Source organism: Ananas comosus, linkage group 1, assembly GCF_001540865.1.
Source record: "Ananas comosus cultivar F153 linkage group 1, ASM154086v1, whole genome shotgun sequence".
Lineage (NCBI taxonomy): Eukaryota > Viridiplantae > Streptophyta > Magnoliopsida > Poales > Bromeliaceae > Ananas > Ananas comosus.
Genome location: NC_033621.1, coordinates 12,221,645 through 12,498,680, shown reverse-complemented (window position 1 = coordinate 12,498,680; position 277,036 = coordinate 12,221,645). Strand labels below are relative to the sequence as shown.

The following is a 277,036-nucleotide window of genomic DNA, read 5'->3' as shown; positions in this document are numbered from 1 at the left end:
ATCTTTTGATTGTAGGCGAGTAAAAAAGTAATTACGAAACTAATAATAAAAAAACAAGAACTTGGATGGCACATTATGCGTAATCGAGAAAGGAAATAATGGTTTATGCACAGTTACTAATAACTAAGGATCGTAAATTCTTAAATGGTTTATTAATGGTGATAACTGATAAATTGCACGAAGTGGAGTTATTTTGTGTTTCTGACTTGCTATGTTTTTCCTGAACAGGTGTGGTCATTGCAAGAAACTTGCTCCTGAGGTAATTATTATTTTTTCCCCTTGAATATCATAAAGTTTTTATAGAGTGTAATGCATTTGTAGAAAATCGAAAGTATTGGAAGATTTTTGTTGTAAAATTGAGTTATTCATAGTTTGTGCCGCAATTCAAAAGTACGCTTTGGGTGTGTTTGTTTCACCGAAAGTGGAGAGATGCTAAATGATTTTCGGCCGTAGATGTCCACTTTTATTGTTTGGTTTAACGTAACTTCATTTTCCCCAAAATACCGTAATTGACTTGGGAAACTTCCGCTTTTACGTCATTTCACTTCCTGCCAAACAAATAACAAAGCTGGGGAAACTTCAATCCACAGTTAAACAAACAATGGAAGAAAAGTAAGTTTCATATGAACTCTAGTTCACTTGAAAGTCTATTTCAATCTAAACTTCTCATTCGCTAAAACAAACATTCCTTATACATCTGTTAAATCATGTACCTCTTCACTGAAGGAAAAATTAATATGAAGATCAGATGATTTCGGACTCATCGTGCATCATCTACCTATGTACTGAAAATTTTGTATCTTCTTGCAGTATGAGAAGGCTGCATCTATTCTCAGTAAGCATGACCCTCCAGTTATTTTAACTAAGGTTGATGCTAATGAAGAGGTAAACAAAGAACTAGCTTCGAAGTATGAGATAAGGGGTTACCCTACTCTGAAGATTCTGCGAGATGGTGGCAAGCACATTCAAGATTACAAAGGTCCTCGAAATGCTGATGGTATTGTTGAGTATTTGAAGAAGCAAGCTGGTCCTGCATCTGCTGAAATCAAATCTTCAGAGGATGCTGATAAATTTATCAGCGAGAAGAAGATCTATGTTGTAAGATCAATCTTCGGGCCTTTCGTTCCTTTTGACTCACTTCTGTATCACAAAAATACTATCTTTGGCTCATCCAAGTCTATTATTATATAGGTTGGGGTATTCTCCGAGTTCTCTGGAGAGGAATTCCAAAACTTCACAGCGACTGCTGAGAAACTACGGTCTGATTATGATTTTTTTCATACGTCGGATGCCGATCTCCTCCCGCATGGTGATAAAGCAGTAAAACCACCCCTAGTCAGGCTTCTCAAACCATTTGATGAGCTTTTTGTCGATTCACAGGTACCTTAATGCTTCTATCGCCCTTTTTTTTGGTATAACTAGAATTGAAATTGCTGATCGTTCAAGAATTGCTTCTTTCGTAACTATGTAGAAAAGAACACAAGCTTATAAAGTACTCGTACTAGTAGCCTACTTTTTGTTATTTTTGCAGGATTTTCATGTAGAAGCTTTGGAGAAGTTCATCGAATTCTCTAGTATTCCAATAGTCACTACCTACAATAAAGATCCCAGCAACCACCCTTTTGTCATAAAGTTCTTCAACAGCCCTGATGCAAAAGTAAGTACCGATAAAACTCAACTACTAAGTTTCATCATAGCCTTTTGACTGTGTTCTCTCTCTTCAGTGTCTGTTACAATATCTTCTATTGGAGATAGAATTATGATTTTCTTTGTGTATGTTATGCTCTCTGGTCTTTTGGTAGCATTTTGTAGTTCCAGCATTACTGCCTTGTTGACAAATTTGTACACCGGGCGTCTTGTATATTATCTTTTCTTAACTTCAATGAAATCTTATTTGGTTTGTAATCCGATGATGAACAGGCTATGCTCTTTTTGGACTTTGGCAGTGAGCTATTTGATGCGTTCAAGTCCAAGTACCAAGAGGTTGCTGAGAGCTACAAAGGAAAGAATATTAACTTTTTGATTGGTGATCTAGATGCCAGTGAAGGTGCTTTCCAGGTATATTCTATGGACTCGCTCTTCTATTTCTTTATTTACACCATCTATTTGTTACTGTGCTTGTTGATAACTATTTTACCATGGTTGAATATGTAGTTCTTTGGCCTTAAGAAAGAGCAGGTGCCCCTCATCATTGTCCAAGAAAATGAACGTACGAAATATCTTAAACCAAATCTCGAACCTGAACATATTGCATTGTGGCTGAAGGAATATATGGTATATTCTCCTTGCAAAGCAGCTACTATTACGTGGTGTTTTTTAAATTTTATTTTTAGTTATTAATTGTAGAGCATGAATACTAGTTTCTCAATATTCTTGTAGATATAACTAATGACAAATCTTATTATGCTTACGCAACTGTCTGTGTTGATGCAGGATGGAAGCTTGAAACCATATAAGAAATCAGAACCTATTCCCGAAACTAACAATGAGCCTGTTAAGCTTGTTGTGGCTGACAGTCTCCATGAAGTGGTTTTTGATTCTAAAAAGAATGGTTAGTGCTTGAATTTGTATTATGTTCTTGACTCTATAAAGGATCCTAGGTGCTGCCGCTGAGTTTCTATAAAGCAAAACAATATTGAGTGTCTAGGGAGTTTTGAAGATAAGTAGGATCTAGGCTCTTTCTAAAATCTTGCTTTAGTGCTTTTGGCGTGGAAAACCTCTTTGTTATTCAAGAAATGAGAGGAATAAAAAAAAATCTTTTTTATTTGATTTTCTGAATTAGTAATTGAATTTTCACGTATCTTTACAGACTGACATAATAATAATACTAAACACGACTAAAGAAGGACACCTTAACACAAACAACTTGTCTTTTCTATTAAACTAGCAGCTAGATGTTGACAAATTTGGTTTCGAATACAAAATAATCGAGCATTTTCCAATCAACTCTTCTAATTATAACTATTTTGTTAGTACTTCAGCACTTATTTATCTTCTGGAATTTTTGTATACAATAATGTGTTGAGAAAGTAAGTGTGGGAATATAAGATCCATTGCCTACAGGGCTTCTTGTTTACTTTCCGGTTCTTGCAATTCTTTATTTGATGCTTTCTTGATATTAGTTGTTATTGGTTCCTTTGTAAGCTAATCTGTAACTTTTATGTTCCAGTTCTACTTGAATTTTATGCACCGTGGTGCGGGCATTGCAAGAAACTGGCTCCTATCTTGGAGGAAGTAGCAGGCTCTTTTCAGAGTGATGGTGATGTGATTATCGCAAAGATGGTAACCCCTGTTACATAGTAAACATTGCAGTTGAATTAACAGGCTAATCGTTGTTATCGTGCCTTGGTCACATTTTCATTTGTCTTGCTAAAGAAAATGATCTGCTCTAAATTATGTTTGTAATTCCAATTCAAATGTGTTTTTTATCTGTCCTGCAAGTACTAGCATACAAGTATTAATAACTTGGAAAGCATTTTGAGCCAAATATATTGAATTGGGTATTAAGTGGTAATTAGAAATATCCATGATAACAAACTCGTCTATCATACAACTTACGGTGGTGGGACTTACTTAAAAGGCGACAATGTCATTATATTTTTTTCCCTTTTTTTCATTCGGGAGCTACTTTTCTTGTAGTTTAGGGTGTTGGCCTGTCGAGATATCTTTATAATGATTTATTGCTGATCGAATTTAACATACAAAATTGAGCCAACTTATAATATACATAATAATAATATGCACATCTGATGTTACGAGTAATTGAAGTATGGAAAGAGGGAGGCATGAGGAATGACAACACGAGTCAAATTGTCATTACCCGACTTTGTGCATTCAATTTATCCCTGGTGTTGTCAAGAAGCTTGCTTAATATGCCACATTTTGATGTTCCATCTGTTCATTTATGTTCTAATTTTACCCCTCCTCTTCACTGTTGATGTCGTATTTTGGCTATATAGTACTGGTTTCTTTCGCTTCTCGTGACGCCCTGAATTCCTTTTTTTTTCCTTGTAATCTTTATTGTAGGATGCTACAGCCAATGATATGCCCGAGGAATTCGAAGTCCGGGGTTACCCCACGTTATACTTCGTTTCAGCAAGTGGCAAACTCGCTAAATATGAAGGGGACCGATCGGCAGCGGACATCAGCAACTTTATTAAAAACAACAGAGAAGTGATCAGCGAGCCCGAATCCGGAAAAGACGAATTATGATCAAGGTCCTTGTTGAATCTTTCTCCTTTTTAACTTCGTTTTGTACCAACTCTCATGAAACAGAAACTGACAAATTTCAATCTGCAGGGTTTCATTTTCCACAGGTAGAGGGAGAAATCAACATATACATTCCCATCCATAAGTTTCTCAGCTATACCAATAAAAGCCACTTTATTTTGTTTTTCCACTTTTTGAACTATAGTGCTTAAAATAGCAACATTTTTAACCGGATTTTAGGCTTTTTCTTGGCTGAATGGTGATCTGATATCTGTTAGTTTTAACCTTAAATCTTAGATATGATGATTAATGATCATAATGACATTGTTTATTTCTCTGAACATAGCATATGGGTGATCTAGTATCAAGATTGTCTCCTTTAGATGCAATATTTGGTGATGTAATATATTAGTTCCATAAATCAGTTTAGATGAATCTTAGATCAATTGTTTTACAATCTTTAGATCTCATTTATAGAGATTGGAGACATCATTTTGTATCTATAGCACTAATGTTGAAAATTAAAAGATGTTCCCAAAAAAAAGCACTATTGATGTAAATTGAACAGGTACACTATTTCTCTTCCAATCAAAATTGCCTACAAGTTTTAGCAATGTAGTAATGGTATATACAATTTTATACTTCCTATTCTATTGAATAGGTACACAAATTAAGTCCACGTGCGCAATTTAATGTAAAGTACTATTTGAATAAAGTTGTTTAAGTAGGCTTAAATAACACTGTTGGTCCTGGTCCTCAAATTATGAGTCACGTCATGCTTTGCTTATGAAACTTTAATTTGCTATAATTTTTTTTTATTCATTATTCAAGCTCTATAAATTACTATAATCAAATCCGATAATCTAATTTACTTCACTAAATATTGACATGCTGCTGATGTTGGAGTAATATGACATTTTAAATATTGTTGTGTCGCTAATCACAACACTTTCACATTATGTAGTTATGTTTACATTAGTGGCATGTCAATATTTAATTAACTAAATTGAATTATGAAAATTTGATTATAACAATTCAGACATTGACCGACCGTCTCTAGAGCAAGTGGCAAATGGTTTGGTGGTTGGTAACCGAGGCCCAAGTTCGAATCCTAGTTGATTCACATTTTCAGCTAAATTTATTTCTAAATGAAATAAGCGAAGTGGGTACTGTGCTATCTATTTCGAAAAAAAAAAAAAAAACAATTCAGACAGTGCAAACTAAAAATTATAATAAATTAAAATTTGAGAGCTAAAGTGTCAGGCACTTTGTAGTTTGAGGATCAAAAGTAAAATTTAGCTTAANTCTTACGGTTTAATTAATAAAAATAAAGGGAAATGGATCCGTTCTAAAAAAAAAAAAAAAAAAAGGTATTAAATTCTTCTAATAGTTGGAGAATGATGCGTCAACCAAGTGTATATATATATATTTAATTTTAGATGTAAACATGTAACAATACCAGTTTATAGCAATTAATATTTAATACCTTTCTAATTAATATATTAATTTCACTTCGATCCTACCTTCCTTTTTGACCAATCAAATCCATTCAATCACAGGACAACACCACCCTGGCATAAAATTGGTCCAATTAATGAAGTGTTAAACAAAGGTCCTTGGAATATATATTTTTTAAAATTATTTTAGAAGCATATTCCTCTTTATTATTTTTCAAAAAAAAAAAAAAGTGTATGGTGAATTCATAGGAGTATATACAAAGGGATTTATTTAATGGGCAAACAAAATTATTATTATTACTACTATTATTATTATTATTATTATTATTGAGATGCTACTGATGCAAGGTGTTGTAAATTAGTTGAAGCAAAGAATCATTTCATGTGCAATGCATGCTTCAAAAATATCTTAAATTTTTACTCTCATTTTTGTTTTTCTCCATTAATTTGTTTTTCTCAGCTTAACTAATTGCAGCATTAAATAAATAAACATTATGACAATATATTTCTCATATAAAAAACCAATGCCACAGATTCAATAATTTGCTTTTGTTTCTAATTCAAACAACTTTTAAATAATCCTATATCAAACCTTTTGTAGTGAAACACATGTGCATATATATATATATATATATATATATATATATGCACATGTGTTTCACTACAAAAGGTTTGATATAGGATTATTTAAAAGTTGTTTGAATTAGAAACAAAAGCAAATTATTGAATCTGTGGCATTGGTTTTTTATATGAGAAATATATTGTCATAATGTTTATTTATTTAATGCTGCAATTAGTTAAGCTGAGAAAAACAAATTAATGGAGAAAAACAAAAATGAGAGTAAAAATTTAAGATATTTTTGAAGCATGCATTGCACATGAAATGATTCTTTGCTTCAACTAATTTACAACACCTTGCATCAGTAGCATCTCAATAATAATAATAATAATAATAATAGTAGTAATAATAATAATTTTGTTTGCCCATTAAATAAATCCCTTTGTATATACTCCTATGNTATATATATATATATATATATATATATATATATTGACCAATGAATCTCTTACTTGTGTTGCTTCATGAACTTCTTTTCTTTTTGGAAGAAGAAGTAGAAGAAGAAGAAGAAGAAGCAGTAGTAGTAGCAGTAGTAGTGTTGTGAGCTCCTTGCACCACAAAGAGCTTCTTCAACACCCTCAACATCACCTCCAAGCTCGGCTTCTTACGCCGCAGCTGCGACGTGCGCAGCAGCGGCGACGGCGGCGGCGGCGGAGGTCTCTGCTCGCGCAGCGTCGGGGATCGTCGTTCGTCGCGTTCGAACCTGACCGACCACCGATGAGCCCTCAGCTCGTCGTTGAAGTCCTCCCACAGCATGTCCATCCGCTCTTCCACGTCGAGCGGAGGGCGACCGCAGTCGCTGAGAGAAGGCGAGGGCGGTAGGACGCTACGGCGGAGGGCGGTCGAGGAGAAGCTCCGGCGGAAGCTGGGAGAGGCGGTTTGCGGTGGCGGCGGAGAGGCGAGGAGCCGAAGAAAGGAGGAGGAAGAGGAGGTGGTGGTGGTGGGGGTGGGAGTGGGGAAGGGGAGTTGGTGTGTGGGTGTTAGGGTTTGGGGTATGGATGGGAATGTGAACTCCTCCATTACTTATCTTCTTCTCTTCTTTAATTCTTAGTTTCTTATAGGTGTAATGAGGAAGAGAGGAGTTGACTATGTGTGTTTAGTTTTATGTATGTGTGTATATATATATATATATATATATAATCACTTTTACTAATGTTTGGTACATGAAGGTCGTTTGGTAGGTTCTGAGTTCGAGTGTGAAAGAAACACTCAAAAAGAAGCGAAGTGGACAAGGTTTTTATTCTCAAAAAACTAAAGTTTTTAAATAGTGCTGTTGATGAGTTAACATTTTGTAAATTTAAAAATTCAGATAATATTTTAAGAAATCAGTTGAATCAGCTGTAATGATTCGACCCGCACTAGTGTGGAAGTCTATCCGACGAAAATTTCTAGAATGCAACGGGTATATTGGTGACGTGGCGTAACAAACCAATCAAATATCTCCTTTTAGGGATATATGTCCCATCATGATTGTAAAAAAATATTTTTATTGTACTTTTGTTTGAAAAGAAGAAATGTGATTGGCTTGTTATTAATGATATGGTGTAAGTATGACAGTGTAGAATTCCTCCTATCCGACTCACACCCGCACTAATGTGGAAGTCTTTTATATGTATAAACTCTCCCAGCTTAGACCTTGACGTCCTCGTTAGATCCAAACAAAATAACAGATGCCCCGCATCTGATATCAATTGTAACGATCTGGCCCGCTAACAATAATAACTCGTTGGACCCAAAATATTTAAGCCCAGTTATTATTACTAGCGTGAACTAGTGTGGAGGTCTCTTAATTATATACCAAATCAAAATTATTTTTTCATCCGATATGTGACTATTAGGATGTTACACCAGCTTACGTCTGTCTCTTCATCGATAGAACCAGCCGAACCAGTCGAACTAGTTGCGAAGGCTAATATAGCTATTTAGTTTTACAATACAGTGAGCATATCAGCAACTATTGGAGGTGTATAAAAATGCTAAACTTATTAGCAACATTTAACAAAATATATATATTTTGGGCTAGGCATGCCCAACAATATTTTCATTAGAATGTTGGGGAAGAATAGTCAATGCAATGTCCTTTTCACTTCATAAATGGTTGTTCGGGTTTCTAATCAAACGCCGGATTGAGCGGGAGATGATGGGGGTGTGGAGAGATGGAGAAAGAATTAAATTATTAGCTTAAACGTACTCCTACTTTTGTATTTATCCTTTGAACTGTTTGGTTCGGGTATAAGCAAGAACTAGTTATTAAAAAAATAAATACAAGTATGAGGATAAGAAAAATAGTATTTGGATAAAAATTAGATTGTTTCCGGAGATAAAAAAAATAATGTTTGAATAGATAAATATGAAATAAGAAAAATAGTGGATAGTTATATATAGAAAATGAAGAAATTGGTGGAAATAGTTATACCAGCTTATTTCGAGTACCCGAGAATTATTATTCTCGGATAAAAAATTTACGTTTGGGGTATAAAAAGGGGATAAGGGGTTATACCTCCTCCCCTTATCCCCCATCCAAACGGTGCTAATTAATAAGTCGATTTCACTATATATTTAACTATATATATGTATTTAAATTGTACTGTGATTCAGAATCTTTTTCACTGTTCACGCCATCAAATTTATTACTATTTTTATGAAAAAAGTAATGAATGGTCGAAACTGAGTTATTTCTCGTACGATGAGAATATTTAGTAGTAGATAATTCACACATGAACCATTTGAAAGGTTAATTAAAAATATTTTTAAGTAATTTTCAAGGCTAAAATTAATTTGTTTGCTTAATTTGTTCCTACCAAATAAATCAACAGCATTTTAATGTTAAAGCTCCGTTTTATTTTATTTTATTTTATTTTATTTTTTGTAGCTCGCGTTTGGTTGATTTGTTTGGTTTTAGTGAATGGGGTCTTTTGACTCGACCAAACCAAAAAGTGCAAGTGAGTTAGGTTCTAACCAATTACTACATTGGGTTGGCCAATTTGGACTCTTTGTGATGTGACCTTCTTTGAGCATCTAATTATTTAACCATGTGGGTTTTAGCAATAGATGGGGTTTGGATTAGGAGATCTATTGGCAATTAGGGATGCAAATGGCGATCAATGTTGGTGAAGCTTCTATTCTGATCTGTCCCGAATTGGGTGGCGATAAGTGAGAACAAAAAAACATAGAAAAATATAACCGTCTGGAATCTGCTCCGTTCGCCAAGTAAATGGAGCGCGAGAGGTGGGAGACCCTTTTCCTTCTTTGACCCGTCTCGATCTGTCAAAATTCGTCAAAAATTCGCTTCCGTTCTGATCCGCAACGAATGGAGTAGGAAGTAGGGCTGAAAATATGATTAAAATTAATCTATCCGAATCCATTCTGACTTGACAAAGAAAATGAAGCGGGAGGTGAGACCGCCCCCGAATCTGCCCTGTTTGTAGCCCTATTGACAATCTTTTGAAAAAAATTAAAGAATACTATGGTTTATTTAATTAGAAGAGAGAGATTATGTGTCAAAAGTTTTTTATGTAGTTTTTGTATTAAGAAAGGAAGCATATACTTTTATAATTGAAAGGATGATTTTGCCAAATAATAAGCCCCTTTTTAAGTTTTGAAACTCAAAATGAGAATTGAACTAATTCTTAGAGATTTATGGACCATTGGGTTTTCAAATAAATTATCCCTCCATCTTTTTAAAAACAACATAAATTATTTTCATGGGAAAAAAACAAAAAAATAATATTGAATCTTATATTGGTAGATATTTTTTTTTAATTTACAAGTTATTCGGTATAGCAGTACAGATTGTCGGATTGTTAGCGCTAACCATTAATTTCCAAAACTCGAGCTGTTAGAAATATACAATCAATTCACTTAAAGCGTATAGATATAGTGCCCACGGGTCTCAATTGTGACTCGGCCCACCAAGCCTCACATCACTTCGAACATGACTCGGCCTAGCTACCTAGTCTTACACTATTTCAAACGTGACTCGGCTCAACATGATCTCCCGCCACAGGGCAGGATGCTGACCCATTTAAGCCAACACAGATTAGATAATATTCTTAATTTTTGTAAATTTTAGAATAATTTGATATGCTAGACACTAGGAGAAGACTTTCTTTTTTTTTTATTTTTATTTTTTTATAATCATTAGAGCATGACAAGTAATGGAGCAAAAAAGATGAAACTATTGTACCCCAATAGTTTCACATTAATAAACATTTTATCTAGTTTTGTATGGTATAATTAACCTATTGATATTAGTAACATGGGGAATTAAATATGTAGGGAAACCATGGCCTATATATTGTCCTTTATAGCCATTATAGTTTCTATTAATGATACAGGTGATGGATGCATGAATGGGTCACATGCTTCTTTTTTATTAACCCCTTTATTTTTAATTGGCACATATTTTTTTTCTCTCTTTTTTTTTTTTTAATTGGCACATATTATCCTTATCCATACTAATTAAAAACCTTCAGACCGTTTGGTTCGGGGATAAGCAGGGATAACGAAAGTTATTCCCACTATTCCACCAAACAAGATAAAGTTTGGCCGAAATATTTTATTCCGCCCAAATCTTGTTATTTCCGGTTATTCCGGAATAGTAAGAAATTTGCTATTCCACCATTTTGATAGAATAGTGCTATTCTAATACTTACTTTCAAACTTAATTAAAATTATAAATTGAATTAAAACTAAATTATATAAATATAATATATTATATATTATAATATATTATTTTTATTATAAAATTATTTATTGTATTATATTAATACATATTATTTATATTATCAGTATAACAAGTGACGTGCCTCTCACGAACTGCACATTCTACTTAGGAACTCTAAAATAGCACTGTAATAAAAATAAAATAAAATTTTTTTAAAAAAGTCTTGGTCTTTACAAAAAGAAATGCTCTTCTCACTCTCGTGCATGAATATGCATGAATAGTATATTTTTTAATTTATTTAAAAAAATTTGTGTTTGATAAGTTTTTTTTTTAAGAATAAAATTAATCACCTCGTAAGTGAAGTAAATAATCCTACGAAACCATGAAATATAGCAAGACTCTTAAAAAAGTAAAAATTTGAACTCCTAATTTAAAATCATACTAGAAAACTTTTGTATGGAATAAGTTGTCCTTCGGCAGCATCCAAATACGACTTTCAAAAATCAAAATTTCTATTTATAATCATATTTGAAATTTTTATGCTGAATAAATTAGTTTTGAATATCTTATTTGGATATCGGCCTTCACATTTTTTTTGGAAAATTGGGTATCCAAGTCTAAGGCTTCGTTTGGGATTCCGGGGTGTTTGTTTCCGTACGTAATATTGTGTTTCGCATATTGTGATGAGTCGGTTACAATATATTTTCTGCGGTCCTATCGGAGAATGCAGAAGCATATCCCTATATGCTTTTTCCTCAACTCTATTTTATCTAATAACGTTAGAAGACCTCAATACCAAACTAAGCCTAAGTGACGTTAAACATACTTTATGATATCGTGAGCTCCGTAACAACCAATTTTTTTTTTTTTAGGGAGAGAAAGATAATATGCTACCAGTTTCATTTTTTAAAAAATTTTAGAAATCAATTTATTTGACCGACCGTCCCTAAAGGACTTGGTGGTTGGTACCCGAGGTCCCAAGTTCGAATTCTAACTGATTCATATTTCTAGCTAAGTTTATTTCTAAATGAAATAAATGAAACGAATAGCGTGCTACCGATCTCTCAAAAAAAAAATCAATTTATCTGATAATGTGAAGCAACTAAACTTCAGACTTTAATCGATTATCCAAATCTTAAAAATTTTGACTCATCTGAACTATGCACTATTTTGAATCGATTATTCAAATCTTAAAATTTTTGACTTTAAACTTTGAATATGGTATTTATCTTTATAAATTTAGTTAGTATATTTCATACAATTTTTACAGATATATATTCATTAAAATAAAAAATTAATTTAAATTTTAAAGAACTTAAATCAAACAACTTGAAATACACGGTAGTAAAATCAAAAATTGAAATGTCGGATAATAAATTCAAAATAGCCCACAATTCAGATAAATTTTATATATTATTACCTAATTATAATTACTCCAACCTTATCCTTTAATTGAGTACAATCCACCGAACTAACCCACGCCGCGCCGCAATCGGGACCGTCCAAATTTCAACGGCCGTGATCGCAAACCCGATCATCTAGCGGCTCAGGCTTATGGCGCATAGTTGGGTTTATGCGGACGCTGGAGGGTCCGCATAAATCGCACGTATCCGTTGGACTATTTTATCCGTATCTGAACTACTACATCACTCCACCGCCATATACCGCACCAAAGCCGCGTTGAAAAGGTCGAAATGTACCTTTACTCCCTACAGTTTCCGTATATATCAATTTAGTCCTTCTAGTTGGTTTCCTTCTTAAAAATATAATAGAATTCAAGTCAATCATTTTAATTCATATTTCAATTTTTAAACTTTACAGTTCTAACTATTTGAATATGTATGTTTTGACAAAATCTCCAATTCAATACCCAAAATAATAACGAAATAAGAAAAAAAATTTCAAGAGATATCAAAATAAATAGGATTAGGAGCCCATTTCCAAATAGTTGAAGGATCTCCATATCAAAGCCAAAAGGGTTTTTTTGCATTTAGTTTTCTTAAAATTTTTTTTCTATAAATAATCCCACAAAATAAATAAGGTCATGGGCCCATTTCTAAATATTTGAAGGGTCTCCGTATCAAAGCCAAATGATTTTTTGCATTTAGCCCCTTAAAATTTATTTTTATAAATAATTCTGCAAAATTTATATTTATAAGATTGGTCCTATCTCCGCCACGCAAGTATCATGCGAGCGCCACACGAGCATCGATCGTGATGGAGGTTAAGTTGAACACGTTAAACCATTCACCGTAAAAATAATGAAATACGATAAATCATTCACCGTATTTAGATATGGTGGATAATTCACCGTGTTCAAGGTAATCCAAACTACAGCTTACGTGGTACTTGCGTGGTACGAATAGGGCCAATCTTACAATATAAATTTTATAGTGTTATTTTTAGAAAAATTTTTTTATAGGGGGCTAAATGCAAAAAAAGCCCAAAGCCAAAATAGACGTACCAAATCACGATATCGGGATAGTGAAGGGGCCGCTTCGTAAATTTTACCCAATAAAAGTAAATAATAATAATAATAAAAAATCATCCCCTTCGCGATCTCCACCACAGTAGTAGAAAAGGCGAAGAAACTCTCTTTCTCTCTCTTTTTCTTTTTCATTTTCATTTTTATTTTTAACCTCCATTTCCCCTCTCCTCCACTCCACCCCTCTCTCTCTCTCTCTCTTCAACACCCCTCCCCCTTCTCTCTCTCTCTCTCTCTCTCTCTCTCTCTCTACTCCCGAGATCTCCGCCCCTCCTCCGCCCGATCCGCCTCCTCCGCCGCCGCGGAGCGGAGATCCAGCGGCGGATCGCGCGCCGCCGCCGCGATGGGCGATCGCGTGGGGCTCGAGGCGAGGAACGCGGCGTAGAGAGGGAGAAAGTGAGTGTTCTGGGAGCTGACGACGCTAGGGTTTGGGGAGGGTTTTGCTTTGGAAGGAGGAGATGGAGCAGGGAGGGGGCGGGACGGAGGCGGCGACGGGGACGAGTAGCTGGGTGGAGTCGTACACGGGCATGTCTGCGGACAACATCAAGGGGCTCGTCCTCGCGCTCTCGTCCAGCGTCTTCATCGGCGCGAGCTTCATCGTGAAGAAGAAGGGGTTGAAGAAGGCGGGGGCGTCGGGGGTTAGGGCAGGTTCGACCCCTATCGATCTCATTGACTTTGTTCTCCCTCTCTTCCTTATCTTTGATCTTGTTACGGTATCTTATTGATCTTTTACGTTTTTGGTTTTGTGGGGATTGGATGATCCGAAGTTGCTTTTTCTTAGTGAATTGCTGGTTTCTCGCCCAATCGGTGTGGTATATTGGTGTTCAATTACGAAATTTTACTGATTCGTCGAAATCTTGATCTGAATCCAGTACTTGATTGGATTCATTGACTGGAAACAACTTGGAAGTCCATCAAAATGAAAATCAGTGCTTTGTTCTTTGCTGTATGTAATCTTTCCTGTACCTTAGGTTTACTATATTTGAAGTCCTATGACTCCGCGGTGTATCTAAACCTTGGGTACAAGTTTTTTATGATCTGAACTTGCCTTGCTTTGTAATGTGATACAAACTTAAGATTCATATCATGCTTGTTTGTGCAATGGAGTGGCTCCTGAGGGTTGGAGCCAGAAAACAGTTGCATGCTAATTTTCTAGAGATTTATAAATGCAATTTAACTTGTTTATGTTGTAGGCAGCATAGTCTGTCTAATAGCATATTGCTATGAATGTTACACGAAAATATCTATTCTCATTTTCAGATTACCTGTGTCATATCTCATTCAAATAATGGAAGCCGTATGTTCTGTGAGTTGCTTCATGATTTAGATATGAGTAGCAATTGTAAAAAAGATTCATGTGGAATATTTGGTTAGGCATTTTGCGATTCTCCACTATCTTTTTGAGCCACATCACTTTGGTTTTTCCTTTATCATGATAATGTATTGAATTGAATCATGATGCTTTAGGTTACAACCCTAGCTTAGATGGCAGCAACAGTCAGGATTGCGCAAAACATGACAGTTGCAATTAAGATTGTAAAGCTCTTTGAATATGCATATGCATGGCAAATGAGGCCCCAAATAGAGAGAGCATTGCATGTGGAAGCCTTGGGTGCCAAGTGGAATCTATTTTTGCTGTTTGGCCTTTTTGTAGCAATGGTGGGTTCAAATGTAGTTTTTTCCTGCATGGGTTGTCCTCATTGGGATATGGAATTGTTAACGGATCTAAGGGCTGTATTTTCCTGATATATACTTTTGTCTTGTATTCACAAGTAGTTTTGCAAGCATTGACATTTGTGATACTTTTGCTTAGTATGTGCTATAGGGAAAATGTTAACTTTTTCATTTTGCAACAGGGGTGGGAGGCTATTCTTACTTGTACGAGCCACTTTGGTGGGTAGGCATGATAACAAGTAAGCAGCCAAATTTTACGTGTTGGATAATGTTTTTTTGTATTTCATGATTAATGTATTTTTTAGTTTTTCTTTTTGTGTATTTAAATTGAACAGTTTATTCATTAATGGAATAAGGACTTATAATATTTTGTAAATGCTACAGTGATTGTTGGAGAAGTTGCAAATTTTGCAGCTTATGCATTTGCTCCAGCTATTCTAGTAACTCCTCTTGGTGCTCTTAGCATTATCATCAGGCATGAACTTGAATCACATGTTGTGCCTCCAAATTTTTTGCGTTTAAGATCATGTGTTGTCTGATATATCATGTACTACATGTGTTGCAGTGCTGCTCTTGCACGCATTATTTTACGAGAGAGGCTACATATATTTGGTATTCTTGGCTGTGCGCTGTGTGTTGTGGGTTCTACCACTATTGTCCTCCATGCCCCTCAAGAGCGTGAGATTGAGTCCGTGAAAGAAGTATGGGATTTGGCTACTGAACCAGGTTTTGGCTGTTCTCTTTGACCCTTCTAGAATTGATGGTCATCAAGTTATATTTGTCAAATATTATTTTATAAGATGCTAATAAGCCATAATTCATCCTTTCTCGCAGCTTTTCTATTCTATGCGGCAATTGTACTTGCAGCAGTTTTCATTCTTATATTCCATTTTATTCCACAATATGGACAGACGCATATCATGGTGTATATTGGTGTTTGTTCCCTTGTAGGTTCCTTGTCGGTATGTATTTCTGACATAAGAAGTTGTTATCTTGACCTTATTTTTCTGTGATGAGTGGCAAATATTAAGTATTCCATAATTTGTGCAGGTCATGAGTGTGAAAGCTCTTGGAATAGCTTTGAAGTTGACATTTTCAGGAATGAATCAGCTAATTTATCCGCAAACTTGGGCTTTCACGATAGTTGTGATTGCTTGCGTGGTAACCCAAATGAACTATCTGAACAAGGTACTATGATCTTGCACGTGGGAATGCTAGTCTGTTGTTTGTGGGATGGTTTACTATGATTGCTTGGAGTTCATTTCAGTGTGGCTGGAATAAACATGAGTTTTGAGCCTGTTTAAGTATTGAGCCCTAACAAATCCTATACATCACCTTGTTATCATTTTTGATGTAGATTCTATTCTTTATTACAGGGCTTATATCTCTCCGTTGTTAGCATTTTGACCTGGATTTTATTCTTTATTACTTATGACTTCATTTACCAGCAATTTCATTATTTTATTGTTTTCTCGATTTACTTCTTATATGTTATGCAACAAAAATGAAGTTAAGCAACAATATAATGGAAACTAGTTCTTAAGTTTGGCTTGTCAAGAGACATTGTAAAGAGATCCACCTGTTTTCATGGGTTGATAATCCTTCTGGGAGGGGATAGTATAGAAGATGATACAAAGTAAAGTGGGAGTACTTATTTGGAGTGATTTTGTTTTTTCTTGTGATTGTCATGAATCCTTTGAATTAAGATAGAATTTTTTTTTGTGTTGGCTATTTTGCGTTCAGGATGTTGGGTAATATATCCAAATATATTGAAAATTAGTGTCAGTGTAAAATATAGGCTTACTACTATTTCCATATAAAAGGTTGTATGGGAAGTACTATTTTTATAAAAGTCTCTGTAATTGGTTATGAATCTTTTACTTAAATCATACCTTGATTTTGAATTTCCTGTCAATATATGTAATTCTCATTATCTTTCCTTCCACAGGCTCTTGACACGTTCAATACAGCTGTCGTATCACCAATATATTACACTATGTTTACATCACTAACCATTTTGGCAAGTGTCATCATGTTCAAGGTAACTGCTTATATATAACATGTTATTGTGCAGTTGTTGTTACAGCATAAGTTTTGAGTTATAAGTGGTGAGTTGCATTGCAAATCAACCACTAATAAGTAGTTAGGTATTACTATCTCAGGATAATCTACAAAGTCGAGGTCTATTTAGAGTCTCAACTAGTAAAATTAAGTAAAGTTGGTGCTCTATTGAGATTTAGTATTTTTTTTTTTTTTATTTTTATAATTGCGATGAGGTTTAGGCATTGCTTTGCTACGCTTCTTTTATTTTTTATTTTTTAAACGTTTGGCAGATGTGCCAGTATATTCTTGTAACTGCTGGTTAGGTAGCGATGCATCCCAGCTGAATGCAGAATGGCATCTCTTTTGAAACAATAAAGAAACTGAAAATGTTTTTAGTAAGGTTTTACTTTTGTTTCTTAAACAATAAGTTTAGATTGATAACTGTCTGCTATCTGCCAGTCCAGACAATTATGTAATTTGAGTTTGGAAAAAAAAGAAAAGAAAAGAAAAGATGAATGTCATTCAAAAGATGGCCCTAGTCTATTACTTGCACTTGCTAGCACTTTTCAAATGACTTTTTAATAGAAGCTTCAGTTTTCCTCCTTGTTGATCTGTTGATCATTAGTTTGGGTTGTTCTTTAAGTATGATATCTTAAATGATAACTGATTGAATATTTAGGGGGGAAATAATTCTATGGTCAGAGTGAGAATATTATCATGCTTCAGTTCGCTAAAGAAAAGTGCAGAAAAATAATAAATAAGCTGTAGAAAGAGATAGTGGTCTGGTAAGTCCGCATTTGGGACTGTCAGCGTGTAATTGTGTTCTATGATAGACCTCTTCTACCTTAATCTGTAGATAACATCAATTACAGTATGTTATGTGGGTGCTTAGTGGCCTTTATCCCAGATATAGAAGAACTGTAAATAACGTATGCTGATATTCTTGAATTGATTGCCGCATTTTTGAATTAATTCACTTTTCAAGGGAGAGGCTCTATGCTAAGTGGAAATTAAAAGTGAATATATCTTTAGTAGATGGGGTGGAATTGCTAGATACTATTCAGCTTATTCCTCTTTCTTTTTGGTTTTTTACTTTTTTAGGCTTTATTAGTGTGGCCTTTCAGGCTTTATTAGTGCTTTTCTTCCCTTTCCTGATATGTTCAGCTTATGGATAAGTTAGAGGAGGGATGTGGATTGGTATTGTAGGTTTATTCTCTTAAAAATAACTAATTCTGGTTATCATAAGTTATTCTACATGAGTCATTTGTTTTTGAAATGATGGGATCCTTTTGATTTGTTATTATTGCCTCTAATTGAAAGTCTCATCTCTTCGGTGGGGGAAACAATGCTTTTGTTTTCCTCGTCTCTGTGGCGAATGGCCTTTGTAAGATAATCAAATGGGGCCAAGAAGTAATTGTTCTTGATCTCCTCGGAGCCCAGTTTAGGGGAGAGAGTTATGACTTACGAGGAGGGAGGGAAATTCTTATTTAGCTAGAGAAGCTGAATTTGTGGTTTAGCAGCATGGTTGCCGTTACCTTCTTTCCTCTTTTGTGTTATTCACCTGAAAAATAGATATGTATGGAATGCATCTTTAACTCGGTGGTGGACGATTAATCTGTTTCTTTGCATGCAGGACTGGGATCGGCAAAATCCAACACAAATTGTCACAGAGATGTGTGGCTTCGTTACGATTCTCTCTGGGACGTTTCTTCTTCACAAGACTAAGGACATGGTTGATGGTAAGCTTGTAGTGATGCTTCAGTCCATTTAACTGCACCATTGTGCAAAAAAAATTTGGTCTACTTCTTTGGCCGGCAACAACCACCGGCCCCCCAACTTTTGCACCAAAATAAGCCACGAGCTAAAGTCACGAGCTAAAGTTTCTTATTAATATAATCATCATGAGAAGTGCTCGGGGTGTATTTCAATCGAAAGTGCAGGATTTCGTCCTCAAGTCATACAGACAAAAAAAAGTAAAAAATCAAAATTACGGAGTCAAAAAATATTTGGACCTCCTTTTTTCGATCAATCACTACTGACTCAACTTTCTGATTCCAACCTTTTCACTTCTCGCCTTTCTTCTTTTTCACAGGGCTTACACCGTGTCTGTCCGTGCGGCTACCTAAACATGCCGACGAGGACGGATTTCCCGCCGAGGGCATTCCGCTTAGGTCTCCGAGGCCTCCAGAGTCGTTTCGGTCGCCTTGATCGTATGTTTTGGAACTGCCTTGTGAATCTTAAGTTACACAAATTAGGGTTACCGTGGGAAAGCCTGCATTCTTTTATTGGATACGAAATTGTAGAGCTTTTTCTTAGCGTCGCATATATATTAAAAAAGTTCTTCTTCCCCCCTAAATTTGAAGCTTTGCCATGGACATATGGGGATCACATAATCTATACAGTTGAGTGTAATTTAGCCGCAATTGCTGAGAAATTCGTTTAATTTTCGCAGAGACTCGAAATTGATTAGTTCTGCTAGAAAGGTTCCTTTTTGCCATTCAATTAGATTCTTAATAAACCTTATTTGTTTATACCTTTCTTGTCGACATCTCTCAACTTTGTTTGTTTTCGATTCTGAGTTACTTCCATCAGATGAATACAAGTGTTCTATCAAATTTGGTGGCGTTTCTGTTTAATATAACGTAAATGAAAACGTCTCTGTGTGCTTTTTGGTCGATGAAATTACGGATTTTGTTAGCAGCTTGCATTTGCATGTGGTAGCAGAACATTTACTTTTACTGGAATTCTCAATTGATCTGGTGAAGTTAAATTAAAACAGGAAAAAGTTCAGGGGATTTTGTTTCGAAATAGGGATAGGTGAGGGGCCAATTATGTCTCATAGGAAGAAAGAAACAATGGATCTGCTCAACATCTTTGTGCTATTGTGTGGTGTCGCAGCGCCTGATCCTGCATTATCTTGGATTTGAGTTTCCATGTAAAACATTTCCTGTTGTGATCCTAAACCCTGGAAATGGCATACTTGCATTGAAGGGTACGTGTGTTTGAGGTTTCAGTACTTTACCATGAAGCAATTCCATTTCTCAAACCAAAGGCAAAAAGCACCGAAAGGCTCTTTTCTCCTCCAATTAAAAACCCTAAGCATCCTTGATCATCTCCATCTTCTTCTCTTCTCTCCCTTCTCGTCCCTGCTCCAATGGATGATGAAAAAGACACGTGCAGGATCCTCCTCGAAGCCGCCGTCGCTGCTGCGGCCGACGGCGATGATGACGATGGTGCCGACGAGCCGAACATTATCTATGTCCTCAACCTCGTCCTCAGCGGCACCGCCCGCCTGAATGTGCTCCTCCCCACCGCCACCATCCTCGCCTTCGCCATCTTCGCCCCGCTCCTCACCGACGACGGCCGCTGCCCTCTCCAAATCCATCGGTGCCTCACCGCCGCATTCCTCGCCCTCTGCGCCGCCTCCTGCGTCTTCTTCTCCCTCACCGACAGCTTCCGCGGCCCCTCCGGGCGCCTCCACTACGGCGTCGCCACGCCCCGTGGTATTTGGGCGTTCGGCGTACAACGGCGGCGGCGAAAAGTTGAGGATCCGACGGCCTACAGGTTGTTGTTGAGACTTGTTTTGAACTGTTTCTATTATGCTGGTCAGTTGTGTCAGTGCAGTAGAAGAAAAACTTATGCGGAACTGAAATGCTGCTTTTGAGATTCGCATTTAATATTTTTATATTCAACACAGGCTGAGATGGTGGGATCTGTTCCACGCGGTGCTGTCGGTGGTGGCGTTCGGGACGTTCGCGGCGGTGCACTATGACGTGGTGGGGTGCTACTACCCTTGGATGCCGAGGAAGCTCATCAACACCCTTCCTCTAGTCGTGGGCTTCGTCGTCAGCCTCCTCTTCGTCCTCTTCCCTTCCAAGCGGCGCGGGATCGGATACCCCTTCTTGCTCCAGAGCGACGCCGTCTACTTACGGCATTGACGCCTAAGAGGTCGGAGGTTCGATTCCTGAGTTTGCGTTTGAATACAGACGCCCAGACGTTCCCGCCGAAAACGACTTAAAAATTTGTTCGGAAGAATTTATCGATCTTAAGATTCATGCAGAGTAAAATCTGATGACAAAATGAGGAACCTCGGAAAAGAAGGATATGAAAGAAAGATTTCTTGCTTTTATGTAAATAGAATCCGAATCATAAAAATGAACAGCAAAGCAAGTTACTCTGAGATTATTACATGGATTGTAACCCAAAAGTAGTCTTCAATCCGCCCAATTAATTTATGTGAAATAAATTATATAATAATTTACAAATATTTAAAAAGAATGATTGGGAAAAAAAAATAATGCTAATTGTACACTCCTAAATTAGATATATATCTTACATCCCGCCTATCTAAAAATGCAAATGGGACGGATTCGAGAGCAGGGGAAGTCCCTCATCTCCCACGTTGTTTTCTTGGTGGGTCGAAGGGGAAGTCCCTCATCTCCCACGTTGTTTTCTTGGTGGGTCGAAGCGGATTGAGTATGGATTAATTTTTATCATGTTTTTTGTTGCCTATTGTGGGTTTCCGAAGGAAGAATTTTTTCGTCTCTAGCTCTTGTTTTTTTGGCGGATCGGGTCAGATTCAGGATTGATTTTTTTATTTTTTATATTATTTTTAATCCCCAGTTGCCCTCCATTGGGGACTAAGGGTGGGTGCTCCATCAATCTGGATCCAATTTTCTCTCTATTCTTACCAAAGGCTATTTGTATTTACTTCTATACTAGTCTTATCAATTTTTTAAAAAACTAAAAATCAGAAAACATTTCGTGAATCCTAGAGCGAAAAAGGCGTAGGATTTTATATTGATACATGCAGATGTACATACAACATTCTAAAAAAATCATTATATCTATTACATCAAATTATTATATTAAATTTTAATTTAAAATTTTTATCATAAAATATTTAATGCTACTAATAAAATCTGGAGAATTTACAACAACTCCTCCTTTTGCTTTAAATACTTGACCCCCACTTTTTCACAATCAAATTAGTCTACTTTGAACAGGTGAATCAATCACCTCTTCTTTTATCACTCACGAAATTTACATCTTTTATTAAAGAACAAAAAGCTACCTTGTACAACCTATATATATAGGGATTTATTTATTTATTTATTTTGGATTTTCAGTATTTTTAAAAAAGAGAAATTTCAAACATAATCTTTCAAAACTTTAAAATATTATAGATGTCCATTAAAATCTAAAGTATCATTCACATATACAGCTCTAAACATATGAATATATCACAAATCTAAACCAAAAGCCTAAATCCTAAATCCTTTATTAATGTATATATAAGGGTGCTAATAATATTTATAATTTGAAGTAACATTTATAAAATTCATGTACAAAAAGTATTGTTCCTTTTGAAGGTCAGTGGTGGGCCCATCTCTTTTTTGTCCCATCACAAATTGTCCACTATTTTTTTTTGTCCCTTTACAAATTTCCGCTAATTTTAAGGTCAAAAAAAGACTACAACTCATTAAAAGGGGATAAAGTTAAATTGCGCAGCGCACAAACGCATGTATAGACACCTGCTAGTATACTATTGATAGCACGGAGGTCTCTATATTATAAAACTATTTTTAATGATACATCGGCGATCGATTCCGTTATACTTGATTTATACTATTGAAAGTAAAGTTATTTTCAATAATGCAGTTTTCCAATCGACGATCGGCTCCGTTATCTACACTATTAAAAATATTTGAAAACTAAATTTTATAATTTTTTTACATTATTTACCTATTAAATGGGTAGTCTAAAAATGAACGGCTGAAAATAAAAACCTTATAAAAAATGATGATAAAATACTTAAATTTAAAATCAAAGGCACTGATCTTACTCTAAATAGTAAAAAAAAAATTTTATAAAAATTTCATCAGATTTGAATTATTTTACACAATTTAATTCAGCCATTAAAATTATCAATTTTGAGACCTTTTGATCACTAGCCAAATAATGTCGAAAAATTATGAAATTTAGTTTTCAAATATTTTCAATAGTGTAGATCAAGTTTAGCAGTACCGATTGTTGATTTGAAAATCATATCATTGAAAATAAGTTGGTGGCATGGAGACTTCCGTGCTATCGATAATATACCAGCCTAACGCATGCGCGCGCGCACTCTCTCTCTCTCTATATATATATATTATAATTTTTGACGTGTTTAATTATGATTTTTTTTTTTTCCTTTTTTTGCATCTTATAGTTGAATTTTGTATGCAATATTGAATTGTAATCTTTTCTGAACATAGAAATTGGGCTGTTGAATTGGAAGTACAAAAAAAATACAAAAAAAAATAAAATAAAATAAATTTGAAAATTAAAATGGTAGCGAACAAGTTATAGTGAAGTAAATTGCTCTACAAAAGGAAGAGGTACTAATAGTTATCAACTCAACTTTAAAGGCGATGATTTTTCCTTAATTTAAAAGGATCCAAGATGCATGATATATAGTGGACAAATTAAATTTTCCATCTCTTCAATAAGACAAAAATATAAATATAATAAAACATTTTATTCCGAACCTAGCTAGGAGTATAGTTTGTCACACTCATCTGATAAAATAATAGGGACAAAGACCATGTGACATAGGCTCAAATTTGAGAGGAATTAGTTTAATTTTTTTTTAGGATAAATTGCACTCTTAGTTCATCAACTTTTTGCTCACTTTCGTATAAGTCAAACTTTTAAGTTGAACATTTAACATCTCAAAACTTTTAAGTATTTGCTGTAACTTTTAGTGTTGTTTATTCTTTTGTTATTGTTCGTTGCATTCATCAGCTATACAATTGTCTAAATAATTTTTTTTTCTAAGTTTAAAAGTTTGAGGATCAAACAGAAACTCTTCGTAAAAGTTTAAGAACTAGTGGTGCACGTTACCTATTGAATATTTCAATAGCCATCAACATGTATATAAATTGAGCACCCGAGGGAACATACTCAAAAACATTGTTGTAACTTAGAATCCCCCATGGCTTCTTCACTAGTAGGACTAGCAATTGAATCACCTCTACTACTACTATCCCTTCTTTTGCTCCTCCCCCTCCTCTTACTACTACTAAGGAGTAAAAGATCCTCCAATAGAACCAATCTCCCCCCTTCCCCTCCTAAGCTCCCTTTCATAGGCAATCTCCACCAATTCGGTTCGCTCCCTCATCGCGCTCTCCACGCTCTTTCCACCAAGTATGGCCCCCTCATGCTTCTCCGCCTCGGCGAGATCCGAACACTTGTCGTATCGTCTCCTGACACGGCTCGCGAGATCATGAAAACTCACGATCAAATCTTCGCGAACCGCCCTTCTCTGAGGTCCGCGGAGATCATCCTATATGACTCGATGGATTTAGCTTTCGTACGCTACGGTGAGCATTGGAGGCAAATGAGGAAGCTATGCATAATCCACTTATTAAGTGCTAAAAGAGTGCAATCATACAACCAAGTGAGAGAAGAGGAGGTGGCCATCATGATCCAAAAGATCACTCAAGTCTCTCTCAAGCCAAGTTTGGTGGATTTAAGTGAAATTCTATACTCCTTCGCAAACGATATCGTTTGTAGGGTGGTTTCGGGGAAGTTCTCTAGAGAGGAAGGGCGAAATGAGCTATTCCGCAAACTTATCGAGGAGAATGGTTACTTACTTGGGGGGTTCTTTGTGGAGGACTATTTCCCTTCACTAGGATGGTTGGATAAGTTCCTAAAGTTGAGCGCGAGGGCGAAGAGGAACTTCAAGAGATGGGATAAGTTACTTGAGGAGGTGATCAAGGAGCATGAGAGTAGGGAGAAGGTTAAAAAAGATGATGAGGAGGAGGATTTTGTGGATGTGTTGCTCACTCTTCAAAAAGACCCAAACATGGATGTTGCTTTGAAGAGAGAGCACATTAAAGCACTTTTACTGGTAATATTTTTGTGTTTTTTACTCTCCTCTTGCTCATGAAGAGTAGGAGCAACAAATAAATAGTTCTTACTTTGCAATTCAATATGAATAGTGGTGTTATTAATCATGTTAAATTATTGACTTTCATCACTATTTATTAAGTAAATTTGAACCTATTCAGCAAATCTGATGTGGCAATTTTACTACGAACTAAAAAAGTACAACCTAAGGAAGTTTGGCGATAATGATCTCCAATTTTACTACACCTTTGGTGGCTTATCCACTTATTCTCCTCAAGTTATTGATGAAAGTCTTTGATTTTTGCCATCGTTTTCTTTAGGATATGTTTGCAGCAGGAACAGACACAACATACATAGTCCTCGAATGGCTCATGGCGGAGCTTGCTAAAAGCCCTAATGCAAAGAGGAGGTTACAAGACGAGGTGAGACGAACCAAAGCTACCAAAGGTGGCATGATCGGAGCCCAGGATTTGAACACGATGAGCTATTTGAAGGCCGTGGTTAAGGAGGCACTGAGGTTGCACCCTCCAGCTCCGCTACTGCTTCCTCGAGAATCAACACAAGATTGCTATGTGAAAAACTACTTCATTCCGCAGAAAACGCGGGTGATCATTAATGCTTGGGCCATCAATCGAGACCCCGTTCTTTGGAATTCACCCGATGAATTTCGTCCCGAGAGGTTTCTCGACAGTTCTTCGGTAGATTTTAAAGGAAATGATTTTCAGTTCATTCCTTTCGGTGCGGGTCGAAGGATTTGTCCTGGGATGCAATTTGCAGTGTCAACTTTAGAGCTCGCGGTCGCGAATCTTGTATATAGATTCGAGTGGGAGTTGCCTCATGGCTTGAGAGAAGAGGAGTTTGACATGATTGAGGCTCCTGGATTGACTACAAGGAAGAGAGAAAAGCTTATGCTTGTGGCTAAACCATGTTGCATATAGATCATATATACGTACGTATACCATGTATGCATGAATAAGATAAGAGAAATGTTGGTCTCTCTCTCTTTTTTTTATTCTAGCTCTTAAAGATCTTATGATTGATTAGTTTGGACGCTATTATGTACTCTGCTACTACGTACTCTGCAAACTTGTAAGGTTTGTTTAGAATTATGAAAAGTTTGCAGTACATACAGTACATGCAGTAAAAAAGTACGATTGATGAAAGGTTTTTCTATTTATTTATCCATATCGTAATGAGTTGGTTACGTTATATTTTGCCCCGACTACTCTTTTCCTACAAGCTTTATATCGACCTCGGTACAAAACAAACTCGATCTAAGTTGAAGGAGAGATGATCTAGGAGAGATGTTGTTCTATTATCTAACTCACCGCCTCAAACGGGCGGGTTTTGATAAACCGGGCATGCGGGTTTGACCCGGCTTCTCAGATGCGTGTAACACTTGATAATCGTAATTTACTGCATTCGCAGTAGCTTCAGAATTAAAAATAGTAAAAACGACGACGTTGGAAGAGTGCTTGGTGAAAAAGTTGCTTTCTCTTGAGTGACAAAAGAAACAAGCCCTCAAATTCCATGGCACCACTTTGTTGATTAATTTGTCTCCATTAATTGCGTTTTTAATTGACTAGTTTTTTTAATTAATGGCCTGCATGCTAAGAGTCTCAATTCTATGGCTACTTGGTAATATCGTCCTATGAGTGATTCACGTCAATTTCAAATGAAAAATTCAAGATATGCTACGATAGGCCTGGAAAATTCGAGATTTGCGACAATTCGACCCGTATTAGCCACTCAAAGGCGCAAGATGCTGCTAGTGTCGTGGAAAGATCTGCTACGATAGGCCTAGACACTACAACAAAAACAGTCTATAGCGACATTTTTAAATGTAGGTACATGTCAAAAAAGTGCTGCTAGCTAAAAAATGTAAACCATCTGCTCCCTTCATACACTGTAAGCTTATCAGGGTGACGCTACAAGTGATAACTTGTGGCTAGCCCAGCTATTGGTTAGACCTAAGTCCAGGTCTAGTCAATCTACGTACCAGCTGGCGTCCACTTCGGGCCAGCTGACTCGGTCGACTCTATCATCTCGAAAGTCGATCGAGCAGGGTGAGGTCGATTGTGATATTGTCTTAATTCAATATCCCTGTGTACAAGTAAATACGATTTTGAATTTTTGTATAGACGATTACGGATTTATATTTCGGGTTAGGTTGGTTCTTATTTTTCTAATGAGATGAGTTGGGTGGTGTTGGTCAGGTAAACCGAGCTAACGTTTATCTTTTCTTTTTTTTTCTTTTTCTTTTTAGTTAATGGTAGAAAAGAAGAGAAAAGTGAGTTAGGTGACTTTAAGATCTGCTTCTCGGTAAGGACAGTAGGAGGAGGCGGTGGCGTCGGTTGTTCTATCTCAAAGCCGCCAACGATTTATGAATTTATTCACAACCATTTAATCGTCGTGAGAAAATCCAATATCGCTGTGAGAAATTGACAGTGATATATGGATCGCTGGGGTGTATATCGTTGTGAAAAATTTTCACAGCCATTNCAGGTAGCGTGCTACCTATTCTCAAAAAAAAAAAAAAAAAAAAAAAAATTCGAGATCCTTCCTAATAAGCTGGATAATACATAAAATGTCACTATTCAACAATATAAATTTTCGCATACGACAACGAGAAATGGACCTCTTGCACAAAAGTTAGGAACAGTTAAATGAAATGATGCTGCTAGATGTGTCTTAAAATTTGGCAATCAGCTGCAGTTTTGGGCCTCTAATTTGTCGGCATTTTTTCAGGATGCGATAATTTTGAAAAAAAAAATTATGAGAAAAAATGAATGTCTGTGACAGGTAATGAAAGACTCGTGCTGGTAGATCCGACCCCGTAGCTCACCACTGACATCGGATATATAGGTGGTGCGGGAGCTCCCCCTGCGTACATATTAGATACGAAACCCGTTAAGAAGTCTCTTTCTTTTTTGTGCTCTAAATGTGATACTGTGTATTATTTTTTATATATAGTGAAGTTCTCTCCTTCTTCGTTTGTAATTTTTTTTCTGAAAAAAATTTGCCACGTAAATTCTTATGTTCATTTATATTACTATTTTTATGATTTTTTTATTTCATGTTTGTTATTTTTTTATTTTTATTTGTGAGCTGTGTGATTTTTTGAAAAAATATATGTATTTTATTCTCCGGATAAATGCGATAACACCACTCAAGATGTGGGTGTTGGTAGAATTTAACTGTACCAAATGACGAGATAGGTGTAGAATTTAAGCTCTTTAATTGTTGACACATTCAGAAAAGTAAAATTTATACTTTTTCCATTTTGTGAGTTACATGCAAAAGGTGATGTATTCGAAAAATAATACTGCATTAATTTCAGCCTAAAAGAGAAAAGTTAGTAAAAATATTATTATATGTACTGTGCCACCAATATATAGCCATATCTTGGAGGATAAATAAAGAAGAAATAGTGGATTATAAGCGCTAATCAATTATTTTAAAAGTACGTGCTAATAGAAAGAGCATATTTATCGCACTTAAGATCTCAATCACCGTGCTCACAGGCTTCGACCCGGCTCAACTCATCTAGATGTTGGGTCTGTTGTTGGGCCTTTTGCGGTTAGGTCTATTGTGGACTAGACCGCCACTCAATATATTAGGCTCATCCAATTCAACTTATTAGTCTTCTGGATCAATTGTTATGGGGCAGAAAGTTGGAGCTATTTTAACTGTTTACTTTTACGCCCACTTGATGAATAAGAGAATAATATCGAAAAAGTATGAAATTTGATTTCTAAATACTTCAAGTTGTATAGATCGTTTTCAACGGTACCGATCGTCGAATTGGAAGCTCCATCATCGAAAACAAATATGTGACAATGAAACCCGTTTACTATCGATAGTATTCCAGCTCAACTCTCTCTCTCTATATATATATAATAAGGAAATTAATCATTTAACTAGCTAGTTTGTCATTTGATGTCATTTTGCACTTCTATCGAGCTCATCTTTATTATCTATGATTCCATTTAGGACCTCAACAAGCCAAGTATGAGGAAACTGGGCCTAGCCTTGAAAATAATTTGAGTCTACTCGTGTTTCACTCGATATTAAATTCAGCTCGTTTTTTATTTTAAATTACGAGTTGGCTGGACATTATTTTTGAGCAAACTTGAATTAAGCTTTTAAAAAATATTGATACTAACTATAATTAATGTTATTCACTACAATAAAAACGGTCTATAACAATATTTTTAAATATAGGTATAGGTTACAAAAAATGTTGCTGGCTAAATTACCGACACTTTTAAAAAGTGTTGCTATATGTGAGGTCGTTAGGTATATAGCAACAGTTAAAGAGTGTCGTTATAATCTAAAAAAGTGCCGGTAATTCAGCAACACTTATTTAAGCATCTAGTAACTGCCGGAACTCTACCTCGTTAGCTGCTGTGGCAGAGGAGGACGAGAGGGAAGGACTCTTCGTCTAGAATTTCAGTGGATTGAGTGAGGGGAGAAGGGGAGATGGAACTTAATTTTTCTTTGTTTTTTTTCTTTTTTGTTTGGAATCGAGCCAAATGGGCTGGGTTGGGTGGGTTGAGTATAGTAATCTTTTATTTTTGTTGGATTCGGCTTTATATTTAGGTATTAGTAGATGTTTTTTAAAATTTTAACATAAATGGAACACTTAGACAAAAGTGTCTCAAGCATGTGTCCCTACAACCTAATTCTGTTATATTGATTATTGATTCTTGCTATCGCTCTTAGTATTATTTATTAGTATTAAAATTTAAAAGCCATACTAAAAAGAGGCAATAACTTAAAATAATATTCAAATTTTCTACATAGAAGTCTAAAATATTTATATACACTATTTATTTATTTATTTATTTCGAGATCAACCAAATATGAACGAGCTGGGATTAGCTCGTATTTAGCGTATTTACTTTTTGAAACAAAGAGGTGAGTCGGTGATAGGCTCGTTTATTAAACGAGCAAGTCGGGTTCAAGCCAATTTCGAATTCAACACTAGCTGGTTCCATCCTTGAGAAAGACGTTATGTTGAAAGAAAAATCTACATTAATAATATCTAACGCATGGCACTATCAATATGGACGGGGCCTTTTTTTTTATTATTTTTTTATTTTATTTTTTTTTGGTTCTTGTTGTTATTTCGAGACAAACCATAAACATTCCATCAGTGCTCCAACTTGATTAGTGGTTTCTCCGTATCATCCACCCGAGTATGTGACAAGGAAAAAACAAAAAACAAAAAACAAGAAAAAAAAAAAAAAACAAAAAAAAAGATGATAAAACAATTAATGTCAACTTTAAGGAAAGAATATCCACGCCCACCTACTAAAATACAGGTGCAAATTACAAACTTTAGCTAAGCTATAACATACTATCAAATAGAAACTACATTCCCAAAAAAAAAAAAGAGTTTACTATCTAATTTTACAGTAGATTTTAGGTAGGTACTTGGAATTTTAACACTATTAATTTTACTATCAACTTTATAGCAGTATTATATGTTTTGTAATCTAACGGGAATAATATTCTATTATTTAATTAGCGTAATATTTCATCAAAACTACTATGAGCTTAGATAAAAAAATGAAAATTTTGAATTAGATATCCATTTCAAAATGTAGCATTTACCTTAAACATATAGGACAAATTAATTATTAAGATTGACAATGATATTTTGGCTAATTATAATTAAGCTTTACATAGAGTGGATATACATACTTCCAAAGGCCACATAATAAATTCAAATTAAATGATATTGTAAGAATTATTTTGTATATGTTACTTTGGAGATTAATATGATTAAGTATTAGAAATCAAACAATTTGTTGAAAATTTAGGACTAGCTCAATTATCATTCTCTCTATAAGTATCAAAGCAATAGGTGAAGGAGTTATCATTCCCAATTATTACTAGCTAGGAGATTGGAACTTGGAAAACAATGCATCCAATACTAGCCTTTGTTTTACTCCTCCCCCTCTTCTTACTACTAAGCATAACCAAAAGAGCTCTCTCCAAGAAGCCCAATTTCCCCCCTTCCCCTCCAAGGCTTCCTCTCATAGGGAACCTCCACCAACTCGGCTCGCTCCCTCATCTCTCTCTCACCTCTCTCTCGAAGAAGTATGGTCCCCTCATGCTTCTCCGCCTTGGCGAGATCCGAACACTTATCGTCTCCACGCCTGACATGGCACGTGAGGTCATGAAGACCCATGACCTAAGTTTTGCGAACCGACCTACGTCGAAGGTCACGGAGATCCTCCTCTACAACAACATGGACGTGGGTTTCTCACCTTACGGTGAGTATTGGAGGAATGTAAGAAAGCTTTGCACCATTCACCTCCTAAGTTCGAAAAGAGTGCAGTCTTATCATCTTATGAGGGAGGAGGAAGTCGCGTTCATGGTACAAAAGATAACACAATGTTCTTCCCTGAGAGTAATAGATATGAGTGAAGTTTTATACTCCTTTGCAAACGATACAATTTGTAGGGTGGTCTCGGGGAAGTTCTCTAGAGGAGGGGGAAGAAACGAACTCTTTCGTGAGATTTTCGAGGAGAATTCTTATCTTCTGAGTGCGTTTAATGTAGGGGACTACTTTCCTCGGTTAGCATGGTTGGGTGTGTTCTTCGGATTGAGTTCGAGGGCGAGAAGGAACTTCGAGAGATTGGATGATCTACTTGATGAGGTGATTGTAGAGCATGAGGATCGAAAGAAGGTTGACGAGGAAAAGGACTTTGTTGATGTGTTGCTCTCTCTCCAGAAAGATTCGAATTTGGATTTCAAGTTGGAGAAAGATCACATGAAAGCAATTTTGGCGGTACGAATTTTGAATTTTGACTCATTAGTTCAAGGGCAGGAAAATTTAAAAAAACTATTGGCACAACGAAAATGCAATCAAAGTTTTGTTTATTTTTATTTTTATTTTTTTGACTATTTGAAATCAAATACTTGGTCTTATCTTTATTTCACATTTTTGCAGGATATGTTCGGTGCAGGAACAGAGACAACTTCTATAACCTTAGAATGGGCCATGGCGGAGATTGTACGAAACTTCAAAGTAATGAAAAAACTACAAGATGAGGTGAGAGGGATTGTTGGCAAAAATCACGTGGTTAGAGAGGATGACTTGAACTCGATGACTTACTTGAAGGCCGTGGTTAAAGAAACTTTGCGGTTGCACCCTCCAGCTCCACTGTTAATACCGAGAGAATCAATCGAAGATCGCTACATAAAAGACTACTTCATTCCAAAGAAAACTCGAGTGATCGTCAATGGATGGGCTATTAATAGAGACCCCGAATTTTGGGAGGAACCAAATGAGTTTCGTCCCGAGAGATTTATCGATAGCTCGGTCGATTTCAAAGGTAACGATCTCCAGTTCATTCCTTTTGGGGCAGGTCGAAGGATATGTCCAGGAATTCAATTCGCGGTGTTGAATATAGAGCTCGCATTGGCTAATCTCATTCATCGGTTCGAGTGGGAGTTGCCTCATGGATTGAGAAGAGAAGAATTGGACATGAATGAGAAACCTGGACTTGTGACTCGTCGGGCCGAAAAACTTCACTTAGTTGCGAAACCTTGTTTGCCCTAGAAAGAAGTTGTTAGCTAAATGATGGTACCATTCTCGTTGGAATGATCTTGTTGTAGTTTGTCGCTTGGAATGCATGTAAAATCTTTGTATATTTGCGATTAATATTCGAAAATTAATTTGAAGAGATGATTCGTATATCAGACTATGATCTAAAGTATTTTGAATTACCAAAACTAGTTAACATTGTTATGATTTAAAAAATCTCAAAGCTAGCAAATTTTTTCTTTACAGGAAAAGGCTAATTTGAATTACCTACAAATTTATCATATTGTATTTTCACATAATTCGAATTACATTATTTTTTTTTTCCTTTTAACTACTTCCAATTAAATACTTGGTGAAAATATACCGCACTTACTTGAACCATGTTAGAGACTCTGGGAACCCAGAGTGAGTGTGGTTTGACGGATTTTGGAATCTAATCATTAAAATCCTTTAGTTTTCGGGTTTGCTTGTCGTTTTTTTTTTAAGAGATTAATTATACCATTTTGGCTTGCTAACTAATCTTTCAAATTTTTGATTTTACTATTCAACCTTTGAGTTTCTTTGATTTGGATAGTTAATTGCACTTTAATTTTAAATATAAATATGTTGTATATCTTTACAAATTTTGTTTGTATATTTCATGCAATTTTCGAAACTATATCTTTACAATTTTTTATTTTACTACTCAACCTGCGGAGGGTTTGGAAGTACCTGCTGATGTCATGGGGGACGTCCGTGTGCTTTGGTCCAAAGTATCTGAAACTCCCGACACTGCGACGAGATCTAAAGGCTTAACCCTTCTGTCGGCAATCTGGTGGGTTGTTTGGACAGACAGAAACGCAACTATTTTTCGGGGCACATCCCCCAACGCTGCTTTGAACGAGCCAAACTATTGATGACTGATTGGACCTTACTTTACTTGCATCACAAGCTTTTTTGGGGAAAGCTAATTATTCCAGAGAAATAAATTAGCAAGAAAACTTCTTTGGAAATTAATTAAGTGCTTTTGGATTCATGTGTGATATTAGTCAGTGTTTCTTCCACTTGGAAAGTGATGTGGGAAAGCGATGTGGAAACGTCGTACTTGAATTAATCTCTTGACCAATTTAGCAATAATTAGTCCAAATTACTTAATTAGACTCAATTAATTAATTGCTCAAGCCAAAGCTCTTGTTGTACGATCGATGAGTCATTTTTGGATCAGGTTCGATGTAGATATATAATAAATTATTATGCAGTATCTAGTATTTTAACATGTCACCACTCACTTCAATATAACGCTAATATATATATATATATATATATATATATATATATATATATATATATATATATATATATATATATATATATATATATATATATATAGGCTAGGACTACTATACTCTTATGAATATAGAACCCTTCATACTCGTAAGTTGTTTTCAATGATAGAGCTTCTGAATCGACGTTCCACTCTATTAAATATGATCTAGAGTATTTGAAACTTCTAAAAAATAAATTTCGTAATTTTTAAAATCCTAATAAAGTTCATCAAGAGGGTATAAAATGAACGTTCAAAATCGAACGACATCTTAAAAATGGATGATCGGATCCTTCAATTTAGGATCGGAGTTATTGATCATTATCTATATATGTAGTGAATAGAATTTTCTATTAAAAATTTAATCGATTCCAAGTCTTTTACACCGTTAAACAAGCAAATATCTCATACCGGCCGTTAAAAATTATCAATTTTGTGACATTTTGATTGTAAGGTAAATGATGTCGAAAAATTATAAACTTTGATTTCTAGACGTTTAAAATGCTCTAAATAACGTTTAACGGTATGGATCTACCCCTTTGATTATTTTCACCAGTTAGATTATATTATTCAACCAACCACCCACTCAACTCTAGGAGACCATTATCATTCTAACCGCACATATCTTTATCGAATGGCCAAAAATTTGCTGTGGATTTTTCCTTGATTTATGGACATTTGACTGGTAGTTCAAGATATTTATGATTTTGATGTGCTTTAATTTATTTGTCTCACTTGGTTAGTTGTTCATTGTTTTTCTTGGTTTCTTGGCGTCCACTTCTTCTCATTCATTTCTCTTTTTGAATGTATTCTTGTTTTATTCGGCTGATTTAATTAATTAATTGGAAGTGCATGTCCCTTTCCATCGATTACCTAATCGCCATTTAATTAGATTATTTCTAAACTATTTTCTACAGTATATATCTATTAGAGTCGGTTTTATATTCCTTTGCATTCTCGTTATTAGTGAGTTTCTTTAATTTACAATTTAATTAAATGTGTTTTTATTTTGACTTTTTTGTTATCTCTCTTGTAATTTTGTAGATGATATATACAATTCCCTTCTATTGTATGATGTTGTAGATTTAATTCTCGATCTTTGTCATGGAATGAACAAATTTAATTTCCATTAAAATTAATGAAACCTCTCCTTGTATAAATTAATGTTGTATAATATTATGTTATATCATAAGGAGTAATATGCTAGATTACAAGAGTTAGAAATATTTAATATCTTCAACTTTGTGCATCCACTGATCTTCAACTATAAATGAAAGGCGCGCAAAAGTGAGCAAATTATAAGCGTCTTCAAGAGAATAACACTTAATTTGAAGCAATGGCTCCAACAATACTACAAGTTGCACAAGGCCTATCTCTAATGGCCTCTCTCCTCCTCCTCCCTCTTTTCTATTTCCTTGTTATCACCAAAAGAACTTCATCTCACAAAACCAAGCTCCCCCCTTCCCCTCCGAAGCTTCCTCTCATAGGAAACCTCCACCAACTCGGTTCGCTCCCTCATCGTTCTCTCGCCTCTCTCTCGAAGAAGTATGGCCCCCTCATGCTTCTCCGAATTGGCGAAATCCCTACGCTTGTCGTCTCCTCAGCCGACATGGCGCGCGAGATCATGAAGACCCATGACCTGTGTTTTGCGAGCCGACCTGCAACGAAGATCACGGAGATCCTCCTCTACAACAACAGGAACTTGGCTTCCTCGCCTTACGGTGAGTATTGGAGGAATGTGAGAAAGCTCTGCACCATTCACCTCCTAAGTGCGAAAAGAGTGCAGTCTTATCATCTCATGAGGGAGGAGGAAGTCGCGTTCATGATAGAAAAGATAAGACAGCATTGTTCTTCACCTACAACAATAGATATGAGCGAAGTTCTATACTCTTTCGCAAATGATATGATATGTAGGGTGGTTTCGGGTAAGCTCTTTAGAAGAGGGCGACGAAACGAACTCTTCCATGAGCTTCTTGAGGAGAATTCTTATCTTGCAAGGGCATTTAATATAGAGGACTACTTCCCTTGCTTAGCGTGGTTGGGTGTGTTCTTCGGGTTGAGTTCGAGGGCGAAAAGGAACTTCAAGAGATGGGATGATTTACTTGATGAGGTGATTGAGGAGCATGAGAATGGGAACGATGATGGGGAAGAGGACTTCGTCGATGTGCTGCTCTCTCTTCAGAAAGGTTCAAATTTGGATTTCGAGTTGGAGAAAGATCACATAAAAGCAATTTTGGTGGTGAGATTTTTGAATTTTGTCTCATTGGTTCAAGGGAGGAAAAAAAAGAAAAATTATTGGCACTATGAAAATGAGACCAAAGTTTTGTTCTTTTTTACTTTTATTTTTTGACTATATATATTTTGACCTCAAATACTTTGTCTTATTTTTATTTCTCATTCTTGCAGGATATGTTTGGTGCAGGAACGGAGACAACCTTTATAACCCTAGAATGGGCCATGGCGGAGATTGTTCGGAACTGCGAAGTAATGAAAAAGCTACAAGATGAGGTGAGAGGGATTGTCGGCGAAAATCGAATGGTTGGAGAGTATGAGTTGAACGCGATGACCTACTTGAAGGCCGTGGTTAAAGAAACCTTGCGGTTGCACCCTCCAGCTACACTATTAGTTCCGAGAGAATCACTCGATGATTGCTACATAAAAGACTATTTTGTTCCAAAGAAAACTCAAGTGTTCGTCAACGGATGGGCTATCAATAGGGACCCCGAATTTTGGGAGGAACCAGATGAGTTCCGTCCCGAGAGGTTTATCGATAGCTCGGTGGATTTCAAAGGTCACGATTTCCAGTTCATTCCCTTCGGGGCAGGTCGAAGGATATGTCCCGGAATGCAATTTGCCGTGTTGGATGTCGAGCTCGCGTTGGCTAATCTTGTTCATCGGTTCGAGTGGGAGTTGCCTCTTGGATTGAGAAGAGAGGAATTGGATATGAGTGAGAAACCTGGATTTTTGACTCCTCGGGCCGAAAAACTTCACTTAGTTGCAAAACCTTGTTTGCCGTAGAAAGTTGTTGTTATCCAAATTAAATGATGGTACCATTCTCTCTGGAATGAGCTTGTTGTAGTATGTTGCTTGGAATGTATGTAAAATCTTCGTATTGGCGAATAAAATTAAAAATTAATTTGAAGAGACGGTTCGAATAGCCAACTATGATCTAGAGTGTTTAAAATTATCAAAAACTAGTTGAAATTGTTATGATTTAAAAGATCTCAAAACTGGCATTTTTTTTTTCTTTCAAGGAAAAGGTGAATTTGAATTACCTAAAAATTTATCATATTGTATTTCCACATAATTCGGATTACATTAATAATTTTTTCCCCTTTTAATTGACTCCTAATTACTTGGTGAAAACATATAGAAATTACATGAATTATAGACCGTTACAGATTTAGTTTATATACTTCATGCAATTCTCGGAATCATAAGTTTATTGAAATAAGTAATTAGTTTAATTACATTTTGAAGTCAAAGTGATGTTGACCGACTAAAATCATACAAATTAAAAGGTTGGATAGTAAATTCAAAATTTTGAAAGGTTGAGTAGTAGATTCAAATTGGTTAATTTATAGTTCAGATAAATTCTATACGTTTGTATCTAAATACTTTAACTTATTTAGATTATGTTTATAGTTCAAATAAATTCAAAATGGTTTTATAGTTCAAATAAATTCTATATTTTAACAATTAATGCTGATTATTGATGCAGATATTTTATCATCTCCAATTTCTTTTTTTTTTCTTTCTATTAAATGAAAAGTTAATTATGCTTTTACTTGCATCGCAAGTTTTTTGGGGAAAGCTAATTTAGCCCAGAGAAAATTTAAGCAATAAAACTTCTTTGGAAATTAAGTGCTTTTGGAATCATGTGTGATAAGTCAGTGTTTCTTCCACATTGAAAGTGAAGTGGAAAAGTCGTACTTGAATTAATCTCTTGACCAAATCTAGCAATAAATAATTAGTCCAAATCCAATAATTAGACCCAATTGATTAATTATTTGGATTAGGTTCCATGTTGATAATAATTATTATGGACTAGCAAGTATTATTATTTATATAATAGGGCTAAATCACCCCTTTAACTTATGTGAAAATGTATAATTCATCAGAATCGTTGGCGCGCACCATAAATCCCAAAAGCTCGAGCTGTTAAAAATATACAATCAATTCACTTAAAGCATACAAATGCAGCACCTACGGGTCTCGATTGTGACTCGACCCAACCAATCTCGCACCATTTCGAACATGACTCGACCCATCCTGTCTTATGCCATTTCGAACATGACTCGGTCAACATGGTCTCCCGTCACAGAGCAGTGTCCATTTAAGCCAACATTTGAATGCCCGGAGTTTAGTGATAGTAGATGAAATAATTGTAAATCCAAAGATTGAAAAGTTAAAATTATATGAACAGTAATATTTTTAGAATTATTCTGGCTCAACTTCGATTCATCATCTAGTAATTAAGTCAATTGTTACTACAAATTTTGAGATGTGACATAAAAATAAAAATAGATACTAAAAACAAGCAACATTGAAAAATCTTGTCTCTACTTCCACAGCACTATAAAACTTTTAGCTTTTATAGTGCTAAAAATTAATGACGAAATAAATATTAACTACTAAACTGTACGACAATAGCCAGAGTAACAATAATTATTCTTGCTAAATGTCATAAATTTTATAGTGTGGAGAATTCTAGCCACCTCTACCAAGAGTAAAAAAAATAAAAAAAAAAAAAAAATGCTCAATGTCAGTTATGCGTGTGTCACTTAAAAAAAAAAAAAAAAAAGTATCAGTGGCACAATTATAAGTCCAAATTTGTAATAACAGTAAGATACGAACGACTTAAATTGAGCATTCAATTTTCCTTTTTTTTTTTTTTTTTGCGCGCTTATCAGCTAAGCTGAAATTATATATGAACAAGCACAAAATTCCATTTGCATATACACTTGGTATGGAATTTTCCTTGAGGTGCTTTAATTTATTTGTCTCACTTGTGTAGGTGTGCATGCATTAATTGTGGTTCTTCGTTTCTTGGGTTCTACTTCTCATTCATTTCTTTTTTATAAAATATATATAATTTTGTTTTATTCGGCTGGTTTGGAAGGGCCCTTATCCATAGATGACATATAATTGCCATTTAATAAAATTATTTCTAAGTTGTTTTCTACATAATACATCTATTGGAGTCAGTTTTAAATTCCTTGGTTTTCATGTTTTGGTAAGTTCCTTTCATTTACAATTTAATAGGTCAATTAAATGTATTTTTATTTCGATTTTTTTGTTATCTCTCTTGTAATTTTGTACATGATATATATATAATTCTCTTCTATTTTATGATGTTGTAGATTTAATTCTTGATATTTGTCACTGAATAAAAAAGTTTAATTTCCATTAAAATGAAACCTTTTCTTATATAAACTAATGTTGTATATTATATCTCATCAGGAGTGATATGCTACACTACAAGAGTAGAAATATATAATATCTTCAATTAGTGCATCCACTGCTATCAAGTGTATAAATGCAAACCATCTACAACTATAAATGAAAGGCAAACTGAGCAAATTAATAGTGTCTTCAAGAGAATAACACTTTGAAGCAATGGCCCTAACAATACTACAAGTTGCACTAGGCCTATCTCTAATGGCCTCTCTCCTCCTTCCCCCTCTTTTCTATTTCCTTGTTATCACCAAAAGAACTTCCTCTCACAAAACCAAGCTCCCCCCTTCCCCTCCCAAGCTTCCTCTCATAGGAAACCTCCACCAACTCGGTTCGCTCCCTCATCGCTCTCTCGCCTCTCTCTCGAAGAAGCATGGCCCCCTCATGCTTCTCCAACTTGGCGAAATCCTTACGCTTATCGTCTCCTCACCCGACATGGCGCGTGAGATCATGAAGACCCACGACATAAGTTTTGCGAACCGACCTTCTTCGAAGGTCACGAAGATCCTTTTCTACAACAACATGGGCTTGGGTTTCTCACCATACGGTGAGTATTGGAGGAAGGTAAGACAGCTTTGTATCATTCACCTCCTAAGCGCGAAAAGGGTGCAATCTTATCATCTCATGAGGGAGGAGGAAGTCGCGTTCATGATAGAAAAGATAAGACAATGTTCTTCGCCTAGAACAATAGATATGAGTGAAGTTCTATTCTCTTTCGCAAATGATATGACATGTAGGGTGGTTTCGGGAAAGCTCTTTAGAGGAGGGCGAAGGAATGAACTCTTCCATGAGCTTCTCGAGGAGAATTCGTATCTTCTAGGTGCGTTTAATATAGAGGACTACTTCCCTTGGTTAGCGTGGTTGGGCGTGTTCTTGGGGGGGTTGAGTTCGAGGGCGAGAAGGAACTTCAAGAGATGGGATGATCTACTTGATGAGGTGATTGAGGATCATGAGAATGGAAAGGATGATGGGGAAGAGGACTTCGTCGATGTGTTGCTCTCACTTCAGAAAGATTCAAATTTGGATTTCAAGTTGGAGAAAGATCACATGAAAGCAATTTCGATGGTAATATTTTTGAATTTTGAATCATTAGTTCAAAGGCACTGGAGGAAAAAAAAAGAAATTATTAGCACAACCAAAGTAGACCAAAGTTCTTCTATTTATTTATTTATTTTTGACTATATAAACTTTAATACTTGGTATCATCTTTGTTTTATATATTTGCAGGGTATGTTTGGCGCAGGAACAGAGACAACTTATACAACCCTAGAATGGGCCATGGCGGAGCTTGTTCGAAACTCCAAAACAATGGAAAAACTACAAGATGAGGTGAGAGGGATCGTTCTCGAAAAACGCATGGTTCGAGAGGAACAGTTGAACGCGATGACCTACTTGAAGGCCGTGGTTAAAGAAACCTTGCGGTTACACCCTCCAGCTCCACTGTTACTTCCGAGAGAATCACTCAAAGATTGCTATATAAAAGACTACTTCGTTCCAAAGAAAACTCGAGTGTTCGTCAACGGATGGGCCATCAATAGAGACCCTGAATTTTGGGAGGAACCAAACGAGTTTCATCCCGAGAGGTTCATCAATAACTCGGTGGATTTCAAAGGTCACGATTTCCAGTTCATTCCTTTCGGGGCGGGTCGTAGAATATGCCCAGGAATTCAATTTGCGGAGTCTACTATAGAGCTCGCATTGGCGAATCTTGTGCATAGGTTCGAGTGGGAGTTGCCTTATGGATTGAGAAGAGAGAAATTGGATATGAGTGAGAACCCTGGATTGGTAGCTAATCGGGCCAAAAAACTTCACTTAGTTGCAAAACCCTTTTTGTCGTAGAAAGAAACTTAGTTCTTAGTAAATAATGATGCCATTCTCTTTGGAATGAGCATGTTGTAGTTTGTTGCTTGGAATGTATGTAAAATCTTCATATATTTGTGCTAAATATTAGAAAAATTAATCTGAATAAATGGTTCGTGCAGTTGAGTATGATCTAGAGTATTTCAAGTTAATAGAAACGACAAATGGTTTCACATATGCCTTTTACTTAATAATATTTTTACATGTGATTACATCAAGAAAAACAGCACATAAGATTAGAGTGATTTTTTTTCTCTTGCACTTGACTTGTAAATACTTGTAAAATTTATATATTTGTTTCACAGTGATTCAGATGTTTTTAGTCTTATCATTAAACATACATACAAATACGTAAGCTATGCTGCTGCATTTTGAGTAGACAAGCAAGACAACTTCTTTGGAAAGTGCTTTTGGATTTATGTGTGATAAGTCAAATGTTGTGTTCTACGTGGAAAGCGATGTACAACGTACTGGACTTAATCTCTTTACCAATTTAATTAGCTACAATTAATTAATCCAAATTAATTAAATATTGCTAAAGCCAAAACTTGTTGCATTTGATGAGTCATATTGGAATTAGAGTCGACGTTAATGGATAATTATTTGGCCTTTTTGCATAAAAAATTCAATTATTTTGGACTTTCGCAAAATCGGGTCACCTTTTTCGTTTTTGCAGATACCGTCAGCTTTTTCTTTACTGACCAAAATACTCTTATTACTTTTTCTCTTTCCTCTTTCTCTCTTCTTCGTTCTCTCGTTCTTTTTTTTTTTTTTCGCCGAAAAAAAAAGCGAAGGCCGGAGCACCGCCAGGCGGGCTCTTCTTCTTCTTCTTCTTCTTCATGCAGGAGCAATTTTTTTTTTTTTCTCTTTTTCTTTTTCTTCTTCTTCTTCCTCCTACTGGAGCTTTTTTTTTTTTTCCCTCTTCTTCTTCTTCTTTTTTTTCTTCCTGTAAGAGCACGGGGCGCGCACGGCGACTTCCGGCCTCGCCACGGAGCCCGACCGCTCGACCCCGACGCCCCGCTCAAGCCGGGAAAGCTCTACTTCCTCGTCGACCTCCCCCGCGCCGACCTCGAGCCCGACCACCGCTGCGAGGGCGCAACCGGCGCCGGCGCCGGCGCCGGCGCCGCGCGTTCCTACTAGTTGCCCGAGGAAGGCTGCGCGTCGGACTACGAGCCCGACCGCTCGACCTCGACGCCCCGCTCAAGCCGGGGAAGCTCTACTTCCTCCCCCGCGCTGACCCCGAGCCCGACCACCGCCGTGCGATTTCACCATTACACCATTAATGGTGTAATGGTGTACCATTACACCATAGTGAATTCCCGGAGGCCATTACACCATTAATGGTGATTAATGGTGTAATGGTGCACCATTACACCATTACGAAGAACCCGGCCAGCCAGGACAGCGAGCGCCCGCGCGAGACCGCCGGGTCGACGTGCGCCTCCTTCGCGGCGAAGGCGACAGAGAGGGAGGCGTTGGCGTGCACCGGCCGACCTCGAGCTCGGCCGACCCCGACCTCCCCCGCGCCTCCGCTCGACCCCGACGCCTGCAGGCCGCCGCGTGCACCGGCCCCGTGCGTGCCGCGGCACCCCCCGAGCTCCGCGGCAGAGCTCGGCTCGAGGGTGCTGTCGCCGCGGCAGAGCTTCGCCGCCGCTGCTGCCGCCGCAGCGAACGAGGCCGCAGCGGGCCGCGGCGGGGCGGCGTGGGCGCGGCGTCGGCGTCAGCGTATCCTCCTCCTCCTCGTCATCATCATCATCATCATCGAAATAAATTATCAAATATTGCTGGCAACTCAATACAAAACTCTGCAATACTATTTTTTTTTTTATTTCTCAACAAACAATTTCTTGGATATACACATTTCATGTTTCTATCTTCACCTTTCCTTTTCACTCTACCTCTAATCACCACTCCATAAGTATACCACACACAAAGTGAAAACACAAAAAAAAAGAGGAAATTACGAATCGCACTTGCCATTCGATCTCGCACGAACGGATGAGATCGACTTGCACGCCTTCTCCTCCATGGCCCGCACGACCTCCGCCATGGACGGCCTCAAGCTCGGGCTCCCCGCGACGCACGCCGCCGCCAGCTTCACCATTTCCGCGGCCTCCTTCGCGTCGTACTCCGCGCCCAAGCACGGGTCCACCAAACCCCCAATCCCGCCGCCGCCGCCGGCGCTCCTCAGCAGCTTCGTGCCGATCGCGGCCGTCAGAGCCACTCCGGCGGAGAACGCCTCGGCACCGTCGCCGTCGCCGCGGCTAAGCTCTGCCGCGGCGACGGCGTCCCCGAGCCGAGCTCTGCCGCGGAGCTCGGGGGGCGCCGTGGCACGCACGGGGCCGGTGCACGCGGCGGCCTGCGGGCGTCGGGGTTGAGCGGAGGCGCGGGGGAGGTCGGGGTCGGCCGAGCTCGAGGTCGGCCGGTGCACGCCAACGCCTCCCTCTCCGTCGCCGTCGCCGCGGAGGAGGCGCACGTCGACCCGGCGGTCTCGCGCGGGCGCTCGTTGTCCCGGCTGGCCGGGTTCTTCGTAATAGTGTAATGGTGCACCATTACACCATTAATGGTGAAATTACACCATTAATGGTGTAATTACACCATTACACCATTAATGGTGTAATGGTGCAATGGTGTAATGGTGCACCATTACACCATTAATGGTGTAATAGTGAAATCGCGCGGCGATGCTCGGGCTCCGGGTCGGCGCCGGGGAGGAAGTAAAGCTTCCCCGGCTTGAGCGGGGCGTCGGGGTCGAGCGGTCGGGCTCGTAGTCCGACGCGCGGCCTTCCTCGGGCAACTAGTAGGAACGCGCGGCGCCGGCGCCGGCGCCGGTTGCGCCCTCGCGGCGGTGGTTGGGTTCGGGGTCGGCGCGGGGGAGGTCGACGAGGAAGTAGAGCTTCCCCGGCTTGAGCGGGGCGTCGGGGTCGAGCGGTCGGGCTCTGTGGCGAGGCCGGAAGTCGCCGTGCGCGCTCCGTGCTCTTACAGGAAGAAAAAGAAGAAGAAGAAGAAGAAGAGGGGAAAAAAAAAATGCTCCAGCAGGAGAAAGAAAAAGAAGAAGAAAAAGAAAAAAAGAAAAAAAAATTGCTCCTGCAGGAAGAAGAAGAAGAAGAGCCCGCCTAGCGGTGCTCCGGCCTTCGCTTTTTTTTTCGATGGAAAAAAAAAAAAACGAGAGAACGAAGAGAGGAGAGAGAAAGAGGAAAGAGAAAAAGTAATAAGGATATTTTGGTCAGTTTGCTGAAAAAGCGGACCGAAGCTGCAAAAACGAAAAAGGTGATCCGATTTTGCAAAAGCACAAAATAAGTGAATTTTTTATGCAAAAAGGCCAAATTATTTTGGACTAATTGGTGTATTTAACATGTGAACACTCAAATATTATACCTTAATACTTAGGTAGGTGAAAATGTATGAGGAGTTGAGGACCCCCTCTAACTACACGATCTAAGGAAATTGCCCCGAAACTTTAACTTTTTTGAGTGGATAGTTTTTTTTTTTTTATTATTTATTTATTTTTTTATAGGTAAAAATGTATCGAGTTTATCTGAATTATAATCCATTTTAAGTCGACTATCCATCCTTTCAAAATTTTGACTTTGTTATCCAATCTTTAAATTTTTTTTATTTAAGTCAATCAACGACATTTGACTTTAAAATTTAATTAAACAAATTACTTGCTATAATGAATTTATAGTTTTGAAAATTACATAAAACATACTTGCTAAACCCGTAAAGATAAATGACGCATTCAAAATTTAAAGTCAAAATACAATTGACTGACTCAAATTAAATAAACTAAAAGTTTGGATAGTAAAAACCAAAATTTCGTAAGATTTGGTAGTTGACTCAAATGGTTTATAGTTCAGATAAATTTTATATATTTTTTACTTTTTTATCTATTTTGATTTAAATGATTTTAGTATATTTAGTTGAGAAGTTTATTAAAGTAATTAGTAATTGGCTTATTTTACCACATCTATTCATCATCATATACTATTAACTCGATTTCCATCATGTACTATTAACTCGATTTCCATCCATGCATCTCATACCTTCTAAATACATAAAAATCATGAATTAATGAATAGTATTGATTAAAATATGAGATAGAATCAAGGCCAATATGATAAATATGTATGTAGTGAATATTGATTCAAAATAAAATTATTATTTGATGTGAATAGAGCTGATTTTTTTGACTTAACGCGAAACATGTATGATTCATCATCCACTTATTATACAGTACATAATACAACTTTGGCATGTGTGATAAAAGGAAATAAATATTAAAAAAAGTAATCTCAAAGAAAAGGCTTACACATGCAATTACACCATTAGAATCAAATCCCAGTACGCCAAAAAAAAATAAAAATAAAAACGCAAAGCACGCGGGCGATATCATTATGTAGATAAGATTAGCTAGCCACCAATCTCTACTTTAATGATGCTATTAGCACTAAATTACTCGTGCAAATGTTCTAATTTGTTTTACCAAAACTTATAGTAGCTTCATAAATTCTTTTTTTTTTTCCTGAAGTTGTTGCTAAATTTTCGATGACCAGATAAACATTCACTACTAAACATATGAAAATATATATCTAGCTAGAGTAATAATATTTATTGTCACACCGACCATCCCCAGAGCAAGTGGCAAAAGGTTTGGTGGTTGGTATCCGAGACCTAAGTTCGAATCCTAGTTGATTCATATTTCCAGCTAAGTTTATTTCTAAATGAAATAAACGAAGCGGGTAGCATGCTACCTATCTCTCAAAAAAAATAAATAAATATTGTCACTAAATGAAGGTACGATCGATTAGAAGAATGGATTTTTCTTTAATCATAATAAATGTAATTAAGCTAAATAATAAAATATTTTAATTAGTGCATTCGAATTTACTTTTGTTTGTGCTCTCTTCAGCTAAGCCAAAATTACAAAGAAGCGAAAAAATTCCTTCTTTTCTATTAAGAAGAAAGGGACGATTCCATCTGCATGATTGGCGTGGAATTTTGCTTGTTTTAGGATGACACTATTTAAGAGTGCAAAATGTTCGTAATTTGAAGGTACATTATTTTGTCTTATATTGTTTAAGAAGATAAATTAGCGTTCTTGGTTTCTTCCCGCTCCTTATCTTCTTTCAATTCATTTCTCTCATTGAGTACATTTTTGTTTTATTCGGCACGTTTAGAAGAGTCCCTATCCATAGATAGATTACTTAATTGCCATTTAATAAGTGTGTCTAATTAAGTTGCTTTCAACATAATTGATTAGAGTCGATTTTAAACCCTTTTACTTTCATATTATAAATTAGTTCCTTCCAGGGATGGAGCTATGTGGGGGCTGACAAACAATGGCCATGGCCCCCCCCCACCATATTCTTAAAATTACAAGAAGGTCCATTATTAAGCTATTGAGAAAATAAAAATATTGCAAATTTAGGGGACCAAAATAAAATTTTTTTAAAAAAATCTATTGGCTTGTGGGCCAAGATTCCACTTCTCCACGCACAGGCACAGGCGCACAACATTCATGACCCGCCGCCCGCCGCCCGTGCGTCTCCTCTTGCTGACACAGTGACACGCCCACCGCCCAAACCACACGTAAACAGTAAACAGTAAACAGTAAATAGTAAATCTCTCTCTCTCTCTCTCCCAATCACTCTTTTCTCTCAATCTCTCTCCTCGGCCCCCGCCTCTACTCATGTAGCTCGTCGGCCGCCGCCTCGCCAGACTCCCGAGTGCCGACCGTCGGTGGTGCTCGCCTCGTCAGCCTTCGATAACGGCGGTTCAAGTTCAACTGCAGCGCCCCAAAATAACAAAATCTAATTAGACTCGTAATATCTCTTTTCACTTTGGATTGCTTCATACTTCATTTCAATAAAAGCACTTTAGCAATCTAATTTTTTTATATAATTGTGTTTAGTATTGAGTTGTTAATTGTTTAATGTTTGCTTCTTGATTATAATATTATTAATGATTGAGTTCTGAGTTATTCATATATTGTTAGATCATAATCAATATGGATGATAATAATGATAATTTATTCATTTTAAAACTCTTTAAAATATTTTGGGGCCTTCCAATGGCAAACTATTGGATTTTAAATTTTTAGTATTTAAGAATATAAAGTACAATAATCCAAAATTTGAAATTTTTATGAATTCTTTCTATATGAATAAGAACTTTTTATCTTCTGAATTGACTGTTAGTAAAATAATTATTATTTATAATTTATTTTTAAATTTTATTTCTTTACATAATTTTACATAATTTGCAAATTATCTTATATAGATTAGATTTTAATACTTAATTTTTTGATATAATTTTTGTAGATCTCTAGACCGTTATTATTTTAATGGAAAATACAACTACACTCGATTCTTTTTTTAAAAGAAAAAATATTGAAAACTCGGAAGCTAATGAACAAGAAGCTATTTATAGAGATGAGGCTTCGGGTTCCCAAAGTTGTCGTTTGAAATCTCCAAGAATAGAAGTTAAAGAGGCTAATAGCATGCCCTTTGAGCGTGATCCTGGATTACGACCTCAAATTTGGAATTATCCCGTTGAGCAACGTGATGAAGTTCGACGGGCATATATAATCAATGGTCCATATCAACTGCGACTTTTGGAATATCCAAAAAGTGGGCCTCTTTCTCATCAGCGTTGCTTTCAACCTTCATGGTTTGAATCATTCAAATCGTGGTTAGAATATTCTCCAACCAAAGATGCCGTGTTTTGTCTACCGTGCTTTCTTTTTAACAAGCCATATGGGCATTTTTCACAAAATGCCTTCACTGTTGATGGTTTTCATAATTGGAAGAAAGTTAAAAATAGAAAAAAAAATGTGTTTTTCTAAATCATATAGGTAAAGAATCAAACTCATCTCATAAAGTTGCCAAAAGAGTTTGTGAAGAATTGATGAAACAATCTCAACATATTCAAAATGTGCTTTATAGACATACGTCACAACAAAAGGTAAACAATCGTTTACGCCTCAAAGCATAAGTAATTGCAGTTAGATATCTTACTTTTTAATGATGTGCTATGAGAGGTCGGGACGAAAGTAAAGAATCTATTAATCAGGGTAATTTTCTGGAAATGTTGAAGGTCTTATCTTTTCTTAATGAAGATATGGCAAAAGTTATTTTAGAAAATGCTCCACAGAATGTTTTTTATACTTCGCCGGATACGCAAAAAGAAATTTTGCAAGTTCTAGTGGAGCAAGTAAGAAAAGAAGTTCGAGATGAAATTGGCGATTCAAAATTTTCTATAATGGTTGATGAAGCACGCGCGCGATGAGTCAAAAAAGGAACAGTTAGCTATCGTTTTGAGATTTGTTGATGTACAAGGTTTTGTTCAGGAAAGATTTTTTGGTCTTGTTCACATTTCGGATACTAAAGCATTAACCGTAAAAAAATACAATTTATTCCGTTCTTTCTCATTATAGCCTTGATGTTCAAAATATTCGCGGCCAAGGTTATGACGGAGCGAGTAATATGAGAGGTGAATGGAATGGATTACAAGCATTAATTTCTAATGATTGTCCCTATGCTTATTATATCCATTGTTTAGCCCATCGTCTCCAATTGGCTTTGGTTGCAGCATCTAAAGATGTTCTTGAGATTTATGAATTTTACTCAAAATTAAGTACTATTGTCAACATTGTTGGATCTTCTACCAAGCGAAATGATGAACAAAAGAAATTTCATAGTTTTGAAATTGCCGAATTGATTGAAAATAATGAGCTTGAGACAGGGACCGGACTCAATCAAGTTGGCACTTTGCAAAGGGCTGGTGATACTCGTTGGAGTTCACACTTCAAATCTATTACAAGTTTGCTAAGAATGTTTAAGGCAACATGTATAGTTTTGAAGAATATTATTGATGAAGGATCTAATGCATTTCAACGCGGTGAAGCACACTTAGCTCATAAGGCAATGACATCTTTTGAATTTGTGTTTATCTTACATCTCATGAAAGAAATAACGGAGGTGACCTACATTCTTTGTCAACATTTGCAACATAAATCTCAAGATATTCTTAATGCTATGCATCTTGTGGCATCAACAAAATCACTTATTATTCAAAAGTTTAGAGATGAAGGATGGGATTCTCTTTTTGAGAAAGTAAGTTATTTTGTGCAAAGTATAACATAGAAGTTCCAATTATGTCAGCTCCTTATGTGTGAAGAGGAGGTCGTGCTCGCCTTCAACGAAACCACATTACACTTGAGCATTATTATCGAGTTGATATTTTTAATGGTGCAATAGATTGTTAATTGCAAGAATTAAATACAAGGTTTAGTGACAATATGATAGAATTACTTACTCTAAGTTACGCTTTGGATCCTAAAGATGGTTGCAAATCTTTTAATATTGATGATATTTGTAATCTTGCAAATATGTATTATCCTCAAGATTTTATCGAGTTTGAAAGGGAAGGGTTGAGAATCGAGCTTCGTCATTATGAATTTGAAATTTCGTGACATTCCGACTTGCAAAAATTTATAACTATTTCTGAGTTATGTCAATGGCTAGTGGCAACAAAAAAGTCAGAAATATATCCACTTCTCTACCGTTCAGTTAAACTTGTACTAGTTCTTCCAATTTCAACTACAACTACTGAACGGATATTTTCTGCTATGAACATTATCAAAACCGATCTCCGAAATAAGATGGATGATGACTTCCTTGCTAATTCTTTGATCATGTATATTGAAAGAGAAATTGCCGAGAAGTTCACTATTGATTCAATTATTGATGGATTTCGTGACTTGAAGGAGCGTTGAGCACTATTCTAACTTTTGCATGGTAAGCAAAATTTTTAAAATTTTCTTTTATATTATTGTACATCGAATTTTTATTATATATAGTTTGCTTTATTAATATTTTTTTTTGAAGATCAATATATTTTGTATAATGTGTTTTTGGCCCCTCCCTCCCCCCAAACTAAAATTCTGGCTTCATCCTTGGTTCCTTCCATTTATGATTCGATAGGTCAATTAAACAAAATCTTATCTTGTCTCTTTTGTTATCTCTCTTGTAATTTATGGGATGTACCGTTAGTATATGCACTCATAATCAAATATAACTCTATCTGTGAATTATTTTTAATTAAATTATTTTGCTGAATGTATTAGAGTCGGTCTTAAATCTCTTCCATTTTATCATATGGTAGATTTAATTTATAATTTATGATATTTTTCGTCCAATGAACTCACTACAACAGAATTAGGTTATAAAAACACTTTTGTATAAGTGTCCCATTTATGTCAAAATTTTTAAAAAAATCTATTAATGCCTAAATATAAAGTCCATCCAAACAAAAATAAAAGGTTACTCTACTTAACCCACCCCACCCAACCCATTCGGCCCGATTACAAATAGAAAAGAATAAAAAAAAAAAATCGATTATCATCTTCCCCTTCTCCCCTCACTCAATCTACTAAAATACTAGACGAAGAGCCCTTCCCTCTCCTTCTCCTCCGCCACCGCAGCTTTTGAATTCTTTATCTTCTCTACCAAATCCCAGGAGTGTTGTTGTACATACAAATCAAGTTTATGTAGTACTTGAACTTGATTACCAAAAGAGACTTAATGAGTAAATCTGCGGGATTCTCTGAAGTGACAATCTTTTCATTCTTCTCATTCTCCAATTACGCCTTTTTGCAACCTTTGTTGCCGTCCGTAGAGCAAAACTGTTGAAGCGATCAAATTTCTCGATCTTAATTTCATTGATGTTTTGAACACAAAAACGAACAATCTAATTCCGATACCAGTTTGTTAAATCGAAATGGTGAAAAGTAGATCTAGAAAAATAATTAATACAGAAAAAAAGAACACACCGAAATCTACGTGCATGGTTCGACCATCTGTCTACATCCACGAACGAAAACAAAATAAAAAATTTTTTAATATTGAAGGCAGAGTACAAAAATAATATCTGTTACAAAAATTCAAGGGTTAATTTCACTTGTACCCTCACAATATTATGAAATATCATAATTACCCTTAAAAGTTTTAAAATTTTACAAATATCCCTCTAAATAGAATATTTCTTTCATAAATGTCCTCACTGTTAATTTGTTCTAACTTCCGTCAACTTAGTATTTTTTTTATTTTTCTTCAAAATATGAAATTATCATTTTGCCCTTAATTTGTTCACTATCTATTTAAAGGGTTAATTTCATCCGTACCGTCTAAATTTCAGAAATATCATAAATGCCACTATAATTTTTGTTATATTATAATATCCTTCTAAATACATACTTTTTTTCAAAAATACCCTCGCTGTTATACTCTGCCTCTTCGAGTCATATTAACCTTAGTTAGATGGTGATCTAACGCTGGTTAAAATTTAAAATGTTTATTTTGTCCGTGAGTTGAGAAATTTTTGGAGAGTATATTAATTATGTGATTTACTATTGAATCCCTAATTTTGTTCATTATTTGTTTAATATCTAAACTAACATTATTCACTGATATTTTTTAGTACTATTTAGCTCCTAACTTTTGTTAATTATTTATTTTAGTTAGTTCTATTTAAAATTTTATTTAACTTAGATTGCTCTGTTAGCTATTACTTATTATTCTAGGAAGTAATTAAACTTATTAAATTTGTTGGGATCATCAATGGGTTAATAAAATCTGTAATTTAATTGACAAAAATCAGTCCAATTTGAAGGAACCAAATATTAAGAAGACTTTGATCAAAAAGATAAATTAAGGGGCTATTTCGTAATGTATAATACTTAAGAAAATCTCTATATACCAACCTTATAAAATTTGTGAGGGTATTTATGAAAATATATTGGAGGCTAAATTCGGTATTTTGAATCTGTTATAGATAAACATGACGGAGTAAAAGCAATGGGGGCATGTTTGAAAATTTTTATATTTTTTTGATGGAAAAAATAAAATTTCAAAATTTTAAATAATATTTATAATATTAGAGCTATTTGGAAGGGTGTTTACGAAATTTTCTCAAAATATATTCGGCCACTCTCGTACGCGCGTCCGTACTAGTATCTCCGCTCCGCTGAGTAAAGCATTAATTACAGTTCCTGTACCCTTGTTGACTTTGACTTAATTAAATAGAGTCTGCTTCTAATTTGAACACAACTCTCAAACTTTAAAGTTTAACATATGGTTCCAAACACCGACCGTCCCAAAGCAAGTGGTAAAGGATTTGATGATTGGTATCCGAGACCCTAGTTCGAATTCAAGTTGATTCACATTTATAGCTAAGTTTATTTCTAAATGAAATAAACGAAGCGGGAAGCGTGCTACTTATCTCTAAAAAAAAAAAAAACATATGGTTCCACACTTCAGTTTAATTCTAACCCTATTTGAATTAAACTTATATCATGTACTTCGCATAGTACAAATTAAATTTAAATTATTTTTTATCCTATAAAATTAGAACTTGACTTTAGTTTGGACAACTATAAATTTAAACAAAAAAAGTATGTAACACGTGCACTAAATAGACAAATTAAACACATCAACTACATGAACACAAAAATCTTCAACTATAAATTAACAACCAAAGTGAACGAAGTGTTTCAAAGGGACAACAACATTGAAGCAATGGCCCTAACAATACTACAAGTTGCACTAGGCCTCTCTCTAATGGCCTCTCTCCTCCTTCTCCCTCTTTTCTATTTCCTTGTTATCACCAAAAGAACTTCATCTCACAAAACCAAGCTCCCCCCTTCCCCTCCTAAGCTTCCTCTCATAGGAAACCTCCACCAACTCGGTTCTCTCCCTCATTGTTCTCTCGCCTCTCTCTCGAAGAAGTATGGCCCCCTCATGCTTCTCCAACTTGGCGAAATCCCTACGCTTATCATCTCCTCGGCCGACATGGCGCGCGAGATCATGAGAACTCATGACTTAATCTTCGCGAGCCGTCCTTTGTTGAAGAATGCGGAGATCCTCCTTTACGGTCGCATGGACATGGCCTTCTCGCCTTACGGCGAGCATTGGAGGCAACTTAAAAAGCTTTGCACTATCCACCTCTTAAGTACCAAAAGGGTGCAATCTTATAAACTAGCTAGAGAGGAAGAAGTAGCCTTCATGGTCAAAAATATCACTCAATGTTCTCTTCTTCACGCTCCGATCGACATGAGCGAAGTGCTATTCTCTTTCGTGAATGATAACATCTGTCGATTGGTTTCAGGAAAGTTCCTTAGAGAAGGAGGGAGGAACCACTTTTTCCGCAAGGCAATTGAGGAGATTGTGACTCTTCTCGGAGGGTTTCGAGTTGAGGATTATTTCCCTTCACTTGCATGGCTTGAAGGATGGTTTCTAGGGTTAAGTAAGAGGGCCAGAAGGGCCTTTAAGATATGGGATGATGTGCTTGATGAGGTGATCAAGGAGCATGAGAATAGGGATAAGGATGATGGGGAAAAGGACTTTGTGGATGTGTTACTATCTCTTCAAAAAGATCCTAACATGGATTTTGAGTTAAAGAAAGAGCACATCAAGGCAATCTTAGTGGTAAGCTTCTTAACTGCATGTATACATAATGGTTTAAAGTCTCTTTGTTGTTCAACTTGGGCTTCGTTTGGGATTGCGGGGAGATTGTGTTACGTGCGGTGAGAAATTACGATGAGAAAATATCCTTTCCGTACGTAATATTGCATTCCGCATATTATGATGAGTCAGTTATAAAATATTTTCTCCGGTCCCACCGGAGAACGTAGAAGTATATCCATATATATTTTTTTTACTAACTCTATTTTATCTAACAGCGTTAGATAGATCTCAATACCAAACTAAGCCTTGGTATATTCTCGTTTGGTTCCGAGAACTAAATTTTGGGGATAATTTTTTATTGTTCTCGAGAAATATACGAAGGAAATTTACGTTTGGACATATTCAAAGATATTCCATTTAAAAAATAATAATTTAAATCTAAATCAATATCTAATATATTTTAAAAAATAAAATAATTCATTATATCAGTATATTTTATATAACATATTATCATATAATATTTTATATAATAATTTAATTTATAGCATTATATTTATTTTATTTTATATAATAATTTATTTCATGTAGCAATAATTTGTCCATAATATATGTAATGAATAAAATATAATACTAGAAATATCCTTATAATTTTAATTAATAATAGAAAAATTTTCAATACAAAGTAAATATATATATATATATATATATATATATATATATATATATATATATAATATGGAAAAATAATTAAATATATAATAGTTAATAAAAAAATAAAATAAGTAAATATTAATATATAAATAATGAAACAATAAAATAAATAATAATGTATAAAATTTAATTAATTTATATTATGATAAAGATAATATTTATATTAACATATTTATTTATATATTTATTTATCTAATAGAATAAAAAGAAGAACAAAATTGTTCTTAGTTTTCCAAAAATAATTTTAATGTGTTGTTTCAGAGCAACCCGTTTTGACCGGAACAACTAGTAGTTCTACCCAGTTTTCACGTCATTTGAATACAAGTTGGAGGATATACTCTCTTGTTCCAAAAAATTCTGCCTACCAAATACAGCCTTAGAGCCAAAATATATACCAAAAATCATATATGGTCACCTTAGTAGTGTTTGATCAATTTCTATGGTAAATCATGGAAATTAAAAGAAAAAAAACAATGAATTTAGCTTTTCTCTTCAAACGTAATTTTTATTCTGAGAGGCCAGAAAAAAACTGATGTACTGATTGGTTCGTATAGTACAATAAGCACATTAGCAGTTATAGAAACCTCCACATAAGGGATCAAGCTAGGGATTATTTATTTTATTCAAAAGACTAAAATCCTATCACTTAGCCTAGGGATCACTCTTTTTGTCCTAGAGGTCATTTATTTTGTGTACAATAATTTCATCTACAGCAATATTGCTTCAGTAACCATGTATCTTAAGCATATCATTATTTGAATCTACAAAGGCTATATCCTCTCTTCTTCTATGTTTCAAAAATTTTCACAGGATATGTTTGTTGGAGGAACAGATACATCATACATAGTCCTAGAATGGGCCATGGCAGAGCTTGTTCGAAACCCCAACATCATGAAAAAGCTACAAAATGAGGTGAGGGAGGTTACTATGAAAAGCGGTACAATCAGCGAGAATGATCTGAACACGATGACCTACTTAAAAGCCGTGATCAAAGAAACCTTACGATTGCACCCTCCAGCACCGCTACTGACTCCGAGAGAATCAATGAAAGATTGCTACATAAAAGACTACTTCATTCCGAAAAACACGAGAGTTATCATCAATGACTGGGCTATTAGTAGAGACCCAAAATATTGGGACGCACCCGACGAATTTCGTCCTGAGAGGTTTATAAATAGCTCGATCGACTTCAGAGGTAACGATTTCCAGTTCATTCCATTCGGGGCGGGTCGGAGAGGTTGCCCTGGCATGCAATTTGCAGTGTCCACAGTCGAGCTCGCGTTGGCTAATCTTGTGTGTGGGTTCGAGTGGGAGTTGGCTCGTGGCGCGATGGAAGAACGGGAGCTGCATATGACTGAGGCTCCAGGGTTAACAAACCGAATGGAAAAAAGGCTTATGCTTTTTGCTACACCGATTCGCGCTTAATGCTTATTAAATTGAGTTTACTATGTTGTATGATAATTGTTATGCAAAAGAATAAGGATCGAGCTTAATTGATCCATATATAATTGGCTCTAGTATGAAAGTTTTTATTTTTTTTAGCAAACTCATAGCTGATGTTACTATTCGGCCGTGATTGATCGGGAGTGATTTCGTATCCGGCCCGAAATAAAACATGCAGGGCTTTTTATGGGCCTGTAAAATATTAATTTTTAAACAAAAGGACTTGATCATGAATAATCTTCTATAACTATTCTATTTGACGGTACAACGCAGCCACGTGGAGAGCGAAGGGCAGTCGAATCCACGTGGCGTGCGTTGAAGCGGTGGGCCTGCGGCTCTCTCTCTCTCTCTCTCTCTATATCTCTACCTCTCGCTGCCTGCCTCTCGCTTTCTCTATCTCTACCTCTCTTCCTTCTCTCTCTATTCGACCTCGCTCTCTCTGGCTTATCTCTTTCTCTCTCTCTTCGGTTCTTCGGGTGAACCGTTCGCGATGGCCGCGGCGCGCAAGGGCCCCGCTCCGCCTCCGGCGACGCCGCCGCGGCAAGGGCGAAGAGGACGATGTCGAGGAGCTTCTGCCACTGGCGGATCTGGTCCACGCCATCGCGCACGGCATTGCACACGTTGAGCGCCTTCACCGCGCAGTCGAAGAAGTCCGCGAGGAGCCGATCCAGCGGCTGCAGCGGCGGCGGCGGCGGCGGCGTCGCCTGGGCGCCGCTGTTGAAGAGGAGGACTCTGAACTCCTCCAAGCAGATGAGGAACACGTCGAGGAGCTTCCGCGTCCACAAGAGCGAGAGGACGTCGTCCCCAGGGAAGTCGAGGAGGAGCTCCGCGACGTGGCGCTGGAACGCCTCCACCTCGCCGCCGCCGGAGCGGGGATCGTTGGCGACGGTGGAGGAGGGGATCTGATACCGGCGGATATATATATATATGTATGCATTAGTTGACCCAATTAAAATTAGGAGATGGAGCATCATAGCTATGTTTTCCATATCTTGGTGCAGATATATGCATGGCAGCTTTTGCTTTTCTCTCTTGCTTTTGTGTTACTTGAGATCACACAGGGAGATTTAAAGCAAAAGCTAAGGGAGAGGGGAAAAGAAAGAGCTCCACCATGTTAAATAAAAAACACAGTATAGATATGAAACAACACCCTGCTTAATTTGTGAATGCCATATATGTCATGTTAATTTTTTTTATATTTTAAAGCTGAAAAAAAAAAATGATCCAGCATGTCGTATTGTATTTTGAATTGTTATTATTATTATTATTATTATTATTATTGTGGGTAACGAGAGGCATGGGAGGAGGAGAGAATGCCGATGTATTAGTTGAAGCATTCTAAAAATCTCATATAGTCTAAGAAAAAAGAAAAAGAAAAAAAGAAAAAAAGAAAGGCCTAAAATATATCTTCACACCTTCTTATCTATTTTTATTTTTTTTACTTCTGATATTATGTTTTTTTTAATTACTTTTTTTCTAAGAAAGTTCAAAATGTCTTTTTTTGTAATAAAAAGTATTATTATGTAGGTGAATTTCTGATCATTTTTTTTCTACTTTAATTTTATTCTTTCTTTTCGCAACTTTTTTAGAATATATGATCCATTTTTACCTTATTTAATTTTAATTTCTTTAACCATAGTGTAAAATTAACTGCAAATACAATATGTAGGTGAATCTCTTTTTATTAAATAGAAATGATCACATGTTGGGCATATATTCTTCTTCTTATATTGGCAAAAAAAAAATACAATTTTTAGATAAATCTTTTTTTGTTTACTTTCTTTTACTTATAAATTTTTTTGTTTTATTTTTCTACTTAACCGTTTCATTATAATTCTACTTAACTATGATATAAAATTATACTTAACCGTTTCATTATAATTCTACTTAACTATAATATAAAATTAATCGTTAACCGCAGCGAAGCGCGGGTTCTATACTAGTAATAAATATTTGGGACTTTAACTGTGAGAGAGGTTCAGGCAACTTAGATCCTGTTTGGTTCCTCGAAAATACCCAAAAAAATTTGTTTTAGGCAACTTAGATCTGCGGAAATTTTTTTTTGAAAAAACGAAAACATTTTTTTTGTTTTAAAAAGTAAAAAAGGGAATTTCTCTTTTCTAATATATTAGTATATGTGTGTTTATATATATAATTACCACTCAGTCGTCATTTTAACTATTTTCTACCGTCATCTCTATCTCTCTAAGCTATATATAGCTTACTAGTCTATATATATATATATATAGAGAGAGAGAGAGAGAGAGAGAGAGAGAGAGAGAGAGAGAGAGCTAGGCCGGTATACTATCGGTAGCACGGAAGCTTCCGTGCTACCAATTACGTTGTTTTCAATGATGCGGCTTCTAAATCGACGATCGGCTTCGTTAACCTTAATCTACATTATTAAAAATATTTAGAAACTAAATTTCATAATTTTTCGACATCATTTGGCTAGTAATCAAAATATCTCAAAATTAACAATTTTAATGGTAGATGTGATGTGTTTGTGAATTTAACAGTATAAAACAATCTAAATCTGATGAAATTTTTATAAATTTTTTTTTTCACTATTTAGAGTAAGATCAATACCTCTGATCTTAAATTCAAACCTTTCGAACTCAACAAGCAGATGCATAGGGCTTATAGTTGGTTGGTGGGTCACCTGGGAACTCAGGAATATTGCTATCTTCACGACTATGCCCGATCCATCAGTAGGCATCTACAAGACCAAGCAGCTGATGGACCTGTGGATGACAACCGCTCACGATTGATCGGTTTCTACATGAACTAGTAGTTTTTTTCTTTTTCTTTTTTCTTTTTTTTTTTTTCCGCTTGTGACTCGCCTTACGCCGAGGCCTTGCTGCCTCACCCATGTAGCTTAATTCATTTACTTACTGAATGAAGCGGGTAGCGTGCTACCCTTCTCTCAAAAAAAAGTATTTTCTAATCATATTTTATGAGATTTTTATTTTCAGTCATTTATTTTTAGACTACTAGTTTGATAGGTAAATGATACCGAAAAATTATGAAATTTAGTTTTCAAATACTTCCAAATCCGCCAAATGGGATGATTTTTTGCTGGGATATTTTATCCCGGGATAATCGGAATTTTTGCCGGGATATTTTATGCCGGTCAAACCTTGCTATTTCCGGTTATCCCGGAATAGCTTGAGATTTACTATTCCATCATCTTGATAGAATAGTGCTATTTCAACGCTTAATTTCAAATTTAATTAAAATTACAAATTGAATTAAACTAAATTATATAAATATAATATGTTCTATATTATAATACATTATTTTTATTATAAAATTATTAATTGTACTATATTAATACATATTATTTATATTTAAATATTATAAAGAATTTTATAGTAAATTATATTTAAATATTATAATAAATTATTTTTATTAAATTTAAGTTTAAGTAGAAATTTTTTAAAAAATTTATAAATTTATTAATAATAAATTTCATCTTTATTTATAACTACTGACTTTAATTCTTATTCCATTTTACCTAACCAAACGATATTTTTTTTATTCCCAGAAATAGTCCAATTTTCATCCAAACGCAAAATTGATCTAATCTCCGTTTATACCTCAATTTATATCTATATTTGGAATAGCCACGTTTTATTTATCCCCGAACAAAACGATACCTTAATGAATAATNAAACTAAATTATATAAATATAATATGTTCTATATTATAATACATTATTTTTATTATAAAATTATTAATTGTACTATATTAATACATATTATTTATATTTAAATATTATAAAGAATTTTATAGTAAATTATATTTAAATATTATAATAAATTATTTTTATTAAATTTAATATAAAATATAAAAATTTAAATTCTAATATAAAGAAAAGAATAATATCATTATTTTTTATTTATAACTACTGACTTTAATTCTTATTCCATTTTACCTAACCAAACGATATTTTTTTTATTCCCAGAAATAGTCCAATTTTCATCCAAACGCAAAATTGATCTAATCTCCGTTTATACCTCAATTTATATCTATATTTGGAATAGCCACGTTTTATTTATCCCCGAACAAAACGATACCTTAATGAATAATTGCATCAGGATGCTTTGGTCACGTTGCTTTTGAACTTGAAAGGTACAACCTCTATTTCATTTAACCAATGCTTGCTTCACTGAAACAAGATTGTAGAAACAAGATTGAAGTTTTTCTTTTTTGGGAGAAATGAGCAGGGCTTAATGATATGAGAAATTCGGCAGGGTTGATATGGATGCTGAAACAGGTTTATGATGATAACTTTGTTTTTTGGGATTTTCCTTTGCGGTTCATGATTTCAGTGTAGGAGTTCAATAGAAGCTATGTTGACAACCTGAGTGTTCTGATATTCCGAATAGTAGCTTCAATTACAAGGTGATTTATCATATTCCACGTAAAGTGTAGAAGAGGCCATACATTCTATGCAATTGTACATCTTCTCGTACTCCCCATGAATGAATTACCACGAAGCCCTGTAGGGTCCATTCGGATACACGAATATCTCGTTTATCATGTCCTTTTTGTTTTCTTACGTGGTTTTCGTAATTGGTTTGGTAATTGACTTGATTGGGAGCGGGGAAGAAGAATGTCTGTAGCATGCAATGAATGTATAGCCACTACAACAGAATTAGGTTATAGAAACACATGTTTGGGACACTTTTGAGTAAGTATCCCATTTATACTAAAATTTAAAAAAATATCTACTAATGCCTAAATATAAAGCCCAATCCAACCAAAAATAAAAGATTACTTTACTCAACCCACCACACCCAGTCCATTTGGCCTGATTACAAACAGAAAAGAAAAAAAAAAGAAAAATTAATTACCATATTTTCTTCTCTCTTCACTCAATCCACTGAAATTCTAGACGAAGAGACATTTCTGTCGTCCTCCTCCGCCATCGCAGCCAACGAGATAGAGTTTCAGCGGTTGCTAAATGCTTAAATAAGTTGTTGGTAAATTAGCAGCACTCTTTTAGGTTATAGCGCCTCTCTTTAACTGTCACTATATACCTAGCAACCCCACATATAGCAATATTTTTTAAAAGTGTCGGTAATTTTAGCTAGCAGCACTTTTTTGACATGTACCTACATTTAAAAGTGTCGCTATAGACCGTTTTTGTTGTAGTGCCTTTTACCTTTTTTTTTCAGCAGAATATGATAAATTAATTATGATTATGATAATTCGTCAAGTTTTGAAGTTGCAGTCACAAAAGAAATTCTCTATCGATCATTCACNTTTTTAAAAGTGTCGGTAATTTTAGCTAGCAGCACTTTTTTGACATGTACCTACATTTAAAAGTGTCGCTATAGACCGTTTTTGTTGTAGTGCCTTTTACCTTTTTTTTTCAGCAGAATATGATAAATTAATTATGATTATGATAATTCGTCAAGTTTTGAAGTTGCAGTCACAAAAGAAATTCTCTATCGATCATTCACAAGTTTTGTCCAATTAAGTCATTCCAACATTCAAATTGGCCCTTAGATGAGCCCAAATATGTCTTAGCCTATCTATTGAAGTATATATGCAAATCCTACCTTTCACCCATCCACCATCCTTATTCAGTATACGGTGAATAAACATGAATAGTCAACTTTGTATGATGTACGATACTTTTCTTTATACGTATTGAAGTACTGATACTTATATAATATTCAGAAATATATATATATATATACACATGTGTAAATCAAACATCACATGTATAGGAAAATAACATGATGGTATTAAATATAATAATAAAGGTCAAGGTTTTCTTCTAGTTATATCCATATTCTAGTTGCTTCCATGTGCTTCTTATTGTGGATACATTGCATGAGATTAGATGGTCAGCTTTGTTCTTAATTAACTTATTTACATTACAAGTTGTGGATATGCCAGTAATGTTCTTTTCTTTCTGAAATATAATAAGGTTTCTGCAATCAACGCTACAGGAATGAAGTAACCAATCTACCGCGCTTGTGAGTTGTGGTTCCTCTTCTCAGGTGTGAATTCTCGAATCTGTGGATCAGTAAACCGGTAAGTTTACTATCATTGTCGTATCGAAACCTGTTATTAAATGTTACTTGATCTTATCTCTTCTTTCTTGTTTTTCCATGTATGTTGTTTCCTTGCATTTGGGCACGTGACATTCCGCGATTAATTGCAACCTTCCAACTTTCAGTCGCCATTACAGTTGTTGTTACGACAAACGCACAAACGGAAACTAAATGACGAACACAAAAATAATCAAACCACAAACAGAAAATAAAGAGACACAGATTTACGTGAAAAATTTTTTATAGGAAAAAACCACGGGCGAGGGAGGAGAAAACTTTACTATGGAACGAAAAGGGAATACAATATTCTTCGGATTACAACCAACCACGATCACACGCCTCTAGGGCAAAAACGAAAAGGAAAACTCATAACGGGCTCGGCCCTGTCGGCCCGAGCCCTCCGCTACCCACCACAGACATTCATTTTTCCTCCATAATTTTCTTTTCCAAGTTAGTCGCACCGCGAAGCTGTCGGCGAGTCGTAAACCCGAACCTGAATCGATAGTAGATTTCGAGTAACATCTAACAGTTGTCTCAACCCAACATTGCATGTGATTGATCCATAAAATAAGTGCCACTGCTTTTAGGAATATCATAGTTACGGTCCTATCACTATCATATATAGTTACGGTTCAATTCCAAATTGTTAACAAAAAAAACAATTTGGAATTGGACAAGTTATAGTAATTCTTGCTTCACCAACATTTTTCATGCCAAATTTTCTTCTGTTTTCTCTACATCAAAATCTTAAAATATCCAATCATTTTAAATGCTTCCCAATTCTCTTGACCAACATGAGCACATTAGGGTTGGTCACGTAAATGACAATAAATGAAACCCTAACTTTAGCCAAGTGATGCTTACACTTGGTACGTACGTACCCACAAAAAATGTGTGGTTAACATTTTGGTCCACACAAACTTCGGGAGGAAAATACAACCACTCCTATACCACAAGTGAAATTTACACCTTAGCAATTTGAGTTTCTCTTCACATCCTTAAATGATAGCTATGAGCATCAAATCTACTTGGAAAATTTTTGTGAACAGATGTATGAACTCTTCTTTGCCATTAGTTCTTAGTGAGCACGAGGATATAGCATATCTACGAGACTATTGTCGCAAACATTTTTGAGTCACTTTGATGTTGACCTATGCCCAAATAAGTGTAGGGCAAGCGAGGTGACAAATCATTAAAATTCAAAAAAAAAAAAAAAGAAAAGGAAAAGAAGATGAAATTCAAGTAAAAATTTATGGGGCCTCTTCACTTAATAAGCTAATCTAAGGTAAGCTCCTTTACTTTTCTTTGCTTATCAACAGTTTTATTTTGATTTGAGTCGCTCCCGCGAGTTAAATTAAAAATTGTATCAAATTTATTAAATTTGGTAGTGATTTTTTAAATTTACTGACTCGAACTGCTTTCCAACGAAATGGAATTTTGGATTCCATTAAGTTGATGTCTGCCTACTAATCGAGCCATCGAATTTAACAAAATCTTAATCTAATCATCAAGAGTGCTTCAAATCAAAGAAAATAATAACTTAACAAAAAATTCAATGAAAAAAACATAAATTTGAGGGATTTATTTTTAACGTAGCCTATAAGTGGAATATTCTATCCATTAATATTCATATCAAGTAAGTAATGTAAGGATAATATATTCCAACATCTAATAGAGCTATAGAGAAAAATAGTTATTTTATATTATTTTAACATGATATTACAGCCCAGAATAATGAGTTTCAACTTCCCCAGATTCCTAGTGACGGACCGACCGTCCCTAGAGTAAGTGGTAAAGGGTTCGGTGGTTGGTATCGGAGTCCCAAGTTAGAATCCTAATTGATTCACATTTCTAACTAAGTTTATTTATAAATTAAATAAACGAAGTGGATAGCGTGCTATCTATATCTCTTAAAAAAAAAAAAAAAAAAAAAAAAAAAAAAAAAAAACAACTTCCCCTTATTCTGAATCCTACAAAGCCGAGTCATCGTAAGTATTAAAGAGATAATAATAAATAACCATATTGCAGTAACTTTATGTTAATACATAACTTGGCTCGCTTTCCAACTACTACGACCTGCTTATCCTAAGCTCCCTTATTTTGTTATATCTTGATTCAATTATATATATATATATATATAGGCCATGGCTACTATACTATTATGAGTATTGGAGCCCTCGTACTCATAAGTTGTTTTTAATGATGAAGTTTTCGAATTGACAATCCATTTCGTTAAATATGATCTAGAGTATTTGAAACTTCTAGAAAATAAATTTCGTAAATTTTCGAAATCATAATAAAGTCCATCAAGTGGACATAAAATGAACGGTCAAAATCGAACGACATTCTAGAAAAGGATGATCGGATCCTTCAATTCAAGATCGGAGTTATTGATCTTTATCTATGTAGTTAATAGAATTTTTTATCACAAATTCAACAAATTTTGATTCTTCTACACCGTTAAACTAGCAAGTATTCCATACCGACCGTTAAAAATTGTCAAATTTGTGACCTCTTGATCGTAAGATAAATGATGTCGAAAAAATATAAAATTTGATTTCTAGAAATTTTAAATGCTGTAAATAATATTTAATGGTGTGGATTGTCGATTCGGAAGCTCTATCATCGAAAATAACTTATGAGTACGAAGATGGAGCGGAAAGCGTTGAGTATGTTTCATCTATTATTAGCAGATGAAGTTCTTTACAACGTAGCAAGCGAGACGACATCGGCGAAGTTGTAGAAGAAATTAGAAGATCTGTACATGACCAAATCCTTGACGAACAGGTTATATCTGAAGCAGCGACTGTTTACACTGCGGATGCAGGAAGCGGCGAGCCTACATGAGCATCTTAATGAGTTCAACAAGGTGGTGGCCCAGTTGACTAGTATCGGAGTCAATCTGGATGATGAGGATAAAGCGCTGATTTTACTATCTTCATTACCAGCGACATATGAGCATCTGGTGACCACGTTGCTTTATGGCAAGGAGACCATAAGCGTGGAGACAGTCACGGCGGCACTTCTCTCGAATGAGATGCGGAAGATGACTTAGGAGGCCGGCACGCAAAGCCGAGATACTGCTTTGGTGGTGAGAGCGAAGAAGGAGGTGACAACATCGGCGACCGAAAATCGACAGAAGAAACCGTTATTTGAGGTAGAATGCTTTTACTGTCACAGAAAAGGACATATCAAGCGCAACTGTCGGAAACTTCAGAATGATATGAAGGAGTTAAAGTGACAGAAGGAGAAAACTGTTGTGAACCAAGACGAGGCTATAACAGCGATGGCGCAGGCAGCGAAATCGAAGATGATGGATTCTGATGTCCTGTATGCGGCGACCGGAGGTGCAAAAATTTTGATGACGCGTGGGTGCTCGATTCAGCATGTTACTTTCATGTTTGTCCGGAAAAAAAGTCTTTTGTCATTTATAAAGCGATCAAGCGTGGAAAAGCTCTAATGGGGAACGGGACGGTGTGCAAAGTTTTGGGAGTCGGCACGGTGAAGATCCGAATGCACGATGGGGTCATGAGGACGCTGATAGGTGTGCGGCATGTTCCTGGATTGAGACGAAATTTGATCTCGTTAAGCATGTTGGACTCGAAGGGTTGCGATATTTCGGCTTCAGGTGGAGCTATGAGAGTCCGAGAGCGAGATCAGGTCGTGTGCAAGGCGAACAACCGCGGGAACTTATATGTTCTGAACGGGAGCACAGTCTGAACGGGAGTGAAGACGGTTTGGGTTCCAAAAGTTCGCGGAGATGCAGTCGCTCGAGGCGAAACGACAGATGCGGCGACATCAAGCAGAGGAGACAAGCTTAAGGTGGAGCTTAATTGCATGATGAGCTCGACATAGCGGTTGAAAATTACGAATCCAATCAAGGTGGAGATTGTTAGGATTTGGTTAGATTTATAATTGAATCCTAATTAGATAAAAATTAATATTTAAATCTATTGGAGATAAATTAAAATTAAAATATTAATTAGAGGATAAACCTAACTAGATTAGGATTAATATTAAAATCTATTAGAGATTAATTAAGATAAATTTAGATATTAATTGAAGTAAAAATCTTAAATATATTAGGATTGGGGTACGTCTTCGCAGGTGCTATATATATATATATATATATATATATATATATATATATATAGTGAGGCTTCTATGCTATTAGAAGCACGGAGCCTTCCATGCTTCCAGCTCGTTTTCGATGTTGCGACTTTCGAATCGTCGATCGGCTCCGTTAAACTTGATCTAGAGTATTTGGAGTATCTAGAAAATAAATTTTATTATTTTTCGATATCATTTGCTTAGTGATCAAATGGGCTCAAAATCAACAAATTTCAATGGCCGTAGTGAGCCGTTTGCATGTTTAACGGTGTAGAAATATCCAAATCACATAAAATTTTGATAGAAAATTTCTTATACTATATAAAACAAGATCAATATCTTTGATTTAAAATTTTAATGTCTATTATTACATTTGTAAGATTTTTATTTTCAGCCGTTGATTTTGAGGCCCTTCGTTCAATAGGCAAATGATATCGTAAAATCATAAAATTTATTTTCTAGGTACTTCAAATACTCTAGATCAAGTTTAACGGAGCCGATCGACGATTCGAAAGTCGCAATATTGAAAACGAATTAGAAGCACGGAAGACTCCGTGTTTTCGATAGCACAGTAGCCACACTCTATATATATATATATATAGCATTGAGGCTAATTAATTAGCCAAGAAGCCAAAAGGCTGTGAGGTGTAGGGCAGGAGGCTTTTGGGTGTCGTACCAAAGAGAAAAGGAGAGAGATAGTCATGATTTAGTGCACCTAGTGCACGGGTGCACGAAGGAAATTGTCTTTTTTGTGGATTTATAAAAGATGAGAGAAGGATAGGAGAGATTCAGAAAAAGGGTTCGGGTTATAACTACTCTGTGCAGAAGAGGAGTCAGGTGTAATCTTCTCTTATTTAATGAATCTTATTTTACTCACATATTTTCTGTTTTAGTATTTCTCTCTTTTATGATTGTATCAGTTTCTGCTGAGGAAAACGGGTATATGGTAAAAAATTCGATTCGACGCTTCCTTTGAGGAATCCCAACAATCGATACCGGATCCACAGCAATTGGTATTGGAGCGGATTGCGGATTCACAAGATCCGGTACTGGAGCGAGTGCTAGATTCCCAACATATATTTATAATAGTTGTTAAATTCTAATAGAACTAGAAACACAAACTAATTACTAAGGCTTCGTTTGGGATTGCGGGAAGATTGCGTTATGTGTGGTGAGAAAGTACGTTGGAGAAATATAATGTTTGTTTTCATACTTAATATTGCGTTCCTCATATCGCGATGAATTGGTTACGATATATTTTCTGCGGTCCCACCGGAGAATGCAGAAGGATATCCCTATATATATACTTTTTCTTCAACTCTATTTTATCTAATAGCGTTAGATATATCTCAATACCAAACTAGGCCTAAGACTAGAAATAATTTCAATAAGATTAGACATAATTTATACTTAACTTAATGGTACAACGAAAACAGAATATGGTTAGAAAATTTTGCGATTCTAGAATTCGAAATATAACTAACAAATATTCATCTTACCTTTTGAATTCTCTATCTTCTCTACAAACCCCCAAAAACTTCTGGAGTGTTTTTGCACATACAAATCAATTTTATGTAGTACCTAAACTTGATTATCAAAAGAGACATAATGAGTAAATCTGCGAGGTTTTCTGAAGTGATAGTCTTCTCATTCTCTAGTTATGCTTTTTTGCAACCTCCGTTGCATTCTGTAGAGCAAATTGTTGAAGTGATCAAATTTCTCGATCTTCAATTTCATCGATATCTTGAACACCCAAAAAAATAATCCAATTCTGATACCAGTTTGTTAAATCAAAATGGCGAAAAGTAGATCTAGAAAAGTAATTAATACAGCAAAAAAAGAATACACCGAAATTTACGTGCAAGGTTCCACTATCGGTCTACATCCTCGAACGCAAACGGAACAAAAAATTTATTAATATTGAAGGCAAAGTACAAAAATGAAATCGATCTCTTACAAAAATTCAGGGGTTAATTTCTCTTGTACCCTCACAAAATTATGAATATGAAATATCATAAATACCCATCAAATTTTTAAAATTTCACAAATACCCCTCTACATAGAATATTTATTTCATAAATATCCTCACTGGTTAAAATTTGAAATATTTATTTTGCCCATGAGTTGAGAAATTTTTGAAGGAATATATTAATTATATGATTTATAATTTAATTCCTAACTTTTGTTCATTATTTGTTTAATATTTAAACTAACATTGTTCGCTAATATTTTTTAATACTATTTAGCTCCTAACTTTTGTTAATTATTTATTTTAGTTAGTTATATTTAAAATTTTATTTAATTTAGATTGCTATGTTAGCTATTGCTTATTATATTTTTTTTATTTTAACTTTTAGGAAGTAATTAAAATTATTTAATTTGTTGGGATCATAAATAGATTGATNTTTTGTTAATTATTTATTTTAGTTAGTTATATTTAAAATTTTATTTAATTTAGATTGCTATGTTAGCTATTGCTTATTATATTTTTTTTATTTTAACTTTTAGGAAGTAATTAAAATTATTTAATTTGTTGGGATCATAAATAGATTGATAAAATCTGTAATTTAATTGACAAAAAATCAATCCAATTTCAAGAAACCAAATATTAAGGAGACTTTAATCAAAAAAATAAATTGGGGGGTCTATTTCGTAATGTATAATATATAGTTAAGAAAATTTCTATATATTAACCTAAGAAAATTTGTGACGGTATTGATGAAAATGCATTAGAGGGTAAATTTGGTATTTTGAATCTGTTATATCTAAACATGACTGAGTAAAAGTGATGAGGGCATTTTTTTTAAATTTTTATGTTTTTTTTTAAGACAAATATAAAATTTCAAAATTTTAAATAGTATTTATGATATTAGAGCTATTTGGAAGGGTACTTACGGAATTTTCCCAAAATTTCAAGGCCAAAATATATTCGGCGTCCACAACGGTACGTCCGTACAAGTATCTCGGCCAGGTACAGTTCCTGTTCCCTCGTTGCCTTTAACTTAATTAATAATTAATTAGAGCATGCCTCTAATTAGAACACATAAACTTAAGTTTAATATACGGTTCCAAACTTCAGTTTAATTCTAACTCCATTTGAATTAGACTTTTATTTGTACTTCACATAGTACAAATTAAATTTAAATTATTTTTTATCCTATTAAATTAGAATTGACTTTAATTAGTTTGAATAATTAACTATAAATTTAAACAAAAAATATGTAAAATTTGCACTAAGGGTCCGTTTGGATTGACGAATCTGTAAATCCAACGTAAGTCAAGTGCAGTGGTGTTTGAGTTTTTCTGAAGTGTGATTATTTTTTGGTTGTTTGTTTTGACGTAACTCGTATAGCCTGAAAGTTAAATTCAATTACTTTTTTTTTTTGTTTTGATGTAACTTGGTGCTGGTGAAATTAATTTTGTGAGTTCCGTTGTTTGTTTTGATGTAAGTAAGTGGATCCCATTATCTCCTAAATATAATAGTAAATTTACTGCTATAAAATTTAACTTATTATATAATTAATTTTTTTATTATTATTTAAAGATAATTCTAATTTATTATAATAAGGTAATTCTAATCTATTATAAGGGAAGTAGAGTTTAGGTTTTACTGTTTAATAAATATTTTAGAGGAGGTTGAGTGTGGTGGAAGTCTAGTTCGGCACTTTAGAGGAGGAAGTTGAGAGTAGGTGAAGTGGAAGTCTAACGTAACTTGAGTTACATTATATTTTTTACTTACACCAAAATAAATAACGGAAGTGATGGAACTTGAGTTCCATCACTCCACTTACACCAAAACAAACATGCCCTAAGTAGACAAATTAAACACTTCAACTATGTAACAACAAAAATCTTCAACTATAAATTAACAACCAAAGTGAACAAAGTGTTTCAAAGGGACAACAACATTGAAGCAATGGCCCCAATAATACTACAAGTTGCACTAGGCCTCTCTCTAATGGCCTCTCTCCTCCTCCTCCCTCTTTTCTACTTCCTTGTTATCACCAAGAGAACTTCATCTCACAAAACCAAGCTCCCCCCTTCCCCTCCTAAGCTTCCTCTCATAGGAAACCTCCACCAACTCGGTTCGCTCCCTCATCGCTCTCTCGCCTCTCTTTCGAAGAAGTATGGCCCCCTCATGCTTCTCCGAATTGGCGAAATCCCTACGCTTATCGTCTCCTCGGCCGATATGGCGCTAGAGATCATGAGAACTCATGACTTAATCTTCGCGAACCGTCCTTTGTTGAAGAATGCGGAGATCCTCCTCTACAGTTGCATGGACATGGCCTTCTCGCCTTACGGCGAGCATTGGAGGCAACTTAGAAAGCTTTGCACTCTCCACCTCTTAAGTACCAAAAGGGTGCAATCTTATCAACTAGCTAGAGAGGAAGAAGTAGCCTTCATGGTCAAAAATATCACTCAATGTTCTCTTCTTCACGCTCCGATCGACATGAGCGAAGTGCTATTCTCTTTCGTGAACGATATCATCTGTCGGTTGGTTTCAGGAAAGTTCCTTAGAGAAGGAGGGAGGAACCACTTTTTCCGCGAGGCAATTGAGGAGTTTGTGATTCTTCTCGGAGGGTTTCGAGTTGAGGATTATTTCCCTTCACTTGCATGGCTTGAAGGGTGGTTTCTAGGGTTAAGTAAGAGGGCCAAAAGGGCTTTTAAGAGATGGGATGATGTGCTTGACGAGGTGATCAAGGAGCATGAGAATAGGGATAAAAAGGATGATGGGGAAGAGGACTTTGTGGATGTGTTACTATCTCTTCAAAAAGATCCTAACATGGATTTTGAGTTAAAGAAAGAGCACATCAAGGCAATCTTACTGGTAAGCTTCATAACTGCATACATAATGGTTTAATGTCTCTTTGTTGTTCAACTTGGTATATTCTCGTTTGGTTCCAAGAACTAAATTTTAGGGGATAATTTGTCATTGTTCTCAAGAAATATAGCAAAGAAATTAACGTTTGGATATATTCAAAGATATTTCAGAGCATATATATATCCTTAGTAGCGTATGGATAAAAAATCTAAACAATATTTAAATTTATTTTAAAAAATAAAATAATTCATTATATCAGTATATTTTATATAAAATTATTTTATATAACATATTATCATATAATATTTTATATAATAATTTAATTTATAGCATTATATTTATTTTATTTTAATAATTTATTTCATTTAGCAATAATTTATCCATAATATACGTAATGAATAAAATATAATACTAGAAATATCCTTATAATTTTAATTAATAATAGTAAAAATTTCAATACAAATTAAAGTATATATATATACAATATGGAAAAATAATTAAATATATATAATAGTCAATAAAAAAAATAAAATAATTAAATATTAATATATAAATAATGAAACAAAAAAATAAATAATAATATATAAAATTTAATTAATTTATATTATGATAAAGATAATATTTATATTAACATATTTATTTATATATCTATTTTTATCTAATAAAATAAAAAGAAGAATAGAATTGTTCTTAGTTTTTCAGAAACAGTTTTAACGGGTTATTTTAGAACAATCCATTTTGACAGAAACAACTAGTTCGGCCCGGTTTTCATATCATTTGAATAGAAGTTGGAGGATATGCTCCTTGTTCCCAAAAATCTCGCCTATCAAATACAGCCTTAAAGCCAAAATATATATAAAAAATCATATATGATCACCTTAGTAGTGTTTGAACAATTTCTATGGTGAATCATGGAAATTAAAAGAAAAAACATATGAATTTAGCTTTTCTCTTCAAACATGATTTTTATTCTAAGAAGCCAGAAAAAAACTGACATGGCATGTACCGGTTGGTTCGTATAGTACAATCACCACATTAGTAGTAGTTCTAGAAACCTCCACATAGGGGATCAAGCTAGGTATTATTTATTTTATTCAAAAGACTCAAATATCCTATCACTTAGCCTAGGGATTACCCTTTTTGTCCTAGAGGTCATTTATTTTGTGTACAATATTTTCATCTACAACAATATTGCTTCAGTAACCATGTACGCATCTTAAGTACATCATTATTTGAATCTACAAAGTCTAATCCTCTCTTCTTCTATGTTTCATAAATTTTCGCAGGATATGTTTACTGCAGGAACAGATACATCATACGTAGTCCTAGAATGGGCCATGGCAGAGCTTGTTCGAAATCCCAACATCATGAAAAAGCTACAGGATGAGGTGAGAGAGGTTACTACGAAAAGCGAAACAATCAGCGAGAAGAATCTGAACACGATGACCTACTTAAAAGCCGTGATCAAAGAAACCTTACGATTGCACCCTCCAGCTCCACTACTGGTTCAGAAAGAATCAACGAAAGATTGCTACATAAAAGACTACTTCATTCCGAAAAACACGAGAGTTACCATCAATTATTGGGCTATTAGTAGAGACCCAAAATATTGGGACGCACCCGACGAATTTCGTCCTGAGAGGTTTATAAATAGCTCGATCGACTTCAGAGGTAATGATTTCCAGTTCATTCCATTCGGGGCGGGTCGGAGAGGTTGCCCTGGCATGCAATTTGCAATGTCCACAGTCGAGCTCGCGTTGGCTAATCTCGTGTATGGGTTCGAGTGGGAGTTGGCCCGTGGCGCGACGAAAGAAGGGGAGCTGGATATGACTGAGGCTCCAGGATTAACAAGCCGAATGGAAAAAAAGCTTATGCTTTTCGCTACACCGATTTGCGCATAATGCCCATTAAATTGAGTTTACTATGGTGCATGATAATTGTTATGCAAAAGAATAAGGATCGAGTTTAACCGATCCATATATAATTGGCTCTAGTATGAAAGTTTTTCTTTTTTTTAGCAAACTCATTGCTGATGTTGTACTATTGGGCCGTGATTGATCGGGCCTGATTTCGTATCGGGCCCGAAATAAAAGATCCAGGGCTTTTCATGGGGCTTAAAAATATTTATTTTTAAACAAAAGGACTTGATCATAAATAATAATAAATATTTTGGGACTTTTAACTGTGAGAAAGGTTCAGGCAACTTAGATCCTTTTTGTTTTAGGCTGAAATTTTTTTTTCCGGTGTGTTTGATTCACAGGAAAAGTATATTTTTAAAAAAAATTAGAGCACCTTTTTTTAAAAAAAAAGTTCGGGCCGGGCCGGATCTTTCTGAATTGAGCCCGGCCTTGCGAAATCGCAAAAAGTCCAGCCCATTAACAGCCCAAGGTAAATAAAAGTTTCAACTGGTGTAAGTTTGATTTAAAGTTTGAGTCAAATTATTTTAGTTTGGTTCGGTTCGATTCGTCGGTGTAATTCAATTTAGCTCTCCTTTTGTTTATTTGGTGAAAAAAACTCCAAAAAATTAAAACAAATTATTTTAGTTCGGATCGGTTTGATTTATCTCCATAATTCAGTTTAGTTCACTTTTTTTATAAAAAAAAAAAAATTAGTTAGTAAACTCTAATAATGAAGCAAAATGACAATGCAATTACACTTTTGATCCTCAAAGTATGAAGCATGTGACAGTTTGGTCCACAAATTTTAATTTATTATTTTTTCTACATTGGATTTTATAAATTATCATAATTAAGTCGACGGTCCAATTTATTTGAACAAGTGCAGATATGTCGCTAATGCGACAGTTATGTGATATTTTAATTATTGTTGCATTATTAATTATAATACTGTTACACTCGTCAATATTTGGTCATCTAAATTAGAGTGCGAGACTGATTGCAATTACAAAAAATTTAAAATTTATGGATCAAAATGCATGCGCATAATAACTACATAGACACATAAAATACAAGTTTCCTTCGAATTCGATTTGCTAACATCTGAAAACCAAATCAAAATCACAAACCAAATTCGATAATTTTTTTAAAAAAATATTGTATAAAAATTAAGAAAACCAAATCAAATCGTCTTATTCGAATCGATTCGGTTTCGTATTCAATTAGGAACCAAATTAAAAACCCTAATCAAATTGTGATTTGAATTCACGTGGGTGTGAATCTCATGCTCACATAATGGGACGCATTATTAAAGGGGTCACACTCTTTTAATAGGACAATAATAACACTTTACTATGAAAACTACTCATTTTCGGAATATTTTGGTAAGCAAAATGCTACAAATATACTTTATATTCTATCCAAATTGTCCCCAAGTCGAATTTTATCATTTTATTAGAGATAGTGATAGTTTGGCAGCTTGTGTTATTTCTGAAAAATATTTATTTTCGAGCTAAATAATATGAATGGATATGAATTGATAAGGCTACAATATAAAGAAGAAAAATTTATATGAGTTGAAGTTTTTACAGAAGTGCTATTTAATAAGGCCATTTGGAGAAGTATTAATATACTTTTTGTTGAAATTTTGGGGAAACTACAAATTGAAGCACTCATTTTGCGGCCCAAAAGTGTCATTAGCTTCGTGTTGAAACAAAAGCTTCGTGTTGTTTTTGTCATTGTTGCTTCAATCCTTTTGCTTTTCTAATCACAAATTCTGTACGGAAGCGATGTCGTAGCACTGCTGTTATCTATAATCACAAAAGATTCATTAATGAGATTTGACACTCATCTTTCGATGCAGCAAACACATAACAAAACTTGTAAGAAGATATCTCCAGAAATATTCGAAGATAGAACTGTATCTCAACAGGAAAATCGATGTTTTACTACCAATCACAAGTTTCATGTTGGACGCAGTACTCATACTGGAAATGACGATAAAAAACTGTTATATCAATCACCGTCTACTTAAGTTCAGTTTCTTCCTACGAATTAGTGAACCAGGAATGGTTATTTTGTAGCAAATCAATCTTTCAAACAATTTCTAAAAACGAAAAGTCGGCAACTATACCAAACACGGCGTAAACATTCTGGTGTCGAAAACAAACACTTCAAACTTTCTAACTTGCTAAGCATTTGATGTTGCTTTCATGAGTAAAAGTATACAAACGTCAAACAAAATATGCTTTCAAAGTTCCAACCCTAATGCATGCACCTTATGCCTCATCTCTTCCCAGAGTACTTAACACTACTAGACATAGATAAGCATCTTCAGCTATCAGGATAAGAAAAGTATCTCTTTCCCCTCTCATTCCCTTGAACCCAATTCCTTGCATGCACCTCTCCTTTTTGTATTTCTTCTTTCATTATTATTACAGTCACTATTTGTTGTTGTTGTTGTTTATTACTTTTTTGACTCAACTCTCTCTCTCTCTCTCTCTCTCTCTCTAAGCCCCTCCTTTTTGACATGATCACCTTTCTTATATACTTCCAAACTAGATTTTTAGTGATTGTGTGGACCCAAACACACTCATAGCCCCTCTCTTTTTCTGGAAGGAGTGTTTTTTTTTTTTTTTTTTTTTTTTTTTTTTTTTGGGTTCAAAGTAAACATTTATTGAGGACCGGCCCTTAACTATATTCTATTTTGAAAAACGCCCCTAAATTTTACTTTTTTATTGATAATTTTTTAGCTTTCGATTTTTTAGTTAAAATTATTAAACATAGTTTAGTTGAGAATTTTTCAAAATTTAAAAAATAATTAGGGAGTGGTCTTAACACTCTTAACCATATGCACGATACATGTTAAGTGGACCAAAAAAGATAATAAAAGAGACAATAGATCGAATAAATAATAAAAATTTATGTCGTGCAATTGTACTGTAGAAATTGAATGCATGACCTCTTGAGATGTATGGGGTGACTCTGATACCATTTTATGTAAACGATTAATGTACAATAAATGATGCAGAAACAATCCTAACAAGCTTGTTTTTGTAAGAATTACCATTAACTTCAATAAAATTTTCAATTTAATTGACCAAGCTATTTAAAAATAATTTAAAAGTTAAAAGCAAATAAGTTGAAGTGGCAGATTCAAAATAAAGCAATAGTTGAGGTTATGTCTAGATATTCTTTTTTCTTGCTTTTATTTTTATTTTTTTTAAGGGTTGACAGCAACAGCAGTGGAGCAGAGCAACCACAGCTGACACCCACTTTGTATTAAACCTGGTAGTGTGCTGTGGACCAAATCTCTCTTTAAAAAAAAAAAAAAAAAATCTTTTTATGTACTATGAAAAATATATTATTATTGATACGAAGAGAACCTCTTTGCCTTTATAAAGGTAAGAGGAACAAATACCATGTATAGCCTTATTAGAAAAAAAAAATCCCAATCTAGCCTTTTTTTCAAAAAAATTCCCAATCTAGCCTTAGATAAATTAGAAAATAAAAGATAACTTTAATAGTATTTATATGCTAATTAGGTGAGAGAAATTTTTTTCTCTCTCTCCTCCCAACATACTAATATTTAAAAATAATTAATATTTGTTATAATAATATTAATTAAAAATTAATATTTAATAATAATAAAAATTATTATTACTGAATTTTTTTTTCAGAAAGATAGCAAGATGCTACCTTCTTTGTTATTTTTTTTAGAAACAAACTTAGCTGGAAATATGAATTAATGGAAATGTAAATCAACTATAATTCAAACTTAGAACCTCAAATATCAACCACCAAATCCTTTACCACTTGTACTAGAAACGACCAGTTACTAAATAATAATTATTATAATTATTATTACTATTACTAGTATTTAATTTGACTATACAAACCAATATTGTCAAATTTGACATATATAGTCAATTAAATACTAGTAATAATAATAATAATAATAAAATTATCATTCAGTAATAATAATATCATTATTATTAAATATTAATTTTTAATTATTGTTATTATTATAAGAATTAATTATTTTTAAATATTAGTTTGTTGAGAGGAAAGAGAGAAAAAATTTTCTCTCTCCTAATTAAAATATAAATGCTCTTAAGTGACTTTTATTTTCTAATCCATTAAAAGAAAGGCTAGATTAGGAATTTTTTTTACGAAGAAGGCTAGATTGAAAAAAAAATTTTCAAAAAGGCTAGATATGGCATTAGTTCAGGTAAGAGGCTACCAAAAGAAGAAAAAAGAAAAAAGAATATATTCTTAGTTTTGAAAGTTTTGGGCCATGTTCCCAGTTACTTTTCATGAATTCAAGGATGTGGAAAACTGAGAAGCACGTCAAATCAAAGTTTATATCTCATTTAATAATAGTTATTGCATGGTAACAATCAAATTACACCTTTACTTAATTTTATATATATATATATATATATATATATATATATATGTAATTGAGCTAGAATACTATCGATAGTAAACGGACTCCGTTGTTACCCATTTATTTTCGTTGATCGAGCCTCCAAATCGACGATCGGTACTGTTGAATATGATCTATACCACTTGAAGTGTTTAGAAATCAAATTTTATATATTTCCGACATTGTTCTCTTATCCATCGAATAGACACAAAAATGAACGGCTAAAAATGAATATTCTTTAAAAAATGATAATAGGAGTCTTGTAATCAAGATCAAGAATATAGATTTTGTTTTAAATAGTTTAAAGAATTTTTTAACAAAAATTCAATTGATTTGGATATCTTTACGCCGTTTAACGAGAAAACGCTTCATATCGACCATTAAAATTACACATTTTGAAACCCTTTGATCATTATGCAAATGATGTCGAAAAGATTTGAAATTTAATTTCTAAATACTTCAAGTGGTATAGATGATGTTCAACAGTGCCGATCGTCAATTTGGAGGCTCTATCATCGAAAACAAATAGGTGGCAACGATGCCGGTTTGCTATTGATAGCATTCTAGCTCAACTATATATATATATATATATATATATATATATATATATATATATATATATATATATATATATATATACACACAACACACATACAACAGGTCCGGTACTATGCTATTTAATAGCAATGAAGCACATTGGTGCTACCAAGTTTTCCGCGTTAGATCTACCATTTTGATCATTTTTCATCGTTAGATCATACTATTCCAGCCACGCACCACTTACCAGGGGGCCACATCATCTAACCGCACATCTCTTAATCCAATGGCCCAAAAACTTGGTAGTACTAATGACTTGGCTGCATGATTAATAGTATATTAAGCCTAGTTCCTATATATACATATATATATATATATATATATATATATATATATGGAATTGAGCTAGAATACTTTTAGAAGCACAAGTCCTTGGTGCTTCTAGATTTCTAACCCTTGAATCTACTCCTTGATTACTAATAGCCTTTGGATCAAACACTATTTCATCTATCACCACCTACCACCATCATCTCAACCCTACATCTCTACATCCAATGGCTAAAAATTCAAAAACACCACTCCCTTGGTGCTTTTGGGAGTATTCTAGTTCAAAAACACTTTAAACATAGGCCGCCTCGGACAGACCTCTCTAAACCTGCTGGGGGTTCTCCTGTTTGGAAAGCGATCCTCTCTACAGCGGCACCTTTCTCAACCTCTGTCAATCTTTCACTCGGCAATGGCAGGCTAACTTCTATGTGGAATTCCAGATGGCATGGTGAGTTACCCCTGCAAAAACAATTTCCCAATCTGTATTGCATAACGACGCAGAAACAGATCTCCGTCAAATGGTGGTTTCGACGTTTTGCCGGAAGTACCTCACTAGGATTCGGTTCCTCCCTTAGCCGGCCGCAGCAGGACGAACTCCACCACCTTGTGGCCTTGGTATCCACTACCTCCTTGAATGCTGAACTGGAGGATTCACTCATTTGGAGATGGAACTCAAGTGGCCATTTCTCGACCGGAAGCACCTACGATTTCCTCGCCTTTTGCGGAGTGTCGGACTGCAGCTTGCTTCACCTTTGGAAGCTAAAAGCGCCACTCAGGATCAAAATCTTCATGTGGCTGGCAGCGAGAAATAGGATTTGGACGGCGGACTTGTTAACCAAACGTGGGTGGCAGGGTCCCTCAATTTGTGTGATGTGCTTCAGCAATGAGGAAAACCTGGATCATTTACTTTTTGGGTGTCCTTACGCGCGAGCTATGTGGAACGCAATACTTTCATGTTTACAGAACATCACCGCTTTACTGCGGACAGCAGTCGGAGACATTCCCATGAGATGGATGAATTGCAGGAACGTGTTGTTGGGAGCTGCGAAATCCTGGTTTGACTTATGCTTTGTGGCAGCTTGCTGGGAAATATAAAAAGAGCGAAACTCAAGAATCTTTACCAATCGCCGTACTTCTAGCGAAGTGTTAAAATCGAAACGGCGAAAAATAGATCGAGAAAATAATTTAATGCAAGAAACGAAAAGATAAGCGAAAAAAACACACCGATTTTTACGTGGTTCGGCCAACGGCCTACGTCCATGGGCGAAGACAGAGCAAATAATTTATTAATGTCGAAAAGGCGGAGTACAAAGAATATCTTCCGAAAAATCCGAAAACCAAAGTAAATATATATTCGACGCGCGTTACCGCATACGGCACCTTCCTAGCACGTCCGGACAATATATCTTGGCTCGACTCACCAAAACGAGGATGTACGGGACCTTGGCTGATGGTGTTGTTGCCACCGTACGGACCATCACAAGCCACTTAATTAATTAGTGCATTACAACTCCTCCCGACAGAAGCAAGCAACCTCACCTCTAATTAATTAGCATTGCATCTTAACCGGCCGGCTTCTTGCAAAATCAAGAACTCTCTTATATGCAAGGCTTAATTTGAATCGCGGCGTCATTAACTTGGCTGTAGCATGTATATATAATACATGTCTCCTAATTAGAGTCTAATTCTAATTCAATTAGAATTATACTCCTAATTATATTCCATATATGGCAAATTAAATCTAAATTATATATAATCCTAATTAGATTATGATTTAACTCCAATTTAGATAACTACAAATCTAAACCAAATATAACACGAAGAACTGGGCACGACCGTCACCTGCTTAGTCAAGCTTTGGATGTACGTGTGGTGGAGGTAACCAACCAACAGATCGTGGCCGAGTTTGGAAACTTGTGCGATCAACATAGCTAGCCTAATTTGTTTCTCCCACTCTCTCTTGTACTCTGCTCGTTCTCCTCTGAACAAACCTCCCTTTGTCCCCTCTGCTTGTACTCCCCTATCAAACAGGCGAACCCCTGTTTAATCAAATATATATATATATATATATATATATATATATATATATATATATATATATATATATATATAGTATGTTAATATGAGAAAAACTGGAATATAATATTTTTTGTTTCTAAATTTTTTTTTTCGGAGAGAGAAATTAAGATAGTATGCTATTCTTTTTCTTTATTTTTGAAAATAAGTTCAGTTAAAAGTGTGAGCAATTAGACTTCGAATTTGAAATTTTGGGTACCAATCATTAAATCTTTAATCAATTACGTTAGTTACAGTCGATAAGAAAAATTAAATAATATTGTTATGAAAGAAAAAGTATTTGTAATATACTTTTTATCCCCCCACAATAAGGCCTAAAAAAATAAATAGGAAATACTATTTCTTTGCTATTAATAGTATTTGAGCTTAAATTTGTTTTTTTTAAAAAATAGATAGCACGCTACCCGTTTCGTTTTATTTCATTTAGAAATAAACTTAGCTAGAAATGTACCATGCATACAAACAACATACACAAGCAGTTGAGTATATCTATTAGAATTTCCAGGTACGTACAAAGCAAATTTTGTGACAATTATGTGTTACTTGCACTGATCACAGTGTGTGTTGGAACCACACTATTCAACTCACTACACTTCTTGCTTTTGAGGATTACAAACAATAGAACTCAAATAGAACACACTTGGAAAGTAAGTACACAATTTTTATATGTGCCTTTTCTTGTAGCTCAGTAGCTGCTTTTGAAAGGCCGGTACACTTTGAGATCCGCGACGACGCCCGCTATCGACCCGGCGGCCGCTGCCACCGAGATGGCGAGGCACGCGAGGCTCAGCAATTGGAGGCACACCCACCGTGTGCTCCACTTCGGGATCCTCTTCTGGACAATGTACATTTCGACCGGAAAGTAGACCGTCAGTGGCCAGAACCCTAGCGCGCCGAGGAACCCGACGATGTCGTTGAAGAAGGGGAGCAGCATCGAGATCACGGTGGTGCCTACCACGAAGGCGGTGCGCCATGTTAGCCGGAAGAAGTTGAGCTCGTAGTACCGATTGGACCCGAGTGGGACCTGAATCTCTTTCGTGATGTATGGGGACTTGGGCCAGGTTTGGCGGGCCCATTTCTCGACAAACGCAAAGAGTGGCTGGCAGTAGACCTGTGTTCGAGTATAAATGATTAAAACACTAGCATCAGAGTAGGAGCTTCTGAGTTTATTTGTGTTTAGAGTACTGCTCTACCTGATAGGCACCAACAAGGTGGATGACGATTGCGGCATTGGCAATGTCAAGGAGCCAGTAAGGATTGTAGAAGCCAAAGCCGGTGAGGAGGTTTCCAGGGGCGTTGTCGCCGAACGCAGCATAGCCCATGCACCCGCACAACATGTAGAAGACGGTGGTCACCGTCACACTTAGAAGTGTCGCTCGCTTCATCACCCTTGCCTCCGACGGCGGCGGGGCTTTTATGGTGTCCTAAACATTCATTAATGCAGCAACAGCAAAATGTTATAGCTGGAACAAGTTTGTGAATGAAAAAGGATAGAGCAAAGTTCTAGTGTTTTGATTTTGGGTGTACCTGAATCTCAATGAGGATCAAAGAGTAGGAGTAGGCGAAGGCGATGTCGCCGAAGGCTTGGAGGCTTCGCCAGACTTTGTCGGTCGGCGTGACGACGCCGATGCTGATTCCGGTGAGGCTGCCTTTGAATCCTCCATTGCCTGTGGAAACCGAACATAAGTTTTATTCAAAAAGATGTGTCTTTTCGTGTAGAGATGCTGATTCAGAAGCCTGATGATCAGATAGGACCAAAAATATTATTTTCTACCGGCCGAAGTTTTGTTGAGGGCTCACCGATAACTTGCAAAATGCCGAGGGCGAGGCCGATGGAAGAATAGGTGAAGGACATCACGGCGGCGAGGATTGAGAGCCACCAAATCTGGTCGAAATCGGGGATCTGCGAGAACACGATCTCGGCGACGCCGAACAGAATCATGTAAGGATTGCTTGACATGAGGCAAGGGTCCTTCTTCCCCTTCTCATGAAAGCAATTAGACCTCTTAATTGCCCTATAATCAACAAAGAGTTGTTGAAAACCTATTTAAAAAGTTTTGAGCAAATGTGCAAACACTGTTATATAATTTCACATACTTGTAAGGGTATATATGCAAAAAAATTGCAAAAATGTAAATTTATGACTTGTGCTTACATCATGCTTATGGAAGCAGCAATTGTGTAGCCAATGGCAACTCCAAAGATGTTGGCGTATTGAAGGACGCCACAAATTTTCACTTTGATCCCATCTGTTTTTTAAAATTATGAAAAAAAGTGTTTTAGTAAGTTTTTAGTATATATACATATTATGGTACGAAATATATGAATTTGTTACACGGACTTAGATTTGCGTTAACCGCGTCCATGTAGGTGTAGTTGCGTTTTCCCGTGGAGGGGTCGCCGGCGCGGTAGCAGTCGGCGAGCAGGGCAGAGGTGTAGTACGTCACGAAGGAGAAGAGGAGCATGACGGCGGGGCCGGCGACCCACCCGAGCTGAGCGATGGCCCACGCCAGAGAAAGCACACCAGACCCGATCACCGCCGTGATGATGTGCGCGCTTGCGGTCCATACACTCCCTGAAATAAGTTTTAACACAATTACTTTACTGCAAAGATCGATCTAACAAAAAATAATTTCAAAATGCTCTTATACCGGCTAAACTAAATTTACGACTGATTCAAACATCATATCATAAAACAGTTCTTTTATGTTTAAGTTACTAGAGTATAACATTTAAAAATCATTTAATCTCTACATTTCTTTTCATATTCATGCATAGTTCTACCACGTGTGAATTTGATTAACAAATAAGTGCATAAATAGAAAAGAATTTAAATTTAGAATTTTCTGTTTTAATATCACGTTAACAAAAAAGATGCAACGCGACTAAATAGTGATAACTACATCATCAAAAATTTACACAAATCACGAGGCGCTAGGCTCCCTGCACACCGTCCAAATATAATTGATCACTTCAGTATGCAATCCTACTATTACCTACGGTTTTTTAAAATAAACGATAGTTTTATTTGTTACGAAAATATTGTCGTGGATGCTTTAATATTATAATCTGACAATAGACGGAAAAGAAAATATAGTTAAAAATATAAAATATTATGAATTTTAGTAATAATAATTAAACTTAAGTATTTTGAGCCAGTGATTTGGATTCAACGAGTTACAATTTGCATCAGAGTTGGACCTAATGACGTCTCCGGCATAAATGCGAGGGGTTTAAATATTTTAGGCAAGTGTTTAGTGCTAGCAGTTTGAGTCGTTATTGTTTACCGGTTCTCTTGAGGCGGCCATCGTCGTCGAAGCACTTCGAAGCTCCCTGTGGGTTCTCGAGCTCTACGGAGGCAACATCCATGGGAGCAAGCTTTGCGTGTTGGTAGTAATGCGTCGCCCCGCTCTCCCCGGTCTTTCAAAAACAAAGGAAAAAAGCAACAAAAATGAGACCTTGTTGTATATATAAACCCAAAAACAGAGTATCATTAAACAAAATAGAACACCTTTTTTTGTATAAAGGAACAGAGTATGGAAACAGAGGAGGGTATGGAGATGGAGATATTAGAGTATGGGAGAAGAGCTATGTATGTATATATATAGCTTTAAAACACGAAATGGGTATTGAGAGAAACCTGGGAAGTGGTTGACTAGAAGGGTCAAAGTTCACTTAAGTGTCAACCCTTCTACTGCTCAACACAACCCACTTGTAAAAGCTTAAATTATCAAAAAAAAAAAAAAAAAAAAAGGCTATTTTCAATATTACATATCTAATACTCTCTTTAATGTCTGAGCTTCAAAATTTTGATAAAAAATATATTTAACTCATCTGAATTATGGACCATGGTTATCCAAGATTTCAAAATTTTAATTTTACCATCAAAATTTTTAANAATAGGGATTATAGTTCAAGTAATTTCTGTACGTTTTTTTACCGAAAAAAATAAGAAAAAAAAAAAATTAAAATAATGGCTTATAAGTTTAGTTAATATATTTCATGTAATTCTCACAGTTATAAATTTTGAAATTAAAAATGTCGTTGACTAATTCAAATCAAACAAATTGAAAGGTTAGATAATAAAAATAAAATTTTGAAAGATTAAGTAGCTGGTTCAAAATAGCCGATAGTTCGAATAAGTTTTGAACGTTTTCTATCTACTTTAATAGGCGGGACTCAAACTCAAGACCTTCTAATTTGAGACAATGTGAAAATAATATAAAACAATCGTTTGTCTCTGAAAAATTTACGTATGGACTTGAGATATTTTAATAGACGGGACTCGAACTCAAAATCTTTTGACATTATATCATATTATAAAATAGTAAAACAACTATTTGTCTCTGAAAAAGTTAAAACTAGCTAGCGTAGAACAGTAATATTATTTTAACATTATACATTCAACACCTACCATCACGCTCCACTCTACTTGGGCTCTATAAACAAGGAGTCAACGTACACAGCATTGCCTTATATCTTTTTCACACTGATCGTTTTAAGGCCCACAGGATCTCCGTGCGATCACAACACAGGGTGGAGAGCATTATAAATTAAGCCATAGGAGTGTGTGGTAATGTGAGATCTTGGATAAGATTTTAACAGTAACTATGTTGGTTTTCGTGTGTTGGGCTCTTACCATTACAACTCAACCCCCCTTAGATCTTCTTCTTCTTCTTCTTCTTCTTCTTCTTCTTCTAAGGCTTGTAGAGAGAGAGAGAGAGAGAGAGAGAGAGAGAGATGGGTGGGTGTTTTTGGTGATGGGTGTTTAAGGGGTTTAAGGGGGTGGGTTTTTATAGGGGGTTAGAGGAGGTGGTGGGGATTAAGAAATGGAAGGTGGTGATTGTTCGCACGTGTGAGTGATGTGAACCATCCTTGTTTGATTGAGAATTAGAATATGTTCTCTTCTTCATTATTTATGGCATTGTTAAAACCTATATAGATATTTATACTGCGGCACTAACGGTACTTTAGAATGTACCTTCAAATACAGTTGACGTGTCAGTTTTGTATGCACGATAGTTTAGGCTTTTTTTCGGTTGTGGGTGGAGTGCCTTCCGCGTTGTACGTTCGTACGGACTGTATTAGTTTGATTATGATCTTAATAAAAAATAGTAGATCAGATCTTTATATATTTTTGTCTCAACATTTTTTTGGCTAAATGAATGGATGCTCAGTTTGTTCTTATATTTATATTAACCTCATGGCATATGTGCAAAATTTGCTGATTAACTGTATATTGAAATATTGTATGGGTATGGATAGTGTTGCTCAACTTTTAATGCACACCTTTGAAACTTCTTTTAGTGCTATTAGCTTATAAGTAATAACAAGTCTTTTATTCCCCTTCCCCAAATCTCACTAACTTTAAGAAAAGTCATAACTTGAATAGGAATTTATAAGATGGTAGTATCCATGTGGTGACTACTACACTTGCATAATTTGTGAGACATTTTAGAAGAAATAATGTGGTTTAGCTTAAACTTAGTGTTTGATACCACGTACCAATGCTCCGAAGGGTAGGTCGTAAATTTGAGCCCTAATCGTGGCACCCTAATTGTCCTAACATCAGATAATGTGCGAGAGTGTGAGCACATTATATGTCGTCAGCTTTCTTGTATTAATAACTAGGCTAATGTGCTTTTGGGTTAGCAGTTTAAGCTCAATTTAAGAGTTGTTAGTACTACTTGGCTAGATGGTTGCACTGATTATAAAAAGTTATTAGAAAATATTGTGTTTGGATTTTTAAATAAAAAAGGAATAGTAGAGAAATTGATTTAGTATGGAAGAAAATTGCTTTTGGTTCAAGAAACAAAAGAAAAGAAGTTAATATCCAACATACCCTTCAAAAACTTAAAAAATATTTAATATATCTCTCATGGACTAAAATGCTCTTATTGATTTACAAAAATTTCTTCAAATATACTCCTAATTAACCTTAGAGTTTACTAATTGGATTTGGGATTCAGAAAGTTGTTTCGAAAATAGAAGGATAAATTTAAAAATTTTGAATGGTAATTAAGACGGAATACATTAGCAAAAGCCCTGAAAGAGATCACAGTCACAAGCAATACAACATAGAGTATAGTAACATTTTAGGAAAGGAATATGATAACATTAGCTTTATAGCAATGGAAGGAATTAAATGTGATTTTTTTTTTTTTTTTGCCTTTGTTTTTTTAATTTCCACTTGCTCTACGTGAAGCTCCAAGATGCTTTTGTTATAAAGGAAAAATGGCAATTGTGCGAGTTCTTAAGCCTCTCATCCCAGATTTTTGCATAAAAATATGAAAAGGAATCAAGCAAGATCGGCATCGTCTATGCCAGCGCTTTAGGCACCGTTTGGATTAGGGATAAAGGAAGGGATAACCCCTTATCCCCTCTTTATATCCAAACACAAATTTTTTTATCTAAGAATAGTAATTCTCGGATACCTAAAATAAGCTGGTATAACTATACCCACCACTATTTCCATTTTCTATATATAACTACCCACTATTTTTCTTATTCCAGATTATTTATCCAAACGCTATTTTTTTTATCCCTCGGAACAACCTAATTTTCATCCATATGCTATTTTTTATATCCCCATACTTGTACCTATCCCTGTAATAACTAGTTCTTGCTTACACTCGAACCAAACGAAACCTAAAAGAGATCATCATTGCAACCACCTCTACAGTTCGTAAAAGTGGTTTAAACCATCTCTGCAATAACTAAAAACCGTCTTTTTTTGTAGTGATATTATCTAACAGAGCATTGTTTGGGATTGCATTAAATAAATTTGCTTTGTTGTTTATTAAATAATCACAAGTAAATATACACACACTTTAAAAAGAAGAAGAAAAAGAACAATCGTACTAAATGATTATTTCACTCTTCTTGAATATAACTTTTTTTTTAAACTACCCATTAAAGAGGATTACAAGGGTCATTTTACAACAAAAATTTTGTCGACGGTTAGGGATTAAAGCGTAATACGAGCGAAATTTAGAGAACAAAGTGTTTAATTCAAAAATATAGGAACCAATTAATAAGATTGTGACAAAAAAAAAAAGCAATTAATTGTGTTTGAATTTCAAACATGACACACAGCAAAAGAATTAATTAAGGAACAAAAAGCAAGAGAGAACAAAATTAAGCTTATAATCAAACACATTAGAAAACAAAACACTATTATTAAGAAAAAGATGGGAGCATCAAACTCCCCTTTCCATATCCATCATTGTAATGGAAAAATTATTATATAATATAATTGCCGTATAATAATATATACTTTGGAGAAGCTCATAATAATTAATATATTCTTTCCCTGTACAAATTCTCAACAACTATTCAAAGGAATTTAGATTGAAAAAGCAATGGCATAAACACAAAAATGCTTTGGAGATAGATCAGGAATATTTTGAATGGATTGAAATGGCTTTTTCTTTTTTTTTTGGTCTCCAATAGATTATTGTTGTTGTTGTATTATTTTTATTATTATTATTAGGAATTGCTCTTGTTTAGAATCTAGATGAGGGGTTGCTATTAATGCAAGAATAGATTCTACACGTGGATGAAGGGGAAACGCTCAAAGTTGGTCATCGCAAAAAAAGTAGGGAATCAAATTAAGAGGAATAAATTACACAATTATTAAAGTTTTAATTTGATTGATATGTTTTTTTTTTGTGATATATAAAAGTCTTGGTGTTAGCTTTTTATTATCCAGGGAGACGGAAATTAAATGCGATGTGACAAAAAACTCATACGAAAGAAATTGCATGGAGATCAAATATGGTCAAGTGAGTATTATTATTTGATAAATCTCAAGTTAAAACTCAAATACTTTTTTTTTTATTTGAAATTAATTTCTTACGTGAAATACATACCATGTTTTTTTTTGCCCCAGTTATGTGCAATATATGATGGGATTTAGAGATAGTCGCTAGACATGCTAAATCAAAATTTTCAAAGTTTATGTCCTTTAACGCAACAAGTTTATGAACGTACATATAAAACTAGAGCAATGACTTAATAGGTGTATTGTATCATCAACATCTCTGGCGCAAGTGGTTAAAAATTTGACGGTTAGTATACAGTATTCAAAGTTTCGAGTCTAATTGATTCATATTTTCTGCTAAGTTCTTTTCTTAAAAAAAAAAAAGAATATGAATGAAGCGAGTAGTAAACTACTTGTCTCATAAAAATAAATAATAAAAACTTATAGGCTTATGGCGTAGTTTAGTAACTTAATATTAGGTATTTTATAAACAACATGATAGAATTTTGTTACTCAAATAGTAATATGTCCAACATGTACAATAAAGAATTGTTTAGTTGCATGTAGTTGCAACTATACTGTAGTTTGAACTACATTAGGAGGTTTGACTATAGGAGTTTGAACTATATGAAGAGGTCGAACTACAGGAGTCGGAACTACATTCAAACTGACCACGGTTTCAACTGCAATAATTGGAGGGAGTTATTAATTTAAGCAAAAGGCAAGTTTACCTCTCCAATCACTTCTTAAATTATTGTAATAGTTATATTTCTATCTGCTTAAATCAAATAAATTATTTATAGTTATAATATTTTTTACTGTATTCAACCAAATAAGATGTATGTTATTGTAATAATTATATTTCTATCTGCATATATCTTTGACTACATCATATTTCTAATTACATGAATGAGTTTATCAGCTCCAAGAAGCGAAAGCTATTGGAGTGGAGAATAATAAGTAAGTTATTATTAGTAAGAAGAGTGTTAGAAGCACCCCCAATAAACAATTGGAGAAAAGAAAAAGGATTGAGTGGTAAGGATTCAATGCTGAGAAGGGGAATTGGCTATCACCTCTCTCTTCTTATAAAAACCACAATTAAATGCTTATGTGGGAGATTGACCACAATATAAAAAGGTAAGTCACTTATGGACAACATTTTTGTCCTTAGTGGTGTTTTTATAAATTAACTTGAGTTCTTAATTCAAAGATGATAAAAATGAATGGGGTTTTACAAAGTTGCTCATAATTCTACTTATTTATACTCAAATAGTTGTTTTCTTGATAGTTATCTTAAGATGGTCGGGAGTATGTATTATAGGTTAATTTCATACAAATTTCTGTAAATATATTGAATGGCAAATATATTCCTACAAAATTTAAGTTTCATATATTATTCCTGTAAAAGTTCTGATGTTTTCAAATACGTCTCTGCTGTTAGAATCTGTTAGAAAGATTTAGTTAAACATAGAAATATAGTTAAAAATATTAGAACTTTTGTAGAGACAACATATGACTGTTGAACTTTGTAAAAATATATTTGTCATTTACTATATTTACAGTGATCAGTATGAAATTACCCTTGTATATTGTATATATGTATTAAATAACATGCAACAACCATCTATTTGCAAAAGCTTACAACATCTAAGCACAGGATCTGTAATATGTGAAATAAAAATAGAAAAAAATATAAATATTGCATCATTTTCAAAAGCTAAAGTTTTCAGAGAACGGAACCCTTAAAATATAAAATATTTAATTAGAAAAAAATAAATTCAATAAAGCTAGAAATCTCATAAAATTTGAACTCAGTACTATCCATTTTGATGCTGTGTTAAATAATATAAAATAAAATTTTATCTCCAAAAGTCATAATAGTGGTTAATGAGGGAGTCTACAAAGCAAAGGCCTAGAGAGGAGAGAGAAAGAGAGAGAGAGATTATTTTAAATTAAAATAAAGTTTTTGTTTCTATGCCTTCTACTACTATTGAAAGTTTTTAAATTTATTTTTTACTAGCGAAAATATTTTTTTTTAAAAAAAATCAATCCCATTAGTAAATCTTGGAGGGAGGGAAAGAAAATAATTTGAAAAAAATTTTGATAGCCAATGAAAATATTTTAATCATCTAAGAATAAGTGAGATACTTTTAAAACTTAAAAAGATTAGATATTATCTCAAAAAATGTTCCTCTTTTTAGGATAACAGCGAAAGAGTCCAAAAATGGATTTTAATCAACGAGAATCTTTGTCCACCACACGTATTCTCAGGTGTTTAAGAGTGCCCTAGGTTTTCGGGGTACGTGGGGCCTACGAGCGGAGAGTCTTAAAAAAAATAATAATAGAAGGATAAATTTCAAATATCATCACTATAGTTTTATACTTTCTCACTTTAATATTTTATTATTTAAAATATATCAAGTCAGTAAGTATCATGTGGTTTTCTTTTTATCTTTTCGTCAATTTTTTCGTTTATATTTGTTAAATTATATATAAAAAATTTCAGATATCCCATCTAAATTTATCGAATATTTACTTTAGTACCCTTTAGTTTTAACTTTGTCATTGATTTAACGAAAAAAAATTAGTGGAATCGATAATAAAAGGATGAAAATGAAACCACGGGGTACTAAATTGATACACTTTAAACTACAGGGTTGTAAAGTGAGAAACTGTGAAACCACAGGAATGGTATTTGAAGAAGTTAAAGAAAAAAAAAAAAAAAAAAGAGAAAACACCCACACACAAAATAAATAAAAAAAAAATTAAAAACAATCTCAGGCTCTAATAAAGCATACATAGGCTAAATTGGGCCGGTCCAGTAAAGTTAGGCCCATTTAGAGACTTCAGGCTGAAATGTGTACCCGTACTGGACCCCAAGGCCCTAATAAAAGAGGCCTCCAGTTTTGGGTCTTGTTCTTTTATTGGGACATTAGAATTAAAAAAATATAAATAAAGACAATCGGCTGAAGTGTTTAAAACAAAGTAAATTGAACAGAATCACTTTGAAATTTTAATAAGATACCTATAATTTAATTGATATTTGATAATTTAAATCTTTTTTTTACAAAAAATCACCAGTAAATTGAAAAGGCATCACCAACAACATCAAACTCGCATCAAAACAAACAACACACAATCAATCATGACGAATTCATTTTTGTCTAAAAACAGATGATAAGAGTATTTACAAAAAGAAAATGAAAAAAAAAAAAAAACCTTTTTTTGGTTAAAGCATTATGCAGAAGCAGTAGGCATCTAAATCAACACATCATATAACTACACACCTTTGATTTTCACCCACCAGCTGTGCTTAATCCTTTATTTGAGCCGGCGCACGACCATTTTTCGATGGATTCCAAAGGGGGTTTAAAAAGGGGGAAAAAAAAAAAAAAGACTACATATGATGTTATGGTAAATATAGAAGCTGTGGTTAACATTAAATGGTTGCTCAGAGAAGAATTGGTTGAGGACACATTAAAGCTATCATGTTGTTCTATGATTATAGTAAGAAGGGGGAGAAACGAAAAATTAAAATCAGAATACACACTAGTTGTGTAATTTTACGCCCCAGCGGATGCTAGCTCGGTTGGTCGGAATTCGGAAGACAGGGCATCTGACTGCTTGCTTTAGGTTGGCCGCTCGCATTTGGCTCATCGGTGTTTTTTTGAGACTTTTGTCGTTCCTTAACGTGCTGCTGCTGCGGAGGAAGCTTGAGCGAGAGAGCTTGCGCTTCTCCCAGTTCGTGTTCCGGGTTTCTCTTCGGCTTTTTGCTCGCATCGACATTTCTGTTGCCGCCCTCGTATTTCGATCCTTGATCGACAAGAGGGAGAGTAGGGTTGGTGACCTTGCTTGTTGAAGTGAGAGGTTGATTGGATGTATTAGTCTTCTCGGGAGAAACAATGCCTTGACTGGTGTAAGTGATAACTGGCCTCTCTTGTAGAGTTCGCACTTGGGCAGTTTGCGCGCTATTTGCTAGCTTGGCTGCCGCAGCCAACCTTCTCCTCTTGAGCCTCTCCTCATCGCGAACCTACACTTACACCAATTAGAGAACACCATAAGGACTTGTATTAGCACAAAATGCATCATCAGGGGAGTATTGGACTAGAAACATTAATATTTGCATCCAAAACAAACTCTCAAAATGCCTGTCTGAAGACAGTTTTTTCACTAGAAGTCATACTGTCAATAATATAGTGTAAGCAGTTCCGTAGCAAAGAGAAAAGAAAAAAAAAAAAACAAACCTAGAGACTCCATGACGCAAGACAAAGAAGATGGTGAAGAGGTTGCTAAGGATCTATAGAAAGGGATGCCTTATGGATGATTGGGAATGAAGTTATGAGGAATTTGCACTCTCGAAACTCGGGAAAAAAAAATCGATGAGTTGTGATGATGCCGATATGCATCTCTAGTAATGCACGTCGGAGCCACAAATTTTACACAAAGAAAGATAGGAACACAAAAATGTTTATAACACAGACAATAGCATTTAGATCATGGGTTTACCTATCCTATCTATATTTACAAATTCCTATATACAAAAAAAGCCTTGGGATACAAGGTTGAAGATCACAAGATCAGAGTTATAAAATAATTTGGATGATCAACGAAATCAGATATACTAATATGCAAAAACAAATCCATGTTTGAGAACCTTACTGCTTACATACTTCCCTAATCAATGGCCACATATTGTTATATCAAGGCAAAGGTAATATGACTCAATATGTGATTTTGCATATTGGCGTCTTAGACTTTGTATATCATATCCGTAAGTCTCAATTTCTGTGCAAATTTGATGGTGTATAAACCACTAGAGCTTCTTATTAGTTGCCAAATAGATGAGAATATTAGGACCTTATGTTGCCTGTATAACGCCCCTTTACGCTCCTTCGATCTGTAAATAGCATCTTTGATTCCGACGTTATCCATATAACCATGTGGCCAAAGCTCCGCCAGCTGGATCAGAAGCAAAAATATTTTATAAGCAACCAAAATGTCTGATTGCTCAACTAGCCAGATAAAATAAGGAATGCAGTGTTTTAAAATGAAATAAGATTCAAAAGAAGTCTTATTTTAAAATTCTACTGAAAATATGACGGGCAATGTAAATAAATGTGCATCAAACAATTTCCCACTGATTTGATGATATGAACGAAAAGAAAAAACTAAGAAATACCTCAACATATAGCTTCCTACTTAGAGGGCCCTTGTCTTCATCCATACCCTGATAGGAAAAGAGGAAAGGTTCTTAATATTGATTAAAAACTGACAATACGGTTAAAACAAGATTTAAGAGTCAAAGTAGCCAAGGAAATACAAGCCTTATCTAGATGAGAAATATAAAAGCTTCATGGTGAATAAAGATAGGACACAAATTCTGTCTAAATAGTTAAAGATTAACATAAGAAGCCGAATGTGCCATTTAACAGCTGACATTGGATTCACTTAAAGACTTAAGTTAGAACTCTACTGTGCGACTAACAACTGAAATTGAATTAACATAAAATTCTGTTTAAACTTTGAACTCCGATAAAATAGTCCATATTAGAATAGTCTAGAATTCCAGCTGACTTGGATTTAACTAGATGAGGTTATATTAATTTAAAGTTTTATCGAAACCAGCGTTAAATATGCAGATTATATTACAAATAAAAATGCACCATTTGTCATCTAATAGAGCATCATTAAAAAAAAATTACCAAAATAAAAATACACGTGATAAGGATGTATATAAAAGAATGAAGTTGAATGGGACACATCCCAATAGATTAAACTATTTCAATCATATCCAATGAAGGACAATTTTTCATCAGGGACATAATTTTGTACCTCAACATACAAATCATATAGATCGCAGATCTTGTCTTCAAGGGCAGCATCCATACTATGTCTTCCTTTTAAAGCTCTTCTTTCTTCATTACTTACAGCTTCTTGAAAATCATCTGTTGAACCATCTTGTTGTTCAGTCCCCTATAAAGGACAAACAGGCGTTGAGAAAAATGAGAATCAAGTAAAATTGTTCACAAGCTTTTCAGACAAAATTAAACATGGTGAAGCTACCTTTGATTTCATGGTTGAAATACGTGCTTTAATCATTTCATAAACCTCTCTCTTTATTTGTTCGAATCTATCAGCCTTCTGCTGCTTTGCCGAAAGACCTAATTCAACCAGCTCTCTCATGTTTCTCTGTGACGGAATCAAATGGATCAATCTATCATGCATTCAGTTTCTGACAGTAAATGCATGCTAAATCCACCTATAGTAAATTAGTAATCAAGGAACACTTTTCATTGATAACATTCTAACAAACTATGATTTCACAAAGCATAAGCATAACAACATAAATCTTGTGTGTTAGACTTGCAACATCTAAAGACAAAATATTTAATATTCAAATTTTATTTTCAATGTAAAATAGATAGCCTCATCAACATACCATGCTTAATTTGCAAATATTAGAAAAGGTGAGGTTGTCCCTGATTTAATTACGTGTGCTGCAAATCTTAGTTGAATATTGATCCTATATTTTCTAAGAACTTCAGGAACTATGTCGTTTTCCTAGAAAATTCTATTTACTTCTATTCATTCAGGAAATATCTAGAAGCAGAAAAAATAATGTGCAACGAAATAGTGAGCGACATCCCATCATGTGAATGAACTTGAAATTATAAAAGCATCTGCAAGATAAGTTTGGTTGAAATTCAAAAACAAAATACTACCAAATGGGACATCCACATCCCATTAACAATATTTAAAATGGCACAGAAGTTAAAAACAAAGAATAAGCTTCATATATTGATGATTTTATCTGTGCAAAAAATTAAGGCTACAATGCATCAAATAAAGAAATCATCATTCAAAAGTTACCTTTAAAGTCTTCCGGTGGACTAAGTGACCGACAATGCCCATAAGACGGTCAATCAACTCATCTTCTGAAATTTTTCCTTTACTTGCCTGTGTCAATGAAAATTTTGTTATTCAAGAATGGCAGGGCGCACTAAAAGTGTAGCTAAAGCAATTCATACAGCAGAACACTGATAAAAGAAGATGGCCAAAATCGATTGAACAACTAACCATGATCTTTTCCATGAATAGCACACATAAAACGTCAGGACCATACACCATATCTTCCAAAAGAAGTTAAGTATTTGCATTGGTTGTTATTTGTACCATGTAATTAAATTTCTGCCTACACCTTTATAAACAGTTAGCATTTTCATGTAGCCCCCCTCAACTCAAGGGCTGCTGAAGATATGGACCTCTGTGCTAAAAGAAGGCATCAAGTGAAACATTCAGAAGTACTTTTTCTGTCAATACTCACATATTTGACACAAAAGGCTTTGAAACGGAGGGCATCCACACAACACGAGAAAATTGTAATTTTCAAGAGGAATAGGCACAAATTATGGCTCTTCTTAGGGGCATAGAAGCGAAGATACTTTTGTTGGTATGCACATAAATACATGTATTTTGGGAGGGTATATATCCAAAAACTTCAAAAGGACTGCAGGTCATGAATGAGTTTCGCCAGTTTGAAAATTAATGAGGTTGAAACACAATTACGCAAGTACGCATTAATGACGACGAAAAATGAAGTTGACCAGAAGAATACCGATAATCTTGCAACTTTAGCTAGCGTTTGTTTAACTTCTGGAGGCAATCTCCGTTTAACTCCTTGATATGCAGGGTCAGCATCCTGGACATCAAAACTTGGTGGTCTGACTGTAAGGAGAATTTCATTTTAAAAAGAAATCTAAAGTTAGGTCCCATAACATTCCACAAGGTGATCCTCTAATCAAGGATTTAAGTGCCGTGGCACGGGGTCGTGCTGGAAACTTGCCGGCACGGTGCGTGCCGGTCCCAAAAAATTCACGTATGTCAATATATAATAGCATGAAATATTTATTTTCTTTAATAATAAAATATTCTAGCTGTTTATTATGTATTTTTATCAAACCTTTTGAACTTTATTGAAAAAATTACTAACTAATTTAAAAGAATGGAGGGTTTTGAACTGTGCCATCAGCACGGATGCTGTTTCGTGCTAATATCTTATTGGCACGATACGGCATGATATATACAACATGTGCCGACGGGTACTTAAATCCTTGCCTCTAATACAGTACAGCAATTTAGAAACTTACTTGCTGCAACTATCTTTTCAAGATCACGAATGGCTCGTTCAAGTCTTGTACCTTTAGGTCTAATAGCTGCACCTTCTCTAACTCTTCTAGTTGTCGACTGCTACATAAGGCAACCCCGGGAAAAGAATAGATTGATTAGACAAGAGAAAAACAAGCGGTGCAGTAATTTACCCAACTTAAGCACACGAGCGGCTAGAATGAATCAAATAACCAATTACTTTCAGGATGCTCAGAAACATAACTAACAGGCTTGATGCTACTACAAAATTTGAAAGGTTTATGTTAAGGTGCTCTAACAACTGCCAGGAAAAGAGATAGACAAAATGTGCTTATTCTGGAGTAACCTTTAATTCTCTTCTAAGTTACACTTAAAAAAAAAATCTAGAATATTTCTGAATCATTTTTAAAAAAAATCTAGAATATTTCTGAATCATTTTAATCTACTGCAAATACAAAGTCAACAAGTCACAACGGAAGTTCTTGCGCTAAGCTAGATTTTGCCAAGGCTAAAAAGACCATCCAAAACAGGTATGAAATATCAAGCAACTAATATATAATGCGAATCTTTCAAACTCAACAATGGATACTTACCACTGCTTGTAGAGGGTAAGAACTACCAGAAATATTCCTGTGAGCAAATTCACCAGATGTGGATTTTTCTTTGCATTGAAATTTTGTTTCTGCACCGTCATTTTCACCATTCAGCAACTTTCTGGATTGAAAATCAAGAAAGCATGAAACACCTTTGTCCGGATGGTCTGAATACATATGATTGTACGATTCATTTGTTCCTCTTGACTTTTCAGAAATATCCCTAGACTGGAGAGCTCCAACATCCTTATTTTGTAATTTTGCATTTGTTGGATTTTCCATACTGCTGGCCAAATCAACAGACTTCTTTTTGTAGACCGCTGTAGGGGCACTTTGTTTGTTGTCTATAAGTTTGCTGTCTTCTTCACCATAAGAAGGCAGGTTCTTTCTCATATACAGTTCGTTCCTTGCCACAGTGTTCATCCGCTTGCGCCGTATTCTTACATGTTCACTAGGAACATGGTCCTGGTCCTCGTGATGTGTCGAGTCTTTTCTTCTCCTCTTCCTTGATGCCACAACAGGTGATGAGCTAGGTTCGCTGGTAAAATACATAAAGAGATGTATAAAGTTAATTCTTATAATTACCAAATATCAACTGTACATAACACACAAATAAGTCATCAATGAAGAAAGTACATTACAAAAATTTGTAATTCAGTTTTGTCTTGTTTAGTTCAAACAAATATATATATATATATATTTTGATAGTATATAAAAGTAATGGTTGAGGAAGTTAGAAGTTAGCTCCAAAATAAATGAGCCAAAATACAGATAAAAGAAGAGAAAATTGGTAGATGAACAACTCCTAATCATAGGAATTAAAACAAAAAAGTCACCGAGAAACTACCCATTTCACTAAACAATAGAACACAGATTATGCTACTAGTGCTGGAATAAAATCACTCGAGAAGAATCTTACATCTGCTCCAACTTCCCTTTGTTAACAAAATAACCATTGTGCTTTGTCACCAATTTGTCGACTTGAAAATATTCGTCCTGAAAACACAAACGAACCAAAGACATGGAATAACTGTAGCATATATTTACAATGTGGACAAAGAACAATAATATCATGATAAACAAAACAATTGTTTGCAGTATAGTATAGAAAATAAGATCATTTTTCCTGTAGAAAGATTGTTCAAATATAGATTAGGTCCTCATCATCTGACTATTACGCAAACTATATCAGATAATATTCAACAAACTAATGCACAGCCTGCTAGGGATAGAAGAACTAACTGTGAAAATGCTAATAAACGAATGTAGTTTTATATTCTCATGGCATCACTATTTTATAAGTAAAAACCAATGTTATGCTGGCTCAAAAATATCCCTTCAATAATTAGCACTTTGTGATCATGCTACAAGTTAACAAGTATTATTATGCTGGACCTTTTTGGATCTGGCACTGACCGATGAACTAAACTGTGGTTGCACCTTGCTCTTAGCGTTATATAAGGTTGCTTAGGACTCGACCATTTGTAGCCCTTACCATTTTAATCCTATCATAAGCAAGTTATGTATACCAAAATTGAGAGAAACAACAGTTTTTCAGTCATTCCAAGTCAAGAAGAATGTGAGGATAGTTTAAGGTTTTAGGTTTCTTATTCTTTATTTTGACTTAGTTGATGTTTTTGGCTTGTTTACAATGGTCAGAAAGGCTTGTATGCTGAAGTATGCAACACAAAAAAAACAAAAGTTACTGGCTTGTATGCTCAAGCACGCAACACAAAAAAAAGTTATTATGAGGAAAAGATCTATAACACCAACCAGTTCAGCATCATCAATGAATGAATCCTCAGTATCATATTGATCATCAACAGGGGCATCATCAAGATCTTCCTCATCACTGCTGTGCTTTCCCTAAGTTCAATAAACTTGGAGTCAGCAGAGTATGTTTGAACATGACTGGCAAGAAACAACAGAATTGAAGTTCAACAATTTCTTCTTTTGAAAAAATACTCTGTACTAAAACTTCTTAACACCCTTCTTACCATGTAAAGTCGTTCAATTTTCTCAATAACTGCACTAAATCGGTTCGTTGGTGGTTCCTTTTCCGTTAGGTCATCTTCAGCAGGTTTAACCTGGTATGTCAATACAAGAATATCAATTTAGCACATCTCTCATTGGATCTTCAGGGTAAAAGATTATAGCAGGACAAACAAGTATAAGCTCGTTAAAAATGGAAAAAAATAAATTTCTAGAACACAAATGTCTGCCAAGAACATCAAACTACTTTTCTCTAGCTGGAGAGACAATCTTCTCTTGCCCAATTTCACACAAAAAAGTTCAACGTTTGAAAATCAAGTGTAGCCATTAAAACATTGTAAATACTTCATCTAATAATTATTGCAAAGTCCAATCTCTATCAATATAAATTCCAAATAACCTTCATCCTATCAATAATTTGTAGTAGCTCAACTAGTTAAACCTAGTCTGTTGTCCTTTGTTCAATGTAGACTTAGAACTATCATGTAAGGACAAGAAATCAAGGATTCTGATGCTGATAAGCAAAGCTGTGTTGACGAATAAACAGATCTAAGAAGCCCATGCCAAGACCCGAGCATCAGCATGCATAGTGCAATAGAACATAATGTGCAAATGACCATCTGGCATGAGGACATAAAGCAGCAAGTAAATCCATAATAAGGATGACTACGAATGATACACAAAAGCACACAAAATTTAAAATTCATCCAAATTAAAGAGTGAGTCATCACCCCTTTCAGTTGCTCTAAATGCTTATCATTCCACTGTTAATCTTCATGTTAATACATCTCCACACTCCTCATGGAGACAATCTTTTACCATAATTCTGCTCCAGTAATTCACTAGTATCCACATTGGAGTTTATTCAAGCTTGTAAAACTCCTCCATGATTCCCAGCAGCAGAACTAAACTGGTGTGAAGTATTTTAGAAAAAATAAGAGATATAAAATTGCTTTATACTCTACAATTCTGTGATATGTTCAACGATAAATCTCTCCGTCTCATCATAGCAACTAATTCTTCTCAGGAGATATTCATACCTACCATCTAAATCCATAACAATGAACTGAAATTTGAGCAGCATATGATGAAATTTCACATCAATGAATCTCAAGGGCCTAATCCCAATGAAGCGAACACAAACTTGAGCAGCACTAAAAACGCACAGTAATAAACACTAATGCCGAAGCAAAATTAGCATTCGGCGAAGGCGACAGAGCCCTACCGATCCAGAAGGGCCGGGTTGCGCAGCGAGCACCGGGTCGGCTCCCCGGGGCTGCGGGGGTCCGCCCCCATATCCGGCCTCCTTGAGGAGCTTCTTCCACGAGACGATGGTGGTCTCCCCGGGCCGCAGCTCCACCTCGAACCGCAGCTCCCCGCCCTCCTCCTCCTCCGCCGCCGCCGCCGCCGCCGCCCTCGCCGCGGCGCGCTCCCGCTCCGGGGGATTCGAGGAAGAAGAAGGCTCCGTCGGCGGAGGAATAGTGGAATGAGCGGGCGAAACCCTAGCGGCGGGGACCTTATCCTCTTCCATGCAGGGGGGGGGGGGAGGAATTGAGGACCTAGGGCATCCAAGATCGGGCGAGGGAGAGATCGTCTGCGGGGAGAGTGTTAGGGTTAAGGTTAGGGTTAGGGTTTGGGGAGGGTTTCGATCGGGGGAGACGAAGGGTTTCGCGATTGGGAAGGAGAGATAGAGAGGAGAGAGAGAGAGAATTCTCTGTTTCTCTCTCTAGCATACTTTCTCTTTCTATCTCTTCTTTCTCTCTCCTCGGTTGCGCGGGACAGATGCCGGGGACTTAACCACCGTACGTCATACGACTCGCCTACTTGTAGGAGTAGACCCATCACAGTATTAGTTCCGATTTGGTAAAATTGCATGGAGACCCGTCAACTATAGATACCCCTAAAAACACTCCTCCTCTCACTCCCTCCACAACTTTATTTTTTATTTTTTTTTGGTTGAAATTTTATTAACTTTTTGATCATTTTGATTTAAGCTACTCTCACAAAGTTAATATGGAATTTCACCGGATTTAATAATCATTTAGTGAGTTTATTAGTTTTGTGGCCGATGAAAATATTGATCCTGCATCAATTTTTTAATAAATATATAGAAAGAAGTTCGCTGAATTTTCTATTTTAAGAGACAGGTCATTAAATTTTATATATTTTAAAAGTTTGATGATGAAAATAATTCAAATTAAAACAAACTGAAAACTAATGATGCATTATGCACGGACTCGCAACTCGACTGAGATTACGGGATTAGCCCGGACTCTGTTTATAGCAGGATTCGAACTCAGCACACCTTAGGATTTAAATTTAAGATTTTAGGAATTTACTTCATCAAATTCAAAAATTTCTCAATAGGTGGAATTAAATTCAAATTACAAATCTAGAATATTTCATCATCTTTGACTATTGAGAGATTCCCCATCCCAATTGGTTAGAAAGAGTTGCTTATCCAACCAGGTGTACGAGACAAGCAAAATATCTTACAACTTTAGAAAAAAATTTTATGTTCTAATAATAATAGGAGAGAATTATTTATTCATTTTATTACAAATCCTAATGGGATTTGAAGCATATAGTAAGATATTTTTTTTGACAAACGGCTAAGAAAAAAAATGACTTTTTGAAATTTTTGTGAAAGAAGTTATTATTCTTTTTTCCTCTGTCCCAATAATTCTCTAAATTGTATTCTAATTGTTGAATATTGACTATAAATTTGAAAGCTATAATAAATAACTTTCTAGTTATATATTTTTCTAGTTCTATATTGGCGTGCTATCAAATTTCTCAAAATTTTCAATCTTGTAAGATTTAACCTGAAAATCTAATTATATATATAACAAATTCAATACATATGGGCGCGTTTGGTTCGAAGCCAGAGTCGGAATCGGGATCGGAATCAAAATAAGCGGGAATCGGAATCGGAAAGACTCATTACCTAATTCTCTAATTCTGTTTGGTTCATCACCTGAATCGAAATCGGAATAAATCATTCCCATTGTTGGTGTTTGGTTCAAGTAGATATAAAATACGTAATCAAATTAATATACTAACATTATCTTTATAATATATTAATTTTAATTCAAATTAAAAATTAAATATTAAAAATTTACGTCAAAATTTTGAAATAATGTCAAAATTTTAAATCTATTTTTTAAAAATTAAACTTTGAAGTTAAGTGGATAATTCAAAATATGAAACTAAATTTTGATTTATTCAAATTCAAAATTTAAAATTACAATTTTAATTTTAATTTGAATCCATAAATTTAATTTAAGTTTGAAATAAAATTTGAATAAAACTTTATATAAATTAAAATTTAATTTAAATTCAAATTCATAAGTTAGATTCAAAATACTTGATTAAATTTTAATTTTTAATTTAAGTTCAAATTAAAATTTAAAATTATATATTTAATTTTTAAATTTTAACTTATATTTTAATTAAAAAAAATTGAAAAAATAAATTTAATCCGAATAAATATCTATTCTGTCCAGATTCAAACTTCCAATCCGGCTTTCTAGGCGGGATTGAAAAAAGAGGTGATTGAGAGATTCCCATTCCACTCGGAAATCTGAATCGGAATGAGACTCCCGCGTACCAAACACCCACAAACTGATTCACCCATTCCGATTCCGATTTCAGGGTGAAAAAGAAGCGAACCAAACATGCCCATACTCTGTCGATAATAAAAATTTATATTTTATTTTGTAACATACGCAATAATTTCGTGAGCCACATTAAAAGGTATGTATGAGGATCACATTATCAAAGTTGAGTAGTTGACTGAGCTATCTGAACAGTTAAGATGGCAACAACTTTTCTGTCCCATCTTAAATATTAGAGAGTGAAATTGAAGAAATAAGAAACCTAATAATAATAATAACTGATTCAGAATAAAAATTTTGTTTGTGGGAAATCCTGCTAGAGATTACTGTAGCCGAAAGCAAAAACAAAAATGCCCAATAGGCAGTAAAGCTAGTTCTACTGTACTAGGCCCAAGATTGTTAGTATCATATTATTTTTGTTTTTGTTTTAACCCTTGTTTACCATTTCTATAAAACTATTTTCTAGCACTTCTATCATGTGAAAGCTTAGCCCAGTTACTAAGTTTGTGGAGTAGTTTGGGTGAAGTATTCAAAATCAGCTTCCAATTTGGTTCTACGTATGATTGCAGAAGACCACACTCAGTTTGTATCAGTTCTATAATTGACACACAAAAAAAAAAAAAAAAAAAAAAAAAAAAAAATATATATATATATATATATATATATATATATATATATAGACATGATAATATTCTCCTCCTCCAGATTAAGATAGAACAGGTATTTCATCAAACACTTAAAACGGCCACCTTTCTCTTCACCTGAGCATGTCTCCGGCGTCCAAGCACGGGCCGCTGAGCGCCGGCGAGGCCGCGAACGTATCGCGCCCGTGCCGTCGCCGTATATCAGCCGTGAAAGCCTAGCGGCGTGGGCCGGTCCGGAACGTCCGGCACCTCGAGGTCCCCCTCCAGCATCCGCAGCGCGTCGGCGATCGTCGGCCGCAGCGCCACCATCGCGCGTGCGCGCACAGAATCCCCACCAGCACGAACCTCACCATGATCCCCTTCGATTGCCCGCTCCGCTGCCGCCGCCGCTGCTGCCAATGGCCAGTAAGGGGGGTCGAGGCGTGCTCGGCGCGGCCGGCGCGGACGAGCGCCCAGGCCCAGTCGGTGACGAGCACGGCGCTGCGGCACGGCGGCGGCCGCCATGTCGAGGGCGCGGCGGCCGGTCATGACCTCGAGGACGAGGACGCCGAAGCTGTAGACGTCGCTCTTCTCGGTGAGCTGGCCGTAGAGGGCGTACTCGGGGGCGAGGTAGCCGCGCGTGCCGGCGACGCGCGTGGTGAGGTGCGACTCGCCGTCGCGGCTCCGGCGCGCGAGGCCGAAGTCGGCGACGCGCGCGCGCATCTCGCGGTCGAGCAGGATGTTGGTGGCCTTGATGTCCCGGTGGAAGATCGCGGGTTTCACGCCGTAGTGCAGGTACGCGAGCCCCTTCGCCACGTCGAGGATGATGCCCCTCCGCTCCGGCCAGGTTAGGGTTTTGGGGGCGGGATGGGAGGAGGGGAAGATGTGTTGGTCGAGGGAGCCGTTGGGCATGAAGTCGTAGACGAGGAAGAGGTCGCCGTGGGCGATGCAGTAGCCGCGGAGGGGGACGAGGTTGCGGTGGCGGAGGTTGCTGATGATCTCGACCTCGTTGTGGAACTCGTCGTCTCCGGCGACGCCGCAGCCGGAGCCGTCGTCGAGTTGGGGGTCGAGCACCTTCTTCACGGCGACGAGGGACCCGTCGGGGAGGGCGCCGCGGTACACCACGCCGAAGCCGCCGCGGCCGATGAGGTTGCGGGGGGAGAAGCGGTCCGTGGCCTTATCCAGGTCCCTGATGTCGAACGCGATCGATCCCGTGTTGGGGCGCGGGTGCGGCGAGATCGGGTCGGGATCGCTCGCTAGGGCTTTGCAGCAGCTGCTGTTCTTCCTCCTCCTGCGGGATCGCCAGAGGAGGAGGGCGAGGGCGGCGGCGGCCAGGGCGAGGGCGAGGGCGGCGGCGGCGGCGGAGATCGCGGCGACCGCGGCGGTGGAGCGGGATCGGCTGGGGTTAGGGTTAGGGTTAGGATGGTGTAAACCCTAGAATGCTAAAACGCACGAACACACCCCCATATTCGATTTCACACAAAACGGTACATAAAATGTAGGGCTTATCGCAAAATTACCATTTTGCCATTTACGACCCCTCCTCGAACAACGCGCGATATTAGGAGATTCGTCCGTCAGATTTGCGAATGGATCATACCAGTGCGATCAGCACGACAAAGACATCAAACTCACAATTTTGTTCTTCTTGGTTTGGTGGCAAATTCACAACAAAACCCATCCTCTTTCCAACTGGCAAAACCACGTACACACAAATACATAAAATATATGTATCTCCAGTTTCTTGAAATCCGAGCGCCAAACCTGAAATCCGTCAACGCCATTGGATCCACGACAGTCGAACCATTGAAAACGAGCTATTGGTTCACTATGAACAAAGTTCGATACGCGCCGAAAGCCATCTCTACTCATTGGCTTCTCCGAAAACCTGGGTTACTATTCACTTTAATGAAAAGTAAAGATCGCGTAAATCTCCATTCNGTTGACGACCCCGGCGGCGTAGAGCACGGTGAGGTAGAAGCACGGGGTGGCGTGGGAGGTGTTCCCGTCGAGGGCGGTGAGGACGGAGGAGACCTCGGTGGCGGCGTAGTAGCACGTGCCGCAGCTCATGAGGGAGGCGATGTCGCCGCCGCACGCCGCCGCGAGATGCTCCCCGGCGGTGGCGGCGGAGTCGGAGGAGCGGAGCGCGGCGGACCAGCCGGAGGTGTTGACGATCCCGGCGCAGAAGTCGGGGGAGGCGACGAAGGGGAGCGGGGAGGGGCGGATGGGTATGAGGAGGGTGCGTGATGCGAGGTCGAGAGCGGGATGGGGATCACAATGCCTGTCGCGATCTCGATCACATCACCACCGCTGATGAGACTGGGGTGAGGAGAAAGAGGAGAGAGCTTGAAAGAAATTTAGATAAAAAAGAAATAAAATTTTAAGTTAAATTTTAAAGAATTTAAGAGAAGAGCATAGAATTCGAATTGATGTAATGGGGAAAGACATGTCTTTAAAAATTTTCTTCTACCAAAGAGATGGAATAGGAAATGACACATCTTTTAGGATAGGTTGGAGATAATTTTCCTCCTTAGTCGCCCTTTTACTAATTTGTGTACTCTTTTTTAGAATTTTGTTTGCTAATTAGTTTAATTTTTTTTTTCACTTTTAATGTTCATCTAAATTTGTTCTTATCTTAGCTTTGTCATCGAGGTAATATATATCATAAAAATTGNGGGAGGTGAGGCGGGCCCTGAAGAGGGAGAGGCACGCGGCGGAGGAGGCGGCGGAGGGGAGGTTGAAGAGGCCGGTGGAGCGGAGGCGCTCGGCGAAGGCGATGCCGAAGACGGAGAGGAGGGTTTGGCAGCACGCGGTGAGGTTGTGGGCGGAGGCGGCGGGCTCGCAGGGGGAGTGGTCCCACGGGAAGGTCGAGACGTAGCTCATATCCATGGGGCACGTCGTCGTCGTCGAGGCGTCGGAATCGGTGCCCGTCGGCCCCGGAGCCGGCGCCGGCGCCGGGGCCGGGGAGTTAAGAGAGAGAGAGAGCGCGCGCGCTAAGAGGAGTCAAAGGGAGGCGGCGGAGATGGATTGCGTGATTGGAATTGGGAGCCGAGCCGACATGGAGAGAGAAAGAGAACAGAATACTTTTGCCTAGACCGTGTTCACCTGGCCAGCCGTAGACCGTTTACATGAAAGCTCTGTTATAACAGATAGGCAGAAAAATTAAAAAAAAAAAAAGAAGAAAACTTCAAATACCATCCCTGTAATTTTACACTTTCTTATTTTTACCCTGTGGTTTAAAATATATTAATTTAGTGTCTTGTGGTTTTATATCTTTTTATTATCTATTTCACTAATTTTTTTCGTTAAATTAGTAATAAAGTTAAAACTAAAGGGTACTAAAGTAAATATTTGATAAATCTAGGTAGGGTATTTGAAGTGTTTTGTATATAGTTTAACGAAATATTAACGAAAAAGCTGACGAAAAGATAAAAATGAAACCACATGACACTAACTTGATGCACTTTAAACCACAGGGTACTAAAATGAGAAAGTGCGAAACCACAAAGGTGGTATTTAAAGTTTACCGAATAAAATAAAAAAAAAAGTATATCAACCTAGAGTAGACCTACTGTATTATTAGAAAAACAACAGTTTTTTTACTTCTAAATTTCAAATGAATTGTTAGGATGAAAAAGAAAAAAAAAATTAGAAAAAAAATTGAGTATCTCAATATCTCTTTCTTTTAAATTTTTTTCTAATTTTTTTTCTCTTCTTCTCATCCTAACCACCCATCAAAATTGATAAATAATTAAATACTTAGAAGCACAAGAATTGTTATCCTCCTAATAACACAGTAGTCCTACTCTATAAACCTATATCTATACCTATATTTATACTATATACAAAGACGGATAAAAATTGAGAGTCAAAATATTAAATGGAAAAAGAAATATTTTATACATATTGCAAAAAAAATTAAATAATTAAAAGTAACAAATAAAAAATTCGAAACAAATTAAATTTAAAAAACAAATTAATTAAAAAATAGACTCATGCCACCAACAACTATTTAAATTTAAAATATAAATTTAAATTAAATTTTAAATATGGCATGCATTGCAGTGCACCACATAATTAGTTATATTTGAATTATAAGTTATTTTGATTTAAAAATAATATTACATAGTACAGATATTGTTGTAGCCATTCTAATATTGTTATAAGGGAAAACTTCAAAAAACCCCTGTGGTTTCATATTTTTTTATTTTCGTACCCTACGGTTTAAAGTGTATCAAGTTAGTACCATGTGGTTTTGTACTTTTTCACTTTAGTACCATGTGGTTTAAAGTGTATCAAGTTAGCATCATATGGTTTTGCACTTTCTCACTTTAATACCATGTGGTTTCACACTTTATCACTTTAGTATCCTGTGTTTTAAAAACCACAAGGTACTAACTTGATACAAAAATAAAACCATAGGATACTAACTTGATACAAAAATAAAATCACAAAATAGTAACTTGATACACTTTAAACCACAGGGTACTAAAGTAAGAAAGTATGAAACCACATGGTACTAACTTGATACACTTTAAATTATATGGTACTAAAATGAAAAGGTGCGAAACTACAGAGAGAGTTTTTTGAAGTTTTTCCTTGTTATAAAGATCTTGAATAGTATCATGCCAATGGTTATTAGATTTTTTCTAAAAAAAAAAAAAATCTAGGTAGGTGGTGATTTTTTTATTTTTATGCTAATTGTCAAAGTTTTGCTGGTGAGTGGTGAGTAGTGAGTACTACAGAGTGGTTACAAGTGGTTTGGACTCATCTGATGAATAATTGTTTGGACTACAATTGAATCATAAGTATGATCATGTACCAACTTGAAATAAACCTTATCTCAAAGAGCAAAAATCGTACCAAACGAGAATTACAGTGTAAGATGAAAGATATCGTACCAACTGTTGAAATGGAAGTAAGAATTATTTGAAAAGTATTGCATTCGAATAGACTTATTTTAAGATGTTCATAAACACAAATATTTCATTTGAAACAGAAATTGCTCTTGGAGTTACAGTATCCGAAGAAAAGATACCTACGGAGTGTATTAGATATTAATAGTTAAGTTGAAATCGACCTAGGATGATCACTTTTATATATATAAATATTTGTATATTAAATTTAATAGACAGGAAATAAGGAAAACCAGGGGCGAAACCATTAAGGGCTTATAATAAAATATTATAAATTTTAATTTAAGGAATTTTTGTTTCCTCCGAAGTTTTGGATTCTTCGATCTTCAACGATATGCACCGATTATTTAAGACTCCGACTCAATTCACGAAATTTGCCAGTACAAAATACTTAACATAGTATGGTTGTTCGACTTGTTAGACCCTTCTGCTTTAATTACAGTCTGTGAGAGTCTGATTGAGCTCGGCAGAGATACGCTTACGTACTCGGTTGGATAGCACCCACGAGTGCCACTCCGGAGTCGGGCTTAGTGCTTTTGCGTTGTTGTCGGTTTGTCCTAGTTGGACTTACTCTCCACTGACGACCCAACGTGGTGACAATTAATTTTTTTAATAAAACTTGTGTCTCAATTTTTTTTCAAATTTTTGATCATTTTCCGTCAGCTCTTACAATTTTATTACCTTTTTAGTATATTGTCGTTATACTGTTGCTAGTACCGTCCCTAGAGTAAGTGGCAAAGGGTTTTGTGGTTGGTACTCGAGACTCAAGTTCGAATCCTAGTTGATTCATATTTCTTGCTAAGTTTATTTCTAAATGAAATAAACGGTAGAAATAAACGAAACGGATAGCGTGCTACCTATCTCTCTCAAAAAAAAAAAAAATGATTAGTATATTCAACAAATCTTTTTTTTAACTATCCGAAATTGAATTTTTTTCTATCAAACTAATTTTTGGCCCCTTGAATCTTAATTTCTGGTTTCGTCCACGAGGAAAATCCATGAATGCTAAGGTGTGATCTATCTGTTTATTGTAAGAATGCTCTTGCCACTTGTGGGTGCAGTTGTTTATTTGTGCATTACTTAATGGTGCTGGGGTCATCTAACATTACCCCTTTGGATTATCTAACCAAATTGCACAATAAAAAATTATTTTGTACACCAGGTCCATATTTATATTAGTAAACCAAAACATAAAAAAATATATATAAAATTTGCAACTAATTATTCAATATAAATTAAAATATTAGATGAAATGGATGAAACAAAAAGATATGCTTGTGAATTTAATAAAATAAATGGATGTTTTGCGCAATAGTACAATTAGTGCATCAAACATGTTGCTTCTTTATTCGCTTTTGTGATTATTAATGGAGCTAGTTTTAATGCTGATAGAGTATTTGATTTAATTTTGTCGGCATTACCTTACTTGATTTGAGCAGATTTAATAATTTTAATGTTGATAAAATATTTGATTTAATTTTGTGATTATTAATAGAGGACTGCGTACTCATAAGTTTTTTTCGATAATGGAGCTTCCGAATCGACGATGCAGTATATTAAATATGATCTAGAGTATTTGAAACTTCTAAAAAATAAATTTCGTAATTATTTGAAATCATAATAAAGTTCATCAAGTAGGCATAAAATGAATAGTAAACGACGTTCGAAAAATTAATGATCGACTCCTTCGATTTAAGATCGGAGTTATTGATCTTTTATCTAGATATAGTGAATAAATTTTTTTATCAAAAATTCAATTAATCCTGATTCTTTTACACCGTTAAACTAACAAGTATCCCATACCGGCCGTTAAAAATTATCAATTTTGAAATCTTCTGATCGTAAGGTAAATGACGTCAAAAAATTATAAAATTTAATTTCTAGAAATTTTAAATGCTCTAGAAAATATTTGACGGTATGGATCGTCGATTCGAAAACTCTATCATTGAAAACGACTTATGAGTGCGAAGACAATCGTACTCATAAGAATATAATAGCCGGACTATATATATATATATATATATATATATATATATATATATAAAATAAATTGAATAACAAAGGAGAATTGAAAAATCTAGTATTTGTAGACAGCCAAAAATCTAGCAACAGCCAAAAATCTAGTTTTGTATAAAAGAATAACGAATGAGAATTGAAAATAAACCACAATATATCAAATAAGTTACCAAACCAAACTCCTACTGTAAACATAATAAATCCCTGAGTTAATCTCAACTGTAAACATAATAAATCCCTGAGTTAATCTCAACTGCGCACTGAGAAAAAAAAATTTTAACTAAATGAAAAATCAAGATGCTCTTTCTCTTCTCCTAACGACCTTGTACCTAAAATTCAGAGACGGAAACCGTAGCCTAGTTAGTCCTTGGACTCGCTCAATTCTAAGTCATTAACGCAAGGAAGCCATTCGGCCTTCGACTCCTCTCCGAACAACTTAGCCATGCAGATCGGACACGACGAAGAAACTGCTTCTGTAGACACCACCGTCGTGGGCGTCGGCGGTTTTCTATCTATAGTAGGAGAATAGATAGGATCTGCATCTGTATCTGCGGTTGCGAGTTCAGGCCTTTTTACTGATCATCCAAATCCGAGCCAAATGCCACGGTGATCTCAAACCGAAGCACAAAGCCGCCGGAGCCGCACGATCTTACAGCTTTGCGTACTCCGTCCCGCAAATGCCGCTCTATGTCGAGTTTATCGAAGCTGTCAGGAGGCAGGCGGCTCAGGAAGGGGACGGCGGCGTCGAGCTCCCGGAAGATTTCGGTCATGCTACCGTCCAGGTTCGCGACGAAGCAGCTGACGTCTTTGTCGATTGTCATCGCGATCATCGTGCTGTCTGTCCTAGTGATAATAGAACTTGCCGCGCTCCGGATTCTCGATCCCCTTCCAGCTGATCTTCAGAAGGACTCTCGGTTGATCCCACCACACCTTACTCGTGGTTACCACTTGTCACGGGTCTAATGACTTTTTGTCGAAAAGTCCGCGCGGCGCTCGTCTGTCACCTGCACAAAACGAGCCAGCCAAGCCAAACCATCCCGAGGCACAACTTCGCAAATTGGCAACAACCGAGAAATGAGAGAAAGCACGTAAAGGGATCCTGCAAATTGGCACAAACAACGAGTATTTTATTGATAACGAAAAGTTGGACTACAAGCGAAAGACACAAGACTCAACTTGGTCGGGCATGACCGGTGAGGGCAAAATGATCACCAAGACACTACGCTTTTCTCATGGTAAGGACAAGCATGATTCCTGCTGCTATCCAGAATAGAGAATGAGAGCCTATGAGATACAGATTGAGTGAGACTTGATTAGATGAAAGGTCTTATTATGCTAAATAGCATTATGAGATATAGATTTGGTGAAAATTGATTAGATTAAAGTATATTTTTTCTGATAATGTGCTGGTTCCACCGTCCGGTGATGAGTTCTAGCTTTTTTTAAAAATTTTTCTGGCACAGCAAACTGTTCAAATTTTGTAATTTAAAAAATAATTCTGCCAAATTTATATTTTGCAAACTAACACTCTCGTCGCTACGTAGGAGCCGCGTAGAATTTTTTTTCAAAACGCGGTGAATCGTTCATAGTATTGGCGTATTCTTCCATACCTTTTAAAGACGGTGAATTGTTCATCGCATTTACCGTATTTATTAAGATGGTTAACGATTTACTGTCTTCATAATTATTAAAATTGTACGTGGATTATATGAAAAATAAAAAAAAGTGAGGCTGTTAGGATTATATGCAAATTATTAGAATTTTTATTTGATTGTTAGGATTGTATGAGTAGATTATTAGTATTTTTTTAAAATTATATAAAATTATATAGATAAATTATTAAGATTTTAAAATTATAAAAATTATATGTGATTTGTTGAAATTTCTATATAGTTGTTAACATTAAATATTGAATATAGAAAGAAACAATAAATAAGCGAAAAATGATAAATGATTCACTGCTTTTTTGTAAAAAATTAGAAAGGCATCCAATCGTACAAACTCGAAGCGTTGATTTCTAATAATCAATCTCCTAGAATAGATACATTAATTTATTCATCATGCAAAAATCATTTTCTATCTATTCACTATTCTTCATTGGATTTGGATTTGGATTCGAATTCGGATTCGCATTTAATCCAAATGCGAACTTACTTGTCGATTCTATTGAGATATTATGTAGTTGATTCTGAAGGATGCAAACGAGCCGAACACGAGCGAGTGCGGCCTTGCTCCAATCTGGCTCATATTAGATTTGACCCGAATTCAAGTTGACTAGAACTAATTTCGAGCCAGAGTAAGGCCCCTTCGAGTTCGCCTCAAAATCTAATTCGAGCCGAATTCGAGCGGCTCAAAATAGTTTCTTTTCGTAAGTCGTGTCATGTTCGCTGCACAAATCATTTTCCATCTATTCATCTGAATTTAAATTTAAACTTAAATTTTGAATTTGAAATTCTAATTTGAATTTGATTTTCAAATTAAAATTTTATTTTATTTTTAATTTCATATTTTGAATTTTAATTTTGATATTCATAATCAATTATTGACTCTTAATTTGAATTTGAATACAAATTCTAAATTGGAGTTTAAAATCTAAATGTAGAATCTAAATTTGAATTCAAGACCTGAATTACATTTAAAATTCTGGAGTCAAAATCAGAACTTACATTTGAATTCGAAATTCTGAATTCAAAAATCTAAATGTGAGTTTGATTTCAAAATCTAAAGTTGAAATTTAAATTTGAATCCAAAATCTGAATTTGAATTTAAAATCAAGAACAAAAATCTGAAATTGGAATCGGAAACTGAGTTTGAAATTTTCATTCACATCTGCAATCCACGTTTAAATAAATTTGAACCAAATATCAAATTTACATTTGGCATTGAAATTCAAAATCATAAATTGATTTTTAAATTCAAATTCAAAATTATATTTTCAATGTTAAATTCAAATCCAATATCAAATTTTTAACTTGAAATGTAATCGAACTTTGAATTCAAAATTTGAATTTACAATTTAAATTTAAATTTAAATTTTGAATTTGGAATCAAGATTTGATTTTGTATTCAAGTCCAATCTTGATATAGTTGTTTCCGACAATAATTATATATATACTTCTACTATTTATTTTATAATTTATATATAATGTAGATATAGATATAGATTGAATATTTTTTTTTATATTCTTGAATTATGAAGAATCCAAAATTTAAATATATATGTTTAGAACTAAAAGTATTGAAATTTTAATTCAGGTTTTTATTCAAAATTCAAAATTTTACTTTAATAAAAAAAATATTAATTCTAATTTAATATCCAAAAATAAATTTAATTCACAATTTAAAACTCAAATTTTAATTTTAATTTAAAAGTTAAAAATTTAAATTTAAATTTTATAGTAAATTTTTAAAATTTTATGTACTAGTTAAGCAAAGTCCATAATCTTTTTTCTATTTATTAGGGTATACTTCAATTTGCTCTCTGAAGTTTAGCGTATTATCACTCTGCCACACTGTGATTTAAAAATAATATTTAATTATTCTGTTATTTTTTTTTTACTTAATAACATACGGTAAAATAGGATAGTAAAGTAACACTCTTTGTAAACCGCAGAGTAGTACAGTATAATATTTTACTGTCTTATACTAAACTCTATATTTTACCACCATATAGTTTTAAAAAGTATTTATTTACCACCGGTTTGGACGATAAATTATTGTATAAAATAAAATAAAATTATGGAAAAGTGTCAGAGTAGAAAATATGCTAAATCTCAAATAAAGCAAATTGAAATTTATCCTTAATATATTACCAAGATTTTTATAATTTTCTTTTATTTTTTTACTTTTATTTTTATTTTTATGTTTTTTTCCCTGGGAGTACTTTAAACAACTTTTCTCAGTTCCCAGTAGAAGCCAAAAAAAAAACCTTCTTTAAATCCCTACAAATCTCTACTAAAATCCACATTTTGCATCTGGGTCCTCTTCTTTTTGTTTTTTTCAACCTTGTCCTCATTATTTTCTCCTAAATTTTTATTTTTCTTCTATTCACTCCTCTCATCAATCCTTATTTTCCTCTTCCTCCAATCTCCCCAAAATTCTCTACCTTTTTAAGATTTTTTTTTTTTTTGTTGCTTTTTCAATCAGGGTTCCAAGCATTTATATGATTTGTGGGATTTGGGGGCCTTGTTTGAAACCCTAGGAGGTGAGAAAAAGCAAATTAGGGTTTATAGGAAAATGTTTGGGGAGAGGAAGAGCTACAGTGGATTGAATCCGAAGGATTCGGGGGAGGAGCTGTGGATCACTTACAAGAGGAAGAAATGCGCAAATCCGAGCTCCGATTCCCGCGGTGTAAGTAAAATTTCCGGTGGTGTGAGAAATGCGCAGGAGCATTTGATCACTTACAAGAGGAGGAGATGCGCAAATCCGGGCTCCGATTTCGGCGGTGTAAGTGAAATTTCCTCTTTTTTTTTTTTGTTTACATTTAATTCCAGTAAAGATCAAAACTTCTCTAGTTGTTGATAAGAATTTTGTTGGAATCATCTGATCAAATGGTGCAGAGTAGTGTAGATATATGTTTTCATGTTTAGAGTTGAGAGTAATTGGAATGGAAATTGTAATGGAGAAGTTTGTTAACACTTATCAGTAAATGTGAAGTTGAAGATTAATGCCTGCTGTTATAGCGCGTAATTGAATTAATATTTCAGTGTCCGAAGAAGGAAAAAGGGTCCGAAAAATAGTATGGATTTATCAAGGATTTCCGTGCCATTGGCACGGGAAGTGTCGATGAGCCATTGGCATGGCGTGGCACAGAACAGCTTTATGCCCCGTGCTAATGTTGGCACGGCTTACTGGCACACAAGTGGCATACTGGCACGCATTGGTAAGGGCTTTTATATCTAAATTTTGTTAAAAAATAACATTTTAGAGCTTTTTAGTGTTTCTAATGGCTATAAACAAATGGCATATCTCACAAAATTTAGTATTACGTAGTACAATCGGTACAATCACGAAAACAAAATTTGAAGTTATAAGTGGGTAGATATCATTGCAAGGCACCAATATGGGTAAATTCACTAGGTCTAAAAAGATAAGAAAAATATTGGGGAAAATCTTTAAATTTGTATTTTCCAACTAAAATTTAGTCGCATTATGCAATGGAACTCATTAATTGCTTCAAATGTTAGTAAATCTACAAGGTATACTAATTTTAACTAAGAAAAAACCTTTTAAAACCTTTTCATATTAAAAAAAAGCTCCAAAAAGGCCTTGAAAAGTTCAAAAAAAAAAAAAATCAATACAGTATCGGCACGACCACATGCCACGTGCTGCACAGCCTCAACACGGTATGGCATCCTGGGCACAGGGCTGCATAGGCATTCCTTTTTGGGATATACGCAAAGAATGTTCCTGTCAGTAAGCTTTGCTCGAAAGCCATAGACTGTGCTTTTGATTCAGCTAAGTCGTTTTTGCTTCATACATGGTGGATAATTTAACAATTCTTGCAATCCATCCTAGTAAAAAGCTAGCAACTAAAAGTGATTGTCTATTTGGATTAAAGATTATTTGCGAATCAAACAACAACTTTGTATTTTCACACTCGCATCCTGGGAGAGTAAACGGCAGAATCAAGAGTCGCCCATGCTTATTGTTCCTATCGGCATGGAAGCCGTACTGTGCCATGCCACGTTGACCCCAGCTAACAGCCGATGTGCACAGTACGGCATCGTAGTATTGAAGCTTCTATGCTATTTAGTGTCGTGGGCGATGCATGTGCCGTCCATCTACCTACATTTTTCTCTCATGATGTCGTGAAAATGTAAAACTTAATATATGGATGTAATTTGTGTTGGGCTCCTTACATAGGGGTGAGTCTGAACATTCTGTATGCATCTGTAGGTTGCTGTTTACAGTAAGAGATGCAGAGATATTGGGTGGGATCATGGAACAATGATTGATGGAAACAAAAATCATTGGAAGTGCAACTGGTGCGGTTTGGTTAGATATGGAGGAGGCTCGTGCAGGCTTAAGCAACATCTAGTTAAGTGTGTAAATGCTCCAAATGATGTTTCTAAGGCAATAGAGAATTATATGATGATGAAGCGAGAAAGAAAATCGAGAAGATCATGTGCTTCTGATGGTGCAAATATTGCAAAGTCGAGGTGCTCTGATTACATGTTAGTTGATAAGGATGGACCACTTGTCGACTCAATGAAGGAGGTGGGAAGTCACAGTCAACTTTTCAAGAAAGCATCTAAACAATCGAGGATCTATCCTTATCAATCAAAGAGTTCTACGCAACGACTGCAGGCAACCACCCATCTATATGAAAATTCCGTGGCTAAGGTACTTATGTCAAGTTTGTTTATACACAAAGAATGTTCCTGTCATTAAGCTTTGCTCGAAAGTCATAGACTGTTGTGAAGTGTCAAAAAAAAGTGATTTTGATTCAGGTAAGTTGTTTTTGCTTCATAAATGGTGGATAATTTAATTATTCTTGCAATCCATCCTAGCAAAGAGCTAGCAACTAAAAGTGCTTGTTGATTTGGATTAAAGATTATTTGCGAATCAAACAGCAGCTTTATATTTTCATACTCGCATCCTAGCCCTAGGAGAGTAAACGGCGGAATGAACGGTCGGCCGTGCTTATTGTTCCTGCCAGCATGGAAGCATACTGTGCCGTGCCTGGCTGACCCCAGCTAAAAGCCGATGTGCACGGTACTGTGTCCTTGCATTGAAGTTCCTATGCTATTTAGTGTCATGGGCGACACATGCCGTATTGCCGTCCATCCCCCGACATTTTTCTCTCATGATATCCTGAAAAATGTAAAACTTTAAATATGGATGTGATTGTGTTGAACTGCTGAAGTAGGGATGAGTCTCAACATTCTGTATGCATCTGTAGGTTGCTGTTTACGGTTTAAACAAAAGAAGATGCAGAGATATTGGGTGGCAGCATGGAACGATGATTGATGGAAACAGTAATCATTGGAAGTGCAACTGGTGTGGTTTGGTTAGATATGGAGGAGGTTTGTCTAGACTTAAGCGACATCTCGTTGAGTGTCCAAGTGTTCCAAATGAGGTTTATAAAGCAGTAAAGAATTATATGAGAATGAAGCGAGAAAGAAAATTGAGATTAGCAGCTGCTTCTGATGGTACAGATAATGCAAAGTCGAGGTGCTCTGATTACATGGTGGTTGATAAGGATGGGCCACTTGTCAACTCAAAGGAGGAGGCGGGAAGGCGCAGTCAACTCTTTGAGAAAACATCTAAACAATTGAGGATTCATCCCTATCAATCAAAGAGTTCTACGCAGAGACCGCAGGCAACCACCCATCTATCTGACAATTCCGTCGCTGTGGTACTTATGTCGATTCTTCTTCTTTTTTTTTCCTTTTTTTTTTTTTTTGCATGAGATAGCACATACTTCCTTTGTTGAGGATACACTAACTTTTGAAGTATCATGTAGGGCAATATGGAGGAACATCATGGCGCAGTATTACAAAAGAACACTTCTGAGCAAGATGGTTGTGCTAGTACAGATAGTCACTGGACTCGCTGGAAATATGTTTTGGAAAACATGTTGCAGTTGCCGGATGTTTGTGAAAGTGGTGGCGTTCGAAGCTGCATTTGTGATGCGCTCACAATGGGTCATTCTGGTCTCACCAAAAGGTTGGAGGTGTCTGACATCAGCAGGAACACTGAACAACCACAGGTAGGAGAAACTCATCTTGTTTACTTTTCACCATGTGCAAGTGTGGTTTGGCTTCTTAAATATATCTTCTCTGCTCTGAGAAGCAACAACCATTTGCATGGAAAACAAAAAGATGTAGAGCTTCTGCTATGATGGGATGGGAAGCTGAAACATGCTTCTTGGGTCCAAAAGAGTATTGAAGCTTCTGTAGCAGGAAGTTGTTGAGGGAATTTTGATGTAGTTGTCAATCTCGAATTGCTTTACTCAAACAGTATTTTTACAGAAGCTCCAGCTAGGCCAAATAGATCCTACATCTCATAATGTTTATGTTCAAAAATTTCTTTTAATCAAGCTTATCCACCATCATCAGGACAGGTTTGAGGGGTATGAAATGCACACAACCGCAGCCTCAGGCATATCAAAACCTACCAGTGAGGCAGATACACTTGTCAACAGTACCAAGTGCCAGAGTTACTTGGTTGATATTTTATGTTCAGAGAATTTTGCTCTCTTATGTGATTTACTTTGGAGAACTTTTGAAGACAACAAGACAAAAGGCTTCTTCGATTTCAGCATTATCAATGCAAAGATGAAAAATGGAGATTATGGGCGTGCGCCTGGATTGATTGATCAAGATATCCAACAGGTAGCTGTCTTTTGTTGATCTTATAGTCGAGTTTAACTGTTCTCTATATTTTGGTGCTTCCTTGGTGTTATACCTGGAAACAATTGATGGCTCAGCGAGTTTTATTAAGTGAAAAGGGAAAAAGAAAAACTATATTTTAGATTTCATCCTTTCTGGGTCTTTCTGGATTGCTTGGGCAGACTTTAAGGCTCCGAGTCATCAGAAAATCTTTAATATACAACATGCTCTTCACAACTTACCAATTTAGATGTATGAGACCAATAATTTGTATTTTTCCAACAGGCGTGGGAAAAAGTTAAAGAAGTTGGTCGGAAAATGATTCATCTAGCAGAATGTCTTTCAAACATGTCAAGTGCTTCCTCACAGAAGCAGGTGATATTAATAAACTCCTCACTTACTCGAGCTTTTTTTTTTGTCAAGTTGATCCTGCTTGGTCTAGATTTTTGCGTTCTGGTCTTTGATACCAACTCAAAAAATAAAAAATGAAAAAAAAAAAGGAAAACATTTTATAAAATTCTTGGTAATCTGTATTCTGGTTGTACTTTTGATCCTTTGGCTATCTCCGTAGGCTGGAGAAGTTTCGAAGCTTGGTGTGAATGAACACAAGACTCAGGCAAGCATTATATTAGTCTTAAATATACCACTTCGTATGATGCTGCTTTACTATTCCCAGTGGAACTTTGTTTTTTATATTCTTTCTACTATTGCAGAAGAACTGTGCAATTGTTGTTGAACAGAAGAATTCCGTGAAATCAAATACATGCAATTTAGATCATTCAGCCAAAGTGAATCAAACCAAGCCCTCTAGCCTTCACAAAACTTCAGCTTCCCAACAGTGTAGCGCCAAAGCAAACGGCAAGGAAAGCCACTTCTCGTGTCCAAATTCCGCTACCAAATTGAAACCGATTCGAAGCTCTCATTTTACTCCTTACTGCACTAATAAAAGAGAACCGCCCAAGCCTATCTCAATGACCTATGTTCGAAAAGATAGCTTAAACCAGAGTTGTGCAGCATATGATAAGCTTGAAGATGACTCCCAAGCTAATGATTCCCGAGTGAGTTCTGTTTCAAATATTGAGCTGGATGAGGCGAGAACTTCTATTTCTCGCTTGTGCAAGCTATGTGGAACATGCGAAGAGGAAAACAAGAGGTTTTTAGTTTGCAGACATATTGACTGTCCTTACAAGTTCTACCACATAAGATGCTTGAATAGCCGACAAATAGCAAGCACGGTACCGTGGAACATACGTTGTTGGTTATGTCCTTCATGCCTTTGTAGAGCTTGTCTCTCAGATAAAGACGACGACAAGATCTTGTTGTGTGATGGTTGTGAGGAGGCTTATCATATTTACTGTGTGGACCTGCCTCGTGATTTAGTACCAACAGGCGAGTGGTACTGTGTACGGTGCAATGCGCAGAGAGAGAGGGAAGTTTTGAGAAGCAAGCAAGGGATTTTCAAACGACATAGGATTAGTAATGATGTTGAAGGAGGTAATGAGAGTACTTGTGGGGTGGATTTGCTTCTGAGCGCTGCTGAAAAGCTGAAATTTGAAGAGAATATGCGCGGCCGTGATAAGAGCAAGAAAGGACATCACTGCACTCATTTTGTAAAACCTTAATGGATTTGGATGAGCAGTGCTAGAATTTGTCTTTCCATCTTTCTAACAGATGTTTGGAGTGATCCATCTCCTTCGTGTAATTTTGCGAAAATGATGCATATGACCATGCTCTTTCCTCTTTATAAGGGCACTACTAAATATGTTGGACTTGGAATCAAACAGAATTGCCGGAAAATCTTCATCTCGAAGGCTTCAATCGCCAGGAATATTTCTAGACATAATTAGAAGCTATCAGAAGCTGGTTTTCTTTTCTTTCTTTTTCCTGCTGAGTCTTTGCAGATGTATTTTCCTGTGAGAATATGCAATGTATTTTCCTCCGAGCACATCTCCCAATGCATTTTTTGTTAAAAAAATGTGCTTGTTTAGAAATTGCCAATTTTCTGATTCTTTGCATTTTTGCTGGGTTCTGTTTTGTTTCACAAGTTGCAGTATTTAGGCCTTTCATCCCCCTAATTCATTCATATAGTGTGTGTAATATGCTGGGAAATTATCGCATTTTCACGTGGGGAAAAGAACAAAATGAAACATGTAACTTGTTTATTTGTATCTATCTCTGTGTTGAGCAGATATAGTCACAAACTTCAGTGTCAATTTAATGTTTATATTAAACTTGTATTCAAGAGGAAAATAGTTTGATCAGGACAGAGATATGTGCTGGTATTTCCATGGCAAATCATTTTTTCTGATCAAAATCACATTTGATCTTACAATATAGGCAACAGTATTGCCCTGCGCGCGAAAAGCGAGAGCAAGCAAACCTTATAATTTCAAATTTTCAATCATTTACAACAAGTTTCTTTAGCAATCCAAGCAAAATATACAACATAATTTACATCAAGAGCACCAGGCATTGTAATTTCCAATGTATACTGATGCTCAATTCAGACAAACAGGTTAAACATCTTTCACAAATTGATTCATTTTCACTTCCAACAACAATGAGCTTCTCCTGAGGTAATGAAACTCCCAGAGATGCTGAATCTTCAGTTAGGGAATGAGCCATGTTTACGAGGGGAAAAGCCTAACTCGACTCGTCACGGGTGCGCGACACAAGGGGCATGTGTCGATCGACATGCCGCAGTTTCTGCAAGTCTAAATACAGAAAAGGAAGTAGATGAATGCAGCAACCCTAACATTTCGTCGACTCAATCGACTCAAATAAATAAACTCGAATTCTAAACTGAAATTAACTTTTGACCCATGTTTGGTTTTTATCATGTTACATATAAATGCTTACCAAATGACCGCAGCCGAAGGCCATATCCTTCGGATTTGCGAAGCATATAAAGCAAGCCTTGCAAAAAGAAAATAGAAGCAGATACTCAGAGAAGTTCAATGTAAGCAGAGTTAAATGTTATTGCCTATGCATAAAACCACACCTTCTCTTGTGGGATGTTGTACTCCATAGGTTGGATGTTCTTCGTGAATTCACGAGATGCCGTCGCATTGTCGTGTTCGATAACTTCACAAGGCGGGCGAAGAGGCTTTCTCTCACCAGTTATTTCCTTGCTCTTTCTGATTGGATTTTTTTACTTTTCATTAAATCGCGAAAGATTAATCTGAAACAAAAGATTAATATAAAGAAGAGTTTTGTGGAGGCTTACTCAGTAGGCACAAGGGCTTGAGTGGCTCTATACTGAAAAGGAATTTCCATGAGGGCCGAAAGCGCAAATGCTGCCTCTTTCTTTTCCATAGTCATGTTTCCGGACATGATCTTCGTGAAGTTTACAAACTGCATTATTTTGCTCTTTTCATTGGTAAAAACTAGCTTCTCGCCACACATATATATAAGTTCTATGGCTTCGTTGCTGCTTCTCAAAGTAGAGAAGCTTATCCAAAAGCCGAAACAAACAGGCACTACAATATCGGAGAACTTAGTTGCAAATACGTGTTTTACCTGAAAGTTGTCAAATGACCGCCGAGGAACAAAATCATCGAACTGCTGCATCGCATCCCACGGACCGTCACCGACGCCAACCATAATGATCGAAAGAGGATAGTAACTGCGAGTATAATTGGTATTAGAAAATTCAGAAAATAGAAGCAACATGAAAGTTAAAAAGGGCCAATTTTGCGACTATACCTAGCGTATACTATAGCATCTATAGTTGCCTGTTCTTGCTGGCTAAAACCACCATTTGGTTGAGTCGAACCACCGCTGACCTAAAGATCGAAATTGAGGCACAAATATTTAATCTTAGAAGCAAATCAAATTCGATTTTTATGGTTTACAAATACGGAGCATTTTGACCTGTCCATCGGCTACGATGACGAGAACATGATATTGGCCGTGGCTCCTCTCCACGATATCGACTGCTGCGAGAATGAGAGGCGCGAAAGAGGTCGGACCTGCATATTTTCAAGCAACAATCACTTAAAAATCGTAAACTTCGCTAGCAATACATTTTGTAATTCAAGTGAAAATGAAACTCAATAATTGAATTGTGAATAAGTATCATAGATTCTATTTGTTTCTTTGTTCAATTGGTTAAGTGATGATAAAGTTTAACACAAAGCAGTGCAGTAACAGTTATTCGCATTTCCTGCAGAAAAGAATTACAGTGAATGAAGTGGCAGTTTAATTGTCAAATATGCAACAAAATGAAAGTTTCAGAGAAACAAAAGAGCATAAAAGGTAAAGGCGCAAACCGGAGAGTGTCAAGTAGGGCACAATTTCTCTATATCGCGAAAGCGCCTCCGCAAAACCACGACAAGGCCGGTGATCAGGGAAAAAGCTGAAGACCTCTTCATCGCGCGTAGTTACTACATAACAACGAATACGCATTAGCTGAAAAATGCACAAAACAAAGATTACGAAATGAAGGGTAAACACTTTACCATCACCAAAACCGAAACACGGTATCAAATTGTCGTCGTCGAAGGAAGCTAATGTGCGGCCTATTATCGAGATCGCTTGCTCGTAAGGATTCGGAGTGTCGCCAATCGAGTGCAGAGATCTCCTGTTGAATGAATGCCTTCCTATATATATACCAATTATTTATGAATGTTAAGATTAAATGTCTACATTAAATATGTAGAGAGCTACACATTTTCATACATCATGGTATTTAGGATTATGTATAGAAATTGATACCTGTCCATTCATTGCTTTTTGTGAAATCAATTCCTAATATTAAGTTTGATGACTCAAGACCAGCATCTCTCAATGCAGTGATAACCTATGAACAAAATGAAGGGGAAAAAAAAAATGTTAACAAATAACACATGAAAAGTTTATATATATAGAACCTTAATGTTTTGATTATATTTCATAAGATAATTTGATACTAAAGAAGCTAACAAGCTCTGGACACATACATCAATACATATATGATCCCCTTAAGTCATCTTTACTAGTGCTGTGCAGATCTTGAGACTATTCAATAGCTAAAAAGTCACAAACACAGATACTCCTGTGCTTTCAGAAGTACAGGAGCTCAACTATATATATATATATATGTATATATATATATAGAGTTGAGCTAGGATACTTTTAGATGCACCATCTACTTGGTGCTTCTAAGTTTCTAACCCTTGGATTCACTCCATAATTACTAATATTCCTTGGATCAAACACTATTCCACCTACGACCACTTACCACCATCATCTCAATCTCACATCTCACCATTCAAGGGCTAAAAACTCTTAAGCACCTCCCACTTGGTACTTCTAAAAGTATTCTAGCTCCACTCTATATATATATATATATATATATATATATATATAATGAAAACATAGATATTGTATGCAACTCACCTCATCAAGAGAGTTGAAATTATCTGCTATAAATGCTGGTTGTTGCTTCTTTGTGTTCTTGTCCCCGGCGCGACGGCAAACCGAAAAGGATTCTTGTGAATGATAATTGTAAGGATGTGAAAATTCTGTCGATTTCGCATTCCCCATTTCCTTTGGCTTCTACCCCCCCAAAAAAAGGAAAAAAGAAAAAAGAAAAAAAAAACACACTTGAATCCATGAGAGAGTGAAGGAGCATATGCTTAGCTATGCAAAAATAGAGCAAATGGCTACCAAAATTATAAGACAGGTTAAAAAAAACAAAAGTTTCTTTCGAGAAATCAGCATATATAGTAAAATCACAGATTACTTAAGTGATATAAATTATTAAAACAATAAATGATTGATGCGACGATGTGTACCGTAACATGAACTCTTTTCAAGTTACTCAAAAGAAAAATATAATTATTATCATAAATCATAGAATCTTTCGATAATTGAGACAATAAAAAAATAAGATCGAAGCAGACGAATAATACCAAAAATAACTGCAGAGAATAATAAGAAGAAGAAGAATTCGAGACCCAAAAACCGAGGCGAGGAAGGAGGAGATCACAGTGTACGCATATATATACTCTTTAATTTATTTTATTTTATTTTATTTTATTTTATTTTTTAAATTTTATCTTTTCTTCTTTGGGTACAGTTGACTTGTTGCCGAACCGTTGGAGCGCTACCTCCAACGTTAACGTGGCCAAAGTAGAAATAACGTATGCACCCGGTGCACCGTGAACCCCACATTTAATAACTTACTCTATATATATATAAATAGGGCTCAAAATGAGTCTCCCAATCCATATTTCGTACCACTTATTTTCGATATAAAATTTGTGAATTTTTTTTTCTTTTTTCTTTTTTTTTTTGTAGAAAGTTTCTTTAAATATTGTGATTTCAAAGTGCAAATTTCGTGAATATTAGTTGTGGTTCACGAGATCGACTTGGTGTATATATACACCAGGCGCATGCAATTAATTTCCGAATCTGATGAACCATACGAGTGTCGTCACCTCCCTAACGTGTGCTGCTCCCGTATTTATTACCTTCCTCGGGATTCGCTCACCACCCCGTGATCTCAACTCCACACAATTAAAGGGGGCGTCACGAAAAACAACATAAAATTTAAGTGCGTGACACAGAATCATATCGAAAATTTACTGCTACAGTATAATATGGTGCATTCGAATCTTACGGATATAGGGATGCAAACGGATCCGGGTTGGTGGAGCTCCCGTCCCGATCCACACCGCAAGGGAGTAAATGGGAGAAAATAAACGGATTCGGGGGCAGAGCAAATTTTAAAATCCAAAATAGATTCGGGGCAGGAAAGGAGAGAAATTTTGACCCGCCCCGAATCCGCCCCGAAAATTATTTATATTTTAGAAAAATATTCCTAAAAAATAATGTATTTACAAAAAAGTTTAAAATACAAATAAGTTAGTACTCGCATTTCTAATTTATTTGAAACTTTTGAATTTTCTTTTGAATTGTAATTGATATTTTTGATTTTTATAATTGATATTGTTAAATTATATATATAATATTATTAAAAATTATTATTTTATATTTTACAAAATATTAATAATATTATAATTTTATAAAAAATATTAGTTGGCGGGGCGGATTCGGGGCGCCGGCGGGAGGCGAGTTACAAGGCGGGATGGATTATGGGATGTATTTTTTAATCCGTTACGAATTCGGGGTGGGAGGCGGGGCAAGACTCCCGCCCCCAGATCTGCCCCGTTTGCATCCCTAACGGATACGTGTCGGTTATAAAAAATATATATATGCCGACATATAATGATATAAAATATTTATTTTTTTTAGCAACAAAATATGCCAATTGGTTATTACATATTTTTATCAAATCTTTTAAATTTTATTAAGAAAATTACTTACTTATTTTAATAACAGAGGGTATTTTGTTGACACGATACGACACAGTGGATATAACCCGTGCTGATAAGCGCTTCAATCCTTGTATAAAAGTCCGTTGATTTTGAAATTTTTGCGAACTTCGAATAGCTTTTCTAAATTTAACAAATTGGATCGAAATTTTTTTTTTTTAAAAAAAATCTAATCAAAGTGGCTCACTGATCGAAGTAGGTGTAAAATATAACAAACCAATAACCCTGTATGATTAATTCGCGCATGTTGAGGATAAGGATTGATTAGTTAGAGGGAGTACATCAACATCTTCCGAGATAAACACATTAGTTTGTGTTTAAAAACCTTATTTAAAAAATCAAAGGGAAAAAAAAAAAACTAGGGATAAGGCATAAGTGAGTAATTGATTGTTTGGTATGGGAAGGTAAAATTCGGGGCGGTGAGTGTACACCCAAATTGGGATAATTAGGGGAGAGAGACTTGGAACCGGTCTACGGTCTTCATAGACCGTGGTTTTTTATTATTATTATTATTTTTATTATTATTATTTTTCTATTTTTCAGTTGGGAAAATTCATGGACTATTGTTTCTCGTCTCCTTCCTAACAGTTTCTTTGTAGCCCAAGTGACAATTTCTTATTTCACATATTCACTTCCTATGACAGTGACATAAGATAAAAATAATAACAATAATTAATAATAATAATAAATTACATAAGAGACCACCCCAAGTCCAATTATATAATATTTGGTAGACGAAAAGTATACTCAAATGCTTAAAAATAAATATTATATTCAATTTTCGAGTCATTTTTTTCGAAATAAAATAAATCACCTTTAGGCAAAAAGATGATATCGACATTTTCAAGGAGAAAATTCAAACTTCTAATTTTCAATAATGCAAAAAAAAAAAAAAAAAAATCTTCATACTGAACAAGTTATAACCAGATATCTTATTCCGACATCCAAACAGAGAGCTTAAAAGTGTAAAAAGATCATAGAATTCAATTCTAACAAAGTAAGAATATCGTAGATCAAATTTTACAATATCTATCGTCAATTTGAACGCTCCATCATTGACGAGTGTAAAAAATTGTTTCCGAAGTCGGGCCAAATGACACTGAAAATTAGTTCATATATTATGACAAGTATAGCTTTCTCAAACATAGTATTTGTAAGGTTTCCCAAAAGGGGGTGAGAATTTTTAATTAATCAAGAATGCAAGTCTCTACAATAATCTCATCTCCCTTGTTTTTACTAAGGAAGCAAGATAACATAACAACAACAGCAACAACAATAACGAATAATACAACAAACATGAGTACAACCCCAAAAAAATTTATCTAATCTAACCTCTCGCGCGCGCGCGGACGATTATGCTATTATAAGATGTGGAGATTACATGCTTGCTTCTACCTCCTTGGGCCGCCACTTCATCTTCTGAACGCACAGCAAACCTTCTTTGTCCTTGGAGAACGTCATTCGCACCTCCCACTGGAGCGACCTCGCCATGTTCTCCAACTCGCTTATCGTCTCGACGTTGTCTCTTACTATTAGCTTGCCCTCGGGCCTCAGTATCCGATCCACCTCGGCAAATACCGGTAACAGTTTGCATCTACAAAGAAATGAAACCAAGTTATTGAGCATCGAAAGTAAGCCATATTATTACAAGCATAAAGTGAGCAGCACCGCAAAAATTACCGACCTCTTTTTGATCTTGGAGAACAGATGGTCTGCGTGAAGAAGATCGTATGTTCTGGGGTAAGTGCTAAATGACTCGCACCAATCGTGATACATTCCGAACAGCCCTCGCTCGTAGATGATGGGAAGCGTGTCTGGCGAATCAATTGATACAATGTTCATCACCCACACTTTCATGTCACGCAAGGCTGCAGCAAAACTGCAAAAATGGAAAAAAAGAAGCAAAAATAGTTATTTTCCAAGTAAAATAATAGGATTCAAACGCAGTGATGAAAACAAAAAATTTACTTTATCCGCCGGGTTCAGCAAGATATCACTAGCACATAAGGAATTAAGAATCATCAACAGCAACCTAAAACCTACCAAGAGTCAAAATGCTTATGAAAATATGATATTTTCTATCAAACCGGTCTAAGGCTTACCATCCATAAACTGTTATTTACATCAATTTTGGTAAATATGAGACCACACAAAGGTTCAAATTTCTTAAAACCTCTGTATATCATTAATCGTCTCCTACGTGCGGCATAAATTCATGAGTGACAACCAATAAGCAAGCAATTTTAAGTAAAATGGAAAGAAAAAAAAAAAAAAGAAGCTATCCAAATGAGATCGAAAACATTCCTACAACTAATGAGAAGTTTCATCAGCTTACCCCCCATATACTGATCTCATATCCATGACATTCCTGACTTTGGACCAGTCGATCCCCATACCGTTCAAGTACGATTTGCTTACAACCCGCTTCCAATGCTCATAGTCTGCCTCAAAGTCTTCAGGGGCAGGTTTTCCGTATACTCCAAGCTGCGACCTATTTAACCAATAAGGCGCCTTCTCCACCCTTAGTGGCCACTTCTCTGGCCACTGTGACCCACGAGCGGTAGGATCTACAGACAATTTGTGCATGCATGCTTGCAATGATATGTTCCTGTATAAGACGGAACATGGGGCAACAAAATCAGGATATATACATATTTGCCCCAGAAAACAAACTGTTTTCATAATAGACATACCAGGCTGCATCTGGGTCATCAGATTCTCGGCAGAATGGCGGGTTTTCTTCTGTTCTTTGCTCGTAGCACTTATTGTCCATTGGTTTTTTGAATATCGCCAAACCCACTTCATTTAGCTTATCGTTGGTTTTGTTCACCATTTTCCAACACATGGACTTCGTCAAAGCAGACATAGCTGGCAAATTTTAACATAATATGTGTGAAATCTGGTGAAAACTACTAAAACTATTGGTAAGCACAAAGATACTTTACCTTTCCAAATCCCAACATCTTCCGGAAGGTCCTGATACACAGGTGTGGCAGACCAAACAAAGTAACCACCCGGACGTAACAACCGGTTCAACTCCAATAGAAGCATACCGCCTGCAGATCAGCATTTATGAGATCTCAAAGCAATTTAGCAAGGCAAAATAAACAGATCAAATGGAAGAAAGGAGCACCTTCAATATGCCACGGTACTCGACAGCGAGCGCAGTGAATAACATCAAAGACCTTGCTGGGGAAAGGAAGTCTCTTGGTGCCCATGACTGCTGATATAGCTGGGATTCCCCTCTCGAGAGCAAACTGCACTTGGGCTTCGTGCTCGTCCTTGGGTGCGAAAGACATGGTAAGGACATCTCTATCGAAGATATAGCCTCCAAAACTAGCAACTCCACATCCAACATCTAGTACAACACGACTTTGTTTTCCCCATTGTATATCAGAAAGTGACTGCAGTATAAAGTAGCATGTCAGCGCACAAAGAAGATTCTTACTGAAATTAGGTGCCACTTTGGGCTGGATTCTGCAGCTTCTCTCATTGTACCAATTATATCCTACTATTTTGCAGAGCTCAGAATAACTATACAAAGTGAACAATATCTCATTAGCAGAATCCACCAAAGGCAGAAGACAACATGAATTTGCAATATTGGATCCCTTATATGTCATTATTAGCCATAAACCAGCAGTAATAATTGTAATAGTTGACAAAAACTAAAACTAGTATAAGTAGAAGAGTAATACATATCATGGACCATCGTGAATAGTAAAATGTACCAGACACTAAATCTACAAAACGAGATGATAGTAGCGTACGCATAGATTAGATATATACCTCCTGAATGAAATCAATGTAGTGGAGTGCACCATGCTTGAACTGAGTCCCACCCCCTGGAAAAGTCAGGTACTCACCAGAAACTTTAACCCAGTTTTGGTGCCCCTTGTATTTGGCGAGCTTTGTATGAGGGACATTACTGTACCATATCTGTATGAAAAGGTTACATTTTTACATGCAAACATAAGCTTCAGTAAAGAACAAGAGGTTCCTTGATATGACACAAGAAAAAAAGCTTATATATACCTTGTCCCTGCTCTTGGGCCACTCTATAGGACGTTTATATCCATCTGGAAGTGGAACAACGCAGGTTGGCGGCTCTTCAGGGCAATGCCTCTCGCGATGTTCATAGTGTTTAGTACTTCTAAGCTTCTTGATAGCTTTCTCATTGTCAAGACAAGGTATATAATCATAACCAGCTGTCACATTACAAAGTTTCCAACTGTAAACTGATTGGTTCTTCGAAGATGATTGCACTTCCTTCTCATTCTTCGACTCCGCAGCTTGAGTAGACCATGCCCCATTCTGGGTGGTGGTCTCATTCAAAAGTTCCGATTGGGCCCCATCAGGAAACACCTCTTTTGACTTTGAGCCCAGGTCTTTGTCTTCGCTTTGATCCACTTTCTCCTCTATTTGACCTTGATCTTTCTCAGCCAGTGCAGAATCACCACCAGTATCAGGTTGTTGCTGTTCATTATTTTCATTTTCCTTTGAATTCTCTTCTGAGCTCTTCTCTTGCTCATTGTATTTCTTTTCCGTGTTCGTCTCTTTGTCATCTCCCTGATTGCTAGTATCAGAGTCACCACCTTCAGTATTAGAATCTCCACCCTCGACAACTGCTTCTCCCCCTTCCGTCTTTCCATTTGCATCGTTAAAAGCCTCAGCTTTACCCTCCGATTCTGCCTTACCATCCTCGTTCCCCTTCACCGGAGACTCCTCTTGAGTCTTCTCTACTGATTTCTCGGTGGTTTTTTCAGACAAATTTTGATCATTTGAAGTTTCTGAATTCAATTCGTCCGGAATAGTATTCCCCGAATTTTCATCATTATCCCCTCCTTTCGCCAAATCTTCAGCTACATCCCCAGAACTATCTTCAAATACCCGAGAAGAATCAGTTCCAGACACTTGGTCTTTCCTATCAGATGAAGACATCTCTATCGGGACTACAGTTGACGATGTCATCATCCATACGCCGACTAAACAAAGAGCCACAAACACAACAATAGTAGTAGTCGAGCAGTACGACGATGATCTCCTACCATCCATCCGCGTGCTTTTTCCAAACGCCATCTTCTCACATGCAAAACTCTCTCAACTAATTTTAGAAGATAAGCGGAGCCTGGAGCTAATAATTAAACTCTAATACACTTCTCCAACAGAGCAGCTACAACTACGAGGATTTAAGATACATCTGGAAAGACAAATATTACACAATTAAAATTCAAGTGGAATCTGTGTTATTAAGGAATTATTAAGTGCCAATTGGAATTACCAAGCTGCACTTTTCGCAACTGGTACATGAAACGAATCCTTTTCTACTGAAGAAACAGCTAGAACATACTTAACTATGCGTGATACCTAAGATGAGAATAACCAAATTACATAGTAGTTTGAGGGCCAAATACAAAAATTTACAATGTTATCAGATATCACTTGTTTTAGCTCCCGGGCGAAGAATTAGAAGACATATTATCGGTTAAGTAATGAACAATCGGCATTGAAAAGAACTGGTATTGAACAATTTTTAAGTCCAGTTAGACTCTACTGTAGGGTGCAGTATTGTTCGATAAAGTGTTGTTCGACAAGCGCTATTAGGAAAAGCACTACCCCCAACAACTTATATCTGCAGCAGAATCAGAAGCTCTAATCCACTGCCCTTTGGGCATCAAAATCAAATTTCTACTTCCCACAACAGCAGAAGCTCCAGATCTTTCTAGTTGCCTGTAGTTGAAAGGAGAAGCAGTAGAAGGACCAAAAAGGCCCTTAATCGACAACAATTTATTAATAGCAATAATCACAACAAAAACGGCAAAAATATTCATGAATTCGTCAGAATCCAGAAAAGGTGCACTAGAACCAGATCTAGTATTCGCTTCTTAAATCTAAATCATAGATCTGGTTTCAATGCATCTTCTCTACACTTCCTAAATCTAGATCCAAGTTAAAATAGCATCAAAAGATTCAAAACCCCCCGAACCCACACATTTCGCTCCAATCTAAGATAAACAGATTAAAATCACCAAACACAACTAAAAAAACCCACAATAAACAAATTAACCAAATAAAACAACTGTAAGCATCAAAATCCATCAATAAATCACCAAAGAAAGCTCAAAAATCCCCAAAACTTAACCAAATCCACCAAAAACAACGCATCGAAGCATAGATTCATAGATCCGCACCTCCTCTAGCTAGAAAACCGCTTCGGATCTCGATTCGGAGAAGCGCTTCTCGGTGTTTCCTCTTCCCCTCGGTAGGCGAGTAGCATATATTGAGTGTGTAAGAGAGAGAGAGAGAGAGAGAGAGAGAGAGAGGGGGATTATGGAGACGCACGGGTAATTAATAAAGAATAATAAATAATATTGAAAATGTACCGAGACCCCTTATCTATAGAAATTTTTGAACTTCATCCTTCAACTACATATATCTCAAATTTCAAATTTTTAAATTTGAATTATACTACAAATTTTAGCAAATTGTATGATTTAATAATTTACAAGGTTTAATTATTACAATTCAATATTCTCAAACTTATAAATTTGCCTAACAATAGAGGGTTCATTTCAAAATTAACTACAATTCACGGGTCTCTATGCATTTTTCGCAAAAACAACATATATTAATTATTAAATAAATATACATATAATATTTTTTTAATAATGGCGCGGAAGGGGAGGGAAGAGGAAGTGACCGTGAGTGAGAAACGGGTAATCCACAAAAGGACCCGTTTTATGCGGAGCAATTATGCGGTACGTTGCTCCCCGGGAACACTTTATGCGTGTAAAAATGATGACCTGGGCTTACGTCATCATCGGATCCTTTTGTCGTTTACTATGGGTACATTTTAATTTAAATTATGCCTAAGGCATAATATACCGTTTTGAGAGGGGACATTGCACCGGCGATGTGGGGTAGAATCGTCAAACTGTGTCGGGATGGAATGTGCATGGAAATTACTCATGCACCGGGTGTACGCATACACCTCATGCACCGCACCATAAAATCTTGTGATATAAGCAATAAAATTAAAATTTTGTTAATATTAAATTTGGAACCATGGAAAATTCATAGTTCAAACAAACTTTGAAAATTTAGAAAAAACTTTGATAATAATTTGGGTAAAATAATATAGCTACCTTGAATTATAAAAATAATATATTAAGGAACAAATATTTCTTTTAAAATTTTGTAGATTATATGGAGTGATTATATTTTTATTTTTAATATATTAAGGAACAAATATTTGATACGGTGCATATTGCTGTACGGATACACCGGGTGCATATTTCCCGTTTACGCACGGTGCCGATGGGTGGGTACAAATGTAATTATAAAGAAAATGGAGGGCAAATATGGAAAATGGGTTTGTCGGTGATTCGGCCAAGGAGATCCTACGGCGGAGACGGGCCTCGTGGGCCCGGGGACCAATTTCAACGGTCCAAAACGTAGACCACCTATTTTTTCTACGCCCAATCTTAGACCTTGTTCTCTATTGGTTCGTGGGGTCCACGTGGAGTGGGGCCCATTTATCCCCCACTAATTATTTGGGCTATTTTTTAATGTAAAAAAAAATAATTAATTTTTTTTTTTAAACACACTTGGATACGTAATACATTCCAGATCTGATCCGAAGACCATCCAGCTGTGATTCAGCTACATGTTGTCTCCCATTTGGGATAAACTATTTTCCCTGCACCCGGTGTATCGGTACATCTCATGCACCACACCACTAAAATTTCAACTTTATTGAAAGTGTTCCGCAATACACTGCAACCCCGTTTATTTTCTGAGAGAAAGATAACATGCTACTCGCTTCATTTATTTTTTTAGAAATAAACTTAGCTGAAAATGTAAATCAACTAGGATTCAAACTTGGAACCGCGGGTATCAATCACCAAATCCTTTGTCACCTGCACTAGGGACGGTCGGTACTGCGTCGCTGTTTAGAAACGAAAAGTCCGAGAGCGAGAGATTTATGAGTTTTGCCAACTCAACTTCATTTTCTATTTCTATTCATCGATATCGACTGGGTCAATCCGTATATAATTGTGAGTGAGAATTTGAATAATTTTGCAAATTTACGGCCAAAATAAATGTTGATGCTTACAACATTTTTGAAATAGTTATTCAACCTCTAAAATCTGCAGAAACAAAAAGATCATATAAATGTCTAGGATATTCTCTCATGCTTTATTATTAATTTTTTTGGAACTACTCGATAGAAAAACAAATTAAAAATTTATTCTATTAGAAAAATTATGATGACAACAACAACAGGAAAAGCCTTTTAGATAAACTTCAAATACGACCCTTATCGTTTTGCATTTTCTCATTTTAATATCCTATAGTTTAAAGTGTATTAAGTTAGTGTCATATGGTTTTATTTTTATCTCTTCGTCACCTTCTCCGTTAATATTTTATTAAATTATATATAAAAAACTTCAAATACCCTACCTGAGTTTATCGAATATTCACTTTAGTATCCTTTAGTATTAACTTTGTCACTAATTTAACGAAAAAAATTAATGGAATCAATAATAAAGAGATAAAAAATGAAACAACATGGTACTAAATTGATACAATTTAAATCATAGGAAACTAAAGTAAAAAAGTGTGAAACCACATAAATAATATTTGATTTTTTTTAAAAAAATTATATATATATATATTTCTTAAAAATTAAAACTTTGTTGGCGATAGGTTGATATATCTAAAACAACTTTTGATACTACCTCATAGATGCATTATATTTAGCTGTACTTTGAATCTATTTGCTCTCGCAAAAGTAAAATTTATTTTAAATATATTAACAGAGCAGATACATTATATATAACTGTAATTTAAACATATTTGCTTTGATAATAGAAAATTTACTCTGTATATATTAATTTTTTAGGAGTTGATATATCTAGAGCATATACATTTTATCCAACTGTGATTTGAATATATTTGCTCAGATAATAATAGAATTTGCTCTAAATATATCTGATATATTTAAAGCCACTTTTGATATTATCGGACAAGATACATTGTGCCTATTCATAATTTGAATATATTTGCTCTGGCAATAAAAAAAATTTGCTACAAATATACCGATTACTATTATTTTTAAAAAAAAATTTAAATATTCGCACTTTCTCACTTTAGTATTTTGTGGTTTAATTTTTTCTTTTTGTTATTCTTTATATTAATTTTTTCGTTAAATCAATGTCGACAAAGCTTAAAACTATGGTGCACTAAAGTGAAAATTCGATAAATCACACGATACTAAAATGAATATTTGATAAATTCTAAGTAGAGTATTTAAAATTTTTTGTATATAATTTAATAAAAATTAACAAAAATAAGGATGAAAAAAAATTATAAAATACTAAAATATTATATTTTAAATTATAGGATACTAAAGTTATAGAGTGCGAGATAATATGGGTCGTATTTGAAGAATTTTTTTTTTTTTTTTAAGGAGAGAAAAACATATATATACTCTCTCTCCACAGCGAAGAAAACGCCACGTGTCCAACCCCTCGCACTTTTTGGTTCTCTTTTCTCTCTCTCTCTCTCTCTCTCTCTCCGAGCGCACATCATCGCTCGAGAGCTCCAGAGGAGTCCAAATTTTCACGCTCCCCCTCTTCTCCAATCTTCGGTTTCGCCCAAATCCCTAATTCCCATTCCGAGTGCGACGAAACTCCCCAGAGGAGCCCCCCCTTCGTTCCCCCGATTCCCCCGTTTGAATTTGGTAATTTCTCTCCCCGATCATCGAAGTTTCTCCCTTGCAACCAACTACGATCGAAGTGTTTTGATTTAGTTGTTAATTTTGTATCGCAAGATGATTTGGGGTTTGATATTGGAAGGGATTGGTTCGGTCTCTGCTGAATCTGAGGGGAATCTGCCCTACCTGGGATTGAGATTCACAGTGCGGCATTGGATTTTATCTCACTTTAGCCAAATTGATTTGTTTAATTCGAGTTTTTTCAGGGTTTTTTACGGTTTTATGCTTGCCGACGAGTAGTAGATTCTACCCTAGTTTCTTTGACAAGTTGATACTTTGAGTAAGCATATTAGATGAACTCATCACAGGGTTTCAATTAATGCTGGTGTAGCATTTTGATCATCAAGAGAATGATCAAGTATTTAAGCATGGGAACGACAAGAATTAAACATAATTTAGTATAAAAATATACAAAAATCGCAGAATTCGGTCCAATCAACATGAATGATTAGGCTCCGTTTGGCCCTGTGTTTAGGTGCCTGATTCTCCGTTTTGTATGCTTCGTGGTAATGCGGAGATCGTTTGGCGATAAGTGCGATTAGCGCCCCGACAAAAACCGCATAGCCATTTTGTGGTAATTTCTGTGTTGCGTCCTACATTTGCACAAGCATATGCGTAGGTGCTTTTGTAAACGAACTTAATGCTCCATGTGCTGCAACACAACGTGGGGTACGACTATCCAAATGAAGCCTTTGACTGGTGAGGAGTCACAGCAGATTAGTTCTTCATGACTATTATTTTGTTTGTTTTTATCAACACGATTATTATGCCCTTATGCAAATATGTGAAGCACTCAAGGCATCTATTTTCTATATATCAAATTGAAAGCATATGTACCTTGTATTTGTTTACCATATTGAGCAGGATTTTTTCCTGCTTAAATAACTTTTGCAAAATCTGATCTTCCTATCTTGTTGCTGCTGATGCATACAATAGTTGTTCGAGTAATAATCTTCTTTTTCCATTTCTGTTGTTTCCTTTTTGTTTCTGTTGTAGTTACAGCAACAAACAGGGTAGCGACTTCTGGTACTGTTGTTGGATTCCGGAAGCATGCTTGAATAAGTTGCTTTTTAATTTATTGGATCAAGAAGCATGTATGATCTCTTGGAGAATGGATTAATCTGTAACTTCAGGTTAGTAGCAATTAGCAAGGTTTGTATCAAACCCTGACAAGAGCAGGTTCTTCTTTCTTATGCCATGTAGGAATGCCAGAAGTTTGTTATTCTATTTCCTCTGAGCACACCATAAAGCGGGCTACTTGCTTTGTAGTAAGTCTTGTCCATTCTTACGCACTTGGAGAAATTATTGAACATTCCGATGGGCCTCAAGGAAGAACAGGCACAATTAGATGGCGGCAGAAACAAAGAAATGAATTTAGTCTCTTCAATTAATAGACAGAATTCAAGTATCTCTAGTTCTAGTACAGATAAGGATGCGGGTGTCTTGCTTTGTCGAGTCTGCCACTGTGTTGAATCTGATCAAAGGGGTGACGTTGCCTTAGGCTTCTTAGATATCACACTGCCAATCCAAGAATTACCAGAAATCAATGATGTAAGGAATTCAAGTGATAATATTACCAGGAAATTTTCTGAAGAGGATGAAACCAATTCCAAAAAATGTGCGAGAGATCCTCAATTTGTCGAGTTTATTAGCCCCGAAGGGGAAGTATTTATATGTAGTGCCGATATAGAATCTGGGTCTTATTGCAACCAAGACTCACTGATTGATCTGGGCTGTTCATGCAAAAATGATCTGTCACTTGCCCATTATGCATGTGCATTGAAGTGGTTCGTGAGCCATGGGTCCACTATATGTGAGATTTGTGGAAGTCTTGCTAAAAATGTAAGGATTGAAGATGTCAAGAAGGTCGTAGCTTCATTAAAGGACTATGATGCGTTAAGGGAAAGAACTGCTACAGGTGAAGTGACTCCCCTTCATCTTGGGGCAAACATAGGTGTTGACCCAGATGCCCTGGCTGGAATTAGGAGACAAAGGCTTAGTGAGATTTCGTTGTGGTTCAACCCACATAATACTTCTGTAACAGTTATACAGGAACCAATGGAGCAGATGCCCACCAGCCCAAATAATAATGCAACTGAGAATGTTGTTGATACGGATCATTCAAGGACTAAATGGGCTTTGGAAGGTACTGGAGTTTTAGTTGCTACAGGCCTCCTTACTGTGACCCTTGCTTGGTTAATTGCTCCTCGTGTTGGTAAGGTATGTTTTAACAGTGCCTGCTTTTGTATGTTTTCATTGACAATGTATAGTCTTTTGTATATGAAATTATTCACTAGATCATGCATTTTTCTTTTGTCATTGCTCTTCTCTGTTGTATAATGTTACATGTATATGCACAGCTGTGAAAAAAGAATTCACCCCTGATAAAATTGCAGTATTTGGTAGTAATTATTCAGTAAAGTTGCAATGCATGTTCTTGTTTTGCTTAATTGTTTATTTCTAAGATGTGGTAATGTAACTGCTTCTAGATACATTTTTTGCTATCTGCTTGTTACTTCAGTCATCTTATGCTATAATATATCATGGCTACATCGTCATTTTTCATTTGTTGATGCCTTACACTGAATATTGAAGTAAAATAGGCTTACCTACTTACTGCTATGTCCCTAATGTGTCCCCTACTTGGCCTCCGCCTTTCTGTTTGCCAGTGAATAATGAAAGAGAATAATGTCAAAGAGAATAACAGAATATTTACAAAAACAAGAAAGTTATGAAGATTAAAATATGAATAAGATAGAATCAGAGACAACCGGTCTGTTCGCGAAGGTGTAATTTCCTATTGTTATTATCTTGGTAATTGTGGGAAGCAAAAGAGAGGGAACTCCTCCCATGACAAGGAAAAAGAAAAAGAAAAAAGAACACCACTGTATTGCTATCTGGATTTGGGTTGCTGATGCTTTTACTCTAGATGCACTTTTTGGTCGGCTTCTTTTTTATTGGTTCCTTTGGTTTAGTTTGAATTTAGAAATTACCATGGTTTTCGGGGGGGTATGTCTCTTTTGTGTTCAGGATAGTGCATGATTTGCTTTTGCTGTGGTTGTTACTTGCTAGCGAAAAGGATTTTTGTTTTGTAATAATAAGAGATTGTGAGATACGAATGTTGCATTATATAGATCTTCAGTGTTGCATAAGACCGAAGGTTCCACATGTGGAACTTATAAAGTTCCAAGAGCTGTATAAGAATTCTTACTAACATTTACAGCTTGATACTATGGAAAAGGAAAATCCGAACCAATGCTGACATATACCCTCAATCTGCAATCTAGGGCATCAGTAATCTGTTGTTTTTATCGGGAAGTGCACCTATCACTGAATTCAATCTCCATTTTAGAGTCAGTAGCACATTTAGCAAAGCATTATATTTCATAACTTGTGGTAACTCATCTCCTGCTCGTTGTGCGGCATACATTTTTCAAGTCCTGTCAGTTTGTTCTAGCTCCCAGGTGCAAAAGAATTTACTCTCAATAATTAAACTATTGATAAATTGGGTGAGTTGCATATATTTCTGTTCTTTTTTTTCTATTCACTACATGACAAATGATTCTGATTTGGTGTGCAGAAAGCTGCTAAAATTGGTGTTCAGATGCTTCTTGGAGGTTTATGTGCACTGACGGTTGTGATCTTCCTTAGATTTGTAAGTAAATTGCAACTAAAAAGTTCTATGTGATCTTATTGTTATAAATATTTCAGTTTCCAAGCGGGATTGCAAGCCATGCTTTCTCGTGTATTACATGGAAAAGAGTAAACCAATGAAGCACAATTTTTTTATCTTGATTTATTCTCGCATTTAATAGTTTAAGGTGTACAGTGGGTAGTCTATTTCAAAGTGGCAATGTAATTGAGGGGTTCCTTTTCACCCTTTTTCTTCTTCTCGGCAATGTTCTCGAACCTCTTCTGTACTCATAACAGGTTGTGCCTAGATTCAAGTACGGAGCAACGCGATATTGGGCGATCCTGTTCGTGTTTTGGTTTCTTATCTTTGGAATTTGGGCTTCTCGGACGCACAATGTTCGTTCCACGTGATCTCACCTCTTCCAATCTCACCTTATCCTCTGAGGGGTTTGTTCAGTGTGAAATGAACAATCAACTTCTCGAGCTCTATTTCAAGGTTAATGCAACGGACCCTTACTTTCCCCTTTTTTCGTTAAAGTATTTTTTGTGCTTAACTTCTATTATTATCAGTACCAGTGTACAGCAATGTCATTTACTGAGTTGTTTCGGGAACAAGTATGAACTATTCAAGCAGTAGTCGGTGTGAATTATTCTTTATCTCTTTTCTAGTTGTGAAAACCCTGCACATCTACATCGCCTTTTGTGTCTGATTTGAGTTTGTTGTTATCTTTTTCCTTTTTCTTTTGTGCCCTTCCTTCCCTAGAAAAAGGTGCATGTGAAAGAAAGTCTTTTGTATAAAAGCTATTTCACACAAAATTGATAACAAAACAATCTCAACATTTTAGGATGTGATATCACATTAATGTCAAGGAAAAAATAGTGGGAAAGGAAATTTTGTTGATAGTGAATGTTTGAAATAAGTAGTAATCTTATGATTCTTATCTTTCTAGTATGGACTTAACCCAACCAACCTATTCCAGGGACCACCAAACCTTATCCTTCTATGTTTGGAGTAAAAATTCTCTCTCTGGGTTCTTTTTTGTTTTTGTAATCAGTGTTTCAGGAACACTTTGTTTTACTGCTTGATGGTACTCTATGAGTAACTGGTACAGTTGAATGCAACTATGCAAGTGCCACAACCTGTGAATGTACTAGGCTTTGAAGGGTAAATTGTTCTATTATGCCCTTAACTCTGTAGTGATGTTTACTTTGTTCCCTAGCCTTGTAATTCTTTTCATTAAAAAATAAAAATATTTTTTATTATTTTAATTTTTTTCTTTTAAAAAGAAGTTGTTTGTTGTCTCCTAACCCCCAAGAACTGTCTGAATCTATTACATCTAAAATTGAGAATCTGGGAGCTTAAAACCTCTTTTCCTAGAAATGTACCAGGTGTTAATCAAAATAACAATCAACTATTGTAGATCATAGTCTTTTGGAATTTTTTTTTTTTTTTTTTGAACTCCATGTAAAAACCAATTTCAGAAAGATGAGATACTTTGGTGGTGTCAACTTGACATGTTTGGTTGATTATGATAGATATAATTTTAAAATTAAAAAAAATGATGTGGAAACAAATATTATTAATGCGTATTAGGTGTCAATGTTTTTGACTTAGCTAGTACAAGAAAGAAGCATGGTGAAATAATTGTACCAGCGTTGCGAGCCCAAAGCAATAATTTTACCTACTCCGTGCTCGGCTGACGTGGTGCACACGGTTCACGGAAACATCTCCTTCCGTAGACCTACTACAGAGAGACCCTCCTCCCATCGCGTCCGTCTAATAATGTCCATAATGTCCTACGCGAGCGCGGCCGCATACAGATCCACGTGCGACACCGGGCGGCGCATCAGGATTCGTGCTAGCCTTGCTCCTAACGCGGTTTGGACGGTGGATACCTGCCCCGCACCCAAGAGTGGGTGCGCGTATCCCTACACCAAAAACAACACCAAAAACAACTCCTCCGCGTCCTCCCTCTTCTTCCCCATTCCTCTTCTCTCTCTCTCTCTCCCTCTCTCTCTCTCTCTTCGACGTCTCTCTCTCTCTCTTCCGTTAGGGTTTACTCTCCCCATTTCTCCCCCCCGAAACCCTAGAAATTCGATCCGTTCTCCTCTCCGATCTCTTTCTACGCGCTTTTGAATCTTCTGAGGGGAGTCTCTCCGTCTCCTCGTCCTCGATCTCCCACGGGATTCGTCGCTTCTTCGGTTTCTCGCGGCGCAAGGTATCGTCTACTTAGATTTTCTTCTTCTTTTTTTTATATGTTCCGTCCGTAATTTTGTTCTAATTGATGTTGTGGGTTGGTGATTGGGGGAATTTCGTTTGTGCAAAGCTCGAATTTTGCTCGCTCATATGCATCAAAACCGCTACTTTGAATAATTTCACGGATTTGATTAGAGGAGAGGTTTTTGTTCTCTTTATGATGTTGTGCATTAGAAACTATTTACAATTGCATGAGATCGCAGTTTAGTATGCGAGGACTGCGTTTGGACAATAGGGATAAACATTGTATGCACCTGTATTTTGTTTCTATTATTAATCTCATTTTGGGATTTTCCCTCCTTTGGTTGGTTTGATATGCTGTTACAACATTTGATTCTCGCACTCAACCGCACTGTCATGTTTATAATAATAATAATAATGAGATCTAGGGTCTGTAGGAATGTGTAGAGGTCTTGGGTCTCAGATGAATTCGCTCTTATTAATAATTGTCCATTGAGGAAACGGATAAAGTAGCCCTTAGAGCATCTTTCATTTGGGACTGCTAACGAGATAGAAAATGTGAGGAAAATTTGCTGAACCATTGAAAATTTAAGTAAATTTATAGTCTAAATGCTAGTCCAAAGTTTCTTATATTGATTCAATTTTATTCAATTAGAGACGTAAGTCGATCAAAAATTGATAAAATTAATTTTATGTGATACATTTACTGTGACAAGTTTTTAACCCACATCCGTTTGTTCCCATTGCGTGATCTCTTGGGTGAGATCATCCCTCTCTTTATATCGTGAATCTGCCATTATCCTTTACTGATTTGTTGATGAATCCTCATGTCTATGTCTAATTTAAATTGTTAGGTTATTGGATTTATTTCTAAGTCACGGTTGCTGTTGGATTCATTGTTAAAGTCATTTAATTTGTATGCCCATTCTCAGCTGATGTATGAGTTTATTGACTTTGAAGCATCACCATGTATGCACTTTGAAACAGGTCCTATGGAGATACCTTTGTTGAAAACGTTGCTTGATAGCATCTCAAATTTTGCCCTCCTATCATCCAGCAATGCTGTTAAAACTGAACTAGTCCACAGATACTGGCGAAAAATTAAAGAGATCTTGGATCTTCTGAAACCTGTCTTTGATGACGTCATCTGTAAGGCGTCTCTAGATGAGCAACTGAGTAATGTGCTTAAAGAACTGGACTTTGTTATCAATGAAGCTCAGGAAATTATTGGCAGCTGGAACCAGATGTCGAGCAAAATTCTTCTTGTATGTCAGAACTGCTCATTTTATCATATTCAATTGCTTCTTTTGTTTTATTTGCCTGTTGTAAGAAATGATTCGTGTGATAACTTTTGGATATTTATCGTCCCCATTACCTGATGACCTCTCAAATCTTAATTCCAAATAAATTTATGTTATACTTTTCTTCTTTGCTACTAAATACTGCAGATGAAAAACATTATCGTGGTTTATTTGAAGAGATCTTCTAGGACAGGCCAATTTCTTACAAAAAATATATTATCCTTTGTGAGAAACTCAACCTCCAGTTGTTCCATTTTCAAGATACAACAGGAAGTTGTAGATTGTAATACTATGTTTATCACATTTTTAAAAGCAGCTATTATGATTTCCTAGTCTGTTGATCTTTCTTTAATTTATTACACATTTTTTTCATCTTGTATGCGCCGTGGGTATTTTCAGAAATGCCTGTTGCCATATTGCTTTTTCTCTCATCCGGGGTAACTAGTGACAGCTTTACTCTAGCTCAGTTGGTACATGTTTTAATGTTTTCTGCACATTGGTTCCTTTTGTTTTTCAAGAAGCCATAAATGTATTTGAATCGTCTTTCCTTTTGTAGCAGAGGAATCATGATATATGATTACCAAATAAATGAATACTCGTGAACTTTTGGAAATGTTAGGAAGCTAATCTTGATTTTGCTTTGTTTGAAATTTGAGATTGTTTGGTAGTTAAGTGGAATCACCCGTACATCATTGAGACTTACATGAGAAAGCATGTCTAGCATTATGAAAGTTTTAATGTTAGGCAATTTGAAGTACTTGGTATGAACTAAAGCTTGATTTACATTGCAGGTATTGCAAATTGAGCCCATAATTACAAAGATTAAGACATATGCCCTAGAGATATGCCTAAATGTTAATTCTTCGGTTCCACCACCGGTGCCCAGTTGTTCTTCAACCTGTATTGAGGTAACGGCAATTTTGATAAAGCTCAAACTTTTTTCCCCTTTTATCTTTCAGCATAAATTAGCTTTTTATTTGAATTCAGCTTTATCATGAAGAAACTTTTGTCGAATGCAGAAACTTCAACGGATGCATAATGACCAAATTTGTGGTGTCATTAAGGAGGCTGCAAAAGAACTGGTAGGGAAAGCAACACCAAAGCCTGAAAAACTGGCAAAGATTTCAAACCATTTTAGCTTGTCAACAAATCATGAACTCTTGATTGAGGCTGTTGCCCTCGAGAAACTTAAAACAAAGGGTGGCCGAGGCGAAAACCACATAGAATTCGATACTATTGACCGAGTAACTGCACTTGTCAACCATATGCATGATTGCTTTGTTAAAGAAAAACAGTTACTCAGCATTAAAGGAATACCTATCCCTGCTGATTTTTGCTGCCCGCTCTCCTTGGAACTGATGTCTGATCCGGTGATTGTTGCATCAGGACAAACGTACGAGCGGGCCTTTATCAAAAAATGGCTTGATCTGGGTTTAACTGTTTGCCCTAAGACACGTCAAACCCTAGTGCACACCAACCTGATTCCCAATTACACTGTCAAAGCTTTGATTGCCAACTGGTGTGAATCAAATGACATTAAACTGCCCGATCCTGTGAAATCATTGAATTTGAGTCTTCCTTCTGCTTTTCTAGTAGATTCAAGCCCTAATGAAAGGGCTGACTGTCCAAGTTCACCTGAATCTAATAGTCCCACATCTCCCCATCAGCGACTCTCCATTTCACAAACTTCAAACGGATGCGAGGAAAACTTTTCGAGTTTATCATTAGCCACTTCTGAAGCAAAAACAGAATCTAGTTTGGAACAAAGTAGGTGTACTGATTCTCGCGGCGAAACTTCAAACCAACTGAAGGAGGAAAGTTTTCGAGCTTCTCATGTGGATATGCAGATTCAGGGTCAAAACAGTAGTGCTTCTGCCTCAAGTGCTGTTCCGAGTAGCAATGCTGTTCCTGTATCAAGTGAGGGTTCGAGTAATGATAGCAGTGATACATCAGGAGAAGTTTCACAAGAAACCCAAAATGTCTCTTCTGCACCCCCAAGAGAACCTGAATTTCCGCTTAGAAGAAGTCAAATTTGGCGCCGTCCATCTGATAGGTTCTCCCCTAGAATTGTATCGTCGCAGATGGATTCCCGACCTGACCTCTCCGGTGTTGAAACTGAAGTTCGGAAGCTGATTGAGGATCTGAAAAACGATTCTGTGGAAGTGCAGAGAGCTGCAACAGCAGAGCTTCGCCTTCTTGCTAAACACAACATGGAGAACAGGATTGTGATTGCTAATTGCGGAGCTGTAAGCCCATTAGTTGGCCTTCTGTATTCTGCTGATCCCAAGACCCAAGAAAATGCCGTAACTGCCCTCTTGAACTTATCGATCAATGATAATAATAAGACAGCGATAGCCAGTGCTGACGCCATTGATCCTCTTATTCATGTCCTCAAAACAGGTAGTCCTGAAGCAAAAGAGAACTCAGCAGCAACTCTGTTTAGCCTATCAGTAATTGAAGAAAACAAGGTTAGGATCGGTCGATCAGGGGCTATCGTGCCTTTAGTAGAATTATTGGGAAACGGGACTCCTCGAGGAAGGAAAGACGCAGCTACTGCTTTGTTTAATTTGTCCATATTCCATGAAAACAAGGCTCGAATTGTTCAGGCCGGGGCCGTTAAGCACCTAGTAGAGCTTATGGACCCAGCTGCTGGGATGGTTGATAAAGCCGTGGCTGTTTTGGCGAATCTTGCTACTATACCGGAAGGGAGGACAGCGATTGGCCATGCAGGTGGGATTCCTGTGCTTGTAGAGGTTGTCGAGTTGGGTTCTGCGAGGGGAAAGGAAAATGCCGCTGCAGCTTTGCTTCACCTATGCACTAATAGTAACCGGTTCTGTAGTCAGGTTCTTCAGGAAGGTGCTGTTCCCCCGTTAGTCGTGTTGTCGCAGTCAGGCACTGCACGTGCAAAAGAAAAGGTATTATACTTCGTTTGTATCCCCTATTTATATTTATTTTCTCCATGTGATTATCTTACTTCCTGCATGCCATGGTCTACTCATTCCTTTTTCTCTTGAATCTTATTTTAGTTCACATGTTTAACTTTTCATTCTGCACATAGGTCTTGCCAAGTATTTTATTTCTATTTTTTTAACTCCGGCTTTAGTTCACAAAGTCTATCATAGAAGTCGTCTAATTTGCTGAATGCACATTGAAGTATTTGCATGCTTAGCAGTTTCTTGGAATTTGCTAGTGGAATGTTATTTCAAATGATGCGGAAAGCAAAGAGGACTTTCTTTGAAGGTTGACTTCTAGATATTTGGAAAAGTACACCCAAGAAATGCAGAGTTTGTTGAAGGATTGCATATAGGAAAAGTTTAAAACAACTACACGTTTTTCTGGTAGGTCCTTTAAACTTTTTTGACTTTCTTCCTCTTAACCATGGGTGTTAGGCATATACTTGGTCGTATCTGGTATATTATTCAGGTGTGAATTATCTAATCCTAACCTGACCAACTGCATGAGTTTAAAATGTCTGCAACCTGAAACCAACTCGACATTATACAGAGCAAGAACTGATCAGGTTGGGCACGAGTTTAGGCTGGTTAATTTTAGGTCTCTTTGAAGTTCCAAGTTCGTATTTAGTAAGGTGTTCAGACTATGAAGAAGTAAATTTGAACATACCCAAGGATCACCAAACTTGATATTCCTTATCTCTTGACCTTTGATGGACCAAATAAAGCGGAGTCGTAAACTTTTTCGAAAATGTTCCTAATTAGCTAAATAAGAACTCTTCGGAGTTTTTGGAGCTTTATGAGTTCCCAGATTGCTTAAATGGCTTGATGCAGGCACTGAGATGAGGCTCTGTTGTGCTTTATTCTTTTCAGGCGCATGCTCTTCTCAGCTATTTCCGCAACCAACGGCACGGCAGCGCAGGGAGGGGAAGATCTTGATAAATGATAACAATGTGTTTATTTCTGTTTAGCCCTTCAGTTTTATCTAATTATGAGTCGGCTCCTATTTATCGTTTTTGGCAGTGGCGTCGGCGTCCCAAGGTATGTGTGCAACTGTTCTGTAGTTTGCTCTTCATATTTTAGTCAATCTGGTAATTGTTGTTTGAGTTGTTGCTTTGTAAAAAAAAAAAAAAAAACGAAAAAAGAAAGAAAACAAACTGATTGTATAGTGGTCCTTAGATGACCATTTGATTGTTTGTACTCACCATATGTATATGCATTTTCCTTGAGATAAATACACAACTATCAGTGTCGAACTATACGCATTATTTGCTGCTCTTTAATCAGTCGAACTCGTATGAATCAGCAAAAGCGGAAAAGATTATTCCTCTCCATTTGATTTTTGAGCAAATTTTAAAGCTTTTTGAAGGGTTGTCTAGCGTTTTCGCCGTGTTGCGGTGCATCCTATGTTGTTTTTCTCCAGTTGCTATCTTTCCATTTGATATTTGTGCAAATTTTAAAGCTTTTTGAAGGGTTGTATAGCCTTTTCGCCGTGTTGCGGTGCATCCTATGTTGTTTTTCTCCATTTGCTATTTCTCTCCATTTGATTTTTGTGCGAATTTTAAAGCTTTTGGAAGGGTTGTATAAGCCTTTTCCACGGTGCATTTTATATTGTTTTTCTCCATTTGCGCCTGCGCGGAAAAAGCATATCGATACATACTTCCGTGTAAGCGCGTTCTGCGCATATTAGTGCGCGTGTCTCGGCCCAACATGACCTAAACTGAATCCAAAGCTTGTATTGTTGGATCTAAGCAAATGTTTTTATTCTCTCTTTTGGTTTTTTCCCCTTTAGCTTTATGAGTAAATCAAATTATGCGTACAAAGTTCCCCTAATTTTTTTCTCCACGATAGGAGATGGAGAAATCCAATTCGTCGTTCACGCTGCTTAAAGTTGATCCGTGTATTATGCGTCAAACATGATCAAATTTTAAGTCCACACTGCTTTAAAATTCGCGCATTGATCTAATCTTCAAAATTCAAACATATTCAACTCCACCATCCTAAATTCCATTACGTGTAGGACTCGCACAGGCCACAGAGTCGCTTTATCCATCCGTTCAGAGGCTTAATCTACTACTTACACAAAAAAAAAAAAAAGGAAAAAAAAAAACTGGAACACTCTTATGTAGAATCCCTTACGGTGTGTTTGGTTTTACGTAAAATTGTAAAAAAAATTTCGATAGAAAAAACAATTTTAGAGAAAATTAAATTTTATGCTCTCTAGTTTTTAATTTGTAAAAAGAAAAAAAAATGTAATTTTACAATGAAACAAACATATTCTTAGTTTCACTCCCTTTACAACAATTCATATATATATATATAATAAAAATCATGCCTTCATATCCAAATACTAATTTTTTATCCAAAAATTAAATATAAAATAAAAATCATGCCTTTATACTTAAACGCTAATTTTTTATTCTCCGAAGAATAGTTATTCTCGATTATCTAAAATAATCTGGTATAACTATCCACACTAACACTTTTATTTTTTACCTATAACTATCCACTATTTTTCTTATTCAATGTTATCTATCCAAACACTATATTTCTTATCCCAGAAACAATCCAATTTTCATCATAATATCACGAACCAAACGCTAATAGAGGGACCAAATCATCATAATATCACGATAGTCCCAAATTCATTTATTTCACTCTATCAAAGTATATAAATTATAAATAAATAAACAAATAAAAACGAAAAAAAGGAACGGCGACGACGAGGACGACGACGTAATAATCGACTCCTCCCCCTCCCCCTTCTCCGGCGCCGCGATCTACGCCTCCGCCGCCGCCGCCGAGGAGGAGGAGGAGGAGGAGGAGGGTGGGGCGCAGTAGAAGCCGCAGCCGCATCGGGGGCTCTCCTCGAAGTTGGAGACGGGGAAGGAGGCGGAGAGGGGGCCGACGTAGAAGTCGAGGTCGGCGTCGCTGCGCACGACCTCGCCGATCCCGAACCAGACGAGCAGAACCCTAACGCTCACCCCGCTCAGCTCCCGCAGCGACCCCGACGCCACCCTCCCCGCGATCCGCTCCTNCCACCTTGAACTCGCACTCCCCGCTCAGGTACACCTCGAACGCCCCGTCCTCGCCCAGAGTGTAGCCCCGCACCCCCTCGGGGAGGATCCCCCTGGGGAAGTTGAATCGCTCCAGCATCTCGTACGCGCTCGGGGCCTCCGATCCGAGTGCGCGGGCCACGATGGCGATGATGGCGAGGATTGAGACGAGCGATTTGGGGATCGCCATTGTTAGGGCTACGCCTAGGGTTAGGGTTGGGGTTAAAAGATGGGATTTTTGGGGTGACAAAACAAAGGAAATCGCGGAGAAATGGGGAACAAAAAAGATTTTCTTTTTTCTAAAAAAAGATATTTTAATCTTATTTTTATATTTTTTATTGGACTAAAAATGAATTTGTGGGAAAAGAAGAGCGGTTTTAATGGAGATAGGGGATCCAAATATAGGGGAATGAGGAGAGAGAGAGAATTTAGAGAGAGAAAATTCTGTGAAAATTGTTTGCGTGGAATGAGTTCACCACGTCATCCGTAGACCGCAAATTTGATTTTTATCAATTATTACTGGAATAAATATGTTCAAATTACTGTTAGATGCACTAAACATGTCAAGTTGATATAAAAATTACTACATTAGATGTGCTTTTAAGGCTTCCCATTTTTCATAAATATAACAATTTTGAGACACCTACTATTAATTATCATATTTTTTGTATAAAAAATTAAAATTATTTATACATTAAATTTTATTTTATTTTAGAATAGTGTGACGTGAGGCTGTAAACGAGTTAAACACGAGCGAGTTGAGAAACTGGCTTGTGTTCGTTCATTTGTTAGATGAGTCGAAAATAAGCTGACTCATTAAAATATCGAACTGAAAAATTTAACTTGTGTTCGGCTTGTTTAATAACGAACCAAACACGAACTGACTCATGAATTATAAGTTAGTACGTCGGTCCAACTGGAAGGCGAAAAGTCGGAAAAAAAAATTAGAATTTTAATCTAATGAAATAGAACACGAGCGAATTGATCCGAGCTCGTATTCGACTCGTCTATTAAATGAGCGATTGATTTTGAGCTCATTTCGAGCCGAATGCAAACCCTGGCATTGCGGTAGAGATGGAAATAACGGTAATGAGAGAGAGAGGATTTAGTGTTCTATGGATGACGTGGTGGACCCGGTGCACTAAAATTTTTCAAAAATAGTACAGTGTGTAGTACATTTATCTACCACTGTACGTTGACAACGCATAATGTATCTATGCGTGTGTTGTGCGACATCTAGCACTCAATGACAATGAGGTGGGTTAACACTTCAACACCTACTTCACATGATTGCTCATAAATATATATATATTTAAAAATCAGGTGAATTTAATTTTGGTCCCCAAACAATTTTAATCTTTAATTTTGTTATTATTTAGGTTTAAACTTTAATAAGGCACTGTTTGGATACTTGAAAATATTATTGTAATGTAATTATATGTTACGATATATGCTTAATTATAACAATAAGCAAATTTAGAGCATAGGCTTGCTCTTTTTCTACTGTTATAATAATTCACGGTACTTTTAAAATATTTTTACTCTTTTTTGGTACTCTAAAAAAAAAATCTAAATACACTTTTGTAAATATGAACACTGTTTTTGATATTACAATATTTCAATACTATAAAATTATAGAATTTTCGAACATGTCATAATGTGTGGTTTAGACTGATTACTCACTAAACCCCAATTAATACTTCTTAAAGATATAAAGATACAATAGTTATTAATTTATTTCATGTTAATAATGTGGCGGTTTTTTTAGTTGTCAATAGTTTGTGTAAACGTGTTCAGAGTTTGGTGTTAAATTAAAAGCCAATGATCTTATTCAGCTAAAATTTTTTGGTTTGTTTAATTAGTTTTTTTTTATTTAATTTGATTTGATTTATATTTCTGTCGAAGCTTAAAAATAATTGTTTTGTGTTATAACGGACCTTTAAATTAAATATTGTTCTCATATATTATAAGTATTATCATACATAATATGAAAGTTTTTAACCGGTTTAGCAGTTAATGCACCATATAAATTTGCCAATTATTAAAAAAAAAAAAAAATTCTTTGTAGAATGATAATAATTCCAAAACTCGTGATTCATGTTTATGATGAATAATAAATTATAGTATGTTCTTCATTTCCATGCACATGCCCCTCCGTATTGAATGTGTCAGAGCTTGTTTCACTTGGCTTATAAACACCTTTTCCATTCCCAAAAGCAACGTTTAGCATTTCAAAAGCAACATCTTATATGATGTGCATTCAAGTGAGAAACTGTAGTGATTAATTAGCTGTCCTAAAGCAAAATAAGAAAAAAGAAATAAAATAAAGGAAAAACTTCAAATACCACATGTGGTTGGCACTTTTTCAATTTAGTAACATGTGGTTTAAAGTGTATCAAGTTAGTACCATATAGTTTCGCACTTTCTCATTTTAGTATTCTGTGATTTTAAATGTATCAAATTAGTATCATGTGGTTTTATTTTTGTATCAAGTTAGTACCCTGTGGTTTTAATTTTTTCTTTTTATTATCCATTTCGGAGTATATAATTTAACGAAATATTAAACCACATGGTACTAAAGTGAGAAAGTGCGAAACCATAGGATACTAACTTGATACACTTGAAACCACGAGGTACTAAAGTGAGAAAGTACGAAATCATAGGGTACTAACTTGATAACTTTATACCATAGGATACTAAAGTGAGAAAGTACGAAGCCATATGGAGGTATTTGAAGTTTCCCCTAGAATAAAAGTATAGTAGCCGACTCTATGTGGCTATATACATGGGCTACCAAAAATGCTCCATATATTGTTTGTTGATATATTGGTATACACGATATGTTTAGTTATCGATTAATTTATGCATGTACTCTAAAATGCCTTATAAATTTGTCAATATATCAACAACATATTAATGAGACCCAAAGTATTTCCAAAGTAGAAAATATAGTTCAAAATTTTTAATTTTTCTCGTTAATGCAATAAAAAATTGTTAGAGATTGAAATTGCCCCCAAAAAATTATTAATGCTTCTTCATACAACTCAAGAGTTACGATTTAAACATGTAAACTTATTAGCATAGAATAGAGTTCTTGAAACTGAAACTTGTATCTGTTTTTATTTACACTCTTCACCAAAGATTTAAGTGTCGCGGCACAATACAGCATGAAGCATTCAATGACCGTTCCGATACGTGCCAATTATAAAAATACTTATACGCCAATACTCTGTGACATCATTGTTTTTTTTTTTTTTGCACCAATATATTTAAATTGCTTATCATATACTTTTCTCAAATCTTTTCCACCAACTTGCATAAAAAAAAAAGGCACTAAAATCAAAATTTTAATGCATATATTCATTCATCACGAGGAATATTAGCAATATTTACAGTCCATAGAAGAGAAATTTGGTCCAAAAGTACAAAAATACAAAAAGCTGGACTAAAGCTGCAGAATCAGAATTGTTAAGGGTTGTGTTTGCCAAAAAATCCCCCAGGTTGGACCACCAAACAAAACCAATATCCCTTCCTTTACAAATGCTAACACTAGCACTTTACATAAGATCAGAATAGAGCCTACAGAATATGGTTAGATAGTAACATATAGTTCGGGATTTACACATTACTATATATATAGATTTATATCCCTAGTCGACGATCTTTATAGTAAGTCGAAGCGCATCTCGCAGCAAAATGGAGTTCTCTGGGGATTGGCCTGTTCGCCAAACTTTGAAATTACTGTCGAAGAAACCGCCTTCTTTCCACTCCCTTAGCATGGCCATTGAAAATGGTCCTTGTCCTTTTCCTTGCGGGTCAATGTAGTGCCACACAGTGTCGCTCTCGCAGATCACTTGATTGGATATCACCTTGAAGGTTGTGGAGGGCTTGCTTTTCTCCAAGGTAATCAAGCTGTCATCATCTTCGGCTAGGTCGACAGCTAGCGCTTTTCTTGCCTTGTTACGCTTTGGGTTTTCTTTGCTTCCTGCGATTTCGATCACTTTATGGCGATCGTCGCAATTCTCATTGCATAAGCTCGAATTACGTGGGTTGGTTTCTGCAGCAGAACATCAAAGGATCACAGCATTGTGGAATATTTAACATGAATATGGTGTTAACAGGGGTAGCAGTAATAATATAAATTACAAGTAGAATAGACTGGACAGTAGGGGGGGAAAAACAAACAAACCTTCAGGTCCTTCTGCTGCTGCATTTTCGCCGGAGTCAGCTCTTTTCACTGCTGCACAGGTGCAAAAGTTAAACACAGGCATGATGTTTCTTCATTTCAAAGAGGAGAATTTTCGCTTGAAGATGAATTTAATGCCCTACTCCCCCTAGACAGGGCATATAAATTTTTTGTTGATGGTGGTAAAATTATCTATTTACTCCACAATACAATCAAAATCTACTAAAATTTGATTTCTAGAAAGTAGAAAGCAGTACAGGTTATCGACAAGAGGTACTTATTAGCGCCAATTCCGTAAATACGACATCAGAGCCTAAATCGGCCTTTCTGATAGCTTACCCCACAATTTATCTTATCAGGATAAACCAAATCAAACTTGTTAGGAGAACAATGGGATATTAGTTAAGGGTAAAGTCATCTCCACTTGTTCAGCCATCAAAAGCTGACTTGCTTCAGAATTATCATACAGCAAAAACTAATTGTAAATTGCAAATTACAGGGGGAGGAGAAGAAAATGTTTAGATTGATGGACCTGAAACTTTTTGCGGAGAGTTCACATTGGTGACATTTCCATCTGCAACCATTTAAACAAGTATTTAGCAAAAATTTACCGTATATGAGTTCTATATAATGCCAAGCTGCTAATATTCAATGAATATCAGGTATTGCTGCACAGCAATGTGTTTCTAGAAGTTGGGTTACTATAAAGAAGCATAAGTTACGAAAGTAAGCAGAAACAATTAAACAATGCAAGGAGCAGTAGCAGATTCGGATATTTCAAGTGAAAAGAGTGTCTCCTGAGAAGTGTAAAGAATGAATTGGTATTAGAAATGATTTTACATTCCAAAGCAATAAATTCGTGAATCCTGAAGAAAATGGCTTGGAGACAAAAAAAAAAGAAAAGAAAAGAAGCAACTATGTCTTTATTCCTACACTATCTCACCAATTATGTCATCCAAAAGTTCATTTATCGAAGTTACTACCATAGCTACATTAGAAGTATAAACTCTCCTGATTCCAAACTATATTTAGTCAATATGGTTTCTTTTTAAAAGAAATTGGATCAGTTCTACCTGTTCATAACAAATGTAATTTCCTGATAACTATGACACACTAAACTGTTCAGCAATCTCATTACATGCGTTATGGAGCAATTATCAATCAGCAATATATGTGCATAATCAAAAAGAATACATTGAGATTAAACAATAGTAACATTGAAAGAGTGAGGTGAACAGTTTAGTTTCTTCATGATCTTCAGATGAGCAGGTTGTGTCTCTAATTTCTCCTTCTATGTCTGCAATTACTTTTGGTATCTCTTTAAGAAGTCGCTGTCTTTCTTCTGGTGTCCGAAGTAGCTCTCTTTTATCAATGCATTCATACAGCTTAAAATCCAACACAGGTTAAGGAAATATATTGCCTATATTACCTCACAATTTATGACAGGTTTACGATTACAAGATTCAAAAAATAGAAAATCCCATCGCCCCCCCCGNAAAAAAAAGTTCCAATACTCATTTTCCTGAAATTAAAGGATATTCTCTGCGCCAACCCTTCTCATTTGCTTGATCTATCAACCTTTGCAATCTCACAAGTTCTCTATCAATCCACTGAAAAGGAATAAACTTGGTTAGCCTCCAGCAAGAAAATAAATTTCAGAACAATTGCTTTATTTGAAACCATGTTAAATAAAAAAAATACTTACATGACTTATAATATCCGCATGTACACTTTTCGCCTTTTCCTCAAGCTGTCCCTGTTGAAAGGAGGATGGCTCAGAATATTATTATACTTATGTGATGAAAGTTATACAAGAATTGCTAATAGCCGACAACTTCTGCATTAGATATCGCAGCAAGGAAACTGATATCAACAGTGATGTAAAATTAGAGAGTATAACAGCATATCTCTCAATAAAAAAAAGAGTATAACAGCATTCTTTATACAATTTGTACTTTGTATGGTAGCATTTGATTGATGCAAGGATCATGGCTTGCTTTCTTCTCTGTTTTTAAGATTCTTTGATGCTAGACAGCAAGTTATTTCCCAACTATTTGGTTTAATCCAATGTATTGCAATCTAAATTAAAGGTACTCCAAAATTCTCCTCCAATTTTAAACCACCTTAAAGAGACAGACGTATATAATCATGATACATGCTGGAGAAATTAGAAGTCATGCTGAAGTGTTTGCTGATTAACAAGTCTAAAAGTGGAAACCATATGCACTAATGCAGGTCCCACAAGAACATGTCTGTATTGCAAGAATATAGTGTTCTCTGCAGAGAAACTTACAACAGTAGGCCTTTCCAAAAGACCTTCCTTCACCAACTGGCGGAGATCTTCACATTCTTCCTGTTAACAAGAACATAAAATGAGTTCATTTCACCATATTGGCAATCTCAAAAAGGAAATTATGGTGTTCTGTGCAGAATAGGAAACAAAAAAAAAGGAACATCTTCCGAAACCTCGTTCTACGAACAAATAAAAGAGGCTAAAAAAAAGTACCTACCAAACCCATGCCATACATCTAAAATCTACACAGATCTCAAGGAAAAATATTTTACTAAAAAAAAGAGTCTGAATTTATGAATTTGATGGAAGCAAATTATTATTTGTTGGCTACTCTTATTATGTTTCCAAATTACATAAAAGTGTAGTAGGTAGATGACCATATGCAATAAATACCTCCTCAAAGTCATCATCCGACAGCATAGAAATTTGAACGTCTTTTACCATGTTGGAAATACACAGTACGACATCTGTTTTCAACTCCCCTATCTTATAAGTCTCAGTAACCTTCTTAATACCTGTTATGATAATGAAACAATGCCTGAAGAGAATCAAAAGAGGATACTAACATGAAGTGGTCTTATAAAAGAAGAATCTCATTCAAACAAGAAAAGGTATTGGTGAACTTCGTGTATTAAACACTTACCATTAACCTGCCCAAGCTGGTATACTTTTTGCGGCATGTTGTAAAAATCTTTAGGATCTCTCTTAACCCTGACAAAGCAGCCAACAACTTTTTGCTCGAAGTTTTCAGGGTACTTCAGAAGGTCAATGACTAAAGACCTTTTCAAATAGACTAACTTAATATTTTCTTCTATAATTGAAGCAGAGGAACTTTTCATTGACCCCAAAAACTTTTCCCTGTAATAATTTGAATTGGATTTCTTAACCTTGAATTCAGAACTGATGTTCCTCTTCTTCTCCCGTAAAACCATGTTATCTTCTTCTTCTGAACTGAGTGAAATTTCATCATCTGAATCACCATTAGCAGCAAAGTGGCTTTCCAGCAAGCTGTAGATTTTATGAAGCTTCAGTTTTTTCCTCCTAAATAGGGAAAGAAGCCTCTCATCACATATAACGTTCTTTTTCTTCTTATTAGTATGCAAAAGATTGTTCGATTGGATGTAATCCTTTACAATTTCAGACGCGTCCAATTGCGTTATAGGTTCTTTTGTATCCTTACCGATAGATGAAAGAAATCCTATTAGCTCTTCCGAACCCCACCCAACATAGGTTTTCTTCTTGGACTTGCATCTTTTAATAGGTGCTTTTACTTTCCTCCGCTTTTTCCTTTTCAGATTTGCAAGAAAGGACGTCTCATCATCAGAATTATCTTGCAAGTCATCATCCTCATACGTTTGCTGCTCTACAGAACACCTATCTGAATCTGATTCACTTGTATAGCTTTTACCTCCTTTGAGAAGAGCATTGGCCACTTGAAGATCAGTCAATGATAAATGTTCCTTATCTTTTACTATAGCCCAGTAGTCCTTAAACAGAAACTCATAAGTTTCTGAATCTTTGAAATCAACTTTACCCTGAAAAGGACAAAACTAAGAGCAATCACAACATATGGAGAAAAGCAAATCGTGAATTTTGAAAATTAAAAGAATATCCTGATGATTTGAAAAGTTATCTCCTTTACTGAATCGCAACAAACACCTAACCTTTACGTCTTGTACAGTCAATCTACTAACTTTATGATGCAAAAGAGACGTGTAATATACATGTAGTCAGTCTACTTATGCCAATAACATCCGCAGATTAAATATGAAGCCAAAGTACAATGCAGCATGGCCAGACTAGCAAAATTAATGTATTGGTCAGAATTGTCAATCCAAAGAATTTCAAAGTACAATACAACATTGTTGGGCCTCACAAAATAAATAGATGGATATGCATTACTGAAGTCTTTGATTAGCAAAAAATCATGCATAATTCATTGACAATTGATAGAAGCCATCAACATAATAATAGAAATCAAGGAAGAAAATGAAAGTTATAAGAAGGATTCTTTGATACAGTACCCCATCAGAATCAACATCAACATTTTTCTCTATCAAGATTGTCAGCCTTAAACAATTATTACAGAAGCCCTTTGTCTTTTTCTTAGCTTGCACAAACTCAACTTCTCTGATGCATTTGCGGCACACAGAGCTCGGACAACAGAAACATTGCACAAACGAACTCCTTTTGCAGATAAAACACGAGTGCCAACCTGTCAATAACCTTATCAAGTTGAATATACTAAATATGCAAATATATCAACTTAAATGACTGGAAAAAAGGAATCATGAATCAAAATGAAGTCCACAGGTTAAAGGATCCAAAGCAACATACAACCAAATGAGATATATGATACTGAAATCATTTTAGATGAAGCAAATGTTGTCAAACTCTGAACAGTAAAATCCTTCACTAACATAAGTAATGGAAAATTGTCTGAGTCGATGCAAGGCAGATAAATCTGTAGAAAGCACTAATATAGAGGCTGCAACATGGTTGAACCGTGCATCTAAACTTGTTATTTGCATTGAGCATAATGACTTTAACATTTTAGAAGTTAAAATTGGGTTAGAGTTGAGAAATTTCAACATGACCAAATCTGATATAATCAAAACTCATATTGACCCACCAAAATATATATGATTCTGATTTAATGTTGGATCTAATTCACCTAATTGACCTGATGTATAACATCATTTATTCCATGTACAATCTATTAGTATAAAGGTAATAGATGTATAGATGAATATCTAACTTAATCAACCAACCCAAGTCTTATTGACCAAGTTAACCCAATCAAGGAATTCAGACATTTGGGGTGGGTCATGATTCAAGAATGTGCATAGCAAGACCAGAGTGAGTCGTTGAAATCATGTGCTTGTGCATATCCAAGTTGAGGAAATATATATCAGTTCATTTACTGCAGTAATATGCATATGATAAAAATATATACAAGTCCTTAGTGCTTACCACAGTTCCATTGTTCATCTGTTTCAAGGAAAGAAGATTCCTTTCCCACACATTGAGGATGGTAAGCTTTCAGACAGCTCCTGGAGAATGAAATTTTTTTTTAATTATATTACAAATAAAAAAATACGTTATTCAAGTCGTAATTAGACGATACCATAGAAGATCATGGTATGCTCAGATAACAGATGAATCACAAATAATCACATACTTCATATTCTGAAGAACTTCCCCACATCAATCCCACACATTAGGTATCAAAAGCAATCACAAACCACATATTCGAACTAACTTTGCTACACATTATACATCCCATATCATTCTTTTTACTGAAGAAGCAACTCAATTTGTTAGGTGAACCTCTTAGGCATCTTTATAATTTTTTCTTTTTCCTTTTTTTTTTCTCACATGTCAGGCATCTTGGAAATAACTCAGTACTGAGTTACTAAGTAGGAAAAGCTATTCAGAACACAAGGTTGTTCCACGAAGTATGATACCCAGCAGTAGTTCTAACTGTCCTAAATACTGCCATATGTGCAAAAAAAAAAAAAAAAAAAAAAGCTGCGCATTCCTGTTAACATGATAATCGTATTCAACTACTCATAGAAATACTTACCACATTTAACTACTCATAGGAATGCTTATGAGGAACATAGAAAAATCTAAATGCTGGCGAATGATACACCGCATTTCCATCTTCAGAAGCTTAGTTTACTAAGTTCTTTTTGAGTAAAATTATTTCGCTACAAACTTTTTATCGAGATGCTTATTTTGCAAAAAGGCCAATAGCAGGGTATTCAGTAATGAGAAAATCAGTAACTTATTCTGCAGCGAGCAGCGGAAAGCGATTCTGAGCTTCTAATTCTGCCGCAAAAGAAACTTTACACAATATCTCAATATACCGCAGTTAGTGCTTCTCTTAAAAGCACTACTCAGACAATGCTTCATTAAACCCTACTGCGAGCCAAAAAAATGCCCAAAAGCATCAAATCAATCGCGTTTGGGGCACACATTCACAAACTTAGGATTAAGAATTCTCCAATACAACATTCACACCAGGAACAAAGAATCATATATGTATAAACATATAATAATCTTTTCTAATCCAATGAACTATATACTGATCTTTTTGAAGTAAAAAAAAAAAAAACAAAAGAAAGCAAAGCAAATTCGAACTCACTTGAAGTCGCAGACACGGAGATGGCCCCCATCCTTGCAAGCGAAGCAGTAATCCTCCGCAATCTCCTCCTTGTTCCTCTTCACCCTCCCCATCTCCCGCCGCTCCCCCTCTCCTCCAAAAGCTCACCACCTCAAAACCCTACTAAAACCCACGCATCTCCGCCTCACCTGCGCACTCCCATTCGATCAAATGCCTCAACCGGTGGATCAAATCGACCGCGGATTCGAAGAAATCGCACGAGAAACGCGGCGATCGATCACCTCGATCGATCGATCGATCAATCGATTTGGGGAAGGAGAGAGCGATCGAAGTGCGGTGGTTAGAAGCGCTTCCCCAACCATCACCACGCCTCGCGCTATTTGGAAGGAAATAATAATATAGCTCCACTAAACGCTATTATATAGGTCGAGTAATTAGTGCATGCACCCGGTGCACCGTACACCTAATTTTTTTTAAAAAAAATGCATTATAAATAAAGGATTTACATATTTTTACTTAACAACTCTATATCTTTTTATAGAAGTTTTAATTTTGCTACCCTATAATTGTTTATATTTATTTATTTTCTAGTAAATATTATCTTTTACAGATCACAGAATAATAAAATACAGCATATTATTAACCTACAAAATAATTTTATAAAATATAATATTTTATACTACTAGGCTGGTATTAAGTATTAACAATAAAATAAAAATAAAATGGAAGAGGTATCCCAAATTTTCAACATCTTTTTTTTTTTCTAAATTTTCAACTTTCTTTTTTGAAAGTAAAAATTTACAGGTCTATAAATATAATGTATTGATCATGTAGGTGCACTAGATGTACGGATAGACCCGGTGCAGGGAATTCGGGGCGGGGAGAAGGGTAGGAGCAGGAGATGCCCCGTATGTTATGGTCCGGATTGAGTCGCATGCGGACAGGTGCGATCGAACCGTTCATCACGGCGGAACCGATCTCCGTCGAGGGACGAGATTTCTGGAGGGCTGGTCGGACGGTCGATTTTCTTCCACGTCAGCACATCCGCATGCGCCCGGCTCTGGAGATGGAGAACAGGTTGGGCGAAAATGCGTGGAGACCCCTCAACAAAATTACGTTTCGAAATGTAGAGCTGTCGATTAATTTTCTGTTTAATTGCCCAGTTTTTTCAATTTTCAATTAACTTTGATTAATTAAATTAAAGATCTTCTTAAATTTAAAAATTTTACTGAGGAAATAGAGGAGCAAGTGGAAAAAAAAAAAGATCTTTTCCATTCATACATATGTTGAAACAAAGAAATCCAATACCACCAGTTTTGGATGGTGACTCATATTTCACTTCTGATAAAGAAGAGCAAAATAATACGAAAAAAACATGATAATATCCAACAATATAATCATCATAGAAAATCAGAGCATCACAAGTCACAACAGAAACATGTCTCTTTGACACCAATTCTTGTCGAGAATTCGCGATATTGTCGAGAATTCGCGATATTCACTCCGATACTCGACTTAACGGAAAAGCACTACTTTAATTCACATCATCAAAGATTCCAAATACCTTTTGAGAGAAAATGCATCAAACATATATAGTATGATCCTTTCTGAAATACATACAAATTTCAAATGAAGGAGATTTACAACGTAGTATCCGCTTCATTGGTTACGCAATCTAGAAGCTTATAGTTCATAAGAGCTGCAAAAGAAAGAGAGAACAAACAAAAAAAAAAGAAGCAGCAATGGTGGCCTATAAGTAGAGACTTTGTATTGTAGAGACATGGGGACGAGAGAGATTTATGTAACTTGGAACTCCATTGGATTATCCATCCTAATCCGATTGTTGGTCGAAGATATATATAAATATATACACCGCTCTTCCATCCACCCTCTATCTAATCTCATAGTTTTAATCGAACCATCCAATTTGTGAAAGGAAAAGGGATGAGACTCATTGATTGGCAGTGACTAAACACAACAAGACAGGATCAACGGCCGATGGAAAAGCAGCGCACAGATGTACGGATGTACACACTCTTCATTGGAACCCCACCACGGGCCACGGGGTCACTCCACTAGCAGGAAGAGGAGCTCGGATGAGAGGAACACGCCTCACCATAGAGAAGGCTTCATTGAGACGGGCGACGCGAGCCTTGAACTGCGACGCCTTCTGCAAAATGTGACACAGTAGAGAAGGGGTTAATTAAAGAATCAAACCGATGAACTACATTTACAAGCAGTTATTTGCTCCTCTCCGGAGTAATCCACCATAAACAGTAAATAGGAAAATTACAAGATTAAGCTTTTAACAACATAGAGTAGCACCTCATATAGATATGGACATATTGTATAAAGGAAATTAGTACTAAAAAATCTTCCAGCAAAATCCATACACATTTAATTCATCTATTAGCGAGGAATCGATGAATATTTTACCTTGAAAATTGACTTGTCGCATGAGAAAGTCAGAGGAAATATGCAAACAATAAAATGGATTAAAGAATCACAAGACGCAGGACACTAGTATGATAGTTAAGCGACAAATAAGTTAAGCAACAGGAAAGAAATAGTTATAAACTCATCGAAAATACTGTATGTTGCTAAGCAAATACCTTCGACAAATAAAAGAGGCACTCCTGGGGGACCTACAATACTAGGTATGTCTCTGGAGTTATAAAAGTTCAACACATTCATGTACAGCAATAGAAAAACCATGTGCAGCGATAAAAAAAACACTGTAATAATTCCATTTCTTAGTAACATAATTAAAATAGCATTTACTGAATTCCATACCACAGCTCCAAAAGATGAGCCTAGATCATACAATCTCACCTCAATCATAATACTAACAAAACGGTGCCGACTCCACAACTCTTTACTTCCCACATTAAGTAGACATAATTTATAATGAAATTTTGTAGTTGGAACTGCTGATTCCTAATTGTTAGATCAATTTAATAGGGAGTTTGCAGTGTATGAATCATCGAACCATATTGTTTAAAGAAGCTAAAAGAAGAATCTATTTATAACATAGTCCTTACCCATCTCCAACATTAGTCATTAGTCATAATAAATGGCGATAATTACCACAAAAGATCGATCTAATAGGGAAACAATCCCACTCACGTGCATGGTAGAGATTAGGTGAGACATGTTGCGTGCGCCGATGAGACATAAAACAGTGAATGTGCAAAATTGAAGCAATGAACTCGGGAACTGAGGGATCTAATAGGAAATAGTCTAAATGGCAATTACTATTAACCAAAGCCGAAACCAAAACACCACACCTTTTCATCGAGACTGATTTTGAGCTGTGGAATGCTCCTCTTCATCTGCTTCATCTTATACAACCTCCTCCCCAGCACTGCAAACCCTAGTATCACCGCGGCCGCTGGGATCGACCACGCGGGTCTCATCCTAAAAACACAGAACTTTAACAACTCCAAGGGCACCTTCCACCAAACCATCCCTCCCTCCTCCCGCTTCGCAACCGAACCGATCTTTTTGCTACCCATTTCGTCGAACACCTTGCGTGCAACCTCATCTCGTCCAATTTCCTTACCAACTTCAACGTCAACAGCTTTCTCTTCAACATCGAACTCGTCCAAAAACGAAAGCTCTCGCCTTTCGCTACTCGGCGGCGATCTGAGCTCGTCGGACGACTCGTCCGACCAAAACGCGCCCGGGTTCTTCTGCGGGAACGATATACGGGAAAAACCCGATTTGCCTTTGCGATGGTCCGATTCGGGGTCGACCCAGCTAGGGTTATCCGAGTCGCAGAGCCCCAGTTCTTCTTCCTCCTCGCGATTCTTCGCCATGGCAGAGCCGGACCTCGCAGGGTACTTGTCCTCGGAGCCGAGGGCGAAGTAATCGGGCTTGATCGCGCCGCCCTCGTCGGAATCGGCCTCGATCGCCTCGCCAAGCGCGGCGGGGCTCACTGGGGCGGCGTCGGGGCCATGGAGGAGCTCCCAATCCGGGAAATCGATGGATTCCTCCATGTTTAGGGTAAGGATGAGGAGAGAAACGGATCGAAACCAGGAAGATTCGGAGAACCCTAAGAGAGAGAGAGTGTTTGGGACGAAGAGGATTAGAGGAACGAGAGAGGCGGAGAGTATACGATGATATAATATCGGGGAGTTATCGTGAGTACATAGCAAATTAATTTATCGTTGTAGGGTGGAGAAATATGGATGGACCGTGTTCATCCGTATAACTCGTGCACCCGCCCCTGTCAACCTTTCATTTCGTCACGAGTCCTAATCTCAACCGTTCGATAGTTTCAGCCATTTAAATGTTTCAAGGTGGTGCACAAGTAATGTTGGTGAACCGGGTGCAAGAAATAACTTCCGAGAGGAACGGTTGACAAATCGAATTTTGCCGTTGATTGGAGAAATTATTATCTCGAGAAAAAAAGGTTTAAATGTCAGAGATTTAATTATATTTATTTAGATAAATAATTTAATTGATTATATGAATCGACTATTGACACTATTAAAAAAAATTTAATTTTAAAATAATTTTTATGGAATATTCAAGTAGTCCAAAATTAATAATTTTTAATGGCTAAAAAAATAAGATAAATTTTAAATCATTTGATCACGACTAAATAATAACGTAAAATTATAAAATTTAATTTTTATAAAGATGCGGTATCAATCAATCGTTAATTTAATAACGTGACGCTCCAACATTCTAGAAGGTTTTAACTCTCTAAACATTTTGGACCTAGTCACCATCCAAAATACTTAAATCGGTTTAGTTTTAGCCCTATCATATTTTATATATAGAATTATCTGAGATCTCATATTTTTCTTCCTTTAAGCCCTGAAGTCCTCGTTAGGCTCAGACTCATAAATATCAGGTGATGTGAGACTCATCTCGCTAGTCTAAACCGACTTTATAGTGAGTTACGCTCCACGCATAACAGTCAACAGTATAAGAGTCTCTCTCTCCCTGCTGTATAATTCTAATTCAGTCGAGACGCATCTCACACTTTCGATTGGTAATTAACTCCGATACCAATTGTGACGCCCCAACTTTTCAGGAGATCACCCATACTAGAACTACTTCTGTCCTAACACGCTAAATTTTCTTAACCTCTTGTGCCAAACCACCACAAAAAATATTTAAGACGGGTTAAAAATTTAAAATCTATTATATCTCATATACAGTACTATCTGAGGTCTCACAAATAATCTCATCAATTATATAATATAAAGATAAAGGAGAATGTTTACTTTTAAAATTATCACAATTTTACTCTCTATATATACATTATAATCTTTCTTTCTTATTCAATAAAATTAGATGTCTATATATGGTTAATTCAAGCTTTTAAACACTGCTATTAGCTCTATCATTATTCACCAGTAACATAATTTTACATTTAATATAAGAAGAATAAGTGGATTTTATTTGAACATTGTTAACATGTATAAACATCCAACAAACTATGTATAAGTATTTTATTTTAGCATAGCTAACACATGTATCTATGCAAATACCTCTTAACAAAGTACCATTCAAATTAAATGAGTCTCACAGTGAATAGGAGTTTAGAAAATATATGTCACTATCAATGTAGCATACATGGCTGTGCATTTCATTTTTTAATAATACCTACAAAATATCTATAGAAGGAATCCAAGCAAATTATAAATTTGTACAATCGAATAATAAGTACAAAATAAACATAAGTGGACCTGAGGGCGAAATGGAGACAAATTATGACCGAATAAAATCAGTTGATTGTTATTTTATTTTTTATTTCTATAGCAAATTAGGGTGAGAGTGAGTTTTGGACCGATTAAATTATTCGAATCGCGACTGATTTAAAGAAGAAAAATATTTCTCGTCTCCCGTTTTATTTTTTCTATTAGAATAGGACGGATTCTAAACAAATTATTTATTTTTAATTTTTATTATAATATATAAATTTTGGGAGATAAATTCGTGATAAAATAAGGATATATTATCTTCAATTTATCAGCTCGTAGAAAGAAAAAGATCGCAGAGCATAAAAGCGAGGAACGCACTTTACAAGGTACACAGCAATCCACGTAGGCTTCTTTATAAAAACCATTTCTAAGTTTTGAAAAGAAAAATTCTTTATTATAAAATAATATTATAATAATAATTTATAAATTTAGAAAAAATTTTAAGTTCCAGTATTTAAAAAAAATAACAAGATAAGTGAGTAAATGCGGAGTATTTTAAAAATTAGAGTGAGAATTTTACAACTATTTGCAAGGTGTACAAGTAATATTACTTTCTTTTAAAAAAAAATATGTTATTATATTTGTGTGCAATATGACAGTTTTTTATTAAATGTTACTGTTTTTATTATTTATTATTTATTATTTGGAATAATTGTGGGGAAAGTTTTTTTTTCTGAATTATAGCAAATAAAAGAAAAAATCAGTTGTATATTTTTTACAGTTCTGTGTACTAAACTTTTATACACATGAGAAGATCTCGTGATTAAAGACGAGATCAACGACGACCGTTAGATTAGTTGGACCATCTTTAACACAAGTGAAAAAGGATTTGGTGGTTGGTATCCGAAATCCTAAATTCGAATTCTAGTTGATTTACATTTCCATTTAAGTTTATTTTTAAATGAAATAAACGAAACAGATAGCATCTAAATATCTCTCAAAAAAAAGATAAAAAGCAAATCGAAATCGTGTAATTGCTTAACAAACTAATAATATAGAAAATGACAAAAATCTAATCATGATAATCTTAGCCTTGCCTAAAAATAATATCACACCCATTGTCAAAACCATCATTAAACATTCAAGTCAAATTCCACTCACAAGTTAATGGCATTAGTAAGGAAAAGGAAAAGAGGAGCAACTTTTCCATACCTAACTAACGACCCACAAATAATTCCCATATATATCCAAACCATTTGAAATATTATTATTTTTTTAATGTACATTTTGATAAAGATCTTTACACAAAGCATGAGATACTCTTATTATACTCTTATCTCTATGTGCTTTGCCCCAAAATTGAGCCCATAGTATTTTCCATTACTTAACCTCACAAGAATCCTTTTGTTGGAGACTACATCACATGTAGTAATAATTAGCAAAAAAGCAACCCAATGAGAAGTAATGTATGAAAACCATGTGAGCATGTAAGTAGGAAAGGAGAGGAAACCATCAAAGAAGGGATTATCCAAATCTTGTATTGTTTGGCTTTACCTGTGAATTAAAAAGTACAATAAAAAAAAAAGGCTAAATTATAGAAAATCCTTCTGTCAAAATCCAATTTTTTATTTTTTTTCCGTCATTTAAAAATCTACACTTTGTCCCCTTGTAAAATAAAAAATGTTTACTTTACTTCCTACCGTTAGTGATCCGTTAGGGTTCCATTTATAAAATATTACACCCTCAGCTTTCTCTTCTGTTGCCAAAAATGGTGAGCGGTAAAATGGTAATTTTGTCATCACAGTTTACACCGTACCCCTCTGTGACCATTTTTCATTTTACAAGTAAGTGTAGGTTTTTAAATGACAGAGGAGGAAAGTGAAAAATCAGGTTTTGACATGAAAGGTTTCTATAATTTAGCCTAAAAAAATATATTATTTATTTTATATGGTTAATTGTATATAGTTCTATGTAAATATATTGAATAGCAGATATATTCCTACAAAATTTAATTTTTTATTTTTATTCGTATAAAAATCTTATCGTTTTCAAATATGCACCTACTGTTAAGATCCGTTAGAAAAATATAGTTAATCATGAGTAAATTACTTAAAACTGGTTAGTGAATAAGTTTAATTGACCTTTTTACCTCTCTTATATTATTGGATAAATTTTTTTTGAAAGGATATTTTTGTATAATTCTAACAGCTGAGACTTTTGAAGGGATAGATTTGTAAGGGCAAAAATGTTATTTTACTTAACTGCTATTAAAAAATAAATAATACTCTAACGGTAACAAACCAGAGGGGCCAATACGAATATCATTGAATTTTTGTAGAGATAAAATTAAAAGTTAAATTTTGTAGGAATATATTTGTTATTTGATATATTTACAGCGAACTATATACAATTAACCCTATTTTATAATTAATAATATGTTATGCAGATCGTATCTGTTTTGTTGGGATATGATTTATGAAATATTATGCAGATACAAAAACACATACTTTTCGTAAGCTTTCGCTTGTGTCGACCTAAGTGGGACTTCTGCAAAAGTACTATTTAAAAAAAATTGCTTCATAGTTAAGATTTTTTACTTTTTTTCTATTTTTTTTTTATTTTGGCATCTTTCTGTCTATTTTTTTGTTTCTTTTTTCATTCGAGACCAAATTGTTTCTGTTCTAGATAAGTTTATTTTCCAAATAAATAAAGCGGATAGAGTGTTAAGTTTTTTTTTTAAAAAAAGATCTTTTAATTGAGCGAGCTTTAAACCGAAACTTTTACTTACAAACTCAAGATTTTAAGATTTTTTAGTTTATTTTTTTGAGGAATATATCAAGTATTGGGCTTATCATTACAAAAAAAAAAAAAAAAAAAAAAAAAAAAAAAAAAAAAAAAAAAAAAAAAAAAAAAAAACCACCTCTATGATTTCGCACTTTCTCTCTTTAATCTATGGTTTAAAGTGTATCAATTTAGTATCCTGTTGTTTTATTTTTCTCTTTTCGTCAGTCTCTTCGTTAACTTTTCATTAAATCATGCACAAAAAACTCTAAATACCCCACCTTATAGTGGAAAGGATAACAAAAAGAGAAAAATAAAATCACAGTGTACGAAAGTAATATATTTTAAATCACATGATACTAAAGTGAGAAAGTGTGAAACTAATGGGGTGGTATTTGAAGTTTTCCAAACAATAACCTTAATTGGGCCATTATTGGACCATATATTTTGGGCCGGGTAAGGATTAAGCTCTTCACATGCCAAACCCAGAAGGCCTGAACCGAACCGAACCGAACCGGTAACCTCCTGTCGAACCGGCCGGTCCAGCATTTAAACCGGCTCAAACCTCATCTCCTCGTCCCTTCTCTCCCAAAACCCTCTCTCTCTCTCTCGCGCGCGCGCGCGCGCGTCGAGGGCGACATGAACGCGGCCTCATCAGAGCCGTCCATGGAGCATCAGAGCGCCACGATGCGGCCTCCGAAGCGCCTCCTATTTGATCGGCGCTACGGTTGGATGTACGCTCTCTCGTCCCTCGCGAATTATTTCTCGATTTCTATTTTATTTTTACATAATTTACATTTTTTTTGGCTAATTTTTGATACATTTTTTGTAAATTTGTAGTTTTGATGAGTGGAAAGATCCCTCGGAAGAGGCTTTAGCTGGTGGAAGAGGAATGTTAGTTCGATTTTTGGATTTTTTTTTTCACTTTTTTTCCTCCCTTTTTTCATTTATTATTTAATTTTCTATATAAGATTTTGGTAGATTTTATTGGGAACCCCCTCATCGAACAATTTTTGTGTATTAAACTATTAATACCTCTTAGTTTTTTTATTTTTTATTTTGAGTTAGTTAAAGTTAAAAGTTTTGTTAGCTAAGTTAAATTTTTTGATTAATTTAATGGGCTTGTTATTAGCTATTAACCAATGTTTTTTTTTTTTTTTTTTCAATTATATGTGCTAAAAAGTTGACTAAAATTTGATGAATTTGATAAAATCCTCAACTTGGTTGACTAAAATTACTCATTAAAAAAAGCCTGAATTTGAATGTGCAATTTAGTGGCTATTAATGCTGATTTTTTTTCTAAAAAATGTTTAAAATTATTTAATCTAATGGCATCACCAACGAATTCGATGAAATCGTCTATTCAATTGATCTAAAATTACTCAGTTGTAAAAAAAAGAAAAAAAAATTGAATGGACCATTGCAAATCCATATATTTTTACCTTTGTTTAATTCTCTATATAAGATTTTCTTTTTCCTTCAATTAAATCTCTTGCGATAAAGCTTTTCCGATTTTAATGCATCATATTGTGTTTTAATTTGCAGGTTCTGCATCTTGCCCATTGCGAAATCGCTATTGAATATCGCCTCACAATCGGTATTGTGAATCAGTTTATTAGCTTACTCATTCAAAATTCCTTTTTTTAAGTACATAATCACAATATTTTTTTTGCATTAGCGCGCATCTTTCTCTTATTCCCCGGCATGATTTGTTGTTTTATGTGCATTATTTTGTAATTATCTTCTTAGCCACTTGTTTCCTACTGTACCTGTAGTCAAAATACATTGCACATTTAGCATATCGCGAAAGTGTTGTTCGAAGCAGCAGTAACAACTATGCATCTAGTAGTAGAATCTTCGAACTACAACTTCGATTATTGGATCCTAAAAGCTCGGCTCAGCTTCCTACGATAGCAAAAAAGCTTCGTGTATTGTTGTTGAATAAGCAAGAATGCGAGATGAAATTATACATGTTTCTTTGTTCTTTTCGTTCTCCTTATTTTATAGATCGAAGCCGCTGCAGAATCAGTGAATAGAGTTACGAAAAATACTAAACACGTCTCGCCCGAGGCATCTTCTGAAGAACAGAGAACTTGGTTTCATAAACTGGAACATTCTGGAGCCGCTGCCGCGAATCTCAAGTTGAAATGAGGAACAGGTTCTACATCGAACGACGCTCAGAACAACTTATGTTGGATTCAGGTGAGCTAGTTTTGTACCTGGTATTTGCTGAATGTGTGTGTATCTTTGTTGAGTTAATAAAAAAAAGTTAAACAAAAATTGATGAGAATTTGCAAACTCATTCCTTGGTTATCTTTTTCTATCCCTCTTTTCTTTTTTTCTTTTTGTTTTTTTTGCTTGTTGTTGAATTGGTCACAATAGCTCAATTTTACATAAAGTGCTTATGATGTGCACTAGGAAAAGATTTAAATCTTTCACTTTGAGTATTATTGCTTGTATGATGATACAATGGATCTTATATTGAATTTACTTTTACCTTCTTTTCACCTCTCTGTATTGGTTTTTTTTGTTTTTTTCTTTCTATGTTTGATAGTTTGAGGATTTTTTTAGATGTACTTCTTGTTAAAGCTATATGGTTTTTACAACTGAGTAACTCTATTCACTGATTCTGTTTTTGGTGTGTATTTTTCTCTACAATTTTGGATCTGGATTGAACTTAAAGCATAATTTCATGAACAAAAATGCCCCTTAAAAATCTGAAGTGCATGGGTTCAATGCAAAGTATGTTACAAGTTCAGTTTATGACAAAATCATCTTGATAAAAAATATGAGAAAAACAAAATAAAAATCAGATTTGGGCTTATTCTAGTGACCACCCATTTGCAAGGATTTAATCTCCACAGCAATTGGTAGCCAAAAACTAGGGTTTTTTTGGACCACATGAAGATTCTAGTTTCCACTCTTCTGGAGCTCATTCTAGAATCTGGAAGAGACTTTTGAAAGAAAGGCTTTTGTTCTCTGGTGAAGCACCATTTTGATTGCCACAAACACACTCAGATTTTTGAGGAAGTTCAAATTTCCAACATTTTTCATTGCAATAAAAGCAGAAGCATTAAATTAGAGTTTTTTGCTTTTAAAAATCTATGTACTAAAATCTCCATGATCTTTATCTATGAAATATTTCTTTTTTTTTATGCTTTTCGGAGTAAAGAATTTGCGCAAGAAACTGCCACCTTCAAATTCATATGAATAATCAAATTTTAAGTAAGCTTTATATAAGAAATTTGAATATAAAAATTCAAATTTCAAAACTAGATAGCTTTTGCTTGGACTGTGTTTGCTTCACTGAAACTGAAGAGGAGTAAAATTATTTTTAACTGTAAATATCTACTTCTGCTATTTGGTTTATCGTAATTTTATCAATGATAAAATGTTAATGATGAAAAAGTTTACCCTAAAAGTTTTAATTTTACGACTATAAAAATAAATAATAAATAAAAATATGAATTTTATCTCAGATTTTTTTTATATAAATCACTACCACACCACTACAATGAAGATGACGCCACGTGGACAAACCACGTTCTCCAAAAATCCCCGAACCTTTCTCTCTCTCTCCTCGTCGCTCTCTCTCTCTCTCTTTCTCTCTCTCTCTTATCGTCTCCTTTCTCTCTCCTCCCCTTACACGGTTACANTTTACGACTATAAAAATAAATAATAAATAAAAATATGAATTTTATCTCAGATTTTTTTTATATAAATCACTACCACACCACTACAATGAAGATGATGCAGTCTCGCGGGCTTTGATTCTTCAATGTAGCACGAAAAGCATGGGCTCTCTCTCTCTCTCTTTCTCTCTCTCTCTCTCTCTCTCTCTCTTATCGTCTCCTTTCTCTCTCCTCCCCTTACACGGTTACACCTGCGCATGGCACTGCGGAGCTCCTCGCACCGCAACACGCTATGCGCCTGCCCCGCATAATGCACTCCATGCGACCTCCTTCCTCCCTCTCCTCCCCACTCTCCCTCTCCCTCTCTCCCTCCTCCCCTCTCCTCTTCCCCTTCCCCTCCTCCTCCTCGTCCCTCCTCCTGCGCCCTCGTCGCCTCCGACCACTCGCCTCGCTCCGCGAGACGAAGAAGGCGACGCTCCGCAAGGCCTCGAACGTGCCCCAGAACCTCAGGTTCGACAACCGCAAGGGGCGCGGCGAGGGCTCCGTCCCCGACGACGGGGAGGCGGGGGGCGAGCTTGGCGGCGGCGCCGCCGTGGGCGGGACGGTTCTCGCGGGGCTTCTTCTGGTCGGGGTCGTAGGAGGGTTTGGGGCCGTGGGGTATGTGTACAGGGATCAGATTAATGCCTTCCTCACGCAGTTCTCGGATTTTATCGAAGGTATTTGGCCTCTCTTTTTTGCTCCCTGTTGAGATTCTGGGGTTGGAATTTGGTGTATTGATTGGTTCGGGCGTGATTTTGGTGCGGATAAGGTGTTTGATTTGTGGTCCATGTGTAAAGGTGGGATTTTGGGTGCTTCGTTGGTCCTTTGGAAGCTAAACTTCTACTGAATTGCCGTAATATGAGCTGAATCTTGCGAGTTTCGGTAGCAATTAGCAGAGAAAGATGTGATTTGTGTGATTTAGACCTTGTTCTTGTTATCATTACAGTGCTCTCCTTTTCACCCCTGAAGAATGAAGTACTAATTTGGAAATTTGGATTAAGAATGGATTAATTGTTCCTTCATGTGATATTCGGGCACTCTCTTCATTATTATAGTTGTTAACTTTTAGTTAGGGTCCTTCCAATGAATAGCTTTGGAACTTACTTATCCTATTAGGGCTCTTTTAGTGAAGATCTTTATTAGCTAGTATGGAAACTTGTTTGAAACATTTTGCTTGGGAGTCGTATAAGTCGAGTTATCAGAGTATATGATTGGAGGATTACCTGATTTGACCATGATTTTTGAATCTCGCTGTTGATGCTCGAGGTTTTCATGTAACGTGCTCGCATCCTGTGTAAAGAGTTCGCGAGCATGTTACATGAAACAGTTGCTGTGTAAACAGTTGTGGCACAAGTGTTCTGACAAATATGATCTTATTTCATGTCCTTTACTGTGCACTTCTTTAGAACTTCATATCCTTGTATCTGCTGAAAAATTGTTGTTTTATGTGATCAGGATATGGTCCAGCTGGATATGCTTTATTTGTACTTGTTTATGCTGGATTGGAGGTGAGATACGCTTGCTGGGCTGCTTATTATTGCAATTTACTGCTGCAATTTGTCAGCTAAATGGAATATCCTATTTCTTCAGAGTTTGCTTTTTCAACATATTATTATTGTAATACATCTTTGAACATCCAATTATTTCACTAAAATCTTTCTGACTCTTCCTTACCTAAATATATATTTGCAGTTTTAATTTTCTTGAATGTAGTTATATCGTCGTCTTATACTTGTAGCAGTAACAACAAACTACTTTTCTTGCTTCAGATCCTTGCGATTCCAGCAATACCATTAACCATGTCGGCAGGTCTATTGTTTGGTAGCGTCACCGGGACCATCATAGTCTCAATCAGTGGCACAGTGAGTTCCTTTCAATATCACTTTCTGATGATCGAGTAAATGATAGATGAGCTGATGAACTGTGAAGTTCTCACAATGATTCGTTGACTTTTGCCAGATGGCTGCAGCTGTGGCCTTTCTTATCGCTAGGTATTTTGCCAGGGAACGTATCCTTAAATTGGTCGAAGGAAACAAGAAATTTTTGGCAATCGATAAAGCAATAGGGGAGAATGGTTTCTGGGTCGTTACGCTTCTTCGATTGAGTCCTTTGCTTCCTTTCTCTCTTGGGAACTATCTCTATGGCTTAACTTCCGTGAAGTTTCTGCCTTATGTTTTGGGCAGGTTGGTTTCTGATTTTCCATTAAAACGTTTATATATTTATCGAGTTCTGTCTCTCTTATTGGTGAGAAATTTATCAACTTGATGCGCAGTTGGTTGGGGATGCTTCCTGGGACTTGGGCTTATGTTAGTGCTGGTGCATTTGGACGAGCACTCATTGTAAGTCTTTAACATCTTAGCTTTAATGGCTTCATATGATTCCAGACTAGTATAGTGCCTTGGGATGCTTGTTGAGATGCTTGAACTCGTTGAATGCCTCTGAAAGTTGATTCATTTGAGTAGTTTATTGCTATTTGCATATCCTACTTGTCTTAACATATTTGTTAAGCTACTAATCTTGATTTTAATTGAGGCTATTATACTTCACTGTGTGTTACAGTACATGTAGTTTGTACTGTAATTCTTATTGTTTATCTACAAGAGTACACATAATCAGCATGTCTGGAATGTTCATTATCCTGAAGATTCTTAATATTTTGGCAAATTTTGTTGATCTGTGGCCTCTCCATTTGGTGCCTAAAAGTTGATGACACAAATATCACTGTAATTGTTTTTTTTAAGGAAATATGTTTGGATTTTCAAAGGAAAAAACAAGGTTTAGACAGACAATATTGCTTCTTTAATGTAGCCTTGTAATAGCACATCTAGTTCATTGTAATATTAAAAGGCCAGTAAAAACGAGGACCAAAATGGTTGCGAAACCTTTTCAGTTCTCAAACTGAAATTAAATTTATTCCTAAAAGAAGCTATTTGTTATCAATTTTTGTACTTGGCTGACATCTTAATGCATACTCCATATTATTACCTCCTAGAGTGTTTTGGTTTTGCCAACACTGTGCCCCTGTAGTAATTCGCTTAGATTGTGAAAAAGATTCGGTATCTGTAGGCGTATACTTAATTAATGTCGTTAGGGTTAGTTGATTATTTAACTCCACCTAATCTTTTCAGCAAGAAGAGTCAGATGTGGGTTTACCGGGAGGAAATGGTCAGTTGTTGACTCTTGGCCTAGGCCTTCTATTTACAGCCGTCGCTGCAACTTATGTTACTAGGCTTGCAAAGGTGCTTGCTTTCAACTCCACGTACTTATTTATGCACTAATTAGCTAGTTAATTAATGTACACTTTTGCATGATTTTCTTTAGTTTATTTTTGTTTCCTGCTCTTTATTTCAATTGTTGTTTTGTCACATATTTATATGTATACACATACAAATATACAGAATTGTGCAAATACACCTTGTTTAACAAGTTTACCTCTGAAAACTTTGGCCCTACCAGGGATATCCATTTTAAGATCTTTCTGCAAATATACCTTTGGGATGCCGATATTAATAACAGTAATCTCTCCTTGTGCAGGATGCAATTAAAGATATTGAATAGAAGCACACCAAGGCCTTATATGTAAAGTGAATGGTAGCCCCCCCAAAACTGTGTATATCTAATGTACATCACTGGCATATTTTTTATGCAATCTAATATAGTGCAAACAATTTTCCAGAAAATATTATTTACAAATAAATAATGATTCACTATCTCCTACAATGCAGTTCAGTGGTGATCTTCTCTTGATACCGAAATTTCACTACCATGTGTTGTATAGAGACTGAATGTACAAGAACAGAGAGATTAAGTACTTAGAATTTGCCTTGGATGTGTCGTCGCTTCCCCAAGCAACCACGCACCACTTAGAATCAGAGTTCAGTGGGAAAAAAAAAAAAGATTTAAAAAAATAGCAACAAACTGTGAAGTTGATCCGTGGTGGAACCATTGCCTGTTGAAAAGCATCTTTTAGAAATCTTACTACTCTGTGTAGATGTTTTGTTGTGTTAGAAGATCTTTCGTTTTTTTCCCTTCCTCCTATTCAAGCTTCTTTGTTTGATTTATTAATGTTCATGAGCTAAAGTTGATGCTTTACCAGGCCGAGACTACTGCTTTTTTAACTCCTGCATGATGTTAGTGCAGTACTGCAGTATTAAACTTCGTTTGTCGCACATTAAACAACTTTTGATCGCATCAATACTATTCATGGTATGTTTAAGTGCACTTACAAAACAGAGGCCAAACTTATCTACTTATGCATCCAAACCCCACCGATTCTTTAGCAGCAGCAACCCTAATTTTTTTCCGATTGACCAAGAAGAGCACATTGGGTCAAAAATACTGATTGAGCAGCTTTTTGATGCACCATTTGCAATCAGGCAAACAAATCAGGATGGTCGAGCAAATATCGCTGAAACCTCAAAAATCCACCTTTTCTACAATCATCACCACACAACCAAAAACCAGGATCATTCACCAATAAGCAAGATCACATCATTTTGACCACAAGAGGGACGAAAGGAAGAGAAACTCAGATTCAACAACTCACGACAAACTCAACGAAGTCATAAAACGGTTTGATATGATACGATCTAAGTCATCAGGGCATGGCTATTTCCGAATAGGCCGATGCAAACATTCTGCATCGAATGAATAATGTGCTCAGTTTAGGCAATGACTCCAAAGTGATGCCTAATATTACTTAAAAAGAGAAACTGTTAAAAATAAAGATTGTTCAATAGGCTCCGCTGCTTCTTCGCACAAAGCAGGATGACCTTACGGTCTTATTAGCCACAAAAAGAATTGCATCTGTAGAGGAGGTTGAATAACAAAGAAAGGTGCTTATTGTGGGGCGGTTGCTTCCTTCAGATAGGCGATGAGGTCCGCACGCTCCTGTGGTTTCTTCAGACCGGGGAATACCATCTTTGTGCCAGGAATATACTGCACACACACACACACACACACAGAGAGGAAACTAACATGAGACGACTCCAAAATATTAACTGAACCGCTGCATTTGTCCTTCAAATACATAAAACAAATAACAATCGGGTTTAAAAGAACAGATAACACGGCACATGCAAATGGACGTGTATTACATTGTGAGATTCATTGTGAGATTCATACAAGAATCAGAATTTTAGGTCTCGAGCCTATGATCAAAGACAGGAGAGTCCCTATAGAAACATCACAAATTTCTCTTGCTAATCAAAACCTACAGATAACCCATCAAATTTATTAGAAAATCCTGCACTTCATCCCAAGTGCATATTAAGATATTTTCAGCAGGTTATCCGTTGGTTTGCAAACAATATTTAATGATAACAAAGCACAACTGTCCACACCAAGGTCAGCAGACATCACTTAAAACTCTTAAAACAGTACCAATCCAACTTAATCCCTTGATATAGTAGTGGGAATAGGATTGAATCTCTAAGAGGGTGAATTCTAACTTCAGGCTTTCACTGACAAGGCAGAAGATCTTACTTCATGAGTGCTTACTATTACCTGGAATATTTATACAAGAAAATCTAGAGAATCTTGCAATACAGTAGTTAATGGACACTGCTGATACTAGAAGGTAGTAAACAGAGGAAATCAAAGATTACTAGCGACTTCCAAACAAAATTTGGAGCAAACAAGTGCTAGTTCACTTTGGTGAAATGACAAGCCCTTAAAAATTTGAGTCTAACTACATCACCCACAATGTCATTGTGATAGTTATCCTAGAAATTTGGCCTCCCAGATAGGAAACATATGGAGACCATACGAACAACAGCGATAAAGAACCAAATTTACATAAGACAATACTGCACTCAAAACATGCATACGATGCACACATGAAAATATGCATATTTGCATAGTATGCAGTATGCACACATGAAAATGTGTATACTTGCATACTATGCACACATGCACATAGATCTAAAGAAAAGAGCTGCAAAACAAAACAAAACAAAACATACCCAATGGAAAAAGGAAAGAGAGTAAGGAAGACATGCGTAAAAAATGCACGATACTCTTAAAAGTCTCTCTTTAGGCAGATTTGCATCAGTAGCACATGCACCATATATTTGAGAAGAAAATGCACAATATCTACTCGAACATGAAATATAATGACAATGCGACCTCAAGCTAATTAAGGGAAAAACAGTAACTATGGATGTTATAGAGGAAACAATACCTTCTTAGGGTTAAGCAAGTAATCATACAATGTATTCTCCTCCCAAATCACAGCCATGTTCTTGTTCGCAGTGGAGTAGGAATAACCAGGGGTTGTCCCCGATTGCCTACCAAACAGTCCATTCAAGTTTGGTCCTATGGGCACCAATACAATCATCAGGAATAGAGTTCAATGTTTGCCAACAATTAAATAAATATCATTTTCAACAAAAGATTAGCAAAAAAACACATCAAGGAGATATGCATATAAAGACCTGACGAAAACACCATATCGCATAATTTACTAGACACAAGTTAATATCATACCAACCTAATATACACCAAAAATGGAACCGATGTGCATACAATGAAAGATAATCGCTATGCACAGGAAACCAACAATTTTACTTCACCAATTATCAAATCACCAAAGTTAAGAATACCGCGAACACTGCTAAAGATTCAACTTTTTCTAGTGATTAACAATGTGATTCATTAAAGAGGAGACAGAAAAGATTCAATTTGTTGCGAACCACTAATTAATTAAACCATTAAACAACGAGAGCAACATTTAATTCGCACGTTACTTAAGCCAACTCGACACGTATTCATCCATTCCAACCAATATTATACAAAGAAAAGCAGATCGAACCCATCGATCAGAACCAAAACAAGTAGTCCAGGATCCAGATGTAACAAATCACGATCTAAAACCATAAAAACGACAACAAAACAAGCTAGATCTAATCATGGGGCAAGATCAACAATTGCCAAGGCAAAATTATGAAATACACATCAAAAACAGGTAAAAGGAAACAACTACGAATAAATCCCCACAGATGGAGAGATAGATAGAGAGTACCTTGCTTGTGGCCGGCGCCCTTCTCGACGGTGTGGCACTGGGCGCACTTTGTCTTGAAGATCTTCTCGCCCGATTTGGGATTACCGGGGGGAGCCTCCGCGAACGACGCCATTGGAGAGAGAGAGAGAGAGAGAGAGAGAGAGAGAGAGAGAGAGAGAGAGAGAGAGATCTAGGGTTAGGGTTAGGGTTTGGTTCTCCTCTCCGCGAAGAAGCAGAAGAAAAAACTCGTCGACCAGCAACGCTTTCGCCACGCTTTCCTACGAAACCAAAATACTCATATACGAAATTACGTAAATGCCCTCAAGCTTTTATCTCATTACGGGTCTCGTGGAGCGACGGGGTTTGGTGGACTACGGGGGTAGTTTGGGGATATGAGATTGTTCTAGAGCCCTTAAGTATTTCGCGGCGGTGGTGGGAAGGGTACACGTGTCGAAATCGTAACGGCGGAAGGGCCGGCTCCTTAGGACGAAGCCACGTGATTATGAGTTCGTTCGTGGAGAATTATGCGGACAAGTAATTCAAAAGGACTTGTGTTTCACACGCTTACCCACCTCTGTTGAGACGACGTGTCATTTTTTTTTTTTTTTTAAAAGGAGACGTGTCAAATTTTAATTCTTATGGGTTCATAGATTACGCATGAATTTTGTATACGATAAGTACAGTTAAGAGAAATGATAATCTAAAGTTTAAATAATGTTATAATTTTTTTTTTCTTTTACACAAAATTTTAAATGCATGTCCACACGGATCGTATCCACCGTGTCGTACCGTGCCAACAAAATACCGGCACGATACAGATCTCATACCAATGGCACAGCTCAAAATCATCTATTCTTTAAATTAATATGTAATTTTTCCAATATAAAATTTAAAAGTTATGATAAAAAGACATAATAAATAGTTAGAATATTTTGTTGCTAAAGAAAATAAATATTTCATGTTATTATGTGTCGGCACATAAAAATTTTTTTTAACCGGCACGCATCGACAAGACTCGGCACACATCGTACCGGCAAGTTTCCAACCCGTGCCACAGCATTTAAATCCTTACTTTTACAACACAGTCAAAAAAATATATCTATCAAAGACGAATGACAACTTGTATGACAAGTAGGATTACGAGCATAAACTAATTAAAATTTTTATATCATTATTAACGAACGACTACAGTTGAAAGCAAAAATAACAGCTAAGCGAAACAGATGCTTTACAACAAAACTTACTGATCACAGCAACTAGGAAATTCTAACAATTTTTCCATACTTGAAGATGCAGTAATGAGACAGCCTCCATACTATTTGGCCCTATTAGTTTTGGTATATACAGAACTATTGAAATCTCTTTTGACATGGAGGGAGCAGTTCTTTAGATCACCAGAAGCAGGTAAACCAATAGCTCCCAAAGCAGAGAGATGCTACAGCACATCATACAACAAGATTGAAGATCCACATATTACTCTTAAGGTCGCGTCGCAAACTTGTAATGAAGAGAAAGGTGTGATGGAGCCATTTTTCTCTTTACAGGTCCATTGCTCATCTTCGGACGAGTTATCGCCATTGCGGTGCCTCTACCCTGTATATAACAAATGTATCATATGGTCTTTAGTCCGAATTATCATTGGGGTAATCATTAATGGCAAGGGAGAAAGGGCATTTTGCAAAAATAAATATCATTTCGTTGATCAGAATGCCCTTGGTTGAAATTTATTTTTTGTCTAGGATTCGTTATAAAATAAGCGGCGGTCATTTCAGCACCGAAAAAGATATTTTGGGTCCAAAGTTGCCGACAGAGATAAAAATCGGCTATATTTTTGCAAAAGGCAGAGAAAAGAATCATCAGGTGTTTAGAGTGAAGTACTTTGGCTTCCTTCCGTTGAGAGACGGATTCTTGATTTGTGGTTTACTCCCAAAGCGTGGTAGATCACCGGCCTGAGGTAACAAAATCGCTGTTATATTAAAATCAAACAAAAGATAATGCCTATATGAGAACCTTTATAAAGGCGTAATGTTATACTTGTGACAATAGCGAAAAAGAGGGTGAATTGTGCCACAGGAGTCCCAACCTCTTAATGTCCCAACCTTTCAAGTGTTACAATAAGGTCCCTAGCCTTGGCATGGTTACAATTGTCGTCTAACTACAATGTGAGAAACTTTGAATTCCCATACTGTAATTATACATATATTGTTTGATGATTAATTCAATGAAAATAGTTAAGAATGCCATGGAATATAAATGTTAGAGATCTTGCTGTAACGATTAAAAGGTCGGACAAACGAGGTGCATTTGAGATGAGACGAAGTAGTTATGCAAAAAAAAAAAAAGAAAAAAAGAGAGAGAGAGAGTGACACAAAGTTTAAGATTAAAGTGCTATTTCTGCCATCTAGTAATACCATTTTTAATAGTATATGATTCTCCTGGAATTATGGGAATCGACAGTTGGGAACACTGAACAAGGTTTACCTTTTGGGTGCTTGTCCTTAAGCTTCCTGTAAGTGAAGGGGTAGTAGTACTTCTTGAAGGCCACCGAGATTGCATCAATTTTGCTTCCTTGTTTTCCTACACAAAATGTCCATTAGCATACTTTAAATATCTAAAATGCTGAAGATCAGCTGCAAGAGAATCACCATTCTAGTTACCTCTTGTTTGTTCCTTGTGAAGTTTTCCGTAACTTGATCTGTTCCACTACTGTGACTAGACTTTTTCCTTGGAGGGAGATTAATCGACCTGGGCATTGATAAATTTTTTAAAAAAAATGCTACTAGATTGAATAAATGATTTAAAAAAAAATGTAGCCTGCGCAATGACTTCAAAATCAGCAGAGATACGATAATGAAAATTATGGCAGTACATAGTGGAATGGTAATGCTGTAACAACGACCTATTCCGAAAACTCATGAGATGCTCAAGCTCTTAATGTTACCTCGATTTTGGTGTTCCAAGCACATTGTCTTCCGTTCTCTTCAAGCCTGTAGGTACCCTGTTTAATGCTGAAGTTTCTTTTACTACTTTGTAGTCCCTGATTAAAACACGTTTGGAGAATAACATCAGAATCTAGGATAGAAAATTAGAATTTTCACTAAAATCATTTCTTCAACAGGTGAAATTGACCTTTTTGACTCCAGCCTACTAGTTTTAACAGCACTTGGTGCTGGTATCTTCTTTGGAGTAACCTGTGGAAATTGGATATTTACAAAGGAAGCATCAATGAAACAGGAGACATAAATGAAAAATAGATGCTTTGAATGGATATATGAGTAAAGGCTCCTTGTTTTAATATCAGCTGCGAACAAGCAGCAAAATTATTGGCACGAACTAACCTGCATATTTGGGCCACCCTCCGCAGTTTTGAAATCCAGTTTCGCCGCACTTTCTCTGATGCCAGTTTTTCTTTCTCTGGGAGCGGAAAGTGGACGCGGGGTGGAAGTATTATTGCATTGCGGTTCCTTAGCAGTTTTGAAATCCATTTTCCCTATGGTTTCTCTTATGCCAGCTTTTCTTTCTCTGGGAGCGGAAAGTGGACGTGGGGTGGTACTATTATTGCATTGCATTTCCTTGACTGTTCTACATGAAGTCACTGAAGTAGCTCTGTTGGTAGTTTTGACTCTCATTGTAGCTTCTTTTGCTGTACTGTTTGTTTTGTCCGACTTGGCAACTGGCTTTTGAACTGGTTTGCTTGCTTTCTCAGACGATTGAACGGAGTCTGGCCTGAATTTTTGTTTCAAGTATGCAGAAGATCGAACAGGAGGAGGAGGCGCCTGGAAAAAAAGAAAAGAAAAGAAAAGAAACTCCAGATGAAATAATGACAAATCATCCAATATGGAAAATCTAGTAGTTAATTGATGTCCTGTACACTTGGATGCTTTCTTCGAATTATTGTAATGGTCCTAACTAAATCAAGCTGGTACTCACTGGTGATGTTCAGTAGAAAATGTATGTGCAATAAACATGATTAAATGATTAAAAAGAGTAATTTTGCCAAGAATTCTTTCTCGATATCAGGTGGGTCCAGATGACATATGTTCAATTTGGCGAGCCACCTGAATCTACAGTTCTTAATGGGTCAAGGCAAGCACACGTTACCACATAAAATGGAAATAATACCACTATCTGGTTTAGCTTCAATTTTTGGCTAGATGCTATGAAAATAATTTAAGAAGGTTCAGATATTTTAGGGGTAGGATATGTCGTGCAAAGGATAAAAAGAAGTGATTCTACTTGGAAAGCACCACAGTAGGGAGAGGACCACATAATTAATGGAAAATGCATAAAAGTAGATTATGAATGTTTCCTTGATTAAAGGTCATTTAGAAGTATTGAACTTAATGACGAAAGATGATTCAAGTAGCCAAGCACCATAAATGGGGCCACAAAATGCAAAGGAAGTTAACCGGTTAGTTCTATTAGATTAATCAAAAGCAGGCATACCAAGAAGATATCCAAATTTAACAAAACTTTTACCTTAGGAACTGATTTACGATCCGCAGTTTTCTTAGATGACAATTTGACTGTCTCTGCCACTGCTTTGCTAGGCAGCCTAAGCTTTGAGTCATCATCTCTAGAAATAGAATCTGTACAGCTCAACATAGCCTGATGCGAAGCAGCTCCATTCTCAAGATTTGAATTTGGATTCAGCTGTAACCTGTTGATTTCTTCTCCTTCGAGATTACGTCCATCATTTTCCTCGATCTCTTTGGAGGTTTTCAATGATTTGAGGGATTTCACAATAAGCGGTTGACTATATTGTACATTATTTGAGTCCCTTTCCTGCTCAATTTTCTCGAAGTTTCTACTCAATGAAGCAGAACCTGATGATATAAATGCTTGGTCCAAGTTTCTACATCCAGGATCTTCAGTGTAGTTTATTTCCCGCTCAAAGTGCTTCTCAGAAATAGCTTCTTCAGCATCAGTAACGTTTTGTGTCTCATCTCTTATGATTTCAAGCTGTGAAGTTGTTTCGTCCTCTCCATTCTGGCTAGAAATACTACCATCACCACTGTAATCCAAAGTAAGTTCTGTTTGCTGGTTCTCTTGCTGTTGTTGCTGCTGTTGCAAAGCCTTTAACGCTCGAAGCCTTCTATAGTATTCTTCGAAATATGCCTTCTTTTGGGCAACCAATCCATTGAACTTCTCCAGCTCTTCCTGACGCCTGTTATGTGTAAATACCGACCACTTTTCCCATGATAATGACTCATACTCGAATCGTCCAAAAGATATGGAACCATGGTCAAGCATCTGAGACACCGAAACTCCCTGAAAACCAGTTTGACAAATTAAATAGATAATAAAAAAATGTTAACTGCTAGAAACAATCATTGAAATCATAAATTAAGATAAAAGAAGCAATTTTTGTATCCAAGCTTAGTATTACTAAGAAAGCTATAACAGCACAACATTCACTTAACTTATTTATATAAGAAATCAAGTTCCACATAACGAAAAAAAGGAAGACTTATTCCCTTAACGGGTCTGCTACACTCAATGCCAGTCCAACAAGAAATTCCTTTCTTCTTTACTATGACAAGGCTTTAGTGTCCCATGGAGCCCACACTTTGAAGAAAAGAATCTATTTTCAAAATGTGAATAATGGAAATGGGTATCACTTGCCAAAAGGTGAGAAAAGGTGTCAAATTTCTTTCTTATGCACTTTGTTACTGATTTTGAGATGTTTGTATATGCAGAACTCTAAGATATGGCTTACAGTATAGTTGTAATTTGTTGGTCATAAGCTTTCAGGGAAAGGATTCATACACTGTACACCAGCAGAACTGAATTTTATATAAATATAATCCTGTAATATAACAATAATTTAAACTTGATATTTAACAGTATTAAGAGTAAAACTTCAATAGCACTCGTAAATGGCACTGTTTTTGAACTGTAGAATGTTCAACTATAGAAGGTATTATACATAAATAATTGCTTCACTTTTCCATTAATTAAGGGTTGTTCCCAATTACCAGCCAAGGAAATGACTGAAGCAATTTGGCCAGTGAAATAACGAAGTAAACAATTTAAGTAAGGGAAAGAGATTTACTTGAGAATTATTTCTATCATTTAATTCCTCCTGCGACCATGAAAAATAGGCTTGATCAACATCGGTAGCCATCCTATATCAGGCAATTTAGCTCAATGTCTTCGGATACTACTATGCCAAAGCAACATATTTTTCCGAAGCCACAGATCAATCCTACAAAATGAAAACCAGACACATTCACTGGTTGTAGCATAATAGCTGAAGCTTTACGAGACAAGAGTTAAGACTACAAGAATAATTTGGTTATAAATTCTCATCACATGATTGTAAAAAGAAATTATTCTGCTAATGACAAAATATCAGATATGAGATAATGCCTACATGAAAGGGAAAATTGGTCATAATCCTCTTAGTGAGCAACTTACAATATGTTGTAAGCACCTTTTTCAGCTTCAAAGCTCAATGTATCTATAAGAAACAAGAGAACATTAAAGTGACCGAATTATCTAAATAAGAACGAAGTCGTGTTGGAATAAACAGAAGAGTCAACGTACAGCCAAAACTCCAACAACTAAAGGGTCAAAAAGGGCAAAAAGCTAATAATACAAAATGGAAATTTTATTGTATAGAGTCTCATGTAAGGCAAAAAGTATTGCTGTACAAAATCAAATAGAAAATGCTGCATCCTTTCCACATATATATGTCCATACCAAATTCAAACCCGTTTTTTCCTACAACAAAAGAGCAAAAAGAAAAAAAAAAAGAAAAAACACACACACACACACACACACAAACTAAATTCATTTCCATGAGATTACAAACTATAACTACTTTTCCAAGCATTTGGGTCCAGCGAATTCCCCCGCGTTACGGTACATAACATCAATTCTCAAAATTTTAAAAACAGAAAAAACACAGAAGCCCAAGTTCACAATTTGCTTAGAGCACTCATACCCAGATCCCAAAATCAAATTTTTTGAGCAAAAAACAATAAACTTACCTAAAATAAAAGAGTAGAAAACATCAAACTATCTACTTTGGATAAAAAATAAACGAAAAAAAAAAGAGAAAAGAGAAAATTGTAAGTTATTCCGTACCTCAGAAACCAAAATCACATTGTTGAGATTGAGCTGTTTGAGCCCAACAGTGGGCATGGATATCACCGACACCACCTATGGTGTCTACAATCGCAATCACACACCGCTCTAACTATCGGTAGGTGCGATATATATACAGTATCTATCTCTGATTCTCTATACGCCTACATCGATATTTCCACTCCTTTCTTTTCATACTCTACCCAATAATGCTATAAGCTAACACTCCTCTATATGCAAATAAGGGAGGTGCTCGGGTGACATTATCACTGCTTACCATATTATAGTTTCCGCACAATTTAGGTAGTATAATTGATTAGGATGTTTGTCTAATAAATAAAAGTGGCCAAAATGTATAAATAGTATTATTATTATTAGCTGTACTATCCCTGTAATTTCACTTAAGAGACATATACATTATTACTTTACAATTATCAGAAAATACCTAATTTTTTTTAAAAAATTTTAATTACACAATGGAAGAATACTTTATTTATTTTTATTATTCATATTAAAGTTAAGTTTTTTTGAAAAATAAACATGAAAGAGTAAAATAAGAATTAATTTAAGTGAAAAAATTATTGAAGTTGCGACGTTATATAATTTTGTGGTGGGGCGACCACGCATTTGCGTGGCGCGAGAGAGACCCCTCTCCCTCTGTTTTTATTGAAAATTTGGCGGGGGAAGTGGGGACGCAAAATGACAAGAAGTTACAGTAGCTTTTGCTGCTTCGCTCCCCTTTTGTCGATTTGCTACGGCTGAGACCGGGGCTTTTCGTTTTTCTTTTTTATTTTTATTTTTATTTTTAAGAAAGGAAAAAAAGGAGAGGAGGAAAGCTGTTTTGTCCTTCTTCTTTGGGTCAGAAATGGAGACCGGCAACCCACGTGACGAAGGGGCGTGGCCCATCCCATCCTCCATCCTTGGCTTTGGAGTTAAGCGGGGGCTTTAGGCAGCATTTGGATTAGGGATAAGGGGTGGAATAACTTCTTACACTTTTTTTATATCTAAATGTTAATTTTTTATTGGAGAATAATAATTTTTGATTATCTAAAATAATCGGGTATAACTATTTCCACCAATACCTCTATTTTTTATATATAACCATTCACTATTTTTTTTATTCCATATTATTTATCCAAATGTTATTTTTCTTATTCCTGGAAACAACCCAATTTTCATTCGAATGTTATTTTTCTTATCCCCATACTTATACATATTCCTGTAATAGCTAGTTCTTATTTATACCCGAACCAAACACTACCTTAATAAATAATAAATAAAAAATAGTCATTTATTTAATTAAGAGTATTTAATAAATAATAAAAAAAATTGTTTCCTTTTTCTGTAATAGATATCTAATAATAATAAGTGTATTTAAATTCTATTATTTCGGCTATATTGGGGGTGTTTGGCTCATCGAGAAAGTGTGGGAAAAAAAATTCAGAAAAAATTATTCATGGAAATATTTTTTTCGGTTTATAACCGTTTGGTTTTAAAAAAAAATAGCTTTTTTCAAAACTTATTTTTCGAATTTTATGACAAATTGATGTTTTTGTTTTTCGATATTTTTATGAATGAAAATGTTAGTTTTTCATAAAATTTGAAATAAAAATTTCAAAAATCACTTTTTTTAAAAAAAACTGAACGGAGGAAAGACTGAAAAGAAAATTTTCATGAAAAACTTTTTTCTCGAAATTTTATTAACAGCCTAAGTGAATTAGAAAATTTATTTATTAACAACTTTATTAGATACTGGCTAAGTGAATTAGGAATTTTATTTATTAACAAACTTATCAGATCATACTGGCCATTGAGGATAAAGCCACTAAAAATATAGAGCATAATATAATCACTAGTTGTAAAATTTATTAATTAATAATTAAGAATAATAAAAATAAAATAAATAAAAGCCAATAGGGTAGTCCGAGAAATCATTTTTCTTTGAGGAGGTCTAAAAGGCAAGATATGGACAGAATATATTATTACCCTGTATTATGATTGATGCAAATGCAAATAATGCGGTATTATTGACGTACCATATTTGGTTTTTCTATATCATTTTCTACTAGATTGATTTCACATTAAGACGAAATTTTATTACTGGACCGATTTTTTAGGTAAAGCATTAACACCGTACAATTATTAGGTATAACACTTCTAACTTGGAAGATAAAAGGGTTTTGTAAGGTATTATGGTAAAAAAGAAAAGTAAAAAACAATAAACTATTTAAGCTTCTCAGAATCTGTACATAAATAGCTAAAGGACATTCGCAACCACATCACATGCATGTATGTCAGAGAGTGGATACATTACATCCCACCGAATCTCATCGAAATGCTTAGGATCATGTTATATACATATAGCTAGTACTAGTAACATGCATACGCTGGAACAATTGTATATATTATGTATATGTGTGTATTCCTAGTTGCAACGTGCATGTCACATGGCTCTAATGCCTAGATCAAGTGAATGCAACGTGTACGTGTATGCTTTTTCACCAGTGCGCAATTACCTTATACCTTTGCAACATGACTTAGAATATTTGTTCGTTGCAGGAGCACGCATAGAGAAAGAACAACTCGAACATTTCGGATGAATATGTGGCAAGGGCTAGAGAACGTAATGGACCGTTCCAAAAACCCCCACATGCAGAGCACATGGAGTAGTAAAAGAGGGGGAGAGAGAGAGAGAGAGAGAAAAAGAGGAGAGATCTAGAACATGAAGAAAAACAGTGTTTGCTTCTCTATTCACACGCTTGGTATGAATCGATTACGGATGTGTGTTGTTGGATAAAGTGTTATTCAGAAATTAATATTAGAAAAAATATCTATAGTAAATTCTTATAATAGCTTCTTGATCACACGCCTTACTCCCTACCGGGAAGCTTGGTTCTCTGTCGGCCGTCACGACTCTCAAAAGTCTCATAATAGTAATAGTGATCAATGCTATCCAGAAAACAAACAGACGGCTAAATGGAAAAAAACTTTTACTATCAATATCAACAATCAGTTTGATATCACCCTTAAACATAAAGCGGGTAAGCATTATCTAAAAATGAATTCAGCTAGTAAAATAGTTAAGCTTTGAATATAATTAACTAACTGCGCTAGCTATGATTAGTGGGGTTGAGAATTTAAAGAGTTGGTGTGAGAGAGGAACTTTGTTGATGTGGACTCTATATATGGGTTGAGATTTGAGAACTTAAAAGAGACGCACGAGAGCTAATAATTGGGGGGACTCATTGCACTCTCTCTTTTTGCCTTTTCATCTCAACCTTTTCTTTTATTAGCGACTGACGAAAACTAAAACGAGCCCACAAAAAAGGGGTTCAAAAAGCTGCTTATCAATAACAAGGGACCAAGCCATTCCCCACCTCCCCCCATTGGAATCTTAATTAAGCGCTAACAAGAAAGACAATCTCATCCGTCCATCAAATCAAAACGAACGGTCAAAAACGGTGGATGGGATTGGTGTGTAGCTTCTAGTTGTTGGGCCTTAGCCATCAAAAGCTCTCAAAGTTGGGCCCATCGAGAAGGAGATGAGTTCACGAGAAACGTGAAGGGAGAGGCACGTCCCAACAAACATCCCAAGGTTATTATCCGGAGAAGAAACCGGGAAACGCGTTTCCCGGTAAATCATACACCTAGCAAAAAGAATTAATCATGGCCGAATCACACCGTTATTACTCCCTGTTTGGTTTTTCCAAAAACAGAAAAAAAAAAAAATTCAAGAGAAAAGTTTTATTTTTCAATTTTCGCTCATTTAATTTAAAGAAAAATAAGCATTTTGAAAGAAAAAAAATCCATATTTCACGAAAAACTAGAATTTTTAATTTTCAGATTTTTTTTTTAAATGTAAACACTAATTTTTCGTAAAAAATGGAAAAAAAAACTTTCATAAAAACTTTTTTTTAGAACTAAATGAACAAAAAACTAAAAAAAATATTTTCATAACAACTTTTTTCCTGTGAAATTTTTTTTTATATTTTTTTTCAAGAAACTAAACAGCTCAACCTTGGTACTTTGATCTATAATTTAGTTATTATACGTTCGAACCTCTAATCTTATAGATTGATTTTCCCATGCATCACATTAATAGATTAGATAGTGCCATAGTGGTTGACAGTTGACACTGTAATGATTTAATTTTTTTTTTTAATAATGTTATGCGACAAGATTTGGTGTTTCATGGCAAATATGGTTTAGTGCCAACATAATAATTTTTATCGGAATTATTATATATTTTTCAAAATAATTAAATATAATATAATATTAAATATTATATTAATTAACTATAAAACTTGAAGTTTTTTTTTTTTTTTTGACATTTGGGCATTCATTCTAAATTAAAACCCGATTCCCCGAACACTGTCGAGAAGGAAACGGGAACGAGTTTCCCACGAAACGGAATGGCTTATGGGAAACGCGAAACCCATGGGAAACGCTTAGAGATGCGGCAGTGAGTTTTTTTCTAGTAGCTTCAGATGCGCTTCACTATCACAATTCACGAGTTATAATGATTCGTATAATTTGATTCCTAAATTACGCTTAATGTCGCGTAATTCACAAGTTTATTTACAGTTATTTCGTATAATTTGATCCTAAATCACGTTTAATATGGCTTAAAATTTACTACAATTTCGTTATCTCAGCATTAGATCGATCGGAGCTTCCCTACGCTCGGAAAGCTAAAAATTCCATGAAAAATTGCCTAAAAAGGCTCAAAATCCACGCGATTATCAGCTAAAATAGCGTTAATTACGAAATTAGCACCTATAGTTCTTCTAAATGCACAAAATGCCGTGAAAAATCTCGTAAAAAAGCTCAAATCCACGCAATTATTATCCACTAAACACCACCTTTAATTCTTCGAAATCGATAAAAATCTCGTAAACAGAGTTCAAATCCCCGCGATCGTCCGGGAATGCTCAAAACTCCATAAGAATCTCGTAAAAGAGCTCAAAGTGCTCATATCACGAACATCGCTTCCTAAATTCTCAGCGATCGGACTCATTGGCGCGATTCAAACGAAGAAACAGGAGAAATTAAGATCAAAACTAAGGATGGAGCTGTCGAATCGCACCTGAGATCTCGAGACGATGATGGATCGCAGCATCAGAAGAGCTCTCTCTCTCTCTCTCTAAAGATCGATCTCGCACTTTCTCTCTCTAGGAAATGTGGATGGAGGAGAATACGATCTAGAGCGACGTAGTAGTAGAAGAAGGGGGATGTACAAGTAATGAGTGGGGCTTCGATGCGCCGCTCGTGATCAGAGCCGTTGATTTGGGTCGGCTCGTGAGTTGTGCAAAACCGTTCTAGATCTACGGTCCGATTTGAATTAGATCCGATAAGATAATAATAAAAATACTATTTTTTAAAAAATATTAATGCTGAAAAAAATATTTGTATAATGATTTGGGGACAAGTTTATCATGGTGTTCAATTATTGATTCACACCAAAACAGAGGTTGGATATAAAAATTTTTTGTTTTTCTCGACTAAATGTTATCGTCTATTTTTACAGCTTCTGATGTTACGTAAGTTACTAAATTTTTATTCTCTTAAAAATTGGATACAGAAATACAATAATCGAACAGATTGTTGTGATCTGAACTGCAGATTGCTTTATTCATGCTCAATTCGACTAATGACTACTGAAAAAAAAGGTTGAGTTGAGAACAAAAATTTTATTCTTGACTTGAGACTCAATTCCATATTAGATTTCTCATGAGATTGTCTCAATAGTCAATTTAAATTGATTGCATTATTAATGCATAGCAAGTAATCAAAGTAGAAGGGATTCATGTACAAGATTGACTTATTACTCAACCATTTTTGGCTACAATTTGCACCAAGTCACCAACTTCTTAAATTAGGTGTTGATTCATTTGATTTATTTTCCTTGCATGAGGAGGAGTTATGACATAATGGATATATTATATATGTTTTGGAAACAAGTAAAAATCAATTAGAGAAGTTACCATATAAAGGCAATGTGACATAGTTTTTATTTATTAAATATTGGTATGCTTTACAATGATGCTACTAATAATAATCCTTCATGAAAATACTTAATTAATGACATTTTACTATAGTAAGAGTAAGTAAAAATTTTAAAATTATAACTATTGATTTTTGAAGACTAGTAACTCGTTTCAATATATATTCTATTTGCAGCAGAAATCTATATATTTTGTTAGTCCAATGCTAATGCTTTTTTTGAACAAAGAAGCTGTTATTAAAAACGAAACAAATTATTATATATATTAATAGTCATGCAACAAAAGCGTTACTTTAGGCACGCGGCACGCACCATAAACTCTTTTAGCTAGCTATATATATAGAGAGAGAGAGAGTTGAAATTGTCTCTTAAAAGGATAGGAGCTCAACATATTTGTAACCTTTTAGACGTCGGATTACGACAAGATTCATACAGCTCTAGTAAAAGAGACTTAACAGGACACACTGTTAATAGCACTGCACGGATTATGAGACAATCTGATAGCTAAAAAGTTGCAATCACAAATACTCTTATACTTTTAAAAATATAAAAGCTCATCTCTCTCTATACATAATGTACTTGTTTAGACTACGAATACTTGTAGGTAGGAGAAAGCTAGAATGTGATCTTTGAGCTACTCTTTATATAGTGGAAAATATTTAAACACATTAGCACCAATGATTAGAACATATTTTAGGGATACACATGTGAGTGATGATTAAAGGGATGGTGTGCTTAGTGAGAAAGCATTTGATTAAATAAAATGATGCATAAAGTCAAGATTCTCTATCATCTATTTCAAATCATTTCCTGCATGCAGTGAGCATCTAGAAGAGCTTTTCAAACAAGCAATTATGAGTTCAAATTTTGAATTTATTTAGTTCAGCTAAAGCTTCTGAAGAAGAGTTTGTGTTATGCGACTAGAATTATATATTGAGAGTTAAACTGCTAGTGTTTTTATTCGTTATAATGAAAGTGCTTTTCAAGTAATGAAAGTAGAAATTTCTAATAAGAGCACTATGTGACTAAACTAGAAGAACTAAACTTTTTATTCTTTTACGGCATCTTGGTTTCTTCGGAAAAGCATGAAATATTATTTTTCAAAAAAAATTATGAAAAATATTATTTTTCATAATTTTTATTTTTTGATAATTTTTTTTTGAAAATAAAACCACTACCTTTTTATAAATATGATTTTTTTTAATAACTACTTTCTTTAGTAACCAAAGTACAAAAAAATACTTTTTCAGTTAGAAAACTACTTTTTAAATTTTTTTTTTCAAAAAAATGAAAGAGTCCTTATTAGTCAAATACAATAATAAATTAATGTAGAAAATAAAAAAAGCCATTACAGTGACTTAAGTCCCTAACTTTGTCCAAATGTAAAAAGTCATTAGTTTAGAAAAGAGTCATTTCATGCAAATAAATAATAATAATAATAATAATAATAATAAAAAACTTACAAAATTGCAATTTGGAATTTATATAAGATGTAAGATGAATGACAAAATTTCATAATGTGTTGAATTTGATGGCCTAACTACAACTCTCGTAATCTTATGTCATCTATAAGGCTTCTAAGAGAGTCAAATTTCTTGTTATGCATGAAAAAAATATATTATAAAATTCTTATCCATAATTGAGAAATTTTTTTACTATATTTGTACAAAACGAACAAAATTAATGAGTTTCAGTGACTCTTTTTTTTTTATTTACTTTTACTTTACTATTTTATAATTTTATTTTATCATAAAATATTATTGTTAAATAGAATAATAAAAGTATAATAAATGATTAGGCTATAAATAACACAGTTTTTTTTTTTTTTTTAACGTGGTGTCCAAAAAGGAGTACTCCACCCCGTCCCCACGTAAACCACAAGGCACGTTCTACGGTCCACGGTCCGCGGTCCACCGGTCTACGGTGGGACCCAACTTAGCGCGACAAGTGCACCGGAACATCCTCAACCGCACGTAACGAGACCACAGGGACATGCTCCACCACTGAAACTTCGCCACGTGTAATGGAGGGCCCCACGCGTAGGCCACCGCCACCTTTCTGAGCCTCGGCGCCTCCGCCCCCCCCNCCCGTCTCAGAATCTCCTCTCCCTCCAAAATCGCTCCGATCCAGAACCAAAACCCTAGATTTCTCCACACTTACGTCCCCCTCGATTCCCCCTCCTCCGCCCCTTCCCCCTTGTAGATCTCGGCGCTTGTAGCGGAGGGCTCGCGCGCCGCAGATCGAGATGGCGGTGGCTTCGAATCTCGCGGCGCCGTGCCGATGCGAGCCGGGATGGGCTTCGATTCGCTCCTCGGATTCGACGACGGGGATTAGGGTTTTGAGGCTTCGCGAGGTAAGATCGAATCATAGATTGGATGGCTTGATGCGAATTTAGGATGTTTGGATGAGAAAATTGGAGCCCTTTGCTCTTCCAGAGAGAAATGCGCTGCAATTAAGTAGAATTTATCTATTTTTTCGTTAAATTGATGTATATTTTGCATTTTGTAAGAAAGTGGAGATGGATTTAGTAGAGTTCTCGTATATCTGGATGCAATTTAACTCCAAATTTGTGGTGAATTTGTTGTTTCATAAATTGTCACTTACCTTTTCATCTGATAATAATGTAGGATGCAATTTAGTTTAGTTGCGCTTATGGTGTAAAACTTAGAAAAGAATAGGAATTTTGGAGTATTATCATTTAAAAATAGTTGTACGTAGTCACTCTGAGAAAACGAAAGTGATCATTGTGGTTATCTTATCATTGTAGGTTAATATACTTATATCATTTTAATGTAATTAGGATTTAGGAATCTCTTTTGAATTTCTTCATATGTTGTGGTTGGTTTTAGGAAAATGTATGCTGGAATGGCCGATTAATTTTAAGTAATCAAAACATGAAGCTTGCTCTGAGGCGTCCTGGTTTACATACTCGAATGGCTTTGGTCGATGAAAGAATTGTTCGGCAACCAAATGTCTCCAAGCCTGGGGGAGTGCTGGTAATTGACTTTCACATAATAGTTGAACTGCATTAGATGTTTGACCAATATATGGTTCTAGTAGTGTCACTTCCTTGTTACATTTATCTAATTGAGTTTTAATTCTCATTTTTTCCAGGCTTATGAGTTGGTTCAGGGAAACCTTGTAAGTGTTCATTATGTCCTAGGACTTCTTGTTTTCACAAGACTTTGTCTTCACTTTGTCGATACTAATTGAATAATCATGTGTTCACAGCTCTTAGATTGGCATTGTAGTAACTTATTGAGTCAAGAACCTACTGAGATTTCAGTAAAATTATCTTCACCTTTTTTATACATATAGGTCCAATGGAACTGTTTCAGGGACAAGTCAGTACCTGATCCGCCAACTGCCGTTCTCCTGCATGGGATTCTAGGCTGCAGGAAGAATTGGGGTAAGTTCATTATTCTGGCTTTTTAAGCATCGAGACAGTTGCTTAAATTTTTAGCCTTTGTCACTTCCTTCCAATTATATGCTACTTCCGGTTCTTTGTAAGATCTTTTGACCACATGCCAATAATCTAGAATTTGCCATTTGATCTTGATCGGTGAAGAAGACTATTAAATAGATTTGGTTAGCTTGTCAAATTTAGTACCTGTTTGATTTATTGGCCTTATTCTTTTTTGTTATCATAAAATTTCCTCAGGGTCTTTTGCAAGGAGACTGGCTCAGGAATTTCCAATGTGGCAGGTACTAACTTATTGCTTGATGAACATTCTACATTTCCCTAGTCCCTTGAAGGTGCTTCTGCTATCTGCACAAGCTGAAATTGAAAAACTTAGTGGAAAGTCTGAGGAAACTATAACCTGACTTCAAGCCTACATAATTGGTGCCAGAATAGAAGAAGATAGCTTATATTGTCAGAACTTGTATCTATGCCTCGTGGTTTTCTGATATTGTTTCTTGCAGTTCCTTTTAGTTGATCTGCGTTGCCATGGAGATTCAGCATCAATTAAAAAGAATGGACCGAATACTGTTGCTTCAGCTGCTCTTGATGTTCTAAAGCTTGTGCGTGCTTTTATATCTTTACTTGCAATCTCTTCATTAAATGTATTTTTATTAGTTTTTGCCATATGAATGAAGAAGTTTCTCCGCAAGCCAGAGGACATGCCATATATCTAGAATCATGTAAATATACATGTATTATATTGTAGATTCATTTGCAAGACTTAATAAGTATATTGAAATAATAGCATAAGATGAAAATAACAGTAGTTTGCAAACCAGTTCTTTTTTTATTTTTTCTTGTAATTTTATGCATATTAATTGACATTTTTTTCTTTCTGAACCAGGTGGCACAACTTAGAGTTACTCCTCGAGTCTTAGTTGGTCATAGTTTTGGCGGAAAAGGTACTTGATCTGCTTAATATGCTTGGTCTTGATAGTGTGTGTGTGTGTATATATATATATACTTCGGAACATATTTTAGTTGTTGATTAACCATAATTTTCTGCATTAATAATATTTCTTCCTCAGTGGCCTTAAGTATGGTAGAACAAGCTGCGAAGCCTCTTGCTCGACCTGTTAGGGTATGTTTACAATTTACGGTGCAGAGTTTTAGAACATGTATAATTTTCTTTTTGAATAGCATATTGCTGCTTACTTTATTTGTAACATCTTTTTATTTATTTTTCTTTATTTTGAAAAGGTTTTGTTTTGACATCTTTTACTTTCAATATTCTGAAGGTATGGGTTCTTGATGCAACTCCTGGGAAAGTTCGTGCTGGTGGAGATGGTGAAGATCACCCTGGTGAACTAATTGCTTTTCTAAGTAGGCTACCAAACCAGGTAGGCTTCTATTTTTCATGCATTGATCTATATTTTAATAATTTCATGTTAATGTACGTTCTAGGATTGTTTTGTTTTTATGGAGTTGGGTTCGTCTTTCATGTTGTGCAGGTGTCTTCAAAGCAGGAAATAGTTGATGCTCTTGTTCGAGAAGGATTTTCTCTAGATGTTGCTAGGGTATGTTGAGAATTTGATATATAACATGAGCCTTTTTTGTAATCATTCTAAAAAGATATCTATAGTTGCTACCACCTTTAATGGTATTCTTGATTCTATTTATGAGAGGTTATCCTCAATGCAAAAGCTCTTCTCATTTCAATTTTTCACTTCTGAACTGAAAAATTAGTTGCTACGCTGCGTCTTTTATGATAAAGTATCTAAACTCATATATACTATGTTATGTTGCATAATTTGCTAACTGACTGAGAAATTTTAAGCACATTTCATCTTATCATACTGTAGCAGGCATGTTACAATGATCTTGAATTGAAATTGAAAATTTTGAACTAGTTTTATGGCCCATTTGTGAAATTTAGTTGGGTTTCTGCCCTTCGCCAGTGAATCAACCAAATTGAACTTATCTTCTTCAAATACGTTCCTCAATCCATGAAACAAGGTGTTGGATTTCTGTGATTCTTTCCTACGCCAACTATTAGGAAATGAACCAAAACTGGCAAATGACCTTGAATTGTATAACCGCTTACTAAATGTAAAAATACATCATGATTTGTTGAACTAAATCATGTTCTATAGTAGATTCTTAAAATTTGTTATATTTTGCTAATACTACAATTTTCTCTTTATATCTAATGGTATTCTTGTTTTCTGCCATTTCTGTTCAATTCTACTCTCAGTGGGTGGTCACAAATCTCCGGCAGACAAGTCAGCCCAGCCCATCGTCCTCTTCAAGCTTCTCATGGGTTTTTGACCTAAACGGCATTGCCGAGATGTACAAGTCCTATGAGGAAACTAACTTATGGTACTAATTAAACATACGTGTAATTCTTTATTCCTGAATATCCATATACACCCTTCGAACTTGCAAAATTTTCACAAATATAAGCAGTGCCAACAATTCATGCAAAAAGCTGGTTTTGTTCAGAGAAGTTTTGAAGGGCATATCTGAATACATTTATATGTAGATATCTCTTAAAACTATTGGTTCTCTTCGTAATTGTCAATTCGATTTGTGTAGGAAAATTGTGGAGAATGTGCCACGAGGGGTCCATGTAAATTTTTTGAAAGCTGAGAGAAGTTTACATAGATGGGCGCTTGAAGATCTTCAGAGAATTCATGCAGCAGAGGAGTTGGCTGCGGATGAGGGGGCAGGAGTTCAGATGCATGTCCTCGAAGATGCTGGGCACTGGGTAATACTATCTAACGCCTAACATCCATTACGGTATTATATAAACTAATTATTATAAAGTGTAGTTCCCATTTTCCAATGCGGGTTATTGGATAATCTAGGGGTTTTGAATTGTTTTACTCTGAGAGCAGAAGCTAAGGAAACAAATAATATACCGTTAGTGCTGTGGCTGAAGCTAAATTTAGTTTCTGGGTTCGAATAACAAAAGTTCCAATCTGAGGCTTCTGCGTACATTACAGCATTTACACATTGCATTTTTTTGCTGTCAAAATTCGAAGTTGTCCATTTTCTAAAATAGTTTACTAGGAATTTTTGCTGTTTATTAAATTAGAGATAAGCCTAACGGCACGATTACTTTACATATACATAATAAGTGTTTATTTATATATTGTTATTTACTAATTACCTAATACTTAATAGTTAACATGGCATGTAACTTCACCTTTTACTACTTCGGTTCTCAGGTTCATGCGGATAATCCTGATGGGCTTTTTAGGATCCTTTCATCTACTTTTCGAGTTGAGACAACAGTAAGAGGGATCCGGTAATTTAAACCGGCCCATCTTCGTGATACCAAATGAGGTAGAACTATACTGGAAGTATATATATAGCCTGATTTTGCTTAGGCCTTGGCTGTATCAATTCATTTATTTATTTAGTAAATGTATGTATGTTGTTGTAACCCTCGATTTTCTGTGGGATAAAAAACACTATTCTCTTTCGAAACATAAAAAGTGAAGTTGTTACCCTCTTATAAATTTTTATTTTGTACTAACATACTGGTACTTGTGTTTGCTCTATACCCTCTTAAATGAGTTTTTGGGGTGGATTGCTCCTTGATGATGCCTTGTCCTATATCAGTGGAATAATGTGCCCATTTGATATACGAAATCTCCTTTCTTTTTTTTTCTGTTTTTTTTTAAATTTCTCACTAGAGTCTGTAGGTAGGTAAGGATGAAGTTAACTTTTCTTTTTTTGTTTTTTTTTTTTGAAAACTCTAAAAATTTTGATCTTGCCTGACAACATCAATTATGAGTTTAATTTACTTCTTTTTATTGAGAAATAAAGATGATTCTGCAGTTTTTCTTTTTTAATTGAATGAGTCTGCATATTAACAGCAATAGCAAGAGCCTTCAATCTCAAGCAGTTTGAACAAACTATGAAAAAATAATGCCACTTTGGCACTAGGAAAATATTAGTTTGTGTCTTCTTTTCATCCAATGTGTTAGTGCTACTTCAATGAAGGCATGCCAATGAGAGAGGGAGTGCAAGGTATAGTCTAGAATTATTCAAAACCAGATCAAAATGATCTTTCGAATCAATTTTAGTTCTAAAAGCAACCAAATTCCTGGGTTCTACATTCCCAATCATCTGTAAAATGACAGGTTTCATGTGAACCGCTAACCCCTTTGCCACTCAGAAGCTAATACAATCATACAACAACACTATCAAGCCAACTCAACATATTACAGGGAAAAGGAAAAGCCATTCTAATTCAATACCATAATTAAAATCCAAATCAGTAAAAAGAAAGACAAATAAGATTAATAATTGAGGGCCAATATTGTTTATCATTTAACTCAAACCATAAATATTATCTCACTTTCTAATCCCACAAAGAATTTTTCATGGAAACCAAATATCATCACAATATGACACCAATGAGATCTTCATACCCCTTTACTAAGAAAATCCCTTATATCACGAAAACTAATTCAGTAATTAAATACATGAAACTGGAAGTTCATTTCTAAATCAAAAGAAAAGAGAAAAAGAGAGACAAATCATTACCATAATGTTCAGTTTAAATTACTTCTCTGTACAAATGACCATAAATCCTACCCTTAGAACTCTTCAAGAGCTATCTTGCTTTGGTTTCCGGCTCAATTCCGAATATTGCCCACCCATCAGCTGCAAAATCTCCTCCCACAAGTCCACCGACGAATCGGCCGCTGCCCCACTGATCAAATGTGAGCTGCACGCGGCGACCACCCAGTAATCGTTCGCGATCTCCCCTAACAGCTGATCAAACTGCCACCCCGCATAGCCCACGAAGAACCTGAAATCCTGCGGCCTCAGCACACCCTTCTTCACGAGCGCGGCGGCTTCATCCAAGCTATTCCTCGCGCCGAAAGAGATTCCTGAGACGACTTTCTCGAAGCCCGGTGTTTTGGGCGAGTTTTCGCCCGTCTTCAGTAAGAACATGCTCGCGTCGAGGGGGCCGCCGAAGAAGAGGGGGCAATCCGCGAAGGTGGTAGCTAGGTCGGCGTTGGAGGGTTTCATGTGCTTGATTCTCTTGTTTAGAGGGCGGTTGAGGATGACTCCGAAAGGGCCCTCTCGCAGACTTTGAGAGCCTAATCGGAGGAGAAGGACGACGGTTCGCTCGAAGCTGCTGACGCCGTCGAGCTTCTCGGTGGCGACTAACACGCATCCAGTTTCCGGGAACGAAATAGGATGAGCCCACTTGAGACCTAGATGTTGGGTAGGCTCGTTCAAGGCTTTGTCCTTGGTGGGAGCTTCAGAATCAAGCAAATCATCCTGAGTAAATACAGAGAAGTTAAACTCTCCAAAATTATAAGAAATTACCAGAGACAAAACTAAGGGCATCTTTGTTCTGTTTACAAGCTCTTTACGACAAAGCCACAAAGGGATGAGCTTCTTCATTTTTGTAATTGTTGGTTAGCCTGCAAGCTTTATCATTTCAAAAAACACAAACAAAAAAAAGAAAGGTTACAACTACATTTCTGTTTTCTGCTCATAAATAAGGCACCCTAGATAATGTAATATAACAAAACTAAAGAGGTCCATCCCTAACTTATATCCCAAAGAATTTGCAGAAAAACTAAAAACAGAATAATCAAACAATGCCTAATGGATTATTTAGTAAATGTTTTGGAGCAGGAGAGCCACTGCAATCACTTAGAATACAGATGCTGCAAAATAATTCACATGCATAGGCCACATGGCAACTAACAAATGCTACATAATATATACAGCAAATGTCCCTAATCTATAATTTTTTTTCCGCTTATGTTACTTCAATCTAAATAAATAGATAACCATCTCACCAACACGTTTACACGTAAAATCAAAGAGGATAAGAGGCATCATATGCACTCCCTGAATCGACCAATTATTAGACAAGTCCTCCATAGACCATGCAAATCGGGACAGATAATGAAGTGATTAAATGACTACTCTAAGACTTGGTTGCCTTTCTTGCTAAATGCTTACAAGTGTTAGGAAATCGTATTGCTAATTTTAGGAACCAACATTTAGTTTTTTTATCCAATTTGTAAAGCTAGCCACAACGGATACATACATCCATAAAGCACACAGAAAATGTGCCAACCATAATACTCACAGCTTATGATTAAAGCATGATTTGTAAATACGAACAGAGAGCATAGAGTCGTAACATGCGCAAGTTTAGAAGCCTATCTAGTATCCACATAGCAACTCAGAAATAATTTGGACAGAAATTCACCTTCCATCTATAAATAAGGTTTGCCCTGAAATCTCGCCAGTCAGATAAGGTGTGACCGGACTTGTGTGCGGAGTCAGTAGGCTTTGATTTGTCGAGCGCTGGATTTGTCTCATCCGCGCCATCTCCCTCCGGAATAGATGGATCACCATTACCTGCAAATGGAAATAATTTTTGTGTTTGGCTAGTAAACTCTATGCATCTTATCATCTCACATCGTGAACAACACTAGCAAAATCTACAAAGCTATAACACAGAAGAGGTAATTGCACTCCACAGGTTTTTATCATCCCACAATCATAAAATTGCATGAACACGGTCAGCGAAAAGAGAGTACTCGGAGCTTTTTACAAGTATAAGTTTACAATTATAATTAATTATAAGAAAGAAACAAGATTAATCTGCTAATAAGAACCATATTTTACCAAATTGGGGAGCCTTTTTTTTTTTTTTTAACAATGTCAAAATAGATACGATCGTGATAAGATCTACCTAATATTCAAAACAAATACTATCAAAATTATACATAAAAATTGATCTTTTAACTAATCCTATAAAAAAAAGCACACTATAGAAGCAAAATTACTTCCCTTTTCTTCTAATCATACCCGGATTAAACCCAATTCACATCTCAATCAACAGAACGTCAAAACCTACATCAAAATCAAAAATTTTCCGAATACAACTACAATCGTAACCTCGAATTTACGGGGGAAGAAAAGGTAGGTGGAGAATTTACCCGAAGAAGAAGGGTTATCGTGGTTCTTCTTCTTCCCCGCCGCGCTCACCACCACCAACGACCTCGCCCTCGCCCTCCCCATCCCCATCCCCTTCCACCCCACGATCGGAACCCTAACATCGACCACCCGGTCGACCTTCTTCCCCGCGCCGAGGACGAGCCCCGCGGTCTTCAAATTGAGAGCCGACACGTCCATGGCGACCCCCATGGCGCTCGATCGGGGTCTCCTCCTCGCCCCCCCCCTTCCTCGTTGGGGATCGCTCGAGAGCGGAGCGTGAGAGAGAGCGAGCGAAAGAGGCGATGGGAACGATGAGAGAGAGAGAGAGAGAGAGAGAGAGAGAGAAGAGGAGAGAGAGAGAGAGGTGATGATGGGGTGATAGATATATATCGATGGAAGGGTAAACTTCAAATAACCCCTGTAATTTCTCACTTAGTTACTTTAGTACCTTACAATTTAAAGTGTATCAATTTAGTACATATGGTTTTATTTTTTTTTTTTATCAGCCCTTTTGTTAACTTTTTGTTAAATCATATACAAAAATTTTCAAATATCCCACCTATAATTTATCAAATATTCACTTTAATATTCTTTAATTTTAACTTTGTCACTGATTTAATTAAAAAAATTAGTAGAGAAAATAACAAAAAGAAAAAAAAATCACAGATACTAAAGTGATATATTTTAAAATATAAGATACTAAAGTGAAAAAGTGCAAAATTAGGGGTGATATTTGAAATTTTGATGGAATAGTAATAGTATTATTACGGATTATGGCCACCCCCGGTGGGGATAACCAATTTATATAATTTTTAAAATTTAAATATTTGTTATTATTATTATCTATTTTGATCAGATGTACTTGTTTTGATGTATGTATATCTTGTTCGGATATTAATAATAAAATAAAAAATTTCCCGCTTGATAATAATATTATAATAATGATAATAATTATTATTTCATATAAATTATTTATATCATGTTCAACGTTTAAGTTTTTTTTTTCAAAATAAAATAAATTAATTTATAGATAAAATAAAATATTCTACGGAATTATAGATATTAGAGATTTTTAACATCTGAATTTGATATTATCCTTTTATGTTTGTTTTAAACGCGTGAATATCTTATTTTAATATAGCAGAGAATAATAATTTGGAGTTGTCTACTATAATTAAGAAGTATAATTAGATATTCATGATAATAATCATATGCAACTTCTAATTGATCGATTGTAGAAAAATAAGCTATTTTTGCTTCAAAGGATTATTCAAAAACATAGAATATTAACTTCTTTTGTTTATTTGTATCATTTCGGTTCATTACAAAATACAATGATCATATTGATTGCGAACTTCTTTCAGTAATTTTATATTGTGTTTTATTGTATTTAAGATGTATTATCGCATCATATTTGGTAGGGTCATTTTCAAAATTTATTTTTATTTTTTATAAAACCTAAACAGTTAAAACAACAATATTTTAATATTTTTAAATATTAAACATACAAAACCATAAATAAATTTCGTTTATTATTATTAGGGAAAACTTCAAAAACCCCCCATGTGGTTTCATAGTTTTTCACTTTGCCCCCCTGTGGTTTAAAATGCATTAATTTGCCCCCCCTGTGATTTCTTTTTTCTCTTTTTCTTATCAATTTTATTATTTTTTTTCTTAAATCAATGATAAAATTAAAATTAAAGGGTACTAAAGTGAATATTTAATAAATCTAGATGGGTATCTGAAGTTTTTTGTATATAATTTAATAAAATATTAACGACAAAACTACCGAAAAGATAAAAACGAAACCACAGGAGGGCAATTTGATACATTTTAAATCACTGGGAGGCAAAGTGAAAAACTACGAAACCACATGGAGGTATTTTGAAGTTTTTCCTTATTATTATGAGCAAGGTTAGGTGAGAATAGAGGAGGAGGCTGAGATGCCTCCCCCGAACACAGTAGAGACTAGAGAGTAGAGAGTGGGAGGAATATGCGAGTCGACTCGGTTTAAACTCGGGCTAAACCAACTCAGTGGCTTAAGCCAGAGTATAAGTCAGAGGTTCGAATCACTGTATAAAAATTTTTATTCCCATATTAAAGATTTAAGTGGTTATCTCCAATAATTAAATAACCATCGTAACATATCGTGCCAATAAATTAGTTGCACAATACGACTTCCGAGCTAATGACGCGACTTAATTTTTTTTTTTAAATTAATAAACAGTTATTTTAATAAACTACAAAAAAAAATTGATAAAACCATTAATCGACAAGGCACGAACCAGTAAATTTTTGGCACAGCTCTATGTCACTGTACTTAAATTCTCGATTCATAGCACGGAGGCATTGCTGGTCAAAGTTCATAATAAATTGAAATAAAAAATGAAACTTATCTACTTAAATAACATTACATATAAAGCAATGAGTGTGCAATCCATGGTAAAAGCACAAGCTACATCAAATAACTTGAGAATATATACATATAAGAACCAAAAAGAAATGATTTACAAGAACCATCTTATCATAATAATTTATTGGCTAAATTATAAAAAAATTTTCTGTCAAAACTCAATTTTTTACTTTTTCTCCTGTCATTTAAAAAGCTACACTTCACTCCATTGTAAGATAAAAATGTTCACTTCACCCTCTACCGTTAGTGATTCGTTAGAGTTCCGTTTATAAAATATTATTATATTTTTTATGCCAAAAATACCCTCAGCTTTCTCTCCTGTTGCCAAAAATGATGAGGGGCAAAATAGTTATTTTATCATCACAATTTACACCGTATCCTCTGTGATCATTTTTTATTTTATAAGGAGGCAAAGTGTAGATTTTTAAATGATAGAGGGGAAAAATAAAAAATCGAATTTTGACAGAAAAATTTTATGTAATTTAGCCTAATTTATTTATGATCAACATATCATGAAATTAAAGCTGGCCATATAAATATTAAATCTCAAGCAACTCAAATTGATAAAAGTTACCAACAAAATTTGGTTTCTATGAGGAATAGCAAATCTAAGTTCTAAGCAACATAAAACACTTCAAAAACTACCACAGCATCTCATTCTCTTCTAGTATCCGGTTGCCGAAAATTCTGCTTTGCTGAGGAAAATGGCAACCGGATTACCAGGAGACAGCGGATTCTGCGTCAGCAACGAGATGTGCGGTCCGGATTTACTGCGATCGGAATCGTCCGTTGCGCATAAAACTTCCACGTGCTCGAGACCCAACTGCCTCTTTATCACGTCGACATTCTCCTTGAGAACCTCGATTTCGCCAAACGGTAGCTTCAAATCTAAAGCGCGAACACCCACTTCCTTCGTCTCGTCCTTCTTAAACTTTATGAAAGGCATGCAGAGCTTCTGTATCTGCTTAAAATTAGCATCATTTCCAATAGAACTTGATTTTAGCGCCTCGAGAATCTCTTTGTCGGGAGCAAAAGAACCCGTTGTGTCATCGAATTTGCTTCGTAGTATCCTCAAGCATTCTTCTTTCCAACCATCGTATCGCTCGTTCACGAAAATAAGCCCGACGGTCAGTTTGTTCTCTTCAGCAGGAGCAGCAGAAGCACCCTTCTTAGCCTTTTTCGGACCCGATTCCTGCTTCTGAAGCAGCTTTCTCATCAAAACAATAGAGTCCTGTAAATACTTGTTGGCGATTCGTAGCGTTTGATTCGGGGGTTCTGCAAATGGCCAACCGGCTCTTACTATAAACCCGTCATTTTTCAATATATTTTTCCACACATGTTCCGCGTAATGTGGACAAATCGGGGTGATAAGCCTGGTCTGAACATCCATAAACCGGAACAACAATTCCTTATTCATACCTCCCGCCCCGCACGAAAATCTGTACTCATCTCTCGCAGCTTGAAGGTCGTAAAACCCGGTTTTCAAAGCTTCTCTAAACATGAAGTTGTTGTAACTTTTCTCGGTTTCCACCACCGCGAAATTCATCTCATTGGCGAAAACCCGGTCAGCATAAGACGATGGGGGGCCGGCTCGCAAAGAAGACTCGACAGAAAGCACCTCTTCCATCCAGGCAATTTCTTTAGTCAGCCTCAAAATCGCGGCATTTGCTGTCTCGAAGACGAAGTTCGCATCGTCCATCCCGTCGCCAGCATCTGCGAGAGAGAACCGAGTGGCGTCAGAGGAGAATTCCTCTATGGCCTGGCGAAGTGTGCGGAAGTTTCCGGTAGACTTGGACATTTTCTCGGAGTTAAGCATAAGATGCCCGTTGCAACGGAACCCTCGGGGCCATAAGTGCTTCGGGAGAAGCGCTGTATGGTTATATATGCAAAATGTTAGATGGTTCTGAATGAGATCTTTCCCTGAAACCCTAAGATCAAACGGATACCAATACTCGAATTCTTTCTTCATTTTACTTAGAAGAGCAGGAGAAATCTCAGATTTCGGAACTGGGCCGTCGCAGAAGATATAATCCCATACCTCATCTGTCATCTGCTCTGGTCTAACTGAAGAAGCATTTGATCCATACATATCGCCATTTTGCAAGACATGCGCAATAGTGTAATAAGCCATGTAAAGGGTCGAATCAGAAAGCGATTCGACGAGAAACTGCTCGTCCCAAGGAATTCGAGTCCCGAGCCCGAAAGACCGTGAGCAAGCCCACTGATTTAGCCAGCTCAATGTATGCTCGAAGCCATTTCGGGTCTCGGTAGAAAAAGTATTCATTTTCTCTAGGCACTCCATTGCCTTCTCCTTCCACTCCACCTCCCCATAAGTTATGTACCATTGATCCGTAAGCGCCACGACACACTCATCACCGGATCTCGACATAACTTTCTTTTCAGGCTCACTGTACAGCACGGCCATTCCAGCTTCCAACAATTTGTTCTTTATAAGCGGCTTCGCTTCTTGAACCTTTCTCCCTTGGAATTCTCCTACTAACATACTACCATCCGTAAAGCCTTTCAAATAAGTCAGTCTCTTCGCCTCTGCGAGTTTCTCCTTATCATTCTGGCTCTTGATCTTAAGATCGATACACACCTTTTCCGCCGATTTATCTCCGAACTCCGGAATATTTATTATGGGCACGACCTCATAAGGCAGAACCCACTCATCTTTAACGCCATACTTTTCTCGTAAGGCCGGTTTAGATACTAAATCCTTTAAAGCCATGTAGTCATCTGGCGAGTCACTCGGAACACTCGTAACAATGCCCGTACCCTTATCAGTTAATATAGTTAGCATAGGAAGTGAGTATATCACTTCATTAAAAGCAAGAGGAGAACTTAACGGCAAGCCAATAAGGTCATGACCAGAGAGCTTAAGCAAACAGCTCAGCTTCTCAGGGACTTTCGACAGCTTCTGATAAGCTAAGTTCAACGCAGCCCTCTCAGTGAGGATGAAAACGTCGGTATCATTGATCTCGAAAGCTCCGTAATTCCCATCCGGCAATACCCAACAGTTAGTCTGCCCATACATTGTCTCGGGCCTCAACGTAGCTGCCGCCAAGAAGACTTTTCTACCCTCCAAAGCCTTCAACTTGGCTGGAAAAGGAGGGATCACCTCCATCTTAATCAATACATATTCTTGAGGTTGAACTCCTTCGCCAGAGGCTCTATCGTGATCAGCGCAAGGTTGGCCATCCAACGGTGAATAAATAGTGTATCTCATATCCTTTACGATCTTACCCATGTTCTTTAACTTATTCATCTGCCACCTAACAAAGGAATCGTAGAACGGGTTCATGTCAGTCGTTATAAAAGAGCGCCTCCAATCGCAGCCTAGCCCAAAGGCCTTGAGATCCTCTTTAGCCAGCGGGGGGAAGTGTTTAAGCCAATGATACGGGTCTTGAAACTTAGCGATCTCTTCGTCGGAAAGGCCGAAACTTCTCATAATTTCCCACTGCGACTTATCCCCGCTAGACTTAGCAGCAGCTTTAGACCTCTTGCTCTTAAACTTATCGGGCGTAGCCGCAGACACATTATCACTCTCTTCAACTTCAATAGTCAACTCCTCTAATGAGGGGAAAACAGGAGGGTTTCCATGCTGTTCGATTTCTCTTTTAAGTTTGTCGGCCGATGCTTTGATAGGCATTCCCGTGCAGTGGAAAGCGAAAGGCAATAGAACGTTACAGCCACGTAGGCGGTGGTAGGCGGCTCCAAACTCAAGCTTAGAAAGAGTGAAGGCGTGGCCCAAATGGAGCAGGCCATTCATGTAGGGGTATGGGAAGTTGCCGAAGAACTTCTCGCCCGGCTCAGGAGGTTTAACACCGGGTTCGGCCTCGAAGATTTTGTTTTCTTCCCAGTAATTTTGGATTTCTGATTGTATCTTGAGAAGTAGGTCTCGCCGAGCATAGCTCCTTCCTCCTCCCTCAGTATTCGTCGACATTTTTCTAATTAAAATGGGAAAAAATTAGATGGGCAGTTTGAGAGGATATGGGAACCCAAAAATCTAAACTGATACTGCTTGCGCCAAAAAACAAAGAGCTTTGAAAATAAGTTAGTAAAGATATTAAGCTATGGGAACCTGAAATGAGAAAGCGATAGCATAAGAAAAAAACTAGGCTCATAAAAAATCAAACCAAAAGAACCCAAATAGACTAAGTGGCTTAAGAACCTTAAAAGAAGGCTTAAAGGAGTATATCATGTCTAAAATAAAATGAAATAACAACACAAAAGCATAAGAGGAAAAACACAGATCTTATATCAACAATACATATCAAATCTCCATAGGCTCACCAGAAAAATGTAAACTTTACCAAATTCACTAAAGGAACAACAAATTCCGATAACCAACATAGATTAAGATACAAAAACACGAATTTTTTTAAACTAATTGTAAAACCCAGAACCCATATCAAATGAGAATACACATCGAAGAAACGAAAATGACCCACATCGAAATTAACTAAGCTCACATGAAAAATCTAAACTTTATCAAATTCATGCAAAAGAACAAGATATTGATCTCCTCAACAGAGATTAATACACAAGGAACACTAAAAAACTTTACAAGTAGTTGCCAAAAAAAAAAGGGAAAAACCTAGATCCTTACATCAAATGTGAATACCTATAAAAAAAAAAAGAAAAAAAAAAAAAAACCTACATCAAGTTTCAACTAAACTCACCCGAAAAATCTAAACTTTATCAAATTCATGAAGTGGAACAAGATATTGAACTACCCAGTAGAGATTACTACACAAAAGAAAAACAGCAAAACCCAGATCTCCACCCACATAAATTTTCAACTAAACTCACCTGAAAAATCTAAACTTTATCGAATTCATGAATAGAAACAAACAAATTGAACTTATCCAACAGGGATTAATGCACAAAATAGTCCCAAAAATTAGTAATTATTGGGGGAAAAAAAAAGAGTAAGAGGAATGAACCTGAGTGTAATGGGGATTGGATTAGACCTAAAAAGTGGCGTTCTCTCTCGAGGAGAGGGAACCGATTGAAGCAGCGAGATGAGAGAGAGAGAGAGAGAGAGAGAGAGAGAGAGAGAGATGCAAAGGAGAATCTAGGGTTTCGTGGTCCAATCCAAACCAAGCTTGGGTTTAGCTCGATGTTTTGGACTTGTGTTGAAAAATGTATGGAGAACCCTCACCTATGGATAGTTTTGAGATATAACCCTCAAAAATCGTTTCAGTAAAACTATGCATTATTTCAAGCTTTATTTTAATTTACTATGTTTTACACAAAAATTATGTTTTTGAAACGAACGTTAAATTTTTTTAGAAATGAATTACTTATCATGGGATCGTTTCTCGAAATCTAAAATTCAATTATTTTAAGCTCTAATTTGATGACCACTTTTTTTTTTCCATTATAAGCTGAGGTTTGTGTTCAACATGAGATTTGTACTCAAAGTTAAAGTTTGCGTGTATCTTTTTTTCTCGCAATGTATGATTTTTTTTATCATATTAAAATGCATGAAGTAATACATTTATTTGGCTCCTTTGAATTTAAAATTTCTAAAATTTTCCAACATAGTGTGTCTATTCTTTAAAACTTTTTTATTTGCATAATAGCCCCTACAATTGTTTTTAATTCTATAAGCACATTATTACCTAATGTCTCCAGTATCTTATTTTAAAGAATATCTAATGCACATGTTTTAACTTTTAACAGCACTAGTTTCTAACTCCAAATTATTATTATTTTTTTAAATTAACTTCAAACAAACAAATACTAGTTAGAATATTAAAACTAGTTGGGATCTTAAGCACTAAATATTTAATTTTTTTTAAGAAATAATTTTTAAGCACTAGTTGAAATTGAGAATGAAACTCCTCAACTTTAATTGGGTTTAAAAGTAATTTTAACAGAAAAACTAATGTGCACAAATAAAAAAATTGAGCTGAATAAATACACTACAAAACTCTTTTGCATAATTCAAGTTTTAGATAGAAAAGTTTCTGTAATTCAAAATTTTCTTTTATTAAAGATATTGTGCAATTCAATTTTTTATATCCTATTTCAAATCAAGAAGTTTGGGTCTCAAATCAAACTAAATTTTTGGTCCCGGCGGGGCTCGAACCCGCGACCTTCGGCTCATAAGACCAACGCTCTAACCAACTGAGCTACGGGACCACCATTTAAATTGTATTTATTTAAAAAATAAATGAAATATTTGAATTTGAATTATTTACCAATCTAATAATAGAATGGGCCAATTTGAACCAAACCAAACAAAATGATGAGTTTTTGGTTTGGTTTGGATTTAAATTTTATCCCCTCTTAGGTTTCCATTTGGTTTTCAAATATGTTTTGTGTAACTAAAGAGGTTGAGAAAATTATAGTGTTAGTTAAAGTATTTTGAATATTACACAAAACAAGCTTAATTAGCGAATTCAAATCAAAACAAATCTTGAAATAACCAATGAAATTGAGAGAGCCAAAATGATTTAAGCTGTTGATTTGAGATTTTAATTAACTTAATATTTTCAAGGATTTCGAAAAATATTTAAAAATGGGAGAACCTTTTTTTTCAAAAAAAAAAAAAAAAGAAGGTCTAAGCATGGTACAAATCTGAATAATTTTGAAATAATAATTTTGTAACCTAACAAAACCCACTAATCGTTTTAATGGTGATAAATAAGAGATAGATGGTGACATTTTACTTGTTTGGGTCTTTCTCATAATTGGAGCTCTCTTTTCCCTTTTTTTTTTTTAAAAAAAAAATGGGCTAAATAAAAAATTGTACAAAGAGTTTCCATATTATAACTTATTATAATCAATGTGTTTTTCATCTAAATATTTTATTCAATAGATATCTATATTTTTATGATTAAAAAAAAAAAAGCCATTTATTTAGTTACAAGAACAGATCCCTATATTCATTTTATTTTAAAATATTAAATGGCAATGCCTTGTAAACGACACCATGCATGTGGATTCATCTCATTTTAATTGAAATATTCATTTTATTCATTTTTTATCATCATTTATATATATATATATTTTTCGTCTCTTATATTTTAAAAAATCTTAAATTATTTAACTATAGCTGGTTAAAAAAAATAATGGTTTTAATAGCGAAACTACACATCCAACTAACAGTGGTAAAACTGACAAAAATAAAATTTTAAAGTTTTTAAAATTTTGTTTGAAAAATGTTTTGAGGATTAAAATTTTGAGAAGCAAATGAGTATTTTCCAAATTTCAAAGGTATATATGTGCAAATGCTCCTATTTTTCTTTATATATATATATATATATATATATATATATATATATACTTAAAAATTTATACTGAAATTAAGAAATTGCGTTTGGTTAGCGCAAGAAACACAAGCACGAAGAGAGAGAGAGAGAGAGAGAGAGAGAGAGAGATGAGTGGAGGCGTAGGTGGGAGATCCAAACCCTTCCTCCTCCTCCTCGTCGTCGCCACGATCTCTTCGCAATTCGCATCAGGTATCGCTCTCTACCGCGATCCCCGTTTCCTATCCCTTGATCTCGTCTTCCGCTCCTCTTAGATCTAAAAAACCCTAATTTTGCGGGATTTTTGGTTACTTGTGAGTCCGATTGATATCTGTTGCCGTATTGTTCGAAATTCTTGTTTTTGATGCGGAATCTCTGTGAAAGACGTGCTGCTTCCTTGGGTTCGGCTCTTTGTTGCAGTAGTTGTGGACTAGGGTTTGTTGTTGCCTTAGATCGGGGGAGATTTGTTGAAGAAATGAGTTATTTTCTGTTTAATTAACTATTAGATGTGATTCTTTGGTAGGATTCCTATGAGCTGGTTAGTGCCCGTGCCGTTTAGTTATGTGTATCCCACTGCTTATTTGGTATTTTGGTTGTTTTGTTGATCTCAAATTTTCGTTATTTATGTATGTAGTTTTGATCAAAATGATGCGTTGATCTTAATGAGATGTATATGAGATAAGCAATAATCATGTAATTGGTGAAAATTGAGAATTGTTAAGAGGTTACTTCGTCAGCATAGAGAATTAAATTTAGAGTTATCGAGTGTCATTGAAGAGAAGAATTTCCCTTGTAAGATCAATTGATTATCTGAATTATCATGGCAAGCTGGAGAGTTTTGACTGTGGATTTGAGGTTTCTACTCAGTTTTAACTGCAAAGTGTAGGGGACTATCGCTACCAGTATATGGCATTCATTGTGTAAAGAGACTATTTTCTTAACACTTCATCCGGATTTTCTACTAGAACTGCCCTAAGACAGACTTGTTTATTTTTTTTGTTGTTGCAAGTTGCCAAAATTTTCTTTTGATTGCTTGGGCAAAGCTGGTTTTCGTAGAGACAAAAATGAAAAGGATTTACTTAGTTGATCCTAAGTAGTCGAGAGTAGCATCTTGGTGGTTGTGTATTTTGAGTGTTGCACTGAAGTTCACTTTCGAATAGTAGTTCAAACTGGATCTTAGAAGTGATGTGATGTTTACTATTATTCCCGCTGTTATGCAATGCAGTCTAATGAGGTCTCATCTCTTTTCAGTTCTTGGTGGTGATCCCTCACCAACAAAAGACGCAAAAAAGGATGATTCACATTCGAAGAGCAACACCGGTCGCGAGGTGCTATTCATATGCTTGGGAGTCGGCGTAGCTGTTGCTTTGTCAATTTTCCTTTTCAAGCTTTGGCAGAAAAAGAAGAGAGAAGAGCAGCATGCGCGCCTTCTAAAGTTGTTTGAGGAGGATGATGAGCTTGAGGTTGAACTCGGCCTTCGGGATTGAAAATCTTGGCATGTATCAAGTTTACTTTCATGGCTGAGGTAATGGTCTTGAATGTACACGTGGCGGTAACTTTAGGTGCTTATTATTGCATGTTAATTACTGTAGTTTCCATTATAATTATCATGGTTATTATTTGGTAGGTTTTTAGTCAACAATTGTCACATTTCTTTTATTGTAATTATTGTGCTTGTGCCTTCTATAACTTGTTCGCTTATGGTTTCCAAAGAACTATTTTGCACCTATTACCCGTAGGTCTTTGCTGAGGAATGTAAATACTCCATGATATATTGTACGAGTGAAGAAGTTTTTTATTTCTACGCAAATGTGATCCTAGTTATATTTTCTCTTGTTTAACGTATCAGTTTGCCATCAAAGAGGAAAACTTGATTCCTATGTTGTAATTGGAAATGAGAATTATGGTATAAATGGAAGAAAGAAACTTATGTCTAAAGGTCCAGAAGATAAAGACTTTTGACAGCTAGAATCTGATGCTCTTACTTGATTGAGTACAGAATCTTCTTTTCCATAGTTATCAGAATGGGCTTGGTAAAGCTTTGGGTTTGTTTTCCATTGCTTTAACCACTGGATTAACTGGCCCAATTACTGGTTTATTAAGACAGGAAACAAATTATTTTACTACAGAAATGCTTACTTTTGATAATCTAATACTACACTCTGTCCGGAGATTTCATCTGGGGCTGCTCGAAGATTTCATTGAGGAATAGTCAATGACTGTCATTTGTGATATCCTTTTTGTTGGAATATAAGGATTTGTGATATTCTCTTTGTTGATAAGTTATGATGTTTCTTGTACAAGAGAATAACATGTAGGATCACCTTGTGTGTCTATTTTTATATACTTCTTTGACCTTTCTATTTCTCAAAACATATGTTTACTTTGTTGTTTTTCTCTATCTTCGGTTAATTTATTTAATGCCTATGCAGGTTTTGGTGGCTATTGACGAAATTCTCTTGGCAACATAAAGATTTTTATTTTTATTTGACCCTTTTGATGTCCTTAAAGACGAGGTCAAATTATATTGTTTCTGCTCTGTTATTAGTATATTGGTTGATATAGGGGGAGAAAAACCTGTAAGCTTGTTGGGGTCTCCTTTTCTTGTGTGAAATGATTTGATTTTGTAAAAATGGTATGCTCACAAAGGCAACATACAGTAATTACTGTTCACTGTAGTTATATCTTACATCGCAACTTTTTTTTTTTGCGTCAACTCATGATGCAGGAAAAGGTTGGCAAATAATCTGGTTTAGTTTTACTTCTGATTTGAATTGTTATATTTGTTCACTTGCATTACTGATCTCTTTTCAAGAGTAAATTGCATAATATTTTCTTTTCTCTTATTAGATCAACAATGTGCTTATATTCAGAATAAATTTGATGAAGAACCTCTATTGGTTGTTGATGGGTTTCATTTACTGCTGGATTCATTTGGAAGCAATGATGGTTGGCGTTCTTCTGGGTCTTGCTACAAACTGTATTCAACCCAATATTTTGTTCCAACCCTTTATTATTAAGTATATATATGCATGGTGCATTTGAACTTACCTTTATACACGCGTCTAGCTAACAATACAAACCTTACTTTCATGTCTCTACTTTATATTTCTCTGCTATCAACTTGGAATTCCAGTATTTATTGAATGAATGTGCATTATCTCTGTTGCGCTCTGTCGTCGATTACTATCATAGTATTGGCCACAGAGCCCTAATCATGTACTTATGCTTTCTGTGATAAGAAGATCATATTTTAATGCAGCTTCTCTACTCCGTGAAGCACCAGTACGAGCCAGGTACCTATGAAACGTAAATGCCGAAGCTTTTACTTTGGTTTTACGTCATGTTGGATTTTGGTTGCGCAAAAAGTCTGTGTGTTATAAATGCATGCAGTGTGTGCAGGACAGTGACCTCTGGTGTTGTGTAGAAGACCTTAAACCTTACACTGAATTGGCCTCAGGTGCAGAACCACAAGGTAATGTATAGGTATAGGTAATGTAATGCCCTGTATCCCTTATTTTATCCTCTGTATTTGTGGCATTGATGGAGGTGGGGCTGTTTGCTTACCTCTATTTGGCAATGAAAGAAACCTCTCTCTCTCTCTCTCTCTCTCTCTCTCTCTCTCTCTCTCTCAAGTTCATTGCTTGGGGATTAGGGGTGCAAATGGGCCGGGTCGGGGTTTGCTCCTATCCGACCCGACGAATTTTTGGATCCGGGTTGGGTCGGATTGAGCCGACATGGTTTCTGGGTCCAACCCGGTCCGGAGCGCATCACGTTCAAGTTGGAGTACTGTGGGCCCATTCTTGGCCCAGTCATTTGTGCATCAGCCTAGCCCGATGGGCCAGGACAATCTTTTTTAATATTTTTTTGGCATATATCAAAGTAAAAAAAAAGAAGAAGAAATTACATCTTTACTTTAAATCCTCCCTCCTACTATACTACCAAAATTTGAGGGCTTGTTTTTAATTAGGGAAAACTTCAAAAATCCCGGCCGTGGTTTTTCACTTTAGTATCCTGCGGTTTAAAGTGTATCAATTTGGTGCCATTGGTTTTATTTTTATTTTTTTGGCAGCTTTTTTTATTAATATTTCGTTAAATTATATACAAAAAACTCCAGATACCCATCTAAGTTTATCGAATATTCACTTTAATACATTTTAATTTTAACTTTGTCATTGATTTAAGAAAAAAAAAATAGTGAAATTGATAATAAAAATAGAAAAATGAAACCACAGGGCATCAAATTGATATACTTTAAACCACAGGATACTAAAGTGAGAAAGTACGAAACCACAGGGAGTGTCTTTGAAGTTTTCCCTTTTAATTATTATTTTCTACCTCTCTCTCTCTCTCTCTCTCTCTCTCTCTCTTTGTGATATTTTCTCCCAGAGGGGATGCATTCATTATGTTTTCCTAGAGTCTTAACTAAGGGGACCATAATTTAACCCTTTTCGTTTTCTTCTATTACCATTATAAGCTGCATGTTAAGAGTACCCCCCCAAAAAAAAATGTAGACAAGTGAAAAACCACTTAAAATTGAATGTGATCAGGTAAATGGTTCTATCAAGTTAGATGCACAAGATCTAACACAGAGACCAAATAAGGGTACGTACACATGGATATATGGCCCACTTACTTACTAAATACCAAGTGCAAACACAGGGAGAAGGTCACCACAACACTTGAATGGCATGGGGTGTCACACCATGTGCAAGTAAATGAGCAGGGTTTCAGGTATCGCCCACCACTTTACACCAAGGGAAATAAGTAGCTTTCACTATTTCCCCTCTCCAACATTACCAAACCCCCATGTTTAGCATTGTGGGCTATATATACTTTGTAATGAGGAGATGATCAGGTGCAAACGAAGATACACGAGTCGGCGAAAAGGGGTCCGAGATGTATGAGAACACGCACACGCATGTAGACATGCGTACACACGCACGCATGCGACACACACACCTAACAAGTTAAAAGAGAAATGTAGTGGTAACATAGGTCAAAGATACTTGACACTTGATTTTTGGGTTAAATGTGTTCATATTTGGTATAAGAAGCTATAGTGGTTTGTATTAGATCTTTTATCCATATATAGTGGAGCTATGCGTAATTTGTATGTTTGGATGTCATAGTCACATGCCCAACATTTGAACTAGTAAAAGATATGTATGTGAGATTGAAGCTTTGTACGTAGTACCATGAGAAAGTCTAAATGTTTGGTCTCCAAATGCTCTTGATTTAGGTGTAAGCACTGTTTGTGGATCATTTACCAGGATAGGAAATATAACACTAATAGCAAAGTTTTGAAATATACGGGCTTGTGTAACAGCACCAATTAAAAGGAAAAGTGAGAAGTGGTCCTAATGAGAAATTGATGAGGAAAATTAATACACTTCTTAGGCACACTTGGTTGAGCATTTGTTCTGTGTTCATGGCGATGGCTCCGAAAATATATACAATGAAAGAGGAATAGAATTTTAGATTGTAGCATTTGGGTTCGAATATCGAATGACGTCGACGAGATACTAGTTATACATTCGTGTAAAAATGTGCTTCCATTTTGAAGCATATACATGTAACGCAAAGTCGTTTTGCGGTATACAGCTACATAAGAGTTACGTATGCGTGAGTAATCGATCGTAAATTGGAAAGATGTTGCATCATAAAACTATTAAAGAGGAAGATATATATAAACAGCTAGATCGATGATCTATTTAGCACGAGTGAAACTAATTCAAATTGATTCAAAACTCCACATCTATGTACATAAGTTTTATAACAGTATATATATATATATATATATATATATATATATAATTAATCAATTTTCCATGTTAATGAGAGCATTTAGTGACACTTGCTCACCAATTTTTGTAGTTAGTCAAAGAAAAAGGAAAAAAAAATTGTACTTGGTCAATAAATATTGCAAATGTAGAACTACATATGAGTCTCAACCCTATTAGTGGTTTCCTCTCCAGAATCTTTGCATGGTACTTTAATTATTATTATGAATAACATCGTCTCCCATCTCCGTAGCTTGAATATTCTCCACACCCATCACCAAGATAAACTTAGTAAAGATACATTGCGCGAGTAGATGGTTCACGGTCTCATCGTGTGACATGCATAGCATACATGTCGTATCACCAGACCAACTTCTCTTCGCGAGGTTATCAGCTGTTAAGAGCCTCTTCTTAAGTACTAGCCAACAGAACACTTTAACCTTAAGAGGTATACGTAGATTCCAAATTTTGTTAGCACGTCCGTCCCTCATACCCCTGTCGTTCAACATGGTATAGACCGATTTGACCGAGAATAATCCGTTGGTCGACCATCTCCAATGTATCGTATCCGGTCCTTGCGTTACATAGTATCCAGTAACCCTATCCTTGAGTACCGAGAGTTTTGCTCCCAACCCGGACCTTATAATCAGTTCTTCACTCAACATCCTAGTCCAGTTCCAGCCCTGACTGTTAAAGCAATCCTTGACCTTTACTAAATTGTGTTCCGTTAGCGCATAGATCTTCGGAAAAGCCAAGTGTAAGCAGGTGTCCCCACACCATCTGTCCGTCCAAAAATCAATAGAGTTTCCATTACCCAGCGAGTGGGAAATGCCCCAATGAAACAAGACACCGGTGTTCACTAGTTAGAGAATTGGTTGTTTTTCGACTTAATTAAAAACTATTATATACAAATGGCAAATTTGGACACAAATGAACATTAATCTTAATTTCTATTTGATGTTCCTGTATTAATAATGAAAGAGATCAATTAGTAATCTATGACAAAATCACAAACTCTAAAATTTGCAATATAATATTGATATATACGCCTTTTGTATATCACATAACACATTTAATAGATTTTTTTCGTTGATGAAATTAATTGTAAAGGATTACCTAAACTATGGTTAATTTTGATCCGTATATCCCGTCTCTAAAAGTTTTTTCTTTTTTGTACTGAACCTCTTAATTTGTTTGATATAAGTCATTTGATAATTATTATGTTACAATACGTAACCATTTTTTTTTTTTTTTTTGAGAAAGAGAGGTAGCACCCTATTTACTTCATGCATTAAATAAGTGAATTAAGCTATATAGAGTGAAGCAGCCGAGGCCTCGAGAAAGCAAAAAGTCACTAGAAAAAATAACAAGAAAAGAAGAACTTGGTGCACAACAAGAAAAAGCAACAAAAACGAAGGGTGTGACTCACCCAGCTCTACAGAAATCGACCCACTCCTTCGCCAGAAGTCCAATACGACTTATGATTATAGAGTCAGATTATGATTATAGATAGCACTTATGACTATAGAGTCAGATTAAAATCGGTGATAGTTCATATAAGTTGCATCCATACTTAATTATTTTTTTTTAAAAAAAAAACTTCTATGCCTGAATTTTAAGGTTAATTCTCTCCTAAAAATCAAAGAAAAAACATAAAATATGTAAATCTACTCCAGAGGTACAAGTTACCTGTTGCAAACCCTTTACAAATAGATATCAGCTCCTGGGCTATTCCAATATCCTTTAAATGGAAACCCCACCACATCCTGCACCAGCCCCATGCAGTGCCCTATTTCTCTCTCTCTCTCTCTCTCTCTCTCTCTCTCTCATATACTCTCTCTCTCTCATATACTCTCTCTCTTTCTCATATACTCTCTCTCTATAGAGCCCCTTTCCTAATCACAAGAGTGGTAATTGTCTCCATTTCTCACACACTACAATAGTTACTATATTTTCTTTTTCTTTGTTGCTCCAGCTTTAATATATTCTTGCTTGTGACTAGATCTTCTTCCCTGGGTGGTTTTGTTCATGTATATATATATATATATATATATATATATATATATGCAAATGGTAACAAGTGATCTAAACCATTGGTTTCTACTAGCTCTTTGCCAATTTTATGGTTCTTAATTTTTATGGTTTTTTTTTCTTCTTCTTTTTCCAGAAAAAGCTATAATTTGGTGAACTAACTACTAGTTAATTAACTAATCTACTATGTTTTTAATTTTTTTCCTCCTAGTTTTCTAAATGATTTCAAGGAGATCTTTCACTCTTCTTTTCTCTTTATTGTTCTTTTAATATCATTTTAGTTAATGTTTCTACATGGCTCCTTAATTTTCTCTCTTTTTTTTTTCTTTTTCTTTTTTTTTTGTTTTTTTACAAAACTTCAACTATACATATACACACACATATATCACTTTAGATCCTGCCATGAATAGATTTTAAGCTACATATGCTGATTCTTTTCTCTCCTCACAAGGTTTCAACTTATTTAGACTCACCTTTATCTTTTTGATTATCTTGAAATTTTCCACTCCATATGTACAAGTAATAATCAAAACTCCTAAACTCTTTTTTTTCTTTTTATTTTTTTTTCCTCTTGATCATAAGCTACAAGAAATTTATAATTAAACCATTAATTCTAGGTTTTCCACTATTGATCTGCATCTCCAACAAACCCTAAAACCCTAGTGTTTTTTTTTTTTTTTTCCTTTTTTTTTTTGTTTGGGTACTACAACTCAGAGATATAATTAAAAGTGCGAAGAGAAGTAGGGCTGAGTGGCACACATACAAATCATGGGGAGGGGGAAGATTGAGATCAAGAGGATCGAGAACACGACGAGTCGGCAGGTGACCTTCTGCAAGCGGCGCAACGGGCTGCTGAAGAAGGCCTACGAGCTCTCCGTCCTCTGCGACGCAGAGATCGCCCTCGTCGTCTTCTCCGCCCGCGGCCGCCTCTACGAGTACTCAAACAACAGGTTCAATTCAACTTTGAAATTTATTTATTCATTCAATTTTTTTTTTTTTTACTCCTATATATCTAGCTACATATGTATATATATATATATATATATGTCATCTCTTTCCTTAATTTGATTTTGATTTATTTATTTGAGCTGAATTGTTGTGGTTGTGTTGTTAATTTGAGTAATTAATTAATTATTGTTGCATTATTAGCTAGCTAGCTTCATCCACTGATTTCTTTTTTCTTTTTTCAAAATTAAGAAGGATCATGAATTTTATGGAGGGTTTGAATGAAGGAATGTTAAGTTTTATACAAGGTTACTCTTTATATACACATCCAATTAATTATTTAGCCATTACATATATATGGTGTGCAACATGAGGGGGGTTCCTCTCTTGTACCACTGATCATAAAAATTATGCTTTTTTTCTTCCTTTTCTTTTAAATTTTCTTTATCAAGCACATAGACAATTAATTCACACACTCAGAGTTCAAACTGAAGATCTATTGCCCCATGTTTAAATAACCTGTTAATTGCTCTAGTAGTTGGTGGTGATTATATAAACTATGTAAAGCATGGGATGCGATGTTCTCTGAAACAAAAAAATTGTACGGGGAGCTTGTACAGTGAGACAGTTTAATCATTCTAACTATCGACATTTTAAGATTCATGCATGTCATATAATGAACGATGGGTAAAACTGTCTATCCTGCAAGACTCCCTATATATATATATTATTATTGTATATTATTTTTATTTTTGTTCTCTCCCACCCTTTCTTCTTGTTTTCCTTGCCTTTGTTGTGTTACACTGGGGACATATATATATGACTAGGTATTGAAGCATTACTCTGAAGCATTACTCTCTCTCTCTCTCTCTCTCTCTCTCTCAAATACAAACATCAAATCTCAAGGGGACAGAAGCTGCTAGAACAGAAGCAAAAGCAACCCACAAAGACATTGGAAAATGGAATTTAAGTTCTTAGCATAATATGGGAAAGGCAATGGGGAGAAGCCACACTTTTCTTCTACATGTTGGACCATTATGAAGAAACCCATACATCTTGCTTTATGAGAGAGAGAGAGAGAGAGAGAGAGAGAGAGAGGAAGCTGGTTTTGTGTTTTAATTGTTAGCTTTTAATGTTAGAAACTGTTGGAAAAGATTCATAACTTGAAAGAAGAAACCTTCAAAAAGGATTATTCACTGGAAGATATACTGACCAGTTATATATAAGTATTATTGTTTTATATATATATAGAGAGAGAGAGAGAGAGAAGAGGAAGAGTTCTCTCTCTTGAATGAGATTTTCTAGGTGATGATGATCACAGCTTCTTGCTACTTTCCTTACAAATCCGTACTAGTGCCCTTTCATATTTTGGTGCAATTGCCTCTGCTTAGTTTCTCTTCACCATTAATGAAGCAAAAATAAGAATGGGAACAGTATATATATATATCCCATATTATAGTATCACTAATTCCCTTACCACTTTGGAGGTGTGATAATTAATTATTTATTTTCTACTCTTTCTGCTGTGAGCACATACACTCTCAGTTTAATTAGAGTGTAACAAACTTGGAGTTTCACATGAGTTCATCCAAACATATACTGTTTGAGCACATATATATTTAGAAGTTTATATGAGCTGATGAACACAAAGAAGTTCATAGAACAAATATTTTTAAGATGTTTTTTATATAAAGCTTCTAAATCATATCTTCTTTATATAGGAATGTCATTGTCTCTTCTAATATTTGGCCCACTCTCAAAATATTTGCTCTCCATGTCCAAAACATAGTAAACACATTGACTATAAATTGGTTGCTTCTACTTTTGTATCGAGGATCTGCTCGATCACATCTTGTACTTCTTTTTTTCTTTGCTCACTTGTAGTCAAAGAAGTGACAAACACCGTCTCTACGTTTTTGGATTCTGCGATGGTCGTGATAACATGTTTGAATTTGTTGTTCACCAAGTGCAGAGTTTTTTCACCGCTCGGACATCATACAAACTCTCCACGTTCCTCTCAGTTGGTTCACCGTGATAAAAAATCTTGTGAAATAGCTGATTCGCAACATGTCTTAGACTTCTTAATCTGCAAGCTTTCAAATTCAACTAAGATTTTGAAGCTAAACTCTCTTCACCTTTTCTACGCATCTATCATCTCAATCTTCCTAGTTCATCAACTTGTATTGTAAACATGAATTTACTCACATCGTAAAGCTCTCTTTAAAATGCTCATAGAAGCAAATGATATACTGCATGCGGATATATATTGTTTGATAAGAAAAAGAAGTACATAAATGTGGATTTTTTTGTGAACATATATATACTCATGCATGCAAGAAGCAAGGTTTACTCTATATGCTCACATCTTTTCCAAATTATTATGTAATGTTAGGATAAGCATTTGAAGGACTAATTTCTTTGACCAAAATTATAGCTTACCCCTCAATTACTCGAATATCGACGAGCAATAACAGAATACTGCCTCATCAAATGAGTTTATTCCTATTTTTAAGTCAACAACTCTTGAATATATATTCATTGTTAAAACAAGCTCTTTTGCCACTTGTTTTCATAACATCATTTTAAGCGTACCATCGAGATTTATATCTGAAAAATTTTAGGAGACAAAAAGAAAATGCTGATACTTGTGGTCTAACAAAATATTTTTCACTGTTTTATTCCATTAATTGTCATACTAGCGTAAGATCGACAATCGAGAGGTACAAGAAGGCCTGCTCCAACAATTCAAACTCAAGTTCTGCTGTAGAGATCAATTCTCATGTAAGTTGTTGTTTTTATGATACTGTCTCTAATATGTTTCTATTATGTTTCATATATGTTCATAAATGCAAATTCTTAGATTTTAATATATGCTAATATAGGAAGATCCAAGACTAAATGTAGAGCACAACTTAACCTAAACTGCTCTAATATTTCTATTGCTTTTATGGTTGTATAGCAATATTATCAGCAAGAAGCCGCAAAGCTACGCCACCAGATACAAATTCTACAGAATGCAAACAGGTGATGAGGTTCTAAGATCAAATTTGTGTGTAATTCTCAATTATCTTATGAAGGGATCACTGGAATTTTATTAGTCTAAGATTAATTAACCTTCATAATAGTTGTAACCTTTTTAATTACTGCTATATTTTCTAGGCATTTGATGGGTGAGTCACTGAGTAATCTCAGTGTTAAGGAGCTCAAGCAACTCGAGAACCGGCTTGAAAGAGGAATCACGCGGATTCGATCAAAGAAGGTAAAGTACCAAAGTAATAATCAGCATCAACAGATGCAAAATGAAGATAGAGTAGTTAGTTTTTTCGAAAGCGAAGGTGTAGAATTCAGCATGAGAACTAATTATCACGTTCTTTCATTTACTTCTCATCAGCATGAACAGCTGTTTGCGGAGATTGACTACATGCAGAAAAGGGTAATCTTTTGGATCTAATACTTACTTGCAATGTGTTTTTATCCTTGTTCTCCATGTATAAATATTGATTCTTTAATCTAATTCATCTCTTCTTCTGTGTTATTTCTAGGAAGCAGATCTTCAAAATGACAATATGTACCTCCGAGCTAAGGTAATTGTCGCACGTAGTAAAGCCTAATCTCGATACTGATAACTTTAGCTTGTCAACAAGCAAAAGAACATTTAAATTGAATCATCTAAATTACTCATATTAAAGGACTTAGACTTCAATCTATATTCTGTATATTTTATCAGAGAGGTGATCGATAATAATAAATCACACAATTCATTATTTCAAGAACTTAATAAACTAGGTAACACTAATAGATTTCAAGAACTTAAAAAAATTAGCAATCTCTAGAGTCAAAGTACAGAAGTAACATCTAGCATGACATCAGTACGTATATCCGTGTTCATATATCGCGTTCACACCATTTAATCTCGTTTTCGTTCACAATTTCAAAATCTTTGGATTCATACCAGATAGCGGAGAGTGAGCGTGCCCAGCAAGCCAGTATGGTCTCAGGAGGAGCGGAACTCGATACTCTCCCGACGTTCGATTCCAGAAACTATTACCATGTCAACATGTTGGAGGCTGCTTCTCATCACTATTCACAACATCAAGATCAACCAACCCTGCATCTTGGTTACGAAATAAAAGCCAATCAAGGTTCCAAGAATTTGCTCTGAGCTAGTTATTTTGCATGTTAATTGGCGTTCTACGCCATAAACGGTTACGTCAGAAGACGAGTACTCGGTCGATATATGTAGTGTGTGTATGAGAACAACCACTTCAATTATTTCTCTGAACTCAGTTGTTTCTTGCTATCAGAGAGCAAAATTTCACACCTTGGTGTGTATTGACTACATAAATCTTTTATCTAGTACTAGAATGCATTCTACTAGAATGGTATATATGCTATAGTGAAGCAGCAAAGAATCTAACAAGATAAGATGAGTCTCTAAAAATGAAGGATACATTTCAATTGGATGCTCTTTATGTATGTTGTATTGTATTTCGACCCATGCCTGAACGAGACATAGGTGGAAATGCTGCAGTTGGAGAGAATAATTTTACACGCATATAGAAAAAAAAAAGGTCAAAAAATAATACTCTCTGCATTGCGGGTAATCCAATTGTCGCACTTCTAAAAGGTGCAGCTTACAACTACGTACAACCAACAATCAAACAGAAAAGACGTAGACATATATAGCATTATAAACAATGAGAAGCCAAATAAGATAAATACAAATGTAACTGATTTATGTTCAACTACGTCCAACCAAACGGTCCAAATGAATCATAAATAGACTGAAAGGTACCAGCATCACTACCATAGTGCCATTAGCACATTGCAAGGATGTGGTAATGCCACTACCATAGTGCATGCCATTACCACATCACTACCATAATGCAAATGTAACTGATTTATGTTCAACTACGTCCAACCAAACAACTCAAATGAATCATAAATAGACCGAAAACTACTAGCATCACTACCATAGTGCCATTACCACGTTGCAAGGATTCTCTTGTCAGTCAACACGACCTTGCGCAGCCTGCACCTCATGTCATCCGTGCTGTCAGATCGTTGGCACTAATCATTAATCCCGAAAGCTCGAATTGTTGGACTTATGCAACAAAGTATACAAAAGCAGCGTCCACGGGTCTCAATTGTGACTTGGTCCAACCAGCCTCACGCCACTTCGAAGATGACTCAGCTCAATCCGGCTTCATGCCATTTCGAACATGACTAAACCCAACCTGGTCTCCCGCCATAGAGCAGGATGTTGGCCTTTTTAGACCAATATGTGCCGCTCAACCCGATTAGGCCGTGCCACCCATGTCGACGTATAAAAGAGGGTGTGGAGGCACGCCGACGTGCCATGTCGATGGCACACTCGACGCCCCCCGTGCGCAAACCTTGCCACATTATATCGTTTATATCACTTACACAGAGATATAGTTGGTAGAGCAAATTTAATCATGACCTCTAAATTCATGGCTCCAATCACTCTCTAGCTAGCTTCCCCCATGGAGAAAACATTTCTTTGAGGCATCTCCACAAACAACTTATAACACAGTTTCTTATGCCCCAGCTTTGTTCTTATCTAAAGAATAATAAGTTAAATAAAGCGAATAATAAATCGCGAGTAATATATAAAGCGAGAGATCGAATCGTACCTAACTTGATGATAATTGGTACTCGAAATTTTAAGTTCGAAACCTAATTATTTCACGGCTCAAAATCGAAAACTCGAATTATTATCATCAAATGGAGGGTTAGATGGAGATTGGTTGGTCCATTGCATGTTTCACGCAGATAATTTCTCCTTTAATTAAGGAGGAGAGAATTTTCCATGTAACGGTCGCGCATAGAATGACATGTGGGGCCCACGCTAGAAATGTCAGGTACACGTCGGCGTTACACCGAAGAAATTTCCCACCACACACACACTGCCAGCAAGATCCCATTAATCTAAAACTAAGCCAGTCAACACTTCAACCAAATCGAAAGCACACCAAAACCATAAATAAATAAATAAAGGTAAAATTGCACTGGGACCCCCCTAATTAAGGTTATTATTACACTGGTCCCTTAACTTCTAACCCTTTTTTTTAAATTTTTTCTTGGGCAAATTTCAATTTATCTCCTATGGTTTTGGTTCGTTCCTATTATTTAAAAAATTACACTTAGGAATTATGTGGTTATCGAATTGCTGCTCAATTTGATAATACAATTTTTAGATAAAAATAGGAATAAAATTACAAGATAATTAAGTGTAACTTTTTGAATTGCAGAATGATGAAATGAAAACAAACTAAACATAGAAGGACAAATTGAAGTTTATCTTTATTTTTATTTTTTTTAAATAACAACCCTACTGTAAATCTTCGATACTGAGGTCATTAATGACTTCACATTTGTATGCTACAGCTGTGACATTTATTTATCAATACATCAATAGTATATAAAATAAAATTTTAAATATCACATCTATTTGTCAGCACATTAGTAGCATATACGACTAGAACTTTTTATTAAACTTAATATTCTGTTGTCTATTAAATACTAATTAGTCCAATTTTATTAGCTAAATATAACACAAATGATTAGATTTAACAGAATCACTGGTAAACTTGATTAAAATTTTTACATAATTAAAGAAATTAATGAGTAAAATAAAGTGGAATGAGGCTACATCAAAATAACCTATATCTGAGGGGGTCTAAATAAACAAAAGCCAATATTTTTTCAACAAGAGTTCAATCATTTGGCTTCAGATATGTAGCCTCAGGAGAGAGTATCCAAACCCCTCTTTCCAGGGTCTTGTCCCCTTCTCTCTCTCTCTCTCTTTTGAGGAGGAGGAGAGGAAGAAGAAGAAGAAGAGGAAGAGGTTGTGTTGTGCCAACCACAACACACCCTGTTTATTGTGTATTTGTAATTTATTGTTATTATTATTACTACTACTGTTATTCATCATTGGTCCAAGTTCCAACCACCTATCATTTGATCCTTATCTTTCCATTTTTTTCCACCTATTTTTCCCTTAATTTCTTGCCCCTTTTTGATTCCTCTCGAATCCTTTGTTACTACTCTGTAAAAATCCCATCTTGGTTTGGTTCCAAATCCTATAAAGGTGGTATTTTTGGGAGATTTGAAGGTTGTGCCATGGATGAGAGAATCCCACCTTCTCAAACTTACTTTCACTACTCATCCCCCCACCATTCGATGCGATCCCCTGCTTCCTCGGATTTGGAGAGGTGGGTTTTGGGTTTGGATCAGAATCTCATGTGATTTTGCTTGCCCAATTTTTGATTTTGAGCTCGGTTTGGTGATTTTGAGATTTGGGTGTTTAAGTGATTTGGGGTTTTACTTTGGGATTAGGGTTTTTTGCTTACTAGTATGAAGCTATTGACTTGCTTAGTAGATTGAGTGTTGCTTTGGTGACAAGCAAAATGTGTGATTGATGAGTAAAAGTTCCATCTTTTTCTTTTTTTTTTTTGGTTTACCTTATATGATTATCTCACTCACTGTACAATTTTACTTCTTTTTTTTTATATATAGTTTATATCTTTTACTATCATAACTTGTTTTTCTGGGATTTATAGTTCCAGATTCTGCATCAGTGTATACTTAGTAGATTGAGTTTTGAATCATGTGTGAATGAAGAACCACTAATGCTTAGTTATCTCATAATAGAGTTTCGAATTTCGCCACATTTTGGGATTATTTTGCTGTCTATTTTGCTGTCGGATCATTGTCGCGGTCCGTATTCGACAGTTGTAGCATCATCAGATCTTTGATCCTTTGCTCTTCGCAGATATCTCGCTGAGCTGTTTGCCGAGAGGCAGAAATTGGCACCATTTGTGCAAATTTTGCCATTTTGTCACAGGCTTCTAAATCAAGGTATGTGCCGCGTATTCTTTTGTTTTCTTTTTTTTAAAAAAAATGGTCAGCTTCATTGCTTGTCGATATTGCTCATCTATGTATTGCATTTATTTGAATCGATGTTTTTTCTGTCTAGTATTACTGTTCAGAGTGTTCTATTCATCTTTACATTCGAATTTCAAATATCGCATAATGTTTAAATTTTCTTTTTACATTCGAATTCCAAATCAAATCGCCGTCCCATGTATTGCTTGTGGCTTTAGCTAGTTCTAGTAACATTCCAATTTACTCATAATTTTGTTGATTATTTGTGCTCTAGTCATAGTCATTTACAATTTATTAATCAACTATGAGAAACACATGCCAAATAATCGCATTCTCGGATTTGATATTTCAAAGGCCCGATGCACTGTTTTTTTTTTTTCTTTTTTTTTCTGACATGTTAAATCGACTGCAGAGATTTTAAGGGCGACTTCTTTGAATCCTAATCAAAATTTTGTCGATCCCGAGAGAATCGAGCATGGCAGCCCGTTAAGATTACCCGGCCACGCTGCGAATGGCGGACCGATGGATGTGGAGGGATGGTCGGGGATGCAAACAGAGGTCGGAATGATTGTGTGATTCACTTTGCTACATAGTATGCGCATTTATTTTGCGATACACTCCCAAAACCCACTCCTCACCTAAAAAAGAAAAACCTCGACATTCATAAGTTCCTGTTCATTATGCGAGCGAACATCTTAAGATGCGAATGCTGTTGTTCATGTTATTCTTGGAGAAAGATCCAACCTACTTACAATCTGAATTCTGAAGTCTCATTTTTTTTGTTTCCTGAGAATTTAGTATATTTTGAAATTTACAGGGAAATGGATATTTTCAAGGTATCGGGAGCCTTCAACCATCGCCGATGGGTTGGAATGGCGCTCCTGGAGCGCCTAGCAGCCCTGTCGTCAAGAAGGTCGTGAGGTTAGATGTTCCTGCCGACAAGTTTCCGAATGTATGTATATTTTTTAGGTCTTATTCAACTTTGGGATCTCGCAAAAATTGGAAATTAACCATTTAATTCATTTCGTGGACAGTACAACTTTGTCGGGCGTTTGTTGGGGCCGCGAGGAAATTCCTTGAAACGAGTCGAAGCTACGACTCAGTGCAGAGTTTACATACGCGGGCGGGGTTCGGTGAAAGACTCTTTAAAGGCAAGCCGGTCTACTCTTTAGTTTCCATCATTTGATAAAGTTTCGACCAAAGTTTCAAATATCGTTATACTTCCAGGTTTTGCTTTGCAAAACATGACAATATTTTACCAGAAAAGTCGACAACTATCATCTACTGTAAGCTATGCAACTTGAAAAATCTCTGCCGTCGGCCATGCTAAACAATTTTGTTATTAGGATTTAGTCTAGTCGAACTTGGTATTCATGTTGTTTTCCCGATTGCTTTCTCTCACGGTTTTCCGACAAGTTTTTAAGTCTTATTGCTAGGTACAGTTTGTCTTAGGGTCATATGGAGATCTAAGTAGGATTCCGACATTCGTTCGCTCAATTTGATGCGTATAGTTGATATTGGTGGAATAATATCACCTATCTCTGTAATTCTGAAAAAAGAAATTACATGTCTTCGCGCATCATGCTATGGTTTTTTTTAGAGACCCTTTGTTAATGGGTAACAGGGAAAGCTACTCAAGTACAATACATTATTTTGTAAATGTAAGTTAACCATTTGGAACTACAGATATTCATTTCAATTACTTATCTTCGTATCATGAATTCGAGGCTAAAACGAGAACTGAAAATTTCATTTACCTGGTTATTAATTATACTTCTTTTTTCCCCATCAGTCAAAAGTTCGCTGCACCACACATTCTTTTATTTTTAGTGCTTCCGTAAGTGACTTACGACGACATTTCAAATAGTTTTTTAGACAAGTATGTGTTTTTTTGTAAGTGCAACTGAAGTGCTTATCCCTCTCTAATTTTGAAAAGTTGGGGTTTCTTTAGGAAGAGAAGCTAAGAGATAAACCTGGTTATGAACACCTGAATGATCCATTACATGTGCTTGTCGAGGCCGAGTTCCCTGCAGATATAATCGATGCGAGATTGAACCAAGCTGTGGCGATATTAGAGGATCTTCTAAAACCTGTGGTGTGTGACTACTACAATATATTTATATGCATGTAAAAACAACAAACATATATACGTAATCTCTCAACGCTAACGCCTTAATTTCACTGCTTAATTGCGCTTTGTTTCAGGACGAATCCGTAGACTACTACAAGAAACAGCAGTTGAGAGAACTCGCCATTCTGAACGGGACTCTAAGAGAGGAAAGCCCGCGTTTGAACGTGAGTTTGTCGCCCTTCAACTCCACAGGGATGAAACGAGCGAAAACAGGTCAATAATACAAGCTCTCAATGGTAGAAAAGGTATTCATTAGTAAGAATCACTCGCAAGCTCCTTATCGGAGATGAATCGTAATCCTCGACGGAGGAGAATCATCAAGTTGGTTGTTACTATTTGGCTTGAAAACTTTGACTTTATTTTACCTATTCATTCTATATCTTTGCCTTAAGGTATTAACATCATTATTTGTGTGGATAAGTTAATGAGGACAAGCACTGCAGAGGTTGAAATGTAACAATGTTTAACTGTGATCTGTGTAACAAAGGCGGTTATAGTGTAATAAACAGATTGATGCTGTTGTGATTCAGTTATAATAAAGTTTGGGTTATTATTTGCCTGTAAAGTGTAACTAAGTCATTGGTTTTGTGCTTTTGTTTATGTGTGATAAAATATCCTGTTTATTTTTGTCCACAGTTGCTAATTTAGGAACTTGGTCACTAACCTGTCACAGGTTTGGGTAATGGATACTTTTGCTTTGGACCCAAAAAAAAAAGGAAGAAGAATTGTTGTACTCTAATCAATGGCAAGAACAAATTTAGTAAAACAGGATTGTTACAAAAGCAGTTTTTTTTAGCAAATAGTATCATCAACATTGCTCAAATTCCTCAAACTTAGTAACATAGAATGACAAATTTGCTGATAATATCATCAATTTCAACCATTCCTACTTCTTGCTTAACTCCACCTCCACTTCTCAATCTCCCTTGAGGTTGCTTTTATTAGCCTCCTTGTGTTCTCTATAAGCTCATCAACTAGGACATCAATCTGATCTCTGAAACAATGAACAAGTAAATAATAGAAAGGGAAAAAAAAAGTGTGGCTATGAGAAATTGAAAGCCAACTACAGCATAAGTCGAAACAAATAAGTAGCCAAAGATCAAATAATAGATTCTCACATCATTAACACTGATACTAATAGTTGAATCCAAGTGTTAACATTTGTCTCCACTGCAACAAACATTAGAACAGTAACAACTACTTAACATCATATATAAGAATGTCTATTGAAGTGTACTCCATTCATGATTCTACAAATATTTCCAATGGAGAATACAACCACTGATTCAACCAAAAAAGATGCATTATTGTGAAGTTAAGAAACTACTTACTCAGATGGATGGTTTCGAGTACCGCGGTGAAATAACTTTCCGACATTTGAGTATCTTCGGTTCTCATCGTACGCAATTCCTTTTCCGACGCCGTACCCGAAACCGACTCCTATTCCGCATCCAGCACCGAATCCGAGTCCGATTCGTAAACCAGGTAATCCAGCGCCTATTCCTGCACCTGTTCGTAATGGTTCAGAATAAGAAAACACGGAAAGAGAAAAATTGATATCAAAAAGTGACTACTTGTCCATGCACCGAAAATCTCATTGAGAGATTTTACAACAATATGCGGCTATCAACTCAACATCGACATCGGAGTTCATACGAAGTAAATCAAACACAATTACGAATCATGATTGAGTTCAAAATAAACTGTAGCATCCTCCTAAGTTTCCTACACATTTTTACATCAGTTTGTGAACATTACCACGTCTTATTACTTCTTCATAATCTCTTCATTTTGTATGCCCTGATGAAGCAACACTAAACCTACATAGATTTATATTTCAGCCACAGAACAATCATATCTCCGGTCACTTTTTTATTAGCTAAAAAACGATTTTTAAAACTGTTAAATTTGATCAAATCAGCAATAAATTTAGTGAAATCCTGTTAACTAAAATCACTTGATATTTCTAAAAAATATATATATATATATATCAAACAACTGTTCGTCGCGTTTTGCGATTTTACGACATTATTTGTGCAGTAATATTCAAATTTCTCAAATTTGATAATTTTTTTTATATATAAAATGAAATTGAGATAATTCGATCACTAAATATATCGAATCACAAAATTATGAAATTTAATTTTTTAAGAGTAGTAATAATAATAATAATAATAATTGAAGAGAGAGAGAGAGAGAAATAGAAACCTCCGAGGAAGCCGGCGCCGAAGCCGAAGCCGCAACCGGCGCCGTAGCCGATGCCGGGGCCGAGCTTCCCGAGGTCGTTGGATTTTAGGACGGGGAGGTTCCACAGTAGCCCCTTCCCGCGCACATCTGAGCCGTCCATTTTCCACCACTACCCCCGATCTTTCCCGAATCTCGTCGCACGTAGGCTTACCGTTTCCTCATCCTCATTTCTCGCTCGGGCGATTTCCGGAAGAATCTGGTAGCGGATGATAAGGTACCCTGGACCTGGTCCACCACGTCATCTTGTGGAGGTGGTGTGATACGTAGCACAACTTACGAAATAAAAGTATAATATTTTTTTTAAAAAAAAAAAAGAAAAGAAAAGGATGAATCCTATTCCTAGGTACAAAAAAGTGATAATATTAATTGGTTCACATTTCTTACTAAATTTATTTTTTTAAAATAATAAATAAAAACAAAAATAAAGTGGATAGTTTGCTCCCAAGACGAAATCAAGAAAAAAAAAAAGAGCCATTTATTAAAATTAGCAGGGAAGTTGCTTGATTGAAGTGCAACTCCTGCTTGTTACAAATCATACAAACAATTGAATTGGATTAATTCACCGAAATAAATATGAAAACAATCAAAATGTGTGTATAAGTTGGGGATCTGGAAGAAGATTAACATGTTACATGTTAGTTAAAAGTGGTCGAAGAATCACAAACTAATCGTTCTCGACATAAGGTATGCTTCTTCGGCTTCCACGACCTCAGAGATGTGATCTTTACCCTGCAAGTAAAGGATTATTTGTTAGAGGGAACAAGAAATTTTTTGACTCTACAGTCCCAAAATATACCGAGATTAATAACAATTATGATACATGATATGAAGAAGATGGTAATTTTAGTCGTTTCACCTCAAAATCCCCATTTGTGTTTCTGAAGTGTTATAGAATGAAAATATCTGAAAAAAGGACTAGACAGATTTTTCATAAATAGTCCCTCGAACAGCTTACAACTGCAGCAAAAGCAAAAGCTTCAAATTAGAGCTTTTGCTCTTAGATTTGAAAGTTTGAGTGATCGTGCCAGATTTTCCATTTGCCTAAAGTGGTGTGTAAAAATGGATCATGATCGTACCGTAAAATTCTTTTCTTTATTTTCCAGTAAGTATTGGTTAAATGCGCCGTCTCCTCGGAGAATTTTAGCTCCGCACCCTGGTCTCTCAATGGATCCAATGGCTTCCTCATCCACGACAACTGCATCTACTCGCTCATTTCCGGTCTTTACATCCGGTATCTACAAACAAATCCATCAAGAGGCATAAAAGAAAGCTTAGATGGCAACTAAGATTTCATTGCACATTCACCTGTTTTAGGAACATTTTATGGATATTTAGCAAACTGAAAAATAATACCATGCAAAGGAAAACTAGATTGAATTACCATATAACTAACCAACAAGCATACCTCATACATGGCCTCCATAAGAACACTTTCCAAAATAGCCCTTAAACCTCGTGCACCAGTGTTTTTGGCCGTTGCTTTCATTGCAACCATCCGAAGTGCGGTGTTGATAAAATGGAGCTTAACCTGGTAGTAATGATGATCTGAATTAATTAGAGAAGCAGCTTATTTTGGACAGCCAAAAGAGTACTACCAAGGGATGGCACAACTCACCTTGTTCATGCTAAACATTTTCTTGTATTGCTTGCAAAGAGCATTCTTTGGCTCTGTAAGAACCTGAAGTCGTGTTATGCCGCTTTGTTAGCGTCTCAAGAATTTATAAAACAGACATCTTATAATGGACTCCTTAAACCACATGACCATCTGATCATGCAATCAACATGCAACTGAATCAGGACTATCACTATTGGACATGTTGATAAATCAACTACATGTAATATCAAAGAGTTACAATGGGTATCAAAAGGGCCTAAGGATGATGTAAAGATCGAAGCGACCTGAACAAGCTGATCTTCATTCAACATGGACAAGGAAACAAGTATGGGAAATCGTCCGACAAATTCTGGAATTAGACCATACGATATGAGATCGCCACTTTCCACCTGTGAAGGGAATATGGGCCTTCCATGTCACGAGTATTTGAAAGTTCAATTAAATCTTTTCTGACGAACAAACCAACATAAGACATCATTGTATGTTTATTAAATAGAAAGGGATTTTTTTTTTTATTCTCCCGTTGTTTCAGTTTATTGATGCTTACTGATTCTAGTAAGGATGAAGTCACTAGGGCATTGGTCAACCCACCATTTCTCATGTTCGCGCGGACAGGTGCTCCAAATCCTATTGAAGAATCTTGCCGTCTGTTACATGTGAAATACTAAGCATCCCTTAAATAACGTAGTAAGCAACATATATTTTAACACCATGAAATTGTTGTTACCTTTCTGAAATACATTTCTCCAAATCAACAAAAGCACCACCGCATATGAAAAGAATATCTTTTGTATTTATCTGGACCAACACAATAATTGGTAAGAACTTACCTTAGCACAAGAGATTGAAAGTATAATTTCATTCATAATGCTCACTAATTCCAGCAAATGGAAAGTGAGAGACATATGGTAAATGAGAGTCCAGTTGATTCTGTTAAAGTCCTCCCCTCTACAAGTTTTATACTTTCTCTGTAAACTGGTGAAGTTGTCCAGATAGAAGATGATTCGCTCCAATCAGGAAGATAAATTTTAGGTCAGATTGAATGGTATTTGTGCTAAATTAGAGCATTTCAGGATTGGAGTTGTCTTTTTTATCATTTGTATTTTCAGGCTAGTATAGACGATAGTAACAAAAGAATCGATAGACTTAGATTAACTATTAACAACGATAAATGTTGAAGTACCTGTATGCTGTCACCACGAGAATGTTTTCGAGCTCCCTTCTCTGGAACAGTAACTATCTGGATAATAATGGTCAATTAAATTCTGAAGACAGCATGAGGTACCAGAATTATAAGAAATTCAGCCCATAACAACCATACAATTGGTGAAGTTCTTAAACTGAAGAGAGAGGTTTTTCTCAATTTTTCCTCTGGTTGTGCAAGGATTAGGGGAAACCGGAAAACAAAAGGTTAAAGAACCATTTTTGTCATGAAACTAAAATAAGAGGGTTAGCATCTTTCATATGACTATCAATATGGATCATTTTGATGCTTAAAATAATTTCTCTAAACTAGTATGTAAGGTGCATTTTAGACCTTTTAGATCACATAACCTCATGATCTTATAATACAAGTATTGAACACTTTAAGGTCGCTCTTTTTTAATTAATGAAATGTGTGGACATGGCGAGCTCGTCTCCACATAAGCCAGCCATGGATAGATAAATATCAATGCACCAACAAAATTAATGTTTCACAACTTACAGTTCCTTCTAGCATCTTCAATAATGCTTGTTGAACACCTTCACCAGATACATCTCTACTGATATTAAGACTCTCAGCCTGCATTTAGCACCATTATTGTAACACTTTCCACCTGAAGTTACATATGAGATAAAGAGTTCAGCTACCTTCTTAGTTATCTTATCAACTTCGTCAATGTACACAATTCCGTGCTGAGCTGCTTGCACATTGAAATCGGCAACCTAAACATGCATTTATTATATACAAAAGCAAAAGCACAAAGATTTGAACTTCAGAACAGTAGAATCCTTTTAATAAAGTATATAAGTAAAAAGCAGTATTTTTGGACCAATGTGCAAACTAGGTATCCAAGTTGCAGCCACTTTAGCCAATTCAAAACTTGCCCCATTTTAACTGTTGTTTGGAAAAGTTTATGCATATTTCAACTATGTCCAAGCCTCATCACACTCTTAAAAACCTAGCTTTAAATAGAAGAAAGTTGGCAAGCCACAAAGGTTACACATAGGGGATGATTTATTTGAAAGTTGATCGCCGTGGGTAAGTAAAACCACAGGAAGCTATTACCGAGCCTGCATATATTAGCTGTGGCATGCCCCCGTGCTGATTGGCCATTGGCATGGTATGTTTTACAGCTTTGATTGTTCCAGCGATCAGCATGATCGGCACAGACCATGTACGAAGGCCTTTTTTTGCGTAGACATGCATTGGGCACATGATAAAATTGGTACATGCCGATCATGCTTACCGGCATAGCAAACCTTATTTCAAGTTATGGGGAGTGTGGCTTAGCCACCTCCAGCTTTAGGACCAAAAAATAACATTAATTCATTAGGAGATGCAAAATTGAAACACATTGGATGCTAGTTAAACAGCACAACTCCAATAAGATAGAAAGACATATTTTGATAATTAAAAACGACCCAGAAGGGTCAAACCACCAAATATAATAGGTGGTGAAAATACAAATATGACATACCATAAGCAACTTGTGCAATATTGATTCAACATCTTCTCCAACATAACCAGCCTGCAATGTATATCCCCACTTTCAATTCATGTTAGCCATCAGATTGAAATTCAAATTAGAAAGCATAATTCTCGAAGCTAATTTTACTAAAATCCTGTGATTTCTAAAATGGGCGAAAAAAATTATTATTTTCCTATTACAAAGCTAATTCTACTACAATCCTGTTATATTTAATGCGGCGAAAAAAAATTACATTATATTCTTAATACAAGTTTAAAATAAAAAGTAAGAACTTGCCTGGGTTAGGGTCGTCGCATCAGCAATAACGAATGGCACATTCAGAAGGCGGGCTAATGTTTTTGCAAGCAATGTTTTCCCTGTCCTTCCAGATGATATAACAGAACACATTTAGGTCAGACCACCAATCTAATTCACAAGACTCCAGCCATTTAAGCAATAAATAAAATCTGATAATTTCATCCGATTTAGTGCATGTTTGGCCTGACTTCAGAAACAGCTATTCTAGACCAACAAGTAGAAGGCTTAGAAAACCAGGAATTGGGCTAACAACATTCTAGAGAATTGATGTGGCAAGAAGGTGATAAATTTGGAGCCCCAAAAGCACAATCTCTTATTTGAAGTTTCTGCTCACGCCAAAACTAGGAGCTCTAAATAATAATTCACCGAAAAAGTTTTTAGTGCTTTTTTCAATAATTGTAATCAAATAGCACTTTTGAGGAACCTCTAACCTAGCCAATTAGGCCCTAAGAAACCAATAAAAGTTTATCCCTTTTAAATCATAATGATGTCGCACCTGAGCCAGTCGGCCCCATCAAGAGCACATTGCTTTTCTCTAGCTCTATGTTATCAGAATCATCCGTTGCAATCTCAGGGTTCCCTGCATCGGCTGAGGATCTGTATATGGATTTAATACATCAATGGCTGTAAGCCCATAAGAAAAATACTAGCTTATTTAAGTGTTTCTAATCCATGATTTTTGAATAATCAGTATGTTCAAATGCTTCAGCGTTACAAGAGTATGACAATAATGAAGCAATGATTCGCTGAAAATTTATTTGACCGGTTAACTTGAGGAGACATTAGCTATACAAACCAGACTAACCCTCTCTGCAAGGATGCATGATAAATTCTCTTGTAATGGTTGTGAACAGCCACTGAAAGCACCTGCAGTTTGCATTCGGGAAGGACAATTAGACACAACTGAGAAACTACGTAGGCTTTGAAATAGATCATATGCTTCTGCGCACTGTTAGACACAACTGAGAAACTACGTGGACTTTGAAATAGATCATATGCTTAAGCTTTTAGAGTATTGTTGTTTCACATGGCATCAGAGTATTGGGTCCTAAGTTTGAATCTTTATTCCAAATCCACGTGGTGTTTCACACTCCGAACATTTAATTCACAAGTACACGTCTAACAGAACAATTGGATGGTTGTACTATATCCAATCACATAAAATGAGAAATTATACATGAGTACATTTCAAGTTATCCCAAAAACGTTCCAATGATACCTTAATCTGAAACTAAATTAGTGAATAAATTAATCGAGCAAACTCTGAAATGAATCTAAAAAAAGAAGGATTAAACAAAAATGCTACCTTTTTAGCTCTCTCCTGCCCGATCACAAATCTATCGAGCCCCTTACAGATCTCCTTGGGCGTCGGCAGATCCTTCCCCAAATTCGCCCCACCCCACCACTCCTTCCGCCCTGACCTCCCCCGATCCGCCGATCCCCCTCCCCCTTCCTTCTCCATCCCCCTTCCCCTCCCCTTCACCTGCGCTGCGGTCAGCGGTGGCAGCGTATGCACCGCAACCTCATTCCCGCCAGGTGGTGGCGGAGGCGGCATCATCGGGCCCGGCATTGGCGGCGGCCGATCCTCCAATTGCCCTACGCCCCCCGACAACCTCATCGCCTCTAAGAACGAGGCGCGGATCCGATCCCCGATCTCCTCCTCCGATCCAGCTACACCCTGATCGGATCGGATGCGCCCGATCTCGACGAAGCTCCCCTGGAGGGGGACGAGCTTGTGGGGTCGGAAGAGGAATGCGGAGCGGCAGCTAGGGCAAAGGTTGACGGCTTTGTATCCGCCGGATCCGTCCCCACCGGATGCGCCGTCGTGCGGCGGCAGAGGCTGAGCCGGCGCCGGCGCCACCGGAGGAAGGGGGCGGGTGGAGAAGAGGAGCTCCATGTGGTTCGAGCACCGGGGACAATTGGCCTCGGCTCGGATCCGCCAAGAAGGATCCCCACCACCGCCGCCTCCGCCGCCGCCGCCGCCGCCGCCCCCCTCGCATTTGTACCGCTCCGAGCGGTAGATCTCGCGGCGGCGCCCCGCGACAGAGGCGGCGCGCGCCGCCGCATCGCGGAGCCTGCTCCATTGTAGAACCCTCGACATCGCTAGAGAGAGAGAGACAGAGAGAGAGAGAGAGAGAGTGGGGTGGTTTCCTCTTCCTTTTATATGCGGGAGAAAGGAGGGGAAAGGGACGAGGACGAGGACGAAGATAGCGGAGAACCGAGATTCGATTGGGCTAATCTCATCCGTAGATCAGACACAGGGCCTAATCATCTGAGCCGTTGAAACAAGCAGAGAGAGTGAGTGAGGGGGAGCGTATCACGGTGATACCGAAGAATCTTCGGAGCTCGGACCAAATGGGTCAAACGAACGAACTGGGTCCAACGATTATTAACGGTCGGTTTTGGATAGGACACCAGAAGGGAGAGAGTGCGTTCTATTCACGGTGTCTCCGCTACTTCGTTTCGGATAGGACGCGTGTCCCACGCCAATATTGAAGAAAAAATTCTTAAATAATTTTTTTGTAAATTTATCTGACTCATCATCATTACAAAAAAATATTTTTATTATAATTTTTTTTTTCCAAAATAAATAAATATGATTGGCTTATTTTTAATGATGCGGTGTACGTAACACAATACATTTTTTCCATTTTTTCTAGAAAAAGCATCAGCACAGAATTCCTCCATTAAGAATTTTTCGATTCGTTGTCGTGTGTTAGTATACAAAAATTATAATTTTTTTAAAAAATTTTAGTACTAAAAAACACTCAACGAATTATTTGATACAGACAAAACTAATATGTAGCAGCGGCTTGGAGGCTTCTTAATATAGCATCGTTGTGAAGCTCTCCACTAAAAAAAAAAATTCATTTTTTTTGTAGCAGCCATCATGTGCATTCCTTTACTTATGAGCGACTGACTGAGTCATGTATATTATACAAATCTCTACTTTTTTGAAAGCACTAGTACGTACATATGTCATAGGATTCAACTTGAGTCGACAGATTCTTTATTTGCTTGTCAAAAATAATTCTGCATCGGTTGAATTACACTGAAAACTAATATCTTACTGAGTATTTTTTCTAAAAAAATTTATAACAAAATTGTATAGCGGAGGAGGATATGAGTTATAAATTGCAGCTAATTTTCTTTCAAAGCGTGCAAATGGATCTGTGATTGCCAAATAAAATTTATTTTTCAACAAAGAAATCGACTAAAGTAGAAAAAGGAAAAAAAAGTAAATAAAAAAATTCCTTTTAAAGAGAATTAAAAAAAAAAAAAAAAAAAAAAAAAAAAAAAAAAAAAAAAAAAAAAACTGGTTTATGCTCATTTAAGGGCCAGGCCCAAGCCTAGGCTAGATAATTTTTGGGCAATCAGTGTCCGGGTCCAGATCCAATAAGACCCAAGTTGTGGGCTTGATCTATATTTTATAAATGGTTTGGTCTTTGTTTGGGCTCTACAATAAGGTAAAATAAAATAATAACAACACAAGTTGGGAATTCATAAAATTGCCCTTGTTTATATATCAAGACCTATATTGAATCTGATCGCTTTTCTAATTAAATTTGATGAATAAAAAACACCTTTGCCAGTAATTTTTGTTTGCTTAAAGGAACCAGCATTCTATTCTGTGGCGGAAAATCAGGTTGGGCCAAGTTACGTTCACAATTGAGACCCATGTGCGTTATATTTGTATACTTTCAATGAATTGATTGCATATATTTGTATACTTTCAATGAATTGATTGCATATATATATTTTGATTATCAACAAATAATCATAATACAAAAAAATATACTTTAAATTTCTACGAAGGATCTTCCGGATTATTATATGTATTAGATAATATTAATTTTATAAAAGTAATAGTCTGCTAAGTATCTTTTTTGAATAATGAGACTCGAATTCGAATACAACAGTACATTTCTATTTCCTTTCCTAAGAAAATTGTGTTATTTGAAAAAAAAAAAAAAAAAGCAATTGTAGTAAAAAATACTTTTTGAAAGGTCAATTAAGACGAACCCCATCTTAAACTATGAGATTTTGCTTTTACCTATCGTCCAAATTCAATTCAAATCATACCTTCTAATATTTCCAGTAGAGAGTTTGCTAAATCTAAATCAGTAATTTGGAGGATTTCAAATAAAACACATATGAATCAGTCAAAATGTTTCACATTATATGTGTTAGATACATCAATAATCGTATTCACTATTAATCTAGAAATGGCAATGGAGCGGGACAGGACCGGAGAAGAGGGCCCTTTCCTCTCTCCTTCCCCAAAAGAATTTTTATAATCCCCGTCCGTGCCTAATTCCTATTAATGTAAAAAAAAATTTCCTATCCCCGTCCCCGGAGGTACTCTGCAAATTTTTTAAAAATATACTAAATTATATTTATTTAAAGTTTTAATTAAATTCAATTTAATGTTAAGTTAAATTAATTTAAATTTTATTCAATTATTAATTTTTTTTATTTATTGTCAAATTATTAAGTGTGATATATCAAATTACTAAAAATATATAGTAATCAATATTATTTAACTAATATATTGTATAAAAATTTTTATATATTTTAAATATTTGATTAAATTAAAAACATATTAAAGACATCAAACTACCTTTTATATTTATAAATAAATTTAAAAATATATAAATAATATATAACTTAATTTCGTGAGGTCAAAATTTCAGACGGTGGAGGTAGCATCCTCGTCCCCGTCCCCGTCCCCGTCTCGTCCTTATGAGCACGAAGAATTTCTACCTTGTCGCCATCCTAGTCCCCGCGGGGACAAAAATCTTTCCATCCCTGCCCTATTTGGGGCGGATTTTCATAAGCATTCAAATCCGCAAAGAAAAATGTCAAATCTATATCGCCCGTCAGTAATGCAGGTGGCAAAAAACTTAATGATTAGTATTCGAGATTTCAAGTTAGAAATCTAATAGCTTTATATTTTCAGTTAAATTTATTTTTTTAAAAAATAAACTAAGCGAATAACACGCCACCTTTCTCAGTAAAAAAAAAAAAAAAAAGGGCAAAAACAATTGTATATACTTATACTTTTTTGTTAAACAATTGAAAATATTTATAGAGACATCTAACTGCTGGACCAACAATAAAATGATTGGACTATTCCATGCTCAAAATTAGTGCAAGTCACACTTTTGTACTAAGTCAAACCAATTTAGAGCCCAAACCTATAAAAGGACATAGCTTTTATGTGGGGAGATGGACCATTAGACTTATTGGTCAATTAATTGTAGAGGCCAACAAAGTTTTAAGTGATTAAAATAATTTAAAACACCAACTATTAATTATTTTCCAAATCATTTGAGGTACACTCTATCTTCATTTAACTTGTTGTCCATAACATAAATTTGGTGTTATCTTAAGATTACAAATTCTTGTAGGAAGGTGAGTAGGTTAGCTAATGAGGGAATTTTTGACTCTTTGTGTTTTCTACATAGTTACACTTTATTTGTCTACATCTAAACAAGTCAATTTATATGCATGAAAATAAATGGTCAAAAAAAATGTTCATCTCCTTTTTCTTTTGATGCAATATTGACCATTGACAAACAAGAAATGTATTCAAGACCCTTTTAATTTTACATTAATGGTTGAGATACACCACACAAGATCATGTCACTGATGGATCATTTCTATAAAAGATGATATCACTAACAGAATTAATTTTGATATTAATAATTAAATTTGTTAAACTAATTATTCATTAAAAGTTTGATCTTTATTTATGGGGAAAATATAGATCTCTCACTTATTTAAGGCAAAAATGTATCGAATAAACTGAACTATGGAGCATTTTAGATTTACTATCCGATCTTTTAAATATTTGGTTTTACTATTTAGCCTTTCAATTTGCTTGAGTTGAGTCAGTCAACGAAACTTTGAATTTAAAAATTAACCTACTTGCTTAGTTTAATAAATTCATACTAACTATATCAGTAAAAAGAAAAACGACATATTCAAATTTCAAAACCAAAGTATCGTTATCCGACTCAAATAAAACAAATAAAACGTTTGGACAAGTTTGGACAGTAAATTTAAAATAATTCATAATTCAGATAGGTTTTACATGTTTTCACCCTCATTTAATGAACTTGGTTGGCAAAAAGAATTTGTCATCTTTAAACTCAAAAGCCAAGATAAAAATGGCACTATATTTTTGAACATTATTACATGTCACAGTACCTCACATTCTTTTGGCCTACAGTAGATAAAAAGATTGTGAACAAAAACGTGACACTTATATTGGGCAACATCAGCGTGGTACTAGAATATGAAGCCACTACAATGAATATTATTGGTTATAACCAATGCAAAATAATTAGAAAGGAACATAATTAACATCAATTAGGTGCACAGGTAAGCAAATATTAAATTGATAGCTCCTAAGTTCACACCCAAAAAAGAGGAGAATTTCACAACTTTTATGATAATAATGACCCTTCGTGGCAAAATTTTTCTACGAAAAAGTTAATTATGAATGTCAAATTAAATATGAAAATAGAAGATATGAAATTTTTTGGTCTATCTATTCTTTAGCTCTTAGTACCCGACTATATTTGATAAAAAATTTGGCAAATGGAAAAGAGTATATAGCTTCTATTGTGGTAGAAAATGGTTGAAAATAGAATTAGTTTTTTTTTAAAATTCAAAAATAGAATTTTAATTTTAAAATTTCAATACTATATATAGTAGAAAAAGATATTGAAAAATTAATATAATACAATACATATGCTATATAATTAAACAAGAAAGCTCAAATTAATTTGGAACCAAGTGTATTATATAATTCAAAAATGAGTGTCGTTTCAAAAAAATTCTAATATTGTCTTTATAAACTGCTGATATACTAAACTACAAAATATAAAAGTTTAAGATATTTTATGTATTAAATATAAAAATATTTAAACACTATTTTCTAACAACTTAAATTTTTAAAAAATAACGATTGTTTTATATTATTTAATAATATAAACTTGATAACACATGAGAAACTTATTAATCATAAGAGAACCTTTATAAAGTGTCATCCAAAACTATATTGTAGGTCTAATTCTTACAGATGATTTTTTTTTTTTATTGAAGTAGTACTTTTTCAAAAAGCTGCAGGTGAAAGCAAAGCAAAACTAGAAGGAAGAAAATGCTTTGCACTCACCTGCCAGCAAATATGCAATACAAATACAAATAACAATAATAATAATAATAATTATTATTATTATTATATATATATATATATATATAGAATTATGCTATTATACTATTAATAGTACTAAGTTCTTAATACTATGGAGTTTTCAATCGTTGCATAAAAAAAATGTACGGTTAAAATGATATATGTATATATATATTCTTTACAATATACATGTATACACCTTAAAATTCCAACGGTCCAGCACCCTCCTCTTCATTCTCTCTCTCTCTCTCTCTCTCTCTCGTTCTCTCTCTCTCTCTCCTCCGCCTCTGGATCGTCGTCTCCTCGCGATCTCCTACCCCTCGACACCCACAACGCTCTCCTCCTCCTCGTCGTCGCTATATACACCTCCTCACTCCCCTCTCTCTCTCTCTCTCGTGGCGATGGCGCCGATCCCGTTGAAGCAGTCCCCGAGCTCCGCACAGACCCTCGCCCGCGGCGGCGGCGGGGCCCCGGAGACGCGCGGGATCGTGCGCGAGGCCGTGCGCGCCACCCTCGCCTCCTCACCACCGGCGGTGGCGCCGCCGCCGCCGATTGATCAGATCCAGGCCGAGGTCAGGTTCGGGGCCCCCGTGGCGGGGCTCGCCGCGGCGCCCGCCGCGGCGGCGGAGAGGGTGCTGTGTTGGGAAGAGGTCGATGGGAGGAGGTGGAGCTACGTGGTGGATGTGGGGGAAGGGCGAGGTGGGAGGGGGTCGCGGAAGGGGTCGGCGGTGAGGGCCGTGTCGATGCAGACCCCGGTGGCTCCCCTGGAGGTTAGGGTTTTTATTTTGTGCTAATTATTGGGAATTTCATGTGTAATCTGAGTCTTTGGATCTCGATTGGAGTACCCAATTGTGCAATTGAGTGGTCATATTGCAGAAATTTAAAGGCTTTTATCATTCCATTTACTGGATTTCACAAAAAGTGCTTTTCGACTTGTATTTTTCGTTTTTAATGTGCATTTTTGGGAGTGGGAGGGTTTAACCTCTTTTGAAGTGAAAAATTTGGGACTAACAAACTAAAATAAGATTGCATATTTTCTTTAATTTATTTCATTGTACAAGCTCATACATATCAAATCTTATCATGATGATCCCTATTGTAGCGTTCCTTGTTGATTTGCTCGTCAAAAATGGTTGAGAAATTAATGTGGTGATGGAAAAAGAAGAACAATGGAGTAAAAGTGAAAACTTGGGCCGTAGAGACATTGCTTAGATTATGGTTTAAGAACACCAAAGAAGCAAATTTGTTGAATTAGAAGAGCTTCTGTAGTTAGCTAACATTTTGAGATATTTTAAAAGGGGAAAGTTAAAGTTTTGACCATAAAGGAAAGTTTACTGATATAATAAGTTTCTGTTCGTGAGTAATATTTGTGATGCTTTATCATAGTACGCAATGAAACGGTAGAAATCATGAGAAAAGAGGTAGTAAAAGGCTAATGCTTACATGCATCTCTTTTGCATTTCCTCTTATCTTTTAGAAAATCTTTGAAAATTCAAATTTACTTTGATACTATATTTGGATGCAGATATGCTTTTCTGGGTGTTATTTTTAACATTAAGAATAAGGAGCTATAGTTTTAGCTGTGACTGTGTCTTAAATAGACCTTTTTGTGCAGGAATTAGTGTCATTCATAAGATCCTATGTCGTTCCGGAAGGCTTTCCAGATAGTGTTACCCCATCATATGTTCCATACATGACATGGAGAGCTTTGAAGGTGCTCATATATTTATAACTTCAAGTTTAGTGCACCTTCTAACATTATTTCTTTTAACTTGTGAAATTGGCCCAAGCTTGCTAATGACTATTCTTTTTGTTCAGCATTTCTTCGGAGGAGCAATGGGTGTTTTTACGACGCAGACACTGTTAAGCTCTGTTGGAGTATCTAAAAATAGAGCTACTCCAGGTGCTGTTGCCATTAACTGGATACTCAAAGTAAGTAAATTGCAACTGCTACTAAGTTAGAAAAGAAAGAAAGTACATAAGAAGTGCAGTCTGAGCTTCAAGCCTAGTTATACATTAGGAATAAAACAAAATATGTCGTATAACCTGACTAAGATAATTTCTATCTTTTGACGATTTGAGTCGATGTCCTTTAATTATACCATTTAACTACCCTTTTGAATCAATATTCTCTTTTTAATATTCCTGCCTGGAAGCGTTAACTTTTAAATTTGTAGATTATCAAATCTGTAGCTCTTCATTGCCTCGTGACCTGTTATGTACTATTCTGGAACTACTCTTTTAAGTTGTTTGCATTAATTAATTAAGTATTAAACAGTCACAATCTATAGCTAGCCTCTTATACCCCCGGTGAAAGCCACATACGCACTTGTGGTGGTTTCACTGCGCACAAACTGCTGTTGCCTCCTAGAATGTTGAGTCTAATTGCATCACCTTTTCAGGATGGAGCTGGGCGTGTTGGCAAAATGCTTTTTGCACGGCAGGGCAAGAAGTTCGACTATGATTTAAAGCAGGTGAAGTATGAGAATGCCATATCCTGTGCACAAATTGATCTCTCGGTGAACTCTGGGTTTACTCATTACTGTTGATTAAAATGTCTATATGGTGCAGCTTCGCTTTGCTGGTGATCTTATAATGGAGTTAGGGGCTGGGGTAGAGTTAGCAACTGCTGCTGTTCCACACCTCTTTCTACCATTGGCTTGTGCGGCCAATGTGGCAAAGGTTGGTCTTTCACTTAGTTCCTTTTTTTACAAATAGATGCAGATATTACTGCTTCCAAGATTTCTTTTGAGAGTCTTCATTAGGCATGAGCTTTTTCTGTTTTGTTAATGTATTTGTTTAGAATGTTGCTGCGGTCACATCAACATCGACGCGCACTCCAATCTACAAGGCCTATGCGAGAGGAGAAAACATAGGGGATGTCACCGCAAAAGGAGAATGTGTTGGGAATATTGCAGATCTGGTACAATTTTGGCTTTGCTTTGATTTGTGGTAGTAGTTTCAGGATGTCCATATTTAATTTTCTGATGTTACATAACTTTTCTCGCTTTTATTTGTTTAACATGTGTGTATGGTCATTGTTTCATAAATGTCGTTACATCATTTGATCTTTTTTTTAATGTGAAGTTGGGAACTGGGCTGAGCATCTTAATTTCAAAAAGGAATCCCTCCTTGGTGGCTTCATTTGCCTTTCTGTCATGCGGATATGTTCTTAGTTCATACCAAGAGGTGGGCATTCTTGCAATCCATTCATAAAGTGTATACTTCCGCCATAAACGTTTCAATGGGGCTTATTGTGCTCTGTTTTGAACTTGTTATCAGGTGAAATCAGTTGTGTTGAATACATTAAACAGGGCAAGGTTCACCGTGGCGGTGGAATCCTTCATTAAGACAGGTATGCGAAGCATAAGTAATTATCTTCACTAAGGGGAATTGACCATCTAGTAGCTTTAGTATGCTAATAGTTTTGTCTTTGCAATTATGTAGGTTATGTACCCTCATTGAAGGAAGGGAATTCGAAGGAAAATATATTCAGCCCACCATGGGTTAAACATACACCAGTTGTGTTAGGTGTGTATTTTTTGCCCTCTTTAATTTTTTCTGTCTTTAATTCATCATACTTCTTACAGCTCTCATGCTGCCTTCTTTTAACCTCTTAACAGGACCAAGATTTGGGGAAGCATTTCAGGAGCCTGCCTCATTTGTTGCTATAGAGCCGTTGTTTGAGGTTGTCTATACAATCTCTTGATATGATTTTTGTTTTTATCTTTTCTATAAACAGTGCAGTTCACATTTGTGAAAATTTTGCAACCCTATGAACTCAATTTTGTGAAATAGTTTTCTACTTCTTACTATTGGAGATCTCCATCTGTTTTCTTTCTGCTTTAGATGAAGCCTAAATTACAAATGTTTTGTTCTGTGATTACAGAAAGAGAGATATATGGTGACATATAACCCATCAAAAGATAAAATCTATGCATTGCTCAAGGATCAAGCAAAATCCGACGACATTCTTAAAGCTGCTTTCCACGTGAGTATCAATTCCACTGAAATTTAGTGAATTAGGATGTTTCCACTTGTTTTTTTTATATTTACTCCTTTTACAGGCTCATGTTCTACTGCATTTCATTCATTCAACAAATGCAAACCGACATTCAAGGAAACGGATGAGCTCTAACAAATCGAAACTAAATGAGACCATAGACCCTAGAAACTTGGACTTTCTAGCTCACATAGCAGAATCATGCAAGATTGTGTCGTCATCGTATGGAGTTTTCAAGGAAAAAGCAGCTGAAGAGGTGACTAACAATTTTTTTCCCGTGTGTTATTACCATAGTTTGAAGTGGGATATTTGATGTTTCTGAACCTTTCTTTCTTACAGCACTTCATTTTGGACTTACTTGACAATGGAAAAGATCTTTATGGCGAGCTCTAACACGGTCTTTTATTTTTTTATCATATGTTTTCTCAGGGATGGATAATGTCAGAATCGCTGCTTAATCCTGGGAGAGCTCGGTTGTGTGGACTAAAGGAACAATAATATATTTGAAAAGACCTTTTTTCATGCATAACTTGTGCCTATCTTTTGTATTTTGAGAAAGGATGCTCAGTCCATGTCACCAAATTGAAAGCGGCGCCAATGATGATTGCTGAGACAGTGGATACTGGGTTTCGTATTAGACTCGTATCTTGTAGTACTATATCTCTACACCTAAACCTAGTTTTCCCCCGGTTTGGATCAGGATATCGCAGTATATGGTTTTTGATTTCTTCGTAACTAACTGTTTCTGCAATTGACGATAATTTCGATTTTGTTTTCAATTCAGCAGGCTCACTTGGTAGACATGAATAGTAGTAGTGTAAGCCCCTCTCTCTCTTGCGCGCTTTTTGGACTTTCTTATGGGCTAAAGCTTGATATTAGTATTATCTAAATTGGATTGTTTTTCATGTGTGTGCAGGATAAATTGAGGGTGAAACTAAGTAGCTTTTGAGTGCTAGGGAGGGGAAATGGATCAATGAATGATCTAATAGAGCGTCTCCAGCTGTGCGGTTCTGCTAAATGACTCAGAATAGATTTTTGTATATGATTACGGTGTTATACTTAGTTATCGTTAACCGGATACTAACTAAATGTGCTTTTTGGGGTCTTTTTTGTCGCTGTCGTTGTTGTGATACGTTATAACCATTTCTTTAAAATGTAAATGATTACTACTATTTTTCGATTTGAGTTTTGTTTTCCTTGATGATTTTGAGCGTTTCGATCATGTTCATCGCAGTTGAGACGCAACTTTTGTTTGCTTAATGTACACTTGATTGGAGGGCCTGTACTACTACTACTTTTACAGGTACCTGAAATCGTGTATTTTTAAGGCTTGCGTGTGCATTAGATCTGATCTGCCTGCTAAGAAAAAGGAAATTGTGGAGGAAATTTGTAGTTGGTTATAGTAATTTCAAACATGCCTTGAAGATCCTGGTAGCCAATTTGAGGTCGGGGTCTGAGTCTCAAATTTCGTGATTCCGAAGAAGCTATTGAGATTAGTGTCATGAGATCGTTCGTTCGAACTCTTACTTACAATTATACAGAAATTCGAACTCTTACTTACAATTATACAGAAATCGGTCTTTCAACTTCGCCAAAGTAGAGGATAAAATTGAGTTTGCGAAATTCATAAATTCCTCACTCGATTTTTCTTGAGGTTCAATTTGAGGTTCAACTGCTCAAGCCTTTGCTTTCTTTTCTTTTTTTTTTCTAATATTCGAGTGCAGAGTCTAAGCGCGGTGCACAGAATAGAAATATCACCCCTAAAAAAGGGGGGGAAAAAATTTTTGATGAAGAGCTCCCCACCAACACTTCATTGAGAAGTTTCCATCTGCTGCAATATATATAATTTTATCTCAATTCAAGAATTATAATTTTCTCTCCTTTAGAATTTAATATTAAAAAACATATAATAAAAATTTTTAGATGAATGTAAAATTAATATATGATACGAATCTAAAACATAGGCTTAGTTTGGTATTAAGGTAGATTTAACGCTATTAGATAGAATGGAATTGAGAAAAGTATATAGGAATATGTTTCTGCGTTCTTCGGTAAGACCACAGAAAATATATCGTAACTAACTAACCGCAATATATGGAACGTAATATTACGTACGGAAACAAACAAAAATATTTTTTCATCATTATTTCTCATCAAACGTAATGCAATCTCTCCGCAATTCCTAGCAAAGCTGATTAAGTATGTTGAAAAGCTTTCCATTAAAATGTTATCAATTTTTTTTCAATAAAATACAAGTTTAAAATAACGGTCTAGCGCTGACGTCAGCGTTTTACTAATCACATATTTTCAAAGGACAAAAAAAAAAAAAAAAAAAAAAAAAAAAAAAAAAAAATCCATCAAATTCGTTCGTAGTCGTCGTCTTCTTCTTCCTTGCACCCACACGGCCACACCAGCGCCACTCCATTTCCTCGTCCTAAGAACCCTAAGCCCTAAACCCACCCCACAAAACCCTATAACGCAACCTCACAAATTCCACGCTAATGGCGCTCCGATTCGACATCCCCCTCTATGGCCTCCTCTCCAAGCCCTCCTTTCCTCCTCTCCCTCTCCAACCACCTTTCTCTTCCCCTCCTCCTCCTCTTCGGAAGCCTCGATCGCGACGTAATTTATCTATGAACCGATCTTTTAATCGCGGTTCCTTTGTGTCGAGATCGGTGATTTATCGCGTTTTCTTTCAGGTGGAAGCGTGGGAATCGCTTTTCGTAGCAGCAAATCCCGGAATTGGGCAATTCGCGCCGCTCAAGGGATTGGAAGAGTAGAGGATGTAGGTGTCTTTTTTACAACAGTCAAAAAAACGAGAGAGAGAGAGAGAGAGAGAAATTTAGCTCAATTTTAGCTGTATATTGCGTTGTTTATTGTTAGGGAGAAAAAAAAAATTATTGCGTAATTTGTGTGTAATTTGTTTGTAGAGTGTAGTTGTCAAGGATAAGAGCGTCTCGGTGGTTCTTTTGGCCGGAGGGAAAGGAAAGAGAATGGGGGTAATTGTTCATCTTTTACTCTTATGCCATTTAGTTTCTCTATTCATGTATTTATCATTGAGATAACTCCTCTTTTTTGTTTTATTAAGCTGTTTTTGATGAATCCAAACTAAGTTTTCACAAAACCCGCAGGTCGAAATCGAGCGAAAGATTAATCCTTCTTAATGTAGTAGCAATTGGTTTGTACATCATTTAGCTTAGTGTTGTGATCTTTGTAAGAGTGGTTCATTCTTCGGTAATTCCATTTGCTGCACTTATTAATGACTAGTAGTTATTTTGAAGGGAATTCTTAGTAGTGACAAGTGCATTTTAGCTTCACTAATCACCGATCACGACTTAAATTTTGCCAAGTAAATATGTTTTCGGCGTTTCGCACTAGTGAGTATTTAAATCTGTTGCCTCTCCAAGTATTAAGTTTGTTTTGCTAGACAATAAAGTAGTATCCATGTATGTTTTTAAAAAGGTTAAGAAGGGTGTTAGTTAGAAGTAGCTTTTCTGTTTTAGCATATATCGTTTACGGTGAAATTTGATGCTTGTTTTTCTCATTAGTTCTTATCCTTGATTTGGCACTATGTTGGCTCAACTATTTGTTTGTTGCATTGTAGGCAAGTATGCCCAAGCAATACCTTCCACTTTTAGGACAACCTATTGCATTGTACAGGTTAACTCCTGTTGCTCGGCATGTTCCTAATAATGTTCGTGTTATCTTGTAACTTGAACAGATGTGTCATTGTCTATTGCAGCTTCTACACTTTCTCTCAAATGAGCGAAGTGAAGGAAATTGTTGTAGTATGTGATCCATCCTACAAGGATGTATTCGAAGGTCTCAAAGCTGTGTGCTCTCTTAGTTCATCCATCTTTATCCTGATTTTACAGTTTGGACATTTTATCATACACTGTGTACAACTTCATTATGCCATATATGAAGAGGCTCTCACTTTGTTTTCCTACCTCAGATGTTATTGAGGATGTACAAGTAAATATTAAGTTTGCACTCCCAGGAAAAGAGAGGCAAGATTCTGTTTTCAATGGATTTCAGGTTCTGCAATAACTTCTATGTTGTTCACTTATATATTATTTTTCGAGTGAATGCTATTCTTATGCCATATTGTATATGTCAATCAAAGCTCAGAATCGGCAGATTCTTATGCTTGTTGAGACGAATTTCTCGACATTTAGACAATTGATACTTTATTTCTTTAGTTAGTTCAGCATTTTTATTCCTTTTTTTAACTCAGTGTAGCTTTGCGTACATTTATTTTCCTTGCTTTTTTTTTTTTTCCCTCATCCATGTTGTCTTCTTTACACTAATAGGAAATTGACCGAGACTCGGAACTTGTATGCATTCATGATTCAGCAAGGCCACTGGCCTCATCTGGAGATATCAGAAAGGTTATTCAAAATTCTGATATACATGCTAATGATAGCTTAGCCTTTGTTAAAATGAATTACATGCAATATTTTTGTAGACTCTGCTATTTACAGAATATGTGCACTTTAAATTTGAAGTATCATCCATCTTAGAATATAAATGAAAACAAATTTTCAATGAATTAGAAGTTATTCCTAGTGGAAATGAAGAATGCCATTTGTAAGGTGAAGGTGAAATTTTCTGGTTTCAAAGCTCATGAAGTCAAAGTTAGAGCTCGAAGCTTTAAATTTCCACTGTCCTCGAATACCCTAAAGAAATAGAGAAAAATTCTCATGATCGTTTAGTAGATATCAAAATAGAAAGATCTGGAAAGAATTTCTTCAGTTATTATTTAGTTCCAAAACATTTTCTCTGCTGATACTTCGCAAAATTGGTTAAGTTGCTACCATGTGTTCCTTGTTTTTTTGGTTCATAGGTACATATTGAATGTATTTACTTTTGTTATCTTGCAGGTAGCTTAAGCAGAAATATTATTACTACATTCATCTGATTTTCTCAGGTTTTTTTTCCCTTCATGTGGCAACTCTGTGCCCCTGTTGGGGTTTCCGTCAGTTGGAAGTAATATCAAAACTGCTATCGATTGCTAGGTCTTAAAAGATGGATGGTTGAATGGAGCTGCTGTTCTTGGCGTTCCCGTGAAAGCTACAATAAAAGAGGTGAAGTAGAAACAAGGGCATTCATTTTATCGTCCATCGGCACTGAGAAAACCATATCGAATTGATATAGTGCCTTCTGAGGGCCTTAGTTGCTGAGAAACCTGAGCCATTATCATTTTTCGACACTTAAAACAATGCGAAACAACACTGGGAAAGAAGAACATATTGTATCCGTTACAACTAATATTATTGTCCTTATTTGTGTTAGTAAAACACTCTAAATCCATCAAACAATGATCTTCTAGTGTTGAGAAGACCGTAATCATCGAGTCCAGTAATGCATTTTGCAGGCCAACAGTGATTCTTTTGTCGTAAAGACCCTCGACAGGAAAACACTTTGGGAAATGCAAACTCCACAGGTAACCATCCGCTGTGTGAATTGTGGACTACAAAGAAGAAGGTTTTGTTTGAGGCTCATAAAATGAGATTTTTTTTTTTTTTTTGTCTTAAAATTTTGTAGGTTGTTAAGCCTGATTTACTACGAGCTGGGTTCGAGCTTGTCAACAGGTACCTAATTTAAGATCACATATTTCTTTTCACCCTTGGATTCTACAATCCAAGATATCTCGTCAACAAGAGATCTTTGACTGTTTAGAATTTCGTCGTTGATACTAGCTTCATGAGAGTTTCTTCTCTCTATTTGTGTGGTGAACTTCTAAAACAACAATAGAAATTGTTAGTGAAAGTATGTGCTTTGGTTATTGTGGTGAATACGAATTCGTGTCCATTAACATGTTTAATAATGCAATCATAATCTGTATATGCAATTTGGATTTTACTAAATAAGCCACTCTCTGTTTTTGCTGCACAGGGAAGGTTTAGAAGTTACTGATGATGTATCAATTGTGGAGCATCTTAAGCATCCTGTTTACATAACAGAAGGCTCATACACAAACATAAAGGTAATTTAAATTGAACTAATTTATGAATATTTACATAAAATTTATTGGAAATGTATATTTGCATTCATGGAACAGAGAAAAGTTTAGTACTGGTAACAAAGTCAACTAGTAAGTCATTTATTGGTTTCAACATACATTCATCGCAGGTTACAACCCCAGATGATCTATTGCTGGCGGAGCGCATATTAAATATGAATGCAGGAGTGCCTCAAGTTTAATTGTTTTCTGTCGCAGTTTTATGAATACCCAGGTGAATAAGAGATGATTTAATCATATTGAGTATGAATACTAGGGTTTCATTAATCCTTTTTTTTATTTTCCTTTTCTCTCTACTTGTATTTGCACCACGGAAAAAAGGGCATACATTCATTTGTCTGAAATCTGAGGCATCATTAAGAAAGCGAATGGGAAGAGATTTTTCATTACAAAGAGTAATAGTTTTTTTTTTTTTTTTTCAATTTTTTGGACTTGAACTACTTCACTGCATATTGTGGCATGATTTATATTCTACAGCATTAATATGAGCATCTGGAGGATTTTAGCATGTAGAAAATGGATAAATCAACATAAAGTAGAGAAACTATTATCTCATTCAAATCGAACATATATATATATATATATATATATATATATATATATATATATATATATTTATAGTTTAATGTTGTTGCAAATGTCAAGATGAGTAATATTACAGTGACAAATGAACTGTAAAACATAACAGGGATCATAATTACAACAAAACTAGATTACCACATAGGCTACTTTGCCCCTCCTCTATTAGTCATTAGTATTTTTCACCTTGTAAAAGCATCAACATGATCAAGTCAGCTAAAGGCTCAATTAAGTACTCTTCCAACTAAAAATATTAAAAATTTAGGCCCAGTAATTAGTTTCTCTGATATAAGATATGGGGTGCAAGGTTCCCTTACTCTTCAAGTTCTCCTCATTCTTCAATCAAATTAGTGTGACTGAATCCTTTGCCGAAAGAAAAAAGGGAGGCAGAGACATACATGTAGCTTCTTCCAGAGTAGTCTATTTTTTTGTGCTTGCTGGCCCACTGTCTCTAAGACTCATTTTAGAGGTCTCATGCCCTGCGAAGAAGAAGATAGAGATAAATGAAGCAGGTTCGGCAAAAAAAATCTTTAGGAGAGGTTCGTCCGATAAAAATCGCAAATTATTTCAGCGAGTGTCATCCGATATTGACCTTTCATGTTTGTAATGAATTAATTCTACAAGATATATTAGTAAAAATCAAGAGTTACCTTAGAAGCCCTCAGTTCATTTACTGCCATTCGGAGAGAGTCGTCGGATAAAATCAATCTGGACAGAGCACCCGTGCTTAGCCTGCATCATATAACGATTTCAGAGTCCTAATAAACAGTCCTACATTCAAAAACCTAAGATTTTTGCTGATGCAAGATGAATAAACAAAGTTACAAGCATAAACGTATTTTCCAGTTTTTAAAGTTCGAAGAACTCGGTGTAATCCTGACAAATTGAAAAAAAAAAGGAAAGAACCATCTGGTACCCTAATAAATTTGCTGCCTCTGATACAGAACCTTCAACAGCATATATTAGATCTAATAAAGCCTGCATTCCCTGTCAATGAAAGAAAAACATATTGAAAAAATAAATAAATAAGGTGCTGAGTGGAGGAATAGTAAGAAAATTAGTTGTCTGAATCAAAAACTTGCTGACATCAGTAATACAAAGGTACCATTGCGAACTTCGGATTATTTGGGCCAATCTGAGGACCTACATCTGATCCTCGAATAGTAGACTTTGCAGGAAGAATCTGAAGAAGCTCAGGAGGAGGAGTGTATCCATTGAGGTCTACCGCATTCCTGACTAATCGAGAAATAAAGCAAAAGAATAAAAAAAAAGGTCTCACAGTTCAAAGTTGGTGTAATCAGAAGGGAAAAACATAACAGAGTGGCTAAATAGCTGGTAAAGAAGATGTTAACTAGTAAACAGGCAACAAACTGAAAAGGAGCCATGAAGATGTTTCTATCATCAAAAATGTCAATAAAGTTCAAAATTTGTGAAAAAGCATAGGGTCGGGAAATAGACGTATGTGTGCCCATATGTCTTTGCTTGATGAAGTGGATCATCGGAGTTCAAATGAGTGATTTCTAAGTTACACCTAGACGCTTTTAAATGAACTCCTACACCAAGCTTAGAACAAGGAAATTGACAAAAAGAGAGCCATAGGAAAAGAGGAAAAGGCATGAACACTCAGTGATCAGATCAAAATGAAAATTGTGTCGCCTGTGGTTTGATATTCATAGCATAAACCTCGACCAAAAATTACTATATAAAATCTATAGATATCTTAGTTGGCTTCAAGTATGACTGTAATAACAATGACATCTTCGAATCCCACAAAGACATTTACAACAAGATATCTAAGTATCTTAGAATCTAGTTACAATAAACTTAATCTACCCTGGACACAAGTAGGACATGAGAGCTCGAACCTACTCAATATAAGAAAATAAAGCCCATATGAAATCTGTCACAAAATCCAGAGATCTCACATTACCGCATTAATCTTTCTCCATACAACTTTCCATCCGACACTCATCAATTCTTCAATTGAGAAACCTACTAACCTATCACACATTCCACACATTTAGAACCCAGCTCTAATATATTCAAGAATAAATCAAAGCAACTAAAAGAGGAATGCTTCACGAGAGAAACCTTTAAGAGCCAACAATGTCCGCAGACGAGCCAGAGCTGACACCCGATTCTTATGCTGCGACCGGTCCTCCACAGCCTACAAGCAATCAAAACGAGAAATCCAGAGATCGATAGGGTGTATTGCTGCCGGATAAACGCCGTGGTTTTAGAAGAAGCATTATATTAAAATCCCCTCGGAAGATGATCTTTGCAACGGAAGTGGTAGCATCAAATTGGAACTTCCACTTTGGGAAGTCAAAATCACTTTTTTTAAAAAAAAATTCCCGCTGCAGTAGAGAGGAAAGTGCTTTTGGAAGAAACACTTTATTATCAAACCAGAACGTCCAAAATGGGGCTCGATGCTTCAAATTCAAGCAGGAAATCTCATTTCTACTTTCTGCTACAGCAAAAGCTACAAGGTTATCTCGATGCCCAACAGAGAACACTCTGCTGCATACAACTGCAGCTAGAAGCAGAAGCAGGGCCACACATGCCCTAATTAGAAATGAACAGGGAGGAGTTTGGGTGGGGGAGATCGAAAGGGTTAAATCTACCGAGGAGCGACCTGGGCGACGACGCCGGTGGGGAGGTGCTTGAGGCGCACCGCGGACTCGCGCTTGTTGCGGTGTTGTCCCCCGGGGCCCGAGGCCTTGTACGTGTCCATCTCGCACTGCGCCACGAGCTCCTCATCCGTGAGGGTCAAGTAGTTGCCGCCCTTGTAGGTGGAGGACGACGACGACGATGCTAGGGTTAGGGTTTGGGAGCGAGAGAGAGGGGCTCGAGGTGGATGGAGGAGAGGAGGAGCGGAGGAAGAGAAAAGGGACCATCGATGGAAACGGAGTGTGAGAAAGAGAGAGAGAGGGGAATTTATAGTAGTAGGGCTCGAGCCGGGCCGGGTTTGGCCCATCCGAGCCCCAGAATAGTATATTGGGCCCGGTCCAATTTTAGCTTAAACGGGCTTAGTTATACGTTAGTTATAGCAGTCGCCCATGGGTTCTCGGGAATAAACAGGCCTCTTCTGATTTTATTTTATTTTATTTTTTTTGGGGGGCAACCCAAAATAATAAAAATATTACTAATAGCTTTAATTGATTATTACTTAACCCTTTTTAACTTTTTATCCCTTTTATTAAATAATTATTATCAAGAACTAAAAAACAATAACTTGATTATTTGAGTTTAACACACAATACCAAACGAAGCCCAGTGGAATTTTGACTTTTTATTGTTATTATTCGCCTTGTTTTCCTTCAAAGTTCTGTTCTGCAACCATAATTACGCTCTCTTTAACAAATATAAAAATAAAATAAAATAAAAATGTAGGCCTCATCTAGTTAGTATCTTAAGCACTAGCTCGATATAATTTTCTCTAATTATTATTGATAGTTAGCATGCACAAACAATCCATCATCCCTTTTCATATTATTTGATCTGGAGATTCTACTTGAAAAAATAAAATAAAAAAAAATTAAAAATTTAAAAAAAAAAAACCTGCAACAAGACCAACCGAGACCATAGGTGTCAGTTTTCTTTGCATCATGTATTCTATAATAAATATATTAATTCGCAAACAAACCGACAAAAATAAGAATAGAGAAGTCAATTTCCCTTCAAATGCTAAACACGTCCAATCACATCGCAAATGGACAAATCACCTTCAATCACATAGAAAACATAAACTCTACCAAGCACAACTTGTTTTTCACTTCCAAAACCCACCAACCTGGGCTAGTAGCTTTATTGGCACAAAACAGAATCACTAAATTCTAACTTAGGTATAGTTCATAGATACCCCAAACACAATTTGGTATACGAGAAAGAGAAATAATGAGGTTTTATAAGATCAGATCCAAGCATCAAGAAATATGCAACTAATTCAATCAATTCAATCGATCGATCGCAAACGAGCAAATAAGGAAACATAAATGAGATTACTTTTGGAGACTCACTCGACCCTGCTAAACATAGTTAAGATTCCAATCTAACAATGTCAGAAAAGACTAAACCCTGCGAATTAGCGGTTTAATAAGAGAGCGAGAGAGAGACACACACACACAAGAGTAATTTGATATACTGAAAAATATAAGAAAAACTAAAATCAAGAAAGTAAACACAATTTCTTTTCATAATTTCAAAAAGGTAAAAGCATGAAGAACTTACCTAAACAAGAGCCTATCTTGAAATGGGTACCTAAACATTAAAACTTTTAATTTTACTACCTAAAGTTCCAGTTACTTTGATTTCAGTAGCTCTCAATCAAATCTTAACAATACTGTCAACTTCTATTTTTACAGAATATTCTATAAATTTTTCGATGAAAACCATTAGAACTTAAACCAAATTTTCTGAAATCAAAATAATTGTAAGATCGGGTAGTAAAATCCACATTTTTGGAAGTTCAGATACCTATTTCAAAATGCACGGTAGTTCGGGTAAGGTCTGTAAGTTCTACCTTTCGGAAACCCTGAATCATTTCCTTCAACACCCCCGAACACTGCTGAAGTGATCTTACACCCTTGCCCTCTTGTTGGTGCTGCAATCAGGGCATTTGTACTGCTTGATGTGCTCAGCTTTAGCAGGGGTTATCCTCACGCACTTACCATGAAACCATCTCTCACATACGTCGCAGCATATCCAGAACTCATCGCTTCCATAATTAGTTCCGCATGCTCCACAAAGAGTGTTGCTGTGCTCATCATCTTCTTCTTCTTCATCCTCCCCGCTCTCTTCTTCCCCTTTTGGTGGTGCCATCTTTGAGGTTTTGTTGTGTGAATTTGTTGGCCGGGACTGAAAGGAGAAAGGTTAAAGATCTCTAGAAGATGGAAACAATTAAATCAGGGGGACTAATTGCACGAAGGATCCCAACCTTCTTGGGGAGTTTCAATTTGGCCCCAGATCTTCCAATCATCCAAACTGGGTCCTTAATCTTTGAGTCTGTTCTTGATAATACTTTTTCATGTTCCTCGGCTGAATTGGATGGAAGTGCCCATGTAATCGCCATATGAGGAGTCCAAAATCACGCACATGGCAGTTAGATGACGATTACGTGGATATTTCTAGCCAATTTGATAGAAAGATTTAACTGAAAAGGATGAGATTGTAACAAAATGCGAAGGTTGGGGATTGATAGATTCGAGTCTATCACCAGACTCAAGTAAAAGGACAGAGGTCCCCTTTGTGCAATTTACCCTTAAAGAAGAAGAAGGTAGAAGGAACTTGTACCGTCTTTGAGCTCGATTTATTGTTCTTGCTGCTACTGTTGGGGGTCTTCTCTTTGGTTTGTTTCTTGGGAGTACCGGCAACAACCTCAAATATGGTCGGGAGATTGTTGATCATGTTAAAAAGCCTCCTCCTACAAAGACGTCGACACAAGCACAAAATTTCTCCTATTAAGTTAATTCAATCAAGCCCTGACTTAAACAATTTCAGATGTTAAAACATATAATTGGCTCTTAAAGAACTATATGAAATGATCGTAAATCAAATATCCCAGCAACATCAATAACTGAATCATCAAATTAACTCTGCAAATAAACTAATGAGCTTATCAGCCCTTTCACCAAGTACACCCATCAATGGCTCCTTTCATAGGACACTTTTAACACCTGTTCGTCTGTCTGTTACAAACACACACACACACACACACACACACACAAAAAGGAACCTGAATTGACTCACAATCTCATAAACACTGAATGATTTGTTACTACCTTCCTCAAGATTCAGATAAAAATGCATTTGTGAGCTACCCATCAAAAACCGTACTTTTAATTGCAGGATGAAGTCAAACATGAAACTATATCTCCAGACAGTTTCAATCAGCTGCCATTCAATAATGAGCTAAAAGTTTTTGTACAAATTACATCATTGCCCCATCGCCCCATCGCTCAATCTCCTCCTGATCATACAAGACACATACCAGTGATAAGCTGTGCTATTATTCCTACTGGCTAATAGATTGAACACCAGTATTAGAAAACTCTAGTATAAAGGACAAAAAACCAAGATTCCAAATGAAGGCAACTATACATAGGTATTCCTCTTCCCATCTAAAACCAAGCAAAGAAAACTCCTACTGGATTAGACTAAAGAAGCATGACCATGAAGTCCTATGGAAAAGGAGTTACACAAAATCATGGGTACAAATGTCCATAAAATCAAGTCCATAGACCTAGAATCACAGAAAAGTGGATCTATATCCATTACAAGGTTATCCAATAGGTTTATGATAATGTAATTTGAAGCAGTTAGTTACTTGTGTTGCTAACCCGCTATAGAATATAAATACATGATACTCATGATTGTTAGAATTGAACGCTAAAACACAACCATTGAGTAGTATATTCAGATCAACCAAGTAAATTGGTGCCTGAGAAGTCAGTTAAACGCCCTGTTGCATGCAACATTGTACTCAAGCAACTGTGCCACTCACCAAATTATAAGCATGTTAATACACATGGATGTGAATATAATGAAATACTATTACACTGTGATATTAATAAGCATGGCGAATTCTTAACCTATAAAGTATCTTCCCTCATTCTGAAAGCAAAAAAATTGTGAACATACCAGTCAGACAGGAAGACATGTTTTTAAGTACGAAGGAGGAAGAAGAGTCAAGATCGGGATATATTTGATATAACAAAAAAGGCTTCCAGTTAAGAAATTAATACCTAGCCTCTTTATCAAATCCGAAACGCGCCGCGAAATAAAATGCAACAGCCAGTAACCAGGCATCACTGTGAACAGCAACAAGTGACAACCAATCCTTCTCAGCCATTCCATCCCTAGCAAAGTTGATTCCTAGTGCTGGTTCAGGAAGTTCCGGGGGTACTTCCTCCGCAGGCAAGTTCACTTCCCAAGACTCATCAGGAAGTCCATAGAGGCATAAGTTCTCTTTTTCTGCGAATACAAAGAACCATACTATCAGCAATGGGCATGGAATTGTTTTCTTACTAAACAATGCTCAGAATTCTAATATAGTCTACTCTAACGAGAATACTCTAAATTCAAGCACACTACACAACTTTGCAGTTCTGCAGTGTAGTATGAAATACTTCGCATATTACTATGCAAATATCGCTACTCAAGATACTTGAAAGGTAAGGTCTTAAAATTACAACCTAATAAAGCAATGGCTCACACCCATTTACAACCTCTTTCTAACCAACCTTCCCGAATATAATTCCCATCTCTTAACTAAAGAAATTTTCATGCATCCAAATCTCGAATTACAATTGACTCTACAACATATTTACACAGGTTTACCAAATTAACAATCTCTGTCATTAAGATCATCTGTTCAATATATTTCAACATGCAATTGCACATACCCACTTAGGCACTTTTTCTTTTTTTTTTCCTAAGCAATCAAACCCAATAAAAAACATGAATCAACAGCTTAGTTTGCATCCTCAAAAGACATTAATTGTACCCATGAATGAAACAGTGACAAAAACTGTGTATTTGAAAAGAAAGCCAGAGAGAGAGAGAGAAAGTGAGACAACGAACATTTCAACAACAAAACTATTTTAATATTATCACATGACAAGTAAAACCCAATTCACTACGTCATACAAGTACACAACAAATAACCAAAAAATACATACCCAAAATACCAAAAAGGAAGCAGAGAAACATACCGGGATCACAGAGCTTGTAGAACTTCTCCACATCTACAAACAAAACCACAGAGAACCACAAAAAGTACTCAATTAGAGACACAACCAAATCAACATCGAAACCCCCAAATCGATCGAGCTCGATCCGAAGCTCGAGAAGGCGAGATGTTACCAGTGGTGAGGGCCTTGATCATCCCGGCTCTCCTCCCTTGGAAATCGCGGAACACGTCCTCCGCGGTGCGAGAATTGTACGCCCCCGCGCCCCCCTCCATGAATGAGCGAGCACTAGAAGAGAGCGCTCGCGCGCGATAATGGCGGAATGCGGAGGAAAGGGGATCGGAATTAGGGTTTTGGGCGTCGCGGAATTAGGGTTTGGGGACGGAGCGAAGGGTTCGAATCGGAGCTCGAAGAAGAAGGCGAAGAGGGAGAGAGGAGAGAGAAGAGGTTGAGGGAGGGGAGTGGAAATTAGAGAGAGATTAGGGGGTTTTTGGTGAAATTTATGTGGATTTTATTCCCACACTGTGTTTCGTCTCTCCTTTTTATCGTTCGCTTCTATGCTCTTCGCTCCCGCGATAAATTATTCCCTGAACCGAGTTCACAACATCATCTGTACACCACGAATTACCAACCGTTAATTGCTCTCTTCTTTCAATCATACCCATTAGTTAATCAACGAAGCGATGAACATGGTGTAGAGAATAAAGCAGTGTTACCGCATCCGGGCGAGGGGGCTAAATTGTCCGTGCGGGCGCTCCCATGCGGGTGTGCTTCTGTCAGCCGTCCAAAACATCACGATTCGTTCAGCAGTAGAAATTTGAACGGTGATGGAAGCGCTCGCATATAGAATAGCGTGCGCGACCCCTACCGTAGGTATAACTTTTAATTTTCTGAAAGGGTTAATTACATCATTTGAGTTCCAATTTTCATCTTTTTTTTTTCTAATTAAGTTTCTACTTTTTTATGAGTTATTTTAATTTTAATTAACTGCTTCTAGTTAAATAATCTATTAATTTTAAATAATATTTACCGCATTTGTTTCAAATTTTATACCGTAATAATTTTTTATTTTATTTATTCGCTGTATTAGAAGCAGTTGACTAAAGAGTGTGATGATTGGTGTTCAAAATTTCAAATTCGACTCTAATTATTTTATATTTTAAATTCTCATTTTTAAAATTTTTTTATTTTTTAGATAAAACTTTTAAAATATATAAATAAGGACTTTCTATAAAATCTAAAAAGAAAAGTTTCAGAAAGAACTTTTTTTTTTATCATAAAATTATTTTTTGATATATATATTTTTTTAAGAAAACTAACATCCTCTAAAAAGAGAATTTCTTTTTTCTACTAATTCTCTCAATAAATATCATACTCATGAAATGACTAAACTACCCTTCTCTCATTGTGCACTGTACAGAAAAGCATTTGGATTGTAATTTGTATTATTGTATAATAACTCTCTCTCAAAAAAAAAAGAAAAAAAAGAAAAAAGAAAATGGCCATTTCCTTTCTCCCTCCTCCTCCCTCCTTATCCCCACCCTCCTCAAAACTACTTCATCCCCTCTCCTCCATTACCTCTCCCTCCTCCTCCTCCTCCTCCTCCTCTTCTTCTTCTTCTTCTTCTTCTTCTTCTTTAAGAGCTTCCCATTATCGACCTCACCATCACCATGCTCTCAGAGTCGCTTCCGAGGGGCGCGGCGTCGCCGCGGAGCTCGGAGACGTAAGCAGGGACCCGAGGGAGGTATATGAGTGTTGTAGCTTATGGAAATGGAAGGGTTTTAGTATCAATTACCTTGTCAAAGGAAAGGGCCCTCCCCTGTTGCTCGTTCATGGGTTCGGGGCCTCAGTTGCGCACTGGCGCAGGTAAAAGTGGACTAAAGATCCGATTTTGTTGGTGGGTTTTGGTTCCAAAGATTCAATTTTATGTGTTTGATGTGTAAATAGTTCATCTCTCGGTGTTAGTATTGATTCGAGTGAGTATTGGACTAGTACATGACATTGCGGCATTTTGTCGAGCAACTTATAGGCATGAGGATTAACCCATGCGCATGAGGAAATGTTGACCTCAAAAACCACAATTGTTGCTGCGAAGATTCAGTGGATTCGAATCGAAACTTGAACTACTGATATCTTGTTAGTAATTTTGTTTCGTGATTAGTTCGGAATTGGTATGCTCCTTTTGTGATAGATTGCCTTTGCAATTTAATGTTTTAGTCTTAGTGCCATTGTGGCCTCGCTTTCTGATTCTACTTTCACTTGCTTCACCTCCAGTAGAGTGTTTGGCAAAGAGAAAAGTCGATAGCTTCAGCTATTACATAAAGCAGAAATGAGATCTCGAGCTTCAAAAGCAAAAGCTCGGCTTTGGAGTGTCTATTTTTGTTGTGAAGAGAAACCGTTAAGGTGTTTTAAAAAATTACTCGGACAACACTACATCTAATCGCACTACACTTTATAGCAGGACCAAACACGTCCTTATTTGATAGCTATTAAATTCAATCTTTTCTATAGCATGATCAACATTCTCATGCTATTTCTGTATATTATGGGAAACTAGAAGTAGCAAATATCCTGATAGATTAATAGCCATCATCGCATCATTTTTTTTTTAGCCAATATTTAATATAAAAAATTATTACTATGTGGAAAATCTTCTTCATGTAGGAATATTGGCGTATTGTCGGAACACTACACTGTGTACGCGATTGACCTGCTTGGGTTCGGAGCGTCAGAGAAGCCGCCAGGGTTTGCCTACACAATGGAGACTTGGACCGAAGTGAGTTTCTTTGTTCTTCTAACTATCATCTTCATTTATTTTTGATGAAAGAGTGATCTGATTAATCGAACAGTTGATACTGGACTTCTTGGATCAAGTCATAAAGAAGCCCACGGTGCTGATCGGCAATTCAGTTGGAAGCCTAGCATGTGTAATTGCTGCTTCGAGTAAGCTATCTTGTAATTCAAGTAGCTTTGCAATTAGCTTTTGTAGAAACATTCCTGTTATTTCTATGGTGCAATTTATTATATGTTTTAGGGCCTAAGCATATATGTATATATCTCTATAAAATCTGAATTTTCATATGCCCTTTGATTGTGGGTTTCTTACAAAAGTACCCTGATATTAGGATCTCTTTCACTAACTAATCAGAATCTACTGGAGATAAGGTCCGGGGGCTTGTGCTATTGAACTGCGCTGGTGGAATGAACAATAAGGCAATTGTCGATGATTGGAGAATAAAACTTATCTTGCCTTTGCTGTGGTTAGTTGATTTTCTTCTAAAACAAAGAAGAATAGCATCGGCTATTTTCGAACGCGTAAAAGACAGGTACGTTTTGCTCGCACTTGTTCTCTGATGAACAACTTATTTTTTGTAGCTAGCAGTCTGATAGCCATGGGCTGAAACAGGGAGAACCTGAAGAACATCTTACTTTCAGTGTATGGAAACAAAGAAGCTGTTGATGATGATTTAATTGAGGTAGCTTGGAATCTTAGTCGGCTTATCTACATCACTTTTCGTACACCTTCCTTGTGTTGAAATCGATGAACGGGGGTTTCTTAGTTAGGCATGTTTGGCTCACCTAAAACTTCCGGAGTAGTGCTGTTTAAGTAGAGTTGATTAAAGAAGGACTAAAATCCTTTCCGTTCGTTCATTTCCTAAAATCTTATCGTTGCAGCAGAATCAAAGTAGTCAAATGGATCTTCTGCTTTTGGGGCGTAAAAGCTCATTACAACTTTCTGTGATAGCAAGAACTCTACACTTATGTTCAAGGATTTAGTGCCCATCAGTACGGGCCGTATCCACCATGCTGTATCGTGCCGATATCTCCGATAAAAATCGGCACGAGACAGGCTCATGCCAATGGCACAGCTCCTCTATTCTTTAAATTAAGTAATTCTTTTAATAAAGTTTAAAAGATTTGCTAAAAATACATAATAAACGGTTATAATATTTTGTTTCTAAAAAAAATAAATATTTTATGCCATTATATGTCGTCACACATGTATTTTTTTTTTACAGCACGCATCGATACGATCCGACATACACTGTGCTGGCAAGTTTTTGGCACGACCCGTGCCACGGCACATAAATTCTTGCTTATGTTCGTTAGATGCTCTTGACTTAACAGCGGACTAATTTCTAGTTGTCCCGACGTGCAGATAATTAAGAGACCGGCCGATGACGAAGGTGCTCTCGACGCATTCGTTTCAATCGTCACGGGACCGCCTGGGCCGAACCCCGTGTCCTTAATGCCGAAAATCACTCTTCCCACCCTAGTTCTATGGGGAGACCAAGATCCATTCACCCCTATCGATGGTCCTGTCGGAAAATACTTCTCTTCTCTCCCCTCTAAATTGTCGAATGTGAAATTGAATGTTCTCAAGGGGGTCGGTCATTGTCCGCACGACGATAGGCCGGAGTTGGTCCACGAGCAGTTGCTTCCTTGGTTGGCTACTCTTCCTTCTCCATGCGAGATTTCGGTTGGCTAAGCTGCAAGAATACATAGAATCTTCGACGCGATTTCGAGCTTCGACACCATCTTATGAGAACAGCACTACTGTAATCCAAGTTGTATTGTATTTACTATACATCAGATTGATGTAATTTGGAATTTGCAAAAGTAAAGAGCAATAATAAAGACAGTAACAAATTCAATTGACTTGGTACATGAATTTGTTGTTTGCATACTATTACATATACTGAAATGCACAGACAATATGTTACTTCCACAATCTGCTAATTTTGTCTTTTCCTTTTTTTCACCTAGTTTGGATTATGTTAGGAAATATGAATGTGTGTATTTGCATTCAAATTGGAAAAACACTTCAAATATTTCAATAGCTAATTGGTTAATTTCATGAAGTACACATTTCTCACAGCAGTACACTTGCATCATTTATCATTACACTTCTCTTTTTTTATATCTCAATTTATATCTCATAAAACAAAAACAATGAAGTTTTAATCAACTACTTTTCTTTCATTAATCTTCCTCTAAAAAAAAGTTATTGCCTCATCCTTACTTCATTTCATCTTTATGTCGTGAGATTTCAGATATGACACAGCAAAATGGATGATAGGCAGACTGCAGTTTTTCGTTCTTTTAAGTCATAGGCTTCTCAAGCAGCGCCGAGAGGTACCACTCGTTCTTCTCGATCCCCCGGTCGAGCTTCCGCCCCGCGTTCCACCGCAGCCGCCGGAACCCGATCCGGTCGAACATCGGCACGTACGTCGCGTTCATCTGATCCCCGACGCAGAAGAAGTGGTCGAGCCAAAACAAACCCCCGGGCCGCAAAACCCGGAATATATCATACAGTGCGAACTCCAGCATAACGTCCGGGATCCAGTTGCTGAGTACGTGCATGGAGTGCACGATATCCAAGGTGTTGTCGAAGAACGGAAGCCGATGCGCGACGCTGATGTGCATGGGGACGAGCCCCCGCGACGCGATGAAGCTGTTGAAGGGCCCGTCGAAGTTCATCGAGCTCGTCACGACCGTCACGTTGCGCTCCCGCATCCGCGCCGCCCACGTCGCGGTCCCGCCCCCGATGTCGAGCCCGATGCGCACCGTCCCGGGCCGGCGCGTCCGCAGCACGTCGTCGATGCCGAAGTCGAGCTCGCCGATCTCGCGGAGCCACCGGTCCTTCTCCCGTCCCGCCAGGTCGAAGCAATCTTTACAATCGTAGCTACCTGCATTGAATATAAAACACTCCAATATAATCTAGCATCACATTTAAAATCGTTGGCAGACGAAGAATCGCCACGTATATGTTGGCGCTGAGCGTCGTCTAAAAAGCGTTATTATATTGAAATTTTCTTATGACGATAGTACGTACGTACCCTTCTCCTTATTGCGGTTCACTAGGCAGGAGTAATTCTTGCACGTGTACGCGTCCCACACGATGCTCGTGTCCGGCGGGATCGTCCAGAGGCTCGCGGGGAAGGGGACGGGCTCGACGTACCCGCGGGCGGTCTTCGGGTGGCACCGCCGCCGCGGGAGGGGCTCGCAGCCCTTCAGCATCAGCCGCTGGGCGAATACGTCGTCGGGCGGGCACTCGCCGCCGACGTCGTACCGCATGTACTGCTCCAGCTCGTCCTGGAACCGGCGGCACGCCGTGCCGAGCGTCGGGTAGAGCTCGTCGGCGCCGAGGTTGGCGGTGTAACCCAATGGAAGCTTATGGGGCCCCACCGCGAGCTTTAGCTCTGCGGTGGGCTCCCGGGCCCACCCATCGGCCCATTGGGCCAATTGGGCCGATTGGGTCCGGCCCATATCCGTGAGGAGAGTTTGAAGGAGGGAGTTTGCAACTCCTAGACGCTTGTGCAGCTCAAAGGACTCAGATTGATACTTAGAGAGCTCGAACTTAGTGGCATTGAGTTCGCGGAGCAGTGCCTCCGAGTCCCACAAGTGGATGCTCGGGGCGTAGCCACCCCACCATTTTGCGCGGAGCGCTGATGAGCCGACACCGGAGAAGAAAAATATAGAGACTAAGTTTGTTGACACCAATAGCAACACAATCTTCAAGTTGGACCTCGTCGTGCAGTTCCTGGTATGCGTTGGTTTGCGAGGATGATCATCCATGCTCCCCATTTTTTCCCCCCCTCTCCCTCTCTACCTTTTTTTTTCTTATGGATAAGAGGAGGAGGTGGAGATCATGGGTCTAATTAGGACAACTAATGGGTTGTTATTATTATTAACATTAATAGAGATCTATTGACTTGTGCATGGGATTTTGTTGGAGAAAGTTTTATCGGGATTGATGGGGTTAAGCACATGGATGTGAGATAGAAGCGTAAAGGCTAAGAATAGGGGGAGGCTTTTTTGGCTTCTTCTTATGGAAGTAAAATGAGGAAGCAATTAAGGAGGGATGGATTGGTAGGGGGAAGAAATTAGTCCATGTTTTCGGTCTACCATGTTAGTTGTGGACCGCTTTCATCTTCACATCTAAACTTTTATATGGAACTATTAACGACTGTCTCTGACGTAAGTGATAAAAGATTTAATAATTCGTATCCGAAGTTTTAAGTTCAGCTAAATTTATTTTGAAAAAAAATAAATTATCGCATATCAATCATAAACTCTACTTTAGAACTTCTATGTTTAAACATTAAAAAGCTTAAAATTTTTATTTTTTAAGAAATTTATTACTAGGTTAATTTATTATAGGTCTCTGCAAATATAGTAAATTACAATATATTTCTACAAAGTTTAACTTTCATATGCTGTCTCTACAAAAATCATAATGTTTTAAAATATGTCCCTGTCATTAAAATACGTTAGAAAACTTTAGTTAACCATAAGTTAACCCTGATTATGAGATAACTTGATATTTTTACCCATCTTATATTATACTATTGTAGTTTTTGAATAAACATATTTGTGATGACAAAAATAATATTTTACTTAAAAATACAAACAGTTCTATAACGGTGGACATATTTGAAAATATTAGAACTTTGGCAGGAATAACATATGAAAATTGAACTTTGTAGGAATGCATTTACAATTCACTATGTTTGCAGGAATCTGTATGTAATTAACCTTTTATTATATTATTAGAACAGAAGCTCTAAGTTTAGGTCCATGGTTGATCTGGTGGACCGGGGTCCAGGCAATATTTTAACAAAGTCTCCTGAGCCACCTTGGTCACTGTGATCCGGCGATTGGTGCGTTCGAGATGCGTCGGTATGTGTGTTTTATATTTTCCCGAGATGCATCAAAGCATAATAATAATAATATAATAAAAGCTCATAATAATAACTTTTATAATAATATTTATTAATTATTAATGACAACTGGTTACAATGCGTTCACTCCCACAACCAATAATTCAGAGACGTGCACCCCAAATTCCCTTCCCTTTTCGTTTTCCTTAATGAGGGAGATAAAGGAAAATTTTTAGTTTAAGTTCCAATTATCAAGTTAATTTCTTTAGAAAAATATTTTCAAATTAGGAAAAAAAAAATCCAATAATAGATATCCAGTCCCAACTTATAGTATGGTAATATTTTTTAAAATGACTATATATATTAGATTAACATGTATAAATTTATTTGAATTATGGATTATTTTAAATTGACTATTCAATCAAACTTTTAATCTGTTTGATTTGTATTAATCAACAACACTTTAACTTTAAAAATTTTGAATATGTCGTTTATCTTCACAGATTTAATTAATATATTTATACAATTTTGACAACTATATATTTATTAAAATAAATAATTAGTTTAAATGTTGAAATCAAAGTAATACTAGTTGATAAAGGGCGCACTTTGTCTAAGTAAGTGATATTAGAAAATTATTGTTACTTATTTTTATTATAATAACAGAAAATCAAATTAGACATTTAAAAAAAAAAACTCAAAATCTCATTTAGTTTACGCCATAGTAGAAATTTTGAAGTTTTATTTTTTCTTAATAAATACGTAATAAATTCAAAAACTACTGTAAGTAAAAGCAGAAGCAAAAGCTAAAGTAGGTGCAGGTTTTGTTTGGTATTGAGGTCTATTTAACGCTAAAAGATAAAATAGAGTTGTGGTAAAAACATATATATAGGAATATGCTTTTGTCTTCTTCAGTGGGATCGCAGAAAATATATCAAAACTGATTCATCGTGATATACGAAACGCAATATTACGTACAAAAATAAATAGAATATTTTTTCATCGTACTTTCTCACCATACGTAACACAATCTTTCTATAATTCCAAACGAAATTGCAGTTTATGATAACATTGTTTGCTCGCACCTACACTAGATTGTCCCTGAACAAGTGAGAACCTGCAGACTACTGTCCTCAAAGTCATCAGCTTCCCTTTGCTTCAACGCATTAAATGGACCTTTTTAAAAAAAGTTTTTATTCCTCAAGATCTATTTTTTTAATTTTTTAAAAATGGTTCAAGTCAAAAGAATTGGATTCCCATGTCATGTTCTTCATGATCAACTGAAATGTATCAGATTCCCCTCCCTCTTGTCCTCAATATCCCCTCCCCCTCCCTCTCCCTCTTGTCCTCAATATCCCCTCCCTCTTGTCCTCAATAGTACATTTTGAGGTGCTCAAAAGTCAAAACAAGTACTAGTTTTGTAGATCCAATGCTTAGAGGAAAACTCTTGATTAATTGAACTTAATTACCACCTACCAAACTATCGTTCGTCTTGCGATAAGGTATCTGAGTGCCGACTTTAAGGTCAAAAGTTGAAGGTTTATACTCTCGGAGATCGAAATACTTATTTTAGTTTTCTGTCATGACAAAAGTTTTTGAATATTCATTTACCAACATCCAAACTATGAGAACTTCTGGTTTTTAGAATAAAAAAAATACTGTTTTGGAAATCAAGTAACTGATAGAAACCTAAACATTTAGAGAAATACGGTTGTTAAATTAAATAAAGTAATTGTTTATCTCCAAAAGTTTAAGCTATCGGATAATTATATTTTTAGTATTTGTTTTCAATAAATTTTGAGTGTTTGAGCCTGTTTGTTTTTCTGAATTTCAGAGGATGAACTGACGACTTCGAAAAAGTTGTCTACATCGAACACTTCTTTCGACACATAAGACGCGAGATTACCTGAACTTCCACTCATCATTATAAGAAGATCGGTTTTTCAACTTTGGTGGGATTGGACGCAAAGTCAAGTTCGTAGAACTCACGAGTTTCATGTTCTCCGATTTCTCACTTCCAAACTACACCTCTCAGCCCAGAAGGTTGTTCATAGACCCGGTCCAAACAGGCCCAAGTCCAATTGAATGTGGACCAGGTTCACAGAATAGTATAGTTTTTGGGCCGGGCCGGACCAAATTCGGCCTAAATAAATGGGTCGGGCCCTGTATTGTTAACGAGGTCAAACCCGTAATTTCGCACCCAACGAAATATTTACCCGGCTACGTAAACTACCCCAAAACGTCCCAAACCCTATTTCACTTCCCCCCTTTCTCTCTCTCTCTCTCTCTCTCTCTCTCTGATCACCGCAAGATGAGAAAATGGACGGCCCCGATCAACCCCGTTGACCCCGGCGCCGCCGCCGCGTCCCTCGTCGTCCTCCTCCTCCGGCCCCGCCCACTCTCCTCCTCGCCCTCCCCGCTCCCCGAAACCCTAACCCTAGATTCCCCCGACCCCGTCTCCGAGCTCCGCTCCCTCCTCTCCCTCCCCGGCTGGTCCCAGCACCCCTCCCTCCTCCGCCTGGCCGACTCCATCTCCCCTCCCCACCTCTCCTCCCTCCTCCTCTCCGCTTTCCCCCCCCCTTCCCTCCCCACGCCCCGTCGCCTTCTTCGGAGTGTCTCCTCCCCTGCGCCCGCCCCCGCCCCCGCCCCGCCGCCGCCCACGCCGCCCTCCTCCGCCTCCTCGTCCGCTCCCGCTTCCTCGGCCCCGCCGAGCGCCTCCGCGTCTCCATGCTCCGCTCCGCCCCCTCCCCCGGCGACCTCCGCCTCGCCCTTGACGCCATCGCCGCCGCCTCCGATCCCAAACCCGACGGTGGTCCTATCAGACCCTCTCTCTCCCTCCGATGCTACAATTTGGCGCTTAATTCTCTCGCAAAGTTCGGGATGATCCAGGAGCTGAGGAACACGTACCATCGGATGCTCCAAGATGGGATTTTGCCGAACGTTTACACCTATAACGTCTTGATCAATGCTTATTGTAAGGAAGGTAACATCTCCGAGGCGAAAAATTTCTTAGCATCGATGCTCAATGCCGGTTTGGAGCCTGACACATTCACTTACAACTCCTTAATGCTGGGTTACTGCAAAAGGAGGGATCTTGGGGCGGCTTGCCGTGTTTTTGTGATGATGACGCAGAAGGGTTGGCCCAGGGATGTGTTCTCATACACCATTCTCATACAGGGTTTATGTGAGGGCCGTCGGGTTGATGATGCACGCAAGTTGTTTGTTGAAATGCCGCAATGTGGGTGTTCTCCGAATGTTCACACCTACACGGTGATGATCGATGGATTTTGTAAAGATGGAAGGATTGAGGATGCTGAGACACTGCTCGGTGAAATGTCGGGGAGAAATTTGGTTCCTAACGTTGTGACGTATAATGCTTTGGTTGGCGGGTATTGTAAGCATGGAAGATTTGATGATGCTTTTAGGGTTTTGGAGGTTATGGAATCTAGTGAATGTAGGCCGGATTGCTGGACTTATACTGAGCTGATAGATGGCTTCTGCAAGCACAACATGGTAGAGAAGGCAGAAGCGACTTTAAATACAATGCGCGAGAAGCAATTGGCCGTTGGAGTCGTTACTTACAATGTGTTGATCGACGGGTACTGCAAGAATGGGAATGTTGATGCCGCTTTTAGGGTTATGGAACTGATGGAGCGGAGTGGGTGTAAGCCAGATGCTCAAACTTATAACGGGCTGATAAATGGGCTTTGTCTTGGCAGGAAGCTGCACAAAGCGATGGGTTTGTTGAGTAAGATGATTGGCGTCGGGATATCTCCTAATAACGTTACGTACAACTTGTTGATTCACGGTCAATGTAACGAGGGAAACATTAATAATGCATTTAGGTTGCTTAATTTGATGAAGGAAATCGCCGTCGCGCCAGACCAACAGACGTATTCTATATTAATAGACGCTCTTTGCAAGGACGGCAGAGTCGAGGAAGCTTATTCTCTTTTTAATTCTCTTGATGGAGAAGGCATTAAGGCAGGCGAGAGCATCTATAACTCACTGATTCATGCGGAGTGTGAAGCTGGAAATATTGATGCTGCTTACTCATTAATAAATAGAATGAAGTTAGAAGGCTGCTCGCCTGACTCTTACACCTTCAATGCTCTAATTCTAGGGTTATGTAAACAGACAAGATTTCCTGAAGCCATCTCATTACTAGATGATATGCTGGAGAAGGGAATAGAACCCACAACCTGCAGTTTTAACATTCTCATCGACGAGATGCTGAGTAAAGGTCAAGCTGCTGATGCTAAAAGCACTTTTGACCGAATGGTTTCTTCAGGGTGCAAGCCCGACGCAACAACGTATACTTTGCTCACCCGCGGATATTGCTCTGAGGGCAGGATGGAAGAGGCTGAGTGCGTGATGGTGGAAATGGGCAAAATGGGAATCTTCCCGGACGTGGTAACATACAACACTCTGATAAATGGGTATGGAAGCAGGGGCTTACTGGAGAATGCTTTTTCTGCCCTCAAAAGCATGATTGGTGTTGGTTGCAAGCCTAATTTCGAAACATATTCCAATTTGCTAAAGCATCTTTGTAAAAATAATAATGCAGGCAATGTTGATGCTCCCAAACTGTGGAAGGTGATAGATATAGGCACTGTGCAGGAGCTTCTTGAGCAGATAATTAAGCATGGCTCTAAACCAAACATAGACACATATAGTGCGCTCTTAAAAGGATTATGCAAATGGGGCAGATTGGAAGAAGCTAACATATTGCTCGCGCAAATGAAAGAGAACGGAATTTCCTGGAACGAACATATTTATAACTGCCTTATTGATTGTTATTGTAACTTGAAAATGTATACAGAGGCATCCGCACTTGTTAGATCCATGGTCGAGTCCAGCCACCTGCCACGGCTGGAGTCCTGCCGTTTTCTTCTTTCCGGCCTCTGTGATGGTGGGAATCTCGAGAAGGCTTCGTCAGTTTTCTGTGACTTACTTGGAAGAGGTTATAATTATGATGAATTTACGTGGACAGTTCTCATGGATGGCCTACTCAAGAAAGGCCATACTGCTATGTGTACCGAAATGTTATCTGTCATGAAGGAAAAACAACGTTTTCCCAGTCCTCACACATATGCTTCTTTGGTTGAGGCATATCCTGATGTTGTCGGCGGCATGGTCGGAAATGAAGCCTGATTTTTTTGCACAGTATGATCTTCATTCTTAGGAATATGTTCGAAAGTTGGGATAATCGATGCATGAGTTGGCAGGTATATTCTTTTGCTCTCAAAATAGCATATTGTGAGGCCAATGTCTGTGGACTCGAAGATGGGGTCATAATAATCAAATGAGCCACGATATATATTCCATGAATTTCGAGAGGTTTGGTGCCCATGACATTGAAAGATCACCCAGTTGTTCGACATGAGGTAAGTGCTTAGTATTTATTTGCCTGTGTTAATCACTTCATCCTAATACGATCATTCGCTGCTGCATGGTCACTATTTTGTGTCTCGTAGGTCCCAATTCGAATCCTTTCTAATTTTGCTTGTTATCATTAGTAAAGAATTGGCGAGTCACTATTTCACAAGAATGAGAATGAAGATACATGCCCTTAAAATGATTTTTGTTGGTTGTTCTTGAAAGCATTAGAGAATTCATCCGGAAATGTCGACTTTCCTGAAAATGGATTTTCCGACATGGCTTTGTCATCGGTGTAATTTATTTTTGTGCTTCTTTCGGCAGTTTGCGACGTACTAATTGCTTTCGGTTTCTGAAACCGACAGGCCATGTTGAGTTTCAAAAAGGGGAGCAACTTCAGTGTAATCTGGGATTAGAACCAGTTCAACATTTCAAGGATCATAAAGAAAAGCACGAGAAAAGCATTTCGAAGATGAATTGGTATAATTGGGCCCCTTTCGGGTGAACAATTGAGTATGCTTTGAAGTGGAAAGTATATGTCACTAGAAAATCGAAACCAACATGTTAATTGAAGGGCATCTGCGAAAATGGCTCTCAAGGCCTGTTGGCAGAAGCATCTGCATATTTCATCAAAAAGAGTGAAAAATAAAACAGCAACATCCACATATCATTGGTTAGGCAGTGGAAGTGTAGATTCTTTGGGTTATGGAGAGATGTTAACAGCTTCAGGAGAAGTATCTTTTTGTCTTTCTTTTGTACAATTGAAGTTTTACCTTGTTATTTATATAAGGGATGTCTTGTACTCTCATCCTCTGCAAATTTTGGAGCAAGAGCTAGTGTAAATTTAAAGATGGTTTTTTTTTTTTTTCCCCATTCAATATTTTTCATTATGATTAGAAATATTAAGTGGCTTGATCATGAGCTATACTTCTCAACAATAGTTTGGATTGGCTATGTTCTTCTATTTTTCCATTCAACTTGTTTTAATATGTGCACAAGATTTTTCTCTCACCAAATTTACTATCCTGTTGTCTCAATTGTGTGCCTTGTGTGTATATATATATATATATATATATATATATATATATATATATATAGAGTCCTACTATTATACTCTTATGAGTACGATCGTTTTCATACTCATAAGTTATTTTTGATGATAAAGCTTCTGAATCGACGATCTATGCCGTTAAACATTATATAGAGCATTTAAAACTTCTAAAAATTAATTTTATAATTTTTCGATATCATATACCTTATGATCAAAAGCTCATAAAATTGACAATTTTTAACGGCCGATATGAGATATTTGCTAGTTTAACGGTGAAAATGAATCGAAATAGGTTGAATTTTTGATAGAAAATTCTATTAGCTACCTAGATAAAGATCAATAACTCCGATTTTAAAATTGAAGGATACGATATCCATTTTTAGCGATGTCGTTCGATTTATAACACACTGTGGTCGATATTTTATATGCGGCTTGATAAACTTATAATAATTTCGAAAATTACGAAATTTATTTTTTAGAAGTTTCAAAACTCTAGATTATGTTTAATGGTGATCGTGCGATTCGAAAGCTCCACATCGAAAAT

The 277,036-nt window shown here is 36.1% G+C and overlaps 39 protein-coding genes, 1 non-coding gene and 1 pseudogene across 65 annotated transcripts in view; 22 read left to right on the top strand and 19 right to left on the bottom strand.

Annotated features, from left to right (window-relative positions):
• Positions 1-4,655, top strand: part of LOC109717310 (protein disulfide-isomerase-like) — a 5,159-nt gene extending 504 nt beyond the window's left edge. Inside the window, exons 2-11 of the mRNA XM_020243037.1 lie at positions 229-259; positions 811-1,098; positions 1,192-1,380; positions 1,532-1,657; positions 1,921-2,058; positions 2,155-2,274; positions 2,434-2,551; positions 3,170-3,282; positions 4,027-4,217; positions 4,300-4,655. Coding sequence (XP_020098626.1) covers positions 229-259; positions 811-1,098; positions 1,192-1,380; positions 1,532-1,657; positions 1,921-2,058; positions 2,155-2,274; positions 2,434-2,551; positions 3,170-3,282; positions 4,027-4,212 — 1,309 coding nt within the window. The 3' untranslated portion in view covers positions 4,213-4,217; positions 4,300-4,655. The remainder of the gene's footprint in view (positions 1-228; positions 260-810; positions 1,099-1,191; positions 1,381-1,531; positions 1,658-1,920; positions 2,059-2,154; positions 2,275-2,433; positions 2,552-3,169; positions 3,283-4,026; positions 4,218-4,299) is intronic.
• Positions 6,149-7,392, bottom strand: LOC109717317. Its single transcript, XM_020243044.1, has 2 exons — positions 6,707-7,392; positions 6,149-6,311 (listed from the first exon to the last, which is right to left on the bottom strand). The coding sequence occupies exon 1, from the start codon at positions 7,303-7,305 to the stop codon at positions 6,748-6,750; it is 558 nt and encodes a 185-aa protein (XP_020098633.1). The 5' UTR covers positions 7,306-7,392; the 3' UTR covers positions 6,149-6,311; positions 6,707-6,747.
• Positions 13,644-19,684, top strand: LOC109715755 (probable magnesium transporter NIPA4). Its single transcript, XM_020240900.1, has 9 exons — positions 13,644-14,084; positions 15,293-15,349; positions 15,495-15,585; positions 15,676-15,836; positions 15,945-16,072; positions 16,161-16,298; positions 17,059-17,151; positions 18,787-18,892; positions 19,246-19,684. Exons 1-9 carry the CDS (start codon positions 13,895-13,897, stop codon positions 19,359-19,361), a joined length of 1,080 nt encoding a protein of 359 aa, XP_020096489.1. The 5' UTR covers positions 13,644-13,894; the 3' UTR covers positions 19,362-19,684.
• On the top strand, positions 19,850-21,604 carry LOC109715763. Its single transcript, XM_020240913.1, has 2 exons — positions 19,850-20,717; positions 20,851-21,604. The coding sequence occupies exons 1-2, from the start codon at positions 20,308-20,310 to the stop codon at positions 21,089-21,091; spliced, it is 651 nt and encodes a 216-aa protein (XP_020096502.1). The 5' UTR covers positions 19,850-20,307; the 3' UTR covers positions 21,092-21,604.
• Positions 24,056-26,209, top strand: LOC109706961 (cytochrome P450 71A1-like). Its single transcript, XM_020227997.1, has 2 exons — positions 24,056-25,047; positions 25,367-26,209. The coding sequence occupies exons 1-2, from the start codon at positions 24,130-24,132 to the stop codon at positions 25,982-25,984; spliced, it is 1,536 nt and encodes a 511-aa protein (XP_020083586.1). The 5' UTR covers positions 24,056-24,129; the 3' UTR covers positions 25,985-26,209.
• On the top strand, positions 30,916-32,762 carry LOC109707461 (cytochrome P450 71A1-like). 2 transcript variants are annotated; one of them, XM_020228728.1, is made up of 3 exons: positions 30,917-31,330; positions 31,619-31,848; positions 32,011-32,762. In XM_020228728.1, the coding sequence occupies exons 1-3, from the start codon at positions 30,976-30,978 to the stop codon at positions 32,620-32,622; spliced, it is 1,197 nt and encodes a 398-aa protein (XP_020084317.1). In that variant the 5' UTR covers positions 30,917-30,975; the 3' UTR covers positions 32,623-32,762. The 2 variants fall into 2 exon arrangements, with proteins under 2 accessions (XP_020084312.1, XP_020084317.1); XM_020228723.1 differs by having other exon boundaries at positions 30,916-31,848.
• LOC109717200 (cytochrome P450 71A1-like) lies at positions 35,065-37,052 on the top strand. Its single transcript, XM_020242874.1, has 2 exons — positions 35,065-36,149; positions 36,317-37,052. Exons 1-2 carry the CDS (start codon positions 35,247-35,249, stop codon positions 36,926-36,928), a joined length of 1,515 nt encoding a protein of 504 aa, XP_020098463.1. The 5' UTR covers positions 35,065-35,246; the 3' UTR covers positions 36,929-37,052.
• Positions 39,061-41,363, top strand: LOC109717190 (cytochrome P450 71A1-like). Its single transcript, XM_020242865.1, has 3 exons — positions 39,061-39,146; positions 39,374-40,432; positions 40,595-41,363. Exons 2-3 carry the CDS (start codon positions 39,530-39,532, stop codon positions 41,204-41,206), a joined length of 1,515 nt encoding a protein of 504 aa, XP_020098454.1. The 5' UTR covers positions 39,061-39,146; positions 39,374-39,529; the 3' UTR covers positions 41,207-41,363.
• Positions 53,080-55,830, top strand: LOC109714308 (cytochrome P450 71A1-like). The gene is made up of 2 exons (XM_020238919.1): positions 53,080-53,715; positions 55,216-55,830. Exons 1-2 carry the CDS (start codon positions 53,080-53,082, stop codon positions 55,828-55,830), a joined length of 1,251 nt encoding a protein of 416 aa, XP_020094508.1.
• LOC109717179 (cytochrome P450 71A1-like) lies at positions 69,938-73,262 on the top strand. The gene is made up of 2 exons (XM_020242855.1): positions 69,938-70,857; positions 72,138-73,262. The coding sequence occupies exons 1-2, from the start codon at positions 69,946-69,948 to the stop codon at positions 72,750-72,752; spliced, it is 1,527 nt and encodes a 508-aa protein (XP_020098444.1). The 5' UTR covers positions 69,938-69,945; the 3' UTR covers positions 72,753-73,262.
• Positions 80,584-84,870, bottom strand: LOC109706946 (amino acid permease 3-like). Of its 2 annotated transcripts, none has more exons than XM_020227975.1 (8): positions 84,755-84,870; positions 83,403-83,535; positions 82,457-82,690; positions 82,271-82,364; positions 81,916-82,130; positions 81,643-81,782; positions 81,309-81,539; positions 80,584-81,226 (listed from the first exon to the last, which is right to left on the bottom strand). In XM_020227975.1, exons 1-8 carry the CDS (start codon positions 84,755-84,757, stop codon positions 80,801-80,803), a joined length of 1,476 nt encoding a protein of 491 aa, XP_020083564.1. In that variant the 5' UTR covers positions 84,758-84,870; the 3' UTR covers positions 80,584-80,800. The 2 variants fall into 2 exon arrangements, with proteins under 2 accessions (XP_020083564.1, XP_020083573.1); XM_020227984.1 differs by lacking the exon at positions 84,755-84,870 and adding an exon at positions 84,530-84,730 and having other exon boundaries at positions 80,622-81,226.
• LOC109712865 (ubinuclein-1-like) lies at positions 91,024-100,391 on the bottom strand. Of its 2 annotated transcripts, none has more exons than XM_020236658.1 (13): positions 99,833-100,391; positions 98,613-98,702; positions 98,389-98,481; positions 97,535-97,611; positions 96,616-97,153; positions 96,025-96,124; positions 95,493-95,602; positions 94,748-94,834; positions 93,941-94,066; positions 93,710-93,850; positions 93,057-93,104; positions 92,735-92,836; positions 91,024-91,907 (listed from the first exon to the last, which is right to left on the bottom strand). In XM_020236658.1, the coding sequence occupies exons 1-13, from the start codon at positions 100,136-100,138 to the stop codon at positions 91,458-91,460; spliced, it is 2,268 nt and encodes a 755-aa protein (XP_020092247.1). In that variant the 5' UTR covers positions 100,139-100,391; the 3' UTR covers positions 91,024-91,457. The 2 variants fall into 2 exon arrangements, with proteins under 2 accessions (XP_020092247.1, XP_020092255.1); XM_020236666.1 differs by having other exon boundaries at positions 96,025-96,121.
• On the bottom strand, positions 102,982-110,600 carry LOC109714243 (probable receptor-like protein kinase At1g11050). The gene is given in 8 exon segments (XM_020238807.1): positions 102,982-103,080; positions 103,082-103,180; positions 103,183-103,356; positions 103,358-104,281; positions 104,795-105,148; positions 105,488-105,840; positions 109,966-110,039; positions 110,356-110,600. Coding segments are annotated over 8 exon segments (2,322 nt in total).
• Positions 113,816-120,130, top strand: LOC109715540 (PHD finger protein EHD3-like). 3 transcript variants are annotated; one of them, XM_020240628.1, is made up of 9 exons: positions 114,109-114,225; positions 114,486-114,661; positions 115,678-116,124; positions 116,684-117,139; positions 117,248-117,493; positions 117,843-118,118; positions 118,401-118,490; positions 118,687-118,731; positions 118,829-120,130. In XM_020240628.1, the coding sequence occupies exons 2-9, from the start codon at positions 114,578-114,580 to the stop codon at positions 119,735-119,737; spliced, it is 2,553 nt and encodes an 850-aa protein (XP_020096217.1). In that variant the 5' UTR covers positions 114,109-114,225; positions 114,486-114,577; the 3' UTR covers positions 119,738-120,130. The 3 variants fall into 3 exon arrangements, with proteins under 3 accessions (XP_020096207.1, XP_020096199.1, XP_020096217.1); XM_020240610.1 differs by lacking the exon at positions 114,486-114,661 and having other exon boundaries at positions 113,817-114,225; XM_020240618.1 differs by lacking the exons at positions 114,486-114,661; positions 118,687-118,731 and having other exon boundaries at positions 113,816-114,225.
• LOC109717962 (E3 ubiquitin-protein ligase RGLG3-like) lies at positions 120,450-124,048 on the bottom strand. Of its 2 annotated transcripts, none has more exons than XM_020243931.1 (12): positions 124,010-124,048; positions 123,495-123,653; positions 122,832-122,916; positions 122,576-122,716; positions 122,387-122,500; positions 121,989-122,086; positions 121,821-121,900; positions 121,635-121,740; positions 121,342-121,469; positions 121,117-121,252; positions 120,975-121,031; positions 120,450-120,829 (listed from the first exon to the last, which is right to left on the bottom strand). In XM_020243931.1, exons 2-12 carry the CDS (start codon positions 123,639-123,641, stop codon positions 120,743-120,745), a joined length of 1,179 nt encoding a protein of 392 aa, XP_020099520.1. In that variant the 5' UTR covers positions 123,642-123,653; positions 124,010-124,048; the 3' UTR covers positions 120,450-120,742. The 2 variants fall into 2 exon arrangements, with proteins under 2 accessions (XP_020099520.1, XP_020099526.1); XM_020243937.1 differs by having other exon boundaries at positions 123,495-123,650; positions 124,010-124,046.
• Positions 126,583-131,780, bottom strand: LOC109711575 (probable methyltransferase PMT24). 2 transcript variants are annotated; one of them, XM_020234714.1, is made up of 9 exons: positions 131,626-131,780; positions 129,470-130,634; positions 129,224-129,373; positions 128,568-128,838; positions 128,380-128,490; positions 128,128-128,302; positions 127,770-128,042; positions 127,119-127,313; positions 126,583-127,028 (listed from the first exon to the last, which is right to left on the bottom strand). In XM_020234714.1, the coding sequence occupies exons 2-9, from the start codon at positions 130,511-130,513 to the stop codon at positions 126,812-126,814; spliced, it is 2,436 nt and encodes an 811-aa protein (XP_020090303.1). In that variant the 5' UTR covers positions 130,514-130,634; positions 131,626-131,780; the 3' UTR covers positions 126,583-126,811. The 2 variants fall into 2 exon arrangements, with proteins under 2 accessions (XP_020090303.1, XP_020090310.1); XM_020234721.1 differs by having other exon boundaries at positions 131,577-131,764.
• Positions 134,965-139,582, top strand: LOC109706806. Of its 3 annotated transcripts, none has more exons than XM_020227817.1 (5): positions 134,965-135,179; positions 136,215-136,306; positions 136,416-137,432; positions 138,793-138,867; positions 139,143-139,582. In XM_020227817.1, the coding sequence occupies exons 3-5, from the start codon at positions 136,530-136,532 to the stop codon at positions 139,254-139,256; spliced, it is 1,092 nt and encodes a 363-aa protein (XP_020083406.1). In that variant the 5' UTR covers positions 134,965-135,179; positions 136,215-136,306; positions 136,416-136,529; the 3' UTR covers positions 139,257-139,582. The 3 variants fall into 3 exon arrangements, with proteins under 3 accessions (XP_020083406.1, XP_020083396.1, XP_020083412.1); XM_020227807.1 differs by having other exon boundaries at positions 136,209-136,306; XM_020227823.1 differs by lacking the exons at positions 138,793-138,867; positions 139,143-139,582 and adding an exon at positions 138,436-138,779 and having other exon boundaries at positions 136,209-137,432.
• Positions 140,804-146,576, top strand: LOC109706789 (U-box domain-containing protein 4). Of its 4 annotated transcripts, XR_002215317.1 has the most exons (6): positions 140,804-141,064; positions 142,024-142,328; positions 143,156-143,272; positions 143,384-145,279; positions 145,537-145,702; positions 146,189-146,576. XR_002215317.1 is itself a non-coding variant. In XM_020227798.1 (5 exons), the coding sequence occupies exons 2-5, from the start codon at positions 142,035-142,037 to the stop codon at positions 146,159-146,161; spliced, it is 2,319 nt and encodes a 772-aa protein (XP_020083387.1). In that variant the 5' UTR covers positions 140,804-141,064; positions 142,024-142,034; the 3' UTR covers positions 146,162-146,251. The 4 variants fall into 4 exon arrangements, 3 of the variants coding, with proteins under 3 accessions (XP_020083387.1, XP_020083376.1, XP_020083367.1); XM_020227798.1 differs by lacking the exon at positions 145,537-145,702 and having other exon boundaries at positions 146,150-146,251; XM_020227787.1 differs by lacking the exon at positions 145,537-145,702 and having other exon boundaries at positions 140,806-141,064; positions 142,051-142,328.
• Positions 147,834-149,008, bottom strand: LOC109707641 (annotated as a pseudogene).
• Positions 151,706-159,355, bottom strand: LOC109715770 (uncharacterized protein At5g08430-like). 4 transcript variants are annotated; one of them, XM_020240927.1, is made up of 12 exons: positions 159,001-159,355; positions 157,824-157,903; positions 156,875-157,065; positions 155,494-156,385; positions 155,244-155,365; positions 154,851-154,910; positions 154,263-154,313; positions 154,097-154,167; positions 153,797-153,943; positions 153,090-153,133; positions 152,561-152,611; positions 151,706-152,428 (listed from the first exon to the last, which is right to left on the bottom strand). In XM_020240927.1, exons 1-12 carry the CDS (start codon positions 159,090-159,092, stop codon positions 152,022-152,024), a joined length of 2,208 nt encoding a protein of 735 aa, XP_020096516.1. In that variant the 5' UTR covers positions 159,093-159,355; the 3' UTR covers positions 151,706-152,021. The 4 variants fall into 4 exon arrangements, with proteins under 4 accessions (XP_020096516.1, XP_020096533.1, XP_020096541.1 ...); XM_020240944.1 differs by having other exon boundaries at positions 153,090-153,131; positions 153,801-153,943; XM_020240952.1 differs by having other exon boundaries at positions 152,561-152,608; positions 153,090-153,131; positions 153,801-153,943.
• LOC109718334 lies at positions 160,524-163,101 on the bottom strand. The gene is made up of 2 exons (XM_020244519.1): positions 162,267-163,101; positions 160,524-161,149 (listed from the first exon to the last, which is right to left on the bottom strand). The coding sequence occupies exons 1-2, from the start codon at positions 162,975-162,977 to the stop codon at positions 161,018-161,020; spliced, it is 843 nt and encodes a 280-aa protein (XP_020100108.1). The 5' UTR covers positions 162,978-163,101; the 3' UTR covers positions 160,524-161,017.
• On the top strand, positions 168,018-169,853 carry LOC109709992. Its single transcript, XM_020232403.1, has 4 exons — positions 168,018-168,151; positions 168,258-168,311; positions 168,963-169,014; positions 169,425-169,853. The coding sequence occupies exons 1-4, from the start codon at positions 168,057-168,059 to the stop codon at positions 169,566-169,568; spliced, it is 345 nt and encodes a 114-aa protein (XP_020087992.1). The 5' UTR covers positions 168,018-168,056; the 3' UTR covers positions 169,569-169,853.
• LOC109709979 (TVP38/TMEM64 family membrane protein slr0305) lies at positions 171,262-175,180 on the top strand. 2 transcript variants are annotated; one of them, XM_020232386.1, is made up of 8 exons: positions 171,262-171,765; positions 172,544-172,596; positions 172,858-172,950; positions 173,048-173,271; positions 173,361-173,427; positions 174,217-174,327; positions 174,623-174,679; positions 174,814-175,180. In XM_020232386.1, the coding sequence occupies exons 1-7, from the start codon at positions 171,342-171,344 to the stop codon at positions 174,644-174,646; spliced, it is 996 nt and encodes a 331-aa protein (XP_020087975.1). In that variant the 5' UTR covers positions 171,262-171,341; the 3' UTR covers positions 174,647-174,679; positions 174,814-175,180. The 2 variants fall into 2 exon arrangements, with proteins under 2 accessions (XP_020087975.1, XP_020087981.1); XM_020232392.1 differs by lacking the exon at positions 174,814-175,180 and having other exon boundaries at positions 174,623-174,805.
• Positions 175,598-178,383, bottom strand: LOC109710001 (cytochrome c). The gene is made up of 4 exons (XM_020232415.1): positions 178,278-178,383; positions 178,110-178,243; positions 177,270-177,403; positions 175,598-176,026 (listed from the first exon to the last, which is right to left on the bottom strand). Exons 2-4 carry the CDS (start codon positions 178,219-178,221, stop codon positions 175,928-175,930), a joined length of 345 nt encoding a protein of 114 aa, XP_020088004.1. The 5' UTR covers positions 178,222-178,243; positions 178,278-178,383; the 3' UTR covers positions 175,598-175,927.
• Positions 179,226-190,401, bottom strand: LOC109713415 (protein WVD2-like 7). 4 transcript variants are annotated; one of them, XM_020237490.1, is made up of 11 exons: positions 190,267-190,398; positions 184,509-184,551; positions 184,144-184,296; positions 182,568-183,359; positions 181,427-181,864; positions 181,218-181,279; positions 181,030-181,125; positions 180,734-180,833; positions 180,570-180,665; positions 179,967-180,037; positions 179,226-179,681 (listed from the first exon to the last, which is right to left on the bottom strand). In XM_020237490.1, exons 3-11 carry the CDS (start codon positions 184,213-184,215, stop codon positions 179,657-179,659), a joined length of 1,752 nt encoding a protein of 583 aa, XP_020093079.1. In that variant the 5' UTR covers positions 184,216-184,296; positions 184,509-184,551; positions 190,267-190,398; the 3' UTR covers positions 179,226-179,656. The 4 variants fall into 4 exon arrangements, with proteins under 4 accessions (XP_020093079.1, XP_020093070.1, XP_020093097.1 ...); XM_020237481.1 differs by lacking the exon at positions 184,509-184,551 and having other exon boundaries at positions 190,267-190,401; XM_020237508.1 differs by lacking the exon at positions 184,509-184,551 and having other exon boundaries at positions 180,746-180,833; positions 190,267-190,401.
• Positions 193,277-198,128, top strand: LOC109722258 (protein ABHD11). The gene is made up of 13 exons (XM_020250227.1): positions 193,277-193,537; positions 194,034-194,180; positions 194,299-194,325; positions 194,503-194,593; positions 194,846-194,889; positions 195,109-195,207; positions 195,492-195,549; positions 195,676-195,728; positions 195,886-195,987; positions 196,099-196,164; positions 196,842-196,966; positions 197,183-197,354; positions 197,818-198,128. Exons 1-13 carry the CDS (start codon positions 193,430-193,432, stop codon positions 197,899-197,901), a joined length of 1,176 nt encoding a protein of 391 aa, XP_020105816.1. The 5' UTR covers positions 193,277-193,429; the 3' UTR covers positions 197,902-198,128.
• On the bottom strand, positions 198,898-201,917 carry LOC109719867 (UPF0301 protein MAB_4928c). Its single transcript, XM_020246701.1, has 3 exons — positions 201,577-201,917; positions 200,841-200,992; positions 198,898-199,891 (listed from the first exon to the last, which is right to left on the bottom strand). Exons 1-3 carry the CDS (start codon positions 201,782-201,784, stop codon positions 199,208-199,210), a joined length of 1,044 nt encoding a protein of 347 aa, XP_020102290.1. The 5' UTR covers positions 201,785-201,917; the 3' UTR covers positions 198,898-199,207.
• Positions 204,498-209,093, bottom strand: LOC109712834 (leucine--tRNA ligase, cytoplasmic-like). Of its 2 annotated transcripts, none has more exons than XM_020236616.1 (2): positions 208,937-209,093; positions 204,498-207,937 (listed from the first exon to the last, which is right to left on the bottom strand). In XM_020236616.1, the coding sequence occupies exon 2, from the start codon at positions 207,931-207,933 to the stop codon at positions 204,652-204,654; it is 3,282 nt and encodes a 1,093-aa protein (XP_020092205.1). In that variant the 5' UTR covers positions 207,934-207,937; positions 208,937-209,093; the 3' UTR covers positions 204,498-204,651. The 2 variants fall into 2 exon arrangements, with proteins under 2 accessions (XP_020092205.1, XP_020092197.1); XM_020236608.1 differs by lacking the exon at positions 208,937-209,093 and adding an exon at positions 208,803-208,895.
• Positions 210,067-210,140, bottom strand: TRNAI-UAU. The gene has a single exon. It is a non-coding gene; the product is annotated as a tRNA-Ile (tRNA).
• LOC109709788 lies at positions 211,303-214,031 on the top strand. The gene is made up of 3 exons (XM_020232147.1): positions 211,303-211,462; positions 212,501-212,774; positions 213,682-214,031. Exons 1-2 carry the CDS (start codon positions 211,381-211,383, stop codon positions 212,734-212,736), a joined length of 318 nt encoding a protein of 105 aa, XP_020087736.1. The 5' UTR covers positions 211,303-211,380; the 3' UTR covers positions 212,737-212,774; positions 213,682-214,031.
• LOC109714301 (MADS-box transcription factor 21-like) lies at positions 218,804-224,328 on the top strand. The gene is made up of 8 exons (XM_020238875.1): positions 218,804-218,942; positions 219,778-220,013; positions 222,708-222,789; positions 222,968-223,032; positions 223,168-223,267; positions 223,400-223,441; positions 223,551-223,592; positions 223,964-224,328. The coding sequence occupies exons 2-8, from the start codon at positions 219,832-219,834 to the stop codon at positions 224,168-224,170; spliced, it is 720 nt and encodes a 239-aa protein (XP_020094464.1). The 5' UTR covers positions 218,804-218,942; positions 219,778-219,831; the 3' UTR covers positions 224,171-224,328.
• Positions 226,773-230,615, top strand: LOC109714291 (KH domain-containing protein At1g09660/At1g09670-like). Its single transcript, XM_020238863.1, has 7 exons — positions 226,773-227,246; positions 227,807-227,892; positions 228,332-228,477; positions 228,737-228,871; positions 228,954-229,070; positions 229,871-230,014; positions 230,125-230,615. Exons 1-7 carry the CDS (start codon positions 227,155-227,157, stop codon positions 230,269-230,271), a joined length of 867 nt encoding a protein of 288 aa, XP_020094452.1. The 5' UTR covers positions 226,773-227,154; the 3' UTR covers positions 230,272-230,615.
• On the bottom strand, positions 230,807-232,537 carry LOC109717807 (keratin, type II cytoskeletal 2 epidermal-like). Its single transcript, XM_020243735.1, has 3 exons — positions 232,259-232,537; positions 231,382-231,559; positions 230,807-231,044 (listed from the first exon to the last, which is right to left on the bottom strand). Exons 1-3 carry the CDS (start codon positions 232,395-232,397, stop codon positions 230,948-230,950), a joined length of 414 nt encoding a protein of 137 aa, XP_020099324.1. The 5' UTR covers positions 232,398-232,537; the 3' UTR covers positions 230,807-230,947.
• LOC109717789 (CLP protease regulatory subunit CLPX1, mitochondrial-like) lies at positions 232,750-239,047 on the bottom strand. 3 transcript variants are annotated; one of them, XM_020243712.1, is made up of 15 exons: positions 238,209-239,046; positions 237,708-237,769; positions 237,399-237,499; positions 236,882-236,961; positions 236,594-236,644; positions 235,764-235,838; positions 235,618-235,695; positions 235,096-235,152; positions 234,640-234,710; positions 234,460-234,559; positions 234,197-234,301; positions 233,913-233,975; positions 233,703-233,825; positions 233,374-233,532; positions 232,750-233,026 (listed from the first exon to the last, which is right to left on the bottom strand). In XM_020243712.1, exons 1-15 carry the CDS (start codon positions 239,001-239,003, stop codon positions 232,955-232,957), a joined length of 1,992 nt encoding a protein of 663 aa, XP_020099301.1. In that variant the 5' UTR covers positions 239,004-239,046; the 3' UTR covers positions 232,750-232,954. The 3 variants fall into 3 exon arrangements, with proteins under 3 accessions (XP_020099301.1, XP_020099308.1, XP_020099315.1); XM_020243719.1 differs by lacking the exon at positions 234,197-234,301 and having other exon boundaries at positions 238,209-239,047; XM_020243726.1 differs by lacking the exon at positions 238,209-239,046 and having other exon boundaries at positions 237,699-237,769.
• LOC109721293 (protein root UVB sensitive 6) lies at positions 244,328-249,286 on the top strand. Its single transcript, XM_020248820.1, has 14 exons — positions 244,328-244,873; positions 245,719-245,817; positions 245,922-246,035; positions 246,506-246,577; positions 246,675-246,785; positions 246,907-247,026; positions 247,191-247,292; positions 247,386-247,458; positions 247,551-247,634; positions 247,727-247,791; positions 247,993-248,094; positions 248,171-248,362; positions 248,536-248,923; positions 249,023-249,286. The coding sequence occupies exons 1-13, from the start codon at positions 244,505-244,507 to the stop codon at positions 248,602-248,604; spliced, it is 1,572 nt and encodes a 523-aa protein (XP_020104409.1). The 5' UTR covers positions 244,328-244,504; the 3' UTR covers positions 248,605-248,923; positions 249,023-249,286.
• Positions 250,491-254,530, top strand: LOC109708635 (2-C-methyl-D-erythritol 4-phosphate cytidylyltransferase, chloroplastic). 2 transcript variants are annotated; one of them, XR_002215804.1, is made up of 12 exons: positions 250,491-250,728; positions 250,806-250,891; positions 251,037-251,105; positions 251,711-251,766; positions 251,849-251,928; positions 252,062-252,144; positions 252,420-252,497; positions 253,125-253,193; positions 253,484-253,552; positions 253,654-253,700; positions 254,010-254,095; positions 254,242-254,530. XR_002215804.1 is itself a non-coding variant. In XM_020230445.1 (12 exons), the coding sequence occupies exons 1-12, from the start codon at positions 250,608-250,610 to the stop codon at positions 254,311-254,313; spliced, it is 921 nt and encodes a 306-aa protein (XP_020086034.1). In that variant the 5' UTR covers positions 250,492-250,607; the 3' UTR covers positions 254,314-254,530. The 2 variants fall into 2 exon arrangements, 1 of the variants encoding a protein (XP_020086034.1); XM_020230445.1 differs by having other exon boundaries at positions 250,492-250,728; positions 254,005-254,095.
• LOC109708657 (peptide chain release factor 1) lies at positions 254,760-258,250 on the bottom strand. The gene is made up of 6 exons (XM_020230474.1): positions 257,346-258,250; positions 256,802-256,877; positions 255,816-255,946; positions 255,627-255,697; positions 255,361-255,442; positions 254,760-255,189 (listed from the first exon to the last, which is right to left on the bottom strand). Exons 1-6 carry the CDS (start codon positions 257,685-257,687, stop codon positions 255,169-255,171), a joined length of 723 nt encoding a protein of 240 aa, XP_020086063.1. The 5' UTR covers positions 257,688-258,250; the 3' UTR covers positions 254,760-255,168.
• LOC109708643 (PHD finger protein ALFIN-LIKE 6-like) lies at positions 258,647-262,910 on the bottom strand. Of its 2 annotated transcripts, XM_020230462.1 has the most exons (6): positions 262,574-262,910; positions 262,423-262,455; positions 261,454-261,682; positions 260,003-260,132; positions 259,647-259,747; positions 259,431-259,567 (listed from the first exon to the last, which is right to left on the bottom strand). In XM_020230462.1, the coding sequence occupies exons 1-5, from the start codon at positions 262,671-262,673 to the stop codon at positions 259,685-259,687; spliced, it is 555 nt and encodes a 184-aa protein (XP_020086051.1). In that variant the 5' UTR covers positions 262,674-262,910; the 3' UTR covers positions 259,431-259,567; positions 259,647-259,684. The 2 variants fall into 2 exon arrangements, with proteins under 2 accessions (XP_020086043.1, XP_020086051.1); XM_020230454.1 differs by lacking the exon at positions 259,647-259,747 and having other exon boundaries at positions 258,647-259,567.
• Positions 263,868-267,064, top strand: LOC109711998 (uncharacterized hydrolase YugF). Of its 2 annotated transcripts, none has more exons than XM_020235403.1 (6): positions 263,868-264,264; positions 265,063-265,174; positions 265,248-265,341; positions 265,547-265,724; positions 265,805-265,874; positions 266,558-267,064. In XM_020235403.1, exons 1-6 carry the CDS (start codon positions 263,897-263,899, stop codon positions 266,885-266,887), a joined length of 1,152 nt encoding a protein of 383 aa, XP_020090992.1. In that variant the 5' UTR covers positions 263,868-263,896; the 3' UTR covers positions 266,888-267,064. The 2 variants fall into 2 exon arrangements, with proteins under 2 accessions (XP_020090992.1, XP_020091000.1); XM_020235411.1 differs by having other exon boundaries at positions 264,007-264,295.
• Positions 267,197-269,202, bottom strand: LOC109711989. The gene is made up of 2 exons (XM_020235391.1): positions 268,239-269,202; positions 267,197-268,088 (listed from the first exon to the last, which is right to left on the bottom strand). The coding sequence occupies exons 1-2, from the start codon at positions 268,984-268,986 to the stop codon at positions 267,502-267,504; spliced, it is 1,335 nt and encodes a 444-aa protein (XP_020090980.1). The 5' UTR covers positions 268,987-269,202; the 3' UTR covers positions 267,197-267,501.
• Positions 272,715-276,413, top strand: LOC109711982 (pentatricopeptide repeat-containing protein At5g65560-like). Its single transcript, XM_020235380.1, has 2 exons — positions 272,715-275,449; positions 275,766-276,413. The coding sequence occupies exon 1, from the start codon at positions 272,790-272,792 to the stop codon at positions 275,214-275,216; it is 2,427 nt and encodes an 808-aa protein (XP_020090969.1). The 5' UTR covers positions 272,715-272,789; the 3' UTR covers positions 275,217-275,449; positions 275,766-276,413.

Excerpts from the sequence above, each read along its gene's own strand:
- LOC109718334 (XM_020244519.1), bottom strand. The coding sequence starts at position 162,977 with ATGGAGGAATCCATCGATTTCCCGGATTGGGAGCTCCTCCATGGCCCC. Across the intron at positions 161,150-162,266 it reads AAATCAGTCTCGATGAAAAG|AAGGCGTCGCAGTTCAAGGC; the intron begins GTGTGGTGTTTT and ends CACATTTTGCAG.
- LOC109715763 (XM_020240913.1), top strand. The coding sequence starts at position 20,308 with ATGGATGATGAAAAAGACACGTGCAGGATCCTCCTCGAAGCCGCCGTC. Across the intron at positions 20,718-20,850 it reads GAGGATCCGACGGCCTACAG|GCTGAGATGGTGGGATCTGT; the intron begins GTTGTTGTTGAG and ends TATTCAACACAG.
- LOC109717789 (XM_020243712.1), bottom strand. The coding sequence starts at position 239,003 with ATGTCGAGGGTTCTACAATGGAGCAGGCTCCGCGATGCGGCGGCGCGC. Across the intron at positions 235,839-236,593 it reads TATTGCACAAGTTGCTTATG|GTTGCCGATTTCAATGTGCA; the intron begins GTATGTCATATT and ends ATGCATGTTTAG. Across the intron at positions 235,153-235,617 it reads TGAAGATGCTAGAAGGAACT|ATAGTTACTGTTCCAGAGAA; the intron begins GTAAGTTGTGAA and ends ATTATTATCCAG.
- LOC109715755 (XM_020240900.1), top strand. The coding sequence starts at position 13,895 with ATGGAGCAGGGAGGGGGCGGGACGGAGGCGGCGACGGGGACGAGTAGC. Across the intron at positions 15,586-15,675 it reads GCTCTTAGCATTATCATCAG|TGCTGCTCTTGCACGCATTA; the intron begins GCATGAACTTGA and ends CATGTGTTGCAG. Across the intron at positions 17,152-18,786 it reads CAAGTGTCATCATGTTCAAG|GACTGGGATCGGCAAAATCC; the intron begins GTAACTGCTTAT and ends CTTTGCATGCAG.
- LOC109715540 (XM_020240610.1), top strand. The coding sequence starts at position 114,016 with ATGTTTGGGGAGAGGAAGAGCTACAGTGGATTGAATCCGAAGGATTCG. Across the intron at positions 114,226-115,677 it reads CGGGCTCCGATTTCGGCGGT|GTTGCTGTTTACAGTAAGAG; the intron begins GTAAGTGAAATT and ends ATGCATCTGTAG. Across the intron at positions 118,119-118,400 it reads TTGATCAAGATATCCAACAG|GCGTGGGAAAAAGTTAAAGA; the intron begins GTAGCTGTCTTT and ends TTTTTCCAACAG.
- LOC109706961 (XM_020227997.1), top strand. The coding sequence starts at position 24,130 with ATGGCTTCTTCACTAGTAGGACTAGCAATTGAATCACCTCTACTACTA. Across the intron at positions 25,048-25,366 it reads ACATTAAAGCACTTTTACTG|GATATGTTTGCAGCAGGAAC; the intron begins GTAATATTTTTG and ends CGTTTTCTTTAG.
- LOC109708635 (XM_020230445.1), top strand. The coding sequence starts at position 250,608 with ATGGCGCTCCGATTCGACATCCCCCTCTATGGCCTCCTCTCCAAGCCC. Across the intron at positions 250,892-251,036 it reads GGATTGGAAGAGTAGAGGAT|AGTGTAGTTGTCAAGGATAA; the intron begins GTAGGTGTCTTT and ends ATTTGTTTGTAG. Across the intron at positions 251,929-252,061 it reads CTACAAGGATGTATTCGAAG|ATGTTATTGAGGATGTACAA; the intron begins GTCTCAAAGCTG and ends TTCCTACCTCAG.
- LOC109719867 (XM_020246701.1), bottom strand. The coding sequence starts at position 201,784 with ATGGGGGTCGCCATGGACGTGTCGGCTCTCAATTTGAAGACCGCGGGG. Across the intron at positions 200,993-201,576 it reads CGATAACCCTTCTTCTTCGG|GTAATGGTGATCCATCTATT; the intron begins GTAAATTCTCCA and ends TTCCATTTGCAG. Across the intron at positions 199,892-200,840 it reads ACCTTATTTATAGATGGAAG|GATGATTTGCTTGATTCTGA; the intron begins GTGAATTTCTGT and ends GTATTTACTCAG.
- LOC109711982 (XM_020235380.1), top strand. The coding sequence starts at position 272,790 with ATGCTCCGCTCCGCCCCCTCCCCCGGCGACCTCCGCCTCGCCCTTGAC.
- LOC109714308 (XM_020238919.1), top strand. The coding sequence starts at position 53,080 with ATGGCGCGCGAGATCATGAGAACTCATGACTTAATCTTCGCGAGCCGT. Across the intron at positions 53,716-55,215 it reads ACATCAAGGCAATCTTAGTG|GATATGTTTGTTGGAGGAAC; the intron begins GTAAGCTTCTTA and ends AAATTTTCACAG.
- LOC109709992 (XM_020232403.1), top strand. The coding sequence starts at position 168,057 with ATGAACGCGGCCTCATCAGAGCCGTCCATGGAGCATCAGAGCGCCACG. Across the intron at positions 168,152-168,257 it reads GATCGGCGCTACGGTTGGAT|TTTTGATGAGTGGAAAGATC; the intron begins GTACGCTCTCTC and ends GTAAATTTGTAG. Across the intron at positions 169,015-169,424 it reads TGAATATCGCCTCACAATCG|ATCGAAGCCGCTGCAGAATC; the intron begins GTATTGTGAATC and ends CTTATTTTATAG.
- LOC109717807 (XM_020243735.1), bottom strand. The coding sequence starts at position 232,397 with ATGGACGGCTCAGATGTGCGCGGGAAGGGGCTACTGTGGAACCTCCCC. Across the intron at positions 231,560-232,258 it reads CGGCGCCGGCTTCCTCGGAG|GTGCAGGAATAGGCGCTGGA; the intron begins GTTTCTATTTCT and ends CATTACGAACAG. Across the intron at positions 231,045-231,381 it reads ACTCGAAACCATCCATCTGA|AGATCAGATTGATGTCCTAG; the intron begins GTAAGTAGTTTC and ends TCATTGTTTCAG.
- LOC109707461 (XM_020228723.1), top strand. The coding sequence starts at position 30,976 with ATGCATCCAATACTAGCCTTTGTTTTACTCCTCCCCCTCTTCTTACTA. Across the intron at positions 31,849-32,010 it reads ACATGAAAGCAATTTTGGCG|GATATGTTCGGTGCAGGAAC; the intron begins GTACGAATTTTG and ends ACATTTTTGCAG.
- LOC109715770 (XM_020240927.1), bottom strand. The coding sequence starts at position 159,092 with ATGGGGAGGGTGAAGAGGAACAAGGAGGAGATTGCGGAGGATTACTGC. Across the intron at positions 157,904-159,000 it reads CTCCGTGTCTGCGACTTCAA|GAGCTGTCTGAAAGCTTACC; the intron begins GTGAGTTCGAAT and ends TTCATTCTCCAG. Across the intron at positions 157,066-157,823 it reads AGATGAACAATGGAACTGTG|GTTGGCACTCGTGTTTTATC; the intron begins GTAAGCACTAAG and ends GGTTATTGACAG.
- LOC109710001 (XM_020232415.1), bottom strand. The coding sequence starts at position 178,221 with ATGGCGTCGTTCGCGGAGGCTCCCCCCGGTAATCCCAAATCGGGCGAG. Across the intron at positions 177,404-178,109 it reads GGGCGCCGGCCACAAGCAAG|GACCAAACTTGAATGGACTG; the intron begins GTACTCTCTATC and ends TGGTGCCCATAG. Across the intron at positions 176,027-177,269 it reads ACTTGCTTAACCCTAAGAAG|TATATTCCTGGCACAAAGAT; the intron begins GTATTGTTTCCT and ends GTGTGTGTGCAG.
- LOC109717190 (XM_020242865.1), top strand. The coding sequence starts at position 39,530 with ATGGCCCTAACAATACTACAAGTTGCACTAGGCCTATCTCTAATGGCC. Across the intron at positions 40,433-40,594 it reads ACATGAAAGCAATTTCGATG|GGTATGTTTGGCGCAGGAAC; the intron begins GTAATATTTTTG and ends ATATATTTGCAG.
- LOC109714301 (XM_020238875.1), top strand. The coding sequence starts at position 219,832 with ATGGGGAGGGGGAAGATTGAGATCAAGAGGATCGAGAACACGACGAGT. Across the intron at positions 222,790-222,967 it reads CTGTAGAGATCAATTCTCAT|CAATATTATCAGCAAGAAGC; the intron begins GTAAGTTGTTGT and ends ATGGTTGTATAG. Across the intron at positions 223,033-223,167 it reads ATTCTACAGAATGCAAACAG|GCATTTGATGGGTGAGTCAC; the intron begins GTGATGAGGTTC and ends TATATTTTCTAG.
- LOC109709979 (XM_020232386.1), top strand. The coding sequence starts at position 171,342 with ATGCGCCTGCCCCGCATAATGCACTCCATGCGACCTCCTTCCTCCCTC. Across the intron at positions 172,597-172,857 it reads TTGTTTATGCTGGATTGGAG|ATCCTTGCGATTCCAGCAAT; the intron begins GTGAGATACGCT and ends TTCTTGCTTCAG. Across the intron at positions 173,428-174,216 it reads CATTTGGACGAGCACTCATT|CAAGAAGAGTCAGATGTGGG; the intron begins GTAAGTCTTTAA and ends TAATCTTTTCAG.
- LOC109708643 (XM_020230454.1), bottom strand. The coding sequence starts at position 262,673 with ATGGAGGGGGGCGCGGGGGCGTACAATTCTCGCACCGCGGAGGACGTG. Across the intron at positions 261,683-262,422 it reads CTACAAGCTCTGTGATCCCG|AAAAAGAGAACTTATGCCTC; the intron begins GTATGTTTCTCT and ends TTGTATTCGCAG. Across the intron at positions 259,568-260,002 it reads ATAAATCGAGCTCAAAGACG|TCCCGGCCAACAAATTCACA; the intron begins GTACAAGTTCCT and ends TTCTCCTTTCAG.
- LOC109713415 (XM_020237481.1), bottom strand. The coding sequence starts at position 184,215 with ATGGCTACCGATGTTGATCAAGCCTATTTTTCATGGTCGCAGGAGGAA. Across the intron at positions 180,666-180,733 it reads AACAAGAGGTAACTAGAATG|GAAAACAAGGAAGCAAAATT; the intron begins GTGATTCTCTTG and ends CATTTTGTGTAG. Across the intron at positions 179,682-179,966 it reads CTCAACGGAAGGAAGCCAAA|GGTAGAGGCACCGCAATGGC; the intron begins GTACTTCACTCT and ends TGTTATATACAG.
- LOC109712834 (XM_020236608.1), bottom strand. The coding sequence starts at position 208,831 with ATGAATTCGATAAAGTTTAGATTTTTCAG. Across the intron at positions 207,938-208,802 it reads ATAAAGTTTAGATTTTTCAG|AAAAATGTCGACGAATACTG; the intron begins GTGAGTTTAGTT and ends CATTTTAATTAG.
- LOC109712865 (XM_020236658.1), bottom strand. The coding sequence starts at position 100,138 with ATGGAAGAGGATAAGGTCCCCGCCGCTAGGGTTTCGCCCGCTCATTCC. Across the intron at positions 94,067-94,747 it reads TCCACCGGAAGACTTTAAAG|AGAAACATGAGAGAGCTGGT; the intron begins GTAACTTTTGAA and ends ATTCCGTCACAG. Across the intron at positions 93,105-93,709 it reads TATATGATTTGTATGTTGAG|GGTATGGATGAAGACAAGGG; the intron begins GTACAAAATTAT and ends TTTTCCTATCAG.
- LOC109722258 (XM_020250227.1), top strand. The coding sequence starts at position 193,430 with ATGGCGGTGGCTTCGAATCTCGCGGCGCCGTGCCGATGCGAGCCGGGA. Across the intron at positions 195,729-195,885 it reads CTCTTGCTCGACCTGTTAGG|GTATGGGTTCTTGATGCAAC; the intron begins GTATGTTTACAA and ends AATATTCTGAAG. Across the intron at positions 197,355-197,817 it reads TCGAAGATGCTGGGCACTGG|GTTCATGCGGATAATCCTGA; the intron begins GTAATACTATCT and ends TTCGGTTCTCAG.
- LOC109711989 (XM_020235391.1), bottom strand. The coding sequence starts at position 268,986 with ATGGGGAGCATGGATGATCATCCTCGCAAACCAACGCATACCAGGAAC. Across the intron at positions 268,089-268,238 it reads GAACCGCAATAAGGAGAAGG|GTAGCTACGATTGTAAAGAT; the intron begins GTACGTACGTAC and ends TATTCAATGCAG.
- LOC109706789 (XM_020227778.1), top strand. The coding sequence starts at position 142,035 with ATGCACTTTGAAACAGGTCCTATGGAGATACCTTTGTTGAAAACGTTG. Across the intron at positions 142,329-143,155 it reads TGTCGAGCAAAATTCTTCTT|GTATTGCAAATTGAGCCCAT; the intron begins GTATGTCAGAAC and ends TTTACATTGCAG. Across the intron at positions 145,280-146,188 it reads CTGCACGTGCAAAAGAAAAG|GCGCATGCTCTTCTCAGCTA; the intron begins GTATTATACTTC and ends TATTCTTTTCAG.
- LOC109714291 (XM_020238863.1), top strand. The coding sequence starts at position 227,155 with ATGGATGAGAGAATCCCACCTTCTCAAACTTACTTTCACTACTCATCC. Across the intron at positions 227,247-227,806 it reads GCTTCCTCGGATTTGGAGAG|ATATCTCGCTGAGCTGTTTG; the intron begins GTGGGTTTTGGG and ends TGCTCTTCGCAG. Across the intron at positions 228,872-228,953 it reads CTGCCGACAAGTTTCCGAAT|TACAACTTTGTCGGGCGTTT; the intron begins GTATGTATATTT and ends TTTCGTGGACAG.
- LOC109717962 (XM_020243931.1), bottom strand. The coding sequence starts at position 123,641 with ATGGGGAATGCGAAATCGACAGAATTTTCACATCCTTACAATTATCAT. Across the intron at positions 122,917-123,494 it reads ATTTCAACTCTCTTGATGAG|GTTATCACTGCATTGAGAGA; the intron begins GTGAGTTGCATA and ends TTTTGTTCATAG. Across the intron at positions 121,901-121,988 it reads TCATCGTAGCCGATGGACAG|GTCAGCGGTGGTTCGACTCA; the intron begins GTCAAAATGCTC and ends TTCGATCTTTAG.
- LOC109717200 (XM_020242874.1), top strand. The coding sequence starts at position 35,247 with ATGGCTCCAACAATACTACAAGTTGCACAAGGCCTATCTCTAATGGCC. Across the intron at positions 36,150-36,316 it reads ACATAAAAGCAATTTTGGTG|GATATGTTTGGTGCAGGAAC; the intron begins GTGAGATTTTTG and ends TCATTCTTGCAG.
- LOC109706806 (XM_020227817.1), top strand. The coding sequence starts at position 136,530 with ATGGGCCTCAAGGAAGAACAGGCACAATTAGATGGCGGCAGAAACAAA. Across the intron at positions 137,433-138,792 it reads TTGCTCCTCGTGTTGGTAAG|AAAGCTGCTAAAATTGGTGT; the intron begins GTATGTTTTAAC and ends TTTGGTGTGCAG. Across the intron at positions 138,868-139,142 it reads TTGTGATCTTCCTTAGATTT|GTTGTGCCTAGATTCAAGTA; the intron begins GTAAGTAAATTG and ends TACTCATAACAG.
- LOC109717317 (XM_020243044.1), bottom strand. The coding sequence starts at position 7,305 with ATGGAGGAGTTCACATTCCCATCCATACCCCAAACCCTAACACCCACA.
- LOC109717179 (XM_020242855.1), top strand. The coding sequence starts at position 69,946 with ATGGCCCCAATAATACTACAAGTTGCACTAGGCCTCTCTCTAATGGCC. Across the intron at positions 70,858-72,137 it reads ACATCAAGGCAATCTTACTG|GATATGTTTACTGCAGGAAC; the intron begins GTAAGCTTCATA and ends AAATTTTCGCAG.
- LOC109709788 (XM_020232147.1), top strand. The coding sequence starts at position 211,381 with ATGAGTGGAGGCGTAGGTGGGAGATCCAAACCCTTCCTCCTCCTCCTC. Across the intron at positions 211,463-212,500 it reads CTCTTCGCAATTCGCATCAG|TTCTTGGTGGTGATCCCTCA; the intron begins GTATCGCTCTCT and ends ATCTCTTTTCAG.
- LOC109711998 (XM_020235403.1), top strand. The coding sequence starts at position 263,897 with ATGGCCATTTCCTTTCTCCCTCCTCCTCCCTCCTTATCCCCACCCTCC. Across the intron at positions 265,175-265,247 it reads CAATGGAGACTTGGACCGAA|TTGATACTGGACTTCTTGGA; the intron begins GTGAGTTTCTTT and ends TTAATCGAACAG. Across the intron at positions 265,875-266,557 it reads TTGATGATGATTTAATTGAG|ATAATTAAGAGACCGGCCGA; the intron begins GTAGCTTGGAAT and ends CCCGACGTGCAG.
- LOC109721293 (XM_020248820.1), top strand. The coding sequence starts at position 244,505 with ATGGCGCCGATCCCGTTGAAGCAGTCCCCGAGCTCCGCACAGACCCTC. Across the intron at positions 247,459-247,550 it reads GGAATCCTTCATTAAGACAG|GTTATGTACCCTCATTGAAG; the intron begins GTATGCGAAGCA and ends GCAATTATGTAG. Across the intron at positions 247,792-247,992 it reads CTATAGAGCCGTTGTTTGAG|AAAGAGAGATATATGGTGAC; the intron begins GTTGTCTATACA and ends CTGTGATTACAG.
- LOC109708657 (XM_020230474.1), bottom strand. The coding sequence starts at position 257,687 with ATGGGCCAAACCCGGCCCGGCTCGAGCCCTACTACTATAAATTCCCCT. Across the intron at positions 255,947-256,801 it reads GACATTGTTGGCTCTTAAAG|TCAGGAATGCGGTAGACCTC; the intron begins GTTTCTCTCGTG and ends TTTCTCGATTAG. Across the intron at positions 255,698-255,815 it reads ATAATCCGAAGTTCGCAATG|GGAATGCAGGCTTTATTAGA; the intron begins GTACCTTTGTAT and ends TTTCATTGACAG.
- LOC109711575 (XM_020234714.1), bottom strand. The coding sequence starts at position 130,513 with ATGGCGTTTGGAAAAAGCACGCGGATGGATGGTAGGAGATCATCGTCG. Across the intron at positions 128,839-129,223 it reads ACATTGATTTCATTCAGGAG|TCACTTTCTGATATACAATG; the intron begins GTATATATCTAA and ends TTTATACTGCAG. Across the intron at positions 127,314-127,769 it reads ATGAGATCAGTATATGGGGG|TTTTGCTGCAGCCTTGCGTG; the intron begins GTAAGCTGATGA and ends CCATTTTTGCAG.
- LOC109706946 (XM_020227975.1), bottom strand. Across the intron at positions 82,691-83,402 it reads TGGCCGCCTCAAGAGAACCG|GGAGTGTATGGACCGCAAGC; the intron begins GTAAACAATAAC and ends AACTTATTTCAG. Across the intron at positions 81,783-81,915 it reads CGGCATTTTGCAAGTTATCG|GCAATGGAGGATTCAAAGGC; the intron begins GTGAGCCCTCAA and ends CGGTTTCCACAG.